Source organism: Phyllostomus discolor, chromosome 2 (assembly GCF_004126475.2).
Source record: "Phyllostomus discolor isolate MPI-MPIP mPhyDis1 chromosome 2, mPhyDis1.pri.v3, whole genome shotgun sequence".
Classification (NCBI taxonomy): domain Eukaryota; kingdom Metazoa; phylum Chordata; class Mammalia; order Chiroptera; family Phyllostomidae; genus Phyllostomus; species Phyllostomus discolor.
Genome location: NC_040904.2, coordinates 117172050 through 117398599, shown reverse-complemented (window position 1 = coordinate 117398599; position 226550 = coordinate 117172050). Strand labels below are relative to the sequence as shown.

At 39.3% G+C, this 226550-nt stretch overlaps 4 protein-coding genes, 1 non-coding gene and 2 pseudogenes across 10 annotated transcripts; 3 read left to right on the top strand and 4 right to left on the bottom strand.

The window, feature by feature from the left end:
• Window positions 1-16421: 16421 nt before the first annotated feature.
• Window positions 16422-17140, bottom strand: LOC114514127 (annotated as a pseudogene).
• Window positions 17141-25494: 8354 nt separating this feature from the next.
• Window positions 25495-34495, top strand: GJB6 (gap junction protein beta 6). Of its 2 annotated transcripts, none has more exons than XM_028533429.2 (2): window positions 25495-26390; window positions 33006-34495. In XM_028533429.2, the coding sequence occupies exon 2, from the start codon at window positions 33021-33023 to the stop codon at window positions 33801-33803; it is 783 nt and encodes a 260-aa protein (XP_028389230.1). In that variant the 5' UTR covers window positions 25495-26390; window positions 33006-33020; the 3' UTR covers window positions 33804-34495. The 2 variants fall into 2 exon arrangements, with proteins under 2 accessions (XP_028389230.1, XP_028389229.1); XM_028533428.2 differs by having other exon boundaries at window positions 25496-25738.
• Window positions 34496-62107: 27612 nt separating this feature from the next.
• GJB2 (gap junction protein beta 2) lies at window positions 62108-68762 on the top strand. 2 transcript variants are annotated; one of them, XM_036018398.1, is made up of 2 exons: window positions 62108-62266; window positions 65499-68762. In XM_036018398.1, the coding sequence occupies exon 2, from the start codon at window positions 65518-65520 to the stop codon at window positions 66196-66198; it is 681 nt and encodes a 226-aa protein (XP_035874291.1). In that variant the 5' UTR covers window positions 62108-62266; window positions 65499-65517; the 3' UTR covers window positions 66199-68762. The 2 variants fall into 2 exon arrangements, with proteins under 2 accessions (XP_035874291.1, XP_035874292.1); XM_036018399.1 differs by having other exon boundaries at window positions 62117-62249; window positions 65496-68762.
• Window positions 68763-105091: 36329 nt separating this feature from the next.
• Window positions 105092-112268, bottom strand: LOC114514024 (annotated as a pseudogene).
• An 883-nt stretch (window positions 112269-113151) lies between these two features.
• BRCA2 (BRCA2 DNA repair associated) lies at window positions 113152-192810 on the top strand. Its single transcript, XM_036018396.1, has 27 exons — window positions 113152-113277; window positions 113779-113884; window positions 116437-116679; window positions 120679-120787; window positions 122195-122244; window positions 122333-122373; window positions 122584-122695; window positions 125483-125532; window positions 125795-125906; window positions 126709-127812; window positions 129779-134686; window positions 136675-136770; window positions 155254-155323; window positions 158622-159055; window positions 159485-159666; window positions 161023-161210; window positions 164651-164821; window positions 165325-165679; window positions 170147-170302; window positions 170406-170550; window positions 174394-174515; window positions 176935-177133; window positions 178710-178873; window positions 178957-179095; window positions 188282-188526; window positions 189449-189595; window positions 190521-192810. Exons 2-27 carry the CDS (start codon window positions 113818-113820, stop codon window positions 191181-191183), a joined length of 10272 nt encoding a protein of 3423 aa, XP_035874289.1. The 5' UTR covers window positions 113152-113277; window positions 113779-113817; the 3' UTR covers window positions 191184-192810.
• Window positions 192811-193703: 893 nt separating this feature from the next.
• N4BP2L1 (NEDD4 binding protein 2 like 1) lies at window positions 193704-224071 on the bottom strand. Of its 4 annotated transcripts, none has more exons than XM_028532264.2 (5): window positions 222833-224059; window positions 198618-198745; window positions 198225-198313; window positions 196405-196481; window positions 193704-195310 (listed from the first exon to the last, which is right to left on the bottom strand). In XM_028532264.2, exons 1-5 carry the CDS (start codon window positions 223000-223002, stop codon window positions 195052-195054), a joined length of 723 nt encoding a protein of 240 aa, XP_028388065.1. In that variant the 5' UTR covers window positions 223003-224059; the 3' UTR covers window positions 193704-195051. The 4 variants fall into 4 exon arrangements, with proteins under 4 accessions (XP_028388065.1, XP_028388066.1, XP_028388068.1 ...); XM_028532265.2 differs by lacking the exon at window positions 196405-196481 and adding an exon at window positions 196287-196355 and having other exon boundaries at window positions 195114-195310; window positions 222833-224063; XM_028532267.2 differs by lacking the exons at window positions 196405-196481; window positions 198225-198313 and adding an exon at window positions 196287-196355 and having other exon boundaries at window positions 195118-195310; window positions 222833-224065.
• On the bottom strand, window positions 214681-214808 carry LOC114514248. The gene has a single exon (XR_003685974.1). It is a non-coding gene; the product is annotated as a small nucleolar RNA SNORA16B/SNORA16A family (small nucleolar RNA).
• Window positions 224072-226550: the final 2479 nt, after the last annotated feature.

The following is a 226550-nucleotide window of genomic DNA, read 5'->3' as shown; positions in this document are numbered from 1 at the left end:
TACAAGTCTTGGCTATTAATCCAATGGCCCACTCATTCAAAAAAAAAAAAAAAAAAGCAATTGTCCAGTAAACAAAAGCCAAAGACTTCTAAGCAAGTAAGTCCTCAAGTTGCTCAATTAGGTGGCTGGGCTTTGGCATAGAAAAAAATTCAACTCAGAAATATTTCATGGGATCATGCCAAAGATTCCATGTGTGCTGGAAACTTCAAAGGATACTGAAAGGCAGACAGAAGAGGCCTCTTTATTTGAAGCTCAACTTTGAGTCTAAGTGGAGAAGTGAGGTATGAAATGAACCCCAGATATGTTAACAGCTAAAATTTACAGAATTGAGTTATTCTTGCCCACTCCGACATTCTATTTCCACTGATGCTTATTTCATTCATGTGGGGTGGTGGAAAGAGCATGGCATGGGTGAGGAGTCAGAAGGCTGGATCTGAATATGCATACATGCCCAGGCAAGTGCCTTACTTCATGTGTTGGCCCAACCACATCCAATAAATATTTGTCAAATGAAGAAATGAATGAAACTTTCTGAAACCATAGCTTCTTCGCCTTTAAAATGAAAACACCTACCTCACCTACTTCAGAGAGCTGTTTCCAAATAAGATAATGTGCATGAAAGCACTTCATAAACCGTAGAGCACAGAACAATTAACAGCATAAAGACAATGTTGGCCGCCTCCTCCTTGCATTGCTGAATCGTGTGACAGAGGGGCTTTTCGAGACAGTTCTCAAAACCAACAGCCCACATGGTTCTCCAGCAGGGAGGAGTTGAGCTCACTATCCATCACAATTACAGTGAGACTTGGGTTCAGGAAAATAGACTTTTTGCCTTAGTGTCATTTTTAACTACTAAGTACCAGTACATAAAGCTTGTGTGGGCTCCCTTTTCAACTACATTGTCTTAATTATGCTTGCAGCACCTCTGCAGGGCTTGACCTTGTTCACCTGGCATAAGTTTAGGAAACATTTCAGGATCACTTCTTACACCATACTAAATTACATGGACTTAGGTCCTAGCTATTATAGGCTATTAATTTTTAATTACATATAAAAAATTTACAGCAATATTATACCCAGAAGGTTGCAATTTTGCAGAGATGATTTCCTAATAAAAGAAGAATCTTTTTTAAAATCATTAACTGGGTTACCTAAGTGAGTGTTTATTCAATTTAACAAAAAGTTGCTGAAAACCTGCTGTGTACTGGGTATTGGGTACCTGGTGCTGGGTACTGGGTACTGGGTGCTGGGTACTGGAAAAGGTAATGATGAGTTTTCTATCTTCAACCATCTTTTACCCTAAAAACATGCAAATAAACTATCAATATAACATGGCACAACAGTCTCTGTGAGTAACACATAGAACGTCAGGGAAAAAATTATAGAATTAATCAAAGTAACCTCTAAGCTGGGCCCTGAAGAACAAGAATAAATTTTCAAGATGGAGAAAGCAAAATCCTAGTGAAAGGAACCACTTGCACAAAGACCTGGGTACAAAAACTGCAAAATGCCCTATGGAACAGTGTGTGATGGGAACAGAATCTGCAAACACAGTGTGTGGGAGGTAAAGGTAGAAAGTAAGTGCGTGGTCTGAATAAGATGCCAAGAGGTGTGGAACTGTCTGTCCAAGGCAGAAGCACTCTGGGTGTCAGGAGTGGAGGGGCATGGCAAGGCCTGTTTAGAAAATTCTCTCCACCACCCCAAACTTTCCTCTTCAGGTCTCAACTCATATGTCACAGCCACTGGATGCAGTGCTTGAACCCACAACCTGGGTCACTTGCCTTCACCCACTTTCAGAACACCAGACTTCCCTTTTCATAATACTCAGGACAGGTGTTCCATGTCACCCTTCTTGTCAGCTCCCATGGCAGGTCTCATGACAGAGGGCTCAGATCTGTCACTCACACTTGTGTTTCCGGGCCTTGCATGCTGGCAGATACTCAGCCAATGTTTGTTGAGTGAATGAAATGAATGAAAGATTCATCCAGTGAAGAGGTGACAAGAATCTGAATAAAGTCATCGAAAAGATAAAGAGTAGAGATATGAGAGAAATCAGGAGAATTGGTGTGGTGCCTGCCTGGAGAAGGGAAGGCAGCAAAGGATGATGAGGTTTTGAGCCAGTGTCAGGGAGAGTGACAAAAAACTCAAAGGGAAGGGTGGATGTGGAGAAATTCTCAAACAACTTATGATCTTTACTCATCTCTGTGCTTTTCCTTTCTCCCATCTCTCCTTTCCTTGATATGTAATAAAATGTATCATTATAAGTAATACTATAATTTTAAAGTCTCCCCGCACTGCCTTCCTATTTCCTAGCTGTATTGGAAAATGGGCACAAAAGAAACAAATGGAATCAAACTTTTCATTACCCATTGGTCATGGGGTATTATTCACCCTTCCATACAGTCAGTGATGGCTTCCCAGTCTGTAATGATCTTGTAGAAAGGATATTACAATTTGCTGCCACCCAAATACAAGGATGTTAGTTATATAATGATTTATGTTAAACTGCTTTTCTGAAACCAGCTGGGACAGAAACATGTTAAGAGAGCATTCCGAGTCATCAGCATTAAGACTTAGACAAATATTGACTCTTCCAGTAGCTGAAGTAAGATGATGTGGTTGATCCACATAGCTGTGCAAAGTTTTTGTTAAAGACTTAAGAAAAAATAGAATGTAATCCCATTTCATCAGTTAAGATTGAGAATTCATCTACCTGGATGAGTTTAACTATGGGGCTTTGACACAGGAGCCTAAGAACACATACTAGATTAGACTTTGGGTCAAAGTCTCACCGTTGGAACTTGGCAAGTCTAGCTTACTGAACCAAAGGCTGAAGTCAGGTCTGATTCTGCAAATCACCTGACTTAGCTTTCAGCTTTTCTCTTGAATGACGTTGTGACTGTTTAGTAGACAAATAACTCTGCCCAAATGGTCCTTGCTCCTCAGAAAGCAATGCTTTGAGAAACCCAGACCTGCAAATGTGGAGTATGACAGGTGATGGAGAAGTTCTAAAATGCACTATCTCAAAGTCTGCTTGCTTCCTATTCTTTGTTGATTTGCTATAAAAATCTGATGCTCCCAAACCCTCTAACTAGCTACAATGTTGGAAATGCCAAAGAAAATCCCTGTTTGTGGACAGCAAAACTGCCTTTGATGCAAAGGCAGAGCTGAAAGGAGGTAGAGCAAAGAATGAGGGCCCTGGCTAGTATAGCTCAGTGGATTGAGCGTGGGCTGTGAACCAAAGGGTTGCCAGTTCGATTTCCAGTCAGGGCACATGCCTAAGTGGCAGGCCAGGTCCCTAGTGGTGGCCACGGGAGAAGCAACCACACATTGATGTTTCTTTCCCTCTCTTTCTCCCTCCCTTCCCTTCTGTCTAAAATAAATAAATAAATAAATTTTTTTTAAAAAAACAATGAGGGCGCTGAACATCAAGCAGGGCTAGTGTCACTCACTCATTCATATACTCACTCATTCATTCATTCAACATGGGCCCAGTACTGCGTTAGGCCTGGCACATAGTAAATATTCAAGTATTTGTTAAATGAGTGGGAAAAGGTTACTATAGGAAGCAATGTAATAAAGAACACATTTATTAAGAGAACAAACTGTTTAAACATTTTAATATTTTGTTTGTAAGTAAATGCTATTAACTACAGAATACTCTTGTGTTAATTGATGCAAGACTTTGAGCTAAAGAGTTGGAGCTTCTATTTTTTCAATTAATAGACTTTATTATTTAGAGCAGTTTTAGGTTTGCAGCAAAAATGAGCAGAAAGTATAGAGAGTTCTCCTGTACCACCTCTCTGCTACACACTCAGTTGCTCTTGTTATTAACATCTTACATTAGTGTGGAATATTTGCTAAAATCAATGAACCTACATTGACACATCATCATCCCCCAAATTTCATAAGTTACATTAGGGTTCACTTTTGGAGTTGTACATTCTATGAGTTTGACAAATGTACAGTGGCAGGTATCCACCATTACAATGTCAAACAGTAGTTTCACTGCCCTAAAAATCCCCCATGCTCTGCCCATTTCCTCTTTCTTCCCCTCAAACTCCTGGCAACCACTGATGGTTTTACTGTCTCCATAGTTTTGCCTTTTCCACAATGTCCTGGAGTTGAAATGAGATGGTAAGTAGGATTTCAAATTGGCTTTTGTCACTTAGTGATATGCATGTGAGCTTCCTGCATGTCTTTTCATGGCCTGAGAGCTCATTTCTTTTTATCACTGAGTAATATTCTGTTGTCTGAATGTGCTACAATGTGTGTATCCATCACCTACTAAAGGATATCTTGGTTGCTTCCAGATTTTGGTAATTATGATTAAAGCCACTATAAACATTCATGTGCAGGTTTTCAACACCTTTGAGTAAATCTTTTTTAAGTATATTTTATTGATTATGCAATTACAGTTTTCCCAATTTTTCCCCTTTGTCACCCCTCCGCCCTTCACCCCCCAACCCTGCAGCATTCTCCTCCTTTAGTTCATGGCTATGTGTTGTACATGTAAGTTCTTTGACATCTCTGTCTTCTATACCATTCTTAACCTCTCAATGTCTATTTTATGCCTACCAATTATTCTTTTTATTGTCTGTACCTTTCCCTCCACTCTTTCCCTCCTGCTCTGCACTGAAAATCCTTCAAGTGATCTCCATTTCTCTGGTTCTGTTCCTGTTCTAGTTGTTTGTTTAGTTTTATTTTTGTTTCTTTTTAGGCTCCGTTTTTGATAGTTGTGAGTTTCTTGTCATTTTACTGTTCATAGTTTTTGATCTTTTGCTATTTCTTAGATAAGTCCCTTTAACATTTCGTATAGTAAGGGCTTGGTAATGATGAACTCCTTTAACTTTACTTTATCTAGGAAGCACTTTATCTACCCTTCCATTCTAAATGATAACTTTGCTGGATAGAAAGTAATCTTGAATGTAGGTCCTTGCCTTTTTTGACTTTGAGTACTTCTTTCTAGCCCATTCTTGCCTGTAAGGTTTCTTTCAAGACTGTCAGCTGACAGTCTTATGGGAACTCTTTGGTAGGTAACCCTCTCATTTTCTCTTGCTGCTTTTAAGATTCTCTCTTCATTTTTAATCTTGGTTAATTTAATTATGATGTACCTTGGTGTGCTCCTCCTTGGATACAATTTCTTTAGCTTTGGGACTCTCTGGGCTTCCTTGAAGTCTATTTTTTTCACCAGATTGGGGAAATTTTCCTTCATTATTTGTTCAAATAAGTTTCTGACTTCTTGCTCTTATTCTTCTCCTTTTAGCACTCCAATGATTTGGATGTTGGAATGTTTAAAGTTGTCCCAGAGGTTTCAAATCCTCTCCTCATTTTTTTTTTGAATTCTTGTTTCTTCATTCTGTTCCAGTTGGATGTTTATTTCTTCCTTTTGTTTCAAATCATTGATTTGAGTCCCAGTTTCCTTTCCTTCATTGTTGGTTCCCTGTATATTTTGTTTTATTTCACTTTGAGTAGCCTCCATTTATTCCTTCATTTTGTGACCAAGCTCAGTCATTTCTGTGAGCATCTTGATTACCAATGTTTTGAATTCTGCATCAGATAGGTTGTCTATCTCCTCATCACTTAGCTTCTTTTCTGGAGTTTTTCTCTGTTCTTTCATTTGGGCCATATTTCTTTGTCTCAGTGCACCTGTTATGTTGTTTGGGGGCAGAGCCTTAGGTATTCCAAAGGGTGGGGCAACTCTCTTTGCTGTGTTGGGGTGCTGTCTGTGGAGGAGGGGTCAGAGAGGGAACAATGCTGCTGGATCACTCTGCTCCAGCCCCACTTTCCAATGAACTCTCTTGTGTGAGACTGGGAGTTTCTCTCTCTGTGGCAACTCCTGCAGTAGTTTCCGGCTACCTTTTGAGTCTTTAGTTTCCTGTTCAGCCAGCCCCACTTCACCTGTCTGCTGCCTGGCCACACAACCTCTCTGCCCGTCTCCGCCACTCCTACAAGTCTGAGAGAATGTTTCTTTAGCTCCTTGGTTATAGGAGTTCCATGCAGTTTGATTTTCTGGCTCTTCTGGTTGTTTATTGTTTTTAGATTGGTTGGTATCTTTCTTTTGGTTGTGTGAGAAAGTGAAGCATTTCTACCTACACTTCCATCTAGGCCCAAACTTCACCTTTGAGTAAATATTATACTAAGGAGGGCAATAGCTGGATTGTATGTTAAGACTGTAAAAAACCTAGCCTTATAAGAAATCGCCAAACTGGCATAACTAGGTAACTCAGTTGGTTGGAGTATAGCCAGTGCTGCAAAAGATGTGGATTTGATCCTCAGTCAGGGCATATACCTAGGTGGTAAATTCAGTCCCCAGTCAGGAGGAGGCAGCTGATCAATGTTTCTCTCTCACATTGATGGATCTCTCTCTCTCTCTCCCTCCCACTTCCTCTCTCTAAAATCAATAAATATATTCTTCGGTGAGGATTAAAGAATAAAGAAAAGAAAGAAAGAAACCACCAAACTGATGGCTGCACCGTTTGGGATTCCCACCAGCAATGAATGAGAATTCCTCTTGTTCCACATCTCTGCCAGCATTTGGTCTTTTCATGGTTTTGGACTTTAGCCATTTATTTTAATACGTATATAGTGGTCTCTCATTATTATTTTAATTTTCATTTTCTTAAGGACATATGGTGTGAAACACCTTTTTATATGCTTATTGGCTACCTCTATATCTTATTTGGTGAGGAGTCTTGTTCAGATCTTTTGCTCATTTTTTAAATTGAGTTGTTTGTTTTCTTACTGTTGAGTTTAAAGAGGTCTTGTATATTTTGAGTACAAATCTTACATTAGATATGTGTTTTGCAAATATTTTGTCACAATCTGTGGCTTAGCTTTCTATTCTCTTACCAGCATCTCCCATAGTGCAGAAGTGTTTAATTTTAATGTAGCCCAACTAATCAATATTTTCTTTCCTGAATTGTGCTTCTAGTGTTGTATCTAAAAAGTCATCACTAGCCTAAGGTTACCTCTAGATTATCTCCTATAATATCTTCTAAAAGTTTTAAAGTTTGGATTTTACATTTAGATCTAGGAAGTCCACTTTGTCTGAAACCAATAGAGCTATTTCAACTTCCTTTTGACTAGTATTAGCATGGTATATTTTTTCCTCTTTACTTTAAAAATTAAAAGTAAGTATCTGTCTCTTTATATTTAATGTGGGTTTCTTGTAGACAATCTGTTTTTTGAGATAACTCTGATAGTCTCTGTCTTTTGGTAGGTATTGTCAACATAAGAACCATCCAAACCTGTAAGAATTTTTATGAGTTTGTTTGACTCAAACTGACAACAATTGCCGGGAAGCACAATCTCAACAGATGAGATAATGCTCCAGAGAATGGCAGGTTTGTACCTTATTTTATTACAATCGAAGGATGAGGTACAAAGGGGTTACATGAAATTCACTGGTGATGGGTGGGAGAAAGCAAAATGGGGGAAGTATCTGGGACTGGATTAAAAACTAAAAGGAATACACACACACACATCTTCTACATAGTTGGATATAGGGTAGTTAACAGTTAACAAGTAATGTGATAATAATAACAATGAGGGAATTTGTGGTCTCTGCTCTGGTGGTTGTGCTTTGAGAGGTGGAGGTTGGGAAAAGGAAATTACTTCGATATTGCAAAAGTATGTTATTAGGTATGTTATAGATACAGAAAGAAAGAAAGAAAGAAAGAAAGAAAGAAAAAAAGAAAGGAAGGAAAGGAGGAAGAAAAGAACGAAGGAAGGAAGGAATGCAGGAAGGAAGGAAGGAAGGAAGGAAAGGAAAGGGAATAGACAGCCTCATTTAAGGTAAAGACTGACTTTTTTATTAAGATTTTATTTATTTATTTTTAGAGAGGGAAGGGAGGGAGAAAGAGAGAGAGAAAGAAATATCAATGTGCAGTTTCTGGGGGCCGTGGCCTGCAACCCAGGCATGTGCCCTGACTGGGAATCGAACCTGCGATGCTTTGGTTCACAGCCCATGCTCAATCCACTGAGCTACGCCGGCCAGGGCTAACACTGACTTTTGTCAGGGAAAATACTGGCCTAGGACAAGATGACCAGCCTGAACTGCCTTCAGTTAGAAAGTTTTCATTTCAGACCATCCTCTGTGGCTTAGGTCTCTGAGTTTGCAGGGCCACAGTGCAGGCCTCCCCTGAGCTTGTCAGGTTTAGTGTGTGGCCCCTTTTCATTCACAGTATATTTAAATTATTCATGCTTTAATTCATTATTAGTATAGTTGGTTTAATATCTACTATCTTTGCAACTCTTTTCTGTTCATTGCCCTTGTTTCTGTTTTTGATCTTCCCCTCCTTTTCTGTCTTACTTGGTTTTACTTGAGCATTGTATGTGATTCCATTTTTTCTCCTCAACTATACTTATTTTTTTATTTTAATTTTTTTTAGCAGTTGCCTTCTCTAACGCTTTTTGTTTCTTTATTTGGAACCAAATTTCTAACCTATATCATTTTCCTTCTCTGGGAAGAATTCCTTTTTACCATTTCTTGCAAGGCAAGTCTATTGGTGACAAATTCCATCAATTTTTGTTTGAGAACATCTTTCTTTCTCTTTCATTTTTTGTTCTTTTTTTCTCCATTTAAAAACTTTTTATTTTTTAGTGTAAAATAAAAAATATACATAGCATAAAATTTATAATTTCAACCATTCTTAATCTACTTTTCAGTGACATTAAGTGCATTCATATTTTGTTCACCAATCACTATCACCCACATCCAGAACATTTTTATCTTCTCAAACTGAAATTCTGCCCTCATTAAACAGTAGTTTTCCATTCCTCCTCTCCAGGACAACCACTCTACTTTCTGTCCTTATGAATTTGACTACTCTAGACACCTCATATAAATGGAATCATATAGTATTCATATTTTTTCTTCACTTTTGAAGAATAATTTCACCTGATACAGAATTCCAGTTGATAGGTTTTTTTCATTCAATACTTTAAATATTTTACTCCACTCTCTTCTTGCTTGCACAATTTCTGAAAAGATGTCTGACATGGTTCCCATTTTTGTTCCTCTACAAGCAAGGTGAACATTCTTTCTCTGGTTTCAATAAAGATTCTCACTTTGTTTTTGATTTTCTACAGCTTGAATATAATATGCCTAAATAAGTGTGCAGTTTTCAGTATTTATCCTTCTTTCTGTTCTTTAGGTTTTCTGCATCTGTGGTTTAGTGTTCATTAACTTGGAGAAATTCTCAGTCCTTATTGCTTCAAATATTTCTTTTATTCCTTTCTCTTTTTCTTCTCCTTCTAGTACACCTGTCACACATATGGTAGAATGTTTGTGATTGTTCTACATTCTTGCACATTTTGTTCTTTAAATTTTTTTCCCATTTTTTCTCTTTGTTGTTTAGTTTGGGAAGTTTCTGTTGACATATGTTCAAGCTCACTGGTTCCTTTCTGTGCCACACCCAGTCCACTGATGAGCCCACCAAAATCATTCATTCTCTGTTTGGTACAGTGTTTTCCATCTCTAGAAATACCCTTTAGTTCTTTCCTAAGGTATCCAGCTGTATGCTTACAGTAGCCATCTGCTCTTGCATGATGTCCACTTTTTCTGTGAGAGCCCTTAGCATATTAATCAGTTATTTAAGTTCTCAGACCATTAATTCTAAAATTTCTGCCACATTTGAGCCTGGTTGTGATAATTACTTTGTATCTCAAATTGTGTTTTGTGCCTTTATAGGATGTCTTGTAATTTTTTGTTGAAAACTGGACATGATGGGTTAGGTAACAGGAACAGTCCTTGTTCCAGTAGCAGCTTCTGCTCTTGGTGAGTTGTGACTCTCTGTATCTGCCTCTCTGTCTACTTCTGTTTTTGTTGTGTTTTTTGAAAAAACTTGTCAAGACAAATTTTATTTTTTTGAAGTTAGATAAATATGTCAAAAATACAGACTAATGTACACAACAGTAGTTTCAGCCATTTAAAAGTTATATGGAATTTGGAAAAAGCAGTTTATACACAAGTCTTAAAACATTCAGTTCATAAATAGCATACAACTGCTCAATTTACTTATTGCTAGTTATACGCAGCTTTTACTTGACACTGCTCTCCACAAGGAAAAGGGCAGTGTTTGTCCATTCTGATTATTGCTGCTAAGGCTGTGATTTTTAAAGCCAATCCAAAATCACAATAAGTTCATTTTGAATAAAGTATATGTTTTGATTAGTACTATAAGGAGTGGTCTAAATTGCAATTCCACCCTCTTCTTCAATTTAATTCTATTTTGTCAATATATCAGAAATGTAATATTTTGTTTGAGGAAAGAGTAAATAAATTACTCATTTTCTTTTTAAAAAATATATTTTATTGATTATGCTATGACAGTTGTCCCACTCTTTTGCTCCCCTTTATTCCCCTCCACATTGCATTCCAGTCCCACCTCCCCCCGCCACCAACATTCCCCTATGTTAGTTCATGTGCATGGGTTGTACATATAAGTTCTTTGGCTTCTGAATGTTCTATGCTATTCTTAACCTCTCCTGTCTATTTTGTAACTATCATTTATGTTTCTTATTCCCCATGCTTTTTCCCCCATTCTCCTCCCTCCCCCTCCTAGCTGATAACCCTCCATGTGATCTCCATTTCTCTGGTTCTGTTCCTGTTGTAGTTGTTTGCACACTTTGCTTTTGTTCTTAGGTTCAGTTGTTGATAGTTGTGAGTTTGTTGTCATTTTATTGTTCATATTTTTAATCTTCTTTTTCTTAGATAAGCCCCTTTGGCATTTCATATAATAAGGACTTGGTGATGATGAACTCCTTTAACTTGACCTTATCTGGGAATCACATTATCTGCCCTTCCAGTCTAAATGATAGCTTTGCTGGATAGAGTAATCTTGGATGTATGTCCTTGCCTTTCATGACTTGGCATACTTTTTTCCAGCCCCTTTTTGCCTGTAAGATTTCTTTTGGGAAATCATCTACTAGTCTTATGGGAACTCCTTTGGAGGTAACTGTCTCCTTTTCTCTTGCTGCTTTTAAGATTCACTCCTTATCTTTAATCATGGATAACTTAATTATGATTTATCTTGGTGTGTGCTTTCCTGGGTCCAATTTCTTTGGGATTCTCTGAGCTTCCTGGACTTCCTAAAAGTCTACTTCCTTTGCCAGATTAGGGAAGTTCTCCATTATTTTTTCAAATAAGTTTTCAATTTCTTGCTCTTTGCCATCTCCTTCTGGCACCCCCATGATTCAGATGTTGGAATGTTTAAAGTTTTCCTCATTTTTTGGAATTCTGGTTTCTTCATTCTGTTCTGGTTGAATGTTTATTTTTCCCTCCTGCTCCAAATCTTTGATTTGAGTCCCAGTTTCATTTTCATCACTGTTGGTTCCCAGTACATTTTCTTTTATTTCACTTTGCATAGCCTTCACTTTTGCCTCTAATTTGTGATCATACAAAACCATTTCTGTGAGCATCTGATTACCAGTGTTTTGAACTCTGTATTTGATAGGTTGACTATATCTTCATTGCTTAGTTCCATTTTTGAAGCTTTGATCTGTTCTTTCATTTGGGATATATATATAATTTGTCTCAGTGTGGCTATTACATAGTAAGGGGTGGAGACTTAGGTGTTTGCCAAGGTGGGGGAACCCACATAGCTGTGTTGTGGAGCTGTATGTGGGAGAGGCGTCCAGGAGGGAATAATGGTGAGCGCTCCACTCTTGGCAGGCTTTCAGTCACTTCCTCTGTTACCCACAAGCGTATTGGGCCCTTCTGGTGCTGATTCCTGGATGGGTGAGTTTGTGTACCTTCTAGGACCCTGTGGGTCTCTCCAGTGAACTCTCCTGTGAGGCTGGGAGTTTCTCCCACTGCCTCAACCCCCACAGGCTTTTTCAGTCAGAGGTCCTTGAGGCTTTATTTCCCTACACTGGAACCCTGGGTTGCTCAGTCTGTCTCACTCCTGAGTTGTTCCTTCTGGTTTACCCACACACAAATGTGGGACCACCTAGTCCACTAGCCACTGCCTTGCCACACATCCTCTCTGCCCTAGCTGCCTATCTCTGCCCCTCCTACCAGACTGTATAAATGTGTTTTTTTTTTTTTAACTCCTTAGTTGTCAGACTTCCATACAGTTCAATTTCCTGGCAATTCTAGTTATTCTTTGTTTTTAAATTTGTTGTCCTTTTGGTTGTGGGAGGATGGAAAGTGTGTTTGTCTATTCCTCCATCTTGGCCAAAAGTCCTCTCTGAATTACTGGTTTTCAAATGGAGTGATAAGAAATGTTAACTTTGAGTTGCAGTGTAGAAACAAAGCTGGCACATCTAGCTTAAAAACATGGAAACAATAAATTCAAGTATGCAAAACAAACACTTAAAGTTTAACCAAAAAACAAAGCTATACTTCTTTTTCTTTAAACGTTAAATGTTTTTTTAAAGATTTTATTTATTTATTTTTAGAGAGGGAAGGGAGGGAGAGAGAGAGAGAGAGAGAGAGAGAGAGAGAGAGAGAAACATCAATGTGCGGTTGCTGGGGGTCATGGCTTGCAATGCAGGCATGTACCCTGACTGGGAATCGAACCTGAGACACTTTGGTTCGTAGCCCACGCTCAATCCACTGAGCTATGCCAGCCGGGGCTTAGACGTTAAATGTTGAGACATAAAATGAATTTTATGGGCTAATGAAGATCCACTACTCTTTATTTTCTTATTAAAAAAAAAAAAAGAGTTAGCCATATAACTGGAACATGTTTTAAAACAAAGCTATTTGCTCATGATGCCATATGAAAGAACAGATCATAAAATCAAATAATTTTAAATGTAGTTAGGAAAAAAGGATAATGCAGGTCACAGTGTAAAACACAGGAAGAAACCATTTACTTTGGGGGTGGATAATACATAGGAGATTGTTGGGAACTGCCCTGCCTGGTATAATGTTGCGTGTGGGTCACCGGCCAGCAGTGACCACGGAACGCTGCGGATGACTCGCTGAAAAACACGCGAGAAACAAACAAACATGCACAGAGACAAACTAGTTTCTTTGGGGAAGTAGGGACGAAATGGCCACCCCCCCTAGAGGGGAGCGCCCTGATTTACAGTCCATACCTGCTTTTATTGGGCTCATTTTGCATAATAATTCAGGTAAAGTACAGTACTTATCAGGGGGAAGTAAGGAACCATAGAAAACAAGGAACTCTGCTGGTCTATTGAGTCAGGGTCAAAGAGCTAGCTGTAAGACTTTGAGGAGCAAACTAACTTCCTCCTTGGACCCTTCTCATTCAACTGAGAGCATTCTAAACAAAGAAGGTTTCACAGTAATTTACATACTCTTTCTTAGGCCTGATCACCCGGGGAATCCGCCCTTTTCAGCACAGAGCTGCACCACCCTGTCATTGTTTCAGGCTTAGCACGGGAACTAAGGCAATAAGGAGATTTTCTCCCAGACGATGAGAACTCAGGCTATGTCAAAGCCAAGGAGCAAGGGTCCATCACCCCCTTTTGCTGCAGCCCCCCAAATCCTTCTTTTGGGGGGCCTCCCAAAGTGATCGTGCCTGGCTTAGGTCGTTCCCCCCGTGGGGAATCTTACCCATCTTTGGCTAACTGACCAAGCTTTGGGGGGTTCAGTTATGAATAAAGCAGCAGAAGCAGCATTCCTGCCAGGGAGATAAGCTTTTGCTTCCTTGCTGGCTTACGGTTCCAAGGGCGTTCCCTTAGCCTTAGCCTAGGCGGGGCTTTCAGCTTCTGATACCAGTCAGGGCGGTTCCCAACAGTATAAGAAGCTGTAACCCTCACCAAGGCTAAGGCTGAGGGAGTGGCCTTGGACTATAAGCAGGAGCGCTGCTTCTGCTGCCTCATTTATAACTGAACCCCAAAGCTTGGTCAGTTAGCCAATGACAGGTAAGATTCCCCAAGGGGGAAACAATCTAAGACAGGCACGATCACGTGGGAGGCCCCCAAGAAAGGACTTTGGGGGCTACAGCAAAAGGGGGTGATGGACCGTCGCTCCTTGGCTTTGACATAGCCTGAGTCCTCAATGTCTGGGAGAAAACCTCCTTATCTCTTGGTTGCCTTAGTTCCCTTGTTCCACCTAAGTCTGAAACAATGACAGGGTGGTGCAGCTCTGTGCTGAAAAGGGCGGGTTTCCCGGGTGATCAGGCCTAGGAAAGAATATGTGAACTCCTGTGAAACCTGCTTTGTTTAGAATGCTCTCAGTTGAATGATAAGGGTCCAAGGAAGAAGTAAGTTTGTTCTTTAAAGTTTTACAGCTCTTTGACCCTGACTCAAAATAGGCCCTCAGACTTCCTTGTTATCTATTGTTTGATCCTTACTTCCTAGCAATGAGTAATGAGCTTTTACCTCAATTCTTATTCAAACAAAACCAATAAAAAGCCTCTCCGGAGGGGGAATGGCGCTCTCCCCACCCAGGAGGGTGGCCAAGCTGCGTGCTCCCCACGTGAGGAGTGGCCCTGTTGTTCCTATTCCCACACAGGACCTGGTTGTCTCTGTGTATGTTTTTCTTGTGTGTTGACGAACATCCGCAGCCAAGATGGATACTGCTGGCCGGTGTCCATCCACAGGAGACTTTTAGCCTGAGGTTCCTGCAGAAGACTTAGAAGTTAAGGATATACCAAAGAGGGAGCAATGGCTTTGTTTCCCGCCTTCCTGTCAGACCCTGCTATAGGAGCAGGTTTATTGCTGACATTTTATCCTCATAAGTTCTTGAATAAATTGAAACATATATTTGTGTTAAGTGTGAGATGAATTGGAAAAACCTTTAAAAATAATTTTTAGAACAAAAGTGACACTCATGACCATTTGGCAATGATACTTAAGGACTTAAACCCTAAAAGTAGGCCACATTTTTAGGAGGTAGAAAACAAACACAAAAACTTACTGTTTAGCCATTTCTCCTAACTTTTGGCCAACCTTGGATCTCTGTAGTTCTTATTCCCAATTCTCCCATTAAAGCTATTAGTCCCACTACTATTCATTACCTAAAGTTATAAACCTAGAGCTGCCAAGAAAAATTTTTTTAAGAAGTTTTGCTTTTAAGTCACTGAATATATGCAATACTCAGGTATCAAGTAAGAACATGTTATAACTCTATACTGGATAAATTCATAAGGACATATCAACATAGATAACATTACATGACATGAAAAAAGACCACTGAATATCACTACATGTGATTCTAGTATGTCAGAGCTGTTATGCAACCAAAATTATTAATACTTTCATTGATCTGATTTGGAAAAGCCTTATATCAAAACTGTATTACCAGTGTTTACTGAAAATAGGTATATGTTCTACTGTTACAGGGTGCAGCTAAGGGGGGCGGGGCCCAAATAGGCATTTGAAATGGGGTCCAGAACTTAAGGTGTCCAGGAGATTTTGGGATGTCTCCATCCCCCCGCCCAGGGTGTGGGTTGGGGGAAGGGACAAATGGAGCAGGGCCATTGAGAGCTGTTTAGCATAGCAACAGCCTTGCAGCTAAGCTCTGGCGTGGTTGTTTGGCATATCTATAACCTTTGACTGGTTGCATAGATATGTTAAGTAGCTGTGATCAGCTCTAAGGCAGGGGAATGGAAGTAACTTCCCCACCCAGATATAACTGGGGGTCAGGTCCCCTGAGTTACAGTGCCTGCGTGGGAGCTCAGAGAGGATTGGCTCCAGGACATGGGGCCACGCCTGCCCAGACTCATGATGGCAGCCCAGTAAAGCTGGAAGGATACGAGTTCTGGCATGTGAAGCCGAGTGTGGGAGGAGTCGGAAATGGGGCTGCAGAGGAAGATTGGCCGCGGGGATTTAAAACCCAGATTTGGCGGCCATTGAGGAGGAGAACCACGCATCTTTAGCAGAATGGAGACTCCCGCATCCCAGAGAGAGGGAACCACGCGGCAGCCCTGGAGGAGAGAACCATGCGGCCTGGCAGAGTGGGGACCCCACAGCTTTAGAAGGGGGAACTACCACCTGGTTTTAGCAGAGATCCCGGCGACTCAGCCAAGGGTGCCGAGAATCCAGGGAGGTCTCCCAGTCGAGAGGGATTACTAACTGAGAAGAACTAGAGGACTGCCTGAGCCATAGACTTCTATTTCCTTTCCTGAGATACGGTACTCTGGACTGGGCAAAGGGGGAAGGAAGGAAGGACTGTGTCTGTTTGTGGGTGTTTGAAGGGACTTTGGGATTTTGGTAAAGACATTAGGTCACTACTTTAAGTTAGTATAGCATTAAATAAACATTTCCTTTCCTTTTCACAAATCTCTGGTATGAGAGACATCTTTCCTCTGGCAGCGGACATAATGGACCTGGGGCCTTCTTTCAATAATAGTATATCATCCCAGGCCCCCCTTGTTTGTTCTGTAACACTACCACAGAATTAACCTAATAAGAAAACAATACTCCACTTTGTCCCAGTTATGTTGTGCTGATATCCTGTAGACAATATTATAAAAGGACTGAATTTTTGCAATAGGCTGGGCTCACAGTATGTTAATACAGAGTTCATGTGTTTATAGTACTATAAGAACATCATTAGTGAAATGTATGTAAGTCATGCAAAACACTAGCACTAAAGCTCTTAAAGGCAATAACTCAAACAGGCAGTTGCTAGAGAAGGTGCTGCCAGGAATTTTATACACACACACATATGTATAATACAAGTATGTGTTTAGTTACAGCACATACTAATTTATCATGCTTCCACAGTGAAATGAATCAATTCACATAACTTGTTGCTGAAACTAATGACCAAAAGGAGAACGGACTTCCGCCCCCTTCAGCTACTAGCACAACCTTGAAAACAGAAGCAATCACTTGCAATCTTCCACACAGTGTTGTTAGGAGTAGCCTGAGCAGTCAGTGGGAAGTTCTGACTGAAGAAGTGCTATTTCCATCAAACTTCACAGTTCCACTGGCCACAACAGGAACTGTAGTCTGGGCCTGCACAGCCTGCTTATGAACTGGTTGGCAATCTAGCATATTAACTTAGAGTTCACTAGAAGCCAACACCTCAAAAAAATTACAGCTTCCAGCCCTGTAACAATATTTCTATTTTATATTGAAGCAGACTTGTCAAGATACAGCCTGGTCAGTCCTGTCTTCTTTTTCCCATTGTCTCATAGTAAATATTGACAAATTTCTCGGTACCTCTATGGGTGTGATCTACCTAAGTTCTAAAATCCATAGCCATAGCCATCAGGGAACCTGAAGCAGTCTGTTCAGGCAATGGTAGCATCACTCTCTCCTCATGTGTCCAGCTCCCTTGGCTGTAGGAGGACCAAATACCAAGTAGAGAAACCCACCAAACACGTGGAATTCTTTCCCTGCCCATTGTCTCCTGGAAGTAGGTTGGTCTGTAGTTCTCTGTCCACTTTCAGAACAGAACAGTGGCTTCCCTATGACCTCAGTCCTCTGGAAGATCTAAGAAGAGTTGCTGATTTTCAGTTTATGAATACATTTTTTTTCAATTTTTTTCTTATTGCCAACAAGAGTGATGACTCCCAAGGTCTCTACACATTGGACCAGAAACCAGAAGTTCCCAGAAGGCTTTTAGGATGCCATTTGTCCTTTCATGTACACATTGAATTTCATACATTCAGTGAACATTTGTGAAGTGCTGCTGGGCCAGGTACTGTCCCCAACCTGCCTTACACACCTAAATGTCCAGCCTCCTCTGGACCCCTACGAGACTTGCCTAGATGAGACCTCCCATCTCTACTGTATGTGGGGTTAGTAGGGAAGGAAAAAATAGGAGAAGGGGGAATCTTTATGGAGGAAGAGAATAAACCCTACTTTGAGGTCATCAACTTTCATAAAACCAACCAACCAACCTCATGGACTATGGAAAACTAGTTATTCGATATTAAATATTTTCCAGTGTCCTTTTATCTAACTCTTCCCAGCTATACCAGAAATAGAAAGAGGGTGCATCAACACATGGATCTGCATTATCAGTCACTGAATCTGGGAGGAAAGAAATGAGCTGCTGGCTGGACATAAGAGAAACAGGAGGAACTGAGGGTCCAGGTTGCCCAGGTAGTTCCATGCTGCCCAAATCCATGCACAGAAATAGTTACCTCTTGATATTTGGCTTAAATGGAAGAACATATAGAATATAGCAGAATGCAAAACGACGACACCTTTTACCAATAGGAAGACAAAACTATGGGTTAAAAACTCATTAGTTCTCACACAAATTCAAAATACTTTAATTGACAGATATTCCAAATAGATTAAAATTGTACTTTTTCACTACTTACAAAGAAAAAAGTTTGCTGAGTGAAGTATAACAGTGTAAACCTATTTGAGGAAGTATCAGCTACAGAACAAACTTACAATCTTTTAGAAGCATCTGTTTGTCTAAGAACAATTGCTACAGATATATTTGTGTCAATTTCCTAAGAACTTGTACCAGGCAATATGTGTTTGGTTAGTCTTGCTTGGCAATAGACTGTTGAAAGCAATGGCTGTATCTCTTTCTAAATACTTTAGAAACTTTTTGACTAATTCAGAATGGATGGAAAGGGGGAGAAAGAATTAGACTAAACTGATGAAGCTTTCTACATATTTACATTAAAATACTTCATAGTAAATAAAGTGACAAAATAAAGACCCAACCAAATAAGAACAGGCAAACTTAATACCTAACCTCCCTACAGAGCTGCCCCTAAAAACTGCTCCATCTTTTTCTCAGTTCACTTCTCAGATGGAATTACTTTATCCTATCCTAAGTAGTAGAAGTAATGAATAAAAAGAACAGGATGAGTTGGGCAGGATTAACTGTGACAAGACATGTTCCCCTTAATATTAAACCACCTAAATCTTTAAACTGGCAGAGATCTTGTTCAGACCTAGACTCCCGAATGTTCCCAAAGTCTTCCCAGCTTCTCCTCAGCTGACCCCTCATGTGATCCTTGGGACATCTGTCAAGTCTCCCGGCAATATCTTCATGCTTCAGCTTGAGCACACAGAGAGCAGGCAGGCAGCAAGGGCAGCCAGAAAGACAGCTCTAGGGGCCCAGCACTGGCTGACGCAACAAGGAGCCAGAAACAAAGGTGCCACCAAACCTCAAACAGCCCCACCCACTGAGATTGGACACTGTCTACCCAAACACACATTGTGGTGGCATCATCAAATTACAGCCTGGCAAAACAAAAGAGGACAGGACTAGGGATGGGGAGGTGACAAAAACATGGATTGTCACCTGCGACGTTTTTTGTTGAGTGAGTGAGAAATGTCATATTGGAATGGAGTAGGACAGCACTGAGACCTTATTCCATGCCGGGCACTGTGCTGGGCCTTTTGGACACATAGTCTCATTTCAGACCCCAGCAATTCTGTCAAAGGTTTAAACATCCCCACTTTATCCAGGAGGAAACTGAAGAGAAAGGAGGAAGAGAAAAAATAGAGGGGAAAGAGAAGGAAAGGGAGAAAGGGATTAGCATGGGCACTGGCCAAGGTGCTGGGTCCTGTTAGGACTTTCATGTGTCATCACATTTCATCTTTGCATCTTGAAGGTGGTAACTTAACCTGCTAGGGACTGGTCAACAAGTAGAATCCAGGGCCGTGGTTACTGTTAAAGATAACACAGTAGGGATGGCAGAGAGCATGCTGAACACTGGTGACCACTGGAAGGTTAGGCCACAGCAGCATGGGAAGAGCAGAGGGGGTGCAGCATTCAAGACGGTAGCCTGGAGGGAACTGAATGAAATTCAGTCTGAATTTTACCTGGCACTGACCAGCTGGGAGGCCTTTTAAGTCACAGTTGTCTCCCTATAATATGAAGACAGTTTTCCCTGTTCTTGTGGAAGTGTTGGAAGGTAAAGATAACACCTGGCTCATGATATTCATTCATAAATAATAAGAACATTATTATTATGGGGGGGGTGGGGGAAATGGGTTGAAAGGTATAAACTTCTAGTTATAAAATAGTTCTGGAATGTAATGTACAGCAAGTTGACTATAGTTAATAATATTGTACTGCATATTTGAAAGTTTCTAAGAAAGTAAGTCTTGAAAGTTCTCATCACAAGAAAAAACTTGTAACTGTGTGATGATAAATGTTATCTAGACTGGTGGTGATCATTTCAAAATATATGCAGATATCAAATTGTTATGTTGTGCACCTGACACTAATATGTTATATGTCAAGTATACCTTGATTAAAAAAAGAATATTATTGTTACTATTATTATAAATATTACCATCTCAATTTTGGAGTAAGGCTGGATCTGGCCAAGAAGCAGAGAGAGAGAAGGCATTCTGGAGCTGGAAGCTTTTAAGGAAGTGTTTAAGGAAGCAGGAAGTTTCTAGTCACCCAGCTTCTCCCTCCCTCTCTGTCCCCAGGTGGAGCCTTTTTTCCCCATCATTTTCTCTTATCTAACCCAGTACTCAGAGAGCCATCTCTGAAACAATACACAAAAATCAGACTTGGCGCAAGTTGAGTTAGGGACCCCAGAGCCAGGTACTGCTGCCCCCAAATGAACTGAAACTGTATGGAAGAAACCCTGCAAACTGTAAAAGGAATCTCAAGTCTTTCACAGGGAAGGAACCCAACCTTGTGAAAGAGAAGGTAGAAGTAAGTGATCTTAAGCATGCACCTGGAAACTAATAGGGAGAGTTGAGGGCACACTTAAAATATGTTGTCTGTTTTTAATTTACTATCACAATTCATGTCAGTTTATTTGCAATGCATTCTAATATTCAATGCTAAATTCTTTAACTCCTACCTCTATGCCCTCAACTCAAAAAACTTTTGTTGGTAATATCCTTATGCTGAAACTGTCATATCATGAGATTTAGGATTTGGAGACAGGTCAAGAAAAAAGTAAACAACAAAACAAGATACAATCCATTGCTCTAAAAAGAGGCATTTTAGTTAATCTGACTCCTTGTCAGGGGGTGATCTCTTTTCCAGAATGTGCACTCACAGACCAATGCCTCCAAATGGTCTTTGCTATTTTCTTTTTAAAAAAGAGGAAGAAAAGTCATAACCTCAAATATCCTTAGCTTCTTCTAGTTCATTCTTTCATCTTTATTTTTCTTACAATAAATGTATCACATATTCATTAGAGGGAATTAAAATTGCTTGTAAATCACTTAAAACTGATAACAGGTAATTGTTAACATTTTGTGGCAGTTCATTTATACTTGCATATTACACACAAAATTAGGATCTTAATAAGTCTCTTCTTTATTCTGAAACCCTCGTTGTGTTCTCATGTCCTTGGCCAATCTGTGGTGCTTTTTGCTCAGGCTGCGCTTTCACAGCCCTCATGGGCACTGCGCTTGCTGTCGACTGACTGGCTCCTCAGCTCCACTGAAAGCCCCTTGAAGGAAAAGTGACCTTGTCCACCCTGGTGGTCCCCAAAGCTTTGCACATGGTAGGAATCATCAGCTAAGAAGTAGAATGAACCCACCAGTCATGGTTAATTTTATGTGCCCACTTGGCTGGGCTGGTACTCGGATGTTTGGCCAAACATGAGTTTAGTTGTTGCTGTGAAGGTATGTTTTAGATGTGACTCCCAATTAAAATCGTAGACTTTGAGTAAAGCAGACTAACCTCCATAATTTGGGTGGGCCTCACCCATCAGTTGAAGACTTCAGAGAAAAGACTGATGTCTCCCAAAAGGGGAGTGCAGATTTCTGCTGGCAGATGACCTTTGGACTCGAGCTGCAACATAAATTCTTCCTGGGTCTCCAGCCTGATGTCTGACCCTGCAGAAATTCGATTGGTCAGCCACAGCAAAAAGAAAGAGAAAATGAGTAATTATGAGGTAATTCCTTAAAATCTCCCATTTCTCTCTCCCTCTTCTCTTCTATGATTCTCTTCTATGTTATTCAGGCTCAGAACCAACCAAATGTCTGACTCAGCTTTTCCCCTCCCCAGTGGTAACTATGTCATTGGTGTTTCCTGGGAAAGGAAAACCATATAGTCCAACCCCTATCCAGACAGTACCTGCGGGTCATTCAGCCTCTAGCAGACTCCTCCTCTGATATAAACTCACTGTTCTGTTTGCTGTTTGTGTTTCCTGCTTAGATAGTAAATTAATACTCAGGAAGTTAGAAGTTAGAAAAGTCAGGGGGAAGTGGCTCCAGAGCTGTCAGCTCATCCTACACGGGAGCTGGCAACTTTGACAGCAAAGAAAAAGCATGCACCTTCATGAGACATGGAACTTCTACTGATGGCACCCAAAATGACAATGGCTATTAGGCAGTCCCATCACACTAACTGCCAATGGATTAATTAAAATTGCCAGATCCAGTCACCTAGTGGTGTTGTGCTCCCTCTCCTCATTTCTCAGCCAGTCTAAATTCCTCTTCCTAACTGACAGCAGCTCCACTCTGGCCCTGCCTGACCGCTCTGCCCATCTCCTCCCCTAAGCAAGCCCCCCACTCTAGCCAGGCCAGCTGGTCTCCTCCGTCATGTGGACATAGCACATTAATCCCAGCTGCCACATGCCTCAGAATTCATCAGTCAAATGAGTTTCACTCCACCAATCACAACCATGACTACAAAAGTGTCCACCAACAGATGAATGGATAAGCAAGATGTAGTATAAACATGTGACATTTTATACATCCATTAAAAGGAACAAAGTATTGACACACATTGGATGATGAACTTTGAAAACATTATGATAAAGGAAAGAAGCCAGACACAAAAGGCCACATATGTATGATGCCTTTTATAGAAATATCCATAGAGGCAGAAAGCAGATCAGTAGTTAACCAGGGGCTGGGAAATGGAGAGTAACTGCTTAATGGATACCATGCTTCCTTTTGGGGTGCTGAAAATGTTCTAGAACTAAACAGTGGTGATGGCTACACAATATTGTGAACGTACCAAACACCTTTGGTTAAATATGTAAGTTTAGGTTATATGTATTTTTACTTTAAAAATGTTAAAAAGTAAAGAACATCCATAACTAACATGTTTCTAAGTTTGGTTCTCAGACCACCCATATCAGCAAAGCTTAGGGTACTTGATAAAAATGAGTTTCTGGGCTCCCCCAAGCGAGACCCACAAAACTTGATTCCCACCAACTTGTGCAGTGTTGTGTTAGCTTTTCAAAGCATCTCATATGACCTTTACACACAGATTTGAAAATCCAACTAGAAAACTTAAGACAGGAACACTCTGCTTCACATGCCCAGCCTACAGGCCTATTCAGTACAGGCTTTTTGTTGCTGTTGTTGAATGAATAGACACTTGTTCATCTTTGTTTAAAGGGAGCATACAGTTTTCTTTCTTTCCATATGTCCAGGACTATGTCAGTTACAAGGAAGAGTCCCTGTGCTGTGTTTCCATCTTGGACTGTGAGTCACACTCTGTGAGTGTGTGTCCATGCCAATGGGGGAAGAGGTGGAGTCTCCTTCATTCCTTATGTAAAGGCACTGAGAATTTATAGATTTCCAGAAGGGAATCTTACCATCATCCCTTCAAACTTCTTGGTATGGCAATGGGAAATCCACCCTTCACACATTTTGTGCTGATTGAATGTATGGACTCAGGAATCATCCTTCAGATGCAGAGGGAAGATATCAATCAAAAGAATTCTAGGTCACCAATCAGAACCAAGACTACAAAAGTCTTGTTTTCGGAATTATGTAACAGTAAGTGGACAGTAATCACCTCTGGAAAGTTTTTTCATGTCTGTCACTCAAAGTCAATAATGCAGTTAACAGTCTAGATGCCTTTGAATATCATTAGCATAAAACGTTTAATTAGCTTTTCAGTTTTTACATGATCTCGACATGTCAGTAAGTTTCATATAGTCCATATCTAACTTCTGCTGCAACAGGATCATCCGATGAGAAGTGAACAGTGAACAATGAATATTGGGACTAAATGTTGAGAAACATGTGATTAAAATAAGAAGCCAGCAGCATGGGACTAGTATTGATAACCTGAACAGGAAAAGAGATGTTTTTGCAGTGTTGAGAAGATTCCCTTTTTGGATACCCAAGCAAATACAGCTACTTTGATTCAAAGCTCTTTTCTGGACGAGTCCTGCAACAAGGTCCATTGGTCCTGAATGTCACTGCTCAAGACAGTGTTGCATGGCACCAGTTGTAGGCATGAAGCCATGGACAGTCCTGCATCAGAAGCAAAGTTGTTTGCAGGATTTTCTGCTATGCTGGCTCAGTTTTGCAATCAATATGCAATTACTCACAGAGCAGCACCTACTATGTGCAAAGCACTTCACCTGGTGCTGTGGGAATGCAAAGAAAGATTTCAACTGTTTAAAATCCCCAGAGAAGAATATAGTCTGCTTTTTAAAAGGTCTTATTTTGCTTTGCAAACAGATGTGCCTGGCTGGAGTGTTTGGGGGGCAAAGTGATGGGGAGAAGACAGGAAAGATGCCACATGGGGCAGGGGGCCCAGAGAGGACCAGCCAAACCTGAGGCTGGCTGAACAGTTAAGGCACAGGCCACATTAAGGCAGTAGGTCTGTCTAATGAAAAAGCCTAAAAGAGGTTTTTGTATCTCTCTACCCCTACCTGAAAGGCCATTCCAGGTGCCACCCCAAAGTGCTCTAAACTGACCTGACTCAAGCAGTTTGCCGAGAACCTGTTCTCCTCTAATGAAACGTTTCATACGGTGGATTTTCATGAAGTCTCGGGCCTTCTTTCACAACCCTAACAAGACATCTTAAGAACTACCACTAATCCTGTCGCATGAAATAATATGGCCTAACAAGTAGCATATGGTTTAGGAGAAGGCACCTTTAATTACCAACCAATTTTGTGAGAGAAGGATGGGTCTGAACCTGTAAAGCCAGGTCCCTAAATAGCTTCCCACATTTCCACCCCACCAGCCCCTGCACCAAGCCCCTATGCCCATTCTGGGCACCAGAGCCCTATCTATGAAGGGGCAGGGCAAGGGTCTTCTGGTAGTGGTTGGGGGAGCTGAGGGAGGCCCACTCTGCTTCCCCTGGGGGAGGCTTCAAAGTATGGAGGTAACTCATAAAAACAACCCTTTAACTCCTCTAAGTGGTTATTCATTAATAGAAAACACCAGTCACTGTGCCTCCAGGCTGCTCTTCTGGAGAGGGCCTTTTAAGAATACCCGTGATCTACAAGAGGTTGGCAGTGTCCAGAAAACAAGGACAATGTGTCCTGGCAAAACACAGCCGGTCCTTAACCCTGATCCCAAAGGGTCCTGGGTTGGAAGCCTCTCCACAGGGGGCGGGCCCACTCACCTAGGCCCTCTCTCCCAGGCACCCGGGTTCTGAGTGAGGAGCCATTCAGCAGGAGACACGGGCCACCTCACGCCAGGGACCAGGCCGGCCTGATGTGCCCCGCGCCTTCTAGGGAGGACCTACCCTACACCCCCTGTGCCCCGACGGAGGGGAGGGCGAGAGTCCTGCCCTGCACTGCCCTCCCCGTGCACTTGGCTCCTCAAACGGAGGGTCTTATCCTGGGCCCCGTGCACCCCCCAAACAGTCCAGCGTTCCCTATGACCCACAGGAAGGCCTGTCTTGCACCCCCAACCCTGCACACCTCACTCCCATCCCTTCCTTCCCCACCCCCACCCCCACCGAGGGCGGCCTGTCCTGCGCCCCGCGCCCTGGGGCGGGCCCTTGCTGGCCACGGCGCTCGCCTCTCAGCGCTCTGAGGAGCGTCGGGACAGAGGCGGGGTGGGGCGCGGTTAAAAAGCGCCGCAGGTGGGGGGCCGGCCGACTGCAGGTTGCAGACACCGGCCAGTCCGCCCGACCCGCCGCAGCGAGGGCGCAGCTACGCCCGGAACTCAGCACCGGGACCCGCGCCCAGACCCACAGCGCTGCGAGAAGGTAAGCAGGACTGGGTGCGGAGTGATTGCGGCCTCTCCGTGAAGGAGTGCCCATCCCGGGAGAAGCCCAGAGGAGGGTCGGCAGCCTGTTGCCCTCATCTCCCAGTCGCCCGGCTGGCGACCGCTCCATGCAGGCCCTATAGCCACCGAGTGGGTGTCAGCGCGCGACCTTATCATCCAGGATCCGCATCCTCCCGGGTCCCCTGAGCACCGGAGGAACCAGGACAGACTGGTTTGTCTTATACCGCAGATGGTCCCCTTTGACCTGCACAACAAGTTTATGAATGCATCAAACTGCGTGACCGGATGGCGACCGGTGCCCCTTTCCCCAATTCCTTTGCTGCGTTTGGGCTTGTCTTCTGACAAAGTCCCGCTCAGATCTGGGGAACAGAAAACCAGGAGACGCCTGGCCAGTCCATAAGTCCACGTAGAACTGACCCGTATGGCTGTGTGATGTGAACCTGAGGAACTTGTGAAACGCAGATGACAATAATACAATTACTGGGCAACAGTAATTGTCATTGGTGACACATCTCAGTTAAAAGGTGGAGGCACCAGAAGGTACTTCCTGTTGGGAGAACAGTCAGTCCCGCCATTGCGTGCCTTTTTGACTGGGCTGCTCTCCCTTCTTGGAGAGCAGGACTGAGTCTGAGGTGAGTGTGGCCTGAAAGAAGCTTTAGACCTGGAGGGGCTGGGGACCAGTAGCCACTGCAGGGACACGGGGGCAGCAACCTCCTTGTCTCCTGAGTGGAACCTTGCTGTGAATTTAGTGCTTGCTTGAATTTAACCATGCACCGTTGTTCTCTTCTTTCAGTGGCCTTGATGCCATACAAGTGTTTTCTTGCCTCCGTTCTAACACAATCTAACACAAAATGTCCTGCCACAGGGCAGCTTCCTTAGAATGCAGGATGCTGTTCAGAACTGCCCCTGTGGAGAGCTTTGTCCGTTGTTTGGATTTGGATCTGGATCTGGCTGAGACTTTGGGGGTGTTATTTGAACTTTGCCAAGGATGAGAGAGGGGGTTATGGAGCCAGAATATCAACACTCCAGCCTGTGACATAACTGGGTGGGTTGTCTAAAACCCAGAAGACCCTCATCAACCCAGCTGTCTCACTGGTGGTTTTATTATAAAACAAAATCAGCTCTGGGTAATAGTGTCTTGTTCTCTCTCTCTTTCTCTCCCTGTCTTTTTTTTTTTTTTTAAACTTTTTCCTCTGCTGAATTGTAAGAGCATTAGGGCAGAACAGAACTTTAGAAGGTTTGACTAAACAATTTCAGCAGGGTCACAGGAAAATTCTAACTTGCAAACCCTCACCATGTAGCTCTGACACTGTCAAATAAGTCCATGAGCCATGAGTGGTTTGTATGGGGGGAGGGGGAGGCAATGTTCTACCCAAGCTTCTTGGTCCATGAGGGCATGATCCTTCCCACAGTGACATTGTCATATGGGAAGGTTTCTGTTTTATTTGTTTGATCGATTAGAATGAGTGAGTCCCCAGGTGGCCTTTTCTGTTTTTATTCCCAGGGTCATTTTACTCTGGATAAATCTAAGTGTTTGAAAAACAGAGACCAATTAATAGAAATTCTTTTTAACTCTTTGAGTTCTTAAATGGATTAAGAAATACATGTAATTATATGAACTGTTTATTTTGTAGTTAGACTCCAAAAACAGAAAAACATTTTTATTTTTATTGAATAATTTTGAAGAAATACATAAACCCTAAATCTATTTTGTCACTGCCCATTACTATGAAAGGACAGTTGATGAAGTTTTGAGTCATTAACTTAAAAACCATCTATCAGCTTGTCCCTTGGATGACCTGAGATTTCTAGAGACAAAAGATAGAGATTCTTCTAGACTAAGGAGAGAATTTGAGGGGTGTTTTTTTTTTGGTTGTTGTTGTTGTTTTGGTTTTTAAGACTGATTTGGGAGTAAGGGAACATACCCAGTTTCTCAAACTCCCTTTACTTCTTTTTTTCTTTAATGCTCTGGGAATGAGCTTGAGGTTTGAGGTTTGAGTAGTAGTGCCATTATTATTTTGGTAGGGAAAAAAAACTACACTAAAGATTTTATTTTTATTTTATTGTGGATTTGAACTACGGGGCATAAGGAAACTGGCAGTATGCAGACTTTCCTCATAACAGTTCTGGGGATGAAGAAAAACTACCCACCAAGGTCATGCAGTAGACACATGGGAGGAGTTAAGGGAAAATGGCCACATCACTATTTTTCCCTCAACAGGTAACATTCTCACCTACATCCAGAAGCCGCACAATGGTTTATATTCATGTCATTACGGTGTCACGTTGGCTTCTAGGCAATCACATGGTACAGAAGGAGAAAACCTGTGCTGAGGAGAGGGAACCGTGCCCTGGTTCTCCTCTGGCCGATAGGCCGGGAGGCTGGGGAGTGAGGCTCAGGTGTGTCATCACTGCTTTTGTCAATTCAAACTTATCTACTCTCCAACCGAACATGCAAATTGTGAAGAGTGTGTTCTGTTTTCAGTCTATCAAATATTTGCTGACTGACTTTGAAAGGGTTATCCTGGTGTGTGCTGGGGTGACACTGGTGTTCAGGGCTTCAGTTTTGGTTCTGTCATCAGTGTAACCAAAATGCCATTATCAAGCAAACTAGTTATGATTAAGCTCTTAAATAAGAAATTTTAAAACAAGCAAGACATTTCATTACTGAAGCAGAACGTTGATAGACTTAAATTCTTTGAATTGTGAAAGAGAGGAACAGTCTATCTTCATAATACTGTGTGTATCATCAGAAATAAGGTCAATGGTTGACTTGTTTTTAGAGGTAAATATTTGGGACTGGAGCTTTGGTACCAAGAATGCGCTGTGGATAGTTAGATGTACTGCAAATTCGAATACAGTTTACCTTAGTACATTTGAACGGGACTACATTCTCATATGTTGACAACTATAGAAGCTAAGTGTATCTATTCTTTCCTTAAAAGAGAGACAGAAAGGAGTCAGTTAAACCTCTCTGATTTACAGGGAGAGGGTTAATATTTTCTTTTTTTTTTTTTCTGGAAAAGCTGCTCCTAGTGGCTGCCCTGCCTATCTAAAGCCTACAAGAGAAGACATATTTGTTCATTGATATAATGACAAGGGTCCCCCAGTGGGTGTAGTTTGGAAAGTGGTTCTCAAAGAGTATTCGGCCTTCGAATATCCTATAACCACACTGTTTATGAAGGCTCACCCCAGGAGGAGGCTGAGGGTCAGTGGGGTACCCCTGCTCCCCCAGCAGGGTGGCCTTGCCCACCCAGGGCCAGGTCAGGCGGGCCAAGTGCAGTCAGGGCCTCCTTTTAAACTTGCAGAATCTTCTGCTCTCTGACAGCCTGTTGGGAACAGGCAGAGTGTCCAGAGGGCAGCAGGGCTTGCCTGTGACTACAGTATTGTGTCAGGGCCATCCCTCGGACCCTCCTCCTAACACTGTGAGCAGCTCTCCTCCTGCTCTTAGCATTCACTTGGAGGGTGACATGCAGGACAGATTCCTGGCTTCTTGGGAAGCCCTCAGCAATGATGGAGACTGAGGAAAAGAATGGAAAGGGAAGGCTTCGCTGTAAGAAACACTAGCACACATTCACTGAGAGCAGGAGAGTGATGCGACTCTGGAAAACAGCTCTTTCTTTTCCAGTCATTTCTCATACGTATCATTTCTCATGATAGGTAATAGGGCCTTGGTAGATCCTGCAGAAAGATACCTCTAGTCAGGTGATTTGTTCTCGCCCAATGGATTGTCTTGGTCACTCATTTTCATAGTGATCTGGGCATTTCATTTCTTTTCCTTCCTTTAAAGGGGCAGATAAATTGCTGATTTCAAACTCACTAAGTGCTATAGAATAGATTATTTTCTGTTCATCTTTGCTACTTTGGGAGAACATCTTCAGAGTGTATGATTTAAGGACCCAGAGAAGTAAAAAAGAAATAAAACTACTACTGTCCCTGTTGTTCCTGTTTTTTAAGAAGGAGAAGCTCCAAAGAGCAGAAGTCAAGGATCCGGCTTCTAGAAAGTAGGACCATATTCTTGTGGGGGAATTGTTACCTGCTGACCTCAGCCCTTGGCTTCAGCCTCATTCAGGCAGCTTGATTGGTTTGCTTCCTAGTAGGAAAGGTAACAGGTGACACCAGGTGTGCTATTGTTCAGGCAGGTGATAGAGAACTCAGAGAGAAATAGTCTTTTTTTAAAAAAAAAGTAAAAAAAAACTTGTGGGGAGTTTAAATTCTGTGCACTTTGGAGGTTTTGAGAAAATGTGACTTTTCTTTGATAGATTGAAGACTTGTTCATTGGGCGCTTAAGTAACCAAACTCTTAGGGGGAAATGTTCACTGGTTAATTAGAGAATATCTCATTTTACATATAAACAGGATTGGCCTCCTAGGGGGAACTGCCACTGTAAAATATGTTGAAACATCATGATACATGATTCTACCTCCACAAATCTTGAAAGGCTTCCAGAGTAGAAAAATGTATTATAATGACTTTCATAGGAAACTAAACATTAATTGTACAATCCATATTGTCTAAAATGAATCTTTTAAATCAAAGTTTAATGTGAACATTGACCATCTCTTAGGCCATGAGATAAGTGATGTGTGAAGGCAGGGCTTAACTGTAGAGCCTGAGATCATGCCTCCTCAGTGAGCCCACTGCGTTACCCCTGACAATGGTTACACAGCCTCTGAGCCAGTGTTTTAAGGACGAGAAACCACAGCTTCAAAGAATTCATGTCTAAGAGTTGTACCTATTTCATCGTGTAATGATTTCATTTTCCTCAGCTTTTTGTTTTTGTTTTTCTTTTTTTAAAAAGCAAAGCCTCCCCCAAATCTTAGTTATTGCAAATAATGCTGCAGTGAACACAGGGGTGCATATATCTTTTTGAATTGGATTTCTTCAGATAAATACTTTGAAGTGGAATTGCTGGATCATAAGGTAATTCTAGTTTTAATTTATAAAAGCCAAGATATGGAAACAACCTAAATGTCTATTGACAGATGAATGAACAAAGAAGTTGAGGTATATATTTACAATGGAATATTACTCAGCCATAAAAAATGAAATCTTACCATTTGCAACAACATAAATGGATCTAGAAGATATTTATGGTAATTCAAATAAGTCAGACAGAGGAAGACAAGTATCATATGATTTTACTTATATGTGGAATATAAAGAACAAAACAAATGAACAAACAATACAGAAGTGGATTCACAGATACAGAGATCAGCCTGGTGGTTTCCAGAGTAGAGAGAGGTTGAGGGGCAGTCAAAATAGATGAAGGAGATTAAGAGGCAACAAAGTTCCAGTTATAAAATAAACAAGTCATGGGGATATAAAGTATAAAACAGAGAAGAGAATATAGTCAATAATTTGTAATAACTATATATGGTGCCAGTTGGATACTAGACCTATCAGGGGAATCACTTTTTAAATTATATAAATGTCTAACCACTACCCTATACACCTGAAACTAATATAAAGTAATACTGAATGTCAACTGTAATTGAAAAAGGAAAAAAAGCCTGGCTCTCTGGATTCAGTTCTTCATCCAACAATCCCCCCGCTGCCATGTGCCTCCAGACTGTCCTCTGGCTGAACTGCTCCAGAGCCCTCAGCATCCCCTCCTGCAAGAGTCCTTCCAGGCTTTGCTACCTGGACACACTCTGGAGGGTCATCAGCCTGCCAGTGTCTTTCTCAATGTGACATGCACAAATGCAACACTTCAGAAATCGACCCCCAGGGAGCAGGTGTGCTAATCACTCTTCTTGCCTAACCTTGAGTTTCATTTAGGAATCCTTGTTGTATGGCATGAATATCCTGCTTGTAAGGATGTTCCTTCTAAGGGATAAAAATACTCCTTAAGTAAAATGTTAGGGTAGAGTTATTAAATGAACCGTGGAAAGACAGCTAACTTACTGATGACACGAGAGTCATATGAAACATTATTTTGACACTAAGACACACTATGTCTGATGGTGACTGTTAGCAAACCCATGGCAGGTGAGGGGGTCAGCTTAGGAAGCAGTTGGCCACAGTGTGCTCCACGTGTGTTCAAGGCGGTCTAGGATGGGTTGACAAAAGGACTTTGTTGACTCCCTCCTCCCCTAAAAGAGTATGACATATTGTATGGGCTGATTCTTCTGAGGAGAGAAGGCCTTTCACTTTCAGAAGAATATCACTGTTCATTATTCATCTTTTTTTTTTTTTGGAAGGAGATGGCTGACCAACTTTTTAGTCTTGTGTGGCAATGTAGAAGGTATCTGTTTGAATTATAGCAAAAGTTTCTGTGGACATTAAGAAGTCCTTTTCTTGCAGGATGTTAAATCAGGGAGCTGAGAGAGAGTGAGGCTCCGTGTTGCAGTAGTGTGGGTCTTTCATTGCAATTCCTGTGTGTTGGTATCTGCTGGAAGGGAAGGCCATCATTGCCTGGTTTGAGGGGGAACAAGTGAAAGCTATGATTCTTTTTTGGAAGAGGATCTTTCCATAGGTATGGTTTTGGTTTCCTAAGAGCCCATGATGACAGCAAATAATGTTACTCAAGCTAGAAATAGATATAAATATCTTTTGTAAAGTAAACCAGTTAGTATTTGGTTTCTTACTTTTCCTTCTTAGTCTGCCAGGTAAACCAGATTATTTCATTCCAATGATTTTTTTTTCTTGGATAAGTCATTTAATCACTAAAACCTTCTGTGGACCCTCTGTGATCTCTGGACAAAGAGAATCTAATGTGATATGCATTCACACAGTGATTCAACAGGAAATGGGAAAGAATTTGAATCACCTGAATTCCTGCATTCATGTCACACAGCGATCTATTATAAAATCTGAATTCAGTTGAATGAAGATGATCTTAAATCCCCCCAAATGTTATCTCTGGTCAAAAACCTTTGAATTCTTTAGGTTGGGCACTCCTTACCAGAAAGTCTCCTACCAGCAGTAAGCAAAATTTGCTTCAGTTTTTTTTTTTAAGATTTTATTTATTTATTTATTTTTTAGAGAGGGAACAGAGGGAGGGAAAGAGGGAGAGAGGGAGGGAGAGAGAGACATCAATGTGCGGTTGCTGGGGGTTATGGCCTGCAACCCAGGAATGTACCCTGGCTGGGAATCGAACCTGGGACACTTTGGTTCCCAGCCCGCGCTCAATCCACTGAGCTACGCCAGCCAGGAATTTGCTTCAGTTTTAAAAATAATTACTGTTGTTTAAGATTCAAAGGAAATTTCCATTAATTTTCCTTTGCTAATCTTTGTCTGTTTAGGAATAAACCAACACAATGGATTGGGGTACCCTGCACACTTTCATCGGGGGTGTGAACAAACACTCCACCAGCATTGGGAAGGTGTGGATCACTGTCATCTTCATCTTTCGTGTCATGATCCTCGTGGTGGCTGCTCAGGAAGTCTGGGGAGATGAGCAGGAAGACTTTGTCTGCAACACTCTGCAACCAGGGTGCAAAAATGTGTGCTATGACCACTTTTTCCCAGTGTCCCACATCCGACTGTGGGCCCTGCAACTCATCTTCGTCTCCACCCCTGCCCTACTTGTGGCAATGCACGTTGCCTACTACCGACATGAGGCTGCCCGCAAATTCAGACGAGGAGAGAAGAGAAATGAATTCAAAGACTTGGAAGACATTAAGAAGCAGAAGGTTCGGATCGAGGGAGCCCTGTGGTGGACGTACACCAGCAGCATCTTTTTCCGAATCATCTTTGAAGCCTCCTTTATGTATGTGTTTTACTTCCTGTACAATGGGTACCACCTGCCCTGGGTGTTGAAGTGTGGGATTGATCCTTGTCCCAACCTTGTGGACTGCTTTATCTCTAGACCTACAGAGAAAACTGTGTTCACCATTTTTATGATCTCTGCTTCAGTGATTTGCATGCTACTCAATGTGGCGGAGTTGTGCTACCTGCTGCTGAAAGTGTGTTTCAGATCAAAAAGAGCCCAGACACAAAGAAACCACCCCAATCATGCCCTAAAGGAGAGTAAGCAAAATGAAATGAATGAGCTGATTTCAGATAGTGGTCAAAATATAACTACTGGTTTTCCCAGTTAGACATGTCAAAGTGCAATGTAGCTGGATCCTAACAAAATTGGTGTCTGCTCCTAAGGACCCTCTCTCTAAGCTAGAGACTTTGTCTTTATAAAATGTCTTTCATAATAGATAGATCCTGGAGTTAATGTCTTATAGAATAACTGTGTCACTAATATACAGCATGATCACATATGTGGTCCATCTCTGAAAACTAAGACAGGCTGACAAGTGAACCTTGAAGTTCCTTTCACGTGTCTTTTAAATGAACCATCTGACATAGTGGGTATTTCTTGAGAATTTAAGACTGTCACTGTTTTGAAAAAGAATGTTTATCTAGAAATTGAAACTTTTATTAGTAAAAGATATTTTTATAGGATTGAATGTTTTAGTTCTGACTTTAAATTTATATATTTTTATAATGACCAGTCTTCCTTACCTGGAAAAACATACAATGTTAGTTTTAGAATTATATCATCAGAATCTAAATTTTGAACTTACTGTATCTTGTTGTAAATAGTGTTTTGCATTATCTATTGACAAGTTTATGAACTATCATGATGCTTTTCGGGTGGAAAGTGTTCATTGTACAATATGTTTCATGGCTTTCTGAATGTAGACAGAGCTGTATGGAAATGGGAAGCTTTTTAAAACCAGCCCATTTACCAGAGTTGTGAGCTCCCCTCAATAAAGATGAGCCCCACTGCTTAAGCTTTCCTGTGCATTCTGGATTTCTGTCTCATTTGGGCCACCATGCTGTCTTTCCCAGTGGTATGACAAGTGAGTGGGCTACTCTCACTGGGGTAGCTGTGGTTCTGTGGGTGGAGTTGCTCCTCAGTTCATTGGAGGCTCTTGCCTTCTCACATAAAATGAGAGACCAAGTTCAGCAACCCACTCAGTCCTGTACTCAGAGAGGGGTTTGCTGCTTTAGCACATGGAGGATATCCTCTGGGTCAGTGCAACCTGGATAGAAGGACATTGGGGAAGTTTTCAGGTGTTCAGCAGCTCTCTAACAAAGCTTGCCTCAAAGGACTCATTATCTAAGTCCTTCAGTCCATGGTGGTTGAGAAAAATACCCACAGCTTCACTCCCATAGATGGAGAAAACTTCCTCCCTAGGAATTTCCAGGTTGAACACAGATGCCCTTAGTGTGGGTGTCGGTGAATCAGTCCCAGACTGGTCACTCTGGAGTAATAATAATAAACACACCCATGCAACTGACATAATTAGCATACACTATGCATAGGGACACCTAATGAATAATGAATATACATAATGACTTGACCGTCTCATGATTCTATCACACTAAAAAATCTAGTCAGCACTGGTAATTTCTGATTATCTTACCATGTTCTTTCTTTTTAAATGGTTGTTTGAATGGATATCAGATGAAGCCTGTGAACAGGAATGAGCAAAATATCAGGGTGGATAAAATAGCTTTGGTAGCACCCCTAGTCTAAACAGAAAAGGGACTTCCTTTCCACCATGCTCTTGGGGCTCCTGGTCCCCTCATGACAGCCCTACTAGTCCCTCCTTTTTGCTCTCTAACGTCCCTAAATGCACCTTACCTCTGGAGCTGCCTCTGCACCATCCCTTCAAGATCTGAGAGTATGGCCACATGTGCTGCCAGTACTCTCTCCCACCTGCCTCTCACCACATTCCCCCTGAAACCAAGCCATTATCAGTACAATGATGCTCTGAGCACAAACCTAATGGCTTCTTCTCAGTTGTCATCATTTTAAAATTCCTTGAGATCTTTATCTAGATTCTGAGACACTGCCCAACTTAACTTGGATCTCCCCCTGCACCTCCACCTCGGGCTCCCACACTGGCTTCTCTCCCTCTCCCAGTCCCTTGTGCTGAAGATCTTTCCTTTCCTCACTGGACATTGTCCCTTATGAGATATTACCCCCACTTTACAGATGAGAACATTGAGGCTCAGAGAGGTTAGGTAACTTGCCCAAGATTCTGTAACTAATAAGCGGCAGAGACAAGATTCAAACCAGTTCCAATCGTCTCAAAGTCAGTGGCTTAACTACACCATTGCACTGATGCCCACAGCTCTGTGCTTGAGAACACATGTAATACGCAATGTTAAGAAATCCCACACACCTGTTATCCAGCCCCAACAAGCATCTATTTATACCTTTTCACTTTCTCACCTCACCTTCCCATTCCCCAATCTGGGTTATTTAAAAGCAAATTCCAGGCATTACATCTGTAAATATTTCAATTTGGGTCTTCTAGGGGTATAGACTAACTTTTCAAAACTAAAACACAATGCCACCAACCCACTAAAAAAATTCAGTCATGTTCATAATTCCCCTAGTTATCCTATAAATGCTCATTTTTAAAAGAATTAAACTTGTTATTTTGAGATAATTATAGATACACATGCTGCTGTAAGAAACAACACAGAGTTCCCATGTGCTGTTTGCAGTTTCTCCTAATGATAACATCTTGTAAAATGATAGTACAAGATCTCAACCAGGATATTGACCCTGGTACAGTCAAGATACTGAGCATGCCATCACCATAAGAACCCTTCATGTTGCCCTTTCCCTCCTAAGCATCCCCTCCTAACCCATCCTTACCTACCACATACCTCCTCAACTCCTGGCAACAACTGATCTGTTCATCACTTCTATCATTTTATGGATCGGATATTTTCCTCTCAACATAATTCTCTAGAGGTTCATACAGGTCACTGCATGCACCAAGGGTCATTTCTTTTTATTACTGAGTAATATTCCATGGTATGGATGTGACACAATTTGTTTAACCTTTCATCCATTGAAGAACATGAAATTGTTTCCAGTTTGGGGCTTCCACAAAAAATATGCTCATTGATATACAGGTTTCTCTGTGGACACAAGTCTTTGTTTCTCTGTGATAAATTTTCAGAAATCCAATTGCTGGGCACATTTCATTTTTTAAGAAACTTTCATGTTGTTTTCCAGAGTAGCTGCACCATCATATGAGGGGGGATCCAAAACAACCCCAAAATTATCTTCTGGAGGGCCTGCCCTTTGTAGTATAGGCTTCCCCAGCAAGGTGAGTGCTCTTAGGAACCCATCTGTATCTGTGTACCAGCTGGCATTGTTGTAAGAGGCTACATTCAGCTTCAGTGAATTTTTTTTTGAAGACTCTTTCAACGTGTTTGCCCATTTCATAATGGGTGACTTACAAGTGCACCTGCCAACATCATGCTGAGTGTTCAGCAGTTTTTGACCAAAAATGACATGACCCCATGCCCCACCCTCCCTATTCCACCCCATCTCATCTTGAATGACTATTTGTTGTTTCCCCAAATGAAAAAAGTCCTCAAAGGGAAATATTTTGCTGATGTGGAAGAGATGAAACAAAAAATGGCAGAAGCAATAAAAGGCATCAAAAGTGATATGTTCAAAAACTGTTTTGAGCAGTGGGAAAAAAGTCTCAATGTGTGTATTGCATCAAATAGAGAGTACTTGGAGGGTGACTGAAGTTTAAACATGTAAGAACAAATACACAATTTTTTAATAAATAAATTCTGTTTTTTTGGGTCCCCACATAGTCCTACCCCCAGATCTGAAGAACCCAGTTTTTCTTCATCCTTACCAGCACTGGGTATGAGCACTATCTTTTATTTTAGCCATTCTGCTAGATATTTTAAATTTGCATTTCCCTAATGGCTAATTAAGTTGAACATCATTAGGTTTTCATATGCTTATTTGCCATCTCTATATTCTCTTCATGTTTTTTGCCAGTTTTCTAATTAGATTGTTTTTCTACTGTTGGGTTTTAAGAGTTATTTATATTTCTAGATACAGTCCTTAGACAGAGTGTGTGGTTTGTTACTATTTTTTCCACCCTGTGGCTTTTCCCTTCATCTTCTTAACAGGGTCCTTTGCAGAGCAATAGTTTTTCATTTTAATGAAGTTCAATTTATCATTTTTTTCTTTTATGAATTGTGGTTTGGTATCAAGTCTAAGTAAGAACTCTTTGCCTAGCCCTGGGTCCTGAAAATTATCTCTTGTTGTTTCCCTAAAAGCTGTATGCTTTTACACTTTACACTTAAGTCTGCAGTCTATTTTGTGTTAACTTTTGTAAAAGGCCTGGGACTTTTGAGGTTTATTTATTTATTTGACCTCGATGTCCAGCACCATTTGATTAAAATGGCCTTTTCTCCACTGATTTGCTTTTTCACCTTTGTCAAAAATCAATTGGGCACATTTGTGTGTGGCCATTTCTGGGTTCTCTGCTCCATTCTATTGTTCTGTGTGTCTATTCTTCCACCAATATCAAACAGCCTTGGCTGATGTATTATGTAAGTCTCGAGATCTACTGGAGTGATTCTTCCTGCTTTATTCTTTTTTAAAATTTGTTTAGCTATTCTAGTTCCTTTGCCTCTCCATATAAATTAGAATAATCTTGTCTGTGTCTACAAAACATCTTGAGGGTTTTTTTTTTATAGGAGTGGCATTAAATGTATATCATTTGGGGAGCATTGACACCTTTATGACATCAAATCTTCCTATCTATACACATAGTATATCTATTTATTCATACCTTCATCTATTTCTTTCAATAGCACTGTGTAGTTTTCAGTGTACAAGTCATAAAAGTTTTGTTAGATTTACTTCTAAGTATTTCCTTTTCCCTGAGTAATTGTAAATAATATTGTATTTAATTCGATAAAATACAAGTGTCTACATATTTATTGCTAGTATAGAAAAATAATGTTATTTCTTTGTTTATTTGCTTGTGTCCTGTGATCTTGCTGAACTCACTTATTAGTTCTAGATTTTTTGTAGATTCCTTGGGATTTTCTGCACAATAATTATATCATCTGCAAACAGAGATAGTTTTAGTTCTTCCTTTTTGAACTTTGTATCTTTTATCTCCTTTCTTGCCATATTGCACTAGCTATAACTTCTAGCACTAAACTGTGTTGAATAAAAATGGTAAAAGCAGAAATCTTGATGTTGTTTCCTGTCTTAAGGGGAAAGCATTCAAATCTTTCATCATTAAGTGTAATGCTAAACATTTGTTTTTTGTAGATGCTCTTTATCAAGTTGAGGAAGTTCTTCTCTATTCCTGTTTTTCTAAGGGTTTTGTTATACATGGGTGTTAAATTTATGGAAAATTTTTTTGTATTAATTCATATGATTGTGTGACTTCTCTCCTTTAGTGCATTGATATGGTGGATTACACTGACTGGTTTTCAAATATGGAACCAGCTTGCAATCCTGCAATAACTTGGTCACAGCATATATTTCTTTTTATATATTACTAAATTCCACTTGTACATATGTATTAAGAATTTTACATCTGTGTTCACAGGGGGTATTTGTCTGTAGTTTCCCTTTTTTTGTATTATCTTAGTCTGGTTTGGGTATCAGGATAACACCAGCATCACAAAATGAATCGGGAAGTGTTCTCACCACCTATTTTCTTCTGTTTTTAATTAATCTATTGGGGTAACACTGGTCAATAACATTATAAATTCCAGGTGTATAGCCTTATAATAGGGCATCTCTATACTTTATTGTGCACTCACCACCCAAAGTCTAGTCTTCTGCCACCAAATATTTTACCCCCTTTACCCTCTTCTTCATTCACCCCCATCCACTTCCACTCTGGTAACCACTACCCTGTTGTTTGTATCTATGAGTGTGTTATTTGTTTTGTATTTTCTAAAACAGATCATGTGGAATAGATGGTAATCCTTCCTTAAACATTTGATAGAATTCCCCAGTGAAACTACCTGGACCTACATTGCTTCTTGAGAATTTCTTATTTTATTTTTTTAAACATTTTAAAGATTTTATTTACTTATTTTTTAAAGATTTATTTATTTATTTTTAGAGAGGGAAGGGAGGGAGATAGAGAGAGAGAGAAAACATCAGTGTTTCGGTTGCTGGGGGTCATGGCCTGCAACCCAGGCATGTACCCTGACTGGGAATCAAACCTGCTACACTTTGGTTCACAGCCGCTGAGCTCTCAATCCACTGAGTCATGCCAGCCAAGGCTTTATTTACTTATTTTCAGAGAGGAGGGAAGGGAGAGGAAAGAGAGGGAGAGAAATATCAATGTGTGGTTGCCTCTCATGTGCTCCTCCACTGGGGGCCTGGCTTACAACCCAGGCATGTGCCCTGAGTGGGAATTGAACCAGCAACCCTTTGGTTTGCAGGCCAGCACTCAATCCACTGAGCCACACCAGCCAGGGCGAGAATTTCTTTTTTACATATTCAATATACATAATAGGGCTATTCAAATTGTCTATGAGGTGGAACCGCCCCAAATGGAATTTATTTATTAAAAAATTGTGTATTCGTTCTTACACGTTTAAACTTCAGGCACCTTTCAAGTACTCTCTATTTGATGCAATACACATATTGAGACTTTTTTTCCACTGTTCAAAACAGTTTTTGAATACATCACTTTTTAAAAATATTTTATTGATTATGCTATTACAGTTGTCCCATTTCCCCCTTCACTCCCCTCCACCCTGTACACCCTCTCCCACCCATATCCCCCCTTTTAGTCATGTCCATGTGTCATACTATAAGTTCTTTAGCTTCTACATTTCCCATACTATTCTTACCCTCCCCCTATTTTTTCAACCTACAATCTATGCTACTTATTCTCTGCACCTTTTCCCCCTTTCTCCTCCTCCCACTCCCCTGTTGCTAATCCTCCATGTGATCTCCATTTCTGTGGTTCTGTTCCTGTTCTAGTTGTTTGCTTAGTTTCTTTTGGTTTTGCTTTAGGTGTGGTTGTTAATAATTGTGAGTTTGCTGTCCTTTACTATACATGTTTGTTCTTTATCTTCTTTCTTAGATAAGTCCCTTTAACATTTCATAAAATAAGGGCTTGGTAATGATGAACTCCTTTAACTTGACCTTATCTGAAAAGCACTTGATCTGCCCTTCCACTCTAAATGAAAGCTTTGCTGGATAGAGTAATCTTGGATGTAGGTCCTTGTCTTTCATGACTTGGAATACTTCTTTCCAGCCCCCTCTTGCCTGTAAGGTCTCTTTTGAGAAATCAGCTGACAGTCTGATGGGAACTCCTTTGTAGGTTACTGTCCCCTTATCTCTTGCTGCTTCTAGGATTCTCTCCTTCATTTTTACCTTGGCTAATGTAATTATGATGTGCCTTGGTGTGTTTCTTCTTGGGTCCAGCTTCTTTGGGACTCTCTGAGCTTCCTGGGTTTCCTGGAAGTCTATTTCCTTTGCCAGAATGGGGAAGGTCTCCTTTATTATTTGTTCAAATACGTGTTCAATCTGATGCTTTTCCTCTTCTCCTTCTGGTACCCCTATAATTCGGATGTTGGAATGTTTAAAGATGTCCTGGAGGTTCCTAAGCTTCTCCTCATTTTTTTGAATTCTTATTTCTCCATTCTTTCCTGTTTGGTTGTTTTTTTTCTTCCTTCTGGTCCACTCTATTGTTTTGAGTCCCAGTTTCCTTCCCATCACTATTGGTTCTCTGTGCATTTTCCTTCATTTCTTTCATGGTAACCTGCATTTTTTTTCATCTAATTTGCACCCAAAATCAACCAATTCTGTGAGCTTCCCGATCACCAGTGTTTTGAACTGTGCATCTGATAGATTGGCTATCTCTTGGTCGCTTAAAATGATGAGTCCTGGGGCATTGATCTGTTCTTCTGTTTGAGACATATCTCTCTCTCTCTCTCTCTTTTTTTTTTTTTTTTTGGTCTGGTTGCTGCTGTTACAGTGAGGGGCGGAGCCTTAGGTGTTCATCAGGGCTGGGCACCCCAGTCACTAGATTGTGACTTTGTATGTGGGGGTGGGGGAGGGAGGGAACAATGGCAGTAGCTCCGTTCTCCGTGGGACCTCAGTCCCTTCTCTGGGATTCTGGGTTGCATGCTCTGCCCTGCTCCACAATCACTGCCTCACTGGGTCTGCCAGCTGCCGCTTGCGTACTCAGGGTCCACCCACTGCGATCTTGTGTGCCCCAGATGCCTTATGCGCCCCCAGTTGCCTTATGTACCCAACTCTCTCTGCTCTCCTCGCCGTGACCCATGCCTGGCTGTTCCTCTCCGCCCCTCCTACAGGTCTGGATGAACGGGTCTACTTCAACTTCTTGGCTGTCCGACTTCCATTCAGATAAATTCTCTGTCAGTGTAATTCTGCCTCTAAATTGTTGTTGTTCTAATCTTGGTTGTGTGTGGAGGAACAGTGTGTCCACCTATGCCCTGAACACATCACTTTTGATGACTTTTATTGCTTCTGCCATTTTTTGTTTCATCTCTTCCACATCAGCAAAATATTTTCCTTTGAGGACTTTTTTCATTGGGGAAACAAAAACAGTCATTCAGGGTGAGATGGGGTGAACAGGGAGGGTAGGGCATGGGGTCATGTCATTTTTATCAAAAACTGCTGAACACTCAGCATCGTGTGGGCAGGTGCACTTGTAAGTCACCCATTATGAAATGGGCAAACACGCTGAAAGAGTCTTAAAAAAAAAATTCACTGAAGCTAAATGCAGCCTCTCACAACAATACCAGCTGGTACACAGATACAGATGGGTTCCTAGAGCACTCACCTAGCCAGGGAAGCCTTTATGTCCTACCAGGGGCCCACACTCCAGAAGAAAATTTCAGGTTTTTTTAGGTCCTGCCTTGTATTTCATATTGGATGGGTTATGGTACCTTCTATTTCTTGAGGAAGTGATCCATTTCACCTAAATTGCAAACTTGAAAAGTATAGAATTGTTGGTAGTATTTCCTTATTATCATTTGGATGTCTGCAGGGCCTGTAGTGATAGCCCCTGTTTGATTCCTAATACTGATAATTTGTGTCTTCTCCCTTTTTTGCCTTTATTCGTCTTCCTAGAGCTTCATAGATTTTATTGATCACTTCAGCAAACCAGCTCATTTCATCAATTTCCTCTATTCCTTTTCTGTTTTCAACTTACTTAATTTCTGTTCTTACCATTATTATGTTCTTCCTTCTGTTTTCTTTGGGTTTATTTTGCACTTCTTTTCTAAATTCTTGAAATGGGGGCTTAGATTATTAATTTGCATCTTTTCCTCTTTTCCAATGTATAAATTCAGTGCCATACATCTCCATATCAGCAATCCTGTAGCTGTGTCCAACAAATTTTGATATGATGAATTTTTCACTTTCATTCAATCCAACAGTTTATTTAGATGTATGTCTTAATTTCCAAGTGTTTGGAGACTTTCCTGTTATTTTTCTGTTATTGATGTCTACTGTGATTCCATTGTGATCAGAGAGCATGCTCTTTACTATTTTAATATTTTAAATGTGTTGAGATGTTCTTGTGGCCCATGTATCAAGCATATCTTTTTATTCCACTGTGTTGACATCTGCGTTAAACCTAGGTGGACTGCCTGTCCTGTGGCCAATTCCTGGAGACAGCAAACAGATTGACCTGTGATTGCACCTTTCATGTGCACAACAACCATCCAAAGTCCACAACCCAACCACTTATTTATCAGGCTCTCATGGGCTTTCACATTCTTGGCCACTATCCACCTGCCCTAACCACCCCAGCACCAGGTACCAGACAACTTGCTGAACTGTTTCAAACTAGCCAGTGCTAAGCCTGTTTAACTTATCTTGCCTTACCTTTCCCAGGAACCACAATAAAGCAATAAAGACTTTTGCCCACATTTTCCTCTTACTCCTTCTGCCTCTTGACTGACCCTGGTGTTTCCCTGTGTGGGCCCTGCCTGGCATGTTGTACTTCCTTCTAAGCAGGAGTATCCAACCTTTTGGCATGTCTGTGCCACACTGGAAGAAGAAGAGTTGTCTTGGGCCACACATTAAATACATTGCAAATTGTAATCACAAGAAAATCTCATAATGTTTTAAGTAAATTTATGACTTTGTGTTGGGCTGCATTCTTTATGACTTTGTGTTGGGCTGCATTCACAACCATCTTGGGCTGCATGCGGCCTGTGCACCACAAGTTGGACACCCTGGTAAGAGGGCTGTGACTAAAAACTTATTCCTTCATGACAGTCATATCTATGTCTGCATATCTTACCCTACCTGATTAAAACAAACCCTGGGTACATTTTGAAATAAACTAGAATATCGTCTATCTTGGTATATGTTCAATGGGCACTTGGAAAGAATACATATTCTGTTGTTGTCAAATGAAATATTCTATAAATGTCAATTAGATCCTGTTGGTTGACAGGGTTGCTGACTTTGTCTATATCATTGCTGATTATCTTCTAGTTTAATCCCTTCTTGAGCAAGAGGTGTTAAAGGATCCAGCTATAATTGTGGATATGTCTATGTCTCCTTTCAGTTTTATCAGTGTTTACATCACACATTTTTCAGTTCTGTTATTTAGTGCATACACATTTTTAATTGCTATGACTTCTTTTTATGAGAAGGACATGATGTCCTTCTCTGGTGATTTTCTTTGCTCCAAAATCTACTTTATCTGATATCAATAAAGCCATTACTGCTTCCCTTTGATTAATGCTTGCATGATATATCTTTTTTTTATCCATTAACCTACAACCTGTCTATGTTATTACATTTGAAGCGAATTTCTTATAGACAGTATATCATCGGGTCATGTTTTTAAATCCATCGTGCCAATCATTTTTTTAGTTGATGTGTTTATATCATTTATAATGTAACTGTTCATAGTTTAAGGCTTGATTTACCATTTTATTTTTTGTTTTCTGTTCATATCTCTTTTTTTATCTGTTTTTATTTTTCCTGCTTTCCTGCTTTTGTTTGTTTAAATGTTTTTTAGAGTACCATTTTTATTTATTTAGTGTTTTTGTGTGTATCTTTCTCAACTTTTTCAGTGTTTGCTCCAGATATTACTTTATATATACACAACTTATCATAGTCTGCTAATATTATCATTTTACCAATTTGGGTGAACTATAGAAACTTTACCTCCTTTTCCATGTCTTTACCATCCTCTATTTAGAATTGTCTTAAACATTTCTTCTATTGATACATACATTTAGAAATGCATCAGACAGTATTATGTTTCAATTGTCAAACATAAGTTAGAAAATTCAAGAAGAGAAGAAAAGCCTGTATTTACCCATATTTTCACTTACCATTTCCTCCCTCCCTCCCTTTCTCCCTCCCTTCCCTTCTAAAATCCCTTTTCTAATCATTTCTTTTCTGTTACCCAAAAAGAACTTCTTTTACCCATTTTTTTAATGAGAGGTCTCTTGGCAACAAATTTTCTAAGTAGTCTTTCATCTGGAAATGCTTTGATTTCTTCTTCATTCATGAAGGATGCTATTTTGGGGAATAGAATTTTACATTTACTTAAAAAATATCATGTTGCTTCTCTGGCATCCATGATTTCTGACAAGAAATTCTCTATAATTTTGAATTGTTTTCTCTAAAGAGAAGGGTGTTTTTTTTTTCTGTTTTCTTCTAGCTGCTTTCAAGATTTTTTTTATTTACTTTAGTTTTCACAAGTAAAATTATGATGTGTCTTAGGATGATTTTTTAGGGCTTATCCTGTTTGGGCTTAATTTCTTCAAATCTCTGTAATTTCTTTATATCTCTGGCTAAATTTGGAAAGTTTCCAGCCCTTATTTATTTGAGCACCTTTTTTAGTCCTGCCCTTGTTCTCCTCTCCTTATGGGACTCTAATGACAGGGATATTTGGGCTTTTGTTGTAGAAATAGAGGTCCCTGGGGCTCTGTTCATTTTTTTTCATTCTATATTCTCTGTCTTGTTCAGATTAAGTGTTTTTGTTGTTTCAGCCTACAAATTATTTCCTCTTTCACCCATTTGCTGTTGGGCCCACCTACTGAGTTTTTTTTATTATATTTTTTAGTTTCAAGATTTTCATTTGGTTCTTCTTTATATCTTCTATTTCTTGCTCAGATTCTATTTTTTCATTTGCTTCAAATAGGTTTGTAATTGCTCATTGAGGTATTTTTCTCATGAATTTTAAAAAATCTTTGTCAGATTATTCTAACATTTCTGTCATCTTGGGTTTATTATCTATTGATTTTAGTTTTCCATTCAGTTTGAAATCTCCTTTGTATGACAAGGGATTTCTGATTGGATTCTGGATATTTTGGGTAGTATGTTATGAGTCACTGAATTTCATGTAAATTGTGTGTTTTAGCTGGCTCTCTGTGACACCATTCCAGAGGGGGAAAGGGTGGGCACCACCTCATTACTGTCAGGGGAAGGTAAAAGTCCAGGTTTTTCACTTGGCCCCTGTTGACATCTGAGATCAGGATAATTCCTTGTGACTGCTGGGCAGGGGTGGGAGTTTCAGCTCCCAGTGACACTTCACTGTCCCCACTGATACTTTAGTGGGTGGAAGGAGGCTCATTACTAGTGGGCAATGCTAAAAGGCCTGTCTTTCTACCAGGACTCCACTGACACCAACCTAGGGGAGAGGGAAAGGTGCCAGATGGAGGTGGGGTGCATACTCCCAACATGGCCTCCACTGACAACACAGGGTGCAGGGACCTTGTCACCATCCAGTGGGATGAACGCCCCAACTCTCCCTTGGCCTTCTCTGACACCACCTCATGAAAACTTCATTGAGGTAGGTCGACCAATGGCTATTAGTTCCAATTCAGTGCCAATGGAAATCCCCAATTTGGGGTGCGGTGAAGAAGGAAACTTTATTCAGGGTAAAACAGCTCATTTGTGCTATAGCATGGCTGTGAAAACAGCACAGCTATAGGACAGCTCTGGGACCAGGCCCCTCTCAGGCTAGACAGCTCTGCTCCATGCTTTGCTCTACTCTGGTCTGCTCCACCCTACTCTGGAGACACCTTTGGTGTTTCAGCTCTTCCATGAAGAGGGGATGTGTGGTTCTCCAAGTCAGAGGGAAGCTGGCTTATAAGAACAGAAGTCCCCATCCCTGGTTCCTAATTGGTCCATACTCATGGAAATAAGGATGACAAACCCTTATAGTCTGATTGGTCCAAAAGACACTGTCCTGATTGGTTAGAATAGAGCTACTTTGATTGGATGGAGTGGGGAAGCCTCAATCCTATTGGTTGAAAAACATTCCAGGAAACCTTTATAGAAGCTGGCTCTGATGGCAGAGACACTGTGCAGGCAGGAACTTTAGTGCAAAAGGTCCCTGTGCAGGAAATGGCTGCTAAGCTTCTGCTTTTTTCATTTGAGCCCAGTTGGCTAAAACCAGGGACTTTCTTAGTAGGTGTATTTTTTGTTTGTTCTTTGTTGCCTCAGGGCTCACAGGTAGAAGTCTAGGTTCCCTTTTTGGCCTTTGCTGTTGTCAAGTGAGGCATATTTTTTTCTATGATATTTAGCTGATGTAGAGCAGTTATCATCTAACACTTTTCTGAGTTGCTAGGCTTCCCTTTTCCTGGTCATTTGGCTGGAGACAGAAGCCTTTTCTTGGGTCATTGGGTTGGTTTTTTTTTTGTCTGCACCCATTGGTGTTTTGGATTGTTGCCGTCTTCAGTTTGGGATTTATGAGGCAAAAAGAACAGGCTACCTGGCCTGCCTTGTTTTCTCCACCTTTCAGTCTTCTTATATTTGTTTTTGTGTATATATATTTTATATAATTTCCAGGGTTTTAGTTGCATCTAGCCAGAAGTATAGGGAAAAGTACATCTAGCATCTTCCTTCCCATTTGCAAAATTAAAAAAAATTAAATAATAGTTTGAAGTCAGTGAGATCCATATATTATAATCAGTTGATGTGTCTCTTAAATCATTTTAACCTATTTGTTTCCCTCCACTTCTTTTTAATTTAAATTAGATTTTTTTTAAGTTTTAAAGATTTTATTTATTTATTTTTAGAGAGGGAAGGGAGGGAGATAGAGAGAGAGAGAGAGAAAAACATCATTGTGTGGTTGCTGGCGGGTCATGGCCTGCAACCCTAACTGGGAATCGAACCTGTGACACTTTGGTTCATAGCCCAAGCTCAATCCACTGAGCTATGCCAGCCAGGGCTTTTAATTTTTTTACAACTTTTTTTTTTCTCAGAATCTGGGTCATTTGTCTCCAGAGTTTCCCACAGCATAGATTTTGCTGATTGCATATATATTATATTATTTAATATGTTCTTTCATCCTTTGTATTTTATATAAACTGAGAGTATAACATCAAGCCCTCTGACATTAGCATGCATTCCCAAATTTCTCACTGTTCTAAGGGCTGTTCACTTATCCCCACCTTAGGCTATCTCCTGCCTGCAATGTCCCCTCTGCCTGCCCCTCCCCCAGCCTGTCTTTCTAGACCAGTTCAAAGTTTTCATTTCCAAGACTCTCCTTGCTTCACCTTAGGCAGAACCTCCCTCTCCTCCTTTCCTTCCCAAGGTCACTCTGTGGGCATTTGCGCTTGATTGATCATCTCCCTCTGCATTATGGTGGGGGTTCCTGAACAGAGGAGAGCCAGCCCCTTTCACTTTACCTCCTAAACATGTCTCTTTACATAGAGAACACCAATAAACATATGTTGAATTAATCCGAGTCTTGAATACTAATCCTTTTCCTTTCACTTTGTTGCGTAGCCATTGGGACAAAAATAAGGCTCATTAGCTTCCCATCTTGAGGGGAACCTGATGGTAGCTTTATGAAGCCCTGTGAGTAACTTCCCTTATTGCCAGCACTGCTGTTGCTATGGTTTCCTCATCCGCTAGAGTACTTAGGTGAATGCTGAGGAATAACCCAGCATGGCCAGCCAAGGCCTTTTCAAGTCATTTTAAGAGGGGAAAAATTGAAGCAACAGAGTGCCTTGAAATCATTCAGATATCAGAGTGCAGTGAGAAAAACTCACCAAGATGGGGAATTAAATTAATTGTGAAATTGTGGCCAAGAATCTTTTTAAAGATAATACTACAGCTGGCCAAGATGGAGGTGTAGATAGATAAACTTTGCCTCCTGGCACAACAGAAAGAATGACAACAACAGATTTAAAGACAAAAAATAACCAGAGCTGCCAGAAAATTGAACTGTATGGGAGTCTGACAACCAAGGAGCTAAAGAAGAAATATTCACCCAGACCAGCAGGAGGGGTGGAGACTGGCAGCCAAGGTGGAGAGGATGTGCAGCAAGGTGGAGACTGGAGGACCAGGTGGTCCCACATTTGCATGCAGATAAACTGGGAGGAACAACTGGGGAGCATGACAGACTGCACAAACCAGGGTTCTAGCACTAAAAAAGAAAGCCTCAAAACCTCTGGCTGTAAATAGCTGTGGGGGGTGCAGCAGCAGGAGAAACTCCCAGCCAAACAGGAGAGTCCACTGGAGGAGCCCACAGGACTCTAAAATGTACACAAGCTCACCCACCCAGAAATAGCGCCAGAGGGCCAAATTTGCTTGTGGGTAGTGGGGGAAGTGGCTGAAAGTCTACTGAGAGCCAAGCACTCATCATTATTCCCTCCTGGACCCCTTCTCTGCATACAGCACCACAACACAGCCAAGTGGGTTGCCCCACCCTGGTGAAAACCAAAGGCTCCACCACTTACAATGTAACAGGTGCACTGAGACAAAAAATATGGCCCAAATGAAAGAACAGATCAAAATTCCAAAGAAAGAACTGAGCAATAAAGAGATAGCCCACCTATCAGATGCAGGGTTCAAAACACTGGTAATCTAGATGCTCACAGAAATGGTTGAGTATGGTCACAAAATGGAAGAAAAAGTGAAGGCTATGCAAAGTAAAATAAAGCAAAATGTACAGGGAAACAACAGTGAAGGGAAGGAAACTGGAGCTCAGATCAATGATTTGGACCAGAAATAAACATTCAACCAGAAGAGAATGAAGAAACAAGAATGCCAAAAAAAAAAAAAAAAAAAAAAAAAAAATGAGGACAGGCTTAGGAACCTCTGGGAAAACTTTAAGTTTTCCAACATCTGAATCATAGGGGTGCCAGAAGGAGAAGAGGAAGAGCAAGAAATTGAAAACTTATTTGAAAAAATAATGAAGGAGAACTCCCCCCAATCTGGTAAAGGAAATAGACTTCCAGGAAATCCAGGAAGCTCAGAGTCCCAGAAAAGTTTGAACCCAGGGAAGCACACACCAAGGCACATCATAATTACATTAACCCAAGATTAAAGGACAGAATCTTAAAAGCAGCAAGGGAAAAGGAGAGGGTTACCTACCAAGGAGTCCCATAAGACTATCAACTGATTTCTCAAAAGAAACCTTGCAGGTAAGAAGAGGCTGGGAAGAAGGTATTCAAAGTCTTGACGAGGCCAGGAACCTACATCTCCAAGATTGTTTCTATCCAGCAAAGCTATTATTTAGAATGGAAGGGCAGATATAAGTGCTTCCCAGATAAGGTCAAGTTAAAGGAGTTCATCATCACCCAAGCCTTATTAATGAAATGTTAAAGAGACTTATCTAAGAAAAAGAAGATGATCAAAAATACGAACAGTAAAATAACAACAAAGTCACAACTATCAACAACTGAACCTAAAACAAAAACTAAGCAAACAACTAGAACAGGGTCAGAATCATGGAAATGGAGATCACATGGAGGGTTATCAGTGGGGAGGAGGACAGGGGAGAGTGGGGAATAAGGTGCAGGAAATAAGAAGCATAAGTGGTAGGCACAAAATGGACAGGGGGCGGTTAAGAATAGTATAGGAAATGTAGATGCCAAGGAACTTACTTTTAGGAACCATAGACATGAAGTAAATGGCAGGGGTGGGGGAATGCTGGTAAGAGTGGGGTGCAGGGCAGAGAGGAATAAAGGGGAGAAAAAAATGGGACAACTGTAATAGCATAATCATAATATATATTTTTAAAAATAATAATACTATAGACCTCAGAGATTCCATTATGAATGAACCTCAGAAACATTAAGGTGCTTATTCATCTAAGTCATTTCTGGGTATGATTTATTAGATAGACACTAAAATAATATATTTCTAGTTTTTCTGCTAACATAAACTTTATATTTATGGACTCAGGATTAATGTGGTATTTTATTTTATTTTTTTAAAGATTTTATTTATTTATTTTTAGAGAGAGGGAAAGGAGGGAGAAAGAGAAGGAGAGAAACATCAGTGTGTAGCTTTCTCTCATAAACCCTGCAGTAGGGACCTGGTCTGCAACCCAGGCATGTGCCCTGACTGGGAATTGAACTGGCGACTCCTTGGTTCACAGGCCAGCGCTCAATCCACTGAGCCACACCAGCCAGGGCTAATGTGGTATTTTAAATTGTACTTCTCACTAAGTTGTAAGTAATTACTTCTTTGTATGTTGTTACCCTTACTAATCTCTTATTAATTTAGGTTGTATTAACATGGTTTGAGTAGAATACAAATTCAAACCATGTTAATATAACTTGAGATAGTCTCTCCTGAATGATTATCAATGTTTAGAAAATGGAAGGCATACTCAAAGAAAATTGATTGTTTCTGCTTGAACTTCAACCCTAAAAATGACCATTGAAGGGTCTAGATTCCATTCCCAAAAGGGGATGTCCAACTCTGGGTTCATCACTAAGACCAAAGAGATACTCCAGCCTGCTTACCAGATGCTTAGAACTTGAAATTCTGTCATATTGTGCCTACTCCCTGTCCACCACAGTTGTAATCCCAGCCAAGGTGGATGCCCATCAGCTGAAGTTAACATTAATAGGGTCAACATGTTAAGTCTCCTCTGAAACACATCTGTTAAGATAGTGCTAAGGCCAGGTATGAAATTGTAAGGACTAAATTAATACAGACTACAAATTGTGGTTTCCCAAACCTGCTGATTCAGACTCTCTGGTCTCGCAGCCCAGGAATCTGTATTTTTAACAGACTTCTGAGTTGGTTTTTACACAGTCAGCCTTGTTTCGTGGTCCCATGGTATAAGGCAAACTTTTCAAATCTCAGTGTGCCCAAGAACCAACTGGCGAAGTCATTCAGCCTGCTTGTCCTAGGGCCTACACCAGAGGGTCTAACTCAGTCAGCCTAGGGGTGGGGGGAACCTAGAAATTTTCTCCCACTGGCCTCACACTGGTCTTCAGAAACAGATGTTTGGCATTTCAAGCAGGATCCTTGAAAATAGCTGTATCTCTGAAATATTTCCACTCTGGAAATGTATCTGTAAAAGTGTGTCACATTCAGCAACAGGATGATAAAAATGGTTGTGTAAACACTATATTGATTCACCTCTTGTCAGCCTTATGGACTCAAAACATGAGTGTGTCCTTTCAGCAAATTGTCCTATATGGGGAAGGGGCAGGCTCAGTCAGTCACACCCCCTTCCCTGTGGTGGCCCTGGTCTGTCCAGCCCTTCACCTCTGATGCCCATGAAGGGCCACCTCCGTGGTCAGGCTTCAGATAAGCAGTTCTCTTAACACACCACAGTCACCCATCACTCCCATAATAAATAAAACCACATTAAAGACTTTTGATAAATTCCTTTCTGGATCTTCTTTCTGTCTTTATCCTACTTATCTTATCAATCTCTGCTTCCTTTGGTGCCACAGGCCTCACTCCTTTTTCTGCCAGCTCCTTTGCTTTGTTTTTCTGTGGCTATCTTCTTTCTCCTTTCTTTCAAAATGTTCTCCCTTATCCTCTCTGATACAGACAAAAGGTCAGGAACCAAGCCCATCACAAGGTGAGGACCCAGTGTCCCCATTTGCTCTGTGTCAGAGTAGCTATACCTCCTGGACCAAGAGAGCCACAGGTACAGATACAAGGCAAGGTCAGGGCAGCGTGCAATTATTTCAGTGAAGGGAGCTGTCTGGATCCCACCTTCCCTCTGAGGATGGAAGTAGGTAGATTTCTGGCTCCATGTTTTTCTTCTTCCAACTTTTGCATCTACCTTTATGCAAAGTGAATTGAAGACCCTGGTTTCTCAAGTGTCTACTGTAAGCCAGGTGCTGGGTTACATCTTTCAGAAGAGAAAACAGACTTCAACGGAAAGAGCAAAAGCCTCAAATTTTGGTGTCACTGAACCTCTGCCCTGTCACACTGCCTCAGAGTGATGGGGAAATGGAAGAGCGTAGACACGAAGTCTCAGGTCTTCTTGACAGCATTTTCCAAAATCCTGCTTCATTTTCTGCCCTTAGACACTACACCCCAGGGCCTAGGCATGGCGGAAGGAAAGTGGGAAGAAAGGAAACAAAGTGTCCTGCATGGTTTGACATGAACAAAAGCTGTGGCTTATTATGTTAGTAACATAGCCACTAGATAAAAATGATGCTCAAAAGTCATATAATTAAAAATTGAAAGTGTAAACATGCACAATAGTTGAAGGTAAAACATTTTTTGAGAAGTATTAGGTTGGAAGTGAGAGAGGGAAATTTCTAGAATGTGCCCTACTGATGTGTTGCCAGATGTCGAAGTCACCTGGACAAATCCTTTAACTCAGTGTCTTAAGTCTCTTTAAGTTAAAAAAATATATATGTTCTCTTTTTTAATTGCTTTTACAGAAAGAGAAAGGAAGAGAACAAGGAAGAGACAGAAACGTGGATGTGAGAGAGAAAAATTGATTGGTCACCTCCCATACGCACTCAAACCAGGAGTCAAAACCACAACTATTCAGTTAGGAGATGACACTCCAACCAGCTGAACCACACTAGCCAGGGAAAAAATATATATATTCTTAAAAAGCCTTTTGTAAGCACTGAAGAAATGGTTATCAAGTATATACTTCTCTCTTTTTTTTGTTTTCTATATTACTCTGTCTTAATATTTCCATGTGACTAGAACCTCAAAACTACCATTGTTTTTTCACTTTTTAGAAGGTTTTACAAAACATCTAGAGAAAGAGTTAATACTGACCTCTAACCCAGAGTTCAGGAAACTTCCCCCCACATATTTCTCTTCCTCACCTTAATTTTACCTCTTTTCAGACAATTATGATGTTTTTACCTCTTTTAAAAAAATTAATCTTGCTCAGAGTTTTATCGACTGAATTGTGCCCCCCTCCTAATTCATATATTGAAGCCCTAACTCCCAATGTGCTGATATTTGGAGATGGGGCCTCTGAGAAGTAATCAGGTTTAGATGAAGTCATGGTAGTGGGGCCCTAATAATGGGATTAGTGCCCTTAAAGGAAGAGACAACAGAGAGCTTGTTTTTTCTTTCTGCCATCTGGGGACACAGCAAGAAGGCAGCCATCTGAGTCAGGAAGAGAGTCCTTACCAGGACCCAACCATGATCCTGGACCCTGGTCATAAACCGCCATCCTCCGGAACTGTGAGAAAATAAATGTCTATTGTTTAAACCATCAGTCTATAGTATTTTTTATAGCTGCCCAAAATGATGATGATAAGGAATGTATAGATTTAATTAATATTTTCAAAGAACTAAGCTTTGACCTTATTTAATTTTCTCTATTATTTGGTTTCTAGGTCATTGATTTTTTATCTTTATTATTTCCTTCCTATACATATATTGAGTTTCAATTTTTCAAGCTTCCTATGGTAAAAGTATAGATAATCAATTTTAAACCTTTCTTCTTTTTCTAGTATATACACTTGAAGCAAAAATTTACTTTTTAGCACTACTTCAGGTGCATATTGCAAATTTTGGTATTTCTGTTTTTCTTTCCATTCATTTTAAGTGTCTCTTACAATTTTTTCTTTTACCCACAGATTATTTGTTTAATTTACAAATATTTGGACCGATATCTTTTTCATGACATAATTCTTTTGCTGCTGGAAACGTCTCTTGAGCCCTGGCTGATATGGTTCAGTGAATTGAGTGCCAGCCTGCGAACCAAAGGGTCACCAGTTCAATTCCTAGCCAAGGCACATACCTGGATTGTGGGCCAGGTCCCCAGTATGGGGCAAGTGAGAGACAACCATACATTGCTGTTTCTCTCCCTCTAATTCTCCCTCCCTTCCCCTCTCTCTAAAAAATAAATAAAAATCTTAAAAAAAAAGAAATGTCTCTTGAATTCTGGTAATCTTCTTGTTTGGAAGCATACTTTGTATGTTATAGTCTAGTCATTCTAGCTTCCTTATGATTTGGGCTTTAACAATATGTATTTTTTCCACCTTTTAACCTTTCAACCTGCCTGTGAGTCTGCTTCTATTGATTATTTCCTCCTGATTGTGGGTCTCATTCTCCTGTTTCCTCACATGTCTTCTAATTTTTTACTCAGTGCTAGACATTGCATATGAGAGAATCACCAGTACTGTTTAGTCTTTTTGTTTTTTTCCAGTGGGTACAAGTCTTTTTGTCTGAAACATGGCTATAATGAGGACTTGATCATTCAGATTTCATCAAAAGAATCAACTTGACCTGAGACTGATGAGTAGTGTTAGTAAACTGAGTATACCTCTGCTGTCCAAGAGAAACAAGGAAATTCCCCTTTGCCTTTCAGCCCATCCTCAGTTTCCTATACCCCCAAGTAGAGTGGCTGGTCTTTTTTATCTTGTCAGCATTTGATCTAAGAGGAGGTCGAGACAAAGCTATCAAGTAGTTTTTGGCTCACCTTGCCTTCAATTCCAGCACCACTCCAAAATTCAAGCACAATGAAATAGTGCAGTTCTCTGTTTTTCAGCCTTGCCTACACTGCCACTTTTGCAGTAAAACTGGGGGGCAGGGTGGTAGTGATTGTTGAGCCAAACAATTTATTTTTGTATTTGAAGCATTTTAAAATTCCAATATATTTGGCAACCCACACTGTTATTAAGATCTTGCCTGATTCATCCTCAACTCTATAAATCTCTTTATTTATAAGAAGCCTGCTTCTCCACCTTCCCAGGCACTTCTCCAGATATGGAAGCAGCTGTGACTCTCTGATCACCATTGCTTCCTACAATTCAGTTCATTGAAGTTTACTCTGTCTGCTGTTCTTTGGTAATTGCCATAGAAAAGTATGATTTTCCTTTTTAGCAGGGTTTTTGTTATTGTTACCTTAAAAATAATTGTATTTTGCATTCTATTCCTAAGTGGAAACAGAAGCCATAGTGCTGTTATGGCTATCAATAAGGAATTTTAATTGAATTATATAATTATATAAAGAAATACTATAAACTATGTGAAAGAATGAGGATGTTCCTTATTTACTTGTATAAACAGTTTCCCAGATATATTAAATGAGAAAAGCAAGGTGTAGAACAATGTGTAAAATGCTTTACTATTTCAGTAGGAGAGGAAAGAAAAGTCATCTATAATCATATAGATTCAAGTCATATCACATTCATATGTACAAGGAAATTCTTAAAAGACACAAAAGAAATTAGCAAAAACGGTCACCTCATTTTTTTTTAATTTCTTGATTCTTAAGACTCAGTTTCCACATGTATAGAATGGAATGAAAAATACTTTTTCCATAGAGTTATAGAATAAAATAAACACCAAGTATGTGGTGTATTTCAAGATATCAAGTAGTGGCAGATAAGTAATTAACACAGTGGCTTTTGCATTGGGTTATAACTGGAGATGCCTTCATTTATATTTATGTGTTTTTGTGTATCAGTTACACAACCTAAATTAGTCATTCAAATATGTTACTTTACAAAAGTCTATTTTTTTCCTTTGGTAAATTGTAAGGACTGTGTCTTTCCAAAGCCTATTGACCTAATAATCTAGTATGCAATGTCAGGTAGCCAATAAGAAAAAAATGAAATGTTTCCCATCAGATGATGAGAAGATGATAAAATGATCCTCCAGATTGACAAAGACCATCCCCACTAATGGTGCACAATGTGTACAGGAGCCCCCATCACAAAAGAGAATAGTCTAAATTCATCACTTATTTATTTCAAAGACAATAAAGAAACAATAAAGGGGATTATGTTTACTGCCTCCTCTTTCCCAAAGCACAATAGTCTAATCCATACCTTTTATTATAAAAGTCTTCACCTGGTTCTTTAAATGCATAATCCACTAAATCCTGGCTGGGTGGCCCAGTTGGTTGAAGCATTATCCCATACACCAAAAGGTCAGGGGTTCGAGTCCCCATCAGGGCATGTACCTAGGTTGTGGATTCAATTCCTGGTTGGGATATGTATGGGAGGCAACCAATTGTTTCTCTCTCACATCAATGTCCTTCTCCCATCCTCTCTCTCTAAAATCAATAAATATATCCTCAGGTGAGGATTTTTAAAAAATGGTTATCTATGACTCTTTAGCATACTAGGCATCAAAGCATTTTATATGTATGTATATATACATACATATATGTATATATATTAGACAAATAATTTTTATTAAGACCTAATCAAATGTTGTTATTGCTTCTCATGCACCCCATGAACCCAACATCCTCAGATCAGAGAGGAGCAGTGGGAAATGGAAGTCTAATAAAAGGAGGGCCTTCTCTGGCATGAACTAAAGTTCTTAAGCAGCCCAACTACTGATAAATCCCACCAGCTTGGAGTTTCTGAGATCACTGGGCTGTGAATACAAAAAAGGCAGAGCAGAGCAATGGACTGTTCTTAGTGCCTGGATGTCTGTCCTTTCAGTAATAGCACCATTTCACCTGAGGCCACTGTGATATGTCTGTTGCCCTGGGAATGAAATACAACAATGGCTTTCTGAGGGAGAAAGTCACCTTTTGTGAGGGAGATCTAAAGAAAAAAAAGTACATTTTACATGGGTTCAGTGCACAAGTGAGAATGGAAACATACACACAAAACAAACATTTCGTATAGCACTACCTAACCCTTACTAGGAGCTGTGTTTTCTGACATATTCTGTTTTATTCTGTTTCATTTAATTTTTGGAAAAATGGATAGAAGTTTCTGTCCTAGCCTACTAATGAGGTTAGGACAAGCAACGCTAGTAAGAAAAGATGATCCATTTTTATTCCACTCTCCTTCCAGGATGTGTATTTTACAAAAACAAATCTGTCCAGTGCCATCTACTGTAACCTCTGAGTATTGCAAGTGCCTTTTAAAACATCCTGGCAGAGATTTTTTTTTAAAGGATAAAATTAAATCAGAGAATTCTCCACACCAATATGTGTTCCCCACCCCCCAAAGTAGAAACAGCTGTGAAACAGTTTAAGAAGTTTAGATGAATAGCTAACACACAAACCCAGTTCTAAATTCTAAGACCAAAGACTTCACATCCAAGTCAGAGAACATCCCCATCTGACTGGAGCCCCAGGAGCAAAACTGATCTGTAATCTGCGGTGTCCAAAGAGTGACAAATTTAAATTCAGGACATTCTAGACTAGCACATCATGAAAACCTACTGTGGTCTATCAAATCCTCTGACCAGGGAATCATTGATCTAGAGTCTCTTGTCAAACCTATGTCTATATTTTTTTTTTTTTTACTAAAGCAACTCGTAATATGGGTGTCTAGTTTTTCTATAACTTATTCCAAAAGCTCTTTAGTTTGGAACACGAACTAAAATATAGAAATCTATTTTGTTATTAGAGAAAGATACAGAGTTTCCATTTTGGCAAACCACTATAGCTTATGGAATTTAATTTTTATATTCAATGAAAGTGAAAGTTCCCTACCTGTTTGCCTAGGGAGTTACAGCTTTGTATTCATTTCTGGATGAAATGTGCTTTTGACACAAACACATTTGGAGAAAATGTGATTTTTTTTTCAGAGTCTGCTTAAGTATTCGTAAAAGAGCATATTCATCCCGTAAAGCCAAGGACACAGTATTAATTTACCCTTGGCTTGCAACTGAGATGTGCCTAGCCACCCAAACTGCCCAAAAATATTTTATGTGTGATACAAGGCTAGAATGCAGAAAATGGAAAGGCTTGCAACAATTTTAATAGCAAGTCAAAAGGTAAAATTTTTATGAGATGTCTTTACTTTGAAAGTGAAGGAACAATTAAATTGTTGAAGTCTGTTTTTTTTACTCTATGAACATAACAATTGTTTTTTACCTCCCCCCCAAGTGATTTGACACTAACAGTTTTCAGAACCATAAGTGAGGATATGGGTTAATGGTGCAGAGAGAAGTAAAAGTGAAATGCTGTTTTCTTGTAATATGTTATCACAAAAATTAAAAAGGATCACACTTCTTCTTTTTAATCATGTGTAAGTTGTATTTAATTACTCAGAGATGCCAGGGATTCATTCCATCTTCAGTGTCCCACTGCTATTTTGAGGAGAGCTAATTTTTTGATCAATTATTAATATGTAGTAGTTCAACAGCAAAGTAAAGAAGGTGGATATAGACCAATAGCTAATGTTAATAACTAACAGCTAAGAGAGATTCAAAGGAGCTAACCTGCTTTAAAACTGCCAAGTGTTAGAACAGGGCCTCCCATTCTCTCACGAGTCTCTTCTTGTCTTGAGACATTTTCTGCTCTCACCTACATAAGATGTGTGAGTCAGAAATGTAACTACGACATTTTTTATGTACATGCAGAGCACCCTTCCTGGGGAAATGCAAAAGCCTGCCTTATTAGGCAGCTGGTAAGCAGCCCTTCATTAAAATATGTTAAGACATGGGATTTGTCTCCCACTGACTTCTTGAACTGTGGCAGCTTCTTTCTTTCAGGTTTATTTATAAAACAATTGTCAAATTAAAATACCAAGTAGCTTTAACCATTAGCATTTCACCTTGTAAACTGACAACTGTATCACTTGAAATATCTGCTTGAAAGTTCAGCTTACTTATAAACACCTTGGTTTACCTACTTGCTACTATACATGAACATGAAAATATTAGTTATATGTACCTTTGACACTCTGAAGTGGCAAGGTGTGGCTGTAATAGATCCTTGTCAGTTAATTATCAATAGTCACTTGATAAGTGTTCAGGAACTGAACACAGTCCTCTGTCAGCTTCATCCACTACTTACCCAGGAGACACTAGAGTTGTTTTTTTTTTTTTTTTTTTCACATAAAGCCAAGTCAATAACTGTAAGTTGTTCAGTACCTACCAGTTAATGAGACCGAGGTGCACCCATCAGGCAGCTGGCAGCCCCAGCACCTCTATGTGGTGGTGCTGGGGCCACTGGAAAGAGCGTGGGGCAGGGGCTGGTACATTAAAAGATGAAGAAGGGTGAAAACAGAGCAACACAATTCAGGCTTTTTCTCAAAGCTGACACTTAATAAAGTAATGCTTTCAACCAAAATAGTGCAGCAATATGATTGTGCTCTTCACAATCATACAAGATTTATAAAAATATTAATTTTATAAGATTTTATAAGATCAAATAAATACAAGATTTATAAAAATATTAATTTGTGCCCTGGTTGGGTGGCTCAGTTGTTTGGAGCATTGTCCCATACATCAAAATGTTGTGGGTTCAATTCCCAATCAGGGCACAGACCTAGATTCGATCCCCCAGGTAGGCAGTTACAGGAGGCAGCCAATTGATGTTTCTCTCACACTGATGTTTCTCTGTCTCTTTCTCTCCCTTTCTCTCTAAGACCAACGAACATTTCCTTGGGTGAGGAGGTGTGTGTGTGTGTGTGTATATATATATTACAGAATATATTTAGATATAGATAAAGATGTAGACATAGATGCTGTCATCCTTGTAATTGTGTGTGAGTCTAAGTTTATTTGTAGATAACTTCAAATTTCCAAGCTTGAGACCCTTTTTTCTATCTTACCTTTCCTTCTCCTCTACTCTTCAGGATACACACACACACAAATATATGTATATATGATATTTCCTGCCCTAGAAGAATCCAAATCTGGTTAGGAAGAAAACACCAGCACAGAAAAACAACAGAAACACACACAACAGAGTAGAACCAGGTGCTGAATTGTAGAGCTATATATCTAAAATACAGAGTGGCCAGGACACACAATTAGCCAACAACACCGCACTAATTATGCAAATCAGAAGAATAAGTCAGGGGAAAGGTGGAAAAGGCAGTTGAACAGCACCCTGCAATCATGGTAAAGACACTAAAACCTGAGGTGAGATTTGTCAATGGAGAAAGTGAGTCAGCTTACAATCTGCAAAACATCTTCACCAGCTAACTTCCCATAAGGGTTCTGGACACTCCCTTCACTCCAACCCACCAGGACTGTAGCAGACTCCTGAATAGCCATGTCTCGAATGACTAAAGGGAGGGCCCGGCAGCCAACCCACGCCATCTCTCACAGCATCCGGAGGTGCGCCCAGGCCAGAGTGCCTTCACCTGGCTTAGCCTTGTCCTTTCTAACTAGGCGAATCAGCATATCTCTCAGATGGGCAGAGCAGGGCTGGGCAGCTATGGGGCTTTGTTTCTTCAGGAATAGACACGCCTGTAAAGACTTAAGACTTAGCACTGGAAGGTGGGGTGGTGACTGTGGGACTAGGCTCCCATGTGCCAGTACCAGACCAGCTCAAGTTGGCCCTTGGTGATGGGTGCCAGTTTTACAAGGAAAAGTCAAAACCCCCACCCTCATGGGAGCAACGATGGGCCAGATCTGCCCTGTCAGGATGAATTGTCATCTTTGGTTAACACAGAAGGGGACCCAAGTGAAGGTCAGCATAAGAGCAAGCTGCCTCCGCGCAGGCACAGGCCACCACCAAAGCCCCTCATGACCTCCCCAATGAGGCCTGCTCTTGCAACTACAGTTCTCCATCCTCTTGCTTTGTGAATACCCACTCTCTGTCACGTGTGTCTCAAGAGGTTAAAATACCCAACCAGAAGCCTTGAGGCATTGAGCCCCTTTAGTGGCACGTGTGCAGGGGCAGGAGGGTCATAGGCTTCATTCGTTCTCTTTCTTTCCTTTCCTAATAACCTGGGCCTCCCCAACCCCAGACTGAGCTGCCTACCTGTGACTTCTCAACTGTGAAAGGACAAAGCGGGCAGAGCATGGAGGGCAGAAGTGCCAGTCCAATGCCCTTGGGCAAAAGCCAGGCTCGCCCCCAACTTGCCTGCCTCCAACCCCCAACCTGGATGTATTGTTGAAAGTGACCGAAAAAAATGGGGAGTTCAAGGAGGTGGCCATTTAGCTTGCCTGTGAGGTTTTGGGGAGAAAGAAACGGAAAGGTGGCCAGCTCTGGTGACACCACCTCCTTGCCCCCTTTGTCTCCAGATTCCCAGGAGGGACCCCCCCCACCCCTACCCCCGCCAACTTCGCAGGGACCCGCACAGATCCTCCGTGGCGTGAACTTAAATCTTCACATCGTAGGGAATTCCTGATGCTCTAGTAATTTTTTTTTTTTTATAGTGGTACTGAAAGAAATCCTGAAGAAGCAACAGTAACGGCAGCAACTGTCCTTTGACCCCGCCCCCCCCCAAACCGGGGGTGCCGGCCTCGGAGGAGACTCTGGGACAGGGAGCGGGGAGCGGGGAGGGCAGCCTGGGACACTGGGGGTCCTGGGATCTCCCGGGCCTCGGGAGGCGCGGGGTGGGGGCGGGGGTGGGGCGGGATTCCGGGCGGGCGGGCGACCTCCGGGAGCAGGAGGCCCGCGTGTCCAGCCTAGGCGCTGGGGGCCGGGGCGGCAAGGAGCCGCCCCCTCCGGGACTCTCTGAGGAGCGCGGGAGGAGGCGGGGTGTGCGGCGCGGTTAAAAGGCGCCGCTGGAGCCGCTGGAGTCTCAGGTGCTGCAGAGTACAGGTGCCCGCGCTCTGTTCCCCGGTGCTCCCTGCGCGGAGGAGCGCGGAGGCGGCCAGGCCAGGACCACCCAGGACCCGCCTGGGACCCCCGCAAGCGCTCCCGCAGCCACCAGAGCCCTCCTTCCGCCGCAGGTGAGCCCGCCCCGCTGGCGTGTCCCAGGTCACAGCCGTGAGGCTGGTGCCCAACTCCCCGCGTCTCGGGACACCGCGAGTCGTGGCACCCGGTGGAGGGAGGGGACACGGAGAGGGGACTGGGGGAGAGGGGACTGGGGACGGCAGGGGCTGCGGGGTCGAGGGAAAGGGGAGAGGAGGACTCGGTGCAGATTGGGGGCCTGGGACGTCCAGGCACCGTGGGACCCAGCGGGGCAAAGTCCCTGGATACGGGCGGACTGAGACCTTAGAGGGGGAGGGGACCTGGCATGGCCCGGGCTGTGGGCATCTGGATAGGGTCCCGAGAGTGGATCCCGCGCACATGGAGGCCCCTGCACGGCCCCTTGTCCTGGGCAGTCGCGACAGCGGACCTCGGGCGACAGTCAGGTGTCTAGGGAGAAGCCAAGTTACCGACTTTTTGCTAGGAGGGGACGTGGTGACACCAGCACGGTAACTGATAGGGACCCACGTTCCGGGGAGAAGGGGTCCTGGGACAGGCAGCCCACATCGGGATTGATGATCATCGATAACCTTCATCTGCTGAAGTCTAATCTGTCACCACCAGGAGGGTTTAATTGGCTGAAGGCTCTGATTGGAAAGAAAGCTGGGTTCCATTTGTTAAGCAGGAGTCCTTCCTGGAGGAGGTAACCTTTTAGAGCCAGGACTACCCACCCTGGGAGCAGGGCACCGCAGCCTAAACCTCGCTTCTTTTTCCTCAACAATCCGAGAGCCTGTCGTTTCCAGGTGGTTTTCCAGCTAGGAGGTCGAACACGACTGAGAAGAGCTCACTAGGGTGGTTGCATCAGCCTTTCTGCTCCTGGAGGGAGGGGACGTGAGCCTGATCAGTGTGTGGCCCCCCAGCATTCTGACAGTTGGACACATATGACCATTTACTGGGGTCTCTGTCTCAAACATAAGGCGACAGCCATTTCCCTGCTTGACCTTTGAGTCCTTTAAAAACTCAGGTACTAATTGCCACAATTAGACACCCATGAGAGGCCTCTAGTGCTCTGTGGAGGCAGTTGGCCAAGGTCTGCTAGGGAAAAAAGGAGGGATTGAGAAGTTAAGAGTAAGAATTGCTTTTGCCTTTTCTGAAACCTATGCCTTCCCTAAAGAACAGCGCTTGCCTCTGCCAGAGCTCCACACAATGGCAGGCTGGTGTGGGCCAGGGCGGGACAGCAGCTCCCCACAGGTTTCATCCTGCTGTGTTAGTCAATCTTGACCTGTTACCCTGTCCCACTTGTGGGTTAAATTTTAATTTGCTCCTTTTCCTGAAAGGATCTACAAACATGTAGTTGCAGCCACAACAATATGGGACTCACTGTAGTTTTCTTGGCTGATGGTGGTTGGATTGGTTTATAAAAGAGTGTGGGGTCCATGTTTGGTACTTTGGAAGAGGACAAAGGCATAAACTCTCCTGACTATCCCCCAATTTTTAGCCACACGTACCATGGGCAGCTTATTTCCATAAGTGTTCCGTTCTCAATTAATGCCCATGAAGAACTGAACTGTAATTCCATAAAATAATGTGGTTAGACCATGAATTTTGGTTCTGCTCTCAGGCAGGACTAGACTGTGGACCTGTCAGCAGGATGCCCCTGGGAGGACCTCCAGACAGTCTTTGTTTAAAAGGTCAGGGCTGAACCACTGTTTTTTTCCAGTGATGCTTGTCTTTCTCAAGCTAAGTAAAGCTAAATGTTTCTGAAGTACATTTCAAGTTTACACAACTTTTGTGTCATGACTGGCCATGGTGACATTGAATGGCATCAGCCAGACCTTGGTGTCCTCACCTGAGATGATGCTCAGTGATGAGTCTGCTTAGGAAGTCCATGGGGGCCGGGGGGAAACAGGACCCAATTTGCTCAAAATGAGGGAGCATTGTGTTTTTAAGTAAAAGAAGATGGGTTCACTGCCAGCATAAAGGAGATAGAAAACAGACTGCTTATTGGGATTGTAGGGAAGTGGAATCTTGTCTAGAAGAGGAGCTGATTGAGACAGATGGGACATAACTATAAATAATTGGAGACAGTTCATGTCCTGGGATGAAGAGAAGGCTCCTGGCTCATGGCAGATTGATCCACAGAGAGTTGTACCTTAACCCCAGTGAGCTTTAATCCTGAGCTTCAGTATTCAATACAGTGATATAACATTCTGGGGCATCACTGGGAATCACTGAGTTAAATTTCCTGTCATTTTTTCATAATGTGCCTCCTCAGAAACATTTGTAAATTAAAACTATAGCCCACAATAAAAATGTGCAGCTGCAACACTGTATCAGAAGAGATAACCATCAGTTCAGCATGATGGTGAGGACTGCCAGTCCATACACAAAACATTCACAAAAATCTGTGAGTATAGTGGCTTTTCTCTACAGATAGAAAGTTTCCAACTTGCTCCTTTTAGTGTAGAAAAGGGGAGGGAGGCCCTTTGTGAAATTTTAACATGCAGTGCCTCAAATGTCAACTTTAATGTTGGTAAAATTTCACAGCTACATCTCAAGTCCATGAAATAGTTCAATGAAATAGTTTCAGAAAAATAGTTCTGCAGGGAGGCATGGCCTGCTGGACCTCACAGCAAGGTGGCCAGGCTAGTCTCAGTCAGAATGGCCAAAAAGCAAGTGTAGCTGTAATGATTGAATGCCACTTGTCAAGGCGCCAGGGAGTGTCTACAGGGGGGTCGATCAGCACTAATTATGCCTTTAAGTTAGGAGTGCTTTTGTTTGTGGCACTGCTCCCCCCCATCCAATTTTTATTATGAGCTAAAGATTTGGGCCCTAGCTGGGTAGCTCAGTTGGTTGGAGCTTTGTCCTATACACCAAAAGGTTGCAAGTTCGATCCCTGGTCAGGGCACAATAGGAGGAGGCAACTCATTGATGTTTCTTCCTCATATTGATGTTGTTTCTTCCCTCTCTCTCTCTCAAATCAATGACATATCCTTGGGTGAGGATTAAAAAAAAAAGATTGGGTGAATTACTCAAGGGAATAAGCCACTCTTTATTGGGGAAAACATAAGTTCAAGTGGCTTGGGAACTATCCTTTTACTCCTGTGACAAACTAAGTTGGTTTGGTTTTCACCTTTTGGGTGAGGCTTCATAAGAGTTGGTATTTGTTCAGGAAGAGATTTAAGGGTGCTTACTTACCTAAGACCCAGAGAAGTTTCTCAGATTCTGTCCTGATGAGTCACTCCTCTACTGTGTTCATTTTGTCTTTTCCAGTGCGAACCACCCAGAGAGTATGGATTGGAGCACTTTGCATACTATTCTGGGGGGTGTCAATAAACACTCCACCAGTATTGGAAAAATCTGGCTAACCGTCCTCTTCATTTTTCGCATCATGATCCTGGTAGTAGCTGCAAAGGAAGTGTGGGGAGATGAGCAGGCTGACTTTACCTGCAACACTCTGCAGCCTGGGTGCAAAAACGTGTGCTATGATCACTACTTCCCCATCTCTCACATCCGGCTCTGGGCCCTTCAGCTGATCTTCGTGTCCACACCAGCTCTCTTGGTGGCCATGCATGTGGCCTATCACAGACACGAGAAGAAAAGGAAGTTCATTAAGGGAGAGATAAAGAGTGAATTTAAAGACATCGAAGAGATCAAAAGCCAGAAGGTCCGAATTGAAGGGTCATTATGGTGGACCTATACCAGCAGCATCTTCTTCCGGGTTGTCTTTGAAGCTGTCTTCATGTATGTCTTCTACGTCATGTATGATGGGTTCTCCATGCAGCGTTTGGTGAAATGTAATGCCTGGCCTTGTCCCAATACAGTGGACTGCTTTGTTTCCAGGCCCACAGAAAAGACTGTCTTCACAGTGTTCATGATTGCAGTGTCTGGAATTTGCATACTGTTAAATGTCACTGAATTGTGTTATTTGCTAATCAGATATTGTTCTGGAAAGTCAAAAAAACCAGTTTAACACATTACCCAGCTATTAGGTAAAAGACAGGAGGAAAAGGATGAGGCAACCTGTGCTTAGTTGTCAAGGCCAAGTCACCATTATTTCCCTAGGGTCAAGATTTTTATCTTAAATGCAACCATTTGAAACTCCTGTAGTTCTCAGGTGAAACTCTAAATGCTTTTGATGGCACTCTTCTCTTCTAAAGCTAAAAAACAAATGCTTGATCCTATGCCAAAATTGATTTTTATCCAAATTAGTTCCAATAAAACCCTGTGCTGGTAGGGTTATTGGTGCAAAGTAATTTCACATTTTGAAGAAAGGATATTGGCATTTGTTTCTGTTTCTTTGAGGAAAGGAGAGAAACACCAGGTCCTAAAGAGGACTCTGAGAAGGATTGGCTGTTCCTCTTAGGGTTCCTTTTGCCATTTTCCCCTGAATTAGAGGTAAACATAGAGAATCTTGGTTCCTTTATTCACTTTGGAAATTCTAGTAACCATGGACAAGGTTACCTAATACTTCAAACTTGGTCATACTCTTTTTTAAATGAACGCTGAAAAATATGTTCTTTTGATCTACAAGACATTCTGAAAACCATTGTATATTCCTACTATTTCAAAGGCTCAGATAGTGATATGTAGATGGTGTATAATTAGGTACTATCATTGAATTTAAAATGAGGGCTCTCGGTTATGAATAATTTGCAGGGCCACTATATTAACTGGGGTATGTAGTCCACAAAAGCATTATGATCTCTCATGTGAAACAAACTAGACATTCTTAGTGATGGCTTGACAGCCAATGGCCTCATTTCACAACCTTAGGTGTAATTTTGCAGGAGAAATATAGATAATGTATTACCAGCTGCCACCAACTACAGGCTGGCTCAAGATCCCCTGTCTCCTTGTCAATGTTTGCCTTTTCCACAACTGGTAAAGGGTGAAACACAAATTTGAAGAAGTTGCTTGGGACTGTTTTGTTGCCATAGTATGAAACAAAATGGGTGAAGTTACTATTTTTTAAAGAACAGATGGAAAGACTGAACTCTAAATTCTAGTGATTAAAAAGAGTTTTATGTGCTTCAAAAGTTTGCTTTTCTCTTCACCTGCTAATTTTTTTAAGTGAAAATGGAATAGGCTTTTAAAAAAATAGACACTGGTTTAGATAAGTATTAAGTAGTTCCACAGGACCATTGAACCTTAATATCATTATGATGTTTGACATGGTTTTCAAAAAATGGCACTCAGCATTCTTCAATAAGGGTAAACACTTTTCTTTTGTTCAGAATAGCATTGTAAAAAAAACATTTTGTAATAGTAAATAATAGCTTTAATTACATGCTTGTAACTAAAATAATTTTGTAATGTCTCAAACATCATTTAAAATATTAAAATATAAATTCATGTAATAGTTACTTAAAATGTATTACGGTTTTTAATAAAAGATCACATTTTAATGCCATCTATAGCCAATTTTATATAAGGAGTTTAATATTTTAAGCATGATAACACCAAAGAGATAAGTTCCCAGAGTATCTGTTCACCATCCTTGATTCTTCTGCCCAGTTACAGACAAGCTTCTGTTACCAGGGAGGGAGGAAAAATAATTTTGTGCTGAACCCCATGCTGACCCCAACAGGTTTTTGACAAACACACAGTGTGGTGTGCAAGTGGGGTTTGTAGCTTGGAAGATGTTGGGCTGGGTTCATATGACCAATTTGGCTCCTAGAATCATGGAAGTTGACAGATTAAAGTGATCTTCATGGTGAAGGTTGGCTAAGGCATGAGAAAAATCCTACAAGGTATCTTTTCTGTAGGATTGTCTTCAGGATTGTCTTTCTGTGTATTTGTATGTAATCAAAGCGGGTCTTAGAAACTGCTTTTTATTCCTTGGTGCCCACTTCCATGGGAAATAAATCTGATGGGTCAGTTGTTCCCATGTGGGTGTCCCACAGGCACTGTCCCTGAGACAGCAGCACCAGCCCTGTCCTGGGTACAAGGCCTTCAAGACATTTTATACATCAATAATTATGAACACTTTTATGGAAAATGACATACTTTTAAAATGAATGTAAAAGGACCCAAACCAGCCAACTTTCATCCAGGTGATAGAAGAATGGTAAGAACTAGTTCCTGCCTTTCAACATGCTCTGCACAAGGCCTGTTAAAAGCAGCACATGGTTTGTAAGTAGGTATGTTCACTCTTACAAGCCATGAAGATTATGACTCTCAAAGTCTAAAGGACTGAGTCAAATAATTACAGATGGCCTCTGGCCACTTTTAAGGATGTAAAGAGAGATCTGGTCACAGGCCTAAAAATTAGAGCTTAAACTCTGAAAATGGTAATCCTGAATATATATTTCAAATCATTAATTTAAAATGAAAGGCTCTCTTGATTGTTTTTAAAGATTCTCCTGAATGACTGTGCTGGGTTAGCTGTGTCGAGTCCAGGACCCCATGCAGACTAGCCCTCCATGCCTCCAGCACTGGCTGGGTAATGCGAGTTTAGGACATGGGTAAGGCCCCACTGCTACTTCTGTCTTGTACAAGGTGTATTAATAAACTAGGAATTGTGGTCTCAAACAACTCTTCTGTACATGTGCTACTGTCAAAATGTGGATCACAATTGTTATGAGTGGATCAGGGGCTACTCAGGAGGACAAATGAATTCTCCAGGGCAACCTGGACCTGAGTTGCCAGTAAATTGCTACCACTGACCTAACAGGCAACTGCAGAGCAGCAGACAACATGCAAAGGGGTCTGCGGTGGGTAAACAGCAGCTCCTTCATTTCTCCATACTTCAATTTCCTTAATACATCCCAAGGTTAATGCAATCAGATAAGATATTTTATGCAAAAACCCTCTACCCAGGAAATTGCTAAGTAAGAAATGATTGTCATCTATTTTCCATTTGATAGATCCCAAGCTGAAAAGATGATGGATGGCATTTTAGATAGGAATGACTCAAGCAAAACTTGGTAAACTGGAAGCTTGAAAAAATGCACATGTATACCAAGCCTGAAATAAGTACAATACAAGGGAACAGAGACTAGCTACATAGATGGGAGAGGAATGGCTGAGTACCCATGTAACAGCACAAAAATCTCCAGTGATGACAGCTATGTCCACCCTGCAATTACAGAAAAACCAACAGTGTACTACAGAAAGCTTTGGTTCACCTAGTTCGGATCTCCAAATACCTTCCATTCATGCATCAAATGCTTTTCTTGCAACCGTCTAGATAGGACTACTCTTATAGCATGGACCAGGGAGGTGAGCTTGGGCAGAGAATGTCATGCTCAAAGGCCAATTGCAGATGTTCCCATCACACAAAGGATGTAGACTGAACTTCTAGAATTCCCCTAGTGTATTTTGTTCCTGCTGCTTGTAGGCAGCACCATAGGGAGTCCCCATCTTCTCACTGCTGATGGAGCTAAGGAGGTCGCCCCTAATCATGAGATGCCATTCACTCCATTCCTGTACAGCTCTAATTACTTATTTACTCAGCCAATGTCTATTGAGTGCCAGCCACTATTAGGCACCAGGACTGTGACAAGGCAAAACCTCTGTCTTCATGTTGAAGGAGGTAGACTATACATGCATCCCTGTAGGTTATATATGCCACAGATGTGCAATTGAGAAAAACAAACTAGTGGAAGGGGACTAGGACTTGCCAGGGGCAATGAAAATTGCTATTTAGTATTGGGTGCTCAAGTAGGGCCTCTCTGTCAAGGGACCTGAAGGAAACAGAGAAGCAGGACAGTGTCTTAGGGAAAGTTGTCCAGTGAGAGAGAAGGGTCAGACACCAGAATCAAGGAGACAGCAAGAGGGATGAAGCCAAAGAGGGGCAGGCAGTACAGATGGAATCATGATAGCTGTGTTGCAATGTCCAGCACCTGTTCTGCTTTCTGGGGGACCTGAGTACTTCTACTTTCCACTGAGAACCTTAAAGAGCTGGGAAAAGATCCTACTTCTGACACAGCATTAGTATTAATATGGTCTGAGCTTGAGTTAGCTTCCTGTTAGCCTCATCACCTTTCCTCATTTTCAATTAAAAGACCACCAATGTGAGTATGTAATAATAGAATTGACATATAAACACATTTGCACTGAAAAGTAAATACAGAAGCATATAAAGTTAACAGTGGGAGTCCCATTCCTCAACTCTGAAGTGTTAGCATGAACGTCCCGGTGTGTATCCTTCCAGTCTTTTCTGTGCCATAGGTGCTTATACACACACATGCACACTCACACAGAACCATGATGGTTTGCATCCTCACATGTTTTTCTGTGGTGTTTCCCATTTAGTAATATGCCCTGGAGATCTTTCTGGTCAGTATGGATAGCTCTGACTTGCTCTTTTTAACAGACGTATATGTAACCATCTCCTCATTAGTGAGCAGTTTCATCATCTCCAGTTTTCACAGTTATCACCCTGCCTGTCTCTCCATTAAGCCAGACTTTTTCCCTCTGTCCTGCATGTCCCATGACATTTTCCAACTTAATTCAGGGCTTTACGTTTCCCTGTTGGATTTCATTGCTGATTTGGGCTCATCCCTCTGGCCCACCCAGATCTTTCTATGCCCCGTATTCAGTCCATTAGCAATTCCTTCCAACTTTATGTCTCCTGTCAGTTGAAATAGCCTGCATCCCATAAAGTCACTGAAGCCAATAAAAATGCTGATGATGGAATGTCAACAAGGATTGCCTTGGAGCACCCATGCATTTGCCAACATGGTATGAGTTGGAGTTTTGAGGTTAAATACACTTAACTGCAACTAGTTCACAAGTTTTCAGCAAAAGCCCAGAGTCCAGACTAGAACCCACAAAGATGGGGAAGTTGCTGGCTGCTGCCACCTGCTGTCATGAAGGGTCATTGCAGGGCACTGCCTCCTTCCAGGCCCCTGGGGCTCCCTCAGGATGGCAGGGACCAGCCAGCATCAACCTCCTTAGGACCTCCTGCACCAGCACAGACACACACCCCCCTCTGTAAATCCTCACTGTTTCCATTGCTCTGGAGTTTGTATTTCCAATTTGTAGCCATCTAGCCATTATTGACTTGCTGGGTAACCATGAAAATGAAAAACAAAAACACACATAAACCTACACTACTCCCTCTCAAAGTGGTATATGAGCAATATTAGCAAACTCCTACAATCCCATGGCTATAGTGAGTGGCTTGTCACAAGGCTCTTAGGTAGGTTTTTCCTCAGGTTTAAGTAGTCTGTTACCTGGATTTTGGAATCTCACCACCTAGGCCTGTAAATACCACAGTACGATGATTTCTTAGTCATTACTCACCCGTAGGGGGATTACATAATTTAAAAAGTATTTTAAATCATCATCTCATTATTAACACATCAACTCTTTAAAGAGTCAGTGTTATTTGGGTTTGCTTCTATTGTTGAGGGTGGGCGGGAATCACCCAATATATTCCATTCAAAATTTTCAGGCTCCTTATTTATTGTGATACCTACTTTTCCAAACCAAAAATATAGGTTTAGGGCAATTTTAAATCATGATAACTCAAGAAATCGTGACTTTTCCCATTTTCCCTACTTTTTAGTCACAACGGCTAAAGGTGGAAACAACCCAAATGTCCATTGATGGATGAAGGGATAAACAAAATGTGGTCTCTATGTACAATGGAATATTCAGCCTTAGAAAGGTAAGGAAATCATGTCATGTGTTACAACATAGATGAGACTTGAGGACATTTTACTCCGTGAAATAAGCCAGTCACAAAAGGACTGATACTGTAGGATTCCACTTATATGAGCAGTCAGATTCATAGGGACAGAAAGTAGATGGTGGGTGCTGAGGATTGGGAGGGGCAGGGGATGGAGAATTAGCGTTCAATGGCTACAATTTCAGTTTGGGAAAAAAACAAGTTCTGGAGATGGATACAATAATGTGAATGTACTTGGAAATGTACATTTAAAATTAGTTAACATGATAAACTTAATGTTACATATATTTTACCATAATTTTTAAAGGGAAAAAAGAAAAAGATCTCTTTTCTCAACATGGAAGATGCTGACTGATCACAAACATGTTAAAAGTATTCTGGACTCAAGCATACATCAAACACTGTTCATGTCTCCATCCTCTTTTATTACAGCTATAATGCACCAAAATAAATCCCTGGGCCTATATATATTGGCCATAAACAGTAAACTAATCAGGCAGGTCTGAGCACTCAGCTGTCTTTCCCTGCCCTGTGAGAAAGAGTCACGTTCAAGTCTGGTCAAGTCTAGGGAAGAAGTATTAGAAAATCACTTTGCCTCAATTCTGGTGGTACACTAGAAGTGATCTTTTCTAATCTCAACAATATTTAGAGTGTTTTCTGTAGTCCTTATCAGATAGGAAAAAGGGAAAAAAAGGACACAGTTCTCTGTGTAGCCCCAAACCATGATATTCCCTGTACTTTACCCTAAACCCACTTAGCATAACCTCGGATCACCCAACTGACAAGCCCCAGCTGTGGACAGGGACTCTGGGGCCAGGACGAAGGCCAGATTTTCCTGGCACACAAGACCCATTTGAAGGCAGGAAGATGGTGACAGCTGGCAGTCGGTCGCTGTTTGTATATGGAAGCACTTCTCGGCTGAGTGAGGCCCGAGAGCGTCCAGAGGAAGCTAGCTTTTCTTTTGAGTAGCAGGGACATAGGGACAGGGACACAGTTTCCCACAGGAGCCGCTCTCCCAGGGCTCCCTTTCCCGAGTGCTGTGGCTCCTTCCTTCTCTGCAGTTCCCTCTCCTCCCCTCCTCCTTCAAATTCCCTTCTTCCCCTGGGTAGGACACCTCCCCTGCTGCCAGCTCTCAGGTTTGCCGAGAAGATTCAAAATTTCCTGAGCTGACCTCACATGGCACAAACTATTCACTGTGGAATGAATACTAAAACAGTGTCTACTTTAGTTTCTTTCATGAGAATTAGGATTCTCAAGATAAAAGATCCCAAAGCATGTTTTTCTTAAAAACAAAAACATGAAAAACCACTCAGACCTATTTTCAGAGAAGCACAGCTCTGCCTCCAGAAATCTGGGGTGGCAGCCTCTGAGCCCTCTTAAAATTGATAGTGTGATCCAACCAGAGGATGTATTTAAAGCCTGGGATGGATAAAAGGATACATAGATCTTCTGTCATTAGCTATGTCATTAACGATGCCACTGCCCAGACTGGTATTGCCCCTTGGGAAGACTACAGAGGTTATTATCAAGCTGCAATTTAAAAATATATCATTAATATGAATGCTCATATCTACTCTTTGAAAGCTTCTTTACAACTTCTACCTGGCATCTTTACCTCTGAGAGCTCATATAAGTCTTACACAACCCTTTGAATTTGCTGAAATTATTTCAGGTTCACAGATAAAGAAACTAAATTCAGAGACATTAACAGACTTGTCCCACAGTTATTTTCATTATTATACAACTTATAAAAATAACCAATATTGCATAACTTTGTAAGTATCCAGGCTAATTTTAAAAGATATCAATATGAGACAGTGTTTTACAGAGCAGCTGGCACAGAGGTGGCCTCAGTAGATTCTATTGTCCCTTCTCCAAGCACATCCTGTCATCTCTACAAGGCTATTAAAACAGGAGTGATCTTCTCTAAGTCACAGATGAGCAAACTAGGCTTAAAAGACCCAGAAAGCTCCATTGAAGTGATACAGCTAACCATTGAAGTGATACAGCTAACAAGTAGCCACATCAGGGTTTGAAAGACCTCAGCCTTTTGTGAGGTTGAAATGCATAATTTGACTTGAATATGTGCCCAAGAGAGCTTTCATGTAACAGGTTAATTATTTTAAACTTCCCTAGTATTTCAATAACTGGCATTCACATAAGTACACTCTCTGTTTTTAAAAATGTTGCAGGACCAGTGACTTGAACTAGAGCTCGTTTGAGAGGGAAGTATTTTCCAAAAACCTCCCCATTGCAGGGTCAAGACATGTGTTTGAATATGAAATGCTTATGCCAAGACAAATAGAAGGAAGATGATCTTCTACCAGGGCAGGGAGGGGCCCTGTGTTGTGAGCTCTGCAAAAAGGAGACCGAGCTGTGCTTCTTAAATCCCCCTGGCATCTGGGGTGCGCCCTCACTTTCCATCTCAGGCTGGTGATTCACCATGTGGATGGGATGGGATTAATGGAGATAATGGGTGTTGGAGGAAGTGGCAGTGACTCAGCAAGCGTTTTTCCTTCATTGAGTCAGTCCCAACACAGCCAAGACCGGATGGACTGGTAAAAGGGAGTGGGTCCTCGTCCTCGACCACCAGCAAAAAAGCAGACCAGTCCCCAGTGAGGAAGGAATGACAGGTTGCTGCCTTGAACTTGACATAAGAGTGACTGGGGAAGCTAAGGTGACCGTGCCCAGGCCCTGGGCAGACGGCAGGCATAAGACGCTCCAATCCCTGCAGACAGAGATCAGCCACTAGGCCCTGACCTGCAGGGCTGGACAAGACAACCAGGTTCCAGGCCATTCGGATCCAGGTCAGAAAGAGGCCAGGCTAGAGGCCATGAGGAACTCTCTGGAAACCCAAACCTCTCATCAACAACATTTTGGTTGTGGTCTCAGGAGGCAGCAGAGCACCCCGGGCCCACATCCTAGCAGCCGGAGAATGGGAGATGCAGGCATCTCCAACCCTAAGTTCTGGAAAGGATTGTTCCTACCTCCTTCCCGTTTGCTTGCTCAACCCCATCCTGGGTGGCAACAGGTGCCAATTCTCCATGAAATGCCTAAAACAAGGTGAGCACTCCCACAAGGGTGCTGCTGGGGAAAGCTTACATTCAGATAAAAAGTGAGACGGCGATTCTCACACAGCAGAAGACAGTCCAGGTGGGCCTTGCTGCTGCACTCATGTTCCCACCAGGGTGCTCCTGCCTGAGTGGGACCTCAAGGTGCTCCTTGCTCCTCCCTTCCTCCCTCTGTCCTTTCCTCCTTATTGCTCCCCTCCTGGCCTCTCCTTCATCCCCCCTTTCCATGAGAGGACAGATCTCACTCACCTATGAGTTTGGGAGATGGTATTGGCCCAAGAGCTGAGTGCCCTCTGGTCCCTCCAGTGTGGCTCTGGCCTGCCCTGTTCCGGGGGTGGGGGGGTGTCCATTGATTGGTCAGGCTGCATCCCTGCAGTAGAGGTCAGCAGGCAGTGAGCAGGCAGCTAATCCATCAATTTTGTAAAGAGGCATCAAAAGCCACTTTATCTTGCCTCTATAAAGCTAACATATGATTTCCATCTGCCCATCCTGTATCTTCTCATTTTGTTCTGAACTTGGGAGGAAGCCCCCACGGAGCCCTAGTAAAGACCTATGATTAAGTGCAAGTTTGTGAAAACCCAGTGACTGTTGGATCTGTGTCCACAGAACAAAGGCAGGAGTGGTTCACTCTGCCTCAGGAAGTTGGGGTGAAGACATTCCAACAAAGCCTGGACACAGCCTGGCTGAGAAGAAATAGAACTTCACTAGGCAGAGGTGGGACAGTGAGGCATGCTGGACCAGAGTGACAGCATGAGCTGAGTGACTCTCCCAGTGTGCCATGTGAGTGCCTTCTGGAACTCGGTGCCAGACAGACCCTCTTCATGGGCCATGGGTCCTTCCTTCATGGGGACCATATACCCCCTCATCAAGACTTCCCTCAAAGATCCTCTTACTTCCCACACCCTTGCCCAGAACCAGGGCTAACCCTCTCTAGCTGAAGTCTATAGCCACCCTCTTCTGTTACCCACTATGGCCATGAAGGACCCCCTAGGTTTTCCTCATTGTCTTTATTCATCCAAGCTCGAGTCCCATCATTTCTGGAAGACTCTGAGTCTTCCTGTCCAGTTGACCCTGACCATCACCTCAGGAGGATCCAGTGTGGTTGGATGATCTCCCCGATGTCACAGGAAGTAGATGTCTCATGACCTCTGCCCGCCCTCATGGGTCACGGTCACAGTAGAGTGTGCTCCCTCTGCTGCTGCCCAGAGGCTCCTCTCTGTTTAGCACTTGCTCTGTTCAGGGGATTCCTGGCCAAAGAGTCATGGATACACACACTGCATTCTTTCAATCTTCAAAGCAAAGAATAGGTCAGTTTTCAAAGCCACTGTGAGAAGCTGAGTTTCTAAGACAAAGAATCAAGCACAGAGCTTTTCAGGAAACTCCTTTCATTTCCTAAGTCAGATACACAGTATCTGGGAGAGTCAAGTTCAAAGAGACAGAAGGTATCATGGTGGCCACCAGAGGCTAGGGAAGTAGTTAGGGGTGACCCTCATGATTTCTCAGCCCTTTAATGGTCACCCACTTAGAGGGCCCCAGAGCCACCTCTACAACCCACTCTGGAGGCTGGTCAGTAAGGGTCGGTCCAAGCCAAGTGCTAGGGAAACTGTCAGGTGTGTTCTTCTCTGGCTCATCTCTGACAGTACTTTCACTCTGTCACCATTTCCATCTCTCAGGTTGAGACAAGTGACCATCCTTCAATCTCTCATGGAGACATTCTACTTGTGACGTTTGTGGCTGTTGTCAGCACCTGAAAGAAAGCATGGGACCTGCTCCATCCCTTATGATTACTTACACAGGGTCGTCTGGGAATGCAACAGCCTACTCTGGGCCATTCTAGTTTCTCCTGACAGCATTCCTCCTTGCTCACTGTCCTCAAATGCTGATATCCCCACAGGGCCCAGAGCTCAGTCCACGTGACTTCACCACTGCCACTCACTTAGATCTCCTCACCCACCTCAGAGACTCTCAGTCTCCCTGCCCACGCCCTTCCCAGCTTCACCCTTTCCCACCCAGTCCTCATGGCCAGCTCCTCAATCCCTGGCTTCACTGGCCTTCAGACACACCTCACACACGATCTCCAGTGCTGGTTGGCTCACCTGGGTTCTCTCTTCATCCGCTCCTGCCAGGGAAAAGTGCCCATCTTTGCGTGTCACCTGCAGTCCAAACTGGGACTGCCAGTCTGTTCTGTTATCCAAGGCTTTGCACATCTGGTCCAAGTCCACAATGCCAAATTCACTTTTTATTCCTTCCCTAGTGAAATCCTCCAGGCAAGCCCAAATGGTCTCTTCCTGGACCTGTGCACACATCCCATTATCTTTTTAAAATATTTTTATTTATTTTATTTTTAGGGAGGGAGGGAGGGAGAGAGAGAGAGAGAGAGAGAGAAACATCCATGTGCGGTTGCTGGGGGTTATGGCCTGCAACCCAGGAATGTACCCTGGCTGGGAATCGAACCTGGGACACTTTGGTTCCCAGCCCGTGCTCAATCCACTGAGCTACGCCAGCCAGGGCTTCCCATTATCTTTTTAAAAATTGTTATAAAATATACCTAAGATAAAATTTACCATTTAAATGCCTGGTTCAGTGACATTACATACATTCATATTGTTGTACCATCATTGCCTCTGCCCATCCCCAGACCTCTTTTCCTCTTGCAAAACTGAAACTGTCCTCATTAAACACTAACTCCCAATTCCCTCTCCCCCAGCCTCTGGCAACCACCATTATACATTAAAAGAAATGGCCCTATGAGTTTAATTACTCTCAGAACCTCATTTAAGTGGAATCATACAATTCCTGTCCTTTGTGAGTGGCATATTTCACTAAGCACAATGTCCTCGAAGTTCACCCATGATGCAGCATATATATGCATTTCCTTCTGTTTAAGGCTGAATATGTACAAGGTCTGTCCAGAAAAGTATCCAGCCATGTAATATGAAAAAAGAGACTTATTGAAGAAGATACAAGAGACATTGTACATAGGACAATGACGCCTGAGTTCCCTTCAAAGTAGGCAACTTGGGACCTCACAGAGTTCTACCATTCACCACCAGCTGCTTGCCGTATTGTTCTTAATTTCATTGATGGTCTGAAATCTCTTCCCTTTCAAAGGTGTTTTAGTTTTGTAAAAAGCCAGAAGTTGCAGGGTGCCACATCTGGGCTGCAGTGGGGCTAAATCACCTGGGTGATTTGATGTTTCACAAAAAAACTTTGCAATATGTGATGCATGAGCAGGGAGCAGGGGTGTTGTTGTGATGAAGCTGCCAATTACCAGTTGCCCATAGCTGCGGCCATTTTTTATCATATTGCATCTCGCAACCAATAAAGAACATTAAGGTAGTACTCCTTATTAAGTGTTTGGCCTGCAGGGTCATACTTGTGATGGACAACATCTTCCCAATCAAAAAACAGTTAACATGCTCTTGATCTTGCTGTGACATTGCCACACCTTCTCCGGGCATGGAGAACCAGGTGATTTCCATTGGGATAACTTGGCTTTTGTTTCCAGATCAGTAGACCTATGATTCATCTTGGGTTATGGCCTTCTTGAGGAAATCTGGTTCATTGGTAGTGGTTTGAATCAAGTCATTAGCAATTGCAGCACAATGTTCCTTTTGCTCTGGTAGCAGAAGCCACGGAACAAATTTTGCCATGACACATTTCTTGCCAAGATTCTGTGTCAAAATCTTGGACACAGTAGTGGAATCCCCAGATCAGCTTCTAGTTCTCATACTGTCTGTCACTGGTCTTGATCTTTGTAGACTGTAGCTCATACACATTCTACAGTCTCAGGTACTCTGCTTGTTGTAGGCCTTCCAGAGTGTTGATCACTTTCAACATATTCTTAACCATCTTTGAAGCATTTGTGCCACATTTTTATTTGCACTACACTCAATGCATCATCTCCAAAAGCCTCTGAATCATCTGAATAGTTATCTTAATGCAAAATTTGATTCAGGTTCATTGCTCTATTAGCTCAGTCCTTTTGAATGTGATGGCCACATGATACACATGCTTACTCAATGGCATCTATCACCCCCACTAACTTATACAGTGAAGTTATCATCTGCATGCACATTCCAGTTCACTCTCCTCAGATGCCAGGTTACATTGATGTGGCACAGATTGTTCTTATTATATTAGCAGTGGCTGAACTTTTTCCAGACAGATTCCCATATGTATAGACCACATTTTACTTAACCATTTATCTGTCAGTGACATTTGGGTTGTTTTCACATTTTAGCTACTGTGTATAATGCTATAAATATGGCTCTACAAATATCTCTTGGAAACTCTGCTTTCAATTCTTTTGAGTAGATACACAGAAGTGAAATTTTGAAGTAATACAATAACTCTATATTTAATGTTTTGAAGAAACTCCATATTATTTTCCATAGTGGCTGTACCATTTTGCCAAACAATAGCATACAGCATTTCAATTTATCCCACACCCTCTGTAATACTTACTGTTTTCCATTTGTTTTTAGAGTAGCCACCCTAAAGATTTTCAATGGTAGCTCTCTGTATTTTTTATTTCCTTAATGACTAGTGATGTTGAGAATCTTCAACATTTATTAGCCATTTATATATCTTTTTTGGAAAAATGTCTGTTCAAATTCTTCCTTCTGTTTGAACTGGATTGGTTTGTTGATGTTGTTTTTAGGTGTTCTCTATATATTCTGGACAGTAATCTATTATCAGATATATTAATTTCAAATATTTTCTCCCATTCTGTAGGTTGCCTTTTTACTTCATTTTTTAAAATATATTTTATTGACTATGCTGTTACAGTTGTCCTATTTCCCCCCTTTATTCCCCTCTGCCCTGCGTACCCCTTCCCACCCACATTCCCCACCTTTAGTTCATGTCCGTGGGTCATATATATAAGTTCTTTGGCTTCTATATTTCCTATACTGTTCTTAACCTTCTCTTGTCCATTTTCTACCTATCATTTATGCTACTTATTCTCTGTATCTTTTCCCCCTCCCTCCCCTTCTCACTCCCCCACTGATAACCCTCCATGTGAGCTCCATTTCTGTGATTCTGACCCTGTTCTAGTTGTTTCCTTAGTTCATTTTTGCTTTTGTTTTTGTTTTAGGTTTGGTTGTTAATAATCATGAGTTTGTTGTCATTTTACTGTTCATATTTTTTACTTTCTTTTTCTTAAATAAGTCCCTTTAACATTTCATATAATAAGGGCTTGGTGATGACACACTCCTTTAATTTGATCTTATCTGAGAAACACTTTATCTGCCCTTCCATTCTAAATGATAGCTTTGCTGGATAGAGTAATATTGGCTGTAGGTCCTTGCCTTTCATGACTTTGAATACTTCTTTCCAGCCCCTTCTTGCCTGCAAGGTTTCTGTTGAAAAATCAGCTGACAGTCTCATGGGCACCCCTTTGTAGGCACCCTCTTCTTTTCTCTTGCTGCTTTTAAGGTTCTCTTTTTTTTTTTTTTCCTTTTTTTAAAATATATTTTATTGATTATGCTTTTACAGTTGTCTCACTTCCCCCCCTCTCTCCCCTCCACCCTGTACCCCCCTCCCACCCACATTTCCCCCTTTAGTACATGTCCATGTGTCATACTTATGAGTTCTTTAGTTTCTACATTTCCCATACTATTCTTGCCCTCCCCCTATCTATTTTCAACCTACATTCTGTGCCACTTATTCTCTATACCTTTTCCCTCTCTCTCCTCCTCCCACCCCCTGCTGCTAACCCTCCATGTGCCCTCCATTTCTGTGGTTCTGTTCCTGTTCTAATTGTTTACTTCGTTTCTTTTGGTTTTGCTTTAGGTGTGGTTGTTGATATTTGTGAGTTTGCTGTCCTTTTACTATACATGTCTTTTCTTTATCTTCTTTTCTTAGATAAGTCCCTTTAGCATTTCATAAAATAAGGGCTTGGTGATGATGAACTCCTTTAACTTGACCTTATCTGAGAAGCACTTTATCTGTCCTTCCATTCTAAATGAGAGCTTTGCTGGATAGAGCAATCTGGGATGTAGGTCCTTGTCTTTCATGACTTAGAATATTTCTTTCCAGCCCCTTCTTGCCTGTAAGGTCTCTTTGGAGAAATCAGCTGACAGTCTGATGGGAACTCCTTTGTAGGTTACTGTCCCCTTACCTCTTGCTGCCTCTAGGATTCTCTCCTTCGTTTTTACCTTGGCTAATGTAATTATGATGTGCCTTGGTGTGTTTCTTCTTGGGTCCAACTTCTTTGGGGCTCTCTGAGCTTCTTGGATTTCTTGGAAGACTGTTCCCTTTGCCAGATTGGGGAAGTTCTCCTTTATTATTTGTTCAAATACGTGCTCAATCTGTTGCTTTTCCCCTTCCGATTCTGGTACCCCTATAATTCGGATATTGGAACGTTTAAAGGTGTCTTGGATGCTCTTAATCTTTTCCTCAATTTTTTGAATTCTTATTTCATCATGCTTTCCTGCTTGGTTGATTCTATCTTCCTTCTGGTCCACTGTATTGTTTTGAGACTCAGATTCCTTCCTTTCACTATTGGCTCTCCTCCGCGTGTCTGCCTGCATCTGTTTTATGGTAATCTGCATTCTTTCATCTAAATTTCGTCCAAAATCCACCAGTTCCGTGAGCTTTCTGATCACCAGTGTTTTGAACTGCGCATCTGATAGATTGGCTAATTCTTGGTCGCTCAAAAGGATGAGTCCTGGGGGACTGATCTGCTCTGGTGAAAACATGGTTTTGTTTTTTTTTTTCCCCTGTCTCTCCTTTTTTTTTTTCGGTCTGGTTGCTCTTGTTACGGTGGGGGGCGGAGCCTTAGGTGCTCACCGGGGCTGGGCACCCCGTCGCTAGATTGTGACGTTATACGTGGGGGCGGGGCGGGAGCGGGAGCGGGGAGGGAGCAAACAATGGCGGTAGTTCCGTTCCCCTGGACTCAGACCCTTGTCTGGGCTTCCGGGCTGCGAGTTCTGCCCTGGTCCACAATCGCTGCCCCTCTGGGTCTGCCAGCCGCAGCTTGCGTACTCAGGGATCACCGCTGCCTTCTTACGCGCCCGATGGCTTTTGCGCCGATTTCGCGCCAAACCTTCCCCCAACCTCCGCGTGCCGCTGGCCCGAGCCAGCCCCGCGCCCGCCGGCTCGTCTTCTCCTACCAGTCCAGATGAATGCGTCTACTTCAACCTCTTGGCTGCCCGACTTCCATTCAGATAAATCCTCTGCCGGATCTGGGTGTTATTCTGATAGTAAACTATTGTTGTAAATTATTGGTTTTCTAATCTTGGTTGTACGAGGAGGTACGGTGCGTCCACCTATTCCTCCATCTTGCCAGAAGTGACCTAAGGTTCTCTTCTTATCTTTAATCCTGGGTAATATAATTATGTTGTGCCTTGGTATTCCTTTTTGGGTCCAACTTCTTTGGGACTCTCTAAGCTTCCTGGACTTCCTGGAAGTCTATTTCCTTTGCCAGATTGGGGCAGTTCTCCTTCATTATTTTTTCAAATAAGTTTTCAATTTCTTGCTCTTTGTCATCTCCTTCTGGCACCATGATTAGGATTATGGAATGTTTAAAGATGTCCTGGAGGTTCTTAAGCCTCTTCTCATTTTTTAAAATTTTTGTTTCTTTATTCTGCTCTGGTTGAATGTTCCTTTCTTCCTTCTGATACACACTGTTGATTTGAGTTCTGGTTTCCTTTCCGTCACTGTTGGTTTCCTGTACATTTTCCTTTATTTCACTTAGCGTAACCTTCATTTTTTCCTCTAATTTACGACCATATTCAACCAATTCTGTGAGCATCCTGATTACCAGTGTTTTGAATTGTGCATCTGATAGGTTGGCTACCTTTTCATCACTTAGTTGTATTTTTTCTGGAGCTTTGATCTGTTCTATCATTTGGGCCATTTTTTGGTCTCAGCATGCCTATTACATAGTAAGGAGCCTTAGGTATTCATAGCCTTAGGCATTCATAGCCTTAGGTATTCACCAGGGTGGGGCAACCCACATTGTTGTGTTGTCTCACTGTATGTGAGGGAGGGGTCCAAGAAGCAACAGTGCTGCTTGCTTCACCCTCTGTCAGTTTTTAGTCACTTCCCCTGCTATCCACAATCAAATTGGGCCCTTCTGGTGCTGATTCCTGGGTGGGTGGCTTTGTGTACATTCCAGGACCCTGTGGGTCTCTCCAACAAACTCTCCTGTGAGGCTGGGAGTTTCTCCTGCTGCCACCTCAACCCCCACAGGTGTTTTCAGTCAGAGGGTTCAAGGCTTTATTTCCCCCGCACTGGAACCCTGGGTTGCTCAGTCTGTTTTGCTCTCCACTTGTTCCTCCTGGTTTATCTGCACACAAATGTGGGTCTACCTAGTCTGCCAGCTGCTGCCTTGCTATGAGTCCTCTCTGCCTGGCTACCCATCTCTGCTCCTCCTACTGGTCTGGATGCATGTTTCTTCTTTAACTCGTTGGTTTTTGGACTTCCATACAGTTCAATTTTCTGTCAGTTCTGGTTGTTGTTATTTTTGTGTCTTTAAACTTGTTTTTGTCCTCTTTTGTTTGTGCAAGGAGGCACAGTGTGTCTACCTATGCTTCCATCTTGGCTGGAAGTCCCTCACTTTATTAATAGTGCCCTTTGGTGCACAAAAGTTTTAATTTTCATGAAATGTAATTTGTCTATTTTTTCCTTTGTTGCCTATAGCTTTTGTGTTATATCTAAGAAATTCTAGCCAAATTAAATGTCTTGAACATTTTTTCCTGTTTTCTTCTAAGAGTTTTATTGAGTTAGATCTTATGTTTAGGTTTTTGATGTATTTTGAGTTAATTTTTGTATGTGGTATTAGGTAAGGGTCCAACTTCATTTTTTTGCATGTGGATATCCAGTTTTCCCAGCTCCATTTGTTCAAAAGACTGTATTCTCTATGAATGGTCTTAGCTCCCTTGTCAAAAGTCATGTGACCATACATGTGAGGGATTATTTCTGAACCCTTTATCCTAGTCTGTTGGTCTCTCTGTCCTTATGCCAGCACCATACTGTTTTAATTACTATGACTTTATAACAAGTGTTGAAATCAGGTAAGTAGGAGTCCTCTGCTTTCTTCCTCCCTTTCAGGTTTGTTTTGTTGGAATTCCTTGAGATTCCACGTGAATTTTGGGATAGATTTTCACCCATTACCTTTGCTCTTTGTCTTTGCTACTGTTGTGTCCCTTGTCTAGGCCTTCCTTTCTAACAATCATGCAAATCATTCAAAATCCAGCTCAATTTCTCCCTGGCCATTCCCACGGTCATCTCCTAGACTAGTATTCAAGACAGCATCCGATGCCTTGTCCCACTCCTTACCTTCTCAGTCCTCAGCCTAAACATCACCTGACCTAAAGGAGGTCTTTCTATTAGTTTTTTCTTGTAACACCATGGAGATTTTTCCCCTTTAAAGCACTCACCATGATTAACAATTAAGTAATTTCTAAGTTAATTCATGTACATGCCAATTCTAAGACACATAGTTCTTTCACATTTTAACATTTCTGAATAGAGTTGTCTTACAGCTGATGACAGCTACTATCATACTCATACGTATCTCTTTACTTAAGATTAATTTCCATACAGATGTGTATGTATATTTGTGTGTTTACTTGTTCAACAATTGTCTCACTAGAATGTAAGTTTTAAGAGAGCAGTGGCCAACTCAGCCTGGCACCGTTGGCCTTGCCCAGTCTCTATGACATGGCTAGTGGACTTATCAGGTATTAGACAGATTAAGGAATCAGAAATTCCCCAAGGCAGCTAGTAAATTCCTCAAACTTCCACACAACAGTGCTACCTGGTCTGGACACTGCCTAAATAATATTCAACCCAGGTGACATCTCATACTGATTGGTCAGTGCTCTCTAATAGAAATAAAAGAATTAAATACACCTCATTCTTTTAGAGGAAAAAACAAAGTGAGTGGTGTTCAAGAACCCAATGGTTTGTGCTTTCTTTTCCTTGGCAAATACCATTGTCAAGAGAATGCTGTTTTCTGAGGTCTATCCACTCATAATCTTCCATTTTCACACTCTGCCTTGAAGATGTTACATGGGAATCATTTAAAAGTGATGCCATTTTTTTTCTTAAGACAGTTGATAATGATATCTGTTAAGAAAAGGACCCACTTCTATACTCTTGGTATGTGCTAACCACTTATAAGCATGCAGCCTCTGTATAGCAAATTAAATGAATCTTGAATAAGCAAGAAATCAAGTTTGTCCCCTGAGGAGACATTGAGTTCCTTGTCTGGGTTCAGCAAGTGAGAATGCAGAGAAGTTTGGGCCAGATGAGCACAGAGAAATTCTACAGCAAGTGCCCTGAAGATGACAAAAGGGGCCTTACAGAGAAGCAAAAAGAAGATGAGGGCACAGATTCACTTAATAAAAGCAAGCCTTTTCATTTTTGCTTGTTTATTCTCTGCCCAAACTAAAACACAAGGCTGTTTTGCAGTTGACTCTTTTAATTTGAGGAATTCACTATTTATATGTCTCTATTCATAGGAAATGGCTTTTGCAAAGGAGCGGAAATAACCATATCTACACCTGTGCTTCTCAAGCCATCTGCAGTGAGGGTTGTTCCCTCCCCCCAAATCTCTTGAGGAATGATACTTTTGTGACTGATACAATATAAATGTCACAGCAAAGACAAATTGTTATAAACATTTCCAAGTAATAGTAATGAGTATCATTTTTTTGAGCAGCAACTATGTATCAGGCACTGTTATTAGACTGTAGGAGACCCTTCTGCATGGCATGGACCCACGCCCATGGATAAGTTCTCCTGTGGGGAATCAGGCCTGCAATATGCCTAGGCTTCTTTGAGTCTTGCTCTTGCTAAAAAAACTCCCTCACCCTGAATTGAGGACATTTACTGCAAAGTAACTTCCTAAAATCTGTGCAAAACCTTCCAAGGATGAGTGTAACCAGTTCAAACACTTTTGCCTTTTCATTTGCAAATATCCATCTTCTGTGATGTGATTCGCATCATTGGTTCCTTTGTTTTCTGTAAAAGATAACCACCTAAAGCGAACTTGTGCATAGTAAATGAGGACCATCATGTAATGTGCTGAGAAACCCAATAAAGGCTGTCATGGCAAGGGCCAAGGCTTTTTCTCCCCTTGAGAGAAAAGCCATGCTGTCCCTTTTCCTCCACTGGACTCAGTAGTCCATGTGAATGTCTCATTTCATCCACAATGACGCAGACACTGTGGGCCGGTGTCTGCATCAGTAGACTATCCCACACACTGGGTCCCTTGATTTCTCATGAAAGCTATCCTATGTAGATTATCTGTTTTGTGCCATTTGGGGCACATGTAACTTCCCCAATGCTGGAGAGCTAGTGAGGGGCAGACCTATGATTTGAAATCAGACTTTTTCTTAATTGTTCTGAAAAATATAGTTATTACTGCAACTGATGGCAGGGACCTGTCAACAGGAATTAGTTAGGAGACTTGCCCTGAACTATCATTGCTCATTCCCACAGTTGGCGGGGGTGGGGAGAAAGAGGGGTAACAAGGATGTGGGGTAGGAATGGGGATGGACAACAATCACTGAGGAGGACTTACTTGCATGAGGGAAAGAAGAAACAAAATATTAGGCAAAAGTAAAATTTAAATGAGAGGATTGGGAAGGTAGGTTAGAAGAAAACATAGGCAGAAGAAGCCAAGAAGGAAAAGAATAGAAAACAAATCAAAAAAGGCAATCAAAGAACAAGACCTGCTTAATCCACACCACAAGCAGCAGTGCTAGGTGTCTCATGACCCTGTCTGTCGTACCACCTGTCCTTCCTTTAAGAACAAAGTTGTTTTAAGAAGATGGGTCAGGAGGTTAAAGGCTCACCCATTCCTCTTTTTCCCTCTCAGTCTCACTCTATGCCTGCTGGGAAGGAGCAAGTCTCAGAGAACCTGACGTCCCCCACAGGTGACACAACAACACACCATTCCTCTTCCTGTTACACATGATATAAGATAGCTTGAATGTCATTTCAACAAATTTCCAAAATCAACCAGGTCATCAAGCTGATTTTATTTAATGCTCTGACTCATGTACTAATATCAATCTTCAGTTATATGTAAACTCATCTTTCCCTGCCAGAAGGCCCTCTTCCATCACCTCTGCACAGATGCATTCCTGGCCACCCTTTCAGGGGAGTACCCTCCCCACCTCAGGTACCTTCACCACCTTACCCTGTGGGACTTCTAGTCGTGGGAACTACCACATCCTGAAGCTAGCCACTTTCTGACAACTTCACTGGGGTGTAGGCCATGGATTGAAGTAAAAGCCATTCTTCAGTAATCTATGTCAATAGGCAACCCTTTGGAGGACAAACAAAACAGGCTTAAACATTCTGACAAAAAAAAATACACATACACTGCCAGTTAAGAGCAAAGGCTTCAGAGTGGGCCCTTACTGGCACTTATGAGCTGTATGACCATGGGTTAATTAACCTTTTGGAGCTTTCCTTTCTTCATTGGACAATGAGGCCCTATGAATCTCACTGGGCTGCTGTGAAGACTAAATGAGCTAATGTGTGTAAAGTTCTTAGTCCCAGTGTCTGACACATAGTAAATTCATCCAATGGATTTGATTCTCCACTGAATCCTTCCTGTTAGCAAAATATTCCTGGGCCCTGCCATCATTTTTCCTCTTTTGTGTTTTTTAATACCCTTTTAAATGGGCCAGCCACCTTTTAAACCAGTGGTATGTCATTTAAATAACCTTGATTGGATTATATCCAAAACTAAAGACACTCCTTGAAATGTGGTCCATACAGCATAGTGGAGAGACCACCATGCTGTCTCATTGTGGGTGATGTCCTTCAGGGAGGCTGCCCCTGCTGACACAAGATGTTTTCTAACCTATTAACATATATGGATGTGCGCTATGATTTCCCTTAAGATTGATTTATTATCTTTGAGATTTTTTATAACAAAAAAAGGAGGAATTTATGCATATGTCTCTTAAAGGGTCCTTTTTTTGCGGGTGTAGTTTCATCATCATCTAGACTGAAGCAAGTTTGAGCCTCCTCAAATGGCATCAGAATTTGGGAAAGAGTGAATTTTGGACAACTGACCTGGGAAGAATACTGACACTGGCTCCAGGCCTGGGGGCCCATAGTTGTGAGAAAATGAGTGACTGCTCCATCTTGATACAGCCGAGAGCTATGCCCCAGCAGAGTGGGTTTCACAGATACAGGAGCTGGGAAGGCCATGCTTATAGTGAGTCACAAAGCACTCAGGGAGGGGCTGGTTTGGGTATCCTGGGGCTGAGGAGCAGGTAGAAAGTAAACCAGTATGCAAGTGAAGATGGATGATCTTTGCATTTGGCCAAATGTGACAGGAATGATGGCAAAATGGGCTGGACAGGCCTTAAGCATCTAAAGGGGTCTCAGTTACAAACCTGTGTACTCAGCTGGCAGAAAAGTCATATTCTAGGTGGCCAGGGGAAAGGTAACTGGCCCTAAGGTCTTTAGATGATAGTACAGTGCTCCCAGGAGACTGGAGTCCTTTGTGGACTGAGTACTGAGGAAGCTAGCTGAGCATGGAGGCTTGAGAGGGGCAGCCACATGCCAAGGCTGTCCAAGCTGCTGTGAAGGAGGCTGTGTTGGCACACACATGTACCAGTCCACCCAGGACAGCACACATCTAAACAAAGTGCAGAAAACACCCTGGATGTGAGGACCAGGAAGGCAGAGGAGTAGACACAGAAACAACCCCTGCAAAAGAAATCTCCCCAGAGGCAAATTTTGCCTTAATTGTACCATATATTCTCCTGTTTCTTTTCTTTGAGAATAGAATCTGTTTTCTACCAAAGAATTTCTTCATTTTGAAGTTACCTACCCTTTCCCTATCTTGGTTTCCCCAATTTTAATAGGTAAAATAACACATATCCCAGAAGATTATATAAGATAAAAAATACTCCTGCCAAAAGTAGGAAATGACAGCACCAGCATTCCAGAAACTGTCACAATGATGGGATGGCCTATGTCCCAGATTTGCAAGCAACCCGGTGACTTAACATTGCTAATGGTGTTCCTTTTTAGATGTTACCAAGAGTTTTTCAAATTTAGAGACAACTAAGTTCTAGTACGCAAAAAGTACTAGACTTATAGTCCAAAGACTTGGACTTGTGGGCTATTTTCTAGCCATGGAAAGCATTTGCACAATGTTTCACCTCTCTACAGCTCAGTTCCTTCCTTTGTGGAACAGGAGATACATCTGCTATTCTCTCCTTAGATATTTATTATGAGGTTCAAGTAAGGTCAAGCACTTTGAAAACTTTTAAGGATATTCAACAGCATGAAAAATGGCATAGAAGCCAGAAAAAAAGGAACAGTCAGAAATAAAGAATATAATATTTGAAATGAAAAATTACACCAAAAGGAAAAAACAATAGGTTAGTTGAAGCAGAGGATCAAATCAGTGATTTGGAAGCCAAGGTAGAAAAAAAAACACCCAAGCAGAGTAGCAAAAATGAGAAGAGCTTAAGAAATCTTTGGGGCAACATAAAGCACAACAATATCTGCATCATGGGAATACCAGAAGAGAGTGAGTGAGGGATCAAGAACCTATTTGAAGAAATGATGACCAAAACCTTCCATAAACTGGTGAAGAAAAAAGACACATAGGTCTTGGAAACTCAGAGAGTCTCAAACAAGTTGGATCCAAAGAGGCCTATACCAAGACACGTGATAATTAAATTGGCAAGGCTTAAAGACAAGGAGAGAATCCTAAAAGCTTCAAGAGAAAAGCAGGTAATTATACACAAGGAAGCACCAATTACACTGTCATCTGATTTCTCAATAAAAACATTTCAGGCCAGAAGGGAGTGGCATGAAATACTCAAGGTGACAAAAAGTGAGGACCTACAACCAATGCCACTTTACCCAGAAAACCCATCATTTAAAACCTAAGGTGAACCAAGAAGCTTTCCAGAGAAGAAAAAGCTAAAGGAGTTTGTTAACACCAAATCAATACTGCAACAAATGTTAAGAGCTTGCTTTAAGAAGAAGAAAAAGAGAAAGAAAAAATACAGAGGAAAATAGTCTAACAATAAAATGGCACTAAATATGTATCTATCAAAAATCACCTTAGCCCCGGCTGTTGTGGCTCAGTGGATTGAGCACTGGCCTGCAAACCAAAGGGTCACTAGTTCAATTCCCGGTCAGGGCACATGCCTGAGTTGCAGGCCAGGTTCCCTGGTAGGGGGTGTGCCAGAGGCACACAAGCATTGATGTTTCTCTCCCTCTCTTTCTCCCTCCCTTCCACTCTGCCTAAAAATAGATAAAGTATTTTTTAAAAACCACCTTAAATGTAAATGGCTTAAAATGCTCCAGCCAAAAGACAGAGGGTAGCTGAATAAGAAAACAAGACCAATGTATATGCTGCCTCCAAGAGACCCATTTCAGGTTGAAAGGTACACACACAGACTAAAACTAAAGGGATTGAAAAAGACATTTCATGAAAATGGGAAGGGGAAAAAAGCTGGGGTAGTAATACTTATATCCAACAAAATAGACTTTAACACCAATGCTATAGGAACAGACACAGAAGGACACTACATAATGATAAAGGGAACAATCCAACAAGAGGATAGAATCCAAGTAAACATTTTCACACACAATATAGAAGCACCTAAATATGTAAAATAATCTTGAAGGACATAAAGGAAGAAATTAACAGAAATACAGTCATAGTCGGGGACTTTAACACCCCTTTGACTTTAATGGATAGATCTTCCAAATAGAAAATCAACAAGGAGACAGTAGCCTTAAATGGCACATTACATCAAATGGATTTAATTGATATCTTCACAGCAGTTCACCCCAAAACAGCAGAATACACATACTTTTCAAGTACACATAGAACATTTTCTAGGATAGACCACATGTAGGACACAAAACAAGTCTCAATAAATTTAAGAAGATTGAAATCATATCAAGCATCTTCTCTAATCACAATACTATGAAACTAGAAGTCAATCACAAGAAAAACATTGAACATACAAACACATGGAAGCTAAATAACATGTTGTTAAACAAGGAACGGGTCAACAATGAGACAGAGGAAAAAATCAAAAGATATCTTGAAACAAATGAAAATGAGAATACAGAAGGGAAGATGGTGTTCAGGGTAGGGGGGAGCAGATTCCACTTCCTCCTACACACAGGAGAAAATCCTAGCAGATCTACGGAGTAAAAGAGCAAACAGGCAACAGCGCCTCAGCATATATGAAAATAAAAGACCAAAAATTGTAGCAGATACTGAAAAACCAGATGGTAAGGAGACTGCTTCAGGACAATAAGGTCCCAGGGACAGGAGTAAGGACCAGGGCAGCTGCAGCCTCAGGCCCTGTGCTCTGGGTCTGCCACAGGGTCCTTGGGAGAGAGCTGGGGCAACTGTTCCCTCCCCTGCCAAAAAAGGTCTGAGCAGCATCGGGAGAGACCTGGTTGCTTGAAGTTGCAGAGAGGGGAATAAGGACTCTATGGCAAACACACAGGGGCTGTGAGCATCCAAGGAGTCTATGGATGCTGGTTGGGGAGAGTCGAGAGTCATGCAGTGATGGGCCCCGACCCCTACAGTCACTGGTCTGGCTGGAGAATTGGGCTGTGGGAGAGGCCAGGCCACTGTATGCTGTAGCAGGCTTGAGTAGGAGGAATTTCTCTAAAAGAAAAAGTTTAAAGAGAGACACTGTTTGGGGAATTCTCCTGAAGCAATCTCTCCAGCCTCCCTGCCACCCAGCCGGGCAGTGATCCTGAGGTTGCGTGGAAGGTTGTGCGCAAGACCCTGTGCACCCCTACAGCACTGGGAAGGGTGTGTGCCCAAACCCATGGAACCCAGGCAGCCTGGCTGAGTGTGTGTGTGCCTGCACCCCAGCCCACAGCAGTAAACCCAGGGAAGGGGTGCACTCAGGAAGGCCTGGATCCCACACCCCAGGTGCTGGGAAGAGGCACCAGGCTAGCTCCAGGGAGAGTGCACAGAAGGCTGACTAACTGCAGATCGGGAAGGAAAAAAAGCCATACCAACCACCCCTCGGCCTGTTGCAGCAAGCAAGACCAGAAAAACCAGTTTGGCCACTTTGAAATCAAGAGGATTTTTTATTTTATTATTATTTTTTGAATGATTTTTATTTTTTTTATTTTTTATCTTTCAATTCCTATTTCCTCTCTTTCCTTCTTGTTTTATTTCTTCTTCCTTTCTTTCCAATTTTATCTCTTCTTCCTTCTTTCTTCCACTTTTTTTTTTAATATGTACAAGTGAGACCAAAAAAAAACCAAAACACAAAAAACACCTGAAACTGTAAAAATACCAGAGTTGGACCCAAAGAAGGGGCATCACAACAGCTGAGACAGTGAGATAAAATTCACTTTGCTATTACAGAGAACCTGCAAGTTATTGCATATTTGTATTATTATTTTTTTTCATTATTCTTACATTTTCTATTTTAATAGTATTTTTGTATTCTTCTTTCTGTATAGTGTGTGTTGCTTGGCTGGTTATATTGTATCATTTGACAGGTTTCCCCTGATCTCTCTTTCACAGTGTATTGCTAATTTACTGCCCTTCACTTCACTTGTGTTCAATTAGCACACTACTCAAGGTCCTATACCCCCTACTCTTGTTATCCAGATCTCATATATCCTGTCATATGATTGTTGCTCTAATATTATTATAAATAATAGCTGTTCCATACAATTGTAAATACTTCACAACACCCCTCCCAGATCTTAGCCCACTTCACAGGTTTCCTGAATTCTATTACTGTAGTGGTTACCTGTATTCTCTCACACACTACACCAATTTACTGTCCTTTATTTGAACCTTATCTCAGAATCTGACCTCTCAAAACCTCACTGCTTTCTAGATCCAACTCAGAATCCTTCCTTCCCCACCAAGAGTCTTATTTTCTTTCCATCCTTTCTAAAAATCAGCTAGCTGGGTGGAAGATCACGGTTAACACTATGCATAGTCAAAGGATCTCCTATCTCTTCTCTACTGGCTGCTACTGTAAATATCATAGAATACACTCTTGCTGTTTTAAACCATTTTGCCTCCTCCCTCCAACTGATCACAAAAGAGAGTAGATGGAAGATGTGAACACCAGGATACCCACTGGAAGAAGAAATCCAACAACAAAGGAACCACCAACAGATAACAGCGGAAGAAGGTGAAGGAGGAAGTGGAAACCACACAAACCTCAATCCAGGACCTATTTGGAAATACAACTAAATAGTGGAGAAAGTATCCAGTACAAACAACCGAACAAGAGCAAGAGATTTCCTCAAAACCTTGTACACACAGAAAAACCAGCTTTAACACAATCTGTCCTTACCAGCACAAGAAAATGCAAGAGGTGGTGGAGAGAGTGACCCTCAGTTAACCAGCTGGTGGAAGGACCCACTAAAGAAAGACCCAACAACAATCAAAACCCAAAGAAAAACACAGAGCTAACTTAAATGACACCACAAGACCAGTGACATCAGGAGATCAAGGAGACTGCACCACTGAATGTCACTGGTATTCTACCACAGAAGTTCACACCATAAACCCAGGGAGCCAGAACAGATCAATTTAAGAAGCTGAGGCTAACAAGAAGAATCTCACAAACAATGGAAAGACAAAGAAATAATCCCCAAATGAAAGGAAAGAAGGAAGGCTCAGAGAGAATGCTAAATGAAATAGAGGCAACTTAACAATCAAATATTGAGTTCAAAGCAATGGTTATCAGGAAGTTCAATGAGCTTACAATGAATTACCAGAAACTACAGGGAAACTACAATGAACTCACTGCAAACTATATCAACATGAAAACGGGAATAGAAACCATCAACAAGGGCCAAGAGGAAATGAAGAACACAATTTCTGAACTGAAGAACACAACAAAAGGAATAAAAAGCAGGATTGATGAAGCAGAAGATCGGATCAGTGAGCTAGAGGACAAAGTAGAAAAAAAAACACCCAGAAAGAGCAAGAAAGGAAAAGAGGCTCAGAAAGAATGAAGAGGGTTAAGAGAAAAGCAAGAAACATAATAATATCCGTATAGTAGGGATACCAGAAGGAGAAGAAGAAGAGCAAGGGATAGAAAACCTATTTGAAAAAGTAATGATGGAAAACTTTCCTAATATAATGAGAGAAAAAGTCACACAAATCCAGGAAACATAGAGTCCCAATCAAGAGGAACCCAAAAAGGCCCACTTCAAGACATATCACAATTAAAATGGCAAAATACCAAGACAAAGAGAGAATCTTAAAAGCAGCAAGGGAGAAACAGGAAGTAACATACAAGAGAGCCCTAATAGGGTTAGCAGCTGACTTCTCATGGAAACGCTCCAAGTCAGAAGAGAATGGCAAGAAATATTCCAAGTAATGAGAACCAGAGGCCTGCAACCAAGGCTACTTTACCCAGCAAGGCTCTCAATCAAGATAGAAGGCCAAACAAGGAGCTTCCCAGACAAAAGAACTCTAAAAGAGTATACCTCCAACAAACCAGCTCTGCAAGAGATGCTAAAGGGACTGTTATAAGGAAAGGAAGAAAAAGAGAGGGAGAGGGAGAGGACGAGAGAGAGAGAGGAACATAGGTACGGAAATGGCAATAAATAAGTATCTATCAATAATAACCTTAAATGTAAATTGATTAAATTCTCCAATTAAAAGACATACAATAGCTGAATGGATAAGAAAGCATAACCCACACATATGCTGCCCACAAGAGACCCACCTCAGGACAAAAGACCTATACAGGCTGGAAGTGAAGAGCTAGAAATGAATTTTCCAGGCAAATGGACAGGACAAAAAAAAAAGCCGGGGTAGTAATACTCATGTCAAACAAAATAGACTTCAAAAAAAGGGCCATAAGGAGAGACCCAGAAGGTCACTTCATAATACTCAAGGGAAGAATCCACCAAGAAGACATAAACAGTGCAAAGATATATGCACCCAACACAGGAGCACCCAAGTACATAAAGAAAATCTTGGAGGACTTCAAGAAAGATATTGACAGCATCACAATTATACTAGGGGATTTTAACACCCCACTGTCAAAAATGGATAGGTCTTCCAAACAAAATATCAACAAAGATATTGTGGCATTGAACAATGTCCTAGATGAAATGAACTTAACTGATTTTATATATATATATATATATATATATATATACACACACACACACACACACACACACACAAGAAGCTAAATACACATTCTTTTCAAATGCACATGGAACATTTTCAAAGACAGACCACATGATAGAACACAAAACAAGCCTCAACAAATTCAAGAAAATTGAAATTGTACCAAGCGTTTTCTCTGACCACAAGGGATTGAAACCAATCCTAAGGGGAAAAAAAAAAAAACCCTCAAAATCATTGAGATCGAATGGCATTCTATTAAACAATGAATGGGTCAAGAATGAAATTAGGGAAGAAATAAAAAAGTTTCTGGAAACAAATGAAAATGAACTCACAACAACCCAAAACTTATGGGACTCAGCAAAGGCAGTCAGGCAGGTCATAGAGACACAGGATTACCTCAAAAAGATAGAAACATTTCAAACAAACAACCTAGCCCTATGACTACAAGAACTTGAGGAACAACAACAAAGAAAGCCCAGAGCAAGTAGAAGAAAGGAAATAGCCAAGGTCAGAGCAGAATTAAATGACATAGAGACTAAAAGCACAATTCTAAGGATCAATGAATTCGGGATCTGGTTCTCTGAAAAGATGAACAAAATCAACAAGCCTTCAAAGAAGCTCATCAAGAAAAAAAGAGAGAGGACCCAAAGAAACACAATCAGAAATAGAAGAGGAGAGATTTCAATTGACACCACAGAAATACAAAGGATTGTAAGAAATTACTATGAAGAACTGTATGCCAAGAAATTTGAAAACCTAGGTGAAATGGGCAAATTTCTAGAAAAATATAATCTTCCAAAACTCAATGAAAAAGAAGCAGAAAGCCTCAACAGACCAATAACAGCAGATGAAATTGAAGCAGTAATCAAAAACTCCTGACACACAAAAGCCCTGGACCAGACTGTTTCACAAAATTCTACAAAGCATTTAAGGAAGAGCTAACCCCTATCCTTCACAGACTATTCCAAAAAGTCCAAAATGATGGAAGACTCCCAAACTTTTTTTATGAAGCCAGCATCATCCTAACAAAAACTGGATAAAGACACAACAAAGAAAGAAAACTTCAGGTCAATATCACTGATGAACATAGATCCTAAAATCCTCAACAAAATACCGGCAAACCACATCCGACAATACATTGAAAAGATCATACACTATGACCAAGTGGGATTCATCCCAGGGATGCAAGGATGGTTCAATATTTGTAAATCAGTAAATGCAATACATCACATAAAGAAAAGCAAAGACAAAAATCACATGATCATATCAATATATACAGAAAAAGCATTTGATATGGTACAGCACCCACTTATGATAAAAACACTCAGCAAAGTGGGAATAGAGGGAGCATTCCTCAACATAATGAAGGCCATATATGAGAGACGTACAGCCAACATCATACTCAATGGGCAAAAACTAAAATCTTTTCCACTAAGATCAGGAACAGGACAAAGTTGTCCACTTTAACCACTTTTATTCAATATCGTATTGGAAGTTTTACCCACAGTGATCAGACAAGAAAAGGAAATCAAAGGCATCCAAATTGGAAAGGAGGAAATAAAACTGTCATTGTTTGCAGATGACATGATAGTGTACATAGAAAATCCTATAGACTCCACCAAAAAACTACTCTACCTAATAAATGAATTTGGCAAACTAGTGGGATACAAAGTCAATATCCAGAAATCAAAGGAATTTTTGTATACCAACAATGAAACAGGAGAAGCAAAAATCAAGGGAAAAATCCCATTTAATATAGCAACAAGAAAATAAAATACCTAGGAATAAACCTAACCAAAGAGGTAAAAGACCTATATGCAGAAAACTATACAACACTGAAGAAAGAAATCAAGGAAGACACAAAGAAATGGAAACATATACCCTGTTCATGGATCAGAAGAATTAACATAATCAAAATGTTCATACTACCCAAAGCAATTTACAGATTCAATGCAATACTTATTGAAGTAGCAATGGCATATTTCACAGACATACAACAAACACTTCAAAAATTTATATGGAACCTTAAATGACCCTGAATAGCTGCTGCAATTTTGAGAAAGAAGAGCAAAGTAGGAAGGATCACAATACCTGATACCAAACTCTATTACAAGGCCACTGCAATCAAAACAGCCTGGTACTGGCATAAAAACAGGCACATGGACCAATGGAACAGGACAGAGAGCCCAGAAATAAACCCAAGTCTCTATAGTCAATTAATATTTGACAAAGGGGGCAGCAACATAAAGTGGAGTACAAATAGCCTCTTCAACAAAGGGTGTTGGGAGAACTGGACAGCTACATGCAAAAAAATGAACCTTGAGCACCAAATTACACCATACACAAAAATAAATTCAAGGTGGATAAAAGGTTTAGATATAAGTTGTGACACCATAAAGTCCTAGAGAGAACATAGGCAGGAAAATTTCACATATTTCACACAGCAACATTTTTATTGATATGTCCCCTAGAGCAAGGGACATAAAGGAAAGAATAAACAAATGGGATCTCATCAAAATGAAAAGCGTCTGCATGGCTAAAGAAAAAAGTATTAAAATAAAAAGAGAACCAACTGTATGGGAAAACATATTTGCCAATAATACCTCAGACAAGGGTTTAATCTCCAAAATATATCAAGAACTTATATGACTCCACTCTAAGAAGACAAACAACCCAATTTAAAAAATGGGCAAAGGACTTGAACAGACACTTCTCCAAGGAGGACATACAGAGGATCAAGAGACACATGAAAAGATGCTCAGTATTGCTAGCCATCAGAGAAATGCACATTAAAACCACAATGAGATACCACTTCACACAGGTCAGAATGGCCATCATAAACAAAACAAACAACAAGTGTTGGAGAGGTTGTGGAGAAAAGGGGACCCTAGTGCACTGTTGGTGGGATTGCAGACTGGTACAACCACTATGGAAAACAGTATGGAATTTTCTCAGAAAACTAAAAATGGATCTGCCTTTTGACCCAGAAATTCCACTGCTAGGATTATATTCTAAGAACCCTGAAACACAAATCCAAAAGAACCTATGCACCCCAATATTCATAGCAGCACAATTTACAATAGTCAAGTGTTGGAAGCAGCCTAGGTGCCCATCAGTAAATGAATGAATCAAAAAACTATGGTACATTTACACAATGGAATTCTATGCAGCAGAAAGAAAGAGAAAGCTGCTACCCTTTGCAACAGCATGCATGGAACTGGAAAGCATTATGCTAAGTGAAATAAGCCATGCAGTGGAAGACAAATACCATATGATCTCACCTTTAAAGGAACCTAAACAACAAAACAAACAAACAAGAAAATATAACCGAAGACACTGAAATTGAGAACAGTGACCAGGGGGCAGAGGGGAGGGAATTTCAGGGAAAAAGGGGAAGGGTTTACAGGAACAAGTATAAAAGACACATGGACAAAACTAGCAGCAGGGTGGAAATTGGAGGGAGGTGGGGAGAGTTGGGGGTGGTGGGCTGGGATGGGAGTAAAAGACAGAAAACTGTACTTGAACAACAATTTAAAAATAAAAATAAAATGAAAAAAGAAAATGAGAATACAAAAATCTAAAATCTGTGGGGCACAAGGAAAATAATCGTAAGAGGGGAATCCATATCATTATAGGCCTTGCTTTAAAAAAATGTAAGAAAAAGCTCAAATAAACAATTAAAATTACCCTTAAGTGAACTTGAAAAGAATAACAAAGAAGGCCCAAAGTAAGTAAAAGGAAGGGAATAATAAAAATTAGAGCAGGAATAAATGAAACAAGTCTAAAACAATGATAAGATCTATGTATCCAAGAGCTGGTCCTTTGAAAAGATAAACAAGATTGACAATCCTTTACCAGACTCATCAAGAAAAAAAGAGAACCTGAATAAATAAAATCAGAAATGTAAGAGAAGGCGTAACAAACAACTAACAGCAAAGAAATACAAAGGATTGTAAAAAATATTATGAACAACTATATTCCAACAAATTGGACAACTTGGACAAAATAGATCATTCCTAGAAACATATAACTTTCCAAAACTAAATCAGGAATAATCAGAGAATCTGAATAGACAGATTACACCTAGTGAAATTGAAGCAGTAATAAAAAAACATAGCACCCCCCCCCAAAAAAAAAATCCTGGACCAGATGGCTTCACAGGTGAACTTTACCAAACATTCCAAGAATTGACACCTCTCCTTCTCAAATATTTCAAGAGGAAGGAGGGCTCCTAAGCTCATTTTAAGATGCCAGTATTATCCTAATTCCAAAACCAGATACACTACAAAGAAAGAAAATTATTGGCCAATATCCCTGATGAACATAGATGCTAAAGTACTCAACAAAATATAAACAAACTGAATACAGCAATTTATCAAAAAGATCATACATCATGATCAAGTGGGATTCATTCCAGGAATGCAAAGTTGGCACAAAATTTGCAAATTGATAATTGTGATTCACCACATAAACTAAATGAAGGATCAAAACCACATGATCATATCAATAGATGCAGAGAAAGCATCTGGTAAAATCCAGCACCCATTTATGATAAAAACTCTTATCAAGGTGGGAATAGAGGTAACATAACTAAACATAATAAAGGCCATATATCACAATCCCACCACCAGCATCATACTAAATGTGCAAAAAGTACAAGTGTTCCCCTTAAGATCAGAAACAAGACAAGGATGTCTGCTTTCAATTGTCTTATTCAACACAGTACTAGAAGTCCTAGCCACACCAATCAGACAAGAAGAAATAAAAAGCACCAAGATTGGAAAGGAAGAAGTAAAACTTTCTTTATTTGCAGATAACATGATACTGTACATAGAGAACCCCAAAGATTCCAGTAAAAAACTATTAGAAATGATAAATGAAGTCAGCAAAGTAGAGGATACAAAATTAATATCCAGAAATCAATCATACTTTTATATGCCAATAACAAAATAACAGAAAGGGAAATTAAGAAAACAATCCCATTAACAATTGCTTCAAAAAGAATAAAATACCTAGGAATAAACCTAACCAAGGATGTAAAAGACCTGCACTTGGGAAATTATAAGACACTGAAGAAAGAAATTGAAGAAGATACAAATAAGTGGAAGCACATACCATGTTCATGGATAGGAAGAATTAGCATCATTAAAATGTCTTCAGCAATCTATAGATTCAAATGAAGTCCCATCAAGAGTCCAACGACACTAGAGCAAAGATTTCAAAAATTTGTATGGAACCACCAAAGGCCCCACATAGCAACAGTGATCTTGAGAAAAAAGAAAAAGTTGGAGGAATCATGCTACCAAATATAAAACTATACTATAAGGCTATAGTAATCAAAACAGAATGGTACTGGCATAAAAACAGACTCATAGATCAATGGAACAGAATAGAAAGCCCAGAAGTAAACCCACACATTTATAGTCAATTAATATTTGATAGAGGAAGCAAGCACATACAGTGGGCTAAAGATAATTTATTGAATAAATGGTATTTGAAAAATGGGACAGATACATGCAGAAAAATGAAACTACACCAACTTCTTACACCAAACACAAGAACAAATTCAAAATGGAGTAAAGATTTAAATGTTAGACCCCAAACCATAAAAATCATAGATGAAAACACAGGCAGCAAAATCTTGGACATTGCTTGTATATTTTTTCCAATGTATTTCCTAAGGCAAGGGAAACAAAAGAAAAAGTAAACTAATAGGACTACATGAAATTAAAAGGTTTTGCACAGCAAAGGAAAACATCAACAAAATAAAAAGACAACCCACAGAATTGGAGAACACATTTGCCAATCCATATGATAAGGGGTTATTACCCAAAATTTATAATGAATTTACAAAATTCAACACCAAGAAAACAAACAACTCAATTAAAATATAGGCAAAGGACCTAAATAGACGCTTCTCCTAAGGGGACATAGAGATGGCCAATGGATGTAGGAAAACATGCTCAACATCACTAATCATCAGAGAAATGCAAATAAAAACCACAATGAGATATCATTGCACATCTGTCAGAATGGCTATCATCAATAAATCAACAAATAAGTATTGACAAAGATGTAGAGAAAAGGGAACCCTTTGCACTGTTGGTGGGAATGCAGACTGGTGCAGCCATTGTGGACAGCAGTATGGAGATACTTCAAAAAATTACAAATGATTTTGTCATTTGACCCAGTGTTCCTACTTCTGGGAATATATCCAATGGAACCCAAAACACTAATTTGAAAGAACATAAGCACCTCTATGTTCATTACAGCATTTATTTACAATTGCCAAGATATGGAAGCAGCTGAAGTATCCATCAGTAGATGAGTGGATAAAACTATGGGACATTTATACAATGGAATATTACTCAGTTGTGAGAGAGAGAGAGAGAGAGAGAGAGAGAGAGAGAGAGAGAGAGGGAAGGAAGGGAGGGAAAGGAAGAGAAAGGAAGAAGAAGGAAGGAAGGAAGGAAGGAAGGAAGGAAGGAAGGAAGGAAGGGGGGAAGGAAGGAAGGAAGGAAAGGAAAGGAAGGAAGGAAGGAAGAAAATTTTACTCTTGCAAACGTATGGATGGATCTGGAGAACATTGTGCTAAGTGAAATAAGATAGAGAAAAACAAATGCCATATGATTTCACTCATATGTTGAATCTAATGAACAAACTGAACTAACAAGTAAAATAGAGACAGACTCATAGATAGAGAACAGGATGACAGCTAAGGCGGGGTATAGATGGACGTGTTAAGCTAACAGGAAAAAGGACTCATGGACATAGACAACAGGGTTGTGATTGCAGAGGGGAAAGGGGTATAAATGGACTAATGGTAATTGAAAAAATACAATAAAAATGCAAAAAAGAAAGAAAATATATATGGACTCTTTTGGTTAGTAAAGTTAATCAAATAAATAAATAAATAAATAAATAAAATATTTCAAATGATTCCATTGTCCATTTAAGTTTAAGAAGCACTACTCAGGTGTTCAGCTTTCTGCTAAAACCTAAAGGATGATGGTCCTTAAACTTTCTTGTGCATTAGAATCACCTGGTCAGCTTATTTAAAATGCAGATTCTTGACTCCTGGACAAGATGGAGGCATAGGTAAATACACTGTGCCTCCTCACACAACCAGTATAAGGACAACAACAATTTAGAAACAAAAAACAACCAGTACCAATAGAAAATTGAACTGTATGGAAGTCTGACAACCAGGAGTTAAAGTAGACACATTCATCTAGACCAGTAGGAGGGGCAGAATCGGGTGGCAGGGCGGAGAGGGATTGAGGCAAAGCAGTGTCTGGTGGACCCCGGGTGAGCAAGGAAGCAGCTGGTGAACCCTGGGCGTGCAAGGTGGCAGCTGGCAGACCCAACAAGATGGCAAATTGTGGAGGGGCATGATGCACAAGGTGGGTGGCAGACCAGGCAGTCCCACATTCGTGCACAGATAAACCAGGCAAAACTGGGGAGCAAGACAGACCACACAACCTAGGATTCCAGTGTGAGGAAATAAAGCCCCAAAACACTGATTGAAAACACCTGTGGGAGTTGATGTGCTGGGAGAAACTCCCAGCCTCATAGGAGAGTTCATTGGAGAGACCTACAGGGTCCTAGAATGTACACAAACCCACCCACATGGGATTCAGCACCAGAAGGGCCCAATTTGCTTGGGGCAAGGGGGGAAGTGACTGAAATCTGGCAGAGAGTGGAACAAGCGCTATTGTTCCCTCTCCAACCCCTCCCTCACATACAGCCTCACAACCCAGCCACTGGGTTGTCCCACTCTGGGTAACACCTAGGGCTCCACCCCTCATTAGTAACAGGTGTATCAAGACAAAAAAAAATGGCCCAAATGAAAGAACAGATCAAAGCTCCAGAAAAAAATACAACTAAGTGATGAAGAGATAGCCAACCTATCAGGTACACAATTCAAAACACTGGTAATCAGGATGCTCCCAGAATTGGTTGAATATGGTTACAAATTAGATGAAAAAATGAAGGTTACACAAGGTGAAATAAAGGAAAATGTACAGGTAACCAATAGTGATGGGAAGGAAACCAGGACTCAAATCAACAGTGTGTATCAGAAGGAAGAAAGGAACATTCAACAAGAGCACAATGAAGAAACAAGAACTCAAAAAAAATGATGAGAGGCTTGGGAACCCCCAGGACATCTTTAAACGGTCCAACATCCGAATTATAGGGGTACCAGAAGGAGAAGAGGAAGAGCAACAAGTGGAAAACTTATTTGAACAAATAATGAAGGTAAGTTTCCCCATTCTGGCAAAGGAAATAGACTTCCAGGAAGTCCAGGAAGCTCAGAGAGTCCCAAAGAAGTAGGACCCAAGGAGGAACACACCAAGGCACATCATAATTACATTATCCAAGATTAAAGATAAGGAGAGAATCTTAAAAGCAGCAAGACAAAAGGAGAGAGTTACCTACAAAGGAGTGCCTATGAGACTGTCAGCTGATTTTTTCAACAGAAACCTTGCAGGCAAGAAGGGGCTGGAAAGAAGTATTCAAAGTCATGAAAGGCAAGAGCCTACAGCCAATATTGCTCTATCCAGCAAAGCTTTCATTAGAATGGAAGGGCAGGTAAAGTGCTTCTCAGATAAGGTCAAGTTAAAGGAGTTCATTAACACCAAGCCCTTACTATATGAAATGTTAAAGGGACTTATCTAAGAAAAAGACGATAAACATGTACAGTAAAATGACGGCAAACTCACAATTATTAACAACCACACCTAAAACAAACAAACAAACAAACAAACTAAGCAAGCAACTAGAAGAACAACAGAACCACAGAAATGGAGATCACATGGAGGATTAGCAATAGGGGAGTGGGAGGAGGAGAAGGGGGAGAAAGGTACAGAGAATAAGTAGCATAGATGGTAGGTAGAAAATAGACAGGAGGAGGGTAAGAATAGTATGGGAAATGTAGAAGCTAAATAACTTATATGTATGAGCCATGGATATGCCCTAAAGGGGGGGAATGTGGGTGGGAGGGGTGTGCAGGGTGGAAGGGAGTGAAGGGAAAAGAATGGGACAACTGTAAAAGCATGATCAATAAAATATATTTTAAAAAGTTAAAAAATCACTTGCAATTGTATACACCAATAACAACAAAAAAGAAGTTAAGAAAAATCCCATTTACAGTTTCATTAAAAAATAAAGTAATAATAAATTTAACCAAGGAGGTAAAAGACCTGTTTTGAAAAAGTATACAACATGGAGAAAGAAATGGAAGAACATACAAATAAATGGAAGCATATACAGTGCTGATGGATAGGAAGATTTAACATTGTTAAAATATCTATAGTGCTCAGACCAATCTATAGATTTAATGCAATCCTGCCAAAATACCAATGGCATTTTTCACAGATCTATATCAAATAATCTGAAAATTTATATGGAACCACTAGAGATTCCAAATAGCCAAAGCGATTTTGAGAGAAAAGAAAGTTGGGGGTATTCCACTTCTTCAAACTATACTACAAGGCTATAGTAATCAAAACAGCATGGTACTGACATAAAAACAGACACATAGATCAATGGAAAGGAATAAAGAGCCCAGAAATAAACCCATGTATACGGTCAATTAATCTATGACAAAGGAAGCTAGAACATACAATGGGGTAAGGACAGTTTCTTCAATAAATGCTGCTAGGAAAAATGGACAGACACATTGAAAAGAATGAAACTGGCTCACTTTCTACCCCATATACAGGAATAAACTCAAATGATTTAAAGACTTAAATGTAAGACCTGAAACCATAAAATTCCAAAAAGAAACCATAGGCAGTAAAATCTCTGGCATTGCTCTTGGTAATTTATTTTTTTGATATGTCTCCTTGGACAAGGAAAACAAAAGAGAAAATGAACAAACAGGACTTCATCAAACTACAGAGTTCTTTCACAGCAATAGAAACCATCAACCAGACCCAAAGACAACCTGCTGAATGGGAGAAGATATTTACCAATGACACATCCAATAAGGGGTTAATATTCAATGTAATAAGGAACTCATACAAAACTTAAAGCCAAAACAAACAATCCAATTTAAAAATCCACAGAGGGCCTGAATAGAAATTTTTCCAAAGAAGAGATACAGATGGCCAAAAAACATATGAAAAATATGAAAAGATGCTCATATCACTAGTTACAAGGAAAAGGCAAATGAAAACCACAATAAGATACCACCTCACACCTGTTAGAATGGCTATTATCAAAAACACAAGAAACAACAAATATTGAAGAGGATGTGGATAAAAGGGAACCTTCACACACTGCTGGTTGGATTGCAAATTGGTGCAGCCATTATGGATAAGAGAATGGAGATTCCTCAGAAAAATAAGAATAGAGCTACCTTACGATCCAGCAATCCATCTTCTGGGAATCTACCCCCAAAATTTGAAAATATTTATAAGGATACATGTCCCCTTACATTCACTAGATGACTGGATAAAGATGATGCGGTACATATACTCGTATACATGGAATACTACTCAGCTCACACACAAAAAAAGGTCACTACATGAATGGATCTTGAGAGTATTATGCTAAGTGAAATAAGTCAGATTTTACAGGACAAGAATTTTATCATTTCACTCATACATGGCATACAAAACAAAAACTAACAAAAGAACGAACAAAGCAAACAGAAAAACTCTTAGATATAGACAATGAAATGGTGGGGAAGAGGGGTTGCAGGAGGACACAGAAGATAAAAGGGGTCAAAATATGATGACAGAAGGAAACTAGACTTTATAGGATGAACACCTAATAGAGTATACAGATGTTATATTATAAAGTTGTACACCTGAAATTTAAATAATGTTATTAGCCAATGTTACACCAATAAATTTAATTCAAAGAGAAAAATAAAAGATACTTTAACCCCAAAATAAATTCCATGGATTCCAATCACTTCCTGACTGATGTTCACAAATATCTTACTCCTGTCTCACTCAGATACTTGAGATCTATCCTGTCATACGTGCACAACTGCTTGAGTGAGACACTATAGGAAAACAGCCGCAATCAAGCACCTCTCAAACAGCACCAGGCCTCAAAAGGCGCTCTCAGTGCTATCAGACTATTACAATTGCAAACACAATTATGCCTCCCTGATCATTTCACATCCCTAGTACCTGAGATGATTATTTTACCTTTCTCTCCCTCCTCAGCCTCTCAACCCCTTCTCTTCCTATCTGCCTCAACTGATGACTTTGCTTCATAATCTACTGAATAAATAAAACAAATCAGATGATCTCTTCATTCATCCCCAAATCTATAAACCTGTCTTTATCTAGTCTATTCTTTAGGTGCTCTATCCTTTTAAAATAAAGGGACTATAACTGCTCCCATTCAGGCTGAATAACTCCACTTCTCTCTGGGCCCATCCTTTCTCCCTTTTCAAGGACTTCATTCCTGAGTGTCCCGTCCCTGCTGCTCAGTCAGCTCCTCTCTGCTGAATTATTCCCATGAATATATGAACTCACTCAGTACTTCCCTTTCCCACAAATGCCCTTCTCACTATCACCAATGTGTTTTTTAACAAAAGAACTTCTAGAAAGTATTATCTCTGTTCACTGTCTTGACTCTACTAACTTGACTCTATTAAAAGGTGGGCTTCCATCACTATCTATTCACTGAAGCTTCTCTTTTCAAGACTACCAGTTATCTTTATGTCACCAAATCCAATGGACATATCTATCTTCATCCTACCCACTCACCACAGAATTTGAATCAGTTGGCCACTCCCTCCTCATGACACCATCCTCTTCCTATCCCTCTTAATCACCTTTTTTATCTAACCTCTAACCTTGCTGCTCAGACTGTCACCCTCTGGACCAGCAGCATAAGATTATCCGGGAGCCTGTCAGAGTTGCAGACTCAGACCCCAAACCTACTGGATCAGAATCTCCAGGTAACAGAACCACCAGGGTACTCCTGGGACATTAAAGTTACAGGATCACTGCTCTGAATGATGGTATGCTCAGAGTCCTGTGCTGTACTCCCCTCCTAGGTAGTCTTCAAATGCCAAGAACAAATCAATAACTCAATAGCAGATAATGCAGGTAAAGTTCTAGCCCAAAGCTTGGGGCATAGTAAAAGTTTAATAAAGGTTACCTACTAAATCATTACATCCAAACTATACATAGGTGTTTGATGAAAAACACACAACCCCATACACAAATGTACATCATAAGGCAACTTAAGACTAAATCTTTCTCCCCTCCAAAAAAACCCAGAATTTGTCCCTGATGCAGGTACTGGCCAGCAGTATCTGCAGCCACTGCAGATGGTTGAGATATGAGAGAAACACACATGGACTACTGAGTCCTGTGGAGGAATAGGGATGGCATGACCACTCTCTAAAGGAGGGAGTGCACCTTGCCATCTTGCTTGAACAGGCTTTTACTAGGGTTTTTTGGGGGGTAGAAATATGGATACAGCTTATTAACCATTGAGGATCAAACAAGTACATAAGTTCAAAGAGCTAAAAAGGGATCACACTGAGGTGGGGTTTTATCACCTAAAAAACTACAGAACTTAAGGGGCTAAATTCATTTCTTGCGTGGGCCTTCATAATCTAATTAAGAGCATCCTCAGTAAAGCAGTTTTCACAGGATTTTACATATCCTTTTTTCAGGCCTAATCATCCCGGGAAGTTCACTGTCCCGTGTGGATTGCACCACCCCTGGTCATTATTACAGGCTTGAGTTAGCCAGAGGAGACAAAGGCAGCTGGGAGATTTGGATGTCTGGCAGGCAGAATGAGGACTCAGGCTTTGTCAAAGCCAGGGGGTGGGGGTCAAACAGCCCCTCTTTTCCACAGCCCCCTGAGTCTTCCCCTGACAGCCTTCCCACGTGATTGTGCCTGTCTTAAGTCCATCCTCCTCTGAGGGATCTTACCTGCCATTGGCTAACTGACCAAGCAATGGGGGCCAGGCAAGGAGCAGGCAGCGCCCCTGCCAGGGAGATAAGTTTGTTTCTTTAGTGTCTTCTGGTCGGGGAGGTCTCTCACTCAGCCTTAGCCATGGGGGGCTACAGCTCCTGAAACCAGGCAGGGAAGTTCCCAACATGTCCCCCTCCCAATATTATAAAAATTCAAACACATAGAAATCCTAACACTCCTGCACAAACATCTATTCCTATCAAATTCAATTATGCCACAAAAGTTTCATGTTAAAAAGGGAAAGAATATAGACACAAAGGAGTATTCTGTATCCTTACCTGATACTGGATTGCTTCCACCCAATAAGGGTTAAAACTCTGGTAGCATTTGCGACAGAGTTGTTTGAAATAAACCTAAAGAGAAATTTGTTTTTTTTTTAAATCCAAGTTTACATGTACCCTAAGCTCCCAGTTTTTAATTTATGTAACCCATTCCCTTCCATTGTACTTTGTTTTTGCTCAACCTCCACCCTGAGATCTTCAGCTCCTCCAGTGCTTGGTCACTTTTTCTTTCTCTTTGAACCTCATTTTCCTTACCTATAAAATCAATGTCCTGCTCTTATTTTTACCTATGATTCTGACAACTACCCAATAACATACATAAAGTACCATAGTAAAAGTCTTCAATGGGAAGTAGCTATCAGAATTTCACTCACTGTGCGGCTGAACCCTTGACCTTTTCCTTTTGCCCTGGTCCATTAGCCCCTGCTTTCTTATTTTTTCCCCAGTATTTCCCCACCTGAATTTCGAATTTCTTGTGTTACCCACCAATTCATGTGGTTTCTAGGCTTTGTGTATTTCCTTGTGCACACTTCCTCCCTACCTTACTTGAACTCCTATTTATCCTTTCAAATCCTATTTGGACATTACAATGCCTTCCCCTGACAAGGTCGGTCATTCCCTCCTGCGTTATTTCTGTACCACATCCATGCCACAGGTACCTCTGTATTGTCACCAATGCACATTCTGTCTGTGTCAGTCCTATCAGTGTAAATGTCTTGAGAATGAGTTCTATGTCTTCTACTTTGCATCCTAGTATCTTGGAGTGTTTAAATTAAATCCACTGTTTTTCTTCCAGCCAAACAAGTAAAGTCATTTTTGTTTAGGTAAAGGATCTATTCGCCTCCAGGTCTAGTGAGTGGCCAGCGTGAAAAGCCATGTTTCCATTCAGGTCTTGGTATGTCTCTCTCTCTCCAGCTCTTTCAGAATAGCACAGGGGACTCCAACTCAAATGCTTGTAGAAATTAATGAGATAGACCAGATATAGACTGTTACAAAATGAAGGGCATGTACCCAGAGGAGAGAAGCTGCTCAGTGCCAGCCTACTGTTCTTGTACTGAAACAGAAATCTATGATGTCCAGAGTCTGATTGTTCAGGAACATCTGGAAACACAAACTGTGAAATCTTTCCCAATGTAAATATGCTGACAATCAATCAAAGTAGGGCAGGACCTGCTTAGCCTAATGGAGTCTCTCACAGGCTAGCCTTTACAGTAAATTCTTCCTCTTGCTGCCCCACCTTGTGGACTCACAGTGGAGCTAATGCCCAAACCTGTTCAAAATAAACCAATTGAAAAATGATTATAGAAAGTCCCAATGTCCACAAGAATAAGAGTTCATCTAAATAATCTGGCATTTTGTCCAATTGAACTATTAAACCCAACAGAACACCAAGACTTGGGTCAGCAGTCTGGAGGTCATGTGAGCTGACCAGTTCAATTCAATTAATTTTCTTTTTTTTAAAAAAAGATTTTATTTAAGTGTCGCAGTTTCGATTCCCAGTCAGGGTACATGCGTGGGTTGCAGGCCATGACCTGCAGCAACCGCACATTGATGTTTCTCTCTCTCTCTCTCTCTCTCTTTCTCCTTCCCTTCCCTCTCAAAAATAAATAAATAAAATCTTTTTAAAAATAGATTTTATTTCTTTATTTCTAGAGAGAGGAGAAGGAAGCAAGAGAGGAGAGAAACCAACTGATTGCCTCTCACACACCCCCCATCAGGGACCTGGCCCACAATCCAGGTATATAAACTGACTGGGAATCAAACCAGTGACCTTCTAGTCTGTGGGATGATGCTCAACCCACTGACTTTTACTCACTTTACTAGTTCCAGAAATGCACCATACATAAGCACTCTCCCATCTGGTCTTACAATCTTTACAATGAAAGTAGCCGTATTTTCATTCTAAAAACCATAAATAAAAGGGGAAGAGCCTTTTATTATCTTGGGGGGAAAAGGCCAGATCCTTCTTTGCTTGTGGCTTTGTATAGGAAATACAAAATGCCTCCTTATCCTCATTCACAGCTATTCTCAAGGTTACTACAATAATTTAGTGTCTTGTCTCTGAAGAATTAATCTGGGATTCTTCTCCCTGCTCTTTCACATTTTTTTTATTTCCACAATGCCACCAGCACAGTCTCCCTAGAACAAAATTCTGATCACATTTTTCACCAACTTGAAGCTCTTCTTTGTCTCATATTCCCAGTTAATAATGATTGGCAGACTTCTGGTTTCTGCATGCTTAAAGCTGGCAGCCTCCTTCACCAAAATGTTACAAAACATGGAGGCCATGTAAAATACACATTTTCATAACTTCATCTCATCAAATAAAGGAGAAAGAAAGGGAAGATTTTGCTCTTATTGCCCCAGAAATGGAAGAGGACAGAGAGGAAATCACTAGCAGAAGTCTGAGGAGGGGGAGACGAAGTTCACCTGGATGTTGGGTTTCCTGAGCGGGTTGGTGTCTCTCTGGGCCTGCTTACTCTGTGTTTCCCTAGGACTCAAGTCATCTTCCTTCCCCAACTTGTCCTGCTGCCAGAGTTCCTCCTGCTTGTCCTCTTGCAACCTTGGCCTTGGTAGTGACTTCTGCTGCTGATGGCTGGCCTCAGCGGAACCCAAAAGCTCCTGCCTCTCCTCGTCCTTCCCATCCTCCTGCAGCCAGACGAAACCCCTGAGGCCTGTCACTGGTGAATAGAGGTCCCAAACTGGCGGTAGTGCTTTGGGGACTCTGTGGCCCCAAGGAGAGCAGCTGTGCAGGGTTAGAGGGCCCAGTGAGCACTGCAGGGATCTGTCTACCCGCAGGCTCACCTGCACACCCACCTCCTTCATATTGGTCTTGCATAGCTGCAGGCTCACGCTGAGATTCACCTGGGAGAGAATGGCCTTAAGCTGCTTCTTCTTGTAAGGCTCCATGCAGTAGGCCCAAACATTTGTGGGCACCACCAGGCTGGTCCTGGCCAGGAAAGTGGGGGCACGAGCATTTTGCCTCCAGTAGGGCTGTTGGTGGTCAGAGTCCAGGCTGGCCTAAATCCAAGTGTGCTCCCTGGTACAGGTCCTGGGGAACACAGACAAAGTGCTCCATCCTCTGGCCAGGCTTAGTGTAACATCTTGGTTCAGTTTGTGTCCTTGCTCTGCCTTCCACCTTCATCTGCCCCTTCTCTCTCCTGCTCAGGTTGGTTCAGGTTCATCCCTATCTTTTCCACTTATTTCAGATTCTGAAGGGGGCTGCTGCCTATCACCCTATTTGAAGGGGGTGGTGGGAGGAGAGGTACCTACCTACAGAGGCCTAATTGCCACCTGATTCAAATTGCTCTTACCTGTGTCAATTCACTGCTCCCAAATCTTTTTCAAAGCTGTTTTTCCATTGCTGACTTATTCACACACTTGCTATATTTAACTACTTATTTATTTATAGCTAATAAATAAATAGCTTTTTCATTTATTCCCATAGTAATGTACCATTTCAGAGATCCTGTTTTAAAGTATATAGTAAAATGAAAACAAGGAGAAAATTATTTGAGCAGCCTTATACTAGAAGAGTGTAAGGAAGAAAGTACATTATTATGGCAGGGCTAACGAAAATATAGACCAGAGGAACAGGGAGCATAGAGTTATGGGGAGGAGGGTTGTACATGGTGAGAGAAAATATTTTCAGGGGGTTCTACAACATGCCACAGGTTCAGTCCGCTTCTTGTGAGGACACGCCCCCCCCCAAAAGGCGGGGGAAGCAAATTGTTCTGATTTAGAGGGTAAATGCAGATTTAATAGCAGGATAGTTAATTATGTGAGATCAAACCCATTTGAAATAAAACTATGCCTTATTACCAGGCACCGTAACCGTAAGTTACTTTCGGATTCCCCATCTGACAGTACTAACCAATTTATGGGATGATTGTAATACTAAGTTTGTTATTGCTTGTGAAGCAATAACAAGCAATAACAAAATGGACTAAGTCGCGTGTTCAGTACGCGGCAGTTACTCTTACACAGGATCTCAGGCCTGTGTTCCTTTGCTACTCAGACCCAGGTGACTATAAGCGTTGGTATCTCTCTGTATTGGTCAGACTTCCTGGTGCAGCTGAGGGTTGTGATCAAACTGAATGACCCCTGAGGAACACAGTAGAGCCCATCTTTTTTCTAATCCAAGGTTGCTTTGCTGTTCACTGCTCAAGAGCTTTCAGAAGCAGCAGGGCCCATGGGCAGCTTCCACCTCCAGAGCCCAGTGGAAGGCTTTTAAGCCATGAGCTAACCCGAATTAAGCCTGTGCCAGGTGTGTCCGATCCTGTCCATGATGAGGACACAGTTGCCTTCCGGGCAGTTTGGAGGGGACAAGCACAAACAGAATGATCGGTACCGTTAGAATGTAAAGGACACTAGGGCAGCCTGCTGAGGGGAGTAGCTAACACTGCAGGAAGGATTAGATGGGCTCCCCATTTCTCAGGAGGGGAGAGAGCTCAAAGGTCTTAAATCTGCTACCTTAGAACATCACAGGGTTAGAATTTAAGTACCCTGGCTTCACACGTCATCCTGTCCACTCCACAGGGAGCAGCGGCCGAAAACGGGTCATCTTCCACCAAGGACCACGCTGGGTTTCAAAGGGTGGCAATTTCGGGGCCAGAACAGAGGTCTATCAGAGACAATAGGCCGTGTGAGGCCCCCGAACGCGACACCAGGGGAGGGGCAGGAGTCGCAGAAGTTACAAGGGGCGGCCCTCTCAGGGTTGCGTGAGAAAACGCTGCCTTACAGCTACAAAACGACCTCTCTGCAATCCAACCAGGCGTTGGCGCTCGCTAGCTAAGCTGGGCGGGGAAGCCAGCCTGACTTCCGGGCTGCGCGGTCACGGCGTGCCGCGTCGGGTCCTCAGCGCGTGACGTGTGGGACTGCGGCTTTGGCGCGAGCCTACGAAAGCCCTCACGGAGAAGCGGCGGCGCCTAGTGCGTGAGTGCGGAGGGTCGCCGCTGGAAGATCCTGCGGGTTCCAAAGAGCGGCGTCTGTGCAGGTGGTTAGTGTTGCGGAAGCTGGCGCGGCCGCCTCGGCCCCGTAGTGGTCGCCGCCAGTCTCACGCAGATGGGGACGATGGACCGGGCCTCCCGGTGGACACTTAGCTCCTCTCTTGGGACTCTTGGACCCCGCCACCCGCTCAGGCGTGAGCTCCTAGCTGTCGCTGGTGTCCCGGTCTGAAACCTTGCACACGATAAAGTTACTTTTCTGGAATCTTATGTCGTGAACAAGGTTTCCCGCTTCCGACAGTGTGTCCGCCCCACTTCACCCCAGCTGGTGCCTGTGGGACCAAGACGTCCTCATTTGAATTGGTTTTTACCGCTAATGGGAACTCTCGCCACACGTGATAGTTAACGTAATTAAAATTAATGTCAGAGAGGCTGTTCATGGGGGCGGAGATCAATCATCAGTGTCGCTTTAAGCAGCTGTACCCTCTTCTGACTCTACCTCATTGTCACTTAATGGCCACTCCTCATGTAGTGTGTTCTGTTCTATTTTGCAGACTCAATTTTCAAGCGTCGGAGTAATATTGTAGAGTAAAATGCCCATTGGATGCAAAGAGAGGCCAACTTTTTTTGGAATTTTTAAGATGCGGTGCAACCAAGCAGGTACTGACAGATTTTATATAAATTTGTGAGTTACACCGGGCAAATGTTTTTAGAAAATTAAGTAAATATACATGCTTGCTGGAAGGAATCCAGTATTTCACTTTTTTGTTTACACTGTGAAATCATAAATCCAGTTAAGAGAATGAGCATTTTACCAAATGATATAGAATCCCTGGTGAATAAAAAGACTGGCCCCTTGATTAGCAGTAGGAAGAATTGTTTTTACAGCACAGAACTTCCAAAAAATGAGTATAATTGGCAATTTTACTTTGTAGCAGAAGGTGTCAGTTTGTTTGGTCTCAGTACTCCTGATACTCTTAAAAATGATAGAAGTCCTCAAAGAGCTTTTCTTTATGTAGGTTGCTATATTAGAAATTAAATTAAAAACTTTAAAAATATTTAATAATTCACTTACAAATAAAAATAAACTCAATGCATATTAATATGAATAACATTTTTATGAAAACAACCTGTATTTTAAAAAAGGACATTATTTTACATTTTTACCATTCTCTTTAATGTCTGGCTTAATCGAAGATGGCTAGTCTGTTGTAATATGTTGCTGTAGTGGAAGACCCAGCCTCACACAGCAATGTAGTTGGATAAGAAGGGAGTATTTTAATAGTCTTCAGTTAATTGTGGTTATTTTTCTTCCATACTACACCAAAACTTAAGTGATAGTTTCTTAAAAGTTGCAATGTGGAATCTGAAACCATGTCATTAACTATTCGTATGTTTGTTACATTAAAGTCTCTCATTCTCTCTTGCACTTTGAATGAATCTCTTATCTATACTATAACATTATGCACTGATTAGGAAAGTGCCTGTGTTCGGAATAACACAGATATTCCCTATATTGACACGTTGCAGTAAACAATATTTTAAAAAACCATATTTGTTAGTTCACTGATGTGATCAGAAGTCTGTTAAGATTGGGAGTAAACAATATTTTAAAAAACCATATTTGTTAGTTCACTGATGTGATCAGAAGTCTGTTAAGATTGGGAGGATGTCAAGCTGACAGAGCCTGGTAAAGTTTAACAAAACTCTGATTTTCATTTGAAAGCTCATGTTGTATCATTGGCTGTTGTTTTCCCTCAGTAACAAGCTCGCTTCATTCATTTTCAAAAAAATGTCTCCCAAACCACCCAACTAAGTATGACTTAGTCATTCTTTCTAGTAAAAATGGTGCTTTCTATGAAAAAAGTACTAGTTCAGCTCATAACTCATATGAATGTTTTTCTAGACAATTGCTGGACTCAAATATGCAGAAATGCTTATGCATACTTTTCATTTTGTCACAGAATATTAAAAAGATGTATTTTTAATATTAATATTGGGCTTAATATTATTAATTTTTACTTCATTAAGGACATTTTATTTTTATTTTTTCTTTTATTGATTCCAGAGGGAAGGGTGGGAGAAAGAGAGAAACATCGATGTGAGAGAGAAACATTGATCGGTTGCTTCTTGCATGCTGACAGGGGACCAAATCTGCAACCCAGGCATGTACCCTGGCTGGGAATCAAATGGTGACCTTTCGGTTCACAGATCAGTGTTCAACCAACTGAGCCACACCAGCCAGGGCATTCATTATGGACATTTTAAATTAAACTGGGCTTTCTGTTTTTGTTTTTTCACAAGTACATGGTGATGAAGAATAAATACAATGATTACTAGTACAGTTTGCTGCCACTGCCTTAACTCACACAAAGATGTCATCAGTTTTACTTACCAGTGGTGCAATGTCAACATTGTGAAAAACACAAATGATACCTTAGTAGTATTATGAAAATAGTTTTGACCTTAGGGACCTTTTAAAAAGGTCCCCCCAATTGTTCCACAGTCCACACTTTTAGAAGCCCTACTTTAAGAGTGGATAAATCAGAGTAGATGTTTTGTTATATGTCTTTAACAACAAATCATTTTATTCCCTTTTATTTGTGAGTCTAAACATTCTTTACTTATAGATTCATCACATCTACTTATATAGTTTATAAACATTTGAACTTTGTCTGTAGAATGCATTCCTACTATGATTTTTGTTTCTGAATAATGAATATAAGATAAAGAAAACTTTAGCCTTGGCTGGTGGCTGAGTAGGTTGGAGTGTCATCCTGAACACCAAAAGGTTGAGGGTTTGAATCCTGGTCAGGGCGCATGTCTAGGTTGTGAGCTCAATCCCTAGAGTAGGGGCACATACAGGAAGCTATTGATTGATGTTTCCCAGTCTCTCTCTCTCTCTCTGTCTTACTGCCCCCTTCTGCTCTAAAAAGCAGTAAAAACATATCCTTGAGTGAGGATTAAAAAATAAAACTTTAGAAGAGCTAATATAGTTAAGAGCTATCTCCTTGTAACTTTTGTAAACTTCTTATACCTCACTACAGATTCACCACAGAACAGATGAATGATCCTGTTTAATCAATGTGCTTTAAGAAAAGTCTTCCACAGTCCAAATCTCAAGCATCTTTTTATTTATAATGATCTTTACTGGCTCATGATTTTTTGTGTCTCTAATTAAAACCAAGATGAGGTTTTTATTTTTCTTACAGATTTGGGACCAATAAGCATTAATTGGTTTGAAGAACTTTCTTCAGAAGCTCCACCTTATAATTCTGAAACTGCAGAAGAATCTGAATTTAAAGTCATCAGTTATGAACCAAACCTATTTAAAACACCACAAAGAAAACCTTATCAATTGGCTTCAACACCAGTAATATTCAAAGAACAATGTCTAACTCTGCCACTGTACCAATCTCCTTTAAAAGAATTGGATAAGGACAGATTAGATTTAGGTAAGTAATATGATGTAGACTAGGGAAGAATATGAAGCAGGAATTCAGGCTAACCTGTATTAAGAATCCCTACTCTGTCATTAACCTGGCTATGTTGGTCAGATCAACCTCTCTGGCTTCACTTTCCCCACCTAAAAAAATAGAGATGATAAAAATACTATCTGATAAATTTGGATTAAATAAAATAATGTGGGTACTTAAAAATGTTCCTCTTCCTACCTCCTTTTATTAATACATCCTTCCTACTGAGATTTGCTAAGTTTTATCTTTTCTATACAAAAACAAAAACATACCCTAGGACTTTATATGAATTATACAAAATTGTATTTCTGCAGGTTGTCACAGAGGACAGGGAAGATTATTTTTATCAAATCTCCTGATTTGATAGCAGTTTTCCTGGCCTATGTGCCATATATTTCCAATCAATCAAATATTGGTCATTTATTGCTTGCTTGATTTAAGTAACATCCTCTCCCTTTCTTTGGAGTATTATTAACTAGTAAGGAGAATTAAAGTACACAGCTGAATTATAGTCTAAGATTGAATGTGGTACATGGAAAGGAAAAGTACAAAAAGTACAATGAGAATTGAGAAGAAAGCATAAATAATATTGGGAGAAATAGGAAATGATTCATTTGAATTGAATATTGAAGGGTGGATTCCCAGTCAGGGTACATGTCTGGGTTGTAGGCCATGACCCCCAGCAACTTCACATTGATGTGTCTGTCTGTCTGTCTGTCTGTCTGTCTCTCCCTCCCTCCCTCCCCCTCCCTCTCTTCTCTAAAAATAAATAAATAAATAAATAAATTCTTTAAAAAAAATCTTGAATGGTAGAAAATGGGACAGTGTGATAGTGTTCTAGGCAGAGGAAAACCATGAAGAATATGCAGTTTGTTAGAAGAATATGCAGTTTGTTAGGAGAATAGCAAATAATTGAAATCATTTGGAGTGTCAAATCTGATAGGGACCAATAATAACCTAAGGCTAAAAAGTAGATTAGAGGCAGGTATCAAATGCGAAGCTAAAGAAAGTGAATTTATTTGATAGATTGTTAAGCAGAAAAATCAGCAAATTTAATCATGCTCCTACTTCCTGCTTCAAACCTTGGATTACCTTCTCTTTGCCCTCATAATAAAATTTAGACTCCTTCATGTGATTACAAGGTCCTTACAAAGTGGCCTTTGATCTCTAGGAAGTCAGTCTTGTATGAGAGAAAGTATTTAAATAAATATTCTGGTGTGGTACCTGTTACAACAGGAGCTTGGACACAATACTGTGTTGTGGAGATAATAAGGGAGCAGCCTTAGGTCTTAATGTGGTCAAGGAACACTGTAAAACCAGTTGATACTGAATCTTCTAAAAAAGTAAAGGATACACCTAGAGTCAGTGGTTTATCCTCTAAATTTAATCTGCCGGAATTGGTTTATCCTTAATCAGGGAAGTTTAGGAATGAGTTAATACAGCCACTTGACTATGCAGAGAACCTGATGTTTTTAAGGTTATGGTGCATAAGTAATTCAGTTGACTGTGGTCTCAAGACATTTTGCTTCTAAGTTTACTTTAAATTCAGTATTGAAATGTAAGACTTAAGCTGTTTTTTAAACTACTTTGTTCTAATACCTAATGCATTATTTTTAAAAAAGAATTATCCCTGAAGTTCCATAAGGAGGTTTTTCTCAGCAGCCCATCCTTTTGCATAAAATACAAGTTTATCTTACCATTACTCAGCTTATTTGTGAGATTCTCCAGTTATTTGGGAAATACTTACTTTGGTATGTACTTGTTTTTGCCTGGTTCATTTAAAAATTTTTATTACAGTTGAGTTTCTTTTTGTTGCTGATCCAATATTGATACTTTATTATTAACTAAAGTCCTTTGTTTATATGTATTAGGGTTTCTTTGACAGGTCTGTGGGTTTTGACAAGTGTATAATGTCATGTGTACACCATTACAGTATCATTCAGAGTAGTTTCACTGCCCTACCAATTCCCTGTACCCCTGGCAGCCACTGATCTTTTTACCTTATGGTTTTGCCTTTTTCAGAATGTCATATACATAGTTGGAATCATAAAGTATGGATGTAGCCTTTCAGGTTGGCTTCTTTCACTTAGCATTACTAGATTTATCTGTGTCTTCATGGCCTGATAGCTCGTTTCTTTTTATCACTGAAAAATGTTCTATATTTTGGTTACTTGCAGGTTTTGGAAATTATGAATAAAACTGCTATAGTTATTCATGTGTAGGTTTTTGTGTGGACCTAAGTTTTCACATCATTTGGGTATTTGCCAAGGAGCACAATTTGCTGGATTCTATATTAGAATTATATTTAGTTTTGTAAGAAACTACAAACTCTTTCAAAGTGGCTGTACCACTTTGCATTTCCACCAGCTGTAAATGAGAGTTCCTCTTGCTCCACATCCTCACCAACATTTGGTGTTGTCTGTGCTTTTGATTTTCATCCTAATAGGTGTGTGGTGGTATCTCATTGTCTATTTTTTAAGTCCTTTTTTACAATCTTTTTAAAGTGAACAGGAAAAGGTGAAATTTCACAATACAGGTTTAGCTACTTTTTAGCATCTTTAAAAGTTTCATAAGAGAAGAAAATGGATACAACTATATTTGAATGTTAATAAAAAAGATAAAAAAGAAAGTTGGAAATTTTGTTGAAGTGGGTTTTTTTAACTTATATGTGCATTTGGCTTATTGGCGATTATGTCTATTCCCTGTCACTTGAGAAAGAAGAATATAATACAATGTTTTTTGTATGCTACTACAAATAGTTTTCAGTTTAGTTTTTGCTTGACTTACTAACACTGTTGACTTATCTTCCCCAAAGCTTCTCTAGGTTAGAGATTGTAGGATCAGTTAACTGTTGCAACTGTTTTTAAAAGCAGTTTTTAAGAGTAATAAGTGCCTCGAGTGCCCAGTTGATGATACAAAAAATAGGAATGTTGAAAAACTGTAGGTTGGATTTGCTAGAATCACATACAGCTTTGGAAACCCTGTCTTAGCATTATTGTCTGAGAAAGTAGATGTGTTCAACAGGAATGGAAGTATTATGTGTTGCTGTCTACAACCCACCTTTTTAAACCTTGCTGATTTATCCAGCCAATGTTCATGGTGTGACTATAACATCAGAAATTATTGTAGTTGCTAAAGATACAGTGATGAGTCAGACAAAATCTCTTCCTCAGGAAACTTACAGTCTGACAGGAAGCAGGAACAGTGTATGATAAACTCTGCAGGAACATAGGAGGAGCGTGCACTTAGTCTGAGATTAAGGATCACTCAAGTTTTCTGGAAGACGTGATTTCAAAATGGGAGCCTGAAAGAGGATATTCCAGGTTAAGAGAAGTAAAGTGAGAAAGAAGCAATTTGTATGGTGGTTCTCTCTAGACTGAGAGAACCATTCTTGCAGTATATGCAAGTGGTTAGAAATAGCTGAAGAGAGTATGAAAAAATGTTATCAAAGAAATTAAGATATCAGATTGTGAAGGCCTTACAACCACAGAGTTTTATTATGGAGTTTGAACTTGACCTTGACACCAAGATCTTGAGAGGTTTTCAGCAGAAAAGTAATATGGTCAGATTAGGTACCCTGGTGGGTTTTCAGTAAATGTGTTTTCCTTTACTTTTATCCTTCATGACACCATAGATCTGTGTGTGACTTAATAATATGACATAATCACATTCTACTTGGTACACATTTCAAAAAATTTTCCACTACTATATTCTGAACTCCTCGAGGATAAAGCTGTATCTTGATTGTATTATTTAAAATGCCTTATGTGTATTATATGCTTATAATATGGTTATTGAAATGGAGGCAGGAATCTTTTTGGGAGGAGTTGGCAAATTGAGTAGCCATTTCAGACCAAACTCCTTGTATGTTCTCCTTCCCTGTGTAGATGAGACTTTTTTGTTTTTAAATACTTCAGGAAATGAAAATTCACAATACAGAGCATGTATATCTTCACTGAATTATTGTATTCTTTTCAGGAAAGCATATTACTGATAGTAAGCATAAAAGTTGTTGCATGATGAAGGCTAAAATGGATCAAGCAAATGATGTTATCAGCTCACCTCTAAACTCTTGTCTCAGTGAAAGGTATGATAAATACTTAAATGAAACATTTTCTTGCATATGATATTTGTTTTATAGAAATGCATCTAATTTTCACACTAACATTCTGAGTGTAAGCCTGGAAGAGAATCTTCTTTCGGGTTGGCCCAAAAATTAATTTAGTTTTTTCTGTACAGTGGCTCTAGTAGTGCTTAGTTGTCTTTAACTTCATCTGAAACAATATTATTAGATTGTATTGTGACAGCTGACATATTAGTGTGCATTTTGAAAAATTATCAAAATTGGTGAATTTTTTTCATCCATTTCAGTATCAGAGAGAGAAGAAAATACACATTTTTGGCATATTTTGCTTTATTATTTCAAGAAAGGTAAAAACACAACTGAAATGTAAAAAATTTGTGCAGTATGTGGAGAAGGAACTGTGACTGATGAAATGTGTCAAGTGATATTCGAAGTTTCTTGGTACTATTGACATTTTAGCCATATAATTCTTTGCTGTGTATTGGAAGATGTTTAGCAGCACCCCTGGCCTTTATCCACTAGAAGCCAATATTGGGAGATAGCTGACATACTCAAAATATCCAAACCAATAAAGTATTGGTGAAAATGAAGAATGCGACTTATTTTATGGGAAAAAAACTGAAAAACTGAGTGGACATTTTGGCCAACCCAGTATTTTTAAATAATCTCCTTTTAGGCTGAGTTCTTCACTGCATTAATTTCTACGTTAGAAACATTTACATTGTTTTTCTTACAGTGTTGAACTGGTTTTTCTGTATATTCTTTGAAGTTTTAAGTAACAAAAATACTAACAATAAAAAATGCCTTTGAAATATCAGTTTAAAATAAATTATTCATGTATTTTGAATCACTGGAGAGAAAATATAAGGCTATTATAGATTCACTTTACATAATTTTTAAATTCAAAATATATAATTCCTGCCCTGACTGGTGTGGCTTGGTTTGTTGGATGTTGTTGTGCAAACCAAAAAGGTCACTGGTTCGGTTCCTGGTCAGGATACATGCTTGGGTTGTGGGTCAGGTTGCAGGCCAGGTCCCTGGTTGGGGATATGCGTGAGACAACCAGTGGATGTTTCTCTCTCACGCAGATGTTTCTCTCCCTTCCCCCTCCCTAAAAATAAATAAATAAAATCTTTAAAAAAATTATATACGTATATATAATTCCTAGCAGATGAACTTTATGTGTGCTTTATAAATTATTTTCAATGGGCATATGAAACATAATTTAGTGGTTATTTAATTTTGCATGAAATATTTACTTTTAAAAAGTAATATAAAAATATTACAGAATGGTATCATTCTAATGATATGATTGAGAGTCCTTTTTTTCCCCAGTAACATTAGTAAATGTTATTTGCCATATCTGTTATTTCCTGAATAATCTGAGGGATTTGCTTTGTTTTGTTTTAGTTCTGGTATTCTACGATGTACACATGTAACACCACAAAGAGACAAGTCAGGTATGACTAAAAACAAGGCTTTTTATTTTGTAAATATTCTAAATTTTACAAAAATAAAACTTCATAATTTTTTTTGTTTTATCCCCAGTGGTATATGGAAGTTTATTTCATACACCAAAGCTTATGAAGGTAAATATTCTGCCTTGTTTATTTTTGTTATATAATAACTGAGAATTTGATAACAGTATCATACCTTTGTCCTGAGATTTACAGTTATATACCTATGGTCTCACATAGGAATTCAGTAAATGATAAATGAAAAAAATAAGTGAATAAAAAATATTTTAAAAATATTCATTAGTGTCCTCCTGTGTAATAAATTATTTTCTTTATTTCCAGGGTCAGACTCGGAAACATATTTCTGAGAGTCTAGGGGCTGAGGTAGATCCTGATATGTCTTGGTCAAGTTCTTTAGCCACACCACCAACCCTTAGTTCTACTGTGCTCATAGGTAATACTATCAAATGTTTTTTTCTAAGAAAGTAAATGATGTTGATAAATTATCATCTCTAATACTTTGTGTTAAAAAGAAAATATGAAAAAGTAATTAGTTAAATTAGGTAATCCTGTCTTTCATAAACATATTAGTTCAAAATAGTATTACCATATTTTACCATGTATAATATGCACTTTTTTGCCCAAATTTTTGAGGGAAAAATAAGGATATGTATTATACATGGGTAGTGCTAATTTCATATCTATATAAATGCTTTTGATTAATTATTTATGCTCATACATTAGAAGTATAACTCTGGAAAGCAATAATGATATCTATATGCAAAGTAATACCCTGGATTATGATAATAGGTTTTGTTTCTTTTTTTTTCTTTTATTTAATTTTTTTAGAGTATATTTTATTGATTATATTATTACAGTTTTCCCCATTTATCCCTCTTTATCCCCCACCACCCTGCACCCCCAGCCCTCCAGCGTTCCACTTCCTTAGTTCTCTGTTTCCTATAACATTCTTAATCTTTCCCTATTTTATGCCTACCAATTATGCTGCTTATTCCCTGTACCTGTCTCCCCATTCGCCTATCCCACTGGAAACATTCCATGTGCTGTCCATTTATCTGATTCTGTTCCTGTTCTAGTTGTTTGCTTAGTTTTTGTTTTTGTTGTTTTTCTTTTTTTTTTTTTTAGGTTCAGTTGTTGATAGTCGTGAGTTTATTGTCATTTTATTATTCATAGTTTTTGATCTTCTTCAATTTCTTAGATAAGTCCCTTTAACATTTCATGCAGAAAGGGCTTGGTGATGATGAACTCCTTTAACTTGACCTTATCTGGGAAGCACTTTATCTGCCCTTCCATTCTCAATGATAGCTTTGCTGGATAGAGTAATCTTGGATGTAGGTCCTTGCCTTTCATGACTTCAAATACTTCTTTCCAGCCCCTTCTTGCCTGTAATGTTTCTTTTGAGAAATCAGCTGACAATCTTATGGGAACTTCTTTGTAGGTAACTCTCACCTTTTCTCTTGCTGCTTTTAAGATTTTCTCTTTATCCTTAATCTTGGATACCTTGATGATGATGTGCCTTGGTGTGTTCCTCTTTGGGTCCAACTTCTTTGGGACTCTGGGCTTCCTGGACTTCCTGGAAGTCTATTTCCTTCACCAGATTGGGGAAGTTTTCCTTTATTATTTGTTCAAATAGGTTTTCAATTTCTTGCTGCTGTTCTTCTTCTGGCACCCCTATAATTTGGATATTGGAGTGTATAAAGTTGTTGCAGAGGTTCCTAAGTCTCTCTTCATATTTTTGAATTCTTGTTTCTTCATTCTGTTCCAGTTGGACGTTTCTTTCTTCCTTCCAATCCACACTGTTGATTTGAGTCCTGGTTTCCTTCCTGTCACTGTTGGTTCCCTAAATATTTTGCTTTTTTCACTTTGGGTATCCTTCATTTGTTCATTTTGTGACCAAGCTCAATCAGGTCTGTGAGCATTTTGATTACCAGTGTTTTGAACTCTCCATCAGATAGGTTGGCTATCTCCTTATCGCTAGCTCTTTTCTGGATTTTTGCTGTGTTCTTTCATTTGGGCTATATTTCATTGTTTTGGTGCAGCTGATAGGTTGTAAGGGGGTGGGCCTTAGGTATTCACCAGGGCAGGGCAACTCCCCTTGCTGTGTTGTGGTGCTGTGGGTGTGGTCAGAGAGGGAACAATGCCGCTCGCTTGCTCGGCTCTTGCCCCACTTTCCAGGAACTTGTGTGAGACTGGGAATTTCTCCCACTGTGACAACCCCCACCGTAAGCCACAGTCAGGTGTGAGTCTCAGTTTCCTATTCAACCAGCCCACTTGCACAGTCCCTTGCCTTGCTGTGGGTTTTCATTGTCCACCCATCTGCCCTGTCTCTCTCATCTCCCTCCTCCCGGTCTGGTTTAATTCATTGGTTGTCAGAGTTCCATGCAGTTTGATTTTCTGGCATTTCTGGTTGTTTCTTGTTTTTAGATTGGTTGTTATCCTCCTTTTGGTTGTGCGAGGAAACGAAGCGTTTCTACCTACACTTCCATCTTGACTGGAACCCCCGGTTTTGTTTCTAAGTATAAATAAATTAAAAAATTAATTAAAAAAGTAAAATGAAAGGTTCCTGAAAGTTGGGGCAAAAACATGGATGTGCATTATACACAGAAGCGCATTATATGTGGCAAAATATGGTATTTTGTTTAGAGCAAACTGGTATGAATCAGAAGTATGTTAGGTAGTACTCTATAGGAGTCAGATTAATTTATTTACAAATCAGAATTTTTTTTTATTGTAGCAAAAATGCATTCCATTTTGATTCCTCTTTAGCTGAAAAAATAAATTTGTTCTGTTGTTGCTCAGATGCAATAATACACGTAAAAGCATGTTGAAAATTAAAAAGTGTTTAACATATGATATGCCTTTAGACTGTTAGCATCTAAATAAATGCTAACATCTATAAGCATTAGCTTTCAAATTGTGACTCCACAGCTTAATCTGATTCTCCAAGTCTTAGTGGACAGTATCACCTTAGAGTCAGGATCATCAAACCATAATTTCTTACCCCTTTGCAAATAGTACTAAGGAAGTGACTATAGCTTATTTACTGTGTTGATTGACTTTTCTAAATAGTATACTTGGGTCAGTTTTCTTTGAAATGTGTCATTTAATCCAATAGTGTTTATGTCTTTTAATATCTGACCAAAAAAATCTAAGTTTTTGCATTAACTGTAGTATATGACGTACAATACATATAGGTCAGTTGATTTTTTTTTTTTTACAGTCAGAGATGAAGAAGCACCTACAGCTGTATTTCCTAATGATACTACTGCTGTAAGTAAATAGGAAAGATTGATTATGCTGTTGTAGTTCCTTATAATTTTAGTATGCCTTGAAAAATTATTTATCTTGCCTTTTTCATTCCTTATTTTATGATTTATCTAAGCCTTTGAGAAAGCCTCTAAACCTGTTTCTGTATGTGATTTTCTTTGACTTCCTATGAGAAATTCTCCTGTTACTCTGTTTAAGAATAAGTTGAATGTTTATGGATAATGAGAATTTTTATATTAGTAATTTTAAAATAAAACTTTTATAGATTTGGAAAAGGTGTTTTTCTGACCATGATGGAAGTCTGAAGAAAAATGACAGGTTTATTCCTTCCGGGCCAGACAATGAAATTGAAAATCAAAGAGAAGCTAAAAGTCATGGTAAGTCTTTATGTTTATCTGAATGACTTTTTAATTGACATCATTGAAGTATTGCTCCTCTTAAAGATAAAACACATTGGTTCTCCTTTCTGGATGACTAAAGGTATTAAGGTAGAAACTAACTTGACTGATATGAAAATGTTAACGCATCATGCTAAAGCAAGACTATTGAAGATATTGTTGTGACACAAAAACAAAACAAAACCAATTATTCAAAACTTAACAGAGGTGAAGAATAATACTTATAATTAACAAAATGTGAAGACTGTATTTTGTAATTAATGAGTAAATACAGTTGCAGAAATGCCAAAAACTGCCTAATCATGTCATTGGGATATTGCATTTTTCTTAGTGTGTATATGTCTATATAAATATGTAGGATTGGATATCTATGAGTGTGATTGTGTGTAGGTATGTGTATAAAATCATGTTTTACTCTCAGTTGTTGTAGAGCCACAAAATTAATTTGGACCATCTGGTTTGATAAATGTTAGAATACTAAGTACATAAAGTAAGATTGGGTTAATTGTGATTGTGTAAAGCTGGTAAAGAAAGGTTATTGGTGATCCGAATATGAATAAAAGGCTTCGAGTACAGTAGAATCTGCTTTATCAGAACAGAAGAAGGATGGGTGTCCCTCCTGCCCCTCCAAAAATAGCCAGTAGTCAGGATAACCCTTTAAAGGTTCAATTTTGTATTATTTAGTACATACTATTTCTATGAGAAGAATCGTGAGAATCATATAAATTGTATGGATTTATTATAAAATGTTATTAATATGCTTCTATTTTAAATTTTACAGGATTGGGAAATTCATTTGGTAAAGTGAGTAGCTGCAAAGACCATTTTGGGAAGTCAGTGCCAAATGTCTTAGAAGGTGAAGTACATGAAAAGGTTGGAGATATTTCTGAAGAAGATAGTTTCTCATTATGTTTTTCTAAATATAAAAAAAGAAATATACAAAAAATGAAAACTGGCAAGACTAGGAAAAATAGTTTCAATGAAACAAAAACCAGTGAATGTGAAGAAGCTAAAAAACAAATAAAACAAAGTAAACATTCATTTTTAGCTGAAATGGAACCAAATGGCAATAATCCATTAGATACAGAAATAATGAATCAGAAGCCCTTTGGGAGTGGAAGTGACAGAATCTCTGAGGACACTGTACAGTCTCCATCTTTCAAATGGTCTCAGCTAACCTTCTCAGGTCTAAATGGAGCCGAGATGGGGGAAATACCTCTACTGCATATTTCTTCTTGTGACCAAAATAATTCTGAAAAAGACCTCATAGGCATAGAGAAAGAATGTACCAACTTTGTTACTTTAGAAGATTCTTTGCTACATATTTCAAGTGGACCAAAGGCTGAGAAGACATTAAAGGAGGAAACGGTGAATAAGAGAGATGAAGGACAGTGTCTTGAACCACATGAAGAGTACACTCTTGTGGCAAAAAACATAGTGTCTGAACCTTCCCTAATAGCTTCTCCTCATCAGGGTATCAAAAAGTCTCTGTTCAGGTTAAGAGCATCACCTGTAGAGACACCCAGTTCACTTTCCTCAAATAATATGACTGATCCAAACTTTAAGGAAGAACCTGAAGCTTCTGAAAGTGGATTGGAAATATGTACTATTTTCTCCCAGAAAGAGAGTTCTTTATGTACAAGTTCAGTTGATAATGGAAACTGGCCAGTCACTATCAAACATACATCTGTAGCTTTGAAGAATACCGGTTTAATATCTACTTTAAAAAAGAAAACTAAAAAGTTTATTTATGCTATAAATGGTGAAACATCTTATCAAAGATTAAAAATGAAGAAAGATCAAGAATCAGGATTAAGTAACTTTTCTACCCAATTTGAAGCAAACACTTTTGAAGCACCATCTATAGTTACAAATGCTGATTCAGGTACCATTCTGTGTGTGTGTGAATAGTACATACAGTTATATGGATGGTGACAAGTTCTCTTAAATGAATATGTAAATCTCTTTCTTTAATCTTTTTTTGCCAGCATATTGCCTTCTGAAATTTTTCATTTTTTGACCCTTGAATAGCAAAGGTTGGAGTGCCAATCCCCATGCAATTGGAAATTTGAGTTTCAAACTTCTGAGTTCCCCAAAACTCATTCATTCTTTGGTATCCACAAGGAGCTAGTTTCAGGATACCAAAATCCTCAGATGCTGAAGTCCCTTGTATAAAATGGTGTAGAACAGTGCATACTGTCAGCCATCTGCATCCATGGATTCCCAAACACAGATGGAAAAATACTGTTTTCCATCCATGGGTTGTTGCAGATACAACACCTGGAGATAGGGAAGACCCACTGTATATTTATTGAAAAAACACCACATGTAAGTGAACCTGCTCAGTTCACACCCATGTTGTTTAAGGGCCAGCTGTATTTAATAACAGGCAATGTCAGTATGTTATTGTTTAGGCCTTTGATTACCAATGTTAAAAACCATTTCATCAAACTTGCTAGATCGGTATGTATGGTATATGAATAATCATTACTCTTGAGGCAGAGCATGTGATTTATAACCATCAAGAGATTGACTACGTAATTCCTGCTTTAATTTCCAGTGTTTATTATATGTAAATTAGACAATTTTATAAATATGTTGTGCTATTTACTATATATTCACTAAAGCAAGGAAAGAATAGGAAAAAAGCTATTAATTTCTAGCTAAGTTTAGTGTAAGCCACTCCTAAAATAAAGCAGTCATTTTTATTGTTGATACACAATTTTCTTAGATTTTCTTAGTAATATTTAGATTACTGAGAGTTATTGCCATATCTCTGTACATCCAGAGTGTGTACAGTGAAACTCGCTTTTTTTTTTTTCAGCAACAATTTAATCATTAAACTCTGTTGAATGATGATTTAGTTTCCTGTGAGAAGATTTGAGTGGGTTGGAGTATCTTAGTGAATAATAGGTTTGGTAGAACTGGAGTACAGAGGAACTGTTTGAGATTTGGGTTAATTTTCAGAAAAAAAGTATTCAATGTTATATATATCAAAGTTAAAACCAATAAAACAGCTAATATGTAGTAGTGGTCACTGATGAAAGAAAATGAAATTGATAATTTTGACTTGTTAATAGGAAATTCAGATAGCCTTTAAAATTGAACAGAGCAGCCCTGGCTGGTATAGCTCAGTGGATTGAGTGTGGGCTGTGATCCAAAGGGTCACTGGTTCAATTCCCAGTCAGGGCACATGCCTGGGTTGTGGACCAGGTCCCCAGTGGGGGCCACATGAGAGGCAACCACACACTGATGTTTCTTTCCCTTTCCTTACTCCCTTCCATCCCCTCTCTAAAAATAAATAAATAAAATCTTTTTAAAAAATTGAACAGAGCAGTTTAACTCACTTGCCTTTATAATTGAGATTATGTCATCTTTCATGCCCATCATAAGTAGAACTTGATTTTAAAAAGTTAACTTTTTGTGTGTTTTTTCAATATGAAAGACTGAATTAAGTGAAGGAAGTGGTAACTTTTCTAATTCCTTTACTTTGCTTCTCCATCTTCTGTTAAACCAATATTAACAACGAATTTTTTTACAATTTTATTTTCCAATAAAATTACTTTGAATTTTATATGAAAGCTACCTGCTTTTTGGAACTATGCACTAATTTTGACTGAGTTGATACATATCATAAAAAAATGCTAGGTCCTTTTTATCTTTAGTTGGAAAATGTAGTAACTTCAAAATAGAGAGTATTCTATAATTCTTTCTGTTTTAAACCTGACATTTCTTGCTTTTCATGTAATTTTTGTTTTAGATACTACCTTTTTAACTTTGTAGAAAATATTTAGTGAATGTGATTGATGGTACTTTAATTGTATTTTGTCACTTTATCTCTTTATGCATAGGTTTATTGCATTCTGTGAAAAAAAACTGCTTACAGGATGATTCTGAAGAACCAAGTTTATCTTTAACCAGCTCTTTTGGGGCAATTCTGAGAAAATGTTCTAATAATGAAAACAGTTCTTCTAATAAAATATCTCAGGATCTTGATTATAAAGAAACAAAAATTAATGAAGAAAAACTGAAGTCATTTATTACCACAGAAACTGATTATCTGTCATGTTTTCAGGAAAAATATTGTGAAGAAGATCCAAAACACCAAAGAGTTTCAGACATAAAAGAAGAGGTCTTGCCTGCAGTATGTCACCTTGCAGTGCCACATTCAGAAATAGAATGTAGTGGTAATCACTTTCAATCCCAGGAAAGCATTTTATATGACCTTGATAATACCAGCATTTTAACTCCTAACTCCAGGGATCCTCCATCAAACCCCGGTGTGATTTCTAGGGGAAAGGAATCATATAAAATGTCAGAGAGAGTAAAATATAAGAATTGTGAAGCTGGTTTTGATTTAATAAAAAATATTCCCATGGAAGTGAATCAAGGAATATGCATTTTAAATGAAATTTCTAAAAAAGCTGAGCTGTTATCACCTGAAAAATACACAATAGCCCCACCTTCTATGAAGGTACAATCCAACCAGAGTACAAATCTCAAAGTAACCCAAAAAGAAAAGACTGCTTTAATTTCAAAAGTAACTGTCAATTCAAACTCTGAAGAACATGTCCAAGACAATGAGAAAGAAATTGTCTTTGAAATAACTAACAAATGGAGTATTCCTCTTTTAGAAAATATTGAGGAACTTCAAGAGGCAGGCCTCACTTATGTCAGAGAACCTGTTCTTAAGAACTCTACCATGGTAGTAGATACAGGCCCAGATGACAAACAAGCAGCCAAAGTGTCAATTATAAAAGATTTTGATTCATCAAATATAGTCCATGATCTTACAGACAAGAACAGAAAGAATGTAACACAACAAATGACTCTAAATAAAGATTCAAAGTTAGACATGCCCTTGGATATAGATAAGAAATCAAACCAAAATAATGATCACATGGACAAATTGGCAGAACTCTCAGATCCCGTTTCAAATCACAATTTTGGAAATGGCTTCAGAACAGCTTCTAATAAAGAGATAAAACCCTCTGAACACAACATTAAGAAAAGTAAAGTGTTCTTCAAAGACATTGAAGAACATTTTTCTACTAGCTTAGCTTGCACTGAAATTGTAAATGCCTCATTATTAGATAATAAAAAAAAATTAAGCAAACCTTGTGCACTTGATTCACATTCAACTGATACTATATCTGGTTGTGTGCAGAGTAGTACGTTTGCTTCTGATAGTGAAAATAGTCATGCAATTCCTCCAACTTTATCTTTGAAGCAAGATTTTAATTCAAACCATAACTTAACACCTAGCCAAAAGGCAGAAATTACAGAACTTTCTACTATATTGGAAGAATCAGGAAGTCAGTTTGAATTTACACAGTTCAGAAAACCAAGCCACATGATACAGAATAATCCACTTGAAATGCCTGAAAACTACCTCCCTGTCTTGCATACCACTTCTGAGGAATGGAAAAATGTTGGTTTTCATCTCACAACTAATTCCCAATCCGTCAGTCAGGTGGATAGCAGGAAGTTTGAAGGTAAACAAAAGTTTGCTTGCTCTTTGAAAACCAACTGTAACAAAAGTGCTTCTGCTTATTTAACAGATAAAAATGAAGTGGGATTTAGAGGCTTTTATTCTGCTCATGGCACAAAACTGAGTGTTTCTAGTGAAGCACTGCAAAAAGCTGTGAGACTGTTTAGTGACATTGAGAATATTAGTGAAGAAACTTATGCAGTAGTAGATCCAAGAAGTCTCTCTTCAAGTCAATATAATGATTCTGTTGTTTCACTGTTTAAGATAGAAAATTATAACAATGTTAAACATTTTAATGAAAAAAATAAAACCCAACTAATACAACAAAATAATATTGAGATGACTGCTGGCATTTTCATTGAAAATACCGAAGATCAGAAGAAATACACAGAAAGTGAAGAAAGCAAATGTACTGGTGCCAGTAGAAATTCTTGTAACTTAGGAGAATCTAAAAGCAATGATTCAAGTAAAAATGATAGAGTTTGTGTTCATAAAGAAGAAAATGGCTTGCCATGTATTGATGAGCACACCATACATCTGAAATCATCTGGTCAGTTTATGAAGGGGGGAAGCATTCAAGTCAAAGAAGGTGTGTCAGATTTAACTTGTTTGGAAGTTGTGAAAGCAGAAGAAACATTTCATGTTCATATGTCAAATAAAGAACAGTTAACAGCTAGAAAGATGGGGCAAAACATAAAAGATTTTGATGTTTTTGATACATCCTTTCAGACTGCAAGTGGGAAAAATATCAGATTGTCCAAAGATTCATTAAATAAAGCTATAAATTTCTTTGATCAAAAATGTGCAGAAGAAGGATTGAATAACTTTTCAGATGCCTTGAATTCTGAATTACTTTCTGGAATAAATGTCAACAAAATAGATATTTCAAGTTATGAGGAAACAGATATGGTTAAAGACAAAACATTGAAAGAAAGTGATTCATTTGGTATTGAAAATCAATTACTGACTCTCCAGTCAGGACTAGAATGTGAAACCAAAAAGATCAAAGAACCTACTATGTTGGGTTTTCATACAGCTAGTGGGAAAAAGATAATAATTACAAAGGAATCTCTGGACAAAGTGAGAAGTCTTTTTGATGAAAAACAAGATAAAAACAGTGAGACCATTAATTTTAGCCTTCGAGGAGCAAAGATACTAAAGGACAGAGAGGATTGTAAAGAAGGGCTTGAATTAGCATGTGAGACCTTTGAAATAACTGCCCCAAAGTATGAAGAAATGCAGAATTCCCTAAAAGAGGAGAAAATTGTTTCTAATGAGTTTGCCATGCTACCCAGGTTCTTGAGTGATAATTTACACAAACAAACTGAAAATTTCAAATTATCAAATAGTATCACTGCGAAAATTGGAAACATAGAAAAAGAAATAGCACCAAGTCCTACGACTTATTACACAAATCAGTCCACTTGCTTAGCCATTGAAAATTTGACTGTACCATTTTACACAGGACATGGTAGAAAACTTTCTGTGAGTCAGGCCTCACTACTCGAAGCAAAAAAATTGCTTAGAGAAGGGAAATTGGATGATCAACCAGAAAAAATAAATACTGCTAAGGTTATACATTTAAAAGACTGTCCTGAGGATTATGTAGAAAATCCTTCATGTGGAAATCACTCAAACAGTGTCATAACCGAAAATGACAAAAATCATCTCTCTGAAAAACAAGATTCAACTTATTTAAGTAACAGCATATCCAACAGCTATTCAGACCACTCTGATTTTTGCCATTCCAGTGAGGTATATAATAAATCAAAATCTCTCTCAAAAAATAAAATGGATAATTCTGGTATTGAGCCAATAGTAAAGAATTTCAAAGACAGAAAAAACACTAGTTTTTCTGAAGTAATATCCACCGTAAGAAAAGTAAACACACATCTACAAACTGCAAATGAAGATATCTGTGTTCAGAAATTTGTGACTAACTCTTCACCATACAAAAATAAAAACACAGCCGTGGAAGTGGCTGTATCTGATTCAAATTTTGAGATGGGGCCTCCTGCATTCAGTACAGAAAGTGGTCAAATGGTCTTTGTTTCACGTGGAATGAAAATCAAAGAGAGATTTGCAGACAACTGCACTAAGGTCATTATGAAAAACATTGAGTGTAAATCAGGCACTGACCACACAAAAACTGTGGCAGGTTATTGTGAGGTGGTGGGTGATTTGGAGGGTTTCATTTTTCCTAATTCTCTGGATAGTGAAGAGTATAGCACACATTCATGTAAGATTTTTGCTGACACTAGGAGTGAACAAATTCTGAAGTATAGCCAAGGTATGTCTAAATCAGAGACAGTTGCTGAAATGTTACCTTGTCAGGTCAATTTGAAAGCTTCTGATACATGTAAATTTAATGCAGTCTCTAATGCTTGTGGGATTTTTAGCACAGCAAGTGGGAAATGTGTACAAGTTTCAGATGCCGCCTTACAGAAGACCAGACGAGTCTTAGCAAAGCTAGAAGAGAGTGCCGAGCAACTTTTTCCCAAAGTATCATTTGAACCAAACAAAGAGCATGCAGAAAAGGTCACAAGAGAAGATACTGTGATACATACCCCCTCAAATTTACTATCATCTGCTTTCTCTGGATTTAGTACAGCAAGTGGAAAATGTGTTCCAGTTTCTGAAAATGCCTTAAACAAAGTTAAGGGAATGTTGGAGGACTTTGATTCACTCAGAACTGAATGTGGTCTTTGGCAGCCACCTACATCTGGACAAGATATGTCAAAACTACTTCCTCTATCCTATATTGGTAAGAAAACCCCAGAACACATTGCAAACTGCAAAATGGAAAAAGACTGCAGTAAGTTATCAAATAACTGTAACATTGGAGTATTTTCTTCAGAAAATACTCACTGTTTTGAAGCGTCTCCATGTCTCTCTCACTTTAAGCAGGACAAAGAACCCTCGGTTTTAGAAAGCAAAGCATCGCTTGTTGAGAGCCATAGTCATATATTGGGAAAAGAACAAGCTTTACCTAAAAATACAAAAATGGAAACTGGGAAACCTGAAACTTTCTCTAATCTTCCCATGACAAAAAATAGAGAAATTTGTTCTACCTATTCCAAAGATCCAGAAAACTATTTTGAAACAGAAGCAGTGGAGATTGCCAAAGCTTTTATGGAAGATGGTGAGCTGACAGATTCTGAACTGCTAAGTCATCCCGAACACTTACTTCTCACCTGCCAAAACAAGGAAACAGCTTTGTTAAATTCAAGAACTGGAAAAAGAAAAGGAGACGCATTTGCCTTGATTGGTAAGTGGTGCTTTTTTCCCCTTAGGTTTGCCAGGCACTTTTAAAATTAAGTTCTCAATAATTCTGGCAAGCTAGTTTATAGCAATTAGGGTATTATATACTAGTCATATTTTTACAGATTTTCATGTGTAGTTTGGGGGAATGTGATTTCACTCTTGATATCTCTGAGTCTGTGTACCAAGAAGTCATGATTTGAGATTCTCAACGTATTTTTAGAGGTGGTTAATATAGTTATAATTGAGAAATTACTGTTAAAAGTTTTAATTTCTCTAGAATTGAAACTTGTTATATAACAGCTTGCATGATACAACTTATTAACTGTTTTTATGTATGTAAATATATATAGCAGAAATTCAGACTTTGGCTACTATTAACTTAAAAGATTGGTTTGGAGGTCCATCCTCCTGGGTCATTCATAGTGCCCATCCCAGAGCAAGCTGTGGTCTTGAACCATTGCCTGGACTCTTACCTGTAGCTGCCAACACTGAAGCAGGTTGCACACTGCAGGGTAGGAGGGAAAGATTGGTTTCTAGTTATAGGTGTTGGCTAAACTTTTTTTAAATCTAGAGAGTGTTCTAAAATCAGTTATCCTTAGCAGACAGTATTCTGGTCTTAGTGCCATTTGGACTATGTTTTAACTTCCCTTTAAATATATATTAGCAACTTCATTTATCTACTAGGATAATTAGATTAGATTTTTTTTCTGTTAGTATCTCTGATTAGGAATAATATTAAATAATTGAATCTCTTGATCACTTAAAAGTAAATGCCAGAACTAACTCTCCAATGTTTAAGTGGCTGATCTTCAATAACTTGCCCCTTTTAAAAAAAACTGTAGACTCAGAATAGTTATCACAAGTCTTCTCCAGTCCCTTCATAATACAGAGAACAACACTGAAGCAAGTCAGTTCATTCTTCCCCTTGGTGCCTTTTTACCCCAAATTATCCTGGTGGATACAGATTTTACCTAATCAGGTGTTCAGGCCTCCTCCTATACCAAGTTTATGTTATGGGCAGAGTGGTAAGTTTAGGATACTTACCTTAAACTATTGCTCTTGTCTAGTGCAAAATGCTGAAGTGCAGATGCTTAAAGATATTCATAATTCTTTCATGGAAAATAATGGCTTTCTTTATAAGAACCCATTTCATTTAGTTCATGTATATAATGAAGTGAGTTGGCCTTCTGCTTAGAAGAAAAATATCTTTTAATTAATGTTCTCAGCAGCATCATTGTTTAATACCCCTCACCTCTGTCATACATTTACATGTAAGTTTATACAGCTAAATCAGCTTCTGGTTACTTGACTAGTGCAGGTCCTTGTTAATTAAATCACATTGTCATCGAACACTTAGTAAAGCCTTGCATGGACATTTTTACTTATTAAATACTACAAATTCACTCCCTTTAATAAAGCATCAAAAAACAAAGCATCTGTTATCACATATTATCAGTATGACATGGAAATGCATAACTAGGACCATGGTTTAATTTTATTCTCATCCTTTGTAGAATTTTTAAATAAGAAGTAGTACTTCTACTAAAATTTGACTGTACCTTTGGTAATTTAAAAAAATCTTTTCTCCTACTCACTGACTATAATTCAATGACCTATACAATAAATTCCATCTTGAGTTTAATGAAAAAAAATAGTTTATTTGAAGAAATTTTGTTTTTCCTTATCTCCAGTAAACCTAGGGTTACATTCAGTGTGAGTTTATTAAAAAGTAGCTTATCAGTGGTATCTGGTAATGTCTGTTTATCCCTAGACCCAATTAAATAGAGGTATTTTAAATGGTTAAAAATAATAGAAATTAAATTGATATTGAAAAAATGAATATTCTCCTTCAAAAGAAAATGGTTGCTATTTAAACTATTATTATGTATGTTTGCTGAACATATTGTAAGAGTCAGTACTTTAGTTTTAAAAAATGGACTATAGGCTTGTTTATTATTTTCTTTAAAAATCTGTATGGACATTTCTTTTTAGGAGAACCCCCAATCAAAAGAAACTTGTTAAATGAATTTGACAGGATAATAGAAAATCAAGAAAAATCGTTAAAGGCTTCAAAAAGCACTCCAGATGGTAAGATATGCTTTTTATCCATATTTTCCCCCTCTATGAGTACTATCTATATTATTCTTAAAGTTATTTTTTCAGCTCTTTTGAGTATATAGATAATTGGGCAAGGCTTTATAGCTTGATTTGTTAAGCTTAAGTCTTGCTTTATTTATATAAGCTTCTTCATAATATCTGGTATGATGCAGAGGTTCTTCATAATTAGGAAATATGCAATTATTATAAAATAATGGCTTTCTAAATTAAAAAGCTATAAAAATGTCTTAAGAACTTAGTCTAAAAATTTGAAGCTTAGGTTCTGGAATTCAGTCAAGCTTTTGGCATTCATTGTGCCACCAAAATCACTCTCTCCTAAGTCACATGGTGATCTCTCTGTTGGCAAATCCAGCAGGCATTTGTGTTCTCATTTGACTCCATATTTCAGCCATATTCAACATGGTTGGTCACTTCTGAGACCACTACTCTCTTGGTTCTCACGTAGCCACTTCTCAGTTGTCTTTGTTGATTCTTCCCTACTCTTTTCTTACTCTAAACATAGGTGTACCCCAGGACTCTATCCTTAGATCCCTTCTCTGCCTATACTTCAATGACTGCCAAAATAATATCTGCAGCCTTTAGCTTGTTCTGGAACTCCAGCTACTTATTTATTCATTTGCCAGTTTGACACTTTTCTACTGGTATTGCTAATGTGCAACTCAGTTGGCACATGACCAGTGCTGAACTCCTGATTCCATTCCTACCCCAGACCTGCTCTTTCTGTTGTCTTTCCTTTCTCACTGCCATTCTGTCAGCTGATCAAAGCCTTGATGTCATCTTTTACCCTTGTTTCTTCATACTTCACACCCAACCAATCAATAAGTTTATAGGTCCTGCCTTCAAAATATAACAAGAATCTGATCATTTCTTTTCACTTCTAACCCTTTACCCAAGCCACTGTCATAGCTTCTAACCCACCTCCCTGTTTTTGGGAGACATCCCCTTTCTTCCAGGCTAGTTGCCACACAAGCAGCCAGAATCACTCTTATAATACAGAGGTCAAATCCTACTTAAAACTCACTGTAGCTTCCTATCTCATTTAGGCTGAAATTTGAAGTTCTTAACATGAATTGCTTGAAAATAAATAATACATATGTAACTGTTCACTATATACTTGGCTTCTGGTTTGGGAATGAAGAACTGATATAGTAAAGGAGGAATGTATTAAATTGTCGGGGGTTAGTTCTGAAACACATGGGATAAATCCCACAAGAGGCAGGACACTTTGGAATTTTCTAACTCATGTCTAATTTAATGATAGAGATGTGACAGTTACCTTAAAATCAGACTGTTTTGAATGTCCAGAAAACTATTATTTCTGTTGTTCTTTAATTTAATGGGTCTCAAACTTTAGTCTGCACAAGAATTCTGAATGGAGTTGGAAACTAAAACCATAATTACTATTCTTTATTAGAAGTATAAATAATATCTAGGATAGTTTTTACCATACTGAATTATTACTTGATAAATTGTCTTTCAAGCCTGTGTAAGTTGTGACTTTACTCTCTAGGTATTGAAAGAATGGTGTTAGATACCATGCCTATAGGCAACTCTTGTCCTTCCCATTGTCCTATGGGAAGTAAATGGAAGAACATGTATGTAATTTTAACAATGAAGTTATTGTATAAAATGTTACCATAGATCTTTGGGGATTTATCTTAAGCCAGTATGTATTCAGTATTTATTTGATCATCACATCTTCCTTTTTTTTCATGATTTTTTCTCAGCATGATCTTCATTCATAATTTGCAAGTGAATGATTGTTTTCCTTAAAATTTTTTATTGTGAACATTTTTATACAAAAAAAAGTTGAGAGAATACCCATATAGCCACTATATTCAACAGTGTTATTATTTTGCTATGTTTGTTTTATCTGATCACATATATGTGGACATAAATAGTAATAGATCTATGGGGATAATATATGTATGTTTTTGCTAAAACATTTGAGTGTTAGTTTTAGACATGACATTTCATAATAGTATAACCACAGAACCATTATCCCAAAGAGTTGCCTAATATCTGATATAATATAATCTCAGTAGTCTTCTTACTTTTTCATGTTTAATTTTTATGACAGTAGCACCTTTAAATGATCAAGCCAGTTTTTTTTTTAAGATTTTATTTATTTATTTTTAGAGAAGGAAGGGAGGGAGATAGAGAGAGAGAGAAACATCAACATATGGTTGCTGGGGGTCATGGCCTGCAACCCAGGCATGTACCCTGACTGGGAATCGAACCTGCGACACTTTGGTTTGCAGCCCGTGCTCAATCCACTGAGCTACTCCAGTCAGGGCTTGATCAAGCCAGTTTTATAGACTGTCCTACATTCTGGATTTGTTTGTTTCCTTGTAGTATCATTTAACTTTTTCTTCTAGTCCCTATTTGGATCAAAGGCTTAATTAGGATTAGGTTATGTGTTTTTGGCAAGAATGCTTCAGAGAAGTTCTGTGTGCATGCCTTGCATCATATCAGGGGCACATTGTGTGAAATGACTTGATCACTTTGTTACGATGATAACCACCAGATTATACCATAAAAAGGTATATTTTCCCATTTGCAATTTAGCAAGTACTATATTTTGCCATGTTTAATGCACTCCTGTGTATATGGTATACCCATATTTTTGGCCCAAACTTTAAGGGAAAAAATACTTTGTTTTAATTTTTTAATAATTAATTAATTCATTTATATTTAGAAACAAAACCTATTATTGTATTCCAGGGTATTATTTTGCATATGGATATTGTTATTGCTTTCTAGAGTTATACTTCTAATGGATAAGCATAAATAAAAGAATTAAAAATTTTCATGTAGATATAGAATTAATACTACCCATTTATAATGTACATCCTTACTTTTCCCTCAAAAATTTGGACAAAAAGGTGCATGCAGTATACACAGCAAAATATAGTAATCTATGGGATGATTCTTTGGTCCTTTGAGAATATCCAGTTTACCAAACTGTCTTTCGTTCACAACTTTAACATTCATTGATGATATTTACTTTAGTCAATTATCTAATTGGATATTGGAAAACAGTGATTTTAAAATTATGTTAATTCCTTATACATTTAGTAGCTGGAATTCTTTAGCAAGGAAGAGCTTTTCCTTAACAATTTGGGGTGAACTATAGTTCTTCCTAAAAAGGTAGGTTAAAATCTTAATTTTTTTTCCATTTAACTACCAGTTTTTCAGGTTAAAGGAATAGTTGCTGTAATAATTACTACTTATGGTACAAATGAATTTTTCCTCTGTTGCATAAAATTGATTTTTTAGATTTCTATTTATAATACATGTATAAAATTTAAAAGTAAAATGTATTATATATACATAATGTACATTTTCACACAAAAAATTATTTTTTATTTTAAATCATCCCAAATTTAAAACTGGAAATCTCTTTAAAGTATTTCCAGGGGGCTGTTTATTTTTTTTTAACATGTCTTGATCAACCTTTGGGCACTTCCATGCTTTTTGTTAACATAAAAAGATTTCCTAGGATGTCCTTGTAATTCCCTGCTATAACCCCGAAATCACCCTTTCTCCAATGATCCTTTCAGTGGTTAATAGCTTTTAAAACACCAGGATTGGGGTTCTGCCTATCTTCATTGTGCACATGTTACTGTTTTTTTGTTTTTTTTTTTTTTAATGCTGCAATAATAACAGCACCATAGTTACTTACCCTGCAATGGTGGTTCTCAAAATTTTTGATCTAAAGACCTTTTTATAATCTTTTCTTTAAGTATATTAAGCTATTACAAATTTTTCTTCTACCCCCCTCCACCGGGTACCCTCCTTCCCTCCAGCATACCCTCCTTAATTCATGTCTGCGGGATGTGCATTTAAGTTCTTTGCTTTTCATTTCCTATGCTATTCTTAACATCCTCATCTATTTTGTACCTACCAATTATGTTTCTTTTTTTCTTTTTCTTTTTATTTTTTTACGACTTTTTACTTTTTATTCTTTTTCACTTTTATGCTAGTTTATTCTGTGGGAATCACTGTTAAGTTTATGTAACAGAATATACATTTAACAATGATGATGTAAAATGCCTATTTTTTGTATTTTGGCTTCAGTGAATATTTTTCTTTTTCTACTTTATTGTTTAAGCATTGTTCTCTTGACTATCCTCCCCATACTCCCCGACCCCTCCTACCCCTATTTCCTACCCTCAATCCTATCCAAATTTGGCTTTGTCCATGGCTCCTTTATATTTGTTACTTGATGACCCTTTCCTTTCATTCTTCTGTTATCCCTTCCCCCTCCCCTCTGTTTTACTATCAGTTTGTTCCTTACTTCAATGTCTCTGGTATATTTTGCTCACTTGTCTGTTTTATTAGGTTTCACTTCTAGGTCAGATCGTACTGTATTTGTCTTTCACCACCTGGCTTATTTCACTTAGCAGAATGTTCTCCAGTTCCATCCATGCTGTTGCAAATGGTAGAAGCTCCTTTTTTCTTTCTGCTGCATAGTATTCCATCATGTAAATGTACCACATATTTTGATCCACTCATTTACTGATCAGCACTTAGATTACTTCCAGCACTTGGCTTTTGTAAATTGTGTTGCTATGAACATTAGGGTGCATAGGTTCTTTTGAATTGGTGTTTCAGGATTCTTAGGGTATAGTCCCAGCAATGGAATTGCCAGGCCAAAAGCCAGTTCCATTTTTAGTTTTCTGAGGAAATTCCATACAGTTTTCCACAGTGGCTGCACCAGTCTGCATTCACACCAACAATGTACTAGGGTTCCCTTTTCTGCACAACCTCACCAGCAGTGTTGTTAGGTGATTTGGTTATGATGGCCATTCTGACCAGTGTGGAATGGTTTTAATTTGCATCTCTCTGATGGCTAGTGATGCTGAGCATCCTTTCATATGTCTGGGGGCTTTCCGTAGTCCTCTTTGGAGAAGGATCTGTTCAGGTCCTTTGCCCATTTTTAAATTAGGTTTGTCTTCTTGGAGTGGAGTCGCAAGAGTTCTTTATGTATTTTGGAGATCAAACCCTTGTCTGAGGTATCATTGGCAAATATGTTTTCCAATATGGTTGGTTCCCTTTTCATTTTGCTGATGTTTTCTTTAGCTGTGCAGAAGGTTTTTATTTTGCTGAAATCCATTTGTGTATTCTTTCCTTTATGTCCCTTACTCAAGGGGACATATCAGCGAATATTGCTACATGGAGTATCTGAGATTTTTCTCTCTATATTCTTCTCTATGACCTTTATGGTATTGGAACTTATATGTAAGTCTTTTATCCATCTTGAGTTTATTTTTGTGTATGGTGTCAGTTGGTGGTTGAGTTTCATTTTTTTGCATGTTTTTTCATTTTGGTGAGCTATACAGATCTCCCAACAACATTTGTTGAAGAAGCTATTTTTACTACATTTTATGCTCCTGCCCCTTTTGTTGAATACTAATTGACAGTAGAGACTGAGGTTTATTTATGGGCTCTCTATTCTGTTCCATTGGTCTATGTGTCTGTTCTTATGCCAGCACCAGAGTGTTTTGATTACTGTGGCATTTTAATATAGTTTGATGTCAGGTATTGTGATCCCTCCTATTTTGTTCTTCTTTCTCAAAATTGCTGCAGCTATTAGGGGTCATTTATGGTTCCATATAAATTATTGAAATGTTTGTTCTATATCTGTCAAATATGTCACTGGTATTCTAATAGGGATTGCATTGAACCTATAAATTGCTTTGGATAGTATGGACATTTTGATGATGTTAATTGTTCCAATCCATGAATACAGTACATGCTTCAATTTGTTTATGCTTCATTTTGTTTATGAAGAATTTCTTTCTTAAGTGTTGTGTAGTTTTCTGAGTACAGGTCTTTTACTTCCTTGGTTAGGTTTGTACCTAGGTAATTTATTTTTCTTGTTACTATATCAAATGGGATTTTTTTCCCAATTTCTGTTCCTGACATTTCATTGTTGATGTGCAAAAATGCCTTTGATTTCTGAATATTGACTTTGTATCCTGATGTTTTGCCAAATTCGCTTATTAGATGGAGTACTTTTTTGGTGGAGTCTATAGGATTTTCTATGTACACTATCATGTCATCTGCAAATAATGACAGTTTTGCTTCCTCCTTTCCAATTTGGATGCCTTTGATTTCCTTTTCTTGTCTGATCACTATAGCTAAAAATTCCAATACTGTATTAAATAGAAGTGGTGAAAGCAGACATCCTTGTCTTATCTTAGTGGAAAAGATTTTAGTTTTTGCCCATTGAGTATGATGTTGGCTGTAGGTTTCTCCTGTATGGCCTTCATTATGTTTAGGTATGCTCCCTATACTCCCGCTTTGCTGAGTGTTTTTATTATAAATGGGAGCTGCACCTTATCAAATGCTTTTTCTGCATCTATTGATACAATCATGCAATTTTTGTGTTTCCTTTTGTTTATGTGACATATTACATTTATTGATTTGCAAATATTGTACCATTCTTGCATCCCTGGCATGAATCCTAGTTGGTCATCATATATGATTTTTTAATGTATTGCTGGATGAAGTTTGTTAATGTTTTATTAAGGATTTTAGCATCTATGTACATCAGCAATATTAGCCTGTAGTTTTTTTTTCTTTGATGTGTCTTTATCTGGTTTGGGGATTAGAATGATGCTGGCTTCATAAAGCAAGTTTTGGAGTCTTCCCTCTTCTTGGATTTTTTGGAGTAGTCTGTGGAGTCTGTTAGCTCTTCCTTAAATGTTTTGTAAAATTCTCCTGTGAAACTGTCCAGTCCACAGCTTTGTGTGCCAGGAATTTTTTATTACTGCTTCAAGTTAACCAGCTGTTATCAGTCTGTTTAGGCTTATGCTTCTTCTTCATTCAGCTTTATATTTTTCTAGAAATTTCCATTTCAGCCAGGTTTTCAAATTTCTTGGCATATAGTTCTTTTTTTTTTTAGATTTTATTTATTTATTTTTAGAGAGGGAAGGGAGGGAGGGAGGGGGGGGAGAGAGAGAGAGAGAGAGAAACATCAATGTACGGTTGCTGGGGGTCATGGCCTGCAACCCAGGCATGTACCCTGACTGGAAATCGAAACTGCAACACTTTGGTTTGCAGCCCATGCTCAATCCACTGAGCTACACCAGCCAGGGCTTGGCATATAGTTCTTCATAGTAATTTTTTTACAATCCTTTGTATTTCTGTGGTATCAGTTGTAATCTCTCCTATTTCTGATTGTGTTTATTTGGGTCCGCTCTCTTTTTTTCTTGATGAGTCTACTTAAAAGCTTGTTGGTTTTGTTTCTTCTTTTCAAAAAACCAGCTCCTGGATTTAATGATCCTTAGAATTATTCTTTTAGTCTCTATGTCATTTAATCCTGCTCTGATCTTGGTTATTTCCTTCCTTCTGCTTGCTCTGGGCTTTGTTTGTTGTTGTTCCTCCAGTTCTTGTAGATGTAGGTTTAGGTTGTTTCTATCTTTTTTAGTTAGGCCTGTATCACTATGAACTTCCCTCTTAGGACTGCCTTTGTTGTGTCCGATAAGGTTCAGACTGTTGTGAGTTCATTTTCATTTGTTTTCCAGAAACTTTTTGATTTCTTCCTTGATCTCATTCTTGACCCATTCATTGTTTAATAGCATGCTATTCAGTCTCCACACGTTTGAGTGTTTTTGAGTTTTTTCCTTGAGGTTGCTTTCTAGTTTCAGGCCCTTGTGGTCAGAGAAAAATGCTTGATATGATTTCAATTATCTTGAATTTGTTGAGCCTTGCTTTGTTAAAAATATTCCATATACATTTGAAAAGAATGTGTATTTTGCTTCTTTGGGATGAAAGGTTCTATATATATCAGTTAAGTCGCTTTGATTGGCATTGTTCAATGCCTCAATATTCTTGTTGACATTTTGTTTGGCAGATGTATCCATTCTTGACAGTGGGGTGTTAAAATCTCCTAGTACATGTGTGTTGCTGTCTATATCTTTCTTGAAGTTCTCCAAGATTTTCCATATATATTTGGGTACTCCTGTGTTGAGTACATATATATTTATAATGTTCTGTCTTGTTCATGGATTCTTCCCTTGAGTATTATGAAGTGTCCTTCTGGGTCTCTTTTTATGGCCTTTGTTTTGAAGTCTAATTATCTGATACGAGTATTGTGACCCTGGCTTTTTTATCCTGTGCATTTGCTTGGAGTAGTTTTTTCCAACCCTTCACTTTCAGTCTGTGTGTAAGTCTTTTCTTCTGAGGCGGGTCTCTCGTAGGCAGCATTTGTGTGGGTCATGATTTCTTATCCATTCAGCTACCCTATGGCTTTTAATTGGCATATTTAATCCATTTACTTTTAAGGTTATTATTGATAGGTACTTATTTACTGCCATTTTACTCCCTTCTTACCTGTGTTCCTCTGTCTTTCACTCTTTTTCTTCATCTTCATTAAGCAGTCCCTTTACCATATCTTGCAGTACTGGTTTGATCCTTGTTTTTCTGGGAAACTCCTTATTTGGCCTTTCATTTTAATTGAGAGCCTTGCTGGGTAGAGTAGTCTTGGTTGCAGGCCTTTGGTTCTCATTACTTGGGATATTTCTTGCTATTCCCTTCTGGTTTGGAGCATTTCCATTGAGAAGTCTGCTGCTAGCCTAATTGGAGGGCCCCTCAAATGTTACTTCTTGTTTCTCCCTTGCTGCCTTTAAGTTCTTTTTTTGTCTTTTGCCAATTTAATTATAATGTGTCCTGGAGAGGGCCTTTCTGGATTCCTCTTGATTGGGACCCTCTCTGTTTCCTGAATTTGTGTGACTTTTTCTGTCATCAATTTAGGGAAGTTTTCCATCATTACTTTTTCAAACAAGTTTTCTATTCCTTGCTCTTCTTCTCCTTCTGGTATCCCTATTATATGGATATTATTATGTTTCATATTGTCCTGCATTTCCCTTAATCCCTCTTTATTCCTTTCTGAGCCTCTTTTCCTTTTCTTGCTCTTTCTGGGAGTATTTTTCTACATCATCCTCCAGCTTGCTGATTGATCTCTACTTCATCAAGCCTGCTTTTGATTCCTTTTACCGTAGTCTTCAATTCAGAAATTGGCATTTTCATTTCCTCTTGGCTTTTGTTGATAGTTTCTGTGTCCTTTTCCAGAGGTGTAATTTGCCATGAGTTCCTTGTGTCTTCACTTATAGTTTTTGGTAATTCGCACTGAGCTGGTGGAGCTTCTTTATAACAGTTGTTTTGAACTCAGTATCTGATAGTTGACTTGCCTCTATTTCATTTAGCACTCTTTCTGAGGATTCCTCCTTTCTTTTCATTTGGGGTTTTATTCTTTGTCTTCCCATTATTTGTGATTCTCTTCTTGTTTGCCTCTGCTACTTAAATTGATCTGTTTTAATTACCTGAGTTTGTGGTGTGAACTTCTGTGGTAGGCAACCTGTGAGATTCAGTAGTGCAGAATCCTTGATCTCCTGAATTTGATGGTCTTGGAATGCCCTTTATGCCATTTATGTTGGCTCACTGAATATAATTGGATTTTTATTGTTATTCAGTCATTCTTCAGTGGGTCCTTCCCTCCAGCTGGTTGATTGTCACTCCACCCACCATGTCTTTTATGCTGTTGTGCAGGTGCAGTCAGTTAGTGCTGAACATTGTTCCTCTGTCCATCTCAGGTTTAAGGCTTCTGTTTCGCTATTGTTCAGTTGTTTGTCCTGGTATTTCTCCACAATTTAGCTGTAATTCCTGATTGGTCCTGGGAGGAGGTTATTGTGGCTTACATTACTCCTCCACCATCTTGCCTCTCTTCCCAATTCTGTTTCTTAGTCTCTGTACCATTTCCCTGATTCTCCTCCTTCCCCCTCCCCTCTGATATCCTTCCATATGATCTCCATGTCTGTGATTCTGTTCCTGTTGTAGTTGTTTGCTTAGTTTGTTTTTGTTTTTGTTTTTTAGATTCAGTTGTTGATAGTTGTTAGTTTGTTGTTATTTTACTGTTCATAGTTTTGATCCTCTATTTTCTTAAATAAGTCCCTTTAACATTTCATATAATAAGGGCTTGGTTGATGATAAACTCCTTTAGTTTTACCTGGTCTAGGAAGCACTTTATTTGCCCTTCTATTCAAAATGATGGTTTTCCTGGATAGAGTAAGCTTGGTCATAGGTCCTTGCTTTTCATCACTTTGAATACTTCTTGCCATTTCCTTCTTGCCTGCAAGGTTTCTTTTGAGAAATCAGCTGATAGTCTTATGGGAACTCCTTTGTAAGTAATTCTCTTCTTTTCTCTTGCTGCTTGTAAGGTTCTCTCCTTATCTTTAATATTTGGCATTTTAATTATACTTTCTCTTGGTGTGGTCCTCTTTGGGTCCAACTCATTTGGGCGTCTGTGTGGTTCCCGGACTTGTATGTTTAATTCCTTTGCCAGATTAGGGAACTTTTCTTTCATTATTTCTTCAAATAAGTATTCAGTTCCTTGCTGTTCCTCTTCCTTTTGGCATCCCTATGATTCAGATGTTGGCATTTTCATAAATGTATCAGAGTCTTACTCCTTCCTCTTTTTTTTTTTTTTGAATTCTTATTTCTTCATTCTGTACTGGTTGACTGTTTATTTCTTCCTTATGTTCCAAATCATTGAATTGAACCCTGGCTTCCTTTCCTTTACTGTTGTTTCCCTATGTATTTTTTTTATGATTATCGTAATAGCTTGATTAATAAAAAATGTCACAGTGTCACAGTGCACTTAGGTACAATCTCTAAAGTGCTCAAGTTTCTAGCCTTCATTATTTATACATTTTTTCAATTTTTTATTGATTATGCTATTACAGTTTTCCCAATTTTCCCCCTTTATCCTGCCTCCATCCTGCCCCCCAACTCTCCAGCATTCCCCTCCTTAGTTCATGTCCATGGGTTGTACATATAAGTTCTTTGAATCCTCTGTTTCCTATATCATTTTTTATCTTTCCCCATCTATTTTGTGCCTCTAATTATGCTCTTTCTTCCCTATATCTTTCCCCCACTATTCTTCCCTTCCACTCCCCACTGAAATCCCTCCATGTGATATCCATTTATCTGATTCTGTTCTTGTTCTAGTTGTTTGCTTAGTTTTTGTTTTCGTTGTTTTTCTTTTCTTTTAGGTCATTTGTTGATAGTTGTGAGTTTGTTGTCATTTTACTGTTCATATTTTTTATCTTCTTTTTCTTAGATAAGTCCCTTTAACATTTCATATAATAAGGGATTGGTGATGATGACCTCCTTTAACTTGACCTTATCTGGGAAGCACTTTATCTGCCCTTCCATTCTAAATGAAAGCTTTGCTGGATAGAGCAATCTTGGCTGTAGGCCCTTGCCTTTCACTACTTAGAATACTTCTTTCCAGCCCCTTCTTGCCTGCAAGGTTTCTTTTGAGAAATCAGCTGATAACCTTATAGGAACTCCTTTGTAGGTAACTGTCTTATTTCCTCTTGTTTCTCTTAGGATTTCCTCTTTGTCTTTAATCTTGGGTAACTTAATGATGATGTGCCTTGGTGTGTTCCTCTTTGGGTCCAACTTCTTTGGGACTCTCTGAGCTTTCTAGACCTCCTGGAAGTCTATTTCCTTCACCAGATTGGGAAACTTTTTCTTCATTATTTGTTCAAATAAGTTTTCAATTTCTTGCTGTTGTTTTCTCCTTCTGGCACACTTATTATTTGGATATTGGAATGTTTCATGTCCTAGAGGTTTATAAGACTCTCTTTACTATTTTGACTTCTTGTTTCTTCATTCTATTCCTGTTGGATGTTTATTTTTTCCTTTTGTCCCAAATCGTTGCGTTGAGTCCTGGTTTCCTTCCTGTCACTGTTGGTTCCTTGAATATTTTGCTTTATTTCATTTTGGGTATATTTCATTTGTTCTTTCATTTTTCAACCAAGCTCAAACAGTTCTGGGAACATTTTGATTAATGGGTCTTTAAATTCTCCATCAGATAGGTTGCCTATGTCCTCATTGCTTAGTTCTATTTTTGAAGTTTTGCTCTATTCTTTCATTTGGGCCATATTTTTTTGTGTTGGCACAGCTGATAGGTTGTAAGGGGGCAGGGCCTTAGGTATTCAGCTGGGCGTGGCAAGCCTCCTTACAGCATTGTGGTGCTATCTCTAGGGGAGGGGCCAGAGAGAGAACAATGCCACTTGCCTACTCCTCCCTAGTGTACTTTCCAAGGGACTCTCCTGTGAGATGGGGAATTTCTCCCACTGTTGCAACCACTGTAGTCCACTTTCCTCTTAAGGCAGCCCCACCCATGCAGTCCGCAGCCAGCCAGCCAGCCGTGCCGGCCAGTCCACAGCCTTGTCATGGTTTTTCTCAGCCGGCTGGCCTGGTGGTCCATGGTCTGCCACCTTACCGGTCTGGTTGTTCTGATTGATTTTTTCTTTAATTCCTTGGTTGTCAGAGTTCCATGCAGTTTAATTTTTCTGGTGCTTCTGGTTGTTTACTGATTTTAGATTGGTTGTTATCCTCCTTTTGGTTGTGTGAGGAAGCAAAGAGTTTCTACCTATGCCTCCATCTTGGCCAGAACTCCAGATTTTTCTTTATTTCAATTTATGTAGCCTTCATTTCTTCCCTTATGTGTTTGCCATACTCAGTTTCTCTGAGTGTCCTTATCAGCAGTGTTTTGAACTCTGCATATGACAGGCTAGCTGTCTCCATTTTGCTTAGTTCTTTTTCTGGAGTTTTGATCTGTTCTTTCATTTAAGTCATATTTCTTTGTCTCCTCAACTTAGCAGCGTCCCTGTGTTTAATCTGTGTATTACATAGAGCTGCTTTGACTCTCTGTGTTGGCTCACCTGTTAAATTTTAAGGGACAGAGCCTTAGGTATTCGCCAGGGGAGGACAACCCTCTTCACCACTTGTATGTTAGGACATTGTATGTAAGGAAAAGGTTAGAGAGGGAACAGTGCCACTTGCTCAGCACTCGCCTATTTTTAGTCATTTTATCCACTTTCTGTATGTGAGTGGTGCTCCTCTAGCTGTTGCCCTGGTGGTAGTTTCCAGAGTGGATGGGTTTGCAAATGTTTTAGGACCTTGGGGGCCCTTTAAAGGGAATGTCCTGAGAGCCTGGCAGTTTCTTCCATAATCCCACCTCCTACTGGGTTTTACAGCCAGAAGTTTTAAGACTACTCCAGGCACTAGAAACCTGAGTTGTATGGTCTGGCCTTAGGCTGGGATTGCTAGTTCCCCAGATGTCCCTCCTAGTTTTTATCCACCACATGTGAGTTTCAGACCAGCTGTTCCACTGGCCACCACCTCGGCCACCTTGCCACTGCCACCACAGTGCTGTGGCTCCTTGTCTCCACCTCTCCTGCCTGTCTGGATGAATGTTTCTTCTTTAAATCTTAGTTGTTATACTTCCATACAGTTTGATTTTGTGGCAGTTCTGGTTTTGTGTTTTGAGGTTAGTTGTGATTGTTTTTATGGTTGTGAGAGGAGACAAAGTGTGCCTACTTATGCCTCCATTTTGGCTGGAATCCTTTTTATACTGTTAAAAATTATTGAGTATTGAAGAACCTTTGTGCATGTGAATTATATTTACTTGTATTTACCATGTTAAAAATCGAGACTGAAAAATTCTTATTTGTAACATTGTGCATTGGTCATGTTGAAAATAATAGTCCACTTAGTTATGCAGTTCTTCCACATATTGCCATATTTTTTATACAATATCGAGCAATCACTTTTTATCACCATTGATCTAATGTGAAAAGTTTTAAGTATTGGGAAGTTGTCAGGCTAACAGAGCCAGATAAATGCTTTCCAAATTCTAGTTTTTGTTTAAAAGCTTACATTTAAACAAAATGTAACTGACAACAAATAATGCTACTTCTTTTTTTTAATATATTTTATTGATTATGCTATTACAGTTGTCCCATTTCCCCCCTTCCTTCCCCTCCCCCCTGTACCCCCCTCCCACCCACATTTCCCCCCTTTAGTTCATGTCCATGTGTCGTACTTACGAGTTCTTTAGTTTCTACATTTCCCATACTATTCTTGCCCTCCCCCTATCTATTTTCCACCTACATTCTATGCTACTTATTCTCTATACCTTTTCCCCCTCTCTCCTCCTCCCACTCCACTGCTAACCCTCCATGTGCCCTCCATTTCTGTGGTTCTGTTCCTGTTCTAGTTGTTTGCTTCGTTTCTTTTGGTTTTGCTTTAGGTGTGGTTGTTAATATTTGTGAGTTTGCTGTCCTTTTACTATACATGTCTTTTCTTTATCTTCTTTTTTTAGATAAGTCCCTTTAGCATTTCATAAAATAAGGGCTTGGTGATGATGAACTCCTTTAACTTGACCTTATCTGAGAAGCACTTTATCTGCCCTTCCATTCTAAATGAGAGCTTTGCTGGATAGAGCAATCTGGGATATAGGTCCTTGTCTTTCATGACTTGGAATATTTCTTTCCAGCCCCTTCTTGCCTGTAAGGTCTCTTTGGAGAAATCAGCTGACAGTCTGATGGGAACTCCTTTGTAGGTTATTGTCCCCTTATCTCTTGCTGCTTCTAGGATTCTCTCCTTTGTTTTTACCTTGGCTAATATAATTATGATGTGCCTTGGTGTGTTTCTTTTTGGGTCCAACTTCTTTGGGGCTCTCTGAGCTTCTTGGATTTCTTGGAAGACTGTTCCCTTTGCCAGATTGGAGAAGTTCTCCTTTATTATTTGTTCAAATACATGCTCAATTTGTTGCTTTTCCCCTTCTGATTCTGGTACCCCTATAATTCAGATATTGGAACATTTAAAGGTGTCTTGGATGCTCTTAATCTTTTCCTCGATTTTTTGAATTCTTATTTCATCATGCTTTCCTGCTTGGTTGATTCTATCTTCTTTCTGGTCCACTGTATTGTTTTGAGACTCATATTCCTTCCTTTCACTATTGGCTCTCCTCCGCGTATCTTCCTGCATCTCTTTTATGGTAACCTGCATCCTTTCATCTAAATTGCATCCAAAATCAACCAGTTCCGTGAGCTTTCTGATCACCAGTGTTTTGAACTGCGCATCTGATAGATTGGCTATTTCTTGGTCGCTCAAAAGGATGAGTCCTGGGGGACTGATCTGCTCTGTTGAAAACATATTTTTCCCCTGTCTCTCCTTTTTTTTTTTTTTTTCCAGTCTGGTTGCTCTTGTTACAGTTGGGGGCGGAGCCTTAGGTGTTCACCAGGGCTGGGCACCCCAGTCACTAGATTGTGACGTTATTTGTGGGGGTGGGGTGGAAGCGGGGCAGGAGAAAACAATGGCGATAGTTCCGTTCTCCTGGACTCAGAACCTTCTCTGGGCTCCTGGGCTGCGAGTTCTGCCCTGGTCCACAATCGCTACCCCTCTGGGTCTGCCATCCGCAGCTTGCATACTCAGGGATCACCGCTGCGTTCTTGTGCCCCGGATGGCTTTTGCGCCGATTTCGCGCCAAACTTTCCCCGACCTCCACGTGCCCGAGTCAGCTCCGTGCCCGCCCGGCTCGTCTTCTCCTACCAGTCCGGATGAACGTGTCAACTTTAACTTCTTGACTGCCCGACTTCCATTCAGATAAATCCTCCGCCGGATCTGGGTGTTATTCTGAGTGTTAATTATTGTTGTAAGTTATTGTTTTTCTAATCTTGGTTGTGCGAGGAGGTACGGTGCGTCCACCTATTCCTCCATCTTGCCGGAGGTCAATAATGCTACTTCTTTTACTTGTGGTGACAAACTCACTGAATATCCAAGTCTGAATAACATTTTTTTTGGTTATTGTTTTATGTAAAAATAGAATTATGTGAACATAAATGCATGGCCTTGAGCTGATCATTGTACAACATCTGCAACCGTATGCATCAATAGTGCAAATGTCAAGTGAAAAAGACAGATACGAGGCCGAGATGAAGGCATCGGTAGACACACTTTGCCTCCTTGCACAATCAAATGAAGGACAACAAATTATTTAAAAACAAAAGACCAGAGCTGCCAGAAAATTGAATTGTATGGAAGTCCAAAACCAAGTGAGTTAAAGAAGAAACATTCATCCAGACTGGTAGGAGAGGTCGAGACAGGCAGCTGGGGCAGAGATTACATGCGGTAAGGCAGTGGCTGGAGGACTGGGCGGTCTCAAATTTGCATTCAGGTAAACTGGGAGGAATAACTGGGAAGCAAGAAAGACTGTGCAACCCAGGGTTCAGCATAGGAAAAGAAAGCCTCAAAACCTCTGGCTGTAAAAACCTGTTTGGGTTGTGGTGGTGGGAGAAACTCCCAGTCTCACAAGACAGTTTGTTGCCAGGGCCCTCAGGGTCCTAGAACATACACAAAGCCATCTACCTGAGAATCAGCACCTGAAGGGGCCAGTTTGCTTGTGGGTAGTGGGGAAGTGACTGAAAGTCAGCCGAGAGCCGAACAAGAGCCATTCTTTCCTCTCCAGCTCCTCCCCTACATGCAGTGCCATAATCAGGATGTGGGTTGCTCTGCCCTGTCAAATACCTAAAGCTCTGCCCCTTACAACATAATAGGCACAATGAGACAGAAAAAAATATGGCCCAAATGAAAGAACAGATCAAAGTCCAGAAACAGAACTAAGTAATGAAGAGATAGTCAACCTATCAGATGCATAGTTCAAAACACTAGTAATCAAGGTGCTCACAGAAATGGTTGAGTATGGTTGCAAAATAGAGGATAAAGTGAAGGCTGTGCAACGTGAAATAAAGAAAAATATGCAGGGAACCAACAGTGACAGGAAGGAAACTGGTACTAAAATCGATGGTTTGGAGCATAAGGAAGAAATAAATATTCAACCAGAGCAGAATGAAGAAACAAGAAGTCAAAAACATGAGGAGAGGCTTAGGAACCTCTGGGACACCTGTAAACATTTTAACATTTGAATCATAGGGGTGCCAGAAGCAGAAGACAAGAAATTGAAAACTAATTGGAAAAATAATGAAAGAGAACTCCCCCCATCTGGCAAAGGAAACAGATTTCCAGGAAGGCCAGAGAGTCCCAAAGAAGTTGGATCCAATGAAGCATACACCAAGGCAATTCATTATTATATTACCCAAGATTAAAGATATGGAGAGAATCTTAAAAGCAGCAAAAGAAAAGGAGACAGCTATCTATAAAGGAATTCCCATAAGACTATCAGCTGATTTCTCAAAAGAGATTTAGCTGGCAAGAAAGGGCTGGAAAGAAGTATTCAAAGTCATGAAAGGCAGGTACATACATCCAAGATTACTTTATTCAGCAAAGCTGTCATTTAGAATGGGAGGGCAGATAAATTGCTTCCCAGATAAGGTCAAGTTAAAGGAGTTCATCATCACCAAGTCTTTATTATATGAAATGTTAAAGGGTCTTATCTAAGAAACAGAAGATAAAAAATATGAACAGTAAAATGACAACAAACTCATAACTACCAACAACTGAACCCAAAAAAATCATAAACAAAAACAAACTAAGCAAACAGTTAGAACAGGAACAGAATCACAGAAATGGATATCCCTTGGAGGATTATCAGTGTGGAGGGGGAAGGGTGAGAATGGGGGAAAATATACAGGAATAAGAAGCACAAATGGTAGGTACACAATAGACAGGGAGAGGTTAAGAATAGTATAGGAAATGTAGAAGCCAAAGAACTTAAATGTACGACCCATGGATATGAATTAGGGGGGAGGAATGCTGGTGGGGCAGCTGCAGGGGGGAGGGGAAGAAAGGGGAGAAAAAAAAGGGATAGCTGTAATAGCATAATCAATAAAATATATTTTAGAAAAGAAAGACATGACATATACTACTACCACTGCCATTATTATTATTATTATTATTATTAGTTTTCACAGCTTGTGTTCCATAGGAGAGTTATGGGTTCCCCCAGGGATTACCATTTGAGATCCATTGTCTTACAGTATACACATATATAATAGTTTTAATATATATACACACTCATTTTTCTTTCTTACAAGGTATCAGGATGTTATACTATGTTTTATACCTTCTTTGTTGGTATTGTTTACTTTAGAACATATCTGGACATCATTTCTAATAAGAATGTAGAGCTCTTCCTCATTCTTTTCATGATTGTGTAATACTTGATCACGTGGCTCTAGTTTTTTCAACTAGTCCCCTCCCAATGGACTAGTAGGAGATATAAGAAGTACAAATTACACACTGAGAATAAATAATATCTGAAGTTTAGCTTCTAATCCTTTACAAAACTAACTCTTAAATTTGATATTTGCATTGGCAATGAGCTAACACCTTTCAGTTATGATTAACATCAGCTAACTTCATACTTTTTTCTTCTATATGTTTGTACTGTTATTTGGAATATAGTCATCAATGTATGAATCAAATATGTCTTTTGGTAGTTATTTACTGAGCATCTATTATATCCATTGTAAATGTTAAAGCTTTTAATCATATCAAATTTTGTGTGTAAATATTTACAATAATACGTAATAAGTAGATACAGGAAATAAAATCTCCTATTAGACTTTCATTAATATCTAACATGAAATGCATTTTTATTAAGATATAATGTAAAATAACTTTTTCTAGGCACAATTAAAGATAGAAGATTGTTTATGCATCACATTTCTGTAGAGCCAGTTATCTGTGGACCTTGTTGGTAAGACATGTTTAAATTTTTTTAAGTTCTACTAATACATTGTAGAAAATGTATGGGTTTTTTACATAAATATTTATAAGTACAATGGCACTAACATGCATACAGTAGTTAATACTTTCATTTTGAAGGCCTGTATCAGGGTTAAATTATTGTGTACTTGGCTCATATTGTATAGTGCTGTCCATATATCAGCTTATTTTTTGTTTAGAGTTATAACTTTATAGTTAAACAGATTTTATGCCCTTTTTATGGCTGAGGTACTGGGGTTCTGAGATTAAGTGGGGTCAAGAAAGTTACTCAAAATCCATTATCAAAAGATAGGATACATAGAAAATATTTTATCTCTCCTCTAAAATCCTACTAAAATTACTGAGTTTTTTTTTTTGAATGTATAAATCCACAAGGACAATGATAAGGAGGAACAAAACAATTTTGGAAGCTAAAACAGCTGAAAGATTTAGAAAGCCCAAGTCTGACATTAGAGCCAGTAGAGAAGCTACTTACTCAATTTAATTTTTTATAAAGAACTTGGAAGAGACTCGGGTTGTCAGCAACACGAACTAAAGGTGAAGTAGAAAATAGAAAGATTCATTGAAAATCTGTTTAAGAAACATCCATATCCCTTCCTCCATTGCAGATAGGCAGTTATCCCTCTTCCAGAAGGTTATTCTCTGGAGAAGAGGAATTGGAGGGATTCTGAATTGGGGATGGGGTGGTGGGAGGGTACTGAACGCAGAGATTAAGTAAAAATCTCTATATCAAACAGTGACACTCGCTGACCTCCTTCCCATACTTGGCTTCCATTGCTGACAGCCAAGCCTCTAGGTAGAAGACTAGAAGGTTTTTTTCTGGGGAATATGACCAGCTTAGTAGACCAAAGTGAAAATACTGACAGTTGCAACAGCATAGCCGTATCACCGGACAGGGAAGTCAACAATGGACAAGCCCACCAGCACACAGCTTTCAGTTGGCTCTTCAGTGCCAACTGAAATAAGAAGAGCTAATCAAGAAATACCTGTCCCTGGAAGAAAGCCTGTATGAAAGATAGTGTCCAAAGCACAAAGGAAGGGAAAGAGGGAGGGAGGGAGGGAAGAAGGGTGGGCGGGGGGTGGGGGGGATATGGAATTTAGAGGGTGTAGACTGCAAGGAGAAGAAAACTTTTTAAAAACTTACTAATATTCTCAGGAAAGAGAACATACTGCATCCTTAAAATATGTACTAAAGAGCTCTTAGAAATTAAAAATATGATAGCACAAATAAATTAGAAGTAACAGAAGATCAAAGTTATGAGCATTGCCATAAGTAGAACAAAAAGATAAAGAGATGAAGAAAGTACTGAAAAGATAATCAGAAAAATCTGAAATTTTGAAGTTTGAGAAAGAAGGAACAAGAGAAATGAGAGAAATTTTCAAAGAATTTATTTTACCACTACTAAAGGACATGAGTTTCCTTGGTTAAAAGGGTCCTCAGAATGAGCACATAAATAAAATGACCCACACTAAGGGAAATCCTTGTGAAATTTTTGAACATTAGGTGCAGAGAGGAACCTAAAGTTTTTCAAAAGGCAAAAAACCAAATCAGGTTTCAAACAAAGTTTTAAGAGTCGTATGGTATAAATCCTCTCATCATTAACAATGGGAGCTGGAAGACTATAGATTCTATGTATAAGGCAGAGCAATGCCTTTGAAATTCTGAGAGGAAATGATTTCTACCCCAGAGTCTTAACACTAACCAATATATCAAAGAAGTGTGAGTATAGACTTTTTTTTTCAGGTGCCAATTACCACAAGGTTTATCTCCATAGTATTTACTACCATATGACATATTTGTCTATTTCCCTCCACAAGAATATAAACTCTGTGATTTTATTTTCTCATTTTATTCCCCCAGCCAGAACAGTGTAGGCACATAGTAGGACCTCATTAAATATTTGAAGGATAGATGAATGGATAACTAAATTAGTTCTAGGGTAACTTCAAGTTCCAGCGGTTTCAATTTGGGTAAAAAGAAGTATGGGGTTTTCAAAAGATACCAGTTAGGAAGAATGTGTATGCTAAGGAAGATGATAAGTTTAATTTTGGCCATGTTGAGTTTGAGAAGAGTGTAGAAAAGCAAGGTAGGGCAGTCTGGTGCTTTATGCAGTTCAAAGTATAGGATTAACACTAGGGGAAAGTCAGGCGTGAGATACAGTTAATGTTTTTATTGTTAGGTAGATGTTAATTAAAGCAATGGGTGTGACTGGCCTTGCCCAGGAAAGTGTCTAGGAAAGAAATCTAACTTTGGAGACAGGAATGTTTTTAAGAATCAAAAAGAAAAAACAGCCAAAAGAAAGAGAGAGAGAGAGGGAGAGAGAGAGAGGGAGACAGAAGGAAGGGAGGGAGGGAGGGAGGGAGGGAGGGAGGGAGGGAGGGAGGGAGGGAGGAAGGAAGGAAGGAAGGAAGGAAGGAAGGAAGGAAGGAAGGAAGGAAGGAAGGAAGGAAGGAGAGAGAAAGAAAGAGAAATGAAGGGGCAATGGTGGTGTAGATATTAGTGGTGAGAATTCTAAGAAGAAAAAAGTCAACTGTCACAAATGCCAAAGGTCTAGTAGAATGAGTGTACACATGAAGCAATATTTGTTTTTTGGCATTTGGGAGGTTATTAGTAACTTTATTGAGAAAAATTTCTACAGAGTAGTAGGAGAAATTAAGAGTTCAATGAATGGAAATTGAGGAAGTGAAAATTGCTAGTTTAGATTACTTATTTAGGAAAGTTAGGCATGAGGGGTATGGAACAGTGAGTATGATCTTGAGGGGGAGACAAAGCTGAGGACAAAGTGTTTAAAGAGTGGGCAAGGCTTTCTGGCTAAATGAAAGGGGCACTAAGAAAAAGTATCAGCAGATGGTAGAAAGAGAAAGGAAGGAAGTAGAATAATGACTGAAAGAATGGGGCTCCTGAAAGACCAAGATATTACTTGGGGTCAGAAGTACACGTGAGGGCATTAGCCATAAAAAGAAGATGGGTAACTTTCTCTGGTAAAAGAGGTGAGTGAGGAGATAGACACAAGGATCCCTGTTTGACAGACTCTTTCATTATGGGAGGTAGGTGGTAAAGTCAAAGGCTGGTGTCAGTATGTGAGAAGTTGTGATAGACTTGGAAAGTGTGGTATTATTATGGATGGCAAATGCAGAATAGTTAGTTACCAGAATAATATCACCATATAGCAGTGAGGGTCTCCCCCAAAAAATGCATATCCCATAACTTGTGGGTGTATGTGTATACATTTATTGGTAACTAATAAAATGTTTTCTTCCCATTGTAGCACAACTAAGGAAAGGCAAGAAATACAGACTCCAAATTTTACTGAACCTGGTCAGGAACTTCTGTCCAAATCTCATTTTTATGAACAACTGACTTTTGAAAACTCTTCAAGCAATTTATCAGTTTTGGGGGAGCCATTTTATAAGGTTTCTGCCACAAGAAATAAAAAAAGAAGACACTCAATGACTACAGGCAAACTGACAAGAGTCTTTGTCCCACCTTGTAAAGCTAAATCACATTCTCACAGAGATGATCAGTGCCTTGGCGGCAATACTAATTTAAAGGAAGACAAACAGAAACAAAGAAACATAGTTGAACATGGCTCTGGTAGTAGTAAAAATAATATTAATGACAATGAAATTCATCAGTCTAACAAAGATAACTCCAATCAAGTAGCAACTATAATCTCCACAAAGTGTGAAGAAAAACATTTAGGTATTGTGTGAAAATTTGTGTTGATATATTTTTGCCTTTCAGTTAGATATTTCTTAGATTAAATAATGCTTTGAGGATTTCCCTCCATTTGTGATGATTAATAATTTCAAAACTTCTTTAATGCTAGTTTTCCAAGCCCAAAGATTAGGTTTAAATTATTCTAATATTTTCTTTCAAAGGTAATTACTTGTGGACACAAAATCTAGGGCTAGTATTACTGGAATATATTTTTTTATCAGGCTACTAATTTTCTTCCAAATCGGAAATGAAAATAATAGACTTATTTCTATTCTTTAGTAGTTGAAACTTTTTTAATTCCTGAATATTTAAAAGTAGAGCTAGGTGATACATATAATTTTATAAAGCAAGGATTGTGCTTTAAAATTTTATATCAATATTTTCTTTTGCTAATTACTTATTCCTTAATAGATTTAGTTGCAAATCTTCAGAATGCCAGAGACATACAGAATATGCGGATTAAAAAGAAACATGGGCAACATATTTTTCCACAGCCAGGAAGTCTGTATCTTATAAAAACATCCTCTATGCCAAGAATCTCTCTGAAAGCAGCAGTAGAAGGCCAAGTTCCTTCTGCATGTTCCCATAAACAGGTATGCTTTGTCAAGCACACTAATAGCTTTTATAATAACGTATAATCTTATTTTATTAACTAGTGCCTCCAGATTGTTCTATTTTCATTTTTTTTTAAAGATTTTATTTTTTTATTTTTAGACAGAGAGGAAGGGAAGGAGAAAGACAGGGAGAGAAACACCAATGTGTGGTTGCCTTTCACATATCCCTTACTGGGAAACTGGCCCACAACCTAGGCATGTGCCCTGATTGGAAATTGAGCCAGCGACCCTTTGCTTCCCAGTCTGGCATTCAGTCCACTGAGCCACACCAGCCAGGGCTCCAAATTGTTCTGTTGAAAGAAAGAACCAATTGAATCAGGATGAAAGAAATCATCGTGTTTCCTAATCCACCTACAGGGACTGCCTTCTCCCCTGGTGCCTTAATCCTACAAAGTGATCTGTGCTTCAGAATTAGTATTTCTCTTCTCTTTTCAAAATGTATTTTATTATTATGAGTGCTCTTGGCTAGGGGTTAGAGGAAAGTAATCTTAACTGAATTTAAATTTTGAATAATTCATAGTCCTGAGCCCACTAAGAACTAGTCACATTTTAAAAAGAGGATTCTTATTAAGCCAGTACTATCTAGTTATCATTTTAGGCACCAGAGAAGTGAAAATAATATTGATAATATTAATAGATAATATTTATTGAATATTTTTTATGTGCTAGGCACTCTTCTAAGATCTGTGCTTGCTGCTTATATCTCATTTAACCTTCACAAGTATCTAAAATAAAGTCACCATTTTTTTGTTCATCGTTTTATAAATGGGAGCACAGAGAAGGTTAAGTAACTGCCCCAAAGTCACATAATCAGCAAGTAGAAGAGCCACAGTTCCAAAGCAAGGAGTCTGACTCCAGAGTAAAGTCTGAACAAAGGAAAAGATACTCTGGGGTCAGGCCTCTGGGATAAAAGTAAGTACCTTGAAACTAGGTTAGGCAGTGTAGAAATATGACCTCCTGAGGTCAGACTCCCTGAAAAACTTACACTTTTTACTGCTCTCTCTCTTCTAAATTTTTGGACTTAAAAGTTTTTGTAAAACATTGTTTCTTTTTTTTATCCCCGCAATGACTTCCAATGGCAGATCTATCCAGAGAAGTATACTCAGGGGTATGAAAAAGGTGCAACAGACTCTCTAATGCATGGGTCATTTATAGTACATCAGCATTTTAGCTTCTAGTAGATAAGTTAAACGTTTTAATAGTGATTAATATTTAAATGAAAATTTTTGGGTAAATTCAGTTTTGGTCTCTTAAAATTGTTTTTATTCTATAAAACATTGTTTTATTTGATTTTGTTTTTCATTCATTATCAGATTTTTCTATTATTTTGTGCAGCTATATATGTATGGCGTCTCTAAACATTGCATAAAAATTAACAGCAAAAATGCAGAGTCTTTTCAGTTCCACATTCAAGATTATTTTGGTAAAGAAGGTGCAGGGGCTGGAAAGGGAGCACAGTTGGCTGATGGTGGATGGCTCATACCCTCCAATGATGGGAAGGCTGGAAAAGAAGAATTTTATAGGTACTGTATGTAAAAAGAGATCTGTGTTAACTTTTACATACTCTATCATCCCTCTTCCTCACAAAGTTCCTCTTTTTTCTCTTTCCTAATCTATCTAGAGCTTAAAAAGTTGTCCAGGAATCAAATTTTGATATACTGAATCATTTTAAATGCATTATGGTTCAATTTACATTCTGTTGAAATCTTTTTTTTTTTTTTAAATTGTCACCCAAGGACATTCCATCATTGCTTTTAGAGAGGAAAGGAGAAGGAAGAGAGGAAAGGAGAAACAGAAATATCACTGTGAGAGAGAAACATTGATTGTTCACCTGCTACACACACCCGGACCAGGGATTGAACCCACAACCCAGGCACATGCCCTGACTGGGAATCAAACCCCCAGCCCTTCAGTTACAGGTCAACATTCCATGGAACTGACCTACACCAGCCAGGGCATGTTGAAATACTTTAAAAAGTAAATTATACTTTGTCTTAGGATTTAATGAATTGTCTTTTCTTAAATTGGGACACTTACGCATTTACAAAATAAAGACTGATAAAAACTTGAATTGTCCTTATTATAGACCCCCACATACATACAATTATGTCATATTCTTTTTCATTGTATATTTCAATAAATATGAAATAGAAATACTAAAAATTAAATGTAAGTACCCAAATATCAGTAAATGCCAAAAGTTAGTAAACACCAATGCCCTCAAAATCAACAATTTAGAAACTATATAACTTCCTTTGATTCTAATGTTTATATAAGCATAATTTAAAGCTTTTGCTCTCAGAGATGTATTACCTCATGCCAGTGGCAAGAGATGGGAAGCTTTTCTGTAGTGCTCTTATTTTTTAATATCGCTATACACCTTTCTAAATTTTAAAGTTTTGGGGAGTGATAAAACATTTTTTCTTAAATTTTTGTTATGTATTTTAAGCTATTGGAATGTTATGTTTTGTTTGTTACTTTTATGTTATTTTAAAAAAAGAATGTTATTTACATCTTGCACTTATCTCATATAACATATCTGCTATGGATTCTAGTTGGAGAAGTATGGTACACAGTTGTAGTATTTTGTTGTGTTAAGTAAACTGCATTGTGTAGAGGTTAAGAGTAATGACCCTGTAATCAGGTGGGCAAGATTCATAATGTTTGAGTGTTGAAACTCAGGTTGTTTATGGATCATTCAGTAAATATTTATTTAGTACCTACTATATGCCAGATACTATCCTATTAGGAATAAGAACAACAAAATAATCTTCCCTAAAAGGCAAACATTCCAGTTGAGCAGTCTAGAGTGGGGAAAGAAGATTAAAAAACAAAACAAAACAGTAAATTGGCCGTGGCCAGGGGCTTAGTTGGTTGGAGCAAGATCCCGTGCACCAAAATGGTTGGTGTTCCATCCCCCATCAGGGCACAAACTGAAGTTGTGAGTTCCATCCCCAGTTGGGTGCTTATGGGAGGCAATCATTCAATGTTTCTCGCTCTCTCTCTCTCTCTCTCTCTCTCTCATCTTTCTAAAATTGATGAAAAAACATATCCCCTGGTGAAGGTTAAAAAAGTAAGTAAATTGTATGTATACTATATTAGAATGTAATAAATACTATGAATATAAAGCTGGAAAGCAGGGTTAGGGAAAGTTAGGTGAGGAGAGGTACAGTTTCTTAAATAGATTAAGTGTCAGAAGGCTTCACTGGGTCTGTGACATTCTTATCAGTGACCTGAAGGAGGTCAAGGGAATGAGCATAGGACTGTGTGGGGACAGGATCCAGATTCTACGGGGCAGCATGCAATAGGAGGAAGGTTAATGTAGCTGGAGAAGACTGGGTAACAGAAGCTATGGTAGATGAGATAGAAGGGTAGGACCTTATAGATCTTCGTAAGAACGTTGGCTTTTACCTGAGTAATCATTTTCACTTAGAATGTTTAAAGCAGAAGGTGACATGATCTAGCTTATTTTTTGAAGAATGACTCTGGCTACTTGTTAGGATCAGAAAGTAGGGAAAAATAAGGGTGGAGACAGAGAGACTACTTAGGAAGCTTTTGCACTAATCCGGGTGAGAAATATTTGCTTGGACCAAGTAGGTACAATTGAATTAGTAAAAAGCAGTTGGATTCTGGTTTGTTTTGAAGGATTGAAGGTTTGCTTCAATCCTTGAAGCAAATGCTCAAGGATTGGATAAGGAGTGTGAGATAAAGAGGAGAGTAAAGATGGCTCCAAAAGATTTTGGCAGCAGTTGGAAGGATAGTTACCACGTACATAAAATTGAGAAGACCAAGGATGGAAGGGAAATTGAGAGTTCAGTTTGGGACATTTGAAGTTAAGGTTATCAGTAGACATGCAGGGAGAGATGTTGAGTAGGCAGTTGGAGTTCATAGATAAAGTATAGGCCAAAGAAATCAATTTGAGAATGATCAGGGTATAGATGTCATTTAAAGCCATGGAAAAGAGATGTAGAAAGAGCAACCACAGTTAGAAATAAATGCCAAAGAATGTGGTGTTACAAGCCAAGTGGAGATGGAACTTTGGGGAATAGAGAATAACGGGCTATGTCAGTGCTGCTAGTAGATGAAGTGAAATGGGGACTGAGAATTGATAGCTGGGTTTAGCAACATGGAGGTCATCACTAATCTTAATAAAATAATACAGTAATTTGGTGGAGCAAAAGCTTGATCAGAATGCAATAAAAAGGGCAGTGGAGGTAGAGGAGTTGGAGAGAGAGAGAATGTAGTTGTTTTTTCAGGCATTGCCTAAAAGAGAAGCAGAGAAAAAGGGCAGTATCTGGAGAAGGAAGTAGGATCAGAGGGTGTCAGTTTTGTTGTGTTTATTTGTTTTAAGGGAGAAACAGTATTTTTTTCTGCTGGAAATCGTCCAGTAGAGGGTAGTGAAATAGATGATGCAAGGGAGAAAGGAGCATTTCTAGGTCAGTGTCCTTGACTAGGCACGAAAGGTTGGGAGCTTGGGCACAAATGGCAGAAAAGGACAAAGTGAAGGGTACAGATGCTGGTGGGTTGTTATATGTGAGAGTGGAAGCTTATGAAAATTCTCTTTTGATTATTTCTGCCTCCTTAGTACTAAGAGTAAGAATGGGAAAGGAAGAAGAGTTTGAGATTTGAGTAGAGAGGGGAACACCAGGACTAGAGAAGAAGTTCTTACATGATTTCTAAACAGTCTCTTTAAGATGAAAAGTAATCCCAAATATAATTATTTGAAATTAAGGATCTCATTTTCCAGTTGAAATAATTGTATTGACTAATATGTTAAGTGGATTTGTATTATATTTTCATACATGTCAAATCATTTTCTAGTTACGTTGCTTATTGATTATACATTAACTCAGAAATTTATTGAATGTTCTCACATAGTATATGTTTTTGCAAAGAATAGTCATGGTTACTGAATTTAAAATTATCTTATGTGTTTTTTACTATATTATTGCACTTTTTTCAGGGCTCTATGTGACACCCCAGGTGTGGATCCGAAGCTTATTTCTAGAGATTGGGTCTATAATCACTATAGGTGGATTGTATGGAAACTGGCAGCTATGGAATTTGCCTTTCCTAAGCAATTTGCTGCTAGATGCTTGAACCCAGAAAGGGTGCTTCTTCAGCTAAAATACAGGTAAGTTTAAAGCGTTGCATTATGTGCTCATATGCTGCAGTATGATTCATACTTCTATGCAGTCTGTGACTTCATGCCATAAAGGTACGTGGGCCAGTGGGTGGTGAACTTGCCATAGCACACTGGTGTTCAGTTGTATGGAGTAGTTCTCTTGTCATCTCCCTGGGCCCACCTAAGAGAAATCACACATTCATACACTTTTACTTCCCTCTTCCCCCACCCCCTCCTTCACTTCTTGGCATATGAGAAGGATTGAATTTCTAATTTGATCTACTATTTGCGAATTGCTAATAAAGCATTTTCGCATTTGGGGGGTTTTAATATTTAATTGATATTTTAATAGTATAAAACAGTATACTGCTAGCTACTAAATTTTAAATTCTCTTCTATTTCAGTATTTCTTCAATAAAAGTACTACATTTTTATCATCAATTATTAGATGACTGTTTTTACATTGAAATTATAGACTCACAATTTCTAAAATAATGCATTTTTCTTTTTAGATATGATGTGGAAATTGATAGAAGTCAAAGATCAGCTATAAAAAAGATAATGGAAAGGGATGACACAGCTGCAAAAACCCTTGTTTTCTGTGTTTCTGAAATACTTTTACCAAGTTCAAGTTTACCTAAAACTTCTAGCAATAAAACTGGTGATGTGGATACCAGCAAAACAGCCACTGTGGAACTGACAGACGGATGGTACGCTGTGAAGGCCCAGCTGGACCCTTCCCTCTCGGCTCTCGTACAGAAGGGTAGATTGGCTGTTGGTCAGAAGATCATCACTCATGGAGCAGAACTGGTAGGCTCTCCTGATGCCTGTTCACCTCTCGAAGCCCCAGAATCTCTTAGATTAAAGGTATGTTAAATTAATGCACTCTCTTGATAAAAATCAGTCAGTGATTCAGTTAAATTTTAGAAAGGTTTTACATTTAAAATTTTAAATATACTTATGCCTATTAAGGATATTCTGTTTTTAAAAAATGTACTCTAATCTCAATGTAAGCAACAGTTTCCTCAGACATACTTCTCAGAATGTATACCCGTCATTAAGCTGCATGTGACTATATAAGACTTAAGACCCCCCAAAAAGCAGTCACTGATGCAGCCCTCCTTGACCTCCCTATTCAGGCCCCACAAAGGCAACCACTGCAAATCCCATGGCTCTTTCTTGGCTTATATGCTATGTCTTCTTCTCTCCTTCAGTTTAGACATTGACTTATATTAGCTCCCTGGTGTGAAAGAGGGCTGAAGTGTATATTCAATGTTTACGTTATAATGACTATGAAAAATACTTTTTGCGACTCAGCATATAATATATATATGATTATATTTCCTTTTTAACAACTTACTGCTTTCCCCAGAGTTACTGTGTTGCCTTTTCTTTTCCCTCCTTAATTTTCTGAGTCCTTACCACCAACTCATTCACACACAGGGGTTACATAAAACTCATCTCAGTGCTTTAAAATAACCTTTTTCAGGTCCATTTCTTTTTCTTGGAGATCCTTGTACCTCTCCATATTCCCGCTTTATCCTAAAGTGGTGATTTTCTATATAAGCTACACAGGTATCATCCTGGACAGTATTTTCACCTCTTTCTGTGTCAGTAGAATTTTCTGAATTTCATATCTTTCTAGATTTATTCTTTAGTTTTAAGGGCACACAACCTCCAGAGGCTTCTTGAGAAAGGGATTGTGTGCCTGGTTAATCATATTGTAAGGTTGGGCAAATGTAGACTTTGAGGTTCAGATAATTTATTTAGAATAATTTTGAAGACATTTCCTCTATTAACTTGTTGCTTCTAGTTGCAGCTTCTACTGCATTTATGCTATTCTTATTCCCAGTCCTTCACTATGGGATCTTTTTCTAAGACATTTCAACATCATTTGTCTCCAGTATTCTGAAATTTCATAATAATGTACTTTGGTGCCGGCCTTACTTTTTAATCATTGTCCTGGTTACACAGTGGCAATTAGTCTATAACATATGTCCTTCATTGAGTTCTGGGAAAGTTTCTTGAGGTAGTTCTTTGATCATTTCTTCCTTTCCAGCTTTCTCTCTTCATTTTTTAAAATTCGGAATATTTAGGCACTAGGCCTCTTAGATTGATCCTCTAATTTTCTTGTCTTTTTCCTCCTATCTTCCATTTTGTTGTCTTCTCCCCACCAATTTCTAGTTCTTAATTTTCCCTTTTAATCCCTAAAGTGAATCTGTGCTTGTTGGCATAATGTTTAATTTTCAAGAGACCATTATTATTTCTTAATTTTTTTTCTTTTTTATGACATCTGGTTCTTGTTCCATGTATACAGCATTTTCTCATCTTTCTAAAGTGATTAATGTTTTGATTTATTTTAGTTTTTTATGCTCCATGTGTTTTGTTTTGTTTTGTTTTGTTTTTTCTATGAGAACCTCCTTTCTTGTTTGGATCTCAGGTTGGATACTTTCCTCAACTGATAATTGTTGGTTGTTCTTTCCTCTTCAAGAGTGGGGCACTAATGAGCTGATTAGAAGCTCTATGTGAGGTGGGGCTTGTCAACCTGTCGGGTGGTAAAACAGGGATTTGATTTTTTTTCATTAGGAGACCCTCAAACATCAGTGACTATTCTGAGAGCTGAACAGAGTAAAGAAACTAAAGGGGAATTCCTTTGCAGCATATGGGTTTTTGTTGCTTTTTTGTTTTCAATATAGCATCTCACTTGCACCCTAGCTACATCTGCCTGGTGGTCCAGAGTCCAGGACATGTGTGGCTCAGTCTCTTCAGAAAGTAAACTCTCCGGAGTTCTTTTTTTGTCCAGAGGAGGAAAAAACAGTCACCAGGTTGCTTGGTAACTGAGGTTTTAATTACCTTCCTCCTGTTTTCAGCTCCTGCCTACAGAGGTACCTGTTGTCTTCAGTTTTCTTAAATTATTTTGTTTCATATTGGCTTCATAATAACAAGTGTGCTAGCTGAATAACCTTGGGTAGGTTATGTAATTTCTCTTATACTTAAGTTTTGTCACCTGTAAAAAGGGAGTAAGTCTTAGAGTTGTTGTGAAGATTAAATATTAATATATGTCAAGTACTAACACTGTACCAGGCACCACAGTAACTGCTCTATGAATGTTTGCTATTTTTATTAACTGGAATTATTCTTGAGCTGCTTTATTATGTACCACTTGTCCAACAAATGATTAACTTCCAAAATTTTGGTAATTATCTCATCTACTGTCCCTTCTAGTTCTTCGTCCTTGTAGGTTTTTTTGAGGAAGCCCAGGTAAATAAGTATATTTTAACTCATCATGTTTAAATTGAATTCTGTTTTATTAATTTTCTAATACAGGCATACTTCCAAGATTTTAATATGGGTTAGGTTCCAGACCACCACGATACAACAAATATCTCAATAACACAAGTCACATGAATATTTTGGTTCCCCGTTGCATATAAAAGTTGTTTACTTGTAGTCCAGTGATTTTCAACCTTTTTCATCTCATGGTACACATAAACTAATTACTAAAATTCTGTAGCACACCAAGAAACATATACTTTTTGTCAATCTAACCAAAAAAAGTATAATTTTTATTTTGATCCTCATCTGAGGACATTTTTTTTCATTGCTTTTAAAGAGAAGGGAAAGAAGAGGGGAAGAGAGGGAGGGAAACATCAATGCAAAGCATTGATCTGTTGCCTCATACATGCACCAAGACTGGGGATCAAACCCACAACCCAGGCATGTGCTCTGACCAGGAATCAAACCCTCAACCTTTTAGTTATTGGGATGACACTCCAACTGACTGAGCCACACCAGCCAGGGCAAAATTGGTATGACTTTGATTCATTCACATCAGATGGCTATTGTTACGTTAGCTATTGTCATTTTTTTTTATTTGACAGTCTGAAAGAAAAGAATTCAGTGCCTTTTTGTATGTAGTCAGATATTGGATGTTTTAAAAATTCTTGTGTCACACCACTGTGCCTCTTGTGGCTGTGGCAGCGGTTGAAAATTGCTGCTATAGCCTATTCAGTTTGCAATAGCATCATGTCTAAAACAACAACGTGCATACCTTAATTAAAAAATACCTTATGTCCTAAAAACGCTGACCATCATCTGAGGCTTCAACAAGTCTTTTTACTGGTGGAGAGGGTCTTGCCTTGACACTGATGGCTGCTGATTGATAAGGTGGTTGTTGCTGAAGGCTGGGGTGGCTGTGACAGTTTCTTCAAATGAGACAACAGTGACATTTGCTGCATGGATGGACTCTTCCTTTCACAAATAATTTCTCAAAGATCACTGATCATAGATCACCATACCATAATAAAAATGCAAAAAATTTCTTTAAAATACTGTGCGAATTACCAAAATGTGACAAAGGCACAAAGTGAGCAAATGCTGCTGGAAAAATGGTGCTGATAAACTTACTTGATGCAGGGTTGCCACCAGCCTTCAGTTTATAAAATATATACAATATCTGTGAAGTGTAATAAAGCATACTGCAATGAAATGAGGTGTGCCTAGTCATATTTACATGACATTAAGACTTTAGAGCAGTATGAACAATTTTTTTTCAACAGCTTTATTGAGACAATTCACAAACCATGCAATTCACCCAAGGAAAGTGATAATTCCATGGTCACAGAGTTACACAGCCATCACCACAATGACTTTTAGAGTGTTTTCACCACCAGCCCACTGTCTGTTGGCAGCACCAATCATCCTCAGCTTTCAGACACCCACAGGTCTTTCTCAACCTAAAAAGAAAAAAAAGCCTCCCTTAACCCTGCTCTGCACTCCCTGGCCATTGTACAATAGGTTTCCCTCTTTCCACTGTTCAGTCTCTTAAAAAAAATTTTTTTTTAACAACTTTAAAATTATAGTTGACATTCAATACTGTATTAGTGTCAGGTGTACAGCATTGTGCTGTACACTTCACAAAGTGGTCTCCCCAATATTTCCAGTATCTATCTGGTACCATATATAGTTACTACACTATTATTGAGTATATTCCCTATCCTATACTTCCCACTTCCGTGACTATTTTGTAACTGCCACTTTATACCTCTTAATCCCTTCCCCTTTTTCACCCAGGCCCCTAGCCCACCTCTTCTCTGGTGACCTTCAGTTTGTTCTCTCATCTGAGTCTGTTTCTTGAACAATTTTTAGGATACTATATTTTGAAAGTATTTTTACTTTTGTACAATTTTTCTACTTAATCACTTTCTTACTTCATGACACTTTTTAAAGTGAATATTTTTAAAGTCCTAAAAGAATGAAAACCGTATGAAGTCTGAAATAGAGCTGAATATATTTACTGAACTTATAAATTGATGTATTCCTTAATTTATTCAGATTTCTGCTAACAGTACTCGGCCTGCTTGCTGGTATGCCAAGCTTGGATTCTCTCCGGACCCTAGACCTTTTTCTCTGCCCTTGTCATCACTTTTCAGTGATGGGGGAAATGTTGGTTGTGTTGATATAGTTATTCAAAGAATATACCCTATGCAGGTATGACTTATTCTTGAAACTTACTCTGTATTTCTCTCTTTTGAGACAGTTAATTTGAATGATTGCTCCTTAATGTGTATTTCTGTTTGATGCATTATTACAGTGGATGGAGAAGACATCATCTGGATTATACATATTTCGCAATGAAAGAGAAGAAGAAAAGGAAGCAGCTAAATATGTAGAAGCCCAACAAAGGAAACTAGAAGGCTTATTCACTAAAATTCAAGCAGAATTTGAAGAGCATGAAGGTAAAATGAGTTGTACATTACAAGTTTATTTATATGAAAACAAGTTTTTTTTATTAGAGGTTTTGGAGGCTTCTAATTTAAATTTTGTAATCAGGTAAATTGTGTTTAAGTAATAGATTTCTTCTAATTCTGAATCAATGTTTTTAATTTATTTTTTAATATATTTTATTGACTGTGCTATTACAGTTGTCCCATTTTTTTAACCTCCCCCTGTCTATTTTGGACCTACCACTTATGCTTCTTATTCTCTACCTTTTCCCCCCATTCTTCTCCCTCTTCCTCCCCACTAATAACCCTCCATGTGATTTCCATTTCTGTGATTCTGTTTCTGTTCTAGTTGTTTGCTTAGTTTGTTTATGCTTTTGGTTTTTTTTTTTAGGATCAGTTGCATTTTACTGTTCTACTTTTGATCATCTATTTCTTAGATAAGTCCCTTTAACATTTCATGTAATAAGGGTTTGGTAATGATGAACTCCTTTAACTTTACCTTATCTAGGAAAAATTTTATTTGCCCTCCCATTCTAAATGATAGCTTTGCTGGGTAGAGTATTCTTGCATGTAGGTCCTTGCCTTTCATGAACTAGAATAGTTTCCAGCTCCTTCTTGACTGTAAGATTTCTTTTGAGAAATCAGCTGATAGTCTTATGGGAACTCCTTGGTAGGTAACCCTTTCCTTTTCTCTGGCTGCTTTTAAGATTCCTCATCTTTAATCTTGGGTAATGTAATTATGATGTGCCTTGGTGTGTTTCTTTTTGGGTCCAACTTCTTTGGGACTCTCTGAGTTTGCTGGACTTCCTGGAAGTCTATTTCCTTTGCCAGATTAGGGAACTTCTCCTTCATTATTTTTTCAAATAGTTTTCAATTTCTTACTCTTCTTCCGCTTCTGGCACCTCTATGATTCAGATGTTCGAAAGCTTAAAGGTGTCCCAGAGGTTCCTAAGCCTCTTCTCATTTTTTAAAATTCTTGTTCCTTCATTCTGTTCTGACTGAATGTTTATTTCTTCCTTCTCCAGATCATTGATTTGAGTCCCAGTTTCCTCCTGTCACTGTTGGTTCTCTGTACATTTTCCTTTATTTCACTTTGCATTGCTTTTACTTCTTCCTCTATTTTGCAGCCATACTCAACCATTTCTGTGAGCATCCTGATTACCAATGTTTTGAACTCTGCATCTGATAGGTTAGCTATCTCTTCATCTCTTAGTTCTCTTTTTGGAGCTTTGGTCTGTTCTTTCATTCAGGCCGTGATTTTTTGTCTCGGTGTGCCTTTTAGATGGTAAGGGGCAGAACCTTACATATTCACCAGGGTGGGGCAACCCGCTGTTATGTTATGGTGCTATATGTGGGGGAGGGGTTCGACAGGGAACAATGGCCCTTGCTCAACTCTCAGCCAGCTTTCAGTCATTTCCTCTACCACCTACAAGCAAATTGAGCCCCTCTGGTGCCATTTCCTGGGTGGATGGGCTTGTGTTTTTTTTAGGATCTTACAGGCCCCTCCAATGGACTCCTCTGAGGCTGGGAGTTTCTCCCACCACTGCAACCCCCACAGGTTTTTATAGTCAGAGTTTTTGAGGCTTTCTTTACCCACGTTGGAACCCTGGGTTGCACAGTCTTTCTTGCTCACCAGTTGTTCCTCCCAGTTTATTTTCACACAAATGTGGGACTGCCCTGTCTGACAACCACTGCCTTGCCCACCTGGTTCTCCAGCATCCACTCTGCTGTGTATCCTCTCCACCTCGGCTGCCTGTCTTTGCCCCTCCTACCAGTCTGGATGAATTTCTTCTTTAACTCCTTGGTTGTCAGACTTCCATACAGTTTGATTTTCTGACAGTTCTGGTTATTTCTGGTTTTTAAATTTGTTGTTGTTCTTCTTTTGGTTGTACAAGGAGGCAAAATCTCCCTACACCTCCATCTTGGCCAGAAGTCCTGAATTAATATTTTATATTCTCTCTCTTTTTTTTATTTTTTCTTTTTAAAAAATTGTTGACCCTATTACAGATGTTCCCCACTTTCCCTCCCTTTGCCCTCCTCCATTTAGCCCCTGCCCTCCTCCCCTGGCCTTCACCACACTGTTTTCTGGGTCTGTGAGCTATGCATGTATATTCTTTGGCTAATCTCTTCACCTCTTATGCAGTCTTCACTACCCACCTCCCCTCTGAGATGTCAGTCTGTTCCATGTGTCCATGCCTCTAGTTCTATTTTGTTCATCAGTTTATTTTGTTCATTAGATTCCACATATAAGTGAGGTCATATGGTATTTGCCTTTCACTGACTGGCTTATTTCACTTAGCATATTACTCTCCAGGTCCATCCATGCTGTGGCAAAAGGTAAGAGTTCCTTCTTTTTACATTCTCATAGTATTCCATTATGTTAATATACCACAGTTTTTTTATCCATTCATCTACTGATGGGCACTTGGGCTTTTTAAAGAGATTATTACATAAATAGACAGATAATCAATGAACTGACCCCAAATTATTATATCTTTATTCAACACACTGAGCTTTTAGATGCTTATAATTGTCTTAGATAATAATAATACATGACATACCCATAGCACTTTTCAGAAGTCTTTAGTAAACTCCCTCTTAAGCTTCAGTACTAAAGCATTTATAGTACCTTTTGCAGTATTAGAGAAAGAATAGCAGTGAGGGAAAGAACCATCAAATTATTTTCTGCTAAATAAGTTCTGTATGATACCACTTACATGTAAAGTATAAAAAAGACAAACTCATAAAAAATAGAGAATAATATAATGGTGGTTACCAGAGGATAGGGTGAGGGGTAATACTGATGGTATTTAAGTACAAACTTGCAACAAGTAGTAAATAAGCCAGAGATCTAATGCTCAGTATACTGAATATAAAGAACTGTATTGTACTTTAGTTATGCAATGTGATAAATAATCATACAAAGAACAATTATATTGCATACATAAATGCAGTATATAACAAAAACAATTATATTGCATATATAAATGTATCAAAGTAACATGTCGTACACTTTAAATTTACACAGTGTTATATGTCAAATACATTAAAAAGAAAAAAAAGAAAACACTCAAAAAACTATTTTCCCCTGAATCATTGTCACTCTCTTTCTTCTGTGTCTTTTTCTTCATTATGTAATTTTGCAGTTTTTGTTATTACAGTTGTTCAGTTTTATGTTGTTTTACTTGGAGCTAGAACTTGTTTTTCCTATGGCATCAATTTTAATAGTACAGATCATAGTGTTTTTGCTTATAGGTCATGTAATTTACTTTTTTATTTACCTTTTTTATTGCTGAAATCTATGTTCTGCCTTTCTTCATGATTTTCTCTATTATTTAACCTCATGTTCTATATAAATCTGAAAAAAATTACACTCTCAAAATTTGATTTGTTTAAACATATTACTAATTCATGCTGTTTTCATGATTTAAGTGAATTGTGGATTTACTTAATTTACAAATAAATCAGGTAAACTCTTTGACATGTTTTTAAAAGATTTTATTCATTTATCCTTAGAGAGAGAGGAAGGGAAGGAGAAAGAGAGGGAGAGAAACATCAAGTGTGTGGTTGCCTCTCACTTGTCCCATACTGGGGACTGGCCCACAGCCCAGGCATGTGCCCTGACTGAGAATCAAACCTGTGACCCTTTGGTTCTCAGGCCCTTGCTCAGTCCACTGAGCCACACCAGCCAGGGCTCTTTGACAATGTTTTAAATCATGAATACACTAGCTTCACATTTACCTAGAAAGCTTATTTTTTAACTTCCTTTATTTGTATGTTTTTTGCTTGGTTGTCTTGTTTTCAGGGTTGTTAACTTTGTGGATTAGCTAATTAATAATGCTGTTTTTTCCCTAGAAAATGTAACAAAACAATGTACACTGTCATGTGCACTAACCAGACAGCAAGTATGTGCTCTTCAGGATGGTGCAGAGCTCTATGAAGCAGTAAGGACTGTGCCAGACCCCAGTTACCTTGAGGTGAGAAAAGAAGAGGGCGTGTTGTGGGCATTCTCTGGCTGTCCCGGGAAGCAGTATGTTGAAATGCTGCTTCTCAAAGGGGGTGTTTGCATTTCTGGGATCCATAGTGATGAGCTAGACATGGTGGTATAGTTATGATTCTGTATCAAATAAAGGATAGATAGGAGCATTAAGTAATTTTATATATTAAATGTAGTTTAAAATACAGACAAAACTTGGTTACTTTTGAAATAAAACAAGTGATTTCAAAGCAGTATCTTAGTTTCCATGTTCTCAGCTCTTTCTCAGATCCTATCCAGAGACTATTTCATGATCTCTACCTCAAAGAGACTTAAATAGACAAGTGCATAAGAATTAAACTGTGTTAGAAATAGCATAGGCTTTAGAATCATTCCTCTGCCATTTACTAGCAAAGCAAATTGGACATAAAATAGCTTTAAAATGGGCATAAAATAAGTTGTTTTAGGATCAAATTACATAATATATGTAAAAGAATACTGTTAATAAAGTTTCTTATAAATGTTAGTTGCTGTTGTTAGAACATCATTTCATATATTAAGGTAAATTACTTCCTAAATTTGTAGACACCCAGGTATCTAATTAATGCAAGGATTGGTTTGCTAGATAGGGAGTGGGTAAGAAATTTTAGGAAAACTGTTGTTTGTTTATTGATAATTCTCATTAATATGGTGATAATAAATATTATATATAGCCTTAAGTTTTTAAAAATAAATGAGACTACAAAAGCTAAACAAACAATTCTCCACTAGGAGACTAAGCAGTGTTATTCTGAATAGAATTCCCTCATATTCCCAAATGATACAACTCAGATTCTGCCTGTGAAATTTGAGTTGTTTGAGTCCCGTTTGAAAGCCTGTGAGTGTACTTGTTACAAGTCTGTAAGTTAAGGCTTTATTTTGCTTTCCTGAAACATCATTTGCTTCTATAGCTTATATTATTACATATGTTGAAGCTTGTGCTTTCTCTGAGTCATCATGAAGATAGTTTTAATTTCATTCACAAAATTTAATGAAATATTTATTAGTCTGGTATCCTTTTATGTAATTTATTATAAGGAGGAAGTAATGAGCAGAATGAGAGTTGCAGGACTGAATTCTAGACCTGGTCCTACCACTTTATACCTGGACAAGTGATTTATCTCTTAGACTTTCTGTCTACCTTCTATCAAAGGAAGGTCTGAGAGGGGCCAATCTCCATGGTTCTGAGTTTATATGATGCTGAGATTTCACTCAGGTAAAGTTATCGCTATAATTCTTGGAAGAATAACCATCAATTTCTGAAACATTCTGTCAAAAGGATTTGTTTTCAGTGACAGTGCTGAATGTTGTGGGCCTTTGGAAATCATAGATTTCTTTTTAATTCTTGCTTAAACACTGTCTACATTTTTAGCCCTTTTCAGACTACAGAGTTGAAGTCTCCCTGCCCCATGTAGATCATGAGATTAAGATTTGTAAGGCAACAGCAATTCTAGTGTGTTATTTGTCTGATTCCATGTCCTGATTTATTTGTTTTTATTTTTTATTCATTCATTAATTTATTCTTGTTACACTGGTTGAGTTTCCCAAGAAGTAAAGACAGCAGTTTGATGAAGTAATTGAGAGAGAAGTATGGAGGCAAGAAGTGCTTATAGCACGTATCTGGTTTTTGGTTTTGGGTTTTTTGTTGTTGTTTTTAATTTTTAGATAGAAAGAAAGAGAAACTGATTTGTTGTTCCACTTATTTATGCATTTATTGGTTGATTCTCATATGTGCCCTGATCAGAGATCAAAGCTACAACCTTGGCATATCAGGATGATGCTCTAGCTGACTGAGCAACCGGGCTGGGGCTAGCACATGTCTGTTTAAATTGTATCAGCTCTTCCAGAGAGTTCATGAGATTACACTACGGGGGCTAAGAATGAGGGTTCTTGAGCTAACCCTACCCATGTGCCTCTGCAGTTATTTATTCTCTCTCACCTCAGTTTCATCATCTGCAACATGGAAACAATAAGAATACCTGCCTCATAGGGTTATTATACAGATTAAATGAATTAACAAATTTCCCACACATAGATCCATTTCTCAAATAGAGTAAACTTTCACATGTTAGCCATTTAGAATGTCATTGATGTTGATGGATGTGATTATTAGAGTACATTTACAAGCAGGGATTGTTTTGTCCCTAGGGAAGTTGATCACGAAGATTAGTAAACAGTTTAAGACACCAGAACATATTTGTTATGTGATAAGCTGAGTATATTAATCTCAATTTTTGTATTGTCACACCCTTAAAATGAACTCAATTCTGTTGTGTTTTACCCCCCATTTAAAGTGATTCAGTTACAATAGATGAGGTATTTTGTTTTTGTTTTGTTTTTTATTCCAACCTTAAATGCTTTCATATGTTAAATGATCACAGGCTTATTTTAGTGAAGAACAGTTACGAGCCTTAAATAATCATAGACAGATGTTGAATGACAGGAAGCAAGCACAGATCCAGTTGGAATTCCGGAAGGCTATAGAGTCTGCTGAGAAAGGGGAGCAAATGTTATCGAGGGATGTTACAACCGTGTGGAAGTTGCGTGTCATAAGCTATGAGAAAAAAGAAAAAGATTCAGGTCAGTATGTAAATTTTTTGTCTTTATCAATTTTAAGTTAAAGTATTATATTAATAAAATTATTGCAAATGCTAGACGAAGTATAAAGTTAGTGCATATCAGAGGAGCAAAGTCTACCAGTGCCCACAAAATGATAATAGAATCTTTAGATCTTTGTTGTTATCAGTATTATTTATTTTTTAGGTAGAAAAAATTATATTTCATTTAGTATAAATTTTTAACAAAGTTACATATGACCCAAAGCTTTTATGAGTTTCTGTACCTGACAGTGATCTCCAAGGATGCTGACAAGGCTCCAAACTTGGCTTCCACTCACTTGGAAACCAACATAACATACTTCATCCCTCCCTGAGAACCTGGAAATAAAAGTTTGCAGAAACAAATGCTGAGCTGGCAACTTTATGATTTCCGGTGTTTCCAGGTTCTAGAGTCGATTGGTGAAGGGTGGGGAGCTCTCAAAGGAGCTGTGGTCCCCAGACCCACCAACTGAAACCACTGCATGGTCAACCAGCTCCTCTCCCTTCCATCGCCCTTCTTTTTTGTCATTTTTGGCTCTTTCTTGTCTCTGTCTCTTCTTGGCTGTTTTCTCCAGCCTCACACCTGTGTTTTCATGTCCTCCAAAGTGGCCCCCAAAAGACAGCCATGGTTTTCAGTCCTTTGTAATTGCTGAAAGTTCCAAAATATCAAAATCAAAGAGATACATACTCCTTAGCACTTGGAGATGAACATTTTTACTAGCTGTACAGTCCTTTAGAACTCGTGACCAAATTTTTCTACCGACTAGAAAAGGAGCCTGCATCCACCAGGTCCCATCCTAAGGCGGCCCCTGGGTTGCAGCAGAGTCCACCAGGACAAAGGGAGCACCATGGGTCTCACCTTTGCCCTCAGAGGAGCCTGGGTCTTCCAGGTCTCCACAGATGCTGGAATCTGGCCCAGATTCCTTTTTCAGGCTAACCCTGGGACCAAAGAAGGAGACTTCCTGGAGTCAAGTTACCAAATTTAATGTGACAGTAGTTTTAGTGCTTAATGAAAACTAAGGACTAGCAATTCTAAATACAATGTTCTCCTGGTTGGTCCATTGGGAAGAGACCAAATCCATTTGGGATCAGCAATGGAGAAAGGCTTTTAGCTGCCTCCCTCCCCTTCCCATCCACCTGCTTGGATCACTGGCTTTTCCTTCCCTGGGGTAAAATTTGTTTTGTTATCTCCCAGTTCAGAAGTCTGGGAAGAACTGGATGGGTTCTCTGCTTAGTACCTTGTGAGGCCGAAATCCAGGTGTCAGCTGGCTGCATTTTTATCTCATGCGCAGGGTCCTCTTCCAAGCTCATGTAGTTCCTGACAGAATGTATTTGCTGTGGTTGAAAGACTGAGATCCCTATTTCTTGTGCAGCATGTGCTTCTAGAAGCCTCCTGCATTCTTTTCATGTGGCCTTCTCCATTGTCAGACCAGTAACAGCGCATTGCATTCTTCTCATGCTTGACTCTGATTTCGTCATTGTCTTAAGTATTCATTTTTAGACAGGAATTTTAATAATTATAAGTTCTTCCATTGTCTTTTTCCTGTTTATCTGAATAGTTATCTTAAGTATCTGGCGCCCATCATCAGATTTATATTCCCTGCTAACAGAGGGAAAGAGATACAGAATCTATCATCTTGCAACATCAAGATCTAAAAATAAATCTGGAAAAGCTACAATACAGTTAACAGCAACCAAAAACACTCAGTTTCAACAAATACCGGTATGTCCTCATTGTAATTTTTTAATTTTGATAAATGCATATGAGTTTATAGAATCTACACATGCTAATTTTTTTTCTTGTAGGCTTCTGATGAAATACTGTTCCAAGTTTATCAGCCAAGGGAGCCCATTCCCTTCAAACAGTTATGGAATCCAGGCTTCCAGCCACATTGTTCTGAGGTGGACCTAATAGGATTGGTAGTTTCTGTTGTGAAAAAAAAAGGTAATATACAGTGTATTTAGTTGTAGCTTTTTAAAAACATTGTCTTTTAAAATTTGTTTTAGGATTAATTGGAGCTACAAATCAGCAAATTTGGTAACTAGTGGTTTGAAAATAGGCCTGTTTTAACCTCACTTCTTAATGTAAATCAACTGTACAGTATTACAAGGGAAGGACTTACATCCCATCCCGACTACTTAATTTTAAAGAAATTGCTAGAAAATTTTCTACAGGGTTTAGTGATTACTATTAGATGATTATAATTTCCCTGTGCAGTTGCACATTCAGGCCTCTGTCTCCAGCTTTGATTTTTGGGTTATTTTCCCCTTTGCAGTATCTCTCATTATCCCTAATGATATGTATTCATTGTTCTAAAGCCGACTTTTTTACATATAGCTACTCCAATATTTTTTTATCATTGGTGTTAGTTTGCATGGTATATTTATTTTTCATTCCTTTATTTTTAACTTGTCGATGTTTTTGTATTCAAAATTTGTTTCTTGTAGACAGTGTGGTTGGGTCTTGCCTTACCCAATCTGACAATCTGTATCTTTTAACTGGTTTTATCTAATCATCTTTAATGTGATTATTAGTATTGGTGGATTAAAATTTCCCACCTTGCTGGCTATTTTCTATTTGTCCTATCAGTTCTTCATGTAGGAGAGCAATTCTTGTGATGTTTCTACATATGCGGTAGCAGCCATTGTCTCAGAGTATCTTTTAAAGAATGTTTGTATAGCAAAGAGGCCTGGGAGGCAGATTTCTCTCCTATGCAGGAAGTCTGATGACTTTTCCTCTGAGTTTTTATTTCTGATTCTGTTTTTTTTTTCTTTTGTTTTTGAGATTCCACATGTTAATGAGATCATACAATACTGGTCTTTCTCTGACTTATTTCACTTGGCATAATGCCCTCAAGGTCCATCTGTGTTATTGCAAATAGCAGAATTTCCTTTTCTGTGGGTGAATAGTATTCCCTTGTATATACCACATTTTTTTTAACTGTTTCCCTCTTCACAGACACTTAGGTTGTTCCCTGTTTTGGCTGCTATGAATAATGCTGCAGTGAACATGAGAGGGCAGATATCCTTTAAACATACTGATTTTGTTTCCTTTGGATATATACCCAAAAATGGAAATGATGGGTCATACAGTAGTTCTATTTTTAATTTTTAAGGAATAAATAATTTTAAATAACAAAGAAATAGCCATGGTTGGTGTGGCTCAGTGGATGGAATGCCAGCCTTCAAACCAAAAGATTGCTGGTTTAGTTCCCAGTCAGGGTACATGCCTGGGTTGTGGGCCAGGTCCCCAGTTGAGGGCATGTGAGAGGCAACTGATTGAAGTATCTCTCACATGTAAATGTTCCTCTGTTTTTCTTTCTCCCTCCCTTCCCCACTCTCTAAAAATAAGTAAATAGAAATGTTTTTAAGAAAAAGAAAAGAAATAACCTTTGCAGTGTCAGCTTCAGTTTTTACTACTCTCAACATCTCAGCCAAGTACATCTATATTTTATTCCTTAAATATGACATTGCACATTCCTTTTTCCTTATCTCTTTCCATATATTCTATCAAAAAGTCCAAATCTTGTCTCCCTAAGTACTAGGAAGTGTCAAAACCAGCTGAGGTCTGACTTTATGCAGAAAGACTTCTATTTATTGATGATTTTGTGCCTGGCACTCCAGTTTCCTCCCCTGGCAGTTTGTCCTTCACTCCACTTCAGCTGTGTTGACATCTCCTTGCTCTTCTTGGGCCCACTGAGCTAGCTTTCATCACAGAGCCTTTATACTCAATGTTGTTCCTCCCAGAAGCTTCTTCCTAACAGCCACATGGCTGGCTCCTTTCGTTCTTTCAAGTCATGGGTGAAATGCAGCCTTATAAATGACCTTTCCCTGACCACCATTTGTAAAAGAGCAGTACTCTCTTCCCTTCCCAACCTACCTTTAAATTTTCTATAGCACTCAGCAGCGCCTGACAATATGTTTATGTTTTTCTGTCTCCCTCTTCCAGAATATTAGCTGTACAAGGACAGAGACTTTGATACTGCCATATCCTCAGCTCCTAAAGCTGCTCCTGGTACAGGGTTGGGTCTTAAATATTTGCGAGATTCCTTACTTATCAACTTCCCTGTCATGTTTCTCCCTTCTCCTACTCTTTGGCTAAGATTTGGTGTCCATCTCCTTTTCGAGAAGGCCTCATATGCACCATATTCCACAAGTTCCTCATATTTTTCCATGCCGTACCTATTACCTTAATTCTGAGACTATGTCTTACCTAGGCATAATATTGTGAGATCGTGCTTTCTTTCCTTCCCTCAGAACTTTGTGCAAATTACTCTTTTGGAATTGAACAGTCTGAAACTGGCATAATTTTCCCCCCATTTAGTCATTTTCTTTTTCAGTCTGGATATCTAAAGAAAAAAAATATTTTCTCTTCTACTCCAAAAGCTTAACTAAACTGTGTCTTAGTGAAAGCATTCTGTACACAATTCTTCTGGGACACAGAATGCTCTTTTGATCTGCAGACTTGGTGCTTTCTTTATTTCATGGGTATTCTGTAATTTCTTTGAACATGTCTGCTGTCCATTTATTGGGATTTCAATTTCAAGGATACCAGTTAGTCTTACGTTGCATTATTTTTGTTTTTGTTTTTACCTATTCTCTGATTGCTTTTATTTTTTCTCTTTCATTTTCATTCACCATTATTATATCTAGCCTTTATGTTCATAATTTAATTTTCTGTAATATGTATTATTTCTTGATATTTCTAATACATGTATCTGACCCATTGTGATCATATATGATGTCCTCAATTTACTTCTTTGGCCCTGCACTCTCTGTGTCTTACAGGGCTACTTATCCCATGTTTAAGCTTTTACTTTCTCAAGTACATGTTCCTATTAAGTTCAATAGCATAAATCTGTTTTGAAGAATTTAGAAACTGTCTTTTTTTTCCCCCTTTCTTATGGGAAAAGTTTTGTTTTCTTATGGGTTGTGCTCTTTGCTGTGTTCTTTTTTTTTTTTTTTGGTAAGTTGTGTTTCAGTGCTTTGTGAGTTTTCTTTGACTCTAATATGTTAATATGCTACATTGTTTTCATAGCATTTCATTTCATCTTAATCAGACTTTGTGACTTTTCCCACACCTTCCACACATTCTTTTGTAAATGCTGGGTGAGTAGCAATGAATGAAGCAGGCAAAAATCCCTGCCCTCGTGGAGCTTATGTTATAGGAGGGAGGGAGACATTATAAATAAATAAGTACATTTATACTTTTCTTAGTAACTGCTAAGAAAAAAATGAGATAGGGAATGACAGGTAGTATCAGGGGCAGGCAAGAGAAATATAGCTTTAGATAGGGAGGGGAAGAAAGACCTCACTACAGAGTTGAGATTTGAGTGAGACTTGAACAAACAGGGAGGGAAGCATGTGAACATCTGGAGAAGGAGAGGTCCAGGCAGAAGAAACGATCATGACACAGCAGGATCCTCTCTGGTGCCTTGAAGCATAGGCAGAGGCCAGGGAATGAGTAATCACAGCCAGGGTAGAGGCACTGAAGGACTAGACCACATGGTGGGCCTTGTATGGAACTCAACTCGAGTTCTGAAGGCAATGGGAGGAATGATACCACCTGACCAGGTTTTCAGGGGATCACTTAGGCTGCTCTATTGAGAATACACTACAGGGGGCATGAGGGTACAAACAGGGGAACCAGCTGCAGGCTACTGAAGATTTATGCAAAATGTGATTACAGTTTGGACCAGACAAAAGAAACGGGAGTGGTCAGAAGTAGTCAGGTCTAGTTGTATTTGGAAGGTAGGGGGATAGCATGGGGTTGAAGAGAGGAGTCAGTACCAAGGTTACTGGTCTAAGAACCTGGAAAAACAAGAGTTGCCATTCTCTGAGATGGGAAGATTGCAAGGAAAAACAGCTCTGTGGGCAAGGGTAGGAGCTCAATTTGGACAGTTAAGTTTTAGGTGTTTAATCTAAGTGGAGAGTTCTGCTGGACAGTTGAATGCAGGAATCTGATCAGGGGGCATGTCTTGGCTAGGTATAAACTAGGTATAAACTAGGAAATCAACATCTAGGTGGCGTTCAAGTCTTGACACTGGCTGAGGTCATGCAGTGTGAAAGGAGTAGAGAAATGACTCAGCACTCTGATGCCTGAAAGCAGAGGACATAGAAAGGAGCCAGTTAGAGAGACAGGACTGGCCAGCAAGGTGGGAGGGATCCTGAGAGTGAGCTCTGCAAAACCCCAGAAAAAAAGGATTTCTACTTCTGCCCAAGATGGAGGTGTAGGTAGGTAGTGTGCCTCCTCGCACAACCAAAAGAAGGACAACAAATTTAAAAACAAAAAACAACCAAAACTGCCAGGAAATCAAACTGTATGGAAGTCTAACAACCAAGGAATTAAAGAAATTCATCTAGACTGGTAGGAGGGGCAGAGACGGGCAGCCGTAGTGGAGCAGACTTGCAACAAGGCGATGGCTGGAGAACTGGATGCTCCTGGGGTGGGAGAGGCAGCAGCTTTTGGACTGGATGGTCCCACATTTGCATGAGGATAAACCGAGAGGAACAACTAGGGAGTGAGACATACCGTGTAACCAGGGTTCTGGCATAGGGATGTAAAGCCTCAAAACCTCTCACTGAAAAAACCTGTGGGGATTGCAGTGATGGGAGGAATTCCCACCCTCACAGTGGAGTCAATGGGGAGACAGGGTCCTAGAATGTACACAAATCACCCACCTGGGAATCAGAACCAGAAGGGCCCGATTCGCTTGTGGGTAGGGGGGGAAATGATGGAAAGTCGGCAGAGAGCCAAGCAAGTGACATTGTTCCCTTTTGGACCCCTTTCCCACATGCAGTGCCACAACTCAGCCACTAGGTTGCCCCACCCTGGCATATATCTTAAGGCTCCATCCCTTACTACGTAACAGATACACCGAGACAAAAAATTATGCCCCAAATGAAAGAACAGATTAAAGCTCCAGAAAAAATACAATTAAGCAATAAAGAGATAGTCAGCCTATCAGATGCAGAGTTCAAAACACTGGTAATCAGGATGCTCACAGAAATGGTTGAGTATGGGCACAAAGTAGAAGAAAAAGTGAAGGCTATGCAAAGTGAAGTAAAGCAAAACATGCAGGGAACCAACAGTGATAGGAAGGAAACTGGGACTCAAATTAATGATTTAGAGCAGAAGGAAGAAAGAAACATTCAACCAGAACAGAATGAAGAAACAAGAATTCAAAAAACGAGAAGAGGCTTAGGAACCTCCAGGATAACTTTAAACGTTCCAACATCTGAATCATAGGGATGCCAGAAGAAGAAGAGGAAGAGCAAGGAACTGAAAACTTATTTTAAAAAATAATAGAGAACTTCCCCAGTCTGGCAATGGAAATAGACGCCCAGGAAGCTCAGAGAGTCCCAAAGAAGTTGGACCCAAGGAGGAACACACTAAGGCACATTGTAATTGCATTATACAAGATTAAAGATGAGAGAATCTTAAAAGCAAGAGAAAAGGAGACAGTTACCTACAAAGGAGTGCCCATTAGACTGTCAGCTGATTTCTCAAACCTTGCAGGCAAGAAGAGGCTGGAAAGAAGTATTCAAAGTCATGAAAGGCAAGGACATACATCCAAGATTACTCTATCCGGCAAAGCTATCATTTAGAATGGAAGGGCATATAAAGTGCTTCCCAGATAAGGTCAAGTTAAAGGAGTTCATCATCACCAAGCCCTTAGTATATGAAATGTTAAAGAGACTTATCTAAGAAAAAGAAGAAGGTCAAAAATATGAACAGTAAAATGACAACAAACTCATAGCTATCAATAACTGAACCTGAAAACGTCAAAAACAAACTAAGCAAACAACTAGAACAGGGTCAGAATCACAGAAGTAGAGATCACATGGAGGGTTATCAGTGTGGAGGAGGAAGGGTGAGAATGGGGGAAAATATACAGGAATAAGAAGCATAAATGGTAGGTACAAAATAGACAGGGGGAGGTTAAGAATAGTATAGGAAATGGAGAAGGCAAAGAACTTATATGTACAACCCATGGACATGAACTAAGGGGGGTGTGGGGGGTGAATGCTCATGGGAGGTGGTTGCAGGGCAGAGGGGAATAAAGGGAAGAAAAAAATGGGACAACTGTAATAACATAATCAGTATAATATACTTTATAAAAAGATTAAAATCCATTTAATCTGTTGGTAAATTTGAAAAATAAATGGGATACCTGTCATTTGCAACAGGATAAACAAATGATTATCTGACAATGACAGTTGTTTTCATTACTACTATTTATAAGGGAAACATAATTCTCAGGGCAACAGAAACAAGAAATTGTAAATAAGTAGGACTGAATGTTTAGTGCCTAGATTTTCCTAGCCTCATTCCTAGCCTGGCTTATCCAGTCATCCCTTCCCATTTTTTGGCACTGAAAATTTTTAACTTTATTTTGAACTAATTTTAGAACTTCAGAAAAGTTGCAGAAATAATGGTTTCCAAATATCCCTCAGCCAGCTTCCCCTAATGTTAACATTTTCGTAACCATAGTACAATTACTAGAATCAGGAAGTACACATTGGTTCAATATTATTGCCTAAATTTTATATTTATTTGAGTTTGAAACTTGTTACACTATTTTCTGTTTTCTATGCCAGGATTCCACTTTCATTTATTCATATTTCTCCTTAGTCTTCTCCAGTCTTTAATAGTTCCTGATGATCTTAACACTCTTGAATGCACTGGTTAAGTATTTTGTAGCATTCCCCTCAATTTGTGTTTGCCTGATGTTTTCTAATGGTTGGGTTAAGTTATGCATTTTTGGCAAAGTTAACACAGAAATAATGTTTTGTCTTGTCTGTACATCGTATGGAGTGGTCAGCGATGTTGGTATTTCACATTGCTGGTAATGGCAACAACCTTGGTTACTTGGTTCAGGTGGTATCTTCTTGGTTTCTTACCTGTAATTAACTGACTTTCCATTTGTAGTCAATATAGATCTTGGAGTAGATTCTTTGAGATTATTCATAACCTACTTCACTGCAAACTTTCACCCATTCATTTAGTATCCATCAGTTGATTTTGTTTGCAACAGTTATTGCTGTGATACTTACCTAATGATGGTTTTCTTTTTTTCCTTCTACATTCCTTGGAATTGTACTCTGAGGAAGAGCTGCCTCTTCTCCCTGCATTTATTTATTTGATTTATATCAGTATGGACTTATAAACATTTATTTTATGGGTTAAAATTTAGTAGTTTTATTATTTTATTATTCCTGTTGTTTCAGCTTGGTCCATTAGACGTTTTTCAGGTTGACTCCTGTGTTTTTGAGCACTTCCTTCTTTTTTAGCATCACAAGAGTTCCAGGCTCATAAGTCCCGTGCCCCTGTCTGGGAAATCAACTACAGTGAGTCCTCGCTTAACATTTTGGTAGGTTCTGCAACTTTAAGTGAAATGACATATAACAAAACTAGTTTTTCCACAGGCTAGTTTATACAAACAAGGATTAATTTCCTATAGCATCTTATCAATGTTATAATGAAACAATGTTGAACAAAATGACTTATTGGAAGATTTGCAATACTTCCCCAAGGAACCCTAGATGCTTTTTTTTCCTTCCCTTCCCTTACTTTTTTTTTTTTTTTTTTTTTTTTTTTTAGAAAATGGTGTTTAGAACCAATATCTGATAGCTAGATATGCTCCTTACTACTACAGGAGCATGATTGCTCATAGACCCTTTAAAGCTAGGAAATGTTTGTTCTAACTTGGATTCCCTAATAGCTGGTTGGTTCTGTTTGTTTGGAGGATATATGAAGGATATATGGAATATCATTGTCCTTCTCAGAGTCAGAGCTATACAGAAAGACAAAGTCAGAGAAGTGTCCCTCCCATCTCATCTTTGCTGACCCAGTGTTAGTCCTCTTCCCCCATCCATACCCAACCCCTGTAGTTCTGGTTTATCCTCCCTGTATGTTTTGTACAAATAGACAGATATATGTATATTTGCTTGTAGATTCTAGTCTTTCTTTTGTGCTTTTGTTTTTCACCTAACAGTATGTTCAGAAATCACAGATGTAGCTCTTCTCCATCCTGTTGTTGGCTGAATGATACTCCATTATAAGGGTGTGTCGTGGCTTACTCAACCACTCTCCTGGGCGTGAGCTAAGATAGGTTGCTGTTAGTCCTTTATAATTACAAACTGTACTTCAGTGAGTAACCTCATACATGTGCTTTCATCAGCCTTGTTCATGTGCATTTTACTGTCATTGGAAGTCTATCTTCAGAGTAGCAAACTAGAAATGATGCTGCCGGGTGAACGGTAAGTACATATGTCGCTTTGCTAGGTATTACCCAATTTTTCTCCACAGGATTGCGCAAACCTGTATTGCCACCAGCAATGTACAAGTACGCCTGCTTCCCATTGCTTCAGGAACAGAATGTGTTGTCAACTGTCATTGAAATTCTAACACTGTAAATAACAGGTCATTCCTGGGCTTTCTTTAAGTTTATTTATTTATTTATTTATTTTAATTTGTTTTTATCATTAATTAGCATACCAAAATAAACTGGCATATTAGAGGTTCCCTGCATTTTTAAATTTATTTAACACATATAATCAAATGGGTTTTTTTTTTCCTCAGCTGTGAAGTAGGAAAGGCAACATAATTTGTATCAAATAGGTGGGTCATTTTCTAGCAAAGCAGAAATTGTAGTAAAGTGTTCCAGAAAATGCATTGAGAAGGCAGGACCTGGGAAGAACAATATAAAGTGGGGATGGCTACATGATGCATGACTTCTACAAGAGGCAGACCCTCATCACTTAGACTCTCTGCCTACTTGGCATCAGGCCTTGTGGGGGAAAAATAAAAAGTACTTTCCATTCAATAAGAGAATGCAAGAAACACACCCTATAACTTTATGCCATATCAATTAAAGGATGTGACAGAATTTAACAAGAGGATCAATATTCCTTTAATAAATAAATGGTGGCCTTAAATAGGTTCTCCAAATACCAGATAATTTCATTTTAACATGAAACTGTTCCTAAAATTTCCCTATAGGAACAGTTAGAATTTCACTTTATTCTTTAAATAACAATATAATATTAACTTGGCTAGAGTCTTTCATGTACATTTGTATTTTTTGAATTTATATCAAATGGGGTTTTTTGTTTGTTCTCATTTTAGGTCTTGCTCCTTTAGTCTATTTGTCAGATGAATGCCATAACTTATTGGCAATCAAGTTTTGGATAGATCTTAGTGAAGATATCATTAAACCTCGCATGTTAATTGCTGCAAGCAACCTCCAGTGGCGGCCAGAACCCAAATCGGAAATTCCTACCTTATTTGCTGGAGATTTTTCCACATTTTCTTCCAGTCCAAAGGAGAACCATTTTCAAGAGGCATTCCACAAAATGAAAAATACTATTGAGGTAAAATTAGTTTGACCATTATCACACTTTCTGGTATTTTGAGTCAAATATCAAAGAAGTGGCAGCTTTTATGAAAACTGGATGTTGAGATAAGATATCAGGTGAGGTTTTTAGCGAACATTAATTGCTGGTAAACTGGAGGAGGTAGGGGTAACAGCTACCAGGAAAAAGAATGATTTGAGGGGAACTAAGTTAGGAGAAATGGTGAGAAGGATGTTCAAACTACAGACCACGTGGGCGAACTGGAAATTGGTTAACAAGAATAATATGTGGTTCATAGTAGCTGGTAGTGTAATTAGTTAATAGTATGCAAATTCCAAATTTACATTTTAAACTCCATATCTAGTATTTTATACAATTTATACCTGTCTTTGCTTTTCATAATCCTAAGTAGGAAAATAAAATTATTTCCCTTACATCATATGCATTTTTGCTTAAATCTCTTTATATATCACATAATGGTATTAACTAAAACCTATTTCAGCTAATCCTTGGAACAGACATGAGGCCGGTCTCTCATTTTACTCTTAAGGACTATTCTGTAGATACTGGATGATTTATAGCTATTTATAGTAAATAGAGATGGAACTTGAATCCTAGTCTTCTAGCTTCAAATCCAGAATCACAGTATACCTTGCTAATTAAACTCGATGGTTGGGAATGACTCCTAATCTCTCTCCTTCCCTGATGCGTGTAGACACTCTTTCTTTCTCTGCCCCTCCAACACTGAGCCCTCCTGAATCACTGACAGTGGTTCTGCATTTTTACATTAGCATGTTGTTTGATAGTTGCTATCAAATTTGGGGTGCCTCATTCTTTTGTTCTGATCTGAATATTTTAGTTCTGGTTTTAAACACTTTCTAAAAACATGAATGTGTAGGTTTGCATTTTATAAAACAGCTTTTCCAATTTATTTTCTTAGAATAATGATAGATTTTACAGTGCTTCAGAAAACAAGCTTATGCATATACTTAATGCAAATGATCCCAAATGGACCACCCCAACTAAAGAATGTACTTCAGACCCACATGCTGCTCAGACAGTCCTTGGTACAGGAAATAAGTTTCTGGTAAGTTAATATAAATTAAAAGAATATTAATATATATATGAAGGCAACAGTATATTCTGATATATACTTAGTGAACATAATAAAATGTAATTAAGTTTAATTAGACTGTAATTAATTATCATATGACTTTTATAGATATAGTTTATCTGGAAATTATATCTTGTTTATTGAAACCAGAATGTAACACTCCTGGGAGCAAATTTTACAAACAGATGCTTTCATTTTTGGTATTTCAAGTACATGTGATAGAAAATACTTTTTTGCCTGTATCTTTGTGTTAGGGAGACTATTCTATATAATTAAGGTTGTTTTTAAGCTTGGTTTGATTTTAACTCTTTAAACTATAATAAATGCAAATCAAGCTAAAGTATAATATTGGCTAATGACTAATTTTTAAGTAACTAACACTTGGTAAGTGTATGTATATTAACTCATTACCTTCACAAGAATCCTCCGAGATAAAAATTATGATTACTGTTTTATAGATGAGGGAACTGTGGCATAGAGAGGTTAAGCAATTGCCCATAGTCACAAAGCCAGAAAAGTAGATATTAGAACCCAAACGGTCTGTGATCTTAAAATGGTTTTAAAATGCTTGTCTTTGTTTTATATGTTAATACTAAAAAAAGAGAAAAGATTAAAGCAGAAGTTATGTCCCTTCCTTTTTTATCTTTTACTATGATTAGCCTTCATTTATCTTTTCATGTCATTTTTATACCCCTTTCTGCTAAACTATTTCCTTCTGGGGGAATAAGAATAATAATATGAATGTTTCATGAAATCATCTGCCCTATTAACCACTAGGAAAGTGAGAATGTGTGTGATATTTGTGTTTTAAATATTTTTAATGAAAAGCTAATTTGATTTTGTTTTATATATGAGCACATAATCATATTTTGCCACTTTTTCATTTATTTTTTATTAGATGTCTTCTCCCAATAGTGAGATGAACTATCAAAGTCCTTTATCACTTTGTAAGCCAAAAGGGAAGTTTGTTACCACACCTGTATCAGCCCAAATGACTTCAAAGTCTTGTAAAGGGGAAAAGGCGGTTGATGACCCAAAAAACTGCAAAAAGAGACAAGCCTTGGATTTCTTGAGTAGACTACCTTTACCTCCACCTGTTAGTCCCATTTGTACATTTGTTTCTCCAGCTGCACAGAAGGCTTTTCAGCCACCACGGAGTTGTGGCACCAAATATGAAACACCTATAAAGAAAAAAAAATTGAGCTCTCCTCAGATAACTCCACTTAAAAAATTTAATGACACTTCTCTTTTGGAAGTCGATTCAGTATCCGATGAAGAACTTGCACTGATAAATACCCAGACCCTCTTGTCTGGTTCAGCAGGAGAAGACCAACTTGTGTTTGTGGGTGAGCCCACTAGGACTGCTCCCACCTGTTCAAGAGACAATCTCAAACTGAAAAGGCACCATTTTACCGCTATGGTCAGAGAACAGGAGAATTCCCTTGTTGCTACCAGGGGAATGGAAGGCTTCGTGCAGGACCCAAGTACAATACAAGATAGAGCTAAGAGACTGCAAAGGCGCCAGAATCGAAAAGGACAAAAATTAGTTATTGACTCTTAACCTTTCTGGTTTGTAACACACGTGCAGTTTCAAACTGTATACCCATATTTGCAGAATGAGAAAAGAAATGGTTCCAGTTCTACCTGAGTGCTTATATATCATAGAAAAGCTCTTTGCCTGCTTCTTTATTTTCAGTTGTAGACCTTAAAACTGACTATATTTATTAACTAATCAAGAAAAATGTCTCCTTTAAATCTTTTTAAAAATTTTTTTTTCAATTTAGAGAAAGGAAGGGAGGGAGAAGGAGGGAGAGAAACATGGATCGGCTGCCTCTCATATATGCCATGACTGGGAACCGAACTGCAGCTCAGGCATGTGCCCTGAGTGGAAACTGAACTGGTGATATTTCAGTTTGTGGAATGATGGCCAGCCAACTGAGCAGTACCAGCTGGGGCTCCTTTAAATCTGTATGACAGGATTTGCTCCCTGCAAGTATTTTACAAGTGAACTACACATACCCTTTTCTTTTAGATTGTGTCCTTAATTAAATGAACTTAGGTTTCTTAGTACAGTTATTTTGACTCACAACATTCCTTTTAATTTAGTTCCTATTTTAGTTTTGGGGTTTTGTTTTGTTTTATTTTGTTTTGTTTTATTTAGAGGTAACCCCCTATGAATTACTTTTCCTTAATGCATGAGTTGGTTCTAACATAGTTCTGCCTGATCAAAAACTGGACTAAGATATGCCTGTTTTTTTTTTCTTTTGGCCAGCTGTTCATCTCGAAATGAGCATAGCTACAAGAAAAATAGAACCCTCAGTGTAATTCATTCATTTTTATGATCCTAGTGTGATCTTTGAAATTAAATTATCTCAATTAGAAAACAAATACTTTAAATCAGAAGCATATTTCATAGTGCCAATTTTGCCTTAGCAAAGTGACAATCTGGACTGCAGCTTAGAAAATCTTTCAAATCAGCCTTGATTCTTGCCTGCAAGAGAAAAGCAGTTCTATGAGCTAATAGCATGGAGAAGCTCTTAAATCAGGTCTTTCAGTGTCTTAAGCTTATATCTAATATATACTTTTTAATTTTTATTTTAAATTACAGTTTATATTCAGTATTATTTTCTGTTAGTTTCACATGTACAGCAGAGTGGTTAATATGTTTTCAAATCTAATTATGAACACTTTTCAAAGCCAAGGATAAATCCTTTTATGAAACAGTTTGTTTCTTTCTGTAGCTGTGCTCCATGATTTTCTCTCCTGTAAAAGTCATCAATATAACAAGTAGTTGGTTCCACTAGTCTTTTCAGATTGTTTTGCCCATCTTACTAAAGTAGTTTTTGTTCATAAAACAATTTGGTCTTCAGGTATTAGTCATTTTCCTGATGATACATTCTAGAACAGTGGATAAAACTTAAGTCTCAGGAACAGAAAGCTTCTAAGACTGTAATTTTTTTATCCTGGAAAAACATAACTGTTATTACCCCCTCCTGTTACTCGTCACCATGTATTTGGCCCACGAGAGAGAGGTTTAGCACACAACCTCCTTTTCACACATTGTCAGTAACAGGGCTGAGCTGTGTGAGCAAAGCCTGAAGCTGGAAGACATGTGGATATTATCCCCCCAAAGTGACAATTTAATGATTACAAAGTCAACAGTGTACACTGCATAAGCAATAAATGGAAAAAGCATTTGTGTTATCTGTTCAGCATTCAGTGACAGCCTGTGTGCGTATAAAGCATGCCAATTCTGTGCATGGTGCAGACACCAACACATGAAATAATATATGTCAGTGTCGAGGGTTCGAAAAGCTATATAAATCAGGGAGTTGGGAGAAAAAAAAATAGCTCACCTCTAGCCAGTATATATAAAGTTGATGGCATTTAGCTAATTATTTTTATGCTTCCATACCAAGTATTTTAGGCTTCATATAGAAAAAAAAAAAGGTGAATAGACCAGGAATCTGTTCTTCTGAACTCTGTAAAAGCTCTGGATCTGTAACCTAGGGCCACATCTCCATAGTGGTTACTCAGCCCCAGTGGCCTAGATGTCTTAAGCAAAGAGCCAGACATAAATTGTGAGGGCTTGAATTCTGACCATTTTGGCTTCTTTGGCATCAAAAGAAAATAAGTCCAGTTTGGGCTCTCTGACACTCTTCTCCCCTCCACTATCCTAAATGAGTCAGGTCGTCCTGATTGAGTGAATTCTGTAGCCACCACACCGACTAGATCCTCAGGGTCACCTAGCCTGCACAGCAGTGGATTATCGTGATTATTTAGAGGACTATTAGGTGTCATGTTTGGATACCCAGAATTTAGCAAAACTATAATAATACCTTAGATTTATTCAAATTCACTAAATTTTCATTTTCATCAGCCAAACTTTGTTATTCAAAGGAGATACCAATTTTTAAATGTTACTGAAGAATTACAGGTGCATTGCTTGTAGTAATGAAGATGTCAAGTAGCTTTCAATAGAGTCAGATAGTGGAATGTCAAGGTAAAATAGTCTTTCTAAAGTACACAGATAAAATAATTTATGTAAGCAAGTAAAAATAAGGTTAATTTTCTTTTATAGCCTATTTATTAAAGAAGATTGGTAAATTTATGATATAAAAATTGGTTCTCAATATGGTATTCTGTGGGATTTAGGTAATTAAATTTTTTATATTGAACAAAAAAGGCTTAGATTCAATGACAAATCCATATAAAGCAACACCGTGTATAATTTTTAATAACCAAAAAAGCACCATTATATAAGACACTTAAAATAATAACTTCACAGAACGTTAGCAAGAAGCTGTTGGCCAACAGGAAGTAAAACACACATCCTACATAGTCTTAACTGTCAGTCTCACACCAAATTAATCTGATTCCAACCTGTTGAGATTTAATTTGGATTCACAAATTCATATTGGTAGAAGAGGGACATTCCAGAGTTGTGGTTGAATTTCATTGTCAATGCCATGTAAAACACCAAGACTGCTCATCTGATAGCGTGCCTTTCACATACCCATCTCTGACCTATATCCTGGGATGCTTAATTCCTTTCACTCCAAACACTGGGGCTGCCAACTAATTACACATATAAGGAAAATTTTTTTAACTGCTTAATGATTCAGATTAAAAATCAGTGTTTCATAAAGGAGGCTTCTTTTATTTATGCTATTAGCACAACAGCCAAAAGTTATTTAGGTTTAATCCTGTTCAATGAAGTGGTAGTTAAAACACAAGACTATAAATAGTGACTTTAAATAACGACACTGGTTTTCCTCAGTAGCTTGTATTAAGAAGGCTTTGACAGACATTTTTAACAATGATTTGTCACTAGAATAAAGGAATAATTTCCCAAAGTGTCTACTTTGAAGGACAGTATGCCCTTAGATGTATACTTTCTAGTATATTCACTCTAAAGGAAAATCAATATCATCATTACAGCCACACATCTCACATTTTTGGATAAACAGATTTAAAAAGTATCAATGGCACTAAAACTTTTCCTGCCTCTCACTCCTCCCACGTTTCCAACTTTCCTGATGGAGATGAATTACTGAAAAAAACAAATTACTTCAGAGAAAGTAGTACTGAAGCTTATATATACTATAAACACTTTATTTTATGAACCTATGTGATTAATGGATTATGTTCTTACGTATGTTCTTGGGGTTCAGCTTGAAAGTAGTTCTTTCCCTGGAGAGTGAGTTGGTTTAATGAAACTGCAGAACTCCCAGCATCAGACCATGCATAGAGAATCACTTTAACAAATGCCTCTTGAAGATGAATGTGGTGACTTCTACATAAAAACGTACAAGTTCAACTATTTACACTGGAATTAGAGCTCTGACTAAAACTGAACAAAGACTAAATACCAAAAATCGAAGTAAAAACTGATTTAGGAAAACTAGGAATGCCTGTAAGATGGGCCTCTAATACCCATGGTGACTGCCCCCCCTTCTGTTAAAGGAGCTCTCATGTGTGGAGCCCCCGGGAGCCCTCCGGTTTGGGAACTCTGCGTAAGGATTCCAGTGTCCTGCCCTGTTGGGAGGCGATGCGCTGCTCCTGTCCTGGCTTCTGCTCACTCTGCTTGGTTTTTCCGCATGAAGCACACTGTGAAAGGTAACATCGTGCTCATACCGTTCTTTCATTCGGTGTATTTTTTCTCTTGGGACTCCATGAATGTTTCTTCTACATGGAAAAACATGTAAACATTTAGTTAAGGCCACATATCAAAATGAGTTACTTGTATTTTACGTGTCCTGTATTATTACATAGGCAGGCACTCTATTGTCAGGATTAACTGTGACAAACACATCTTGTTATGCAGGCCTCTTTCACACTCCACTCCTATTTCATGCTGCCCTGAACACTCCCAACCACCCTGAGGCTTGCAGAGAGCTAACACATCAGAAATGCTTTGTTTCTGCAAATCTCATTTCTGTGCTTCAACACATAAACAACACCAGGAGATCTTTTTATTATACATTTGCCTGTTAAGCATGAACATGAGTATATTTACAGTTGATTCACATCAGTCAATCCTAGATACTTCTGGATGCTCATTAAACAATCTTAAATTTCATGGGCATGAGAATCAACTGGGGTCATAGGTCAAACTGTAATTCCTGGAGATTTCAACCACAGAAAGTGGTCCACAAACTAGGATTTCACATCCAGTTCAGGTGGTTCTGATTCTCAAACCCACTTTGGAAATGCTATTATTTCCTTTTAACCATAAGATGAACTAGCCTTATTCCTAAAAAAGTAAATCCTGTTCTCACTGGTTACTTTAAATTATTGACATTATCAAATAACAGATAATTAACATCAGAACCCTTGCATTCAATCAACAAGTTAGTATTATTTGGACATTTATTGCTTTATAAAGTAGAAGCAGCATCTGGATCACAAATGACCCACAGACTGTTCAACATCGAAAGATATTTAGTCTAAAATGCAAAAACACCACTGACATGTGCAATCCCATGCAGAACAAAGTGCTTTTAAATGTTCATTAATGAAGAAGCATTTTAGCCAAATGTTAAATGTAGTCTTTTAAAGAACCTAGTCCAAGCCAATATTATTTAGTATTATATCAGAAAACTGACCCAAAACTAAAGTCTTAACATTCATAATTCCCAAGTTATCAATTTCTAAGAATTACCATTTCTGGCCTGAAAACTACCATGTCCATTTCCAGCCTGAAAAGATTCTTTTGTTCGGTCTGAAATACCTGAAAACAGCAGGACACACAATGAGGAGCTAGAAAAACAAAGAAGTACCTGGCTAACTCTTGCACGTTGAATTTCCAGCGAGTCTCGGGCTCTCGGAATATAACTTCATAGTTATTTTCAAGTGCCTGATTTTTCAAAAGTACATAAAACATTGAACACATGGTATGTATTCATGGGAATGTTTATACTGGCATTTATATTCACTACAAATCTTTTCTAAAATTCCTTTTGTTTAACCAGTAAGCCAGTGCCTCACTTTATCTTAATAAATAATACAGTTGGTCTGTAGACATACTTAGCCACTCTCAGATTATATTATGGTTCCCAATGATAAAGTTTGGTCCATTTTATATACTGCATAGGAAAATTATAAAGGTTCTTTATTTTGGACATTTTTAAAAATAGTTGAACTAGATTGAAACATCCTGTCCACAGGAATGAGCAGTGAAGTCCCTAATATTACCATAGATTTATGTCTACCAAATGCCTCATTCTATTCCTCATGCCTTGGTTTAGGACGTGGCAGTACCATAGGAACAGAGCCTATGAAATAAAAGTGATTCTCCCATCCCTGACATACTCTTCCCTCCAAAAGTAGCTCTCCCTACTGTACAGTACAGCATGGCTCAGTGCACTGTGCCCATTTCCCTGAATTTAGAAGACTATTACAGTTTCCATTATAATCACCTAAATATCCATTGCATTCATAAGTTGACTATTATGTGTTTATCTCAAACTGGACTTTCAATAATAAAAGTTCAATAAAAAGAGCCAAGTAAAAATATTTCCTCTTCATTCTCTAAATGAACACTTCTAATTAGGGAAGGATTCAGGCATCATATATGGAAAATGTCTAATTTCTGGATCTTATTAATAGCTGCGAGTGGCTGAAAAATGTACATACCCAGAAAATAAAAATAAACATGACTTTCCTAAGTCACTCAGTTTCCCCCTAAGTCTTGGAGTTGAGTTGTGCCTTAATTAACTTGCCCCTTCATGCCCACCCTCCCACATTGTTCATTTCTCTCTCGAGTGGACTTGTAATTCATGAACTGAAGTGACCACGAGGTTGATACTCATTTCTTCCTACATTTACCAAAGTCCCACCCTCTGGGCCAAAATGAAGCTGATGAGAATATAGTTAGAGAAAAACACACCTATATGTAAGCTATTTTGCCCAAAACATGAAAAGAGACCTAGAAATAGATTGCCACGTTTGGGAGGTATTCATGTGACAAAAACAGAATACTCAGCTGTCTTCTTCTTGACCCTGACTGTGTCTGGATCTTTCCTCTTTCCTACACCCAATAGGAATTGAAAATTCACTAGCATAAGAGATGAAACATGTCTGAAAACAGATCAGACATTTCAAAATTAAAGAGAAATGTGCACTTTTTTGTATTCATCTTAGTTTCTTTTTATCCTGACAATACAGAACTGAGTGGTTATATTTGTATGCGAGTGTCTTACTAGTTATAGTATTAATCTTACATCTGTTTGTAAACTAAAAACTTCTGTTGCCCTGGAGCCCCCATGCAGCAACACCAGTACGGCTGTCCTCTAATATCATCAGCTGTTCTGCAGGTTTCAGTGGGGGCTCCATGTGGACCTTCCCTTAAGAAAATAACTGAGACAGAAAAGTTATGAAAAATTCTGACCAATGGCTATTTAAAACTTGTACCCTGAGGTGATATTAGCATGTCAGCAAATTTGAGCCACTGAACAGCAGAGGAACACAAAAATAACACCTCTTTACCTGCTCTGAGAGAACTATTAATAAGTATGAAATTGTGGAAGATCAGGAAATGAGAAAAGAACAAAAGTTTCAATTTCTGTAACTGAAAATTCAGAATGATACTTCTTCCTACCATGACTGCATAAGGCTTCATTTCCCAGGCGTGGAGGTTGGTATTATCAATAATTATGGGGGATATGCCATTCCTCATTGCTTTTCTTGCTGCAACACAATGTTACACAACAGTGAACAAAACGCAACAGTCAGATGGAAGGGTGAGCGTACCCATATCTTGTCATTTTTATTACAGCATGTCCTCATCACACAACGTTAATGCCACCTATTTCAGGACCCATTATCGATCATTTTCTTTTTCCTGGAATCTAGGGAGGTTTGACGTTCTGTTTGGGGGGAAAAATGGCAGAACTTTTGATTAAACTCTTTCAATAAAACACATTCATTCTACAGCAGCTATGATCTAGGTACACAATAGGATTTCCCAGGAGTTTGGAAAGACATTTGTCACCTCTTTTCTGGTTCCATTCATGAGCCTCCTCTAGGAAATCTGGATTGAACTCATAGGCACCATCTTCCCTGAAGAAGAAGTCATCGGTGCTGAAAATCAGGGCCCTGGGGAAGTCATGTTGCAGTTGTCTGGAAAGTGAGGAAAGAAGAGATTGTTTTATGATTGTGCATTATAGAAAAGCATCTCCTTCTGTCTCTGATACTTAGTAGTTTGTAATTAAGAGACCATGAGTTTTGAGTTGCTGAAATTCAATTTACAAAGAGAGATGCTTTGCTCTGGCCAGAGTGGCTCAGTTGGTTGGGCATCATCCCACAAAGCAAAAGGTTACTGGGTGTTTTGCCTGTCAGGGCAGATGCCTGGGTGGTGGACCTGGTCCCCAGTTGGGGCAAGTGCAAAAGGCAACCAATTGATGTTTCTCTCTCACATTGATGTTTCTCTCTGCCTCTTTTTCCCTACCTTCCTCTCTAAATACATAAACAAAATGTTTTTAAAACAGAAATGCTTTATATCTCTAGAAGGCATCACTCCTTACTAGGAGGCAGGAGTGGGCTGAGAGGCAACTGTGTGAGTTGCCCAGCTCTCGGAACTGAGAAGTGCTGGTCACTGCCACTGACTTCCGTGGCAACTGGACCAACTCCAGAGGAAACTGGAAGGTGAGGGTGTGATGACAGCTTTTCGTGACGGGCCCCAGCCCCTGCTGCCACTTCTCTGGGACATCCCAGTACCCTTTCTTTACCCTTAGACTCACCCTTAACCTGTCCTGGGTCCCATCTGCTGGAGCTCTGTTCTTTCTAAGGAGCCATCTCAGAAACTAATTCTTGTTCAGGTATGTAATGAGATAAAAGCGATGTGTGTGTACTTCCCCTACTAGATAACATATTTACATGTTAACAGTGAGACCACCTGAAAACAGTGGGAGAAGGAAAGAAGTAGATCCAACATGCCCCACGTCTTCTGAAACCTGTCACTCACTCTAAATATTAAAATATCACAGAAAAATAAAATTACCATGGAGTACTCCCTCCTCCACACCTTTTAAAGCAAAAAGAATTTTTTTAAGCATATCAAGTTCTGCACAAAATATCTTCAGAGAGATATTTCTACTTGGAATGCTTACTCGGACTCTTTTGGGGGAAAAGATGGCTGTTGTGCTAGGTAACAAGCTACCCCCTTCCTTATCTGTGAAAATCAAGGGGAGTGTCATCCATCTTGCATGGTGATGACAATGGTCTCATAACAGGGAAAACACCTAGGGCAACCCCCTGACACAGTGAGTGTGTTTCTTTCCCTTAACCCTACAGCCAGCCTAATTCTTATCCCTATTTGCCAGCCTAATTCTAATGTCAAGACAAATTCAAAGCTTGCTCAGAATAAAAAGATCCAGTACTTAAAAGTTGGAGGAATGAGAGAGAAGAATGACAAAGGCAGGGAATGCAAAAAGAAAGCAAAGCTATTCAATTCTCATTTGTTCTCAATCAAGAAGAATCATCTCTGATCAGGAAAGATGGAATGAATGTGAGGCACTGGGGGCTGCAGGTGGTGAATGAGCACCTACATCCTTCAGGTCTTGCTTGCCTCAGTTCCTTTCTGGTCATGTGACCTATCTCTCCAAACTTCTGTTTCCTTAACTGAAAAACAGATTAAACAGAGCTGCTAGCATGGCTCAGATGAGGTAAGGTATGGGAAAACACTGTGCAAATGGCAAGGCACTTTACAACTGCCAAGTACTGCTATTTAATTAATAACAAATGAGGTCACATTACCAAACCAGACTGTTTTACATGCCATAGTACTAAAACACATTGGGATGTGCACAATCTTGCAGTTACTCCAAGTGAACATAAGAAAGGTGGAAGACCAAAATAAAATGAATAAATACATTCCAGACATACTAAACAAATGTCTCTGTCAAAAGTTTTGGAGGACTTGATAGCATTTTTTTAAAAGGTAGCATTGATAGCTGAAAAAGTAATTTAAAAAAAAATATTCTCTTTCTTGATGGGCTGTGGTGGTAAACAGGAAAATTCAGTAGGCATGATCCCAAATCTTGATTGAAACAGGAATGTGGAACAATGATTAAAATAAAATTAAAAAAAAAAAGGAACAGGAATGTGACTGTCTCTTGATAGCCTTGTGGGGGAAAAGTGGACTAGAAGATAATATATTTTAATACCCAAATAATATTAGATAAGTATCCAGCTCAAACATTTATTGAGCACTTGACATGTGCTGCATACCATGCAGTGTTAAGGTACAAAAATAAAGTAAATTTTCAAGACTTTCATAGCCCAGCCAAGGAACTAGACCCTGCACACTGGCCTAATGCACAGTGCAAAGAGCTGGGTACATGCATCCTATGAGCACCTAGCATCAGGAACTAGTTCTGATGGAGAAGCTCTGTCGAGGAGACTTCGAGGGATGATGAAAATGTTGCCTTTCGGGGAAGGAACTAAGGAGAAAGCCCCTACTACAGGATGTGTTGTGAGCAAGTGATGGGAAAAACGAGAACAAAGACACTGCAGTTAAAAGTACAAATCATATTTAAAATGCTTCAATTTGAATACTACACAAATTAAAGAGGAAGTCAGCAAGCTGGAATGTCCAGAGAGGAGTGGCCAGGTCAACATGAGGCCTGAAAACCAGAGAAACATCAGATGAGCAAAGATCACATCAGAGTGGAGGGTGTTGAGAGCAGTCGATAGAAGTGGAACATGATGGTCATCCCCAGATCCTGGAATGTGTCTATGTAGAAAGGGGATGAACTTGTTCTGTGGATCAGCATTTTGGTCAGGCTCAGCTGCGTAGTTCTGAGGTCTTGTCTGAGTCCACTTGTGCAGCACAGGCCTCATGCTGTCTGGGTTGCTGGCTGCCCACCAGCTGTCATCCACATGGTCTCTCATCCTCACCCAGGCTCACCCAGGTCTCTTCACTCATTCAGAGAAGGCAAGAGTGGAAGATGCCAGGCATCCACTGCATGTATTTGTCAAAGCAAATCACTGTTGACCCCATTGAAGGGTAGGGGACAGAGTGGAAAAGGCTGTAAGAAAGGTGGCCATTAAAAGTCTACCACATATTTCAGAAGTGATATGAAAGAGAAGTACAAAGAGGATTTGATGAAAGAAATTCACAGTTTCCATATAAACGTCTTCTATTTGACGTTAAAGATACTAAAATTTAAAAGCCCAAATCATGAGTCCAAACTTGAATTTCTATGCACACAATTATTACAAAGACATCACAGAAACAGTCTGAGGACAGCACTGAAGGCATTATCAGATGTGTGTATTTTATATTTGTGAACACTTTACAGTTTCTCAGTAAGCTACGTTCAGAAGTTAAATAATAGTGTGTAACTTATTTTCTTTCTTTTGGGTACTAACTTAAGCAACTATGGATATCAGTTCCAAGATCTTTATTTTTCTTTTTGGTCCTAAATTTAATAGCCCTTCTAAATCTGGTTTCATTTGTTTTCCTAAGTCTGCCACTCACAGGTTTTGTTTTGATTTTTCACCGTTTTCAGAGTTGAGTACTTCTTTACCTATACATAATCTTAGTGACTCTTGTTTTCCTCTTTCTTTATGGCTTATATTATCTATTGGTAGTGAATACTCTAATGTTTCCTTTTAAAGCTCTAAGGCATGAGTATCCAATTCACATTGTATTTGAATCCTGTACCCTTCTAGAAAACAAAAACAAATCACAACAAAGAAACTACTGTCCTCCTTGATTGCAAAATTTTACCTGAGACTAAAAGTTAAGTTGCTTAGAACCACTATGGAGCTGTACCACTTGCTGACCATTTCCTGAAGCATGTCTGATTAGAGCGTACATGGTCCTCTTAACAAGAGGTTAAGAAAATGTTAACATGGTCCTCTTAACAAGAGCTCCTGTTACAGCTATGGAATTGGGGGTGGGGTGACCTTCCTGAATGATCATTTCTTCAAAAACATGTTCTATCCTCACCCAAATGTTCAATTAGCATTGGCAGACCCCATAGCATCTTGAATGTTCAGGACAATAGAAGCTCTCCTGGCTAATAAAGACCTAATTAAACAGACCATTTTGATATTCTCAGACTTGAATAGAAGAAATAAATACCATTCCATGTGCTTTAGAAGTGGTAAGGACACACCCCAGCTCTAGCTTTTCTTTATGGTGGTCAGAAGCCTCGTGCATGGGGAAAATTGAAAGAATGAAGATACAACAAAAGGGGAGAAGAGGAAAGACAATCATAATACTTCCACAGAACCTTCACCTCCCAAGCTTCCAACCAAATTCAAAATCACTGAGTTTGTAGGGACAAACTCAGGTACCACCCTTGATTCACAGCTTAATCATTCTTCTGTATACTCCTTTATCCCATAATAGAAAACCAGGGAAATACACAAAATACAATGTAACTATATAATTTACTCCCTAACTTTTCATTATGGAAATTTTGAGACATGCAAAAGTAGACAGAATAATACAAGCATTCCCCATGTACCCACGGCCTAGCTTCTATAATTATCAGATGGTGAATCTAATCTCACCAGCTTTGTATTTCATTTCACCAAATGTCTTTTCAGTGTTCAAACTTTCCTGATTGCCTCATAAACGTATTCCTATGGTGGGCTGGTTTGAATCAAAAGCCAAACAAGGTCTACACATGTATTTGTTTGCCATACCCCTCAAGTCTCATTTATGCTTTTTTCCTATTATTCCCACAAAGTTGGAAACTTCCCCTCCACAAAGGTTTATATTTAGAAAATGTTCACCTGTAGATACAAATTAAAAGAATACAATGAATACTTCATCTATAGTCACCAGTTGTTAACATTTTGCCTCTCACATATATTTTTTAATTTTCAATTACAGTTTACATTTTGTATTAATTTCAAATGTACAACATAGTGGTTAGACAATCAGGTACTTTAGAAAGTGGTATTTCCTGATATTTCCAGTACCCATCTGATACCATGCATAGTTATTAGAATATTATTGACTCTATTCCCTATGTTGTACTTTACATAAGGATGTAAAGTACATCATAGGGAATGTTTTGTAACTACCAATCTGTATTTCTGTCCGTTCACATTTTTCACCCATTCCCCCAGACCCCTTCCCCTGTGGCAACCTTCTGTTTCCTTCTGTTTGTTCATTTATATTGTTCTTTAGATTCCACATATAAGTGAAATCATATGGTATTTGTTTTTTCCCAACTAACTTATTTCATTTAGCATAATATCCTCTAGATCCACCCATGCTGTCACAAATGGTATATTTCATTCTTTTTATGGCCTAGTAATACTCCATTGTATGTATGTACCACAGCTTTTTTTAAAATCCATTCCCTTATTGATGGGCACTTGGGTTGCTTCCATACCTTGGCTGTTGTAACTAACACTGCAATGAACATAGGGGTGCATATATTCTTTCGAATTAGTGCTTAGGGTTTCTTCAGATATAAACCCAAAAGTGGAATCACTGGGTCAAAAGGCAGTTCTATGCTTAAGTTTTTGAGGAACCGCCATACTGTTTTCCACATTGGCTACACCAATCTGCGTTCCCATCATCAGTGTAAAAGAGTTCCCTTTTCTCCATATCCTTGTCAACACTTGTTGTTTGTTGATTTATTGATGATGGCCATTGTAACAGGTATGAGGTGATATCTCACTGTGGTTTTAATTTGCATTTCTCTGACACTTAGTGATGTTGAGCATCTTTTCATATGTCTATTGGCCATCAGGATATTTTCTTTAGAGAAGTGTCTATTAGGGTCCTTTGCCCATTTTTTAAATTGGATTGTTTGGGGAGTTTTTTGTTGTTGTTTTGTTATTGAGTTATATAAGTTCTTTACATATTTTGGAAATTAACCCCTTGTCAAGTATGTTATCACATTCAGCAAATTATCTCTTCATTTTGTTGATGGTTTCCTTTGCTGTGCAAAAACTTTTTAGTTTAATGTAGTCCCATTTGTTTTTCTTTTGTTTCCCTTTCCCAAAGAGATATATCAAAAAAAATTACTAAAAAAAATAGGTCTGTGATTTTACTGCCTATGTTTTTTTCTTGGAGTTTTAAGGTGGTGAGTCTTACATTTAAGTCTTTAATCCATTTTGAGTTTATTCTTGTATATGGTATAAGATGGTAGTCTAGTTTCTTTCTTTCTTTTTTGCACATATCTGTCCAATTTTTCCAGCACCATTTGTTGAATAGACTGTCTTTACCTCATTGTATATATTTGTCAAATATTAATGGACCATGTATGCATGGGTTTATTACTAGGCTGTCTATTCTGTTCCATTGATCTATGCTTCTGTTTTTAGGCCAATACCATGCTGTTTTGACTACTCTGGTCTTGTAGTATAGTTGGATATCAGGTAGCATGATTCCTCTGACTTTGTTCTTCTTTTAAAGATTGCTGTGACTATTGAGGGTCTTTTGTGGTTCCATATAAATTTTTGGATTATTTATTCTAGTTCTCACATATGCATTTTTTAATTGTATTCTATGGATTATGCTATTACAGTTGTCCTGATTTTTCTCCCTGTGCCTCCCTCCACCCAGCATCTCCTACTCCCTCAGGCAATCCCCCCACCATTGTTCATGTTCATGGGTCATGCGTTTAAGTTCTTCGGCTACTCCATTTCCTGTACTGTATTTTACATCCCTGTGGCTCTTCTGTAACTACCTATTTGTACTTCTTAATCCCCTCACTTCTTCACCCATTCTTCCCCACACCCCTCCCATCTGGGAACCTTCTGGGAACTAACTTCTTTTCTCTTTCAAGAGTCTCTCTTTAACCTTTGGCCTTTAAGGTCATTAATTATTTTTTTTAAAGATTGTATTTATTTATTTTTAGAGAGGGAAGGGAGGGAGATAGAGAGAGAGAAACATCAATGTGTGGTTGCTGGGGGTCATGGTTTGCAACCCAGGCATGTACCCTGGCTGGGAATCGAACCTGGGACACTTTGGTTCCCAGCCCGCACTCAATCCACTGAGCTACGCCAGCCGGGGAGGTCATTAATTATTAATGACGTGTTTTGGAGTGGGCCTCTTTTCATCCATCATATTCAGGACTCTGCACTTCCTGGACTTGCATGTCTATTTCCTTCACCAAATTAGGGAAGTTTCCTTTTCACTGTTTTTTCAGATGGATTTCCAATTTCTTGCTCTTTCTCTTTTCCTTCTGGTGCCTAAGAGGCGAATGTTGGACCTCTTAAAGTTGTCCCAGAGGCTGTTCATACTATCCTCATTTAGGGGAATTCTTTTTTCTTCTTGGTCCGATTGGTTGTTTTTTGCTTCCTTATGTTCCAAATGACTGATTTGATTCTCAGTTTCATCCATTTTACTGTTGCTTCCCTGTGAATTGTTCTTTATTTCTATTACTGTATCCTTCATTTCTGACTGAGTCTTTTTTATGCTGCTGAGGTCCTCACTAAGTTCCTTGAATATCCTTATAATCAGTGTTTTGAACTCTGCATCTGATAAATTGTTTATCTGCATTTCATTTAGCTCTTTTTCTGGAGTTTTGATCTGTTCTTTCATTCCATGTTTCTTTGTCTCCTCATTTTGGCAGCCTCCCTGTGTTTCTATGTCTTAGGTAGAGGTGCTTTGACTCCATACCTTGGTAGTGTGGCCTAATGTAGTTGGTGTCCTGTAGTGTTTAATGGCACGGCCTCCCCTATAACCCAAGCTGGGTACTCAAGATGCACCCTTTGTGTGGGCTGAGTACACCCTCCTCTTATAGTTAGCCTTGGTTGCATTTGGCAGATGGATGGGAGGAATTTATCCAGGCCAGTCAGCTGCAAAGGACTGGCTGTGACCACTGACCACCAACCTCCACCCTCCATAGAAAATCAGCTGTGCAGGGGCAGGGTGTTGGTGCTCCAAAGTGGTCTGTAGCTGTCCACTGGGTTCTTCCCCAGTTTCCCGGGTGGTACAGGCCAAGGTCAGCCCCCACTTGTGTTTTGCCTGGGGTACCCTGCCTGAGCTGTAAAACAATCTGATATGGCTGCTACTTGTGCTGGGCTTGGAGATTCCCAAGTGAAGCCAAGCTGTGAGTCTAATCTGGCTGCCACTAGGGCTCACTGAAGCCAGCTGTTGTTTGATAGGATTTAGGAGCCAAGACCAACCATTCTTATGAAAAAGCAGCTTGGGTGGGCCGATAATTTGGGTGGGGTAGAGCCTCTATGGATCTTCAAGGGGGGTCACACAGTGTTAGCCAGGTTGATGGAGTCTCAAATATGGCACCAGCCTGCCAGTCCTGGGGGTGCGGGGGAGGGTTCAACAAGGGAACAATGACCTCTGCTCACCCCAATGCCAGACACTTCAGTCTCTCCCTGTATACCATTGGTGCCATTCAAGCTGCCACTCCAGTGCTGAAGCTCAAAAGGAGCAAGTCTTGAGTAGGTGAGTCTGTGTGTGGGTTCCCCAGGAGGAAATGCTTGTGGCTCCAGCAGCCTTCTCTACTCAATCCCCACTGGTTTTTGCAGCCAGAAGTCTGGGGACTTATCTTCCTGGCAGTGGAATCCCGAGCTGGGGGGCCTGGTGTGGGCCTGGGACTCTCACTCCCATGATATCCCTCTCAAATTTTTATTCACATGGGTGTAGGGCCAGCCCATTCCATGTCTGCACCCCTACTAGCAGTCTAGATGGATGTGGTTTCTTTAATTCTATAGTTGTCACACTTCCTTTCAACTCTATTTCTGGTGTTCCTGAGTGATGGTTGTTCTATATTTTACTTGTAATTTTGATGTGGTTGTGTGAAGAGTTGAGCCATGTCTGCCTACATTGCCATCTTGACCAGAAGTACCTCACATCAAAATACATATCAAAAATGTGTATTTTTGATGAACCATTTGAACATCATGACATTTTGTTCCTAAATTCTTTGTCAGGTGTCTCCTATGAATAAGACCATTCTCCTACATAACTACAGTAACATTTTCACATCTAAAAAATTAACATTAAATTGTAATAGCTGATGTTAGTAAATTTTAAAATTTATATCTTTTTAAATTTCCTCAGTGGTGCCAGTAATATTGGTCATAGGTTCAAGTACTGCACTTGGCTCTTACATCTCTTCAGGATCTTTTAATCTTGCACTATCCTCATGCCCTCTTTGGTTCTGCTTTTTAAAGAGTTCAGGTCAGTTGACTTGAGCATGCCTCACATTGTGGGTATCTCTGGTTGTTTCCTCATGATTAGATCCAGGTTAAACATTTTGGGAGGAAAGTACAGAGGTGATATTTGTGTAGTTCTGATTGCACATAACAACAATGTGTGCTAAGTTTGATCACTTGGCTGAAAGGTGGTGTCAGCCACATCTCTTCATTTGTGATATTATGTAATGGGGGGTGCCAAACTGTAAAACCCCAACAACCGTTCCCTCAATGATCTTTACCTTATTGCTAATGAATGTCTGGCAATTGATTGCATTGGGAGTGCAGAATATTGATTTTCTCATTATGTAATTTACTAGGTGGCATTGTCTTATAAAGAACTTTCCCTTCCCTTTTAATAATCCTTTCCAGTTATTCTTTATGATGCTCAAGTTGTCCCAAATATGGCTGGTGGGTATCTCCTCAAGCTATCTCCTATGTCTTTGTCTGAACAAACATTAAAAATACTGATTTTCCTGCCCTGGCCAGTGTGGCTCACTTAGTTGGAGCACTGTCCCATAAACTGAAAGGTTGCAGGTTCAATTCCCGGTCAGGGCACGGGCCTAAGTTGTGGGTTTGGTCCCCAGTTGGGACATGTATAAGAGGCAACCGATTGATGTTTCTCTCTTACATCAATGTTTCCCCCCTCCCCTCTCCTCTCTCTAAAATCAATAGTCATGTCATGTCTTTGGGTGAGGAGATATATATGCGCGAGCGCACACACACACACACGTATATATATACATATATATTGTTTTTCTTTTCTAATTAGCAAAGAAATACACATCCACTACAGAATAGTTTGAAACTGAAAACCACAAAAAAGAGGCTCCTATATTCCCTGATCTAAAAATAATTAAAATTTTGATTTTCTCTCCAGGAGATCATTGATTGATTGATTGATTGACTGGGAGATAAGTAGATATAATTTCTTTTTCATGTGACATTTTGTTTTATAAAAACAGAGTATACCAACTTTCACCAATGTTATTTCCATAGTAATTATTTCCAACTTCATGAAATATTACTCTATGACATTATTTTTAATGTTTATGACATAGGTATCCCTATGGATATACCATAATTTACTTAATCAGTGCTTGGTGGTTAGGTATTTAATATGTCCCCAACTTCTTTGATTATCAGTAAGGCTGTATGCTGGTCATTTCAAGATATTCTTTTGTGAATTGCATTTCTGTGTCCTTGTCTGATTGTTAATAAAACCTCCTTATTGGGAGATGTATGTCTTTCTTAGTAAATATGTAAATTTCTTGAGTACATCAATTACTTCTTAATTGTTTATAACAAAACTCTAACATAAGAGTCTAAATTTTTGGAAATTTTTCTAGTCACATATATCTCTTTTTTGTATTCTATTTTCTGCCTTTCTTAATACATTTACAACAATCTCTCCCTTCCCAAGTTTATGTAAATATTCATCTGTGTTCTAACACATTGTATTCCCCAATCCATTCAAAATTTTATTCTGGCATGTGACATTGGCTAAGGATTTAACTTGATTTTTTTTCCCACATGGCAACCTGGTAATCCCCAAACCACTGAATGAATAATTAATTGATTAACTCCCCATTGTTTTAAAATAATTTTATTCTATACTAAATAACAAACAATTAGGCCTGTCATTGACTTTTATATTTTGTTCCTCTAAGCTTCATGTGTAAGTTCTTCTTCATTATCCTCTTTTCCAGTATTTTCTTGATTATATTCAATATCAGCACATCATTCCTTTATAAAACTTAAACTTTTATTTTCCTATTTTCTTGTAGAGATATTTCTGAACAATATCAAATAAAAATATATCTCCTTCTTGATGTTTTGATCCTTCTCATGGTAAAGTTGATTCTTCCAATAAATTTTCTTTTTTTTTCCCCAAGAGTTAGTTCTAAGTACTAACCAAAGTACTGGACATATGTTAACTGTCTTTAATCTTTATTAACAATTTTATAAAGTAAATGTTTTCTAGTTATTAGGTAAACAAACTAAGGCTTCAAGACAGTAAATAACTCATCCAGGTTTACAAAGCTTCGGCATGGTGCTTCGGCATAATTTCATCCGATGTCTATACAAAGGGCACGTGGGTGTTAATGTACTTTGTGAGCACGTGGGTCTGAGACTGTCTTTCTATTGCCTTCCATTAGTAATTTGTCTCAATGAGAATTACTGGATTACAATCCTTTCCATAGATGTTTATAGTTCAAATTTGTTTCAGTGAAAAGTGGGCTCAATTGCATTTAACAGAAAACTCAGATCACAGTGGCTTTTTAAATAGATATATATATGTAGAGAGAGGGATCCAGAAGTAGAATCCAGAGCTGGTATTGCATGGGCCCCGGTATCCACCATCTTTCTTTTTGCTTTAATCTTCCTCCATGTAAACACTAAATGTGTGTTTCTTAGCAGGCAGCTCCCATTCCTTCTCCTGTATCTCCAAATGGGCACAGGGTGCCACTGCAGGTACAGCTCTCATCCATATTCTATACAGCAGGAAGAAGCAAGGGGCCGGGACACAGGTTCAAAGTTGGCACATTGCCGCACCTAACAAAAAGGAACTAAGGAAGTAGGGGTAGTTAGTTAACAGCTTTTACAACAGTCTTACCAGGATATGTCTAGGTATTTAATTTATTTCTTAACACTTTTGTTTAGGACTTTACTCAGAAGTATTGTCCTATTATATCTGCAATTGTTGCTTTGGGTATATTTTTTTCTGGTTTTATTTGGTTATATTTATTCTCACCCTTGTCTTCTATGTGACTTTAATTTTCTGTGTTGTAATTTTGTTCATTTCTATCTCTAATGGATTTCAAAATTCCAATATTTACATTAGATTCTTTTTAAAAAGTGTATCTCATTTAGCTCCTTTCACATTTTTCTGCTTGGCCAATTCCCTTTATATTTCAGACTGTTTTTTATCTTTTGTATCACAGAGAGGAATTTTGAGAAAAAAATAATAGAAATTCGAAAGAAATACTGTAGCAAACAGCTGTATACCCATCACCAGGAGCTGATAATTGGTTACATTTTCTCATATTTGTTTTGTTGGCTTAAAATTCAACCAACCTCCACCCTAACTCTGGCAATCCCAAACACCCTTACTGTCCTTCTCTTTTCTCCCTTTTCCACAGCACTTATCAATTCCTGAAATAACACAATTTCATTATATTTTTACATCCCTACCTCTGGCATATAAGGTCCCTGAGGGCAAGATCTTCGTCTGTTTTTGTTCACTGGTGATTTCAAAGTACCTAGAACACTAACTGGAATATAGTAGATACTCAATAAATATTTATTTTACTTTTTTCTTTTGAATATATCATCTTTATTAAACTTTTCCATTATCATTTAGTCCCGTTACATCCCCCTACCCCAAGCAATCACCACACTGTTGTCCATGTCTATGAGTCTTTTTTCATTTTTGCTCAATCCCTCTACCCTCTAATCTCCCCCCACTAGCTATCATTTGTTCTCCATCTATGAGTGTGTAAATATTTTTGAATGAATAAATAAAGGAAAATTATATTTTTAAATCATGTGGATTTATGGACTTAGTCCATTGCTTTTAAGTGCTATGTTACATTATTAGCAAAATAATAAATAGCTAATGTTTATTAAGTGCTTATTGTGTTCTAAGCACTATTCTGGCTTTATGCTTCTCATATAATGCTCCAATATACCTGTAATATAAGTACTGCTAGTAACTCAAAGGTTACAAATGAGAAATTAAGACCAGTGGTGGACACAAAATCAATTAACAGATACCAGTTGCATTTCTACACCCGAACAACAAAACATCTGAAAAAGAAATAAGGAAAATAATTCTATTCACAATAGTATCAAAAACAATAAAAACACTTAGGAATAAACGTAACCAAAGAGGTGAAAGATCTGTACACTGAAAACAAGAAGTCTATGATGAAAGAAACTGCAGAGACACACACGAATGAAAAGCTATTTCATGTTCATGAATCAGAAGAATTAGTATTGCTAAGATGTCCATACTACCCAAAGTCATCTACAAATTCAATGCAATCCCTATCAAAATTCCAAGGCATTTTTCACATAAATAGTACCAAAAAATCCTAAAATTTATATGAGCCTACAAAAGACCTCAAACTACATAAAGCAATCTGAGAATAACAAAAGCTGGAGGCATCATACTTTCTGATTTCAGACTATACTGCAAGGCTACAGTAATAAAAATACTATGGTACTAACATAAAAACAGACACATAGATCAATTGAACAGAACTCTAAGCCCCAGAAATAAACCCTCATTATAGTCAACTAATATTTGATAAGCAAAACAAGAATATTTAATAGAGAAAAGACAGTCTCTTTAATAAATGGTGTTGGGAAAACTGATAACCACATGCAGAATAAAAATAGAGCCCTATCTTATACAACTCACAAAAAGTAACTTGAAAATAGATGAAAGACATAAACATAAGTCCTGAAACCATAAAACTCCTATAAGAAAATATAGGGAAAAACTCCTTGACATTGGTCTAGGCTACATTTTTTTTTGATATGACACCAAAAACATACACGACAAAAGCAAAGATTAACAAGTGGGGCTGTATCAAACTAAGTCTTCTGCACAGCAAAAGAAACCATCAATAAAATGAAAAGACTGCCTACAAATCATATATATATAGGGGGCTAATATACAACAAGAACTCATACAACTCAATAGCATAGATAAATCTGATTTTAAAATGGACAGAGTGTCTGAATAGACATTTTACCAAAGAAGGCATACAAATGGCCAGCAGGTACATGAACAAAAAAAAAAAAAAAAAAAGCTCAGCATCATCAGGGAAATGCAAATCGAAAACAACAATCACTTAACACCTGTTAAAATAGCTGTCATCAAAAAGACAAGAGATACTTAAGTGTTTGTTGGCCAGGATGTGGAGAAAAAGGAACCCTTGTGAAATGTTGGTGTGAATGAATGTAAATTGATGTAGCCACTATGGAAAACAAGGTGGAGTTTTCACAAAACATTAAGAATTGAACTACCATATGATCTGGCAATTTCACTCCTGGATATTTGCCCAAAGGAAATGAAAACAGAGTCTAGCGGAGCTATCATCTCTCTGTTGCTCACTGCAGCATTATTCACAATAGCTAAGATATGGAAACAAGGTAAGGGTCCATAAACAGATGAGTTGATAAAGATGTGGTACATATATATATATATATATATATATATATATATATATATATGATAGAATATTATTCAGCCATGGGAAAGAGGGAAGTCCTGCTACCTGCAACAACATGGATGAACCTTGAGAGCATTATGCTAAGTGAAATCAAATACTGTATGACCTAATATGTAGAATTTTAAAAATTCAAACTCTCAGAGTTGAGTGGTAGTTACCAGGGGAAGGGGGGTGGAGGAAATGGGGAGATATTGGTCAAAGGGTATCAATTTCCAGTTATATGACGAATAAGTTCTGGAGATCTAATGTGCAGCATGGTGAGTATAGTTAACACAGTATTATATACTTGAAAGTTGCTAAGAATGTTGATATTAAATGCTCTCACCACGAAAAACAAATGGTGATTATGTGACATAATAGAGGTATTAATTAAGCTACGTTGGTAAACATTTTTGCAATACACAAGTGAATCAAATCAACACATTGAACACCATGAACTTGAACGAGGTAATATGTTATTTATATCAATAAAGTAGGATGAGAGGAGAGACCAGTGAGTGGCAGAGCTGGATTAAAACCTAGGCTCCTGGTCCCAGAGCTATGAACTAAACCACTGTGCTTGGGTGCTATAAAATAAACAAACTGCATTTATTTATTCTTTTCTGTGGTGACATTTAGTTTGTCTACAGTTTGTCTGCCTATCACGAACAAGTTTCAGTGAACATGATGTTCAGTGATTTATCTCCTCCTGCATGTGTGGAATGTTTGCTGAGGGTACATATAATTCAATTGGACCAGCTATGGAAACCTTTTTGTTGCTGTTCATTTTTTGAGAGAACAGAGCAGAGCAAATGCTGTTTAAACTTTTCTTCTTTCCTTCAGAAATTTTTTTCTTGGACAGAATATGTGTTCATGAGTTCAAAACTCCCCACGAAGGTGGGGATTTTTGTGTCTTTTGTTCACTGATCTATTTGGAGCATCTAGAAGAATGTCAGGCACGTGAGAGAAACTCAATATTTAGTCAATGTATGAATAGTTCCATGAATGGTTCTTGAATGTTAGGCTCTGCTGCCTTAATGATGCAAATGCTTTTTACAGGGTCCCAAACTGTGTGAAGAAATTTTCTATTTAATCACTCTTACGCATTGATAATTTTAACTAAACTTTGGATGTACCCTGAAAGGAGACTGTGAGAAAGGATGCTTCTTGGACCCCAGCACTTCCTCTGAATATTATTAGAACTCCCCTCGAGGACTTTAAACTGAGAGGTATAAAATAGCTGCCTGAGGAGCAGGGGAGAGAACCCCCCTGTTTATAACTTGGGACTGTTTCCCCTAAGGCCTAGTGTGGCCTGAGCTTCTTGGTGCTGCCAAGTACCATGCCAAGGCTGACCCCTTGCAGAGATGGACCTCAACTATCTCCAGCACTATGGATTCCTAAGCCACAGTGGCTAAGGGAACTCCAGCGAACAGTTCCCAGTCTGTCCTACTGCATACTCTTCTCTAACCCCTCATGCCTTTACAGTAGGCCTGTTGATCAGATATAATCCAGACTCCCAGATGGCCTTCGTGAGCACTGTGTAGCAGAAATTCCTTTTAGAGTCTTGTATGTAAACAACAACCTTCCACAGAATCTAGCAGTAAGACAGGCTGCCCACATTTATGTTCTATTGGTCACTTCAACCATACTCAAACAGAGGAATTAGAAGCACACCTACCTCAGTATTAACCTGTGTGTAGCTGTGTTTCCCAAAATGTCTTAAGTCAACTATAGACAACAGAACAGTGGCCATGCAGTAATACTGTCACTGTGGGCTCTTTTTGACTGCTGCTTAAATGGGAACTGCATCTTTGATACTAACTTTTAAATCCCTTTTTAGTACCACTATTGGGTGAATGAGATAACACATCTCATGAAGCTTTCTAGTAAAAGAAACAGATAATCAACAAGTAAGTATATGTCAGGTGGTGCTATGCAAGGAAGAAGAGGAAGTCAAAGCATAGGACAGTGTAGGAGGCACTGCGTCAGAGACAGAGAAAGCCCCTCAGATCCTTGTCTTTGTAATTTCCTTAAAAAATGTGGGGAGAGCGCATTGACATACCTTAGTCGTACAATATTACTTCAGTAGGACGCCCAAATAACTGTGAAAAGAGGATGTGAAAAGAGGTATGTATGTTCGTGAACATCCCTGGTGAGGTACAGCCACTGTGCGTTTTACGAAATCTCGAGTGTTGGAACCACAGGTGTGATTCTCTGATCTTAAGGTCCTTATCTATAAAATAAAAATAACTATCTTAGGGCTGTTGTAAAGATCCAGTCAGTCAGCCTATATAAAGTGCCAGGCATACAGTTGGCGCTCAGTAAATGTGGGCTTTCTTTTCCTTCTCCATTTTCCCTTCCCCTCTTCTGGGCTCTTACCTTGATTAAAAAACAAGCCATATATATGATGTGATAGAGATCCTTATGAAGAAACCTTTAGACATTAGACTAGTTTTCCTTTATCATATTACACAAATGCTTATTTTAAAGTCTGTATCTTGCTCTGACCCATGTGGCTCAGTTGCATATTATCCCACAAAGTGAAAGGTTGCCAGTTCAATTCCTGGTCAGGGCACATACCTGGGCTATAGGTTCCATCCCTGGTTAGGGCACATGTAAGAGGCAGCTGATCAACTTTTCCTTCTCACATCCATGTGTCTTTCGCTCTCTCTCTCTCCATTCCCCTCTCTCTAAAAATAAATTTTAAAAAATCTAAATCTGATCTCCTTCCATTGCTGCCAGTGATACGACATTAATGAAAATTAATCTCCTGGTAATTTATTTTATATCAGAAGAAACATCACAATAGTGACAGGTAATAAAATGTGGCTTCCTTACTCTGAAGTTAAAATCCAGGTAAACTTAGCCCTCTTACTAGGGTCTTTGAGTGTGTTTTCATTACAGAACAGCTCCAAATAACCTCACCACTCTCACCTATCACTCACATTCACCTCTTCCTTTGCTGAGGAAGAAAAGGCTCTGGACTCGAAATCAGGAGAATTTGTCCTCATGATTTGATCAACATGCTTAACCTTTCAGGGCTTATAGTGTTGGGTGTGGACCAGATGGACTCTATGAGAACATCATGTACATCCCCTGAGGTTTTTCTATGGAAACATTCTTCCCCTTTCATTTATTCCTCTATTTCCACTGCTTCTCTCATCAACAAGCCAGTCCTGCAGTATCATATTGCTCCAGTTCAACGGCCCCAGGACTGTGGTAGTGGTGAGTCTTCTGTATAGCTGGACAGCCTTTCCAATGAGTGATGATAAAGACACACTGTGCTGTGTTCCTACTTTCTGTTAAACACACGTGGCACTGACAGTCCTCATTCTCCCACCCTGTAAAGAGAGGCATTGCAGGAGAGACTTTGAGCAGTGGGGAGGGAGATTTAGGACCCACTTTAGGAAAATCATTAAAAACATAAAAAGTCAGCCCTGGCTGCTGTAGCTCAGTGTATTGAGTGCTGGCCTGTGAACCAAAGGGTCTCCAGTTCAATTCCCACTCAGGGCACACGCCTGGGTTGTGGGCCAGGTCCCCCAGTAGGGGATGAGCAAAAGGTAACCACACATTGATGTTTCTTTTCTTCTCTTTCTCCCTCCCCCCCAAAAAATAAAATTTTTAATGGGCTTAGAAGATAAATTTAGAAACAAAATAAGTCAGTAGTTTCTCCAAGTAGACTTAAGTGACTAAAAATCTAAGATGTCACACGCTTGATACTCTATTTTCACATATACAGGCTTGGCATACCACACATGTTCTATTTTGGCTTTGTCTTCATTCCTCTTCATTTCTGAAAGCCCTGGCCTCATCCATAAAACCACCACAGGACAGGCCTGGGGGCTGGGAGCATTGCTGAGCATCATAGCCTTTGGAGTCGAATGACTCTGCTTAGCTGACCTCACTGACCTCCTTCTCTCACCACTTCTCACATTTAACTACTGCTTTGTAAAGTATACCATTGCTCATGTCTCTGTCTTGTCACTGCACCACACCAGGAAAGCATCCTTTCACTTCCTTGGAGAGCTCTAGTGCCAAGAAATGAATAGGTATTTCACTTCATGGGAAATTCCATGTTATCCAGAGGTACACGCCAGGAGGAAAGATAGCCATCAGGAGGCATCCTCTGAGTCCTCTGAGCCATGTCGGAAACCATGTGATGGTGCCAAGAACTGCAGTGGGTGCAGAGGGTGCAAACTGCTGGAGTGTGGGTCCCAGACTTTGCTTTGACTGATATGTAAAGATTCAAAAAACTTTTAAGGAACTGAGATGAGGTTGAAAACTTTTAATTTTTCAAATAAGGCCATTAAAAGAAAAGGGAAGCATACCCTCTACTACTGCCATTTCAATTTATTTCATTTCAAAAGGACAAATGAATGGTATATCCATGCAATGCAATATTATTCAGCCACCAAAAGTAGTGAGGTTCTGACACATGCTGTAACATGGAAGAAACTAGAAACATAAAGCTAAGTGAAATTAGCCAGAAACAAGGACAAATATTGTGTGATTCCACTTACACGAGGCAGCTGCAGCAGTCAGATATATAGAGACAGAAGGAAGATCACAGGTTACCAGGGGCTGAAGGCAGCAGGGAGCAGGGAATTATTGCTTAATTGGTACAAAGTTTGTGTTTGGGATGACAAAAAAACTTAAATAAATAAGTGCTGATGGTTGCACAACATCATGTAATTAATGCCACTGAATTGTACCCTTAAAAATAGTTAAAACAACCCAAAAGGGAGACTTTTCACACACATGCACACATACATGCAGCACGGGAGTAAACAGACCATCCACAGATGCTTTCACTGAGGTGGGAGGATTGGGGAGGTGCAGATCCTGGGGCATCAGTTCAGCTGTGGAGTCAGAGAGCACTGCATCTACTGAGTGAAGGGGCCTTGGGATGGGAATCCCATTTTATCAACTCTGTACTCCTTTGCCCAGCTTTTAATGTTCTCCATGATCTGGCCCTGGGTTGACCTAACCAATATATTCACTCATTGAACCATCTGCACCATGCAACCACTCTCCTCACCAGCCCGAGAGACACCCAGCTCCCCCTCAGTTCCTTAGTCCAATGCTAATCCTTTTCCTCTGTTTCACCAGTCTCCCCATCTTCAAGGCCACCTCCAGCACCTCCTCTACAGGGAGGAAACTACTCTTCCTAATTATTCTGTCTTTCTAATCATATTCAGTGACAGCCCTGGCCTTGAACACCAACAGAACATAAGATGGTCTTCCCATTAAATGTCATCAACCCATAGCTGTGTACTGATCATTGCTTTCTATTCCCTAGTCTTGTATGGGTTCCTTCTCTCAATCTTACTTGATCTATAACTTACTAAACAAATACTAATAGTTGTACAAGTACTTAGTGAATATTATTATTACTGATTAGTAAATAATAACCAATGGTTGGTATTTATAAAGCCCACATATTCCACAGTGTTTTCCACATATGGTTGTGGAATCTGTTTACCATAGTAGTCTCAATCCTTACAATAAACTTACTAATGGGATAGTAACTTCATTTTAATGGAAAAGAACCTGAGGTGCTGAAGAATCAAATGACCTAGGCTAGTTCATATGCTAATAAAAATCAATAAAATATTGAATAATTAACATAAAATTAATAACAATAAGTTATTAAAATCAATCTCCTCATGGATTAAAAAAGTTTCCTGCCCTGGCCAGTGTAGCTCAGTTGGTTGGAGCATCGTCCTGTAAACCCGAAGGTAAAGAAGGTTTGATTCCTGGTCAGGGCACATGCCTAGGTTGTGGGTTGGATCCCTACATATGAGAGGCAGTCGATCAATGTTTCTCTCCCTCCCTTCCTCTCTACGCTTGTGCCTGGGTGACGATTTAAAACAACAGTTTCCTAGTATATGTCCAACTGAAAATGAACCTACGAAAGACTTTTTATATAGCAAATGACATTTATTTTGTTATTTAATAAGTGCTTTGTCAACAACCTGGGTCTATCACACCAGGTTATTGAACAAAACTGTTTTCAAGTGTAAAAAGTTATTTTCACCTTCAAAAAGTTAACAAGTGATACATATTTGTTGTAGAAACATGAGAAATAAAGAGGGAAAGTCCATAATCCCACTATTTAAAATCCACAACTATCAACAGATGTCTGTCTTCCCACACATTTATCTATGAGGATATGTACACCACTTTCTTTGAAAAATGAGATTTGTGTGTATACATGTGTATGTGTATATATACATGATAGATAGCTTTGTCACAGGTTTTTTAACTTAATGGGGTGTAACATTTGTATGTCACATGAAAGGAAACATACACATCCATGTTCCCATTAATGACTGCCTGACTTATAAGCCAGTCTCCTATCTTTGTATGTTTACATTGGCTCATTTTTTCCTATTATATAAAAAAGGTCTGTGATGAACATTCTTCTGTCTTCGTGTACTTGTCCAATTGTTACCTTCAGGTTGTCCTGGAAGTAGGACTTACAGGTCACTGATAAGAACCCATTTTTACAATGTTTTTAAAATGAAATAGAGGTGATAGAACAGATTTGGGAGGCATGCTTTTTTTATTACTGTGAGGTATTTAAAAATTTTTTTAACTACAAAATATTGTTTTTAATGTCACCAAATAATTTAAATAGATGGTTTCCATATTGCAGCTCCTTCAAACTATGAAAACAAATAGGTGAAAAGAATAGAAATCCAACATTGATTTGGAAGACAAGACATAGCCTAATTTCAAAAGCATTTTTATTATTTCTTTAATTAAATGAAAGTTAAAAGTTAAACAGAAAAAAAGATGGACCTGCATTTTTATTTTTCTGATTCAATAAATACATGTTCATTATAGAAAATCTGGAAAATATAGAACATACATAGAATATAGAAAATATGAATTTCCCAATATAAAAAATATGAATTTCCCAGAATCCAACCATACGTGAGATAGCCTCACAGTTTTACCATTTTCTACATGTGTATTTTTTCTTAAGAAAAGTCTACTCTACAAAAATTAGTAATTCAGATTATGTACATGTGCATTTTTTAAAACAATTTGGCATTCTCCTTCTCTCCCCCATTGACGCCCTTAAAAGTGGGAAAGGCAGATCCCTGAGGGCTGCAGCCTGTGACATCCACCACCCCACTTCACCCTCATGCATGCCTCCCTTCTTACTGACCTGTGGCTCATATCCTTGCTTGCTTCCCAGATTTCTGTATAAATCACAACCTGCCAAAAGCTGTGCCGAGGTCCCTCGGCTCCCAGAACCGCCAACACCCAGCCTAACAAGACAACTCAGAGCCAGTCTCCTCCCCAGTAACACCTTGAAGATTTACCTCAGCTGGCCAACATCTTAAGCAGTAACTAATACCTCTTAAAATTTATATAGCACTTTAAAGTTTAACAAATTGCCCTGAGGGTGTGGCTCAGTGGGTTGAGTGTCATCACACAAAGTGGAAGGTTGCCTGGTCAGGGCACCTGCCCAAGTTGCGAGTTTGGTCCCTAGTTGGGGGGCATGCTAGAGGTAACCAATGGATGTCTCTCTCACATCAATGTTTCTCTCCCTCCCTTCCCCTTTCTCTAAAAATAAATACATAAAATTTAAAGTTTAACAAGTTCTCTCACATATTTAATCCTTACAACCCTCTGAAGTAGGCAGAGCACATATTCCCACTTAACAGGAAGTAAACGGAGGTGCAGGGGAGTTGAGTAAAGATCACAGTGGCAAAGCTTGAATTTGAAGCCATAAGTGGACTCCAAGGTCAGAGATCTTCACCTAGCAATTATTAACAAACAATCTCTGACAACTAGAATTAAGACAATTAACAGCCAGAAGGATCTTCAATAAGTCATCTAACCTAATCATTTCTAAGTATTCCCATGTAAGGAAAATAAGTCCTAGAGAAGCTAAGTGATTGCCCAAAGTCACCAGCTATTTTGTGACAAACAGGATCTAAAGGCACAATCTGCAGACTCCCAGGCCAGTGATCCCTCATCCAGTGTCTTCTGCTTAGCTAAACATTACCCAGGAATTAAAATCCTAAAAGTATAGAATGTTAGAGCCAGCAGAGAACTTAAAGTCCAACTGAGGCCAGGTCACTCACTTTATAGATAAGGAAGGTGAGGCCAAATCTCACCATTTCTGATGGTCAAGTCTATGTACCTCCGCTCATGGTATGACTTCCCTTCTGAGCAGCTATAAAAACAATGTGGACAAAGACATTCATTTCCTTCTTTGACACTCAGTGTGTGATAGGCCACAGATCAGCAAAGCCGAAGTAAAACTAAACAGGATTTGGATGCAGAAGTTACTCTGTCATTAATAGATGTCACCCCATGACTTACACACAAAATAACCTCCTCCTGCTGGGCTCCCCTACTCTGCACCCTCAACCTCCCCACCCAGACAGAGAGAAACTTACTAAAATAGGTTTCTTAGGAAAGGGTACAAACAGTCTTTGGGAAGTCACCCATCCCTTTGATCTGTGAAAATGTAGCTATATTGTTTTGTTAAAGGCTTCTACTCCACAAATCAGCTGGAAATCCTACATAAAACTGGCAAAACATCCCCAGGGCTGTCACAGTTCCTGACCCTCAAAGAACCCAGACCCTCCTCCCATTCAAATCAGCTCCTGAATGTAAGCTCCCTGATTCTTCTTTTGCCTCAGCTCTCTAAGGCACAGGTGGCAAACACAAGGCCTGCAGGCCAAATACAACCCTCCACCTTGTTTTACCCGCCCGGCTCCTTGTTTCTACCTGGTGGCAGTGCCGAGCTCTTGCTTAACTGTTAAGAGTAGTTACATTTATACAGTCCTAAAACTACATTTGCCCCTTTGAAGGCAAGCAGGAGGCTGATGTGGGCCCTGTGAAAATGAGTTTGACACCCCTGCTCTAAGGAAATGGAAAACTCTGAGGACAAGGGATCACTTCTTCCATTGAAAGCATTCTCCACACCACTGTGCTTGGTAGAGTACCCCAGGGCCCCTACCTTCAAGAAACTTACACTGGGATAAACAGAACCTTGTGCAAAAACCAACGTGGTCACAGAGGTGTAAACAGGAGGCCCCAGAGCCTAGAAGGCAAGCATCTACTGGTGTATGGAGTGGCTGCCAATGCTGTAACAGATCTGAGTCCTAAAGGGCTAGTGGAATCGTGGGGCAGAGGGAGGTGGCCTGCAGACGAGGCAGGCGGCAGCGTTAGCACAGGCAGGGAGGGAACCGGACAAAGATGCTGGAACCTCAGGTGTAAGGTGTCCAGTGATGGGATTGAGGCTGGCCTGGTGGGCCTAGCAAGGTGACAGCAGGCCCCCGTAGTAGGAGCTGACCTGGCACTCCGGCCGCCTACGCAATTCGTGGGTGAACTCGTTCGGGCGCCCACCGCGTGGCGCTGTCACCAGGGTCTGCGGGCCGCGCCAACCCCCTCCCTGCGCACCTGAGCGCCTCCGCAGCTGCCCCAGCCACGCAGCTGCCTAACCCTCTAGGTTCCCCAGCGCGCCGCCAGCCTCCGCCACCGGCCCTGCCCCAGGTCTCTCCGCCAGGATGAAGACGCCTGTTGACGCTGGTGGCGGTGCCTGCGCACCGGTGGGCGGCCCCGCGGCTTTCTCTGCAGTAGCCCCCGGGTTTGCCTGGCCACGAACCCTGCGGGCCTCCCGCCCCCAAGCCGGGCGGCGCAGGTTCTTGGCCGCGGCCCTGGGCCCCGCGCAGCTGCGGGCAAGGGTTGTGACACCTGGGGCTGGCGCGGGGGCGCAGCGCCAAGACCGTGCTCGGGGAGCGCGGCACGGAACCCACGGCGCGGCCCGGGCTCCACACAGGCGGGCCGGGGCCGGGGGCGCAGGCCGGGCCGGGGGCATTACCTGGCCAGTGTTGTTTTCCCCGAGCCAGGGAGGCCTCGCAGAAGGTAGAGGTGTTTCCTAAAGCTGTGTCGGCGCGGGGGTGTCCCACGCGGGGGCGGCGGGGCCGGGGGCCGAGGCTGCGGCTGTTGGAGGCTCAGCCTCCCAAAGGATTCGAGAAAACTCTCCTCCATGGGGTGGGGGCTGTAGCAGGGGCCCCTGGTTTCCTGTCCTGAAATCCCAGCCACGGCCAAAGCTGTTGTTTTTGTGGCGCTCCGGCCATGTGATAGATAGAGGGGCGGGCAATCGCAGCCCAGCCCCTCCTCCCCGCCCGCGGAGCTGCGCTGCGGGGGAGGGGGCGTCCCCACCTGGAAGCTGGAGTGGCCCCGAGACTGACAGCCGGGAAAGGCGGGCCACGCGCCCCGGCTCTACGCACCTCTCCCCATCCCCAGTACCCAGCTCCGCAGGGGAGGACCGCCGAGGACACTGGGATAATGTTTGGCTGCCTGGAAGCCAGGCCCTCCCCCCGACCCACAGTCCGGGGGTCTGGACTTTGAAAGTGAGATAATTTTAGTTGACGATTGAAGGACGTAGACAGCGTTTTTGAATAGTAACAGTAAAGGCCATTGTCTTCCTCAGTTGCGTACGCCAGAATCTGGCGGCGTCCCAACGGCTCGCACTACTCTCCCAGGCCTGTATCATTTCTTTTCTTTTTTTTTTTTATCCTTCTTTATCAGCCTGCCAAAAATATTCTTAGAAAGCCTTGCTGCCTCCTACATAACTTTAAATTTCTTTTTCAGAAAAAGCACCCCTCAACATTCAGACTGATCTGTGCACAGTAACATGAACTAGGTCTCCCGAGAAGGAAGCGCTACCACACAGGGCCGTGTTCTGCTGTCACCTGGGGAGATGTGGCCTGTCTGGGACCCATTTCAGCCCCCAGGGAAGAAGCAGTCTACTGAAACCATTTATGGAAAAGTGTCCAGAATTAAATGCTAGTTTGGGAACTGCTGAGCGCCAGTCGCTTGGTCACCATAGTACTCCCCAGTATTGCACACTCGAAACCAATGGAGAGGTCCTGTCTTCCGAACCAAATTTCAAGATGCACAGACTGAAAAGAGACGCTATTAAAAATTAACACCATCCTGGAAAAATCCAATATTATTGTGAAAACATTTTATCTCTGCAAGCTAAGGTATGAAATTTTTGAAAAGGAATTGTGAAGAAAAGCAATATTCTTCTAAAACAAAATCCAGAGTCTTCTAAATAAGCTTTGAAAGGGACTCTCCAAGTAAGGAGAGCTCCGTGGTAAGAAGTTCTCCCCCTTGGGATTTCTCTTTGGGGCACAGAGATGCTTCCCCTTGAAAATCCCTTCCTAGCATTGGAGGAAGGATGCTTTGATTCTTAGCACTGCTGAGAAACACCAGAATTTCAAAAGCTTCTCTAAATATTAGGGGAAAACCATAAGGAACAGAATACACAGGGCAGGGTAAAAGTAGGCTTACAGTTATGAGTACACAAAACAGAGTTTATTCTCATTATTTATTAATTATTGCATTATTTTCCATTAAAACAACTGTAAATCTACTTTTGCCTCACCCTGTACATGAATTATAAAAAGAGTGATGTTTATAATGTATGTATTCTACCATACTTCTTACAAGGGTGCTTTTGCCCAGTCTTAAATACTACATTTTTCATTCTAGACTTTCACTGTATAGTACAGGAGACACCAGCCACACATGGCTATTGATCACTTGAAATGTGGCTACCACAAGATGAGATTAAAATACACACTAAATTTTGAAATTTCAGTATGCAAAAAAAGAATAATTTTTATAGTGATCATATGTTAAAATGATAACTGGCTGTATTGGGTTAATATATTTTTAAAGATTTGCCTTGGCTGGTGTGTCTCAGTGGATTGAGCACCGGCCTGTGAACCAAAGGGTCATCAGTTTGATTCTCAGGGCACATGCCTGGGTTTCAGGTCAGGTCCCCAGAAGGGGGCATGTGAGAGGCAACCACATATTGCTGTTTCTCTCCCTCTCTTCATCCCTCCGCCTCTGTCTAAAAATAAATAAAGTAAAAATTAATCTCACTTGTTTCTTTTTGCTCTTTTAATATGGCTACTATAGAAATTTAAACTGCATACATGCTGGCATATTTCTATGAGACTTGCACTTCTACTTCCTCTCTGGAGGGAGTCCCACACATCTTGGGCAGCGGAAAGGCACACAGCACTGGGGGCTAGAGGGTTTGCTGACTCACTCTACAGTGCCTGGGGCAGGTAGAGCAACCTGGTAGATGCTGGTAAATATGTTGCTCACAATGAGATAAGCTAGTAAACTAGGACAAGTGAAATAGGGGAACTGAGACAGATAGTTTGCAGCCATCTGCTAAATCCTATCTTCCCTAAACCAAAGACACTTAAGAATAAATGGTTCTCCTCCGAAACCACATGGTAAGTAGTTTAAATCACGCTATTCAGGGAGATAGATAGCAGAAATCCAGTTAGTGGCATTTGCTAACCACACCCAAGGACAGATAAAGTTGAGGGAATAAGTCTCCTTTTGGCTCACCAATATAAAGCTGATAAATATTATATTAAGGTCCTCTCCTAAACCCCAGCCTTTAAAAACCCTCAAAATGAAGCTCCCAGCATGTGCTTGCTCTCCCTCCTGGGAACACACATACACCTCTTCCTTTTCCTTCTCCCTCCTTCCCCGACACGCATGCATCTCCTAAACTCGAAGGTACCCAACAAGACTTGCAACCAGGGGAGCAATGGGCAGCAGCAGCTCGTCCTGGACTAACCCCCCCTAACCTGTCTCCAAGGCCCCCTTTTCTCTGACTTCCCAGTGAGCTAAGGCAGCCCCACCGAGGCTCATTTTTTTTCCTTTAACATTTCTGGAGAGCCAAAGCAGCCCCACCTAGGCTCTCCTGTTGTTTTCATGGGGGACTCAAATGTGGAAAAAATTTTAGTTTCAGGTAATACCTAATAAGCATGGTAATTAATGTATGTACAAAGAAAGCTATTGTTTCAGGAGCTGAAGGTATGACTCCAGCTCCAGGAGACCATAAGCCGTTGCACCTTGTGCCTCAGGAGGACTGTGAGCAAGCAATCTGGTATCTCAGCCATAATGAAAGAACGCTGCAGCTTTTTATCTGATTAATTTTTCCCCTGAGTTCCACTCCCCTTACCTACACTTTTACTATAACACTTTTCTTATTAAAAGGGTTGGTTTAAAATGGAATTTAAATGGTTTGTTAGGGTACAAACCTGCCATCTTCTCAGATCACCGGCCATCTGAATCAAGTGCCCATAAAGATTCAATCCCTGTCTTTGCTTATTAGGTCTGGTAGGTGGCAGGCAGCATGAACATTGGCTTTTCCAGTTTCATATTCTTATATCCTAAGCCCTTCTGTAAGAGGGTGTAGGCAAGGGGCCTCTAAAAGAGGGATTTATAATGGGGTCCAGAACTCAGGGTGTCCAGGAAATATTAAAAATATGGGATGTCCTCACCCCCACAAATCTGAACTGGGGGAAGGGACACATGAAGCAGGGCCATTGAGAGCTGTTTTGCATAGCAACAGCTTTACAGCTAACCTCTGGCATGGTCATTTAACATATTTATGAGCTTTAACTGGTTTCATGGATATGTTAAATAGCTGTGGCCATGCTTTGAGCCAGGGGGATGGGAGTGACTTCCAGTTAGGATGTAACTGGGAGGCAACTCCC

Bases quoted from the DNA above. Each gene is read 5' to 3' on its own strand.
- BRCA2 (XM_036018396.1), top strand. From the start codon at position 113,818: ATGCCCATTGGATGCAAAGAGAGGCCAACTTTTTTTGGAATTTTTAAG. The intron at 159,667-161,022 runs GTATGCTTTGTC...TATTTTGTGCAG, and splicing joins CTGCATGTTCCCATAAACAG to CTATATATGTATGGCGTCTC. The intron at 170,551-174,393 runs GTAAAATGAGTT...TTTTTTCCCTAG, and splicing joins AGAATTTGAAGAGCATGAAG to AAAATGTAACAAAACAATGT.
- N4BP2L1 (XM_028532264.2), bottom strand. From the start codon at position 223,002: ATGGAGGAGAGTTTTCTCGAATCCTTTGGGAGGCTGAGCCTCCAACAG. The intron at 198,746-222,832 runs GTAATGCCCCCG...CTCACTTTCCAG, and splicing joins GGGAAAACAACACTGGCCAG to ACAACTGCAACATGACTTCC. The intron at 196,482-198,224 runs GTAGGAAGAAGT...TTGAAAAATCAG, and splicing joins TGAAGCCTTATGCAGTCATG to GCACTTGAAAATAACTATGA.
- GJB6 (XM_028533429.2), top strand. From the start codon at position 33,021: ATGGATTGGGGTACCCTGCACACTTTCATCGGGGGTGTGAACAAACAC.
- GJB2 (XM_036018398.1), top strand. From the start codon at position 65,518: ATGGATTGGAGCACTTTGCATACTATTCTGGGGGGTGTCAATAAACAC.